The sequence below is a fragment of the Ochotona princeps genome, chromosome 12 (assembly GCF_030435755.1).
Source record: "Ochotona princeps isolate mOchPri1 chromosome 12, mOchPri1.hap1, whole genome shotgun sequence".
NCBI lineage: Eukaryota > Metazoa > Chordata > Mammalia > Lagomorpha > Ochotonidae > Ochotona > Ochotona princeps.
This window is the reverse complement of record NC_080843.1, coordinates 1,341,321-1,624,175: the sequence shown is the minus strand read 5'-3', so window position 1 is coordinate 1,624,175 and position 282,855 is coordinate 1,341,321. Positions and strand designations below refer to the sequence as shown.

General features: G+C 57.4%; 3 protein-coding genes across 3 annotated transcripts in view; 1 reads left to right on the top strand and 2 right to left on the bottom strand.

Moving 5' to 3' along the window:
* Positions 1–52,071: 52,071 nt before the first annotated feature.
* COL4A1 (collagen type IV alpha 1 chain) lies at positions 52,072–157,515 on the bottom strand. Its single transcript, XM_058671005.1, has 52 exons — positions 157,133–157,515; positions 112,356–112,421; positions 94,994–95,083; positions 94,869–94,913; positions 93,539–93,583; positions 93,389–93,451; positions 92,963–93,016; positions 92,802–92,828; positions 92,234–92,317; positions 92,084–92,146; positions 90,265–90,300; positions 90,011–90,052; positions 88,307–88,393; positions 87,745–87,771; positions 87,550–87,600; positions 87,099–87,143; positions 86,804–86,857; positions 85,991–86,032; positions 84,450–84,534; positions 84,048–84,083; positions 82,913–83,077; positions 81,834–81,929; positions 81,482–81,565; positions 80,882–80,952; positions 79,306–79,497; positions 78,636–78,804; positions 77,066–77,158; positions 76,885–76,989; positions 76,222–76,319; positions 75,559–75,709; positions 75,356–75,469; positions 74,610–74,777; positions 73,148–73,237; positions 71,610–71,762; positions 71,397–71,495; positions 71,224–71,313; positions 70,041–70,180; positions 68,741–68,867; positions 68,565–68,645; positions 68,182–68,280; positions 67,217–67,267; positions 66,370–66,555; positions 65,754–65,887; positions 64,628–64,700; positions 63,850–63,921; positions 63,390–63,518; positions 62,591–62,689; positions 61,673–61,885; positions 60,232–60,409; positions 55,059–55,173; positions 53,948–54,120; positions 52,072–52,406 (listed from the first exon to the last, which is right to left on the bottom strand). The coding sequence occupies exons 1-52, from the start codon at positions 157,214–157,216 to the stop codon at positions 52,325–52,327; spliced, it is 5,016 nt and encodes a 1,671-aa protein (XP_058526988.1). The 5' UTR covers positions 157,217–157,515; the 3' UTR covers positions 52,072–52,324.
* A 33-nt stretch (positions 157,516–157,548) lies between these two features.
* Positions 157,549–267,507, top strand: COL4A2 (collagen type IV alpha 2 chain). The gene is made up of 48 exons (XM_058671004.1): positions 157,549–157,705; positions 158,060–158,140; positions 158,263–158,317; positions 189,631–189,708; positions 231,231–231,365; positions 231,817–231,861; positions 233,466–233,582; positions 234,532–234,603; positions 234,962–234,997; positions 235,104–235,166; positions 236,298–236,333; positions 237,739–237,780; positions 240,156–240,251; positions 241,110–241,145; positions 241,233–241,283; positions 241,740–241,784; positions 242,114–242,167; positions 242,773–242,839; positions 244,080–244,190; positions 244,705–244,854; positions 246,059–246,151; positions 246,606–246,769; positions 250,195–250,267; positions 250,346–250,452; positions 251,071–251,272; positions 251,542–251,601; positions 252,966–253,022; positions 253,238–253,345; positions 254,301–254,522; positions 255,653–255,814; positions 256,977–257,147; positions 257,427–257,570; positions 258,236–258,358; positions 258,537–258,718; positions 259,626–259,689; positions 259,796–259,870; positions 260,286–260,393; positions 260,712–260,819; positions 261,383–261,454; positions 263,051–263,176; positions 263,473–263,589; positions 263,855–264,016; positions 264,129–264,227; positions 264,580–264,726; positions 264,824–264,940; positions 265,512–265,703; positions 266,092–266,378; positions 267,128–267,507. The coding sequence occupies exons 2-48, from the start codon at positions 158,097–158,099 to the stop codon at positions 267,383–267,385; spliced, it is 5,133 nt and encodes a 1,710-aa protein (XP_058526987.1). The 5' UTR covers positions 157,549–157,705; positions 158,060–158,096; the 3' UTR covers positions 267,386–267,507.
* A 4,466-nt stretch (positions 267,508–271,973) lies between these two features.
* RAB20 (RAB20, member RAS oncogene family) overlaps positions 271,974–282,855 on the bottom strand; it is a 22,113-nt gene continuing 11,231 nt past the window's right edge. The window contains 2 exon segments of the mRNA XM_004577353.2: positions 271,974–272,367; positions 272,370–272,558. Of these exon segments, the coding sequence (XP_004577410.2) occupies positions 272,045–272,367; positions 272,370–272,558 (512 nt within the window). The 3' untranslated portion in view covers positions 271,974–272,044.

Below are 282,855 nucleotides of genomic sequence, written 5' to 3'. Positions count from 1 at the left end.
TTAGAATACACCTGCTACTTGGCTGATGGGTGTGTTCTTGACAAACTCCTCCTCTCCCTCTTGTTCTGTGTCTGCCACAGCACAGGCCATACAAGACACAGCAGCAGGTGGCTGCTGGCAAGCCAGGAATGAAGTCCTCCTTGGGTACCTGAATGACCAGCAGCCACCTTGAGCTTCAACTTCCAGCTTGCAAGATGGTAAGAAAATGCATTTCTGTGGGGTGTTGTCACAACACAGCCAGCTCCCGCAATCCCTGAACCCAGCTCACAAGTTCCCACGATGACCTGTGAGTGACAGACAGGGAACTGAGAAAGCGAGACTGAGCCGTCCATTCAGACCCTCAAAGAGCCGCAAGGAGGGACTGTGGCACGGCCCAGAGCACGCTCTGCTGTTCCCGCTGGGTGCACCACCCTGGGCGAAGGCCTTGTCAAGATGGAAGCTGGCCGCCTCGAAGGTACACGGTTAGCACGGCTGTGCTTGCCGCTCAGTGCATGAACCCTCTGGGCAATCCATCGCCAGTTAGCTCACCTCGTGGGGGTCTGCCAACACCACTGCATCCCATTTCACAGGAACCTGAGCTGAAGCCACGATCCCCGAGCTGCAGATGGGGCTCCTGTCAGCCCACCATGCACTTGCTGTGACCCAGTCACATCCAGTTATTCAGCGTATCATTGTGCTGGGCATCCTGGTGCAGACCCACCCAGCTCCTGAGCCTCGAGACACTCCCAGGCCAAACCCGCCTGCACACCGTACCAGCCAGTGTCACTCATGTGTCCTGGAGTGTTTCTGTCAGAGCCATGGCTGACACTGCTGTCCTGGTGCCATGCAGGCACTCCTGGGGGACACAGGGACCTTGTTCCCCTCAGCACCTCTGTCACACACATTGTTGAACGTTAACATTCCATGCCCCTAATTTTATTCTTTACTCGGATGAAACAAGAGCTATTGTTTTAAATGCGAGTATGTTCTCTGAAGGAGAAAGCGCGTGGTGGGTGTGTGGTGTGAGAACGCACCAGTCTTACCTAGTCGCTTGTCTGTGACTAGATAGAAACAGCATGTGCTGAAGGCTCTGGTTCCCAAGCACCAACCCCTCAAGCTCCTCACTGCCTCGATCTGTACCCCGACTCTGCATCCCTAGTGAGCTCCCAGGACCCAGGCTCGGTGCCCAGGGCCCATCCCCACATGTGCTTCTCCGGACTGAATCCCAACTGCTTCCTGTCTCTGTGCCTGGACACTGTTCCCAGCTGCTGCACCCTTGATGGTAATGCTAGAGGGTACCGGCTTCCTTCCGGGGTGCCCGTGCCTGGACTACCCATATGGAGGCCGCTACACAAGCAGTGTGACGTGGAACAGCTACGCGCCAGGCCAGACGCTCCCTCGGGTCAGACGGGCTGTGTCCAGCTGCTCTGTCCTCTCTGCGCCTTCTCCTTCTGGAACCATGGGGTGCCTTTTTCACAGCAGCCTTGGAGGCAGCCATGTGCACCAGGCTCCACAGGGAGGGGCCTCACCCCTGCAGGGCGGCATCAGCCTGGCTTTGGTCTTTGGGTCCCGCTCCTCCTGTCACCGGGACTGTCCCCCCAAGTCTGCTGTTTGGGCATCAGCAGCTCCCATCCAGGCCTCGATCTGCCTTCTAGAGCCTCTTTCCAGTCTTAGAACTGGACCCAGATCCCCGGCTGAGACACTCGCTGAGACCTACACACAAGCCTGCATCCCTTCCTTCTCTGAATGCTCGGAGCCTGCTGGGGTGCCAGGGTGTGACCCCATCACAGACCAGGTAAGACAGGTGCCCCAGCCAGCTGAGCTGTGCAGGGGGGTGCTAGTGGGTTTCACGCGTGGACCCCAGCAGGCAGGGAAGAGCTTTAAGGGAGAAATTCGCAGCTGCAGTGTGCATACTGCTCGTCCCGGCAGCACTCCCGAGGGTGGAATCCGGCAGCAAGGGCTCTCCCTGCTGTCCCTCACCTGTCCTCTCCCTGGGAGCCCCTCAGCGAGCTGGCTCATCTGGTTGTGCCTCACTTTCTATTTCTTTTTTGAAGATTCATTTATTTTGCTTGAACGGCTCAGGCACAGAGAAGAGAGGTAGAGATCTGCCATCCACTGGTTCACCCTCAAAATGGTTATAATGGCCGGGGCTGAGCCTGGCCAGAGCCAGCAATGGGGACGTCATCCATGCCTCCCATGGGGAGCAGGGGCCGAAACCCTTGGGCCGTCCTCCACTGCCTTCCAAGGTGCACCAGCAGGGAGCTGGATCAGAAGTGGAGCAGCCGGGACATTCCGCAGCCCCTAGATGGGATGTTGCTACTACAGGGGTACCCCGCTGTGCCCCATTTTCTAACCTAGCATTGAGTGCTGAGAGTCAGCCAGAGCTCATGCCACACTGGTCTAGACCCTAGCCTGCCCACTTGTCTCAAACACCTGCCTTTCCCCTCAGGATCTGTTTATGCTCACCCCGAGTCCTCTGCAGCCCTACGTGCTCTGGAGGAGTCCCGTGACCTGAGGGTAGTGGACAGTGACACGAAATCACCCTGGAGGCCCTCTTCTTGTGTCCCAATTCATTAACCAACCACGTAGTCCATATTCCCTACTCTGCCACCGTTTGTCCCAGGGGCAGGGACACAGCGGCCACAGACAAGCCAGGAGCCAGGAGCTTCTTCCCGACAGGGCGTTTAGTGGCCGCTGTGTTTATGTTCCGTGTCCCTAGATCTGCATTGCTTTGGCCCACCTCGCTGTATTCCAGACTCCCAAACTTCGGCACGCTCTGAGGTGAGGAAACTGAGCGAAGCTTTGGTAAGACATCCAGGCGATGTTGCTATTTTTCTCCCGTAGCACCATCTACGAAATTGCAGCACTTAAATATTAACACTGGGGGGTCCGGCGGCATGGCCTAGGGACTAAAGTCCTCGCCCTGAATGCGCCGGGATCCCATATGGGTGCCGGTTCTAGTCCCAGCAGCTCCACTTCCCATCCAGCTCCCTGCTTGTGGCCTGGGAAAGCAGTCGAGGACGGCCCAAGGCCTTGGGACCCTGTCTGGAAGAAGCTCCTGGCTCCTGGCTTCAGACTGCCTCAGCTCTGGTCATTGCTTCCACTTGAGGAGTGAACCAGCAAGCTGAAGATCTTCCTCTCTGTCTCTCCTTCTCTCTGTAAATTTGTGTTTCCAATCAAAGTAAATAAATATTTAATAAAATATAGGTAGCTTTCAAAAGGAAGTTGGGGCAAAGGAGACTTCAAAGTCATCCCTGAATCACCGTCAAGCCTTTCCCACATGGGGTGCCATCCCAAGGCTGCCAGCAGGGCCATCAGACCCCTAAGAGGATGGCGCCACAGTTCCTCGCTGAGCCCCAGGTACTGACCGAGAGCCGGCCAGGAGATGCTGACTGCCTCCGCGGGAGTCCCTGGGGCTCAGGTTGCTCCAGCAAGGACTGCAGGCGGCTGCTTCTTGAAGCAGAGCAAAACCAGGAATGCGCACTAACCGCCCAACACTGACATCCCTCAGCCCGCTCCCATGCTGGCTGGCTCACTTCCACCGTGTCACCCGAGCATCACATCCGCTTCCTCGGGCGGGTTATCACACCCAAGATTCCTACCTGAAGAATCCAGGACTCAGACTGCATGAGTTACTCAGCGATTCACTGAATTTTTAAGCCTCGGGTTCCCCTTATGGTTAGTAATTTTAGCAACAGCCTGAGCATGACATACAGTCATGTACTGTGGTCCTTGACACAGTCATCGGTATGTGCGGAGCAGTTCATTAAAGATGTTCAAGAGAGCAGAATGTTGTCTTAACAGAACACCATGATCCCAAACAGTCCACGTGAGAACTCAGCTCAGCCCACATGAAGATGTGAGCCAGTGTTCCAAGGCCTTTGAAGCCTTGGTTCCCACTCCTAGTGAGAGTGGGAAGTCACTTTTTGTGCTGTGACAGCACAAAGCCCAGAGTGTTTTGATCTGTGCGGGAACACCGGGGAGTCGGAGAGCAAAACGCCGAGCCGAGTCAGGAATCGCTGCAAGGGCCCAGATGGGGGACCATGGGAAAAGGCCGAATGCTTGTCAAAACTCCAGTCTGCTCTTAAAACCCACAAAAACCATCGAGCTGTACACTTTTTAAAATAGGTTCTGGCAGTTTCCTCCAACAAGGACTGTGTCTGCAACAGACCCAGTGGGAAATGCGGGTTCTACCTTCTACGGTCTCCAATCCATTGCATTTGGCACCAACCGCAGGATTTTTCACAGCAAAATCATAGACTGTACTCTTCAAAGAGCCTGCCCATTCTGTTATTTAAGCAATATTGATGTTTTCCCAAAACTTTTCATTTTTCATTTCATGTCACTCCGTTCTAGTTCAGGGAGGGCAAACAGTAACCTGGGCTTCTGCCTTGCACCTGTTTCTTCTCGTGTACTTCAGCCATTCACAACCAACTCACTGTGTTTGCTGTTGACAGCTGAGATATTTATCAAATCCCCCCAAACAGCTTACGAGCCGGCATGAGGACAGCGCAGGAGCCACCCCTCCGTTCAGTCTAGTCACAAACTTGTCTCCCACAGCTTGGCTGGGAAAAGAGGCACTCCCTCTCCCTTGCTCCACGCCCAAGATGAAAGCGGAGCCACTGAGCTTGGTCCCACACCTGGGATTCACATGCATGGCTTCGTCATCCGCCTGCAGAAGCTGCCCGCTCTCCAGGGATGCCCACAGGCCCTGCCCCCCAGGAACGTGACTTCAGGGAGCTCCGAGAGGCGCATACAGAGTGTGCACCAAAACCCGACCCCCACCATGGTCCTTGTCTGGTGCCTAAGGGTGTCGGGGTGTCAGCGTGCCAGGACACGGCCGGCTGTTTGAGAAAATGCCAACCGGGCAGGGGCAGCAGTCGCTAAACAAGGCCAGAAACCATGGCATAAGTTCCAGGTCTGGCCATTGCAGCATCTCTGCAGCTTTTTAATTTTTTTTAATTTTATTTTTAAAAAATAGCCCCTGAACAGTCTAAAGATAGCCCAGAAGGGGAGGAGGCTGGGTGGCTGGTGGGCCGCCCGCACCTGCTGAACCAGCAGCTCTTCCCAGCTGGGCTGTCTCCCTCTGCTCTGCCCGTCAGGCTCCCAGGGGCGACTCAGCTGCCTTCACCCCGAAGCAAGCAAATGAAGCGCATGCGTGCATGCCGGGCACCTGCCCAGGCCTGCGGGCTCCATGATGCTCATCCGTCTCACAATCCCAGCCGGAGTCCTAAGGGACTCCAGCCCAGAGCCACCAGCCAGGATTCTACAAACCCCTGACAGGAGCACCGACAATTGTGGCGGCAAATCTCGGGCGACTGCTGTTCCCCAGGGCAGTGTTCTCTGGCTGCCTGCTGAGTGCCAGCACGCAGCTCCGCACGGCCAGCAACTCCTGCACGACCAAAGGTGAAGAGCAGCCGGGGGTTTGCTGAATGCACCATTCCTTCAGACAGGGAGCTACCACCGCATGCCCTGGGCACGGAGGCCCCTGGCCAGCCCTCAGGTTCACACCCTCCCCAGGGCAGTGCTCTGAACAGTCACCATCCCACAAGGACAAGCAACGGGATGCGGCATAGCGGGAACACACAGAAACAACCCCAAAAGCACGAGCCAGGACAAGCGGCCACGAGGAGCAGTGACTGCATGCTGTTCTCGGCAGAGGCTGGGGAGGAGTGTACACCTGTTCCCAGGGCCCACACCACTGAGTCTTCTCACACAACAAAGACAAAAAGCAGTTCAATGCGCAGAGACAAAAGCATAACTGCAATGTCATGTTCTCTTACTAAAACGACAGACATTTGAAGTAATGGTAACATTATATTCTAATGGTCAGTAGATGGCACATCCTTATAGTGATGGTCAGCGTGCAAAGTTACTCAGATTCTCAAACGCAAAATGCCCTTTCCTCGATGAGCCTCCCTCCCTGGAATCCAGTCTAAGAAGAAGCTACCAATGCGGCACATAAAAGCTCATTGCAGCTTGATACTATATATATCCTTGTGGAGCGAGTTAAGACCGACGTATTTGAACACAGAAACATGCACAAGATGCCGACTCTTGTATGCAAATACGCATCAGTGTGAGCGGAATGATGCAAAGGAAACAAACAAAACTCCTGCACAAACAAGCCTTGAACACAACACACTCAGTTATTTTGGGCCCGAGTTTTTCTGTAAGCAACAGGAGCACAATTGATTTCTCCCCCTTTTCCCTTTCCGTTCAAATGCACCACAGTGAGAGTTCCCCAGTACAGCTGCGACAGCTGTCACATGCTCCCTGTCTTCAACCACTCCCTTTCCCGGTCTTCCCCCACAGGGCCTGTGGCCCGCACTGTTTCAACCGCAACACAAGATGACTCCCCATGTGGGAAGAGCTAGAGGACCCCGGAGCTTCTCCTGCAGTGTCCACCCTCCTTGGGCAGCAATGGGCAGCCCCCTGCCCTGAGCACAGACCACCATGGCAGGAGAACTTTCCTGGGACCCACAGGTGTGTGTACTCTCAGAGACCGTTGGCTGCTGCCAGAACCAACTGTGAGGCTGGGTGCCTTGCAAGGTACAGACATGCGCCTGGCTCACAACCCCGGGGCCTGGAGAAGCCAGGTTGGCATCAGTACACAGAGGTGGGCTCTCTAGGGCTGTTACAGCGCGGCGGAGAAGCAGAAGGGGACAGGCTAGAGGATGGCTTTGCTTTCTAGTGACCTGATCTGAAGAATGAATCCAACAGCAAGAAACACGACCCACTCCGGGAAGTCAGCATTGATTCAAAAAGAAGCACAGGGCGAGCTGGAGGGAAGAGCATCTAACAGCTGACCAGCAGCTGCCACCTGGCAGGGGGCCAGCACCCCGAGCAGCACCCCGAGCTGCCTGATATGGATGGACCTAAAGCACAAGGGGCCACCTGGCAGGGGGTCCAGCACCCCGAGCAGCACCCCAAGCAGCACCCCAAGCTGCCTGATACGGATGGACCTAAAGCACAAGGGGCCACCATGCATTACCAACGCTCCACGTAGTTCTGGTCAGTCGCCCTGCACAGAACGGCTCGCCATCCTTCTGATTGCCATTGCTCTTTCCACTGGTTCCTTCTCCTGAGGGTTGCTGCTGTGACGGCCAGAGCAGCCTTTCCTGACTGCCTAATAGGCCGGTGCCCAGGACATGCCAGCGCAAGGCAGTGCATGGGCCTGACGCACGGCAACCTCCCCTATCGGAGGCCCGCAGAGGCCAGCTTCCACACATCTGGCACAGTGTAGAAGGACTCCCTGAGCAGAGCCATTGTCCATGGAAGACTAAATTTCCCAGAAACAACTTTGTTTCAATGCCCAAAGCAGTGTGCATGTGTGTGTTTATTTATTTTTTTTAAAGATTTATTTTATTTTTATTACAAAGTCAGATATACTGAGAGGAGGAGAGACAGAGAGGAAGTGGAGCTGCCAGGATTAGAACCAGCGGCCATATGGGATCAAGGCAAGGACCTTAGCCACTAGGCCACACTGCCGAGCCCCATGTGTGTGCTTATATATGTGTATTGCAGATGTATTCATGTGTGTATGCGTGTCCATGGTAGGCTTGTATATTTGTGTGTATGGCTACATGTGTGCATGCAAGTGTGTATGTGTGTATATGTAGGAGTGTGTATGTGTGTGTGAGAGAGACTCTACTATTGAGAAGAATCATGGAAGAACTCAGCCATTTCTGGAGACTATTCTAGAAGGATACATCTACTTTCTCAGGAGTGTGTCCTCTGCCCGCTGGAAAAGCTCCTGTCATCACACCCTAAGGGACACCTGCTTAATGGTCATAGCAATTGAAGATGAGACAAAACAATTAGGCTAAATACCTTGTATTGCAAGCTTGCATTCCCCTCCACCTCCTCTCTTCTCCCTCCTTCCTTCCCCCGCCTCCTTCTTTCATCCTCCTTTTTTTCTGCTCCTCCTCCTCCTCCCCACCCCAGGGAAGCCATTGAGAGTGTGACGTCCAGCTCATCTCAAGGCCAGCATGCGGTTCACTGGGCATGTCAGTCGGGCTGGGCCAGCGCTGTGTGCTTGGCCCACCAGGCCAGCTGCTGTTAGGAAGATGTTTTCTGGAGGAGGTCAGCCTCAACTCAACAGGCCTCGTGTCCAACAGGCCTCGTGCCCAACAGGCAACAGTCCCAGAGGCCCTGGTGGCATCAGCTAGAAGCCTGGAATCTCCCAGGAGGAGACGAGTCCCACGCCAGGCACCTGCAGCTTTGAAAGCAGCCTCCCTCCCACCAGGGGAGGTTCCAAAAGTTCCTGGAAATGTAGTTAAAGACAAGTTTCTTTGGGCCCTCGAAATTTGAACCCCATATATAGCTTTTGTTCATGGTGTGCAATATTAATTAACTTTGAAAAGACCCCTTCTAGGCATGGCTCCTGAGTCTACACTTTAGAAAGTCAGGCACACACAGGTCAGTAGCAAGGAGCAAGAGCCTCCTTGAATCTTGTTCCTGGGACTGGGGCTGGAGTGCAGGGGGTTAAACGGTTATCTGCTGCTCCCAGGGCAGCATCCCACATGGTCCCCCCACTGCTCCACTGCTCCACTTCTGTCCCGGCTTCCCACTAATGCTCCAGGGAAAGCAGCAAAGGATGGCCCAAGGGGTTTGACCTCTGCACCTGCATAGAGACCAGAAGAAGCACCTGGCTCCTGGCTTCAACATGACTCAGCCCTGGCTGTGGCCGGCGTCTAGGGAGTGAAACAGCAGAGGGAATATTGTCTCCCATCTCTGCTCTGTGTGTGTGTCTCTCCCTCTCTCTCTCTGCAACTCTGCCTTTCAAATAAACAAATAATATTAACAACGTCCCACCTTCCTCACCTAGTCCAGGCTTTAAACTAAAGTGAGACTGCACCTGATGGGATGGGGTGGAGACTGGGGGCATGACCCCGAGGCCACACACAAGCTGAGCACTAATTGTCCCATGATCTTGTCTGGCCTGTGTGGTTCAGAGCATTGCCCATGCCCTGGGTCGGCGTCTTGGAGACCTGTACGCACAGAGGGTTGTGTGTCTCACGCTCGCCTCTCTGCTGTCTCCTTGCTTGTTGGCCTCCCCTGGGTTTGACCTCCTGTGCAACAGGAAGAACTTGAGGTCTAGGTTTTTGTGTTTGAGGTTAACCCCGTTGGCTAAGCTGCTAACATAAATAATCTAACACACTCCACACTCACATGAAAATACCTTAAAATCCGCCGATACATACAAGACGTACTGAGCTAACCCGCACAGTCCGTATGTGCCTTCACATCTTGCTTCAATGTCATTGAGAACCCATGGACTCAAACACGCATGCCAAGTAGCAGCCCAGAAATGTTCTCCACTCAACTTCATGGCGCAAAGGCTCTTTCCAACAGGAATGATTTTTGACAATAAGAAAAAAAATTATTAAGCTGTAGTTGAAAAGGATTGCAAATGTCTGGGTTAAGGGCAGAGCTGAAGGGAGCAAGTCACAGACCCTCACTGTCAGCCCAGCGCTGACCCTGTCCACTGTGGGGCACAAGCCCTGTCCTGTGCAATGATGACCAGCAGCTCCTGGCTGGTGCCACGGGAAAGATTCCTCGTCTCTGGGCAAAGCAGTGTCTTCGTGTCTCTGCGCCATGCACACAAACGCAAGCCCCCGTCTGCACATCACCCACCTGGCACCCACCAGCCACCCCCACTCTTGCGAAGCCTAGCACAGGTCCCCTCCAGCACCCCGCAACATCTCACTTGCCTTAGAAGCCATACGAGAGCTACTGAGTGGACGACACCTTCTCAACTGCGCTTGCTCCAGGGCACAGCAGCTGGTGGCCAACAGGAACCGGTACAGCAAGGCACCCAGGGTGGTCCTCTCCCGAATTTTCAAAGGAAGACATACCTGGGAGAGTAAAGACAGAGGAGCTCTGAGTCTAGCCAAGCAAGATAAGATCCCAAAACGAATGAGATTATCAGAATGTGGAGGCACTGACTAGAGCTATTTAAAAACCTGGAGACCCAGTAAGATGTCCCCGAGTTGCTCCCCGAGGGCTAGCACACACAGTGGGGGCGGGACGTGGCTCGCAGCCCCGTGACTAGTCAGGAGTGAGTGCTGCTTTCAGAGGAACTGCTTGCCTTGGGTGGTCCTTCTTACGAAGTGTCCTCTTGAATTTCATAGTGATGACAGAGACAGCAGCATAAGCGGAGACAATAGGGAAACAAATGACAGGAATTTCCGGAGCAAATGCTGTCATGGCCCATCTGCTGTGGCCAGAACAACAGTAAATCTGACACAACGTTGATCAGCTTGCTGAGGGCCACGGAGTTCCAATGTGAGCACAAACTTGAGAGAAGTCATTTGCCAAAGCTTGCAACTTGCAAGGGGCAGAGTCTGCATTTGGAGGCAATTCTGCTAGATTTTGCCTTACAAGGATGTCGAGGTGGGCATCTGCCAGTGAGGGTGAGATGACTCTGGGGATGTCTGCACCCCAAGCTGGAGGGCCTGCACTGCAGTCCAGACCTGCTCCCAGTCCCAGCATCCCACTGATGCACACCCTGGAAGGCACCAGAGGAGGGCTCAATCACCTGAGGACCAGCCACCCGCATGGGATCCAGGCTCTGGGCTTCAGCCTGGCCAGTCTCAACGGTTGCCAGACTTCTCTGCTGGTTTACTCCCAAAGGGGCTGCAACGGCCAGAGCCGGGCAGAGTCCAAACAAGCAGCCAAGAGCTGCCGCCTCATCTCCTACACAGGTGCAGGAACCATCCTCCACACTTTCCCAGGTGCTTCGGCAGGGAGTTGGGTAAGACATGCATCAGCTTGGACTCAAACCAGCATCCCTATGGGCTCCTAGTGTAGCAAGCAGTAGCTCCACTCACTACACCACAAAACCAGCCCCCAAATAAATAATGCTTTAAAGAAAGCTTGATCGTATGAACAAGTGAAAGGTAACTACTGTTTTTCAGGACCTTATTCCATAGGATTCTTCTCTTTGTGGACAATGCAGTGCCCTGAGAAAAATAATAGATATGATAGAAATCTCAAATATTATATACCCAAGTACTTGATTTCATCGTGAATTTTTACCTTCTACAAAATAATGGACCAAAAGAAAATTTAAAATTTAAATGTCATTCTGTCTACTTTTCTTTTTAATTTATCGTCTTCTATTGGCCTAATAGGAATGGGTAGTAGCTAGGGGTGGAGAGCATTCTTAGCATCGTGGGATGAACTATTCAACTGCATGAACTCAGGCCTGAGGAAGCTGTCACCTGGGGGCGCTGGCCAGAAGCTGTCACCTGGGGGCGCTGGTCAGCAGGAAGAGCCGTGGGACAAGCACACATGCTCCAGCTCTTTCTTCGTGAATTCACCATAATCACTTAGCCCCTAGTCCCTTGTTTACTGCTTTCTCCCCACAAAGGTTTGTTTGCTCAAGAGGCACAGTGACAGAGAGGGCGGATGTGGAAGGAGATCTTTGGTTCACTTCCCAAAGCACCAGCAGCCGGGGCTGGGCCATGCTGAAGCCAGGAGTCAGGAGCCAGGAACATCATCTGGTCTCCCACGTGGGTGGTAGGGGCCCAAGCCCTGGACCATCGCCCACTGCCTTCCCAAGCTCACTCAGCAGGGAGCTGGATGAGAAGCAGAGCCACTGTGGCTCAAACTACTGCTTCAATACAGGGTGCTGGTGTTGCAATCAGCAGCTTAACCTGTTGTGCCACAATGCCAGGCCCCTAGTCTCATTTTATGCAACAGCACAATTAGAATTCAGTAAAAACAGAATATATATCTGTCAAAATAGTAAATCAAATATGGTGCATATAGCCTTGGCAAGACTTCTTTCGGGACACATTCTAAACCCCTGATGAAAAATCCTAAGAATACCAAACAGACAAGGCCAACTTCTGCATGGTCGATATCCTGATCGGTAATCAGTTCAGAAAGCAACCGCAGCTAATGTGGCAGAGAAGCTGAGAACTGCATTCAGAAAGTCTGGCCTACGGAGAGCTTTCAGGGAGGAGAAGAAAGAGCCTCATCACTCCCTGGGCCCGTGTTCTACAAGCAGGCATGGTGAGCTGCAGTGCGTGCCTGTTCCACTTGCAGTTAACAAGCAAGGCCACTCGAAGCGCTAAGGCGGGGTAGTGAGGGCGCTGGGGGAGCAGCACCTTCTCTAAGCAGCTCTCCCCCCTCTGAAGCCTGGGTGGAAAGTTACCAAGAAGGCTCTGCCCAGCTCTGCTCCTGGTAACAAGCAACGTTTTACTCCCTGGGGCTGCCCTGTGGTTGTAAAAGCTTGTTCATATTCCGGGGTTCATTGCTCACGGAATGCCAGCCTCTTCTGCTGTTTCTCTTTATGCTTGAACTACAGGCCATATTCTGAATTTTTAAGATGCATTCCATTCCTGCGTTCTGAGAGGGGACATACAATCAGAATATTCTATGCACTTCACTGGCGATCCCGAACAACATGCCGGGTTCAGCCGGGCTTGCTGGAGTCAGCTTCATAAACAACCCACAGCTGGCTCTCTGCTCAGGCACTGTTGCTGCTGGGTTGGGATGCGGCTCAGAGCGACCAGGCGTGATGAGATGTAAACACAGAACTGTTTCTTGACAGGGTGCCTCAATCTCACTCACTGTCACAGCCACCAGCTTTGTCTTTCACCGGTCTGAGTGTTTTCTCTCAGCCAATGACACACCCTGGGTGCCATGGAGAGCTCTTTGCTCCTTACCTTGCCAACCATGTAACAATACATCAGTGTCATGGACAAAATGCTGGAAGTAACCGGAGTCACATGATTGGCGTCACGGAAGCAATGGGAGGTGCATGTTTGGAGGAAACACCAAGGTTAGGCCTCCTCAGGTGGTATGCAGCCCAGGGGCCTGCCCCGGGCAGAGGTGGCAGCTCTTCGGCCTCCCCGGGTGGTGTGCAGCCCAGGGGCCTGCCCCGGGCAGAGGTGGCAAGCTCTCAGAACTTGCAGCCTCACGCAGGAAGCAGACACTGTGCAGTGAGTCTGGCGACCTTCACCATAGGAGGTGTACTTGGGTGGATTTCCGAGTCCCGTGTGACAGCATAGGAACCCGAGGAGCGTGCAGCACCTCTGAGGAAAGAGGGAAGATTCCCGAAAGGCTTCAGCCACCGGGGCCACAGTGTGGATTCTATGGTCACCTTGTCCACTCCCGGAGGGTGGAACCAGCCTGGTGGCATCCCTGGGTCTCACTATCGGCAAGCAAGGAGGGTGAAGACACAGGATGCCCGCACCCCACTGCAGGGTTTGAGTCCCAGCTGCCCTCCTGATTTCGGTATCCTGTTGAAGCACACCACGGTGTGTGGCATGAAGTTCCAGCATTCACAAGTCTGTCACTCACCGGGGAGCCCTCCGTTGGGAGTCCCTGGCTGCTGGCCTCAGCTGGGCCCAGCCCTGGCTGTTGCAGGCATCTGCAAGGTGGGAGCAGCAGAGGGGAGGGAGATGTGTGTGTGTGTGTGTGTGTGTGTGTGTGTGTGTGTGTCCTTCTTTCCCGCTCAAATAGCTTTTTTTTTAAAACCTTATTTTCCAGTAAGCAGTGTTGTAGATACAGGGCTTAGCCTCTCCCTCCCCATTGTCCTCTGTGTTTGACAAGAATACAGTCCTCCAGCCACAGTGACAGCTCCACATTCTGCTCTTCATGAGTGTCAGGACACTGTAAGTACAGGCGGTGGTGGAGTCCCGTATGCCGTGGCCTCGGTACAGGCGGTGGTGGAGTCCCGTATCCCGTGGCCTCGGTACAGGCGGTGGTGGAGTCCCGTATCCCGTGGCCTCGGTACAGGCAGCAGTTTTATTGGCGTCTTCTTTTATTCAGAAGTGGACGTGTGTCTTGCTGTTGTTTGTTCCCCGTACTCTAGTCTCCATTACACAATTCATTTATGAGCTTATAATTGTAGACTTGTTTATCCATGTATCTTTTCATCTTTATTTTTTTTAAGATTTATTTTTTAATTTTTATTGGAAAGGCAGATATACAGACAGGAGAGACACAGAGGAAGATCTTCCATCCGATGAAGCCAGGAGCCTCTTCCGGGTCTCCCACTCGGGTGCAGGGTCCCAAAGTTTTGGCCGTCCTCCACTGCTTTCCCAGGCCACAAGCAGGGAGCTGGATGATGGGAAGCAGGGCTGCCGGGGTTAGAACCGGCGCCCGTTTGGGATCCTGGTGCGTGCAAGGTGAGGATCTTAACCACTACGCCATTGCGCCAGGCCCTCATTTCTTATTTTACATGAAATATGTCTTATATCAGAAATCACCTGTGATAATATCAGAGACATGGAAGCATTCTAGATGCCCATCAAAAGAGGAATGGATGAACAAACTGTGTTCCATCTACTCTGGAATACTACTCAGCCATTAAGAAGAAAGAGACTCTACCATTTGCAGCAAAGTGGACCCAACTGGAGCTCACCATGCTCAGTGAAAAAGCCAATCCCAAAAGGGCAAATATTACATTTGTCTCAAATAATCTTTTTTAAAAATAAAATTTAAAAAGCTAGAGTATGGGCATGGCACAATAGCTCAGTTGGCTGATACTCCTACTTCAAGCGCCAGGACCCTACCTGGGCACTGGTTCCCCTTCCGACCCAGCTCCCTGCCTGTGGCCTGGGAAAGCAGGGAAGGACATCCCAAAGCCTTGGGACTCTGTACCCATCTAGGAGACCTGGCAGAAGCTCCTGGCTCCTGGCTTCAGATTGGCTCAGCTCCACAAAAGCCACTTGGGGAGTAACCCAGCAGATGAAAGATCTTTCTCTCTTCTCTGCAAAATCTTCCTTTCTAATGAAAATAAATAAACCTTTTTTTTAAAAAAAGCAATAGTATAAAGGTAAGCCACCCATAGAATGCATTGCACTGTGCGATCGTGAGTTCTGGTCATCTCTTCCTTCCCTCAAGCCCTTGTTTGTTTCCATGTTTTCACAGCCTTTCACTGTTGTCTCTGAATGTAGCCAAGGCTCCCTTGATTTATTGCTTTCCATTGCTTTCCTCGCTCAGCAGCAGAGGAGCCACACGCCCTGTGAACGGCAGGTGTCGAGTCAGGAGCATGAGGGCTCTGGGTCCGGGCCTGGCAGGGGGAGTCCCTATACAAGGGGCTCCCCAAAAGGGACGCACACCTTGAGGACCAGTGGACCCACAGCAGCACTGCAGCACAGCTCAGAGTGGGGTGTCCTTGGTGGGAGGGAAGTGTGCCTCCAGCTCCCACAACAGACAAAAGGTGCACACCCCACAACCACTCAGGAGTGTCCCACACAGGTGTGCACCCCACAACCGCTCCGGAGTACCTGGGCAACAGCAACTGCCAATTGCTTTGCAAAGACAGCTGACTGCAGGCAGGTGGCATCAGACCAACCTCTGGGCAGCCTGGAGGCCAATTCTCCCTAACCTTTTGGGTAAAAACCAACAGGTGCCTTCTCTCGCCCTCTCCACAGGCATGTTCGTCTGTGCACTTGATTTGATCTGTTTTGCTAACAGTTCCTAAGCAATGGGCCCTTCTCTTGATGGAAATGTAACAGATTGAAAGACTCACGCTGGTGTTGAGTTGCTTTGCGCCAGAAAATATTATGGGGCCAGATCGGTACATTGGCATTCCTCTCGGGTCGATGCAAGCCAGGGGGAGACATAGAAGTTTTCAACATTAATTTACTTTACGGTTTCAATGTTTAGCATTTTAAGATTATACAGATGACACATATTTATTGGTATAGCCCAAATATTAAAGCGAGTCAAAATTCTTGGGGAGTCCCCAAGGAAAACAGCAACGTTTTTTCATTGCTTCAAATTTTCCCACTGTGATGATGTGGATAGTTTTGACGAAGGATTTTTAATGGAAGTGGTAAAACAGCAATAGATTGAGGGGAGAGGATTAAGCCAGATACGGCTAAAATGTTTTCCTACTAGCACCATCACTTGACAGGTGATCTTCAACAAGTGTCTCGTAACGTTTATTAGATTAAAAAAAGATGTGATGCCCGTATTTCAACAGAACTTGCTCAATGAGGAGGAAGCATCTCACTGTTACAATGTCAACTGAAATCAATCACCAGGGTTGATCTCGTTTGCGAGGAAGCTGCTTGCCCTAGAGTAAAGAAGGAAGCTAGGGGAAAGCAGAGGCCGTGACACCCCTGGTTCTGACCGTAAAAACCCTCCTGGTTCTGACCATAACCACCCCCCCCCCCGGGTTCTGGTTCACAGCAAGAAAGCCAAAAAGAAGAATCAAGATCCATTGGAACACTGTGGGAGCATCGAGTCTTTTCTAAAAAATACATGTGTAATATAGTTCCAGAGGCTCTGGGATGGCTACTTCCCCTCCATAAGTCCCCTCCCCCTGCTACTGATTTGCCTTCTAGTATTACAATGGGTAGTCCTTCGTGGACAGCTGTAAATCCATCGTTCGCTGCTGAAGCGTTTTCCGACATTGCAGGCATGGACTGTGTCAGAGAGCCCAGCATCCTACTGTCAGGACAGATTCAACAGGTTCCCTGGGAGTCCACCTTTGGTCTGGATGCAGAGAGGCACACTGCACTAGGTCTCCACATCTGGACATGTCAGTCTCCCTACACTTCTAGTACACATCTCTTAAACACAGAGCCAGAAAACACAGTCCACAACAGAGCAAAAAACAGAAATTGGTCCTGCTACGGAATGACTAATATGTTACTAAAGTGATGAAAAAGAAAATAAAAAGCCTTCTTGTAGAGTCCGTGCATGACTCAAGTGGCACTGAAGAAATGACAATAGAAACAAGGACCAAAACCCAGAACATCACTGCCCGTGAGACGAAGCAAACACACTGTTGGAAGGGACATTTACATCAGGCGCTTACAACCAAATGTCTCTTATCTACTAAGATCACAAGGACTTCCTGAAAAGGACACAAATAAATAGGAAACTTGAAAAGGTACACTTTACAGCAAAAACAATTGGGCTTGAAACCTAAAAAACTGCACATTGAAATAAGAAGAGCAAAATAGCCCCTCAGCCAGATTAGCAGTGAGCATCATGAGAAGGCAACCACTTCAAACAGACGTGAAGGGGAAGGGAATGGCTCCATTTTGCCCTTCATGTGGGTCCCCACACCGCTGCCGTAGGCGGGCGTGGGGATTGGAACTGTTTGTCTAGGTATATGTAGAAGCTTCAGGGGGAGTCTACCTCCATTTCTTAGTAGCGATGCAGTCTGTTGTTTCTCCTCGATTCCTGGTCTCTATTACATCCTTCACTTACGAGGTAACACACATCTATTTATTCTCTACTTTTTTGTTTTGTATTTTCAATGGATGTTGTCTTATATTAGAGCAAACATATATTTGTCCTTTTGGCATTGGCTCCTATCACTTAGCATAGTGGTCTCCAATTGGACCCATTCAGATGCAAACGATAGAATTTCATTCTTTTTAATAGCCGAGTAGTATTCCATAGAGTTGATGTACCACAATTTCTTTATCCAGTCCTCTGTCAACAGGAATCTAGGCTGTTTTCATGTTTTTGCGATTGTTGATTGTGATGCAATGAATACAGGGGTGCATTGTTGCTTTCTCATCTGTCACATGCTTTGGATATATTCCCAGGAGGGGGATTGATAGGTGCATGGTAGGTGAATTTTCAGTTGCCTGAGTATTCTCCATACCAGTTTCCACAGTGGCTGCATCAGCCTGCAGGCCCACCAGCAGTGGAGTAGGGTACCGTTTCCCCCACATCCTCACCAGCCTGCAGGCCCACCAGCGGTGGAGTAGGGTACCGTTTCCCCCACATCCTCACCAGCCTGCAGGCCCACCAGCGGTGGAGTAGGGTACCGTTTCCCCCACATCCTCACCAGCCTGCAGGCCCACCAGCAGTGGAGTAGGGTACCGTTTCCCCCACATCCTCACCAGCCTGCAGGCCCACCAGCGGTGGAGTAGGGTACCGTTTCCCCCACATCCTCACCAGCAGGTGCTGTTGACAATTTTCTGTATGTGGGCCATTCTCACTGGAGCTAAGTGGAAACCTCAGTGTTGTTTTCATTTGAATTTCTCTTATTGCTAGGGAGCTTGAAACTTTTTTTCATATGCCTGTTAGCCATTTGGATTTGCTCCTTCGCAAAGTGCCTGCTCATTTCCTCTGGCCATTTCTTGACTGGCTTGTTTGTTTTGTTGTTATGGTTTTTCTGAAGTTCTTTATATATTCTGGATATAAGCCCCCTGTTTTATAGTGTGCAAAAATTTTCTCCTGCTTGGTTGCTTTTTTATTTTGCTGATTGTTTGCTTTGCTGTGCAGAAGCTTCTAGTTTCATGTAGTCCCATTTGCTCATTTTGGTCTTGACTGCCTCTGCTTTTGACGATTATTCTAGGAAGTCTCTCCCTGCGCCTCTATCTTGTAGAGTATTTCCTATGTTTTCTTCTAATACTTTGATGGCTTCTGGCGCAGGTTTAGATCCTTTATCCATTTAGATTTGATCTTTGTGTTTTGTGAAAGGCGGGATCTGGCTTCTTCCGCAGTCTGCTGTCCAAATGTTCTAACATTTGTTGAAGAGACCTTCTTTCTGCCCTGAACTGTCTTCTGTTCTCTTGACAAAAATTAGATGGCTATTTTTGCATTACATGGGCTCCCTTTTGATGTTTCTATTATAGGGAGCACTGATGTAACTGACAGTCTTCATGTTAACTTCGACAGTGAAGGAAACCATTCTTGAAAGGCTAGCAGTCAGAAAATCCAACACAGTTATCTCAGGAAAGGGCTGGGATTAGGGTCCTCTAAGAAATCACAGACTAAATCAGAGCTCTGTCTGCCGGCAGCTCTGCCCACTGTCAACTCTTGAGTCCAGCCTGGCCAGGGAGCACTTGTGGACAACGCACCTACTTCCAGAGCTGCCTGATGCTGGGCCTCAGCCACGGGGCCCACAACTGGCCCACGGCGGCCTCTAATTTGCAATAAGGTCAATTAGGGAAGGGGACATGTCGGCCCACAGCACGAGCCATAGGATGACCACTTTAGCATCCTGACTGTGGCTGAAGCAACGGGGCTAGTGGAGAAGGGGTTGTCCATAGCGCCTCTTCCTGACCTCCCTCTGCCTGCGGTGACTGACAAAGCCCTCCTCACCCTCCATGCCTGCGGGCTTTAATCACCCTCCCTCTGCTTCATGTTTCTGCTGCAAAGGAAACACCACTCTGTAGAATCTGTGACAAATCTAAGTCCACAACAACGGTGCGGGGCGCAGGAGTGAGGGATTAAACCTAGCTGTATCCTTACAGCTCTTTGAAGCAGAGGGAAACGGGGGAGGGGAATCCACTTCTACACTTTCCTTCCACTGGTCAGAATTTGTTCTCCCTTTACCCACAAGCAATGCCTTCAGTCCTTTCCCATAAACTGCTTTTTATAAGACCGGTCACCAATTCAGAGGAGTCCCTCTCCTTAGGAAACACTAACACTGGATCCTCTTCTTCAGCGTTGTGTTCCACCTGGGTGCTAGGGAGAGCTGGCTGGCAGGTGACAGTCACATGCAGGTGCATACAGCATCAAGCCTCAACCCAGGTGCAGGAAGCAGCCACCCCTCCAGGAGACTCCCACAAGCCCCAGTGGCTGGTGCACGGGGACGGCACTCAGCCACACCCACACGCATGACACTGTGTGAGCATGGCTGAATCTGCCATTTTCCATAAGGGTTACAGCCCAAAGTTCGCCTGTAGCTTGCAGGAATGATGCACTGTTCCTGTTAGCTTCATACTGTAATCTGCTTCAGAGTGCAAGGGTCAAAGCCAGGGGGGAACCCACCTCATGATCCCATCCAGCCCCACAACAAACCAACAAGATAGATCTTCAAGGCTTCAGAAACATCGAAAGATAGCTCCAGTCTGGCCTTGCGGTGTTAACAGGCGCGCCTGCTGCCTGTGCTGCCAGCATCCCATATGGACACAGGTTCAAGCCTGGCTGCTCCACATATGACCCAACTCCTTGATTATGACCAGGGGAAGGCAGTGGAGGATGGCCCAAGTGCTTAGGAACCTGCACCCATGTCGGAGACCTGGAGAAAGCTCTTGGCTCCAGCTCCTGTCTCTGTAGCCATTTGAGGAGTGAATCAGTAGATGGAAAATCTCTCTCTCTCTCTCTCTCTCTCTCTCTCTCTCTCTCTCCTTAATTCTGGCTTTCAAATAAGTATCTTTTAAAACCAGGAAACTCCTCCCATACCCAACAATGAGCACCTTTCCTCATGGTGAGTGCTGAACACACGAGGGTCTAACTGAGGCAGAACCAAGGGCCCCTGGGGAGGGCAGCTCTAGGCTGTGATCACTCCCAGATGAAATGGGGACCACGGACAGGTGACATCTTGGGGAGGATTACTCCAAGATCTGTAAGGAAGGATGTGACCTGAGCTAGTGAGGCAGCAGATACAATAGCGGACTATTGTAACCAGTGGAGTTCAGGCTCGGGCTTGACTTCCTCATCTGTGGCACAGGTGAAGACGTTGACTTCGCTTGCCCAAGTCACAAGAGTAAGAAGGCCACACTAAAGTGCCCCTCTGCCTCAGGAAGGGGGCTGCGTGCACCAGCACACGGGCCCATGCGACAGCCATGGAGGGGACTGAGCAGCACCTGCTGCCCTCATGGCAGTGCTGCTCACCCTGACATCAGTGGTGCTGGGAACGGCCTCCAAGAGCAGGACTCCGGGTGGCCCTTGCGTGATGCACACTGCAGAAATATGTCTGTGTGCACCATGCAAACACAGATCCCCTTCTAGAACACTCCCCAGCCTCGCTCATGTCAGTTCAGGGGACTGCCCAGGACAGCACCGTTCAGGTAACTTTGATGACAACCACCAAGGGAAACATCTGAAGCGAAAGGGGGAAATGCCAGCACAGTGTCCAAGAGACCGTAAAACTCAAGGTTTGTGCACAGTGCCATTTGCGTTTCCATCTTGGCCAAGCGCCTTAGAAGTCCATCCCACAAAGGATTCACCGCCCGTCGAAAGGAGAGCTCAGTGAGAACCAGAACACGTGTTGGCACCTGTTCATCTGTCCCGAAAGTCACCTGATGGTGAGACCATCCGGCAGACGACCACACAACAAGGCCCTGACTTCCGCACACAGACGCCCGCACCCAGAGCGCAGCTCTGGTTTCACCCACGGCCAGGCCACATCTCATTTCCTGAGATTCAATCGGGAGAAATTCAACTGGGCCCCTTACAATCTTAATTGCATCTTCTTTTTTAAAGACTTCATTTATTTCTATTTAAAAGTCAGAGTTATAGAGAGAAGAAGAGAGAGAGAGAGATCTTCTACCTGCTGACTCACTGCCCATTTAGGGCCATGACAGACGAAGCTGGACCACACTGAAGCAAGGGGCTTCTGGGTCTCCCACGTGAGTGCAGGTCCCAAGGACCTGAGTCATCCTCGCCTGCTTTCCCAGATCATAAGTAGCAAGCTGGATCAGAAGCAGAGCAGCCGAACTTGAACTTGCAACCCTAAGGGATTGTGGCTTCACTGGTAGACTGGCCCCTTTTGTTTCTCAGCTTCAGATGACTAAAGTGCTATCTATTCCATGGAGAAACACAGAAAAACAGGAAAGTATTTTTCAAATAATCCGAAACAACCTCATAAAAATCACTTGGCTGCAGGACTCCCTGGCTGTTTCTCCGTGTCCATAGACGCTCACCCCTCCCGCTTCCCTACGTTCTGTTTTGACACGCAGGCTGCGTGGGTCCGGTTTCCGTTCCTCTGTACGCCGTGAGGTCTTGGACCTTGGAGCCACTCTGGTCTGACTTGCTGCACTGCGTGCATTCTGCCGTGTGAGCTGCCAGCATCGCTGTGAGGCACACTCCTCGTTGTGGAGTCTTCTGGGGTCTACGCACCCACGTATGTGCTTATTTGACAATACATGAAAATGCAGCACATACCATATATATGTATGTGATCATTAAGAGCTACTGCCAAAGATCATTTTCCTTGCTTAGCTTGCAGCTCTTCATCTCTTCTTCTTTGTGAATACACTTGATTTTTTGCACTGTGGAAATCCTGGCGAAGCCTTCCCTCTCAGAGGCGAAGGGCCAAGCAGGCAGTGTCAGCAGAACACGCTGAGTGCTATGTGGGACTGCATTTGGGAAGGGAGTGGGCAAGCTGCTGTGTTTTCATGGTAAAATACATTCGTTTCTGACTGCCTCTATCTTCTCTCATTCTGTCTGCCCAGCACTCGGGCATCCCCTCCCAGGCCCAGCCTCCCCTTCAAGTAGCCCCAAGTACTCAGAACAAGATTCCTGGGGAAGCCAGATATTTCCAGACAGGTGCCAGGCTCCAGTGAGATGCTTATGAGTGCACAGAGGCGTTGGGCCTTCAAGGAGCTCACAGTACAGGGAACGGGGAGAGGAAACGCAGCCTGCAGTGAAGGAACGCAGTAAGAAGGAGACCTACTCGGCAGTGCCTCAGAAAGAAGCCAGGCAGCCGCAAGCACTCCTGGAGGAGTGACCCTCAGCTGGGACCTAGGAGTGAGACCCAGCAGGTGCTTCTGTAGTGATGCAAAATTAGGACAGACACATGAGTCAGAGTGGGGTGTGACTACTGAGGCAAGTGCATATGGGGTGTCCGATGAAGCCCGGACCACAGGGTGGGCAGACAAGCCTTGATTTTGTGCAGCGGACGAGGAGGAGTCCTTGCCATATTTCAAGAAGAAGGAAGGAGCTGCCAGTGCATCATTAGAACAAAGCCCTAACCTCAGGAGGAAGCAGGGACTTGAGGCAGCAGGACAGTAGGGTGTGTGGTCAGAGCAAGAAGGAGGCAGGCAGAGGGAGTGGCAACATAGACAGAGCCATTGTGATCGCAGCCAAGTCGTGGCCAGGACAGCATCTGGCCCTGATGCATGGAGCCTTGGGACCCCACATGGCATTGGCCATCCCCCCCCCCGTTTCCCAGCCCATCAGCAGCCCACAGCTCTTGGGGAGGTGGACAGGGCATCTGCAAACACCCAGGCACATCCACTGATGGCTTCTCACTGGGGACTCAACAGCTGGGCATTCCTGGGCAACATGGCTTCCACGCCATTCCACTCCAGGACCCTGCTCCTTCCCTGGATGGCTCTCTGGCTTGCCTGCTCCTGGCTTTTCCCAGTGTTGGTCCTGAGGCTGGAGAGGGAAGAGCAGGAAGTCAACACACAGGCAAGCTCAGCGAAGGTGGGGCCATCGCACAGCACAGCGTGAGATGGGCACAAGGCGTCAATCACTTTGCCTCCCTCTCTTTGTGGATGAATGAGCAGCATGATGATCATTCCTGCGGCAGCTGGGTGGGCAAAGGCCATGCACTCTCTTACCCTGGCACAGGAGGGACTCTGTCCACATGCTGGGGGCTCCGTGTCCACAGCGACCCTGATGTAGCTCCCCGTGGTGGAGCTGTAGGTCTCGCGTGCCCTCTCTGCTTCTACCCAGCCACAGCATGCTCCCACCCTCCTCTCCAGAGCACCCCACAAAGTCCCCAGGCTCCAGTTGCTGGGTCTGCAGAGACCCAGCACAGGTAAGGCTGCAGGAGTTCGAAGAACCAGGAAGGAACTCCACGAAGTGCAGGTTCCAGAATCTTCAGGAACCAGCTCGGCATGCCCATGGGGGCTCTGTCACCGCTGCCAGCCACTCCCAGTCCAGCAGTATGACTCCAGATGTGTTATGTGGGTGGGCGGGCTTCTCCCTGCGTTCCTTTTCTCTCCTTTTCAAAGCTGACCACCAGCGGTCAAGGGGAATGAAAAGGCAGTGGACAGACTTATGTCTCAGCACACTGGGAAAGCAGCTCCTGTTTATAGCCACGTGCGTTTCTGAACGAGGAAAGGCCTCTGCTGAGCCGCCCTGCAGCTGGGCCAGCGTCACTGCAGCCGTCCACTGCACCCGGGACCCACATACAGACTCACGCATGGGCTGCTGCTTTGGCACACTGCTGGCTGCAGGACCTGCCAGTGAACCAGCAGCAATCAGCAGGCCAGACCCAGCCTCCTCAAGCCACAGCACAGGCAAGGGCTGTGCCAGCTGACCAGCTTGGTGGGTGACACTGTCCTTCCCACCACTCAGACACAGAGGACACCTGCTGCCAACCATGCCTGATGCACTGCGGCTGCTCCAACCAACGAGAGGTCTGCCCGTTGTACACCAGCCACGCCTGGTGAATCCTCCCACCAACAGTGGTCTGCCCATTGTACTTGTGGGTGTGCCGGGGTAAGCTGTGCACCTTTCTATGCCAACATGCAACTCATTTGTTGATGCTTTTGTATTTACATATTGAACTTTATTGTAACACATAAAATAATTCTGAAAAGTAAGTCAAGACCCAGGACATTTCCATCTTCTAGAATAATCTCTTTTACTAAGACCCGAGAGCTGATGGGATTCAGTGTGAACTTTCCGTGGCAGAGACAGCCGAGGTGACTGATGTCTGAAGTAGACGTCTGTCTTGACACGCCTCTTGGGCTGAGAGATTGCCGATGCATTTGAGCTGAGCGGTCTGGGGGCAGCACAAGGCATTCGTCGACAATAACAAGCATGTGGCTTCATCCGTTACGAGCCACGGCGTGGAGGGCAGCAGCCTTCCAAGCTGGTCAAGACATTGAGGCAGCGTGTCCCACTCAGGGAGCAGCCCTGGTGTTGTGGGCAGAGGCATAGCCACCCTGTCCCCTCCCAAGACAAGCAGTAGCCACCCCGTGGTCCCAGTACGCTCCTCTCTGCTCCAGCACAGGTACATGGGGCCCAGCCCAGACTGCAAGCCACCTAAAGGGCCACTGGGACACGCCTTGGTCCCGTTTCCTTCCCCTCTCCATGGCTGTAAGAGCTCATGCAAATCAAAGGCCGTAGTTCAAGATTATAACTGTCCTATTCTGCCTAACGACTGAGTAAGGCGAGCAGCGTTCAAAACTACAGTTCTCCTTCTTTGGAATTATGACTCCATTCAGTAAACATGTGCTGACACAGCGACCAGTGTCCACAGGCCGCAGTGTGGAAGGTGTGCCACACACCCGCCGTGCCTACCGCACTCACTGTGCCCACCGCACACTCACCGTGCCCACCGCACACTCACCGTGCCTACCGCACACTCACCGTGCCCACCGCACTCACTGTGCCCACCGCACACTCACCGTGCCCACCGCACACTCACCGTGCCCACCGCACACTCACCGTGCCCACCGCACACTCACCGTGCCCACCGCACACCCGCCATGCCTACCGCACACTCACCGTGCCCACCACACACTCACCGTGCCTACTGTACACTCACCGTGCGCGCCACACACACTCACCGTGCCCACTGCACACTCACCGTGCCTACCACACACCCGCCGTGCCTACCGCACACTCACCGTGCCTACTGTACACTCACCGTGCGCGCCACACACTCACCATGCCTACCGCACACTCACCGTGCCTACCACACACCCGCCGTGCCTACCGCACACTCACCAGGCCCACCGCACACTCACCGTGCGCGCCACACACTCACCATGCCTACCGCACACTCACCATGCCCACCACACACTCACCGTGCCTACTGTACACTCACCGTGTGCGCCACACACACTCACTGTGCCCACTGCACACTCACCTTGCCTACCGCACACTCACCGTGCCTACCACACACTCACCGTGCCTACTGTACACTCACCGTGCCCACCGCACACTCACCGTGCCCACCGCACACTCACTGTGCCCACCACACACTCACCGTGCCTACTGTACACTCACCGTGCCTACCACACACTCACCGTGCCTACCACACACTCACCGTGCCCACCGCACACTCACCGTGCCTACCGCACACTCGCCGTGCGTGCCATGTCTTTGCTGTGCAGCGCCTCTTCACTGCGGCTCTGTCCCCAGTGCCCGACATATCACTTGGCAAGATGAGATTCAAGAAGACAGTGTGGGCTGCTTTGTACCCCGGACATGTGAACATTTATTTTGGCTTCAGAGGGGATTACAGAATACAGGGGGGGGACACACCTCTCCTGGTGCTCCCAGTAAGATTACATGCCACTAAATCACAAAGACATTAAAGCAATAAATCTTGTCTGTGTCACAACTCCCGGAGATCCCCCAAAGGATGGCAAAGTAGGATGAAGCGGGGAGGGGCAGGGGAAAGGGAGGAGGGGGAGGCGGGGGAGGGGCGCGGGTTGCTCTCCCTCATGACAACAAAAGGCCCTAAAGCCACCTCCTCCGCCAACACTCCTGCGTTGCTGAAATCCCTGAAATCCGATTGTGGCAGAGTGTCCCCAGGGTGGGGCTGCCTTCAAGCCGTAAATTGCATGGACGAGATAATATAGACTCAGAGGTGAGCAATAAAACCCGAGATGAGATCGTGGGAATCCTGATGACAATCGAACATTCCAGCTGCTTGCTGTGCACTTCACGTCCGCTTCCACTCTTATAGCACATCTTCTTGGCTTTCAAGTAGCATCACAGAGAAAAGAGGAAAACATAGAAACTTTCTTATAATAAAATCCCACCCACTGGATTTTGTTTTCCTCCAAAACAGACCAAAGATAAATTCAGGTGGAAAATATTCTATTCCTAGTACCAAACATGAACCCTCAGAGGCCCCCACGACAGCTCCCCTGTGAACCTCAATGCAGGGCTGGAGGGAACAGCAGCTTCTCTCCTGACACACTGAGCAGCCAGGGGCACAAATGGGCACTGCCGGCCTGGCTGTCATCAGGCCGAGACCCACCGAGTACCCTCAGGTGCTCAGTACCCTGTTTTGAGGGTACTGTCCCTCAGCCCGATCCATCCAAGGACACTGGCAACTGATGAAATCAACGGACCGCCCCCCATTTGCTAAGGAGAAATGAGCCTTGCTTCTCATAGCACCGCCATGGTTCTCCCCGCAACTGGGGCTTGCTGCCCCTGAAAACCGTTGCAAGCGCATCTTGGGAGGAGTGTACTGCTTCCTCTCCCAACACACTGAAGCCGGAAGTGCCTCTGGGTGCCCTGCTTTGTCAAGCAAAGGAGACGCTGTAGAACTGTCTGAAAGGAAAGGAAGAATCAAGGACCGGAGTCGGAGAACTTGCCAGATTAAAGATGGAAGACCGATTTCAAAACAGTGAGATTCGTGATTTGGAGGGCAATCATTTGACGTTGGCATGAGGGAGATATTAATATTCACAACTTTGTCAGGAAGCTTGATGTACTGTGTCCCGTGACTACTCTCCAGGGAGCGGGTTTTTCATATCTACCCATTCATACATAAGCTAGCTGTGCATTTAAGGCCACTATAAATTAAGTTTGATGCTTTGCTACGTTAAACACGTTCAGCCAGGATTTCTGGAAACCGGATTGAAGTTAAGCACTGCATACCAAGCGATAGTGTTCCGCAGCCGCAGCCGACTCCTCTCCATCAAGCTTCACGAGGTCAGGTGGGGGTGCTGACCCTGTTTTCAGGAGGTTGAAAAGACCTTGATTTGGAAGAGCCTGAGAGATAATCAGCTTCATTCAGCTCGCCCTGTCTCATGCTGGGATCCTCTGCAGGGGATGTGCACGGGTCGTTGGCTGTTTTGCATTTCATTCTAGCGCACGTCTGAGGCTGAGGGTGCAGCGGCCTCAGCTGGGCTCAGCACGTGTGGGCCCCCTCACAAGCACACTGGTTTCAAAGTTCCCAGTGGTTGCTCCAGAACTCCTGCACACCCAAGAGGAAGCACAAGGGGCAGAAGTGGGTCCCACACACCTGTGCACACGTTAGCAGAGCTGTCGTGGGCCATGCCATGAGCTGCCCACAGCTGCAGGGATTTCCATGAGCACAGGTTAGGAGCAGGGACAAGGCACAAAAGACCACAGCCTGGGCACCTCATGCCCATGTGGAGCCTGGGCACCTTATGCCTGTGTGCAGCCTCACAGGGCTGTATATTGGCCTTATAGCAACCAAGACAGGCACCAGAGGGGTGGCCACCACCAGGCCAACCTGGCCCCGGGATGCCAGCATAGGATGCCTCTGCCAGTGCCTCCTGCATTCGCTCAGACGCCGAGGTTCCAGGCACATGAACAATCCAGGAAATCAAACAAATATGGTACTGCCCAGTGGGAAAGAGAACCAGGCCGAGCTGGACGGGCTTGCCGCCCAGGTAGGTGCGGAGCAGGAACACAGAACCCTTTCTGCACGGGTTTAAGGCCATGGCTCTAACCACATCAGCAGACAGACTCAGGTGAGTCTTGACAGCACCGTCACCGCTGCCCCAACGCAGGCTAGAACCACTCCAAAGTCCAGTGTCTCACGGGAAGACTCAGAAGCAGCACAGAACGCGCCCTCGGAGCAACAAAAGGACCAGGAAAACTAATCAGATCCCACACTCAGCACACACACGGGCTAAGCATACATGCTCTGGTACAGCACACACACTGCACACTCAGATACTACCCATGAGCACAAACGAAAACACACACTACACACGCACCCCCCACACTACACATGTATCCCTCCCACACACTACACATGTATCCCCACACACTACACATGTATCCCCACACTACACATGTATCCCTCCCACACACTACACATGTATCCCCACACTACACATGTATCCCCACACACTATACATGTATCCCCACACTACACATGTATCCCCACACACTACACATGTATCCCCACACACTATACAGTATCCCTCCCACACACTATACATGTATCCCCCCACACTACACATGTATCCCCACACTACACATGTATCCCCACACACTATACATGTATCCCCACACTACACATGTATCCCCACACACTACACATGTATCCCTCCCACACACACAGGCACACACATTACACATTCATCCCCTCATGCAAACACAAGCATACACACTACACATGCATGCCCCCCCCACACCACATGTAGTACATGTGGTCTCACTCCACGTGAATTTCTTTCAGTATCTGAGAGCCACATTGGCTACCAGCAAGCCCTGGTCATCCAGAAGCCCTGTACGGGTACTGTGGATGTCCACCTGCATGAAGGAACTCCGGGGCTGGTCCTGGTCCCCAGGCGGGCCCCGCAGCAGCCATCGGGGGACTTCCTGCCCACTCCCGTTCTGCAGATCCAAGGTCGTCAAGGCCACATCCCTGCACAAGACAACCTGAGAAAGCACCTGTGAGCCTTCCTAGAACTCAGTCCTGCCCATCCCAGGATTTCTGAGTTCTCGCCCCCAGTGCACAACGCCCTGACTAGTGTGAACACACCTGGGTCGCCCTGGGGCACACAGGCACAGACAGGGTGCTGAGCTCTGCTTGCCTCTGACCCCTCACTCCTCACCAGGTGGAAAACTTGAGTGCTGCAGGCCCTGCCCTGAGGACTCAGCCCCCAGAAAGCGGCGTTTCCACCCAGCCTCACCAACACGTGTATGCTGGATGGAATCGAATCCAACACAGATTCCCTTAAACCCTCAGTGGCACCAGGCCCTGGGAGTGAGGGTGCATTCACACAAGGCAGGCCCTAGGAATGTACCGACAGACGGATGTGGGCGTATGCAGCTTACCTGACCCATGGCCAGCTGAAAACAGGACTGCATTAAACCTGAGGGGCCATGAGCAGCCTCCCATCCACAGCACACAGGTCCCGCGTGCTCCCTCTGCAGCCGCTGGGAAAGGTGCGCCTGCGTGTACTCACACACCGCAAGGACATGCTCTCCACCTGACGTCCCTCCTCCGACGAGCGAGGTGGACCGGCCTGCTGCCCTCCGCCCTCCTCAGCACCGCCCCGTGCCAGCACAGCTCTGCCCTCCCCGAGGCCCTTGCAGAACACTCTGGGATGGCAGGCTTCCTTTTGCTTAGGTCGCCTTCGGGTGGAGAAAGCTATGTGCAGACGTCACAGAGGTCCCAGGTTGATGACGCGGCAGCACCTCCTTCCCACCCCATCCACCTCCATCACTTTTCTCCTGCAAAGCCTCAAAGTCCCTCTCAGAACCCAGCAGCCACCGCCTGGTCAGTTCCCATCACCCCCGTCCCAGCTCCCCATCTCAAGCCCAGCTGTTGGGCATTTGAGGAGTGAACAGAAAGTAGGCTTGCGCGTGCTCTCCCCCCTCCCCTGCCCCCTCCCTTACCCGCTTCACCTCTGTCCTTCACAAACCCATAACTTAAAAAAACAAGTATTTTAAAAAATAATTTTCTCTTCCCGTGTGCATTGAAACCGCGGTGGAGCACACAGGCTACCCTGTGCTACATGGCTTCAGAGCCACTGGCTTTGCTGCAGAAGGACCGTGGCGTGGAACAGCACACACTTACTGTGTTCCGGGGCCTGGGTCCTGCCAGCTGCTGTCCAGGCATGGCCAGGGCCCACTCCCTCTGGATGCCCCAGTAGGGCTTTCTCTTCCCACAGCTGGGCCGGGCCCGGGGCCCTTCCCTTCCCTCCCTTTCGTAACGCTGCTGCGCCTGCTTCTCCCACAGCCACACAAGTGGGCCCAGCTCTCCCCTCTGTGGGAATGATGGCAGGCCCGTGGGCCCACCCCAGGACCTGGGACATGGTCTCCAAGAGCCTAACCCTCCCCGCACCTACAAAAACCCACATGCCCGTGAGATCTGCCCACCATAGCCACTTGCCCACGTTTTTCTCAGCCTCCTCGTCGGCGTCAGAACCCAGGCTCCTCACACTTGCAGGGAGAGCCGTGCTACCAGTGAACCGATCTACCTGGGTAAGGAACGTAGCGGCACCTGAGGCCTCCAGGTGTGTGGGGCTGTATCACACCCAAGGTTAGGAGCCCACGGGAGACCTGGAGGGCCGGGCTCACTCAGTCTTTCCTTACTTTCCTGAGACACACAAGGGAGCCACTTGAGAAGGGTGAAGGCATACCTCCACTTCCCGTGAGAGAATTGCAAGGCCAGTCCTCCAGCCAAGGTCAGCAAGAGACAAGAGTGTATGGAGGGATGCCAAGGGCAGGTGTGTGCAGAGCCAGGAAACGGAGATGAGAGAGAGAGAGAGAGAAAGAGAGAACATCTGTGAGAGAGAAGTGGGGCCACGTTCATTTCACTAGCCCACCCACCTGCGAGGACAGCCCGCCAAGGGCCAGCCCCCAGGCCCCAGGCCCCCAGGCCCCCAGGCCCCCCGAGCCCGGCCCCGTCCCCCAGCCCCCAGGCCCCTGGACCCCAGCCCCTGGACCCTGGACCCAGGCCCCCGGACCCCAGCCCTCCCTCAGCTCAGCTGCAGCATCCAATCAAGCCTCATCCTTGCCCTATAACCCTTAATTGACAGACTGTCTCCCAAAACAAAAACTTCTAATAATGTGTCAAAATCTTCCCATTTTACTCAAGAAATGGCTTTTGACAGCAAATTTTCTTCTGCTTGAAAAACTGAAAACACTTTTTAAAAACGGGCGTTACACCAGAAAAAGTAGAGGCGAGTTTAGCCGCCTCCCGGGAGGCCTGCACCCCTGGCAGGGAGTTAGGCCCAGGTCCCAGCTACCAAGGGCTTCCAGCCCAGCAGACGATGACCCCTGGCCGTGGCTCCCTGCCCCCTCCCCAGTGTGACCCAGATGCCGTTGCTGGACCCCAGCTTTCACCGTGGCTGACGTGAACATTTCTGCGAGGAGCCAGTGGAAGGACGCTCGCTCTCCCTCCCTCCCTTCTGCCTCTGTCATGCTCTGTCTTTAAAAAAACAAACCTTCAGGCCCAGCACAGTAGCCTAGCAGATTAAGTCCTCGCCTTACATGCTGGGATCCCATATGGGTGCCAGTTCTGGTCTGGTAGCTTCACCTCCCATCCAGCTTATGGCCTGGGAGAGCAGTGGAGGACGGCCCAGAGCCTTGGGACTCTGCACCGCGTGGGAGACCTGGAAGAGGCTTCTGGCTCCTGGCTTTGGATTGGCTCAGCTCTGGCCATTGTGGTCACTGGGGAGTGAATCATCAGGTGGAAGATCTTCCTGTCTCTCTTCCTCTCTGTATAGCTGACTTTCCAATAAAAATAAAATAAATCTTTGGGGAAAAAAAGCCCTTCATACACAAAGCAATCCCAGACTTGGGCTGAGGCCCATCTGCCATCACCTGCTCAAGGGTTCAAGGACAGGCTGTGCTCATGAGCTCTGTGGCCTGATTACCGGCGGCGTGGACACACAGCAGTGTCTCAACAGACGCTCCAGGAGCAGCCACTGTGAGCTTCGTAGGAGCACAGCCGCAGTGTCATGAATGGTACTGCCGCATGCGTTCTCCCAGCACAGCAACTGGCGACTTTCTTTGCTGTTTCGCAAAATTCTCTTGACCAGAAGGCACTTGAACTGCTCTGTGTACACAACCCCTCCCTTTCCGGTGCCCCAAGTACGGGCCTGGGCGTGGCCATCGCTGCGGCTGGGCCTGAGGCCACTGGGGTGCTGCAGCACTCCCCAGGGCTGAGCCTGCCTCCTTCACCGCTCCCCGAGTCCCCCTTTGCCTGGCCACTCATCTCCCTGACCTGTGCTGGGGTTTGCCTCTGTAAGCCAGTCACGATTGTCTCCAGCAGGAAGAGAGATGCCACCCTTTCTCACAGACGGCCATGTGGCCGCCAGGCTGCAGGTCACCTTGCTGTTCCCTCCTGTACAGGACCGGCAGACGGCACTGGCTCCCCGCCGAGGCCTTCTTCCGCTACTTCCTGCATCTGTCTCACTGACGTCACTTCTTTTGAGCATCCTCAGCTGCCTGTTTCTGATAGTCCAGGTGCCTTCAGCCTTGGGTCTGTCCCACTTGAGACTATTCATGACGACAATTTCCCCTCATGCCCGTGGAGGCGGAAAGCTTACTGAGGTTTGGCATGTGGAAGGGAACATGTTTGCAGGGCCAGCACATGGTGTAGCAGGTGCAGCCACCACCTGTGACATGTGCGTCCATATGGGCGCTGGTTCGAATCCCAGCTGCTCCACTTCTGGTCCAGCTCCCTGCTTACGGCCTGGGAAAGCAGCAGAAGATGGCCCAAGTGCTTGGGCCCCTGCACCCACAGGGGAGACCTGGGAGAGGTCTTGGATCTGCTCAGCTCTGACCGCTGTGGCCACTGTGACCGCTGTGGCCACTGGGGGAGTGCATCTCTCTCTCTCTCTCCCTGTCTGTCTCACTCTGTGACTTCCTCTTTCTGTGTAACTCAAACTTTCAAGTAAAATAAATAAGTCTTGAAGAAATGGTAGCAACCCTCCCTCCATCCTTGCTCAATGACGCTGACCGGGACTCCTGTCACCTGACACCGGTTTGTCCACTCTGCATTTAAACAAAGCAGCACTCATGTAGACATAGAGCAGTAGACATGAAGCAGAGAGGGCAAACAGCACTGTGGCTAAAGCGTGAGCTTCCTGTCCTGCGTCCCTCCCAGCCGTGTCTCAGAGCCGGTCTGCTTGTCCCTTCAGCACACACAACAGGGAAGACAGGTGTGCTCCAGGGAAGGCTGCCACCCCACTGCCCTGGGTGGCTCATGCCAGCAGACTCAAGCTGGCCTTACACATCTACAGCATCCCGCGAGGCACCACATCTTCTAGCAAACAAGAGGGACCGTGCCATGGTACGTGCCACCTGTGTTCCAGGAAGACGGACGGCAATGTGCGGAGCTTGGTTCCTGAGCTGGTGAGCCAGGGAAGCTTCAGGAATCCATCACCTCTAGGGGCACCAGAGGCAAGTTTGAGCCGAGTGAACAAGGCGCCTGAGGCCACTGGCCACTCAGAAAGACTAGAAATTGACAGATTTCCTTGTGCCACATCCTCTGAGAATCTCCTTATAAACCTGTCTCTAGGCAGAAGTTCAGAGGCGAGCTCTGAGAAACAGCTGCTGGTATGTCCCAGTTGGTAACTTCTCTTCAGTGCCAAATTCTAAGTCCCTCAAGGGCAGCAGACGGGAAGGGGGCTGCCGCAGAGTGAGCAGTAGGCAGCTGTGTTTCTTACTCAGAAATAGATGGTGCAGAACTGTGGAGCTAGTCCTAAGGGCTGGAGAGGATGTTAGCACTGCATCATCAGGCGTAAGGTACCAAGTCAGGTCAACGCTGCTCAGCACAGACTACCCCACACCAGGAGCCAGGGAGACCTGCACCCTTCTGAAGGAGGAGCCCCAAGAGGCGAGGGCTCCCCAAGGAGCCCTGCAGGCTGCCGGAGCCCACAGGCCCCCACGCGCTGTGTCTGTCCACTTCGTCTTTCATCCAGTGTGCCCAGTGGAGCCTCTTGCTTTGTCCCAAGGCTGGCCTCCTGGGCACTGCACCTATAGGCCTGGGTTCTCATTTTCCTGCTAGCGGAACAAGGCTGTGTGCCCACCAAGTTTCCTTCTGGGATGTGAGGCTCAGCAGTGTAACCCTTCTTCCTGGCCACCAAGCTCCTTGGCAGAGGCGGCAGGACTCGGGGCTGGGCATCAGTACTGGGTGAGTCCAGCTGCCTCTTGGCTGTCCACAGGGGGTTAGACCCCACAGGCTTTCTCCAGAAATTTCCCTGGCCTCTTCACTCTGCGCCTATGGGGTCTTTTGTCCCTGCTCTCTTTGCTCAGAACACCTGATGTGGACATAGATGGTCCCTTATGCTGTGGGATTACCAAGCATTATTTGCAGTTTCTATTAAAAATTGGTTTAATCCTAAACAAAATGTCCTTGAGTTTCCATCTACCAATGACAAACTGAAATTTCATTTTTAAAAGATGCTATCTACAATAATAACAAAAAATAATGCTCCTAAGTGTAAGGGCAACAAACATGTCCAAGACCTTAATGCAGAAAATTCTTGCGCTGTGTTCAGAGACAACCTCCGTCAACAGACACGCATGTCAGATGTACAGTTAAGAAGATTCATTACTGGAATCCCATCAATGCTTCCAGAAATTAATTCATGGAATTCATTCCATTCTAATTAAAATGCAGATTGGTTTCCCCGGAAATCTAAAAGGTTGGTTGCAGAATGCAAAGAGCCAGCAGTGAAGGCAGCCTCAACCCAGGACAAGGTGAGTAACCCAGGCGACCTGACCCCAAAGCATGCACAACTTGCAGGGCAGGGGCCGGGCGGTCCCGAGGGCTGGCTGCTCCAGCCCCGTGGGAGGCCTGTCCGTCTCCAGGACTGCAGGCTCTTGCCCGCTTTGATTCCCTGCCCCTTCTTCTGCAAGTGCCATCCGTATACCCATGTGGCAGGTGAAGACACTGGCATCACATGGCTGGTAAGTGACGGGCTGAAAGCCCAGCTCCCACAGAAGAATGATGCTGGGGACAGCTGGCTTAGGAAGTGTCGGCCTTTGGGGTCAGCCCAGGAGTCCCACTTGTCACCATGTCTTTACAGTGAGGGGACACAGTCTGAGTTCATTTCACTACTGTCTGCATTCAGGTGTTTGCTGATTCTAGCATGACTTTGTTAAGGTGATCTGTCCTCCCTTGATCTGCCGAGAGCCAATGGGCCACATATGTTTGTCTTCCGCTGAGCCTTCCATGTGGTGGCCTGGCTGAGGCACTCCGAAGCTGAACAGCACCCAAAAGCAGTGCCAGCAAGGAGCCCAGTCCCAAACCTGGTCAAGTTGCAGGAACTCAACCCGCTGAATCCCACCCTCCCTCGGAACCAGTACATCCAAGAAGCTCTGGGGATGGTTGGTTCCCTCACAGTCTGTCACATCTGCAAGAGCCACTTGGAGAGGGGAAGTGGCAGCAGCCCAGCACCAAGGGTGAGTCCTCACTCCTCCCCCGGTAAGATGGTGGAGTGCATGTGCCCAACTGTCCTCCCCCGGTAAGAAGGTGGAGTGCATGTGCCCAACTGTCCTCCCCCGGTAAGAAGGTGGTGTGCATGTGCCCAACTGTCCTCCCCCGGTAAGAAGGTGGAGTGCATGTGCCCAACTGTCCTCCCCCGGTAAGATGGTGGAGTGCATGTGCCCAACTGTCCTTCCATGGTTAGAAGGTGGAGTGCATGTGCCCAACTGTCCTCCCCCGGTAAGATGGTGGAGTGCATGTGCCCAACTGTCCTCCCCCGGTAACGAACCGTGACCCTATTCTCCTCACCAGGACATCTGACCATGTGGTACATGTGCCCACTCAGAGCACAAAGATGCCAGTTACCTGAGAAAGTGGTGACAGGACTGTGTGTCCCTCAGCTAGGCTTGTGGCAGTCCCAGGAACTGTATTGGACACAGACTTTAAAGGGATGGTTAGGTCCAGCGGGATCTTTACCTGGGTCTGTGTCGGGCAGGTGACCTTCTAAGAATGAGGACCCAGAGATGGGGCGGCCATTTGTAAGCTGGGAACAGGGGTCAGGAGGTCAGCTGGCTGCGGCCTAAGCTCAGACCCATGAGTCCACACGTGGACCAAGCATCAGGAGGCTGAGGCAGCAGTAAGCTGGAGAGAGAGAGGTCAGCTGGCTGCACCTGCTGGCCCCGAAGTTCACCAGAGTCCTGTCACCCACCCAGGTGGTTACAAAATGCCTGGCAGAGGCTTACCACCACGTACGTAAGTACATGGGGTGAGCCGCTCGCGGGCAGCTTCCTGATCTGCCGGAATCCTGGTTTGATGGCCCTCTTTTAGGAGTGGGAAGGTTGTCCCAGGGCTCTGAGAAGCGGATCTGGGCCTCCTCAGCGTGCCATGCGGCTGGAGTGGGGGAGGAGCTAGGAGGAGCCGGGCGGAGGCCTGAGCATCTCAAACCTCGGGCAGCCATGCTGCCCGGGGTGCTCAGGTGCCCTGCCACGAGTCCAGCTTAGCACAGCCAGGCTTACCACCACGTACGTAAGTACATGGGGTGAGCCGCTCGCGGGCGGCCAGTGCGCCATTCGGCGCCAGGCTGCGCCTGCTGGCCGCCCGGCCAGGAAATTCTGGAATTTGATTCCTTTGATATGCTACAGGAGTCACTCCATGCTGAACCCACAGTTCTCTGAGAATGTGTATTAGTCCTTAAGAGTCTCAATGGCAGTAAATCTTCCTCTGAAAAACCTATAGTCACTTTATAGTGCAGATTACCAACACCAGTCCCTTCAAAAGCAAAATTCTGGGCTTGTCCAGCAGGATACCCCATCACCTGATAGGGGGAGGGATCAGCAGTGTGGTCACAGAAGGCAAGACTATGACATTGTCTGGCATTTGAGAACCATACTCGGGGCTAGAATGTGTCAGGTATGGGTGGACCAATCCCTGTGCAAACTCTGACCCCACTGGATGGTTTAGAAGGGCCAGAGGAGTCTATGCAGGAGGCATGACAGTCTATGGGGCGTGCTGGGCTGACCCAGAGCAACCTCTGGAATATTTAACACTGGCTGGGAACAGGCCTGGTTGGGGAGCTTGGGGGAGGCCTTGGCTGGGTGGAGGTTACCAGTAAGGGACGCAGGAACTGGAAGGGGGCTGAGTTCTGGTCGGGTCACAGTTGTACTCCCTTGGCACAAACATGTATTCGGACTTGACGCACCATGCTGGGTTAGACCGCAACACAGTTTGGTGCTCTGGAGGACCAGGGTAGATGTGGGACGGACTCGGCTAGGTTTCAACCCCAACTGAGCCATATATGAGCTATATGTGGGTATGGACGAGCCGTGGCTGGGCTGAAACTCTCAACAGCAGGAACCAGAATGGGTTGAAGAACGGTGCTGGCCGAAGGACCTGCTGGTATGCATGAAGCCTGACATCAGGAAGGGGTCTGATGGAGGAATCTGAACAGTTCCTCTGACAGGACACTGACCCTACAAATAAACGCAGGAAGCATGGAGGTAAACAACCCAGAAGAGGCTTTGGAAAGTGACCCACTGGCATACATTTGGCTCAGGTTGGGGGCAGAGCAGGCTGAGTCGGTTCACGTCATCCACTGGCAAATCCGAGTGCTGGAACTGTGAGGGGGCCTGGCCAGGTTAGGTTGCGATAACAACAGTACAAAACACCAAATGCCAAGGTGAAATGGCCTGTGCCAATAGGGAATGCAGCACCCAACCAGCACACCTCCCACTGATTTAGGTGAGGGATGAGTGTGTGATGGGCAGAGCCGGGAAGAGCTGCAATACTCATCGGATCCAATGGAGGTCGGGGCTCAGAATAGAACCAACCCAGGGATTACAACCACCAGCTGATCGGAGTGATGGACTGTGGCGAGCACCGTGCTTACTAGTAGTGTATTTAGGAGCCTGGACTGGGAACGCCTCAAAGTTTCTTTGGGGATTCCCCTGAACAAAATGGAGGAATCAAAACATTAACCAAGAAAAGATAGAAGATGGAGTAGATCAATCAGCCACCTCAGCTATATGTTTGCAGCGAAAAACTGGACAAGGGGAAACTCTAAGATGGACTATGTCAATCAGTGGACTCTGCACCAGCCTCATCGTACCTGGATTGTTGCTGATCTAATTGATCGAGGTGATGCTCTGCTGGCTCTGCCCTCAAACCTGAGAGGGCCTCCCTAAGAGGCCGTTGAACTTGACTGGACAAGTGGGATGCTGGACTCTGTATGGTGTGAGCTTTTAATTAGGGAGTCTCGGTGGAACTTGAGCTGTGGTTATGCATCGAGGTGGGGGGACTCACCATGGGGGAGGGGTTTGGGGTGAAGGGGGGAGAATCCCAGTACCTATGAAATTGTGTCATGTAATACACTGTAATTAATGAATAAATGAGTAGAAAAAAAAATGCCTGGCCGGCTGGGCCACAGCAAAGACCCCTGAGTTACAGGGCCTTTTCCTGGCCTCAAGTTTATTCTAGAATCTTCCACCGTGGTACAGGCAGACCAGGCAGAGTCCTGTGAAGGCTGGTGCGCTGTGGGCCTGCAGCTGTTAGAACCAGGAGTGACTGTGCTGGAGCCCAGAGCAGCTGCAGGCTCCCGCGCTGTCATCCTGCACGCTGTAGGCGGCGCTCTACTGGAAGTGACAGTGACAGGCTGCTGCCGTGCACACTCAGGCCTGCTCCCTCCTGAGAAATGCGCTCCTGTTTTGATGGCCCGCCAGGAGTCCAGAGGGGAACCCACCCACCCCCACCTCTACACACACACACACAGCCCACCTGCCAGGCTCAGCAGCATACTCCCTCTGAAGTGTGGATGTTGACACGCGTGTGTGATGGTGCAGGCAGAGTGGAACTCTCCCGTGGTCCCCAAGTTTCCCTGGCAGCCCTTGCAGTGTCACCACCCCAGCCTGGTCCCTGGGGAGGACCTGCCAGTCATCCCTTGTGTCATGGACTTCATACTCACCAATGCAGCAGGCTGGCTCTGTGCCAGTGCCCTCTGCTTAACGCAGTGCCTGAGCGTCACAGCCGGCTGCAGGGTCGCATTTGCGGTCTCACTCCATGGGAGGTTCCCAGGGGGCTGCAGGAGGCTTAGCAAGCCTCGCGCTGAGGGCTGTCTGTCTTTGGAGGAGATTTCCATATGGGCCTTTGCATGGAAGCTGACTTCCTTTCTCTTGGCTGAGTACCAACAAGTACAGGACACGGCCATGTGGCCTGAGCTGTTGGGTGGGGTTCAGCCACTTTGCCTCCCTCAGATTAAGCATGGAGGCCTCAACAGCCCACCTGCTATGGTCCCTCCAGCAGACCTGGAGTGACACTGTGTGTTTCCAGGATGACAAAGTGCGTTTGGAGCACATTCAGGTGTTTCCCGCCTTATTTGGGAAATTCCAATTTGGTGAAGCAACTTGTCAACTATACAGCAACTGTCCCTTCCTGAGCTATAAGGATCTCACACGTATGCTAGACACAAAAGCTTCATCAGAAATCAAATTTCGAAACTGCTTTCTTCTAGTTTACAAGTTATCTTTTTCATTCTCTTAATAGCCTTTTAGAGAGAGAAAGAATCTGCAAAAGAAAAATATATTTAACTTCACCTGCCAAAACTTCCAGATCCTGCCAAAATCTTTGCCTAACTCAGAGCTAAACTGATCCATTTCCTCGTTTCTCTTCTTTATCCCTCCTCTATTGGTGAAGGCTCCACAGGATAACACAGCCTCTCTCTGCACCCTCCCTCCTCCTGTGAGTGAGTGAGCCATGAGGCCAGCGCAGCGGGAAGACTGTGCCCAGAGAGTGGTCGGGGAGGAAGCCTCTTGGTGAGCTGAGCTCTGCAGAGGAGGGCTCTTGGCGTCTGCCCTTCTCTCTGTGGGCTCACTCTTTAAATGCTTAGCGTTGGGCATCATGTGCACACGTGCACCTGACACTCTATAGGTAGGCCTTCCGGTTACTTCCATGGTTTATACAGCCTGTCTTTGCGTACTTATCTGAGTGATCCACTGAAGATTCAGAGCTGGACAAGGGACGTGTTAACCTCTAATTCCCTGAAGTTAGGAGTATATATGACTACACATGTTATGTATGAGACCTACTGCTATGGAACACCAGACTGATGCTTAAGAACAGCATGAGAGTTCAGTTCTCAGCACACAGCACAGCCCATGGAGAAGTGGGCGCAGCTCAGAGCTCCGGGCCCGGAGCCTAGAATTCGCGTATGTGGCAGGTTCCCGGAAGATGCTGCCACTGCTGCCACAGGGACCAGAGTGCAAGAGCCCTCACTCAGACGGCGTCGACTGAAGGCTTGTCACAAACAGCCTTATTACGCCCAGACGCATGTCGTCTGTGTTTCGTTTGCTGAAGGTTTTGATCGTAAATGAGGTTCATCAGGTGGGGTTTTTGGCAGCCATTGAGACAATCATGTGATTTTCATCCTGCAGTTATTGAACGGCCGCCACTCTTGGGATAAATGCACTCGGTCAGGGGGATGTAGCTGGATTTGTGAGGAAGATTTGCTCCTGTGTTCGTGGTTCATAGTCTAGGGTCCCTTGTTGCTGTTGGTTCTTGTCTGGCTTTGCAATCGAGGTAGTACTGGCCTCATACACTGGGTTGGGAAGGGTCCCCTTCCTTCTCAGTTTTTTTTTTTAACAGCACAAGAGGAATTGGCATAAGGTTTTCCGTCCAAACTCTGGTAGAATTTGGCAGTGACGTTACTAATCTTGGGCCTTCTCCTCGTGTGGAAACTTTTTACATGCTGCAGTCTTATTACTGGTTGGTCTGTTCATACGATCCTCACAGTCTCAGTTCAGGTTTGGCAAGTTTTATGGTTCTTGAGTTTACCTGTTTCTCCTGAGTTTTAAGACTTTGTGGCATGCCGTGGTTCATAACTGTCCCTAGTCCTACTTGCTATCTGTGCTCTCATGATAGCATCTCCTTTTCCATCTCTGATGTTCATCTGCGTCTCTTTTTGCCTGGCTGGCTAACGATGCCTGATGCATCTTTTCAGAAAGCGTGTGTGTCGCTGCTGTTTGTTCCGGTGTCTCAGCTCCCGACCCGTTTGGCACTGCTCTCATCCTTACGGTTTCTCTCTGCTGACGTGGCCTGGTTTGTGCCTGGGTCTCGGGGGCCTTGAGCTGCCTTGTCAGCACAGTCCTCTGCTGTCTCTCTGTTGATCACATGTGAAAACTCTTTGCTTCAAGCTTCCTGCTTCCTGCTGCTTTTGTGAGGAAATTATTTCATTTCCCACTTAATTTCTTCCATAACCTTTTCTTCCCCCAGGAACGCACTGTTCAATCTCCACACATTTATGTGTCTAGACAATCTTTTCTTACGGATCTCGAATTTTATTCCATTTTGGTCAGAAAAAGTACATGATGTGATTTCCATTTTTTAGACACATTGGGCTTGTTTTGACCTCCGACGTGAGCCGCCCTGCAGGAGGGTTCGCGTGCTGCTAGAAACAGTGTGTACTCAGGTGCTGCTGCCTGGGAGGCCCGTGCATGTCTGTGGGGTCCCCCTGGCCTGAAGAGAGCTAACTCCAATGGCCCTTCCCTGACTTCAGGGTGGAGGGGTTTGTACGGTCGATGTGCTGACGAAACGGAGTGTTGACACCCCTCTTTGAGCTCATCTCTCCCTTTGGGCCTAATTTGCTGTATCAAATGGGGTGTCCCAGCCCAGGTGCATGGACACTCACAGCTGCCACATCTTGTTGCTGTGCTGACCGCCTCATCGCTGTGCAGTGACGATTTTGGTCTGTTGTCATGATTATGCACCTGTTTGCATGCGCTACCCTTTCAGTGTCAACCTGCGTGTGTTTGCACTGGCGAAGCGAGCTTCTTGCAGGTGGTGACAGCGTATCCTTGAGTCATGCTTTCTTTATCCACTCAGGCAGTTGCACCTTTGCTTGGGAAGCTAAGCATATTCACATGCAAAGTTACAAATGCTTAGTTCCGTCACCTTTAAGGCAGATTAAGTTCTCCCACCCTCTGCTTCACGTCCCAAGGGCCTGTCTGAAGCAAGGAACCTTGAGCTACATCCAGGTCTGCCCCGTGCTTCCTGGACCCAAGTACCCAACCCATCTCCGATTGTCCCCCAGGTGCATATCAGTAAGAAGCTGGGTCAGGAATGGAGTATCCAGGATTGGAAGCAGAGTGTCCGATATGGGATGGGTGTCCCTAGCAGTGGTTTAACCCAGGGCACCAAAAGGCCTGCCCCAGTCATGTCAGCTTTGTCTTTAATATCCCTTCTGTTTGAGTCCTATGTGTTGTGAAAATCTCATGATTGTGCGCCCTGGTGTGGGTCCTGTGGGTCTCCCCTCCTTGTATGCCCACGTCTCTCTCCAGATTGGGGCTTGAGTGAGTCTCCTGTCCCTCCCTCTTCTCACCTGTGCAAATGTTAGTTCATTCAGAGGTCACAGAGGCTATCCTCATCCGTCTTCCACAGTGCTGCTCCTGCCCCTGTGGGGTATTCCTCGTGTCCAGGGGTCCTTTCTTCTGCTTGACCTCATCTGCTGTTGAGGTCTACAACCATGTTCTCGGTTCGTCTTTTCGAGAGCTTCATTTTTAGGTCTCTGGCTGGTCCTTTTCCAGCAGCTCATTCAAGTTACGTGTTGGTGTCCGGATTGTGTTGGCCTGTGTTCTGAGTTCTCTTGCCCCTCTGAGCATCCTTGTCATCATTCCTCCAAACTTCTCACCAGCCATTTTGTCCATCTTACTTTTTTGGAGCCTGATGTTAAAATATTATTGTGTTTCTGTGGGGACTCCACGATGCCTGGAGTTTTCCCAGTTCTTGGGTCCCTACACTGATTTTCAATCCATTATTTCTGTCAGTGTTTAGAGAAGGGAATCATGGTCTGAGAGCCTCTTCCTAAAAATGCGTCCCTTATGTCCGGCTGTTCCGTCTCTGCTTACACATCCTTCCTACAGTGACTGGCAGCAGCAGTGGCGCATGCCCAGGGGCTGGTGGCACCTCTCAGTTTCATGGGCACCATGCCTTGGTCACTAAGCATGCAAGAGGCGGAAGCCGAGAAGCCGACGGCAGTGCTGGATGGATGGGGCACCCTAGCCCAAAGCTGCAAAAATAAGGCTTGCACAGCTCTGAGCAGTCTCCAGAGCTCTGGCGAGACCAGCTGGGGTCACGGGAGCTCTGGCTGTGCCAAGGAGGGATGCAAGATGTATATTGATAAGTGAAAATGTTAAGATATTCAACAGTCATTAACCCTCCTGCATCTTTCATTGTGATTATATATAGGTAGAGTTAGAGGAGGAAAGATGGATCTTCCATCTGCTGGTTCACTCCCCAGATGGCCACAATTGCTGGGACTGCTCTGCACTGTAACCAGGAGCCTGGGACTCTACCCGGGTCTCCCACAGGCCTGCAGGAGCCCAAACACTTGGGCCATCTTCTGCTGTTTTCCCAGGTGCCTTAGCAAAGATCTAGATGGGAAGTGGAGTAGTCGGGACTAGAATTGGTGCCCATGTAGGATGCCAGTGTTGCAAGTGGCTGCTTTACTTGCCATGCTGTGGCAGCGGCCCCTGAGCTGTCACCGTGAGCAAGTGTGTGGGTGAGGACCCTGATGGACAGGCAGCAGCAGAGCCCGTGACATGGAGTGTGCTGCCACCTAGAGGTCGACATGTGCAGGGCACTCAGGGAGAGTGTCGGCCTGGTGAGGTGCGATTCAGACCAGGTAGGAAGGGCACCATGGGCAGCGAGGGGTGCAGGGCCAGGAGGCTAGAGTGCAGAGCGGGGAGGTGTACAAGGTAGAGAGGTGCAGGAGTGGGGACAGTAGGCAAGAACCCCGCCCAGACAGCCGCCCTCTCACAGCCAGGAATCGCACTCCTGTGCTTGCAGGCACTTGCTGGGCAAGGAAGGAGGCAAGGCCTGTGGGCTGGACCTGTGGTCTCCTGTTTCCAATGCTCACCAGCTTTGGGGACTCAGCCACTCAGGTCTCTTGGACTCTGGGCCCTGCCCTACACTCGGGGGCCTCAGCTTGGGTGTTGTCAGGGCCCACACTGCACCCACTTTAAGGCCATGGGCTCCGTGTCGTGCCCAAGCTCCCTCCCTCATCTTGCATCTCTGCAGTGGTCGAGGGTGTCCTGGGCTCCCTGCACGGCACAGGCTGTGACCTACAGGTCCCCAAGAAGGCTCCTGGGTGTCCAGATGGCCGCCAACCCCACTCCAGGCTGGGACTACATGGGGTCCTACCACACAGGGCTCCCTCTGGAGAGCATAGCCCAGGAATGGGATGTTGGGGGACCCCTTCCCTGACCCACACATCATGTCCCCTCACCTTGTTAGGACACAGCCTCTGGGGTGCATATGGGGAGGGGGCATGGTGGACAATGGTGCGGGGGTGGTGGGGCAGCCTCCTGGGAGCCAGTCCCTTGCACAGGCTCCCACCTAACCTCCCCCGCCCGAAAGTCAGCACAATCCCTCACCAAGACCAGAGGCTCCTGACAAAATCACAGGGGGGATGGTTCAATCCACACAGCCAGGACCTTCCAGAAAGCCTCTGCCCAGATCAGGCATCCTGCCAGCACGTGGGGGACAGGAGCCCGGGGACACTCTGCAGAGGGCAGCAGAAGCCGGGCCGATGAGCCTACGAGCCAAGCGCTGCCCATCACACAGGCAGCTGGGGTGAGGTCAGGAAGGACCCTCCCCCTGTCCCACAGGGGCACAGCCCTGCTGGCTCTTGGCTCGGAGCCTCCAGCCATCAGGAGTGTGCGATGACACTGGCCAGCTGCCAGAGGCCCCTGTGTCCCGGCGGGCCTGGCAGTACCACAAGGACCCAGCTCACTCTAGAGTCTCCTTGGACCAGGCAGCACCTTGGGCAGTCTTCCTCTCAGCCTTGTTAGCTTGTCAGGTGTGCCTGAGATGAAGATGACTGTGTAGGGCAGCAGTGGGGGGGGGTAGCTGACACCCCTCAGGGTGTGAGCACAATGGACCTGGCGCTGATGCTGCCAACACAGTGTGTCCACTAACCTGGACATTCAGTGTCCATGGCAGCATCTGAGTCGCAGCTGGGCTGCCCTGCACCCATAGGACACAGTGCCCTTGTTTGCATAGAACACTAAATACCTCTGCCTCCTCATGCCTGTGCCCTAGTCCTCAGGGTCCTGCTGGCCGTGTCCCGCAGGTGCACCCACCAGCCCCCAGCACCTCCGTGGACAGGCACCTGACCATGACCGCAGCAGGAACCGCCGCTCATCCCCCCACCTCACTCGTGACTTTGTCCTCGTGATGCTGATCTGGCCAGATGCCTCCGGGTGTCCGCTCAGCAGATGCCCAGGGAGCCTCCGTGCTGCCCCCAAGAACTCAGCTGGGACCAGCTGGGACGCCTGTGCAAGGGAGCACCCCTCAGGAGGAGCCGGGCCCTAGGGTTCCTCCCTGTTCGCCCTGCATTCTCACTCCCGCCATTCAAACCCACAAAACCTGGTGCAAGAGCTTCCTTCCTACAGCCGAGGTCATTTCCCGCACTGACTTCTTCGCAGTTTGCAGTTTTGGGCAAAACCTCGGGCAAAACTCTGAGCAGCAAACCAAGGCCATCGCGTGGGACACTGTGAGCCGGGCAAGTGGGGGGAGCAACCACCCAGTGCAAGTGCACACCACAGCTTCAAGTTCAAGTAAGGCACGGAGGGTCGCCTTGCTGTGCAGCGCCAAGCACCCGCAGAGTGCGCACCCCAGCTGATGGCCACACAGGCGGGAATGGGTGGGGATTCAGCCAGTGTTCAGCTCCATCTCCTCCTCCCGTAGGTATGCCCAGGGCATCACAGCCTGTCCCTGCCCCACTGCCCCGGAGCCCTTCAGTGGGGAAGCTTAGCTGGCCACACCCATGGGCCAGTGGGGCAGTGGGTGCCAAGAGAGGCTCAGCCACAGAAAGCCAGAAAAGGCAGCAAAACCTTACCAGCACTGCGCCCTGAAGGAGTCTCCCTCTCCGGGGGAGGTGACCACCAACCCAGGTGTGTCACTGTGTCCAACCAGTGAGGGGACACGGATGAACCACTGACACAGCCGCGCCTCGGGGCATCGTGGCGGTGTTGCTCACGCCAGCCCAGCCACACCGCGGACACTCAGAAGTTGTCCTGGGGCATCGCGGCGGTGTTGCTCACGCCAGCCCAGCCACACCGCGGACACTCAGAAGTTGTCCTGGGGCAACGTGGTGGTGTTGCTCACGCCAGCCCAGCCCAGCCCAGCCATGCCGCGGACACTCAGAAGTGTCCTGGGGCAACGTGGTGGTGTTGCTCACGCCAGCCCGGCCCGGCCACACCGCGGACACTCAGAAGTTGTCCTGGGGCAACATGGTGGTGTTGCTCACGCCAGCCCGGCCACGCCGTGGACACTCAGAAGTTGTCCTGGGGCAACGTGGTGGTGTTGCTCACGCCAGCCCAGCCACACCGTGGACACTCAGAAGTTGTCCTGGGGCAACGTGGCGGTGTTGCTCACGCCAGCCCAGCCCAGCCACACCGCAGACACTCAGAAGTTGTCCTGGGGCAACGTGGCGGTGTTGCTCACGCCAGCCCGGCCCGGCCACGCTGTGGACACTCAGAAGTTGTCCTGGGGCAACGTGGTGGTGTTGCTCACGCCAGCCCGGCCCGGCCACGCCGCGGACACTCAGAAGTTGTCCTGGGGCAACGTGGTGGTGTTGCTCACGCCAGCCCGGCCCGGCCACGCCGCAGACACTCAGAAGTTGTCCTGGGGCAACGTGGTGGTGTTGCTCACGCCAGCCCAGCCACACGCACCGCAGACACTCAGAAGTTGTCCTGGGGCAACGTGGTGGTGTTGCTCACGCCAGCCCAGCCCAGCCACGCTGTGGACACTCAGAAGTGTCCTGGGGCAACGTGGTGGTGTTGCTCACGCCAGCCCAGCCCGGCCACACCGCGGACACTCAGAAGTTGTCCTGGGGCAACGTGGCGGTGTTGCTCACGCCAGCCCGGCCCGGCCACACCGCGGACACTCAGAAGTGTCCTGGGGCAACGTGGCGGTGTTTCTCACGCCAGCCCAGCCCAGCACACCGCGGACACTCAGAAGTGTCCTGGGAGACACCCTGTAACATCAGCCATCAAGAGTGTCCCAGAGGTCCTGGCAAAACACGATGCTTTCTTTGGGAGTGTTTGCCATGCCTGTAGAAATAAGAAAGTACCTGGAGCCATCCTCAGAGCCATTTGGATGAAGGGGTAGAGCAGAGTGTGGGAGGAGGAAGACAAGCGTCTCCCAAGAAGGGTCCTGGGGTCCCACGCTGCAGCCCAGGGCTGACTCAGGGCCACCACACGCACCTGCCTGCTCACCTTCATCTCCTCCCTCGTTCCATCAGCCTGGCAGCATTCAGAGATGCACACCTTGGCAGGGCTTTGGTATGGGGTGAAGCTTGCTTGCGACACCCAGATCTCACTCCGGGGTGCCAGGTTTCCTTCTCCAGCTTCCTGCTAGTGTCCTGCCCACAGGCAGCAGGTGATGCCCAATCACTCAAATCCCTGCCACTGGACTCCAGACCGGATGCCCAGTCCAGCCTTGGCATCTTGAGAGCAAATAGCAGAGGGCAGATCTCTGCCTCTTTCTATGTCTTTGCCTTTCAAATAAATAAAATATATATATTTTAAACTAGGCAACTGCAATGGCTGAATTTGTGACCCATTCCTCAGTATCAGCCCTATTGCACAACTTTAAGTTCTATTACCTCACTTTATACACCCCGCAAGTTACAAAATGTCTTCTACACAGATTTTTGTGTTATACAGAACACCTTTTTTAAAAAAAAAAAAAAAAGATTTATTTTTATTGGAAAGTCGTATATACAGACAGCAGAAAGACAGAGGAAGATCTTTCGTCCACTAATTCACTGCCCAAGTGGCCGCAATGGCCAGAGCTGAGCCAAGCCAAAGCCAGGAGCCAGGAGCCCGGAGATGTTTCCAGGTCTCCCATGCGGGTGCAGAGTCCCAAGGCTTTGTGCCATCCTCTACTGCTTTCCCAGGCCACAGGCAGGGAGCTGGATGGGAAATGGAGCAGCCAGGATATGAACCAGCACCCATATGGGATCGTGGCACATGCAAGGCAAGCTGGGCCTTACAAAACAATTCGTAAGGACTTAGTGTTACTCATTTCCATTTGCCCTGAAGCTAGTCCAGTGTCTAGGAAATGAGAAGCATATGAGTAGGAAAGACAGAGTTGAATGGCTATATGGGTGGGCAGGTGAATGGATGATGGAGGGACGGATGGAAGCATGGACGGCTAGACAGATGATGGAGGGAGGGAGGATGGATGAGTGGATGGCTGGATGGATGATGGAGGGATGGATGGATGAGTGGATGGAAGATGAATGCAGCTGAAGAGGTATTTTTTCTCTTTCTGTACATTCCTCCAAGTTTATGATTCTGGTTTAGAATTATGCATAAAGATGACCCAAGTTTCACAGGCCTCAGAGAGGCTTTATGCCTTGCCCAATGGCACAAGAGTATAGCTGGCAGGGTTTCTTGCAGGCAACAGAATGGGTCTTGGGTCAGTCAGCCAAGACTATGAGGATGGACAGTCAGGACGGCTAAGTCCTAGGATTTACAGTTCCAACGTGAATACAAGGGTGCCGGAAATAGACACAAGCCAAGATGCAGGTGTTGCTCATGCAAGGGCCAAGGAGAGCCAAGGAGAGCAATAGACTCACCTGAGAGTCATCCGATGCCCTGCCATGTTCTCAAGCCTGAGAAAGACCAGCTACCTGCCACCACCACAACCCGCATTCCTGATGCTTCTAAACCACCATGGTGGCTGGTGCTCAGCACAGGTGGGATAGGGTCCATCCACTGCAGCCAGTCTCTCCCAGGGACTTCGTGGTGGGCTCTAGAAGGGGATGGTAGTTTTGACTGGGGAAGAATGGCTCTTTGAAATGCACCTGTGGCCACTGAGCCCAGACATGCCTGCAGCAACCAGGACTGTGCACACAGTGAGCTAAGGGGCAGTTTCTGGAACAAAGACTTGGAAAGTCCAGAACAATGAGAGGCTCTGAGAACATGGGGACACGGGAAGGAGGCTGCATAGAACTGTCCACGGACAGACATGCCACTGACCGATGTGTGCATAGAGCTGTCCATGGACAGACATGCCACTGACCGATGTGTGCATAGAGCTGTCCATGGACAGACATGCCACTGACCGATGTGTGCATAGAGCTGTCCATGGACAGACATGCCACTGACCGATGTGTGCATAGAGCTGTCCATGGACAGACATGCCACTGACCGATGTGTGCATAGAGCTGTCCATGGACAGACATGCCACTGACCGATGTGTGCATAGAGCTGTCCATGGACAGACATGCCACTGACCGATGTGTGTATAGAGCTGTCCATGGACAGACATGCCACTGACCGATGTGTGTATAGAGCTGATTCTATTCAGCTGCACTGAACAGTGTCACCAAATGATTCCTAACTGGTGCTTAGCTTGGCTTATGTTGCATAACAGTAGATGAATCCAAGGAGTTGCCAAGCAGATGGGAGCTTTCCAAGGGCTGGGAAGATGGGGTTGGGATGGACACGGTGCAGTGGTGCTCATGCAGGCCACTCGACCATTCTTTCCCAAATGAGGACCCGGTGGGCTTCCAGCGAGGCCCTGCATTCCCAGGCAGAGTGCCTGGGTTGTGTCCGGAGCTGCTTCCAGCACCAGCCCCCTGCAAGTGTACACTGCACTGCACACAGGAGACCCCGAGTGAAAAATCAGCAAACGGAAACCAGCAAGGATCGAAGACATGCCTAATGAGAAAATACTCATAATCCAAAAAAGTATAAAAATGTTCAACATCATTAGGGAAATGCAAATAAAGTGTACTTCATACTTAAAGGAATCAAGCAGAAAGCTCATCGACAGTGAATGCGGCTGGGCTGAGGGTGGGAGGCCCGGGGCAGGGGGACCGCGGACACTGCTTTACAGGAGGCCCGGGGCAGGGGGACCGTGGACACCGCGTTACGGGAGGCCCAGGGCAGGGGGACCGTGGACACCATGTTACGGCTCACCACCCTGTAGGAACACACGGCTCACCATCCTCCCAGACCATCCTGTAGGAACACACAGCTCACCATCCTCCCAGACCACCCTGTAGGAACACACGGCTCACCGTCCTCCCAGACCACCCTGTAGGAACACACGGCTCACCGTCCTCCCAGACCACCCTGTAGGAACACACGGCTCACCGTCCTCCCAGACCACCCTGTAGGAACACACGGCTCACCGTCCTCCCAGACCACCCTGTAGGAACACACGGCTCACCGTCCTCCCAGACCACCCTGTAGGAACACACGGCTCACCGTCCTCCCAGACCACCCTGTAGGAACACACGGCTCACCGTCCTCCCAGACCACCCTGTGTGGAGCACACAGCTCACCATCCTCCCAGTCCCTGTGTGGAGCACACAGCTCACCATCCTCCCAGGCCCTGTGTGGAACACATGGCTCACCATCCTCCCAGGCCATCCTGTAGGAACACACAGCTCACCATCCCCTTTCCAGACCACCCTGTGTGGAACACACAGCCCGCCATTCCCCCTCCCAGGCCATCCTGTAGGAGCACACGGCTCTGAGTGAATCAATCCTAAGTGGACTTGACATGCTCAGTAGTTGCTGTGGGGTGCCACAGGGCTAATGTTTCATTCCAGCTCCCTCGTTTTCCTGTTAACTACTGTCACTAAGGAAAGCAAAGCTCTTGTCTGTGTTGTCCTTGATGGATGTCTCCTGGCCTGAGCCATGTCAGGTGAGCTGGGAAGAGCAGCCTCACATTCAGTGACACACCTGTTCTCCATCACATTTCAGTTGAGTTTAACTGAAGCCTGGACCACAATGGACAAACACCTGCACATGTCTGCCCCGTGAGCAAGCATCAGGACGCAGCTCCCTGTCTTCCTGCTCTCGATGGCATAGCTGGGATCAGGGCTGGCACCTTGAATGCCAGGCACCCATTCTTCATCTCGACTCCTCCTGCACCCAACAGGTGCGCGAGACTGGTGGACCCTCAGCTGTGACCCACAGAGGGAGGGAGGAAGGTACAGCAATCCCCGAGACCCCTGTCCCCCAGCCGAGGACTCTCACTCGGCAGAAGTGAAGAATAAACATGCTCTAGGCACGCAGAGCTCACAAGTTTATTGGCGACTTGTGCGGGAACCTTTCCTTCCAGTGCCTCTGTGGCCGTACTAGTGACAAATTCATAAAAACTTCATTTTTATACAAATAGTTTTATTACAAATTTGAATTCTTAGGAAATACATCTTTAGAGAAATGACATGAAGGGCCTTAGTAGTCTTGAGAACATACCCGGGGACCTGTGGGTGCTGCCAGTCTGGGCACAGCTTGGGAAGGCTCACAGGGGCCCCCGGGCCCAGGCACGGGCACTCGGGTTCCGCGGGGCGCGGTTCCTGGAGCCAGCGGTGGGATGAGGAATGCTGACAGAGGCCTGCTGGGTCACTGCTGTGCGGGGTGGCTCCGTGCTGTGAAGTGGGCACTGAAGCCCTGACCAGGGTAGGCACGGAATAGGAGCGTGGGGTCCACAGACACACCACTGCAGCAACCCGGCTCTGGCTTTGGTGAGACAGAATTTTTGGTTTCAAGGTGAACATTTAGCACCCTCGTGTGTTAAGACCCGGGTGGCAGGGCCGCGAGGTGTCAGAGGCAGAACCCACCAGAACTTCACCTCCACAGTGGGCCAGGGGAGAGGGGACGCTATGACCTGGTCTGCTGACAACTATATAAATTACTAAAATATATATATATATTTATATATACTTAATTTCTGGCTACTTTTGGACCGTCTGTATTCCACAGGAAAGTTGTGATTTCAGCAGAAGCTGCCGCAAAGCACCACACGGAGCACAGACACTCGGTTTAGACCGGGCTTGGGGTCTGCCTGCGAGCCCGCGCTACACCTGGAGGTGCACGCACCGTCTGCGCGTCACCCGGGTCCCTGGCTGGACAGTGACATCCACACACATGTGTAACAGGGCCGGGGGCTGATGGGCTGGGGACAGGCTGGAGACGGGCAGTGAGACACGCGGAAGGCCAGGCACCTCCTAGCACCTTGTGTTTGCTGATGGAGCTGTCACTTCACACATCAGCGCACCGGACTGTGGGAGACATTGCCATTTTATTGCATCCAAAGTGCCACTGTGGAAAGCTTATCACTGCCTGTTCTCCTTCAGCAAGCAGAGGCCAACGAAGCGGGTGTGTTAGTTACGCAGATCCCTATAAGGCACTTTATAGTTTTCATACTGGACAGTGAGGTACACAGGATACATTTCTAGGGTTCATGGTTGTTAAAAAAAAAAAGGAGGAGGAGGAGTAGCACCATGATGTGACGTCAGCTGAGAGCATGGCTCCCTCATGTTCTTCTCATGCACACTTGGCACCGACTGACATGTGTGCGCAGCTCCCCTGCCTTCAGGGTGGACGGCGTGGGCTTCCTGCAACACAGTGCAGACGGGCCGTCAGTGTGCCCCGCTGCCCACCGCAGCCACGGACCCGGCCCCTCCTACTAACACTCACCACCCAACTCCGCCCTCCCTGAGCAGGCACCTTCTGGGAGTCCGAGCAGCCACCCAGTCCCAGGTGCTGGAGCTGAGACCCCACCTCCAGGTGCACCCCTGCTGGTGGTGTTCCAGCTGCAGCACCCACAGCAGCACCCATCCTGAGACCCCACCTCCAGGTGCACCCCTGCTGGTGGTGTTCCAGCTGCAGCACCCACAGCAGCACCCATCCTGAGACCCCACCTCCAGGTGCACCCCTGCTGGTGGTGTTCCAGCTGCAGCAACCCACAGCAGCACCCATCCTGAGACCCCACCTACAGCTCCCACAACTCCACTTTTCCTCTTCTCTCCTCCAACCCCTCCAGGGCAGGAGAGACACCATCTTTCGCAGCCCTCCCAAGCAAGCACTGAGTGAATGAGCATTCCCCATCAGGGAATAATGCAGTGGAAGACAAAGGAGACCTGCAAGTGCTCTGAGAGCCTCCGATGGACTCGTGGGCAGATGGCATCACCACATGCTCGGGGACCCAAGTGGTTCCCGCTCTAGGAAACCACCTGGCTTGATGGTGGAAAGGTGGGCTCTCAACTAAGATTAGTGCTGACCAAGTGCCACTCAGGGAGCCAGAGAGAAAGCTATGTCCCAAAATGAAAGTTGCTGGTTTTAGCAACTTTCAGCGAAAATTCCTGAAACCCCTCCCCCAATTTTCTAAATGAATGGGATTTTTCCCTAATTTCATCTGAGAAGGCATTTTAGCTGGTTCAGAAAAACCTGACTGTTGCCTATTGACCCTGTTGCAGGAGTGGGCAGCAGCCAGGACATGACCAGGTGAGCCCATTTCCACCTGCAATGGTGAGATTCCACCTGCAGCACCAGCTTTCAGACGCTCAGGAAGCCCTCCACAAGCCATGGGTCCAGCACCGGCATGAGGACCATGTCTGCGTGCCTTTGGCCAGCAGTGCTGGCGAGGGACACGCTTACAGTGGCAGTCACTGCTCTTCCTTCTGGGGTGGGACACACTGACTCAGAGAATGAAGGGCAGGAGCCGGGCACCCGTGCTGCGCACTGAAGGTGGGGCGGGATGGGGGGCTGGCCGGCCTCCACTCAGCAAGGCCGGTGGCCTGGAGGGGTGACATTCTGATAACGTAAGAGGAAGGAGGGGCAGCTCCCATCACATTGGGCTGCAGGAACACACAGGATTCTGGGGCCTTTTCAGAACCCACCCAGCGTGTGCTCTGCCACAGCACAGCCAACAGGCCACTTGCCATGCCCATCTCACTGATGATACGCCAACCACCCTAGCAGGAGCACTCAACAACCCTCATCACATTCCAGTCCATGCACAGTGAGACAGACAGGAGGCTTCAGCTGCGCCCCAAGGTCTGCCTTCAAAAGCCATCCAGGCTGTCAGAGACGCCTGACAGGGCAGGAGGTAAAGGCATGGAGGCCCTGGGCCCAGGGGAGAGGGGTGCTCACTCACTTGAACATCTCGCTTCTCTCGATGGTGGCGAGCCAGAAGCTGTATGCGTTGGCGTAGTAGTTGCAGGTCCCACGGCCATGGCACTCGATGAACGGTGCACTTCTAAACTCTTCCAGACAGGAGCCGGGGGAAGCAAGGGCTTGGCCGGAACCTTCGGCGCCGGCACTGGTGTGCTGTTGACCAGAGAGGAACCAGCGTCACAGATAGTCTCCAGGCACCTCGTGCGTCACCGGGCAGCACCCACTGTGCCCACATGCCCGTCCCTGAGGGCTGGACAGGCTGTGCTGGAACCAGCGGGCGGCTCCCCACAAGAGGAGGCAACCAGTCCGGAGTCTCAGAGCACAGAGGGATACCAAAGCCCGACCTAACACACGGCATGAAACACCAGCCAATGTGCGGTCAACAGCGGTACCAACTGACAGGAAAGCTGACTCCCACATTTGCCACTTGGAAGGCACAAGATGGTACAGAATAATCACCAGCCTTTATTTTCTTTAGAGAGAACTGACACTAAGCAGTGATGCTCACTGGACTGCATCTCAGCCTAGGGGACCCAAGTGGGCCCACAGCACCTATCCCGACGGACCAACACACTGAGGCCGTTACCGGGCAGCCCTGGGACACCACCAGTGGGGGTGACAAATGTGACCTCCACAAGCTCAGAGCTGTCAGGGACCTGTGGGGACCTGTCAACGCCATGCAGCCCAGGCCAGGTTCCCGGGGCCTGCACACCAGAGCCTCCTCCCATCCACTCCTGGCTTTGGGCAATGAGGGCTCCTCCCTGGTGCAGATCTAGGGTTCCAGGCGAGGGGTAGAGCTGCCCCCAGACCGTGTGATTGCTGAGTCAGGAACTGCACCTGCCCTGGAGTGCAAACTACCTGCTCAGCTCGGGATCAGGGCCTTGGCCACCCCTGGACTGCCATCCTGTGAGTGGCACCCAGAATGCCACATGGGGCTGCTGCCTTGCCCTGCCCACCATGGTGGCTGGCTTGGACACATGGATTTGTGACAGTGCCAGGCACCCAGCCCAGCACACACTTCTAGAAGACATCCATCATGGTTTTAGCCAGAGTTTTACTATGTGGTTTGACAGCATCACCCCCACACTTACCATCACGAAGGAATAGCCGATCCATAGCGAGGACCAGCCGTTGGGGCACGGTGGGATCTGGATGGTCTGGCTGTGCACGGCCATCACCATGGCCGGGGCCTCACACACAGCGCACCTGCAAAGCAGGGAGAAAGTTCAGTGCGGCATGGGGGCGGAGCTCAGCCCCCACCCTGGACTTGGGCTCAACGGGGCACTGGGCACTGGGCGCTGCCACGCACAGCTGCTGCTAAAACACCTGGCGTGGATGGAGCTCCCATGTGGGTTTTGACCACCTGTTCTATAGGAGCACCACGTGTGTTTGTGCCCTTGAAGCTCAACGTCCACATGAGCCTCTGTCAGCACCTGTTCCAGGCCAAGGCCAGGGTCAACAGGCCAGCTGTGCTGATCTGGGGTCTTGCCTATGCATGGCCTGAGGCGGTTGGCATCCCTATAGCTGAAGTGGCCTCGCACAGGACACCATCTGAGGCTCACTCAGTTTCAGGGTCGGGACTACACCCAAATGGACCAACACCTCACCTGCTCCCCTCAGGGCCCTCTTCAAGGTGGGACAGTGCTGAACACTGGCAGTAACCTAGTGGTAGTGCAGTCACAGCAGGAATGTGGTGCTAACCTGCCGATGTCTGACTCCATTGCTAGCAAGTACGCTTGAGTGAGTGGGACCACCTGTGTGGAAATGGACAGGAAGCAGGCAGAGGGCCGGTGTGGCCGTGCCATCTCCTGGGTGACACGGCTCCTGGAGCTGGCCCTGCACACCTGCCACCACGCTCCTGCAGACTCAGGCTGCCTTGGGGACAGTGAGACTCGGCAGACACAGGGTCGTAGGGTGAAGCCCCGTGCCCAATTCCCCACGCTGTTTCTGGAGAAATCCAGGTCAGGCTGGTTGTGCCAGACCTGGCACCAGAACCCAGCCTTGCTGGGCTGGCAGTGGAACGGTCAGGAGTCTCTCCATGCTCTGTGGCCTGCAGATGGCCCCGCTCCTGGCAGGCTCCCCCATCCCAGCCCTGTTTAAAGTGAAGGGTTCTATGCCAATGATCGCTTCAGGAAGGACGCTTTAGGACCTGCCCAAAGACAGACCTGGGTCAATGGAAACCAGCACACACAGGACAGAAGAGGGCACCCAGAACCCTCGCACTTGCCTGGGACGTGACCTGGGAGGGCCCCCAACGTGGGATTCCCAGGGGTGCACACAGGAAGAAGGCAAAGCCCTGGCACAATCTGTTTCTGGTAGAACTAAGAGTGAGAGTTGGCATGTGGTGCACTAAGCTGACACCCTACACGGGAGTGCCAGTTCTAGCCGTGGCTACTCTGCTCCCATCAGCTCCCTGCCTGTGCAGGCAGCAGGGCCTAACCCGTAGCTTGGTCCCTACCACCCACATGGGAGTCCCAGATGGAATTCTGGATTCCTGGCCTTAACTTGGACCAGTTCCAGCTGCTGTGGCCATTTGGGGAGTCAATAGCAGATAAAAGATATCTCTTTTCTTTCTCCCCCATCTCCATTCCTCTGCCTTTCAAATCAATCAATCAACAAAATAGCACATCCCCTGTGTCATCAGCCAAATCAAGGTCAAGGGTCAGCGCTATCAAGAAGGAAAACGGAAATGATACAGACGAGCAGTCACTGTCTACCTGTGGTCCAAGGAAAGCTAGAAAGAGAAAGTTGCAGAAGTTGTTAGTCAGATGGGAAGCTTAGAGCAGCACAGGCAACACACACCCACAGCAGGCCTCCCCCAGCCCCCTGGCTCCAGGGGCTCCCTCAGTAAAGGCGGGGTCCCCGGGGCCCTTCCCCAACCCACCAACCCCCTCCCTGCGGCGCGCTTGCTGGCAACCATGTTCAGCGGCCACTCCTTTCAGAAGGGCTTGGCTCTCCCCAAGCAGAGTCACCCTGAGCCCCATCACACTATGCCAGGTCAACGTGCAAGAGGGCATGGACAGAACTGCCCCTTACTCAGGGGCCACTCCATGAGCAGACTGCGGGGCACAGCTGAGCAAGTGGCTATGACTGGAAGGCAGTGGCCAAGGCAGCCCAAGCCTGGACTCGCCAGTCCTCATGACTCAGACCTCCCAGCCCCTGCTCTGCTACGTCTCGAGGACCCAGCGGGAGGCTCCATTTCCGGGGTGGACGCGCAGCGACTGGAGGAAGTTGTTGAGGAAAGTCTGTGTACCACAACAGGGGCACTCTCACTCAAGACTGTGAGATCACTAAGGCCGAGCGAGTGTGGAGATCACTGCAGAGAAGCTAATAATAGCACCTAAAGCATCACCCAGTATGCCTGTGCAGCTGGTTGTCAGGAGACCACCCCGGGCCAGAGAGGCAGATGCTGAGCCCTGGCGAGGGCCCCGTGCCGGGGCAGAGAGACTGCAAACAGGTGCACCTGCTGTGGAACTCAGTCCAGTGGCTCCTTGGAACCTTCGAAATCGGTGCTGCCATTGTGGCGCAGAGGGTTAGGCTGCCCAGCATCGCATAAGGGCACAGGCTCCTGTCCTGGCTGCCACTTCAATCCAGCTCCCTGCCCATGTACTTGGATCACCGCACCCACGTGGGAGACCCAGAAGAAGCTCCTAGATCTTGAATTCAGCCTGACCCAGCCCTGGCTGCTGTTACTTACAGAGCGAGCCAGCAGATGGAAGAGCTTTCTCTCTCACTCTCTCTGCAGCTCTGACTTGCAGAGCTGACTGTTTTTAAGGAAAGGGGGAAATTGGACATTGCACTAATATAGGATCAGTAATTCTGCTCCTGGACCCAGCAGCAGCGAAGGCAGTGACCGCACACCTGTGTTCACAGCTGCCGGTTCGTGGCAGACAGCAGCCAGAGATGTACAGGAGCTACTCAAATGTGCAGCAGCCAGTGAGGGAAACACACAGCACGCTCAGGGCACAGCACAGACAGGCACACGTCCACACAGCGCGCTCAGGGCACAGCACAGACAGGCACACGTCCACACAGTGCACTGGGGACACAGCACAGACAGGCACACGTCCACACAGCACAGACAGGCACACGTCCACACAGCACAGACAGGCACACGTCCACACAGTGTGCTCAGGGCACAGCACAGACAGGCACACGTCCACACAGCACAGACAGGCACATGTCCACACAGCGTGCTCAGGGCACAGCACAGACAGGCACACGTCCACACAGCACGCTCAGGGCACAGCACAGACAGGCACATGTCCACACAGCACGCTCAGGGCACAGCACAGACAGGCACACGTCCACACAGCACAGACAGGCACACGTCCACACAGCATGCTCAGGGCACAGCACAGACAGGCACATGTCCACACAGCGCGCTCAGGGCACAGCACAGACAGGCACACGTCCACACAGCATGCTCAGGGCACAGCACAGACAGGCACACGTCCACACAGCGTGCTCAGGGCACAGCACAGACAGGCACACGCCCACAAAGGGTACTGAGGGCACAGCACAGACAGGCGCACATCCACACAGCGCGCTCAGGGCACAGCACAGACAGGCACACGTCCACACAGCGTGCTCAGGGCACAGCACAGACAGGCACACGTCCACACAGCACGCTCAGGGCACAGCACAGACAGGCACACGTCCACACAGCACGCTCAGGGCACAGCACAGACAGGCACATGTCCACACAGCGTGCTCAGGGCACAGCACAGACAGGCACACGTCCACACAGCACAGACAGGCACACGTCCACACAGGGTACTGAGGACACAGCACAGACAGGCACACGCCCACACAGTGTGCTCAGGGCACAGCACAGACAGGTACACGTCCACACAGCGTGCTCAGGGCACAGCACAGACAGGCACACATCCACACAGCGTGCTCAGGGCACAGCACAGACAGGCACATGCCCACAAAGGGTACTGAGGGCACAGCACAGACAGGCACACGTCCACACAGCGTGCTCAGGGCACAGCACAGACAGGCACACGTCCACACAGGGTACTGAGGACACAGCACACACAGGCGCACATCCACACAGCGCGCTCAGGGCACAGCACAGACAGGCACACGTCCACACAGGGTACTGAGGACACAGCACAGACAGGCACACGCCCACACAGTGTGCTCAGGGCACAGCACAGACAGGCACACGTCCACACAGCACAGACAGGCACACGTCCACACAGGGTACTGAGGACACAGCACAGACAGGCACACGCCCACACAGTGTGCTCAGGGCACAGCACAGACAGGTACACGTCCACACAGGGTACTGAGGACACAGCACAGACAGGCACACGCCCACACAGTGTGCTCAGGGCACAGCACAGACAGGTACACGTCCACACAGGGTACTGAGGACACAGCACAGACAGGCACACATCCACAAATGCGTACAGTGGGATGTGATTAACCCTTATAAAATGAAGGATGTTCTGACTCAACTGTGACGACATCACCCCTATGAAGTGGGCTGGTCACAGAAAGACAAACATTGCAGGATCCCATGAGCAGTGGAATGCCGAGCACAGGTCAAGGTCAGACTGGGAGGAACTGGAGTGGGTGTCTCCTGGGGACAATTTTGCAAAGTAATAAGAGTGGTGGAGGTGGGGGAGTGGGGCTATACCACAGCATGTGCACACTGGAAATGGTTACAATCATAATTTGATGGGATGTATATTTTACCACAATTAAAAATATTTATTCTGTAACCATCTCAAGTGAGCAGGGTGATTCTGCACCCCGTATCTGTGTGCCTGGATCTGAGTCTCATCTCTGTTTCCAATCCAGACTTCTACGCATGCCCACCTTGGAGGCAACACAAGACGGTTCAAGGACCGGGCTCCCACTATTAGCAGGGCAGACCGGAAGGAGTTCCAGGCTTGCAGCAGCGGCCTGGCCCAGCCTTGGCCATTGCAGATACTGGGAGAGACATCTTTGTCTCTCTCTCTCTCCTGGATTTTCAAATACACAAACTTTAGAAAGAGCCGAGGACACCATGATGGGAGCTGCAGAGAAGCGGGGCAGCCACCTTGGCCCCACCTCAGGGAGCCACACAAGATGAGCTTCTAGATCAGATCATTCCAGGATGGTTTCCATGGTAAAACCCAAACAGCACAGCTGATGAACCAAAGAGCAATGGACAAAAGACTTCAGGGGGAAAAAATGACCAAAGCCAGAAAGGACCTTTGTCCTGGTGCTCTCCCTCACTGCCCCCCGTTCGACGGATGCTCAGCTCACCTGCTGATGAAGGGCCTGATGTTGTCTCCGGTGATGGGCGCCATGGACATGGGCATGGGCTCGGGGGTGGAGAGCCAGTAGGAGTAGTCGTTGCGGGAGGCGAAGTTACACACGTTGTTGATGTTGCAGAACAGGAAGGGCATGGTGCTGAACTTCCGCAAGCAGCTCCCGGCCGTGCCTGAGCGCGGGCAAAGAGCCACAGGGCTGTGTGAGCGTGCCCCAGCACTCCACAAGCCCCTGGATCCACTTCCACAGCAAACAACTCCAGCGGCCGACACCGAAGGCCTCGGTTCCACAGGAACACTCAGAGGGGCATCAAGGGGGCAGGCGTCAGGCACAGCACTCAGACACTGGGGAGCCTGCACCCACGGCCGAGGGTCTCGCCTGAGGCTTGGCCCCTCCACTGCTGATCCAGCCCCCTGCTATCACACATCCTGGGAGGCTGCAGGGATGGCTTGACACCCACGTGGGAGGCTTGCGTGGAATCTGGGGCTCCTGGCTCAGCCTGACCCAGCCCTGGCATTATGGGACAACTGGGCAGTGAATGAGCACTTGGGTGCGCTATCTGTGTCTTCCTTCGTGTGTGTGTGTGTGTGTGGACACAGGAACAGCCTATGTGTGTGTACACAAAAACAACATCTCTGTGTGTGTACACAGGAGGTGTGTGTGTGTGTGTGTGTGTGTGTGTGTGGACACAGGAACAGCCTATGTGTGTATACACAAAACCAGCCTCTGTGTGTGTCTCTGTGTGTGTGTGTACACAGGAGCAGTATGTGTGTGTGTGTGTGTTTATGCCTTTGAAATCAAGCGAAAATAGTTCTTAAATGGAAACTAAAATTTCTTAACTATGAGCAAGAAGGAAGGAATTAGATCAGTATTCCTGTCACGATCAGGCAAAGGGAAATGAACCAGGATTCTACCGGGCATTTCTGCCGAATGGGAACAAGTCCACTTCCTGGCAGAGAGGCCTCTCACCAGGGCTGGAGCCCTGAGGCACTCACCGCAGGGTCAGCACCCGGGGCACAGCACACACTGGGCAGTGCCCCAACAACAGCCGTGCACAAACACAGCTGCCTGTCGACTCTAACCTCAATCAGAGAGCAGACCACGGGGGCACCGGGAGCAGGCCGCCACGGTGACCTAGCCCCCTGTGAGACGAGCTTTGCTGAGCCTAGAGCTGTAGAACGGCTCAGCCATTTTGCCCATTTTGGTGGGAACTGTCCCAAGAGCACTCCAGGGGTCTTGGTCCTCCATAATGCTATCTGAAAACAAGTTCTAAAGTTGGAGTCATTTCCCATGGTTCAGCCTGTCCACCGGTGGGCAGCTGTGACCCAGCGCCTCCTCCCACAAGGCCAGGGAGCGAGCAGGCATGTCCCTCGCCACGCCACACCAAACCGCAGCTGTGCCCACGGGAGGACCATGTGGCTCCGTGGTGCCTTACCCAGGTCCTGGCCGTGAGCCCGCTCGTTGCCTTGCACGTACAGCAGGGAGTACCCGTGGTAGAGAATTTTGGTGCCAGGAGGACACTGAGGGTCATCGATGGTTTGACTGTGCCTGGTCACTAGGAAGCCGTGGTCAACGGAGGGTGTACCCGGAGGCCCCATGGAGCCTGGCAGCCCATCGGGGCCTGGGGGGCCAGGAAACCCTCTAGGACCTGGGGGGTGGGACAGAGAGGAAGCCAAGCCCAGGTCACAAACAGGCTACGTGCAGAGCCTCCCGGCCCGTCTCACAGGCGGTCCAGCCTCTTGCATTTCCACATAGCATCTCATCTCACACTGCCCAGCAAGTGCACAGCCAACCAAGGCAGCCCCAGCCCCGTGTCCCAGCCTCTCGTCTCTCCACAACACCCCCAAGAGGTCTGCCTAAGCAGGTGCTTGGGCCAAAGCAGATTCATTTCAATGAACAAACAAAACAAGGGACCAGGCCAGGGAACCAGTTCATAGCACAGGCTCATGTGTGTCAATCATGAAGCCCTTGGGGACAACATGTCCTGCCCCTAGGGTGACCACATCATGCCAACCTGTCACGGACCTGCCAGGTTGTAGGCTGTGTTAATACAAGTCCTCATTCTCGAACATCACCATCATGATGGGATGTTCACGTGAGCTCCCGCCCCTGAGGAACAGGTGGAACCAACCCCGCACTAGACAGAAGCACTGGTTGCCAGCTCTGCTTTGCCCCGCCTACTGCCAGCAAGCCGATCCCACCTGCAGCCTGCTAACCCTGCAGGAAAGCCCGCAGCCACCAGTGCTGGCCCCTCTCCCACAGGACACCCTGACCTCTCAGAAGGGCTATTTCCCACTCCCTTGTGCAGCTTCCCCAAGCCAGAGTGGTGAGGCCGGGCAGTCCAGGAACCTACCTGGAGGCCCGAACGGCCCTTGCTCCCCTTTCTGGCCTGGCGCGCCGTCGAAGCCGGGAATGCCTGGGGGGCCAGGTGTGCCCACAGAGCCTGTCACACCTGCGGCAAAGAATTCCAGGGTGAGGCTCAGAGGCCGGCAAGCTTCCTGTGTGTGCCTGCAGGCCAGGATGGGAGCGCGGGCGCCCCGAGAGCCACCACTTCAGGGTGTGTGCCTGGTCCCCTCCCGAGCTCCCAGGAGGATAGGGCCAGCCACGTGACTTCCTCCCTGGCTACGTTCCCACACCACACCCTGCGCTGGTGAGGGTCGTGGTACCGGTGTCCTCGACGTCCTTTACTCGAGGGGGCTTTGCACTAAAGCTGCAGCATGCCTTCAGCGCTGCGTGTTGCCCTCACATCGACTTGCCACCGTGCCCACCAGCGGCACCTAACCTGGACATGCTAAGCTCAGAGGAGCAGAAGGGCCACAGGCCTGTGTGTGGCCCAGGACCGCTGGGCCCCGGGGGAGAGTGCCAGCACGCAGGAACAGGGGCTGGCGCCCCTCGCCTCTGCCCTTATCTTCTGGCAGGGAAGGAGCAGGTGCCAGTTCACCATGCCCTGCAGTCCCCAGCTGAATGCAGGGACGTAGTGGCATGCGGTCCCCGGCTTCTTTTCATTTCCTAAGACGGCACGTGGCATTGATACACACTAGCAAGAGGCAGGTGGATTTCCATAACCACCTAGTATCCTGACTGCCAACGCGCAGTGAAAGTGAAGTCATGCCCACTCCCACCCCCCTCCCCGCACTGCCTGGAGACCTTACCTTGCTGTCCCTTAGGGCCTGGGGGTCCCTGAAGCCCTTTCAGCCCAGGGGGACCTTCAGGGCCAGGGAGCCCCGGTTCGCCTTTGATGATGTCATATGGTCCAGGGGGTCCAGGGGGTCCAGGAAGACCTGCAAGATCAGACGCCAGGAGTCACTCCCACAGGGGGCCCCGCCACTGGAGCCTCGGAAAACACACACGGGCTCTGCACGGCCATCTTCTTCTCAGGCTGGAACCCTGAACTCGCTCAGCGTGCAGCCCGCCTGAGCCATGGACTGCCCTCGGCCACAGATGTGACTGTCAGGTGTGCCATCAATGAAAATGTCACCCACACAGACCCCCAGTGCTGCAAACGGCTTTCAGCCAACGTTCTCCGACGACGTGTGAGGAACCAACTCCTGCGGGCCCGCGGCTGCGCCCCCGACCCATGTGAAGGCATCACGGGCTGACGGCGTCTCCTACCTTTAGGTCCAGGGACGCCTTGATCTCCCTGGTCACCTTTGATTCCCTGCAGGCCGGGAAGACCTTTCTGACCTGGACAGGAAGAGAATGGCACTGTGGCACAGGGTTCCCCAAAAACATGCAACTCTGTGTGTACCCAGCCTTGCACGTCAGCACACACATGCATGTCTGTATATATACACACGTGTACTCACACATGCATGGGCCTATATGCGCACACCTAAACACAACTGCACACACATGCAGTTCCTCACATTCATATTGATGGCATTACACACACACACACACACACACACACACAACACACAACACACTTCCAAGTTACCACCAGGAAGACAGATGGCTACTTCTGCTGAGCTCTCTAGAAGTTTTTCCCAAATGTGCAACAAGCTGAAATGACCACAATCCTTGGCAGGGCTTGACACTGGTTCTGGTCACAGCCTAACTCCCACGTGTCCCCACACAGGCCAGAAGGCACCTGCAGCCTGGACTCTCGCTTCACTCACAGTCCCTACACATCTGATTCAGTAACAAAAACGCAATGCGTGGAAGCCGGTGGACACCCAGGAACTGCTTGCTCAACACATCATCAATGAACGACTGGTCCAAATCCACGACTTGCTCCGAGGTGCAGCCCACCGAGATGTGCAGCAGTCCCTGACTCCCACAGAAACCCCCTACCACACAGGAGCGCCGTGTTTTAGCCCAACGGGACACCTTGCTCTCTATGTAGGGGTGTGACTCCCCTCAACAGCAGTGGCAGGACGCACGTCCTTACCTTGAAATCCGGGAACGCCGGGGGGCCCCATATCGCCCTTGGAGCCTGTGACTCCCGGGGAGCCACCAATGCCCTGCGGAGACAGACAGCGTCAGCCAGAGCAAGCCGCCGGGTACCAGCAGAGGCAGGTTTGCGGGAAAACACCCCCGCTGGTTTCTTCAGCAACATGCCCTTCGCACCTGGATTAGGAGGCTGGGAATGTGAGGAACTAGCTGCTTTACTCCCTGTGTCTCCTCGGCACAGCCTTATACAGGGAGAGTTCCTCAGAAACAGGCAACAGTCTGCTGCTCCTATAATGTCCCAATGCCCCAAAGTCGGGGCCCCATAAACACCCATCTAGCTGCACACACCATCTGCCCCCCAAAAACGGCCATTTCTGCTTAGAACAAGTCCCACGGCTGATCTGAAAAATCATTTCAAATACAGAAATGACTAAATGGTACCAAAGCAGGATACTTTCCCTTTACAGTACAGCACTGTCACGTGCTTTTAAACCATCAGCTTGCTTTCTCACTATTTTAATATCGTTCCTTTCCCGGGGCACACATGACAACAACAACAGTTGGATTTTATCTGTTACACCTATTCGTTTGCTTGATCTTACAAGTGCCACGGCCAAATACCGTGCGAAGAACGCATGTGCACAGAGATGTGTACACACTTAGACACACAGGTACGGACGCCCTGTGAGCAGGGAGCCTGGGAGCAGAGGCAGGCCTGGGTCCCACATGTGTGTCGCTGGCATGTGCAATCACATACTCCCTGGTATGCTCAGCACCTAATGGGCACAAGGCATGGGCAGAAGCGATCACTGCCAGGCATGTGCCCTACGCTGCCCTATCGTTGCTAAGCTGAGGACAGCTGAGGCACCAAGTCTTCCCCCTGAGAAAGTGCCCTGTGCCTGCACGCCCTCTGCCTGCTCCTGCTGTGTTACAGGGAGTCCCCTGAGCTCCTGCACCACCATAGGCACCCCGGAATCCTGCCACAGCTCATGCAGCATTAGCCCATAACCCACACATCAACAGCCTCCTACGCTAACTCTTCCACTGGCAAGAGCAGGCTGCTGAGGGAGGCAGCCCACAGATGAGCAAAGCCGGAACCGGAAAAGACAAAGGCCACAACTCACCGGCATGCCCTGGAAGCCCTGGTCTCCCTTGGGCCCTGGGAGCCCAGGAACTCCTGGCCATCCTGGACTGCCCTTGTCTCCCTTGAGTCCATCAAGCCCAGGGAGCCCTGGTGGCCCCATGGGTCCCGGAAGCCCTAAGGGAGAGAGCAGTCACAGGTGAGGGCGGGAAGCTGACCGTGTGTGGGAGTGCCCTGGGCTGTGCTGCTGCGGCCTGGCCGCCTGCCTGCCCCGACCCTACTAAACCCCAGGCAGATCCTAAAAGAAGGAACACGCTGCCATGCCCCAGTGCCCTGGGCACCCGGGGCCCAGGACCTTGTGCCACTGGGAATGCATCAGCCCTGGGCAGAGGAAGGCCTGAGGACGCCGAGCTGACATGAGGCACTGAGTAGCTGGCACCTGTGCAGGTTCCATCCACAGTCTCTTCTTGCCCCCCTCATGACTTCACTCCCCCAGGAGGAAGGATGTGAGCGAAGCCGTGGCCCTGTGGGGCCCCATGACGTATCCGAGCTGTAACACACACTGCAGACGCCTGCAGCGTGAATGGCTCCCTCATGCAGGCTTTCCACCGGCTTCTCTTGGGGGATGCTGCTCCAGCTAGCAGCGGGATGGGGCTCACCTGGCAGGCCTGGCTGTCCTTGGGGGCCTCGATCCCCTTTGGGCCCCTCCATGGGGCGGCCGGGAGCTCCGGGCAGCCCCGGCTGTCCTTGGGGCCCGGGAGGACCCATGAATCCTGGCTCGCCCTTGGGTCCAGGGATCCCGGGGCTGCCGGCTAGTCCTGGGAAACCCACGTCGCCTTTGGAACCTACATGGAGAGAGACGAAATGATGACAGGCAGTTCAGCCAAGCATGGCCCACCACACGCCCATTCCCACTCCGGGAGCCCCTCAGCGGGGCAAGGGTGGCAGGGTCCCAAAGTGGGCACTCTGTTCTCTCAAAATGGCACGCTAGGACCCTCCATGGCTGGGCCTAGAAGAGAGCACGTTAGTGTAACAAGACTCTGGCATCCTCCCCCACATGTGTAAAAGCAGCACCCTGTGCCAGGGCATCCAGGCACAGCAAGTGGACAGCTGTGCTGCTGACAGAAAGCCTGGTTCCCTAGCCACCTGGCACAGTTCTGTCTGGAAGTCAGGAAACTCAGCAGCCCTAGCCATGCGCTGTTGCATGCACAAAGCCAGGAGTGCCCATGGTGCCACTCCACCTGCAGAGAATGCAAGCCCAGGAACGGCCAGGCGCACAGGCCTAGCTGCCTGGCAGCAGTGGTCTCCCCCACTCGTGGGGAGAGGGGCACTCGTGGGATTTCTTAGCACAGCCAGTACAGGAGTCGCACAGACTTGGAGGAAAGGAAAGACAAGTTCTGAGCCCATGACCCGGCAGGACACACACTGTCCTCGGGTACACATGTGGCTGGTGGTCAAGTGGGACAGCGGGGGTCACCAGGGAGGCAGGGCTGGGACAAGCACTACCTTTGTCTCCTTTGCTTCCTGGGAACCCTTGCAATCCTCTTCCTGGCAGGCCTGCAAGATAAAGGAGGCCCGGTCCAAAGTCTCCTCCATCCCCTGGGCCAGAGTGGTGCCTGGGGCCCCAGGCCCTCTGTGGGACCTCTGTGGGACCTCTGTGTGCCCAGGCCACACCACTATGGAAACCCAGGAGTCAGCAGCCTGTGCCCTCTGTACATCTGCTGTGTGCCCGCACTGCCTCTGTCAGCACCCCATGGTGTGGCATCAGAACTGCATTCGCAGGTTGCTGCAGGACACCTGGCAGGCCACTTTGTGTCCTGTCCCAAGAACTTTCTAGCTCAGAACCATCACAGCCTTCAGCGGACAGGCCTGTGCAGCTCAGTTCCATTCCTGCCACTGGAAACAAACGTGGGCGTTCTGGGGGCCCATCCAGCAAGGCCCCATCGCAAAGCCACAGCGTCAGGGCAGCCGACACCTGGTGACAGCAGGTGACGGGAGGGGTAGAGGGCAGTCAGCATGGCACTGCCCTCTGAGCTCTGCTTGAGTGACCGTTTGTGTACCATCCACAAACGGGGCCAGCCCAACAGCACCCCTACCGCACCCACCCGGTTCAGGCGCCTTTCAGCTCAGCTGCTGCCCGGCATGTGACATCCCCATAGTGGGGGGCAGCTGCAGCCCCTCATCCACAGCAGGAGCCAATCCAGGGACCAAGAGGCAGTTCCCAAAGTACCTTTCAAATATGGCAGAGAGCCAGTGCCAGGCCACGGGCAGGACGCTCCCGCCATGAGCAGCACGCAGGCTGCCCCCTGGACATGTGCTCACTGCATCCCTTTTCTTATCCAATCCCGACGCACCTGCCCGTGGTGAGGTTTAAACAGCTGCTAGCCAGCCGGCACACTCAACCTGCTGTGTCCACTGAGGCGGGCGTGCTTGTGGGTGGGCAGCGTGGGAAGGGAGGGGGCGGGACGTACCTGGCTCGCCCTTCTCCCCCGCAGACCCTGGGATGCCATCGCTGCCTGGCTCGCCTTTCTGGCCAGCTGGACCCACAGGACCAGGCTGCCCGGGAACACCTGAGAGAAAGGCCACATGTCACCCACTCAGGTACTCATGGAGCCCTCTGGTCTCCAGCTGCAAAGCCCACATCTGAAGCCTTCCAGGGGCTGCGCCAAGGCTCACCCTGGCATCACCGACCCGCTCGAGCTGGTCCCAAATCCCCAGGTCACCCACACACCATGCAGAGAATGGGGCCCGGGAAAGACCCCAGCAGCTCCTGGCCTAGAGTGCTCATCCGAAGATGGGGGCAGGTCTCCCACAACCCCCACACCCTTCCTGTACCCCAGGGAGGGGGCCCCACCTGCTTCTCCTTTGATGCCGGGGACACCAGCCAATCCTGGGAGGCCTTTGTCACCTTTCTCACCAGGCAAGCCTGGGCTTCCTAAAGGGAAAAACAGGTGGCAAGTGACAAGTTTGGCTTGTCTTTGTCTTCTCTGGGCCCCTGCCCCATTCCAGCAGGAGCCCCTGGGCACCTACCTGGATAGCCTACACTCCCTGGAGACCCTTTAGGGCCCGGAGACCCTGGCATTCCTGGAATCCCGGTGCTGCCCTTCTCCCCCTTCTCTCCAGGGCTTCCTGGGAATCCAGCCACGCCTGGGTCTCCCTGTGACAGAACAGTGAGCAAACGCAGTTAATGCACCGTCAATATCCCCTGGGGACCTGGCTCTGTGACCCAGACAGACACCAGGGCCAAACCCAAGAGTCCTTCCAAAACATGTCCTGCTGCCTGTCCAGGTCCTACAGGCACCCCGGGGTGACCTGGATGGTGAACCTGCCTGACTGCCACGCCCACAGTGGGGAGGCTGCACTGTGCAGGACGGGGAATGTCCAGCCACACGCCGGACAAGGCCCACACAATCACTTGGGCTGGCTACGGCAGCCAAATTCAGTCAACCTACAGAAGGCCAAGTTGAAGCCAGGGTAGCCTGTGAATGACATCATAAGCATTCAAATGACCCTCGGCACAGAGAGCTCGCAAAAGATGACAAGAAAAACGCCATGTGTGTGCAAGCCAGGCACGTTTGTGTGAACAGCTCTGACCCTGAGCAGCCAAGTCCACGGCTGTGAAACCACAGGGATGGAGATAGCAGCCGGCCCTTCCCAAGTTCTCAGCCCAGGGCCCAGGCCACTGTGACAGCAACCAGAGCCCAAGGCCCAGGCCACTCTGAAAACAGAGCAGGGACCAGGGCATAGGGCCCAGGCCACTCTGACAGCAGAGCAGGGACCAGGGCATAGGGCCCAGGCCACTCCGACAGCAACCAGAGCCCAAGGCCCAGGCCACTCTGAAAACAGAGCAGGGACCAGAGCCCAGGGCCCAGGCCACTCTGACAGCAGAGCGGGGACCAGAGCCCAGGGCCCAGGCCACTCTGACAGCAGAGCGGGGACCAGAGCCCAGGGCCCAGGCCACTCTGAAAACAGAGCAGGGACCAGGGCACAGGGCCCAGGCCACTCCGACAGCAACCAGAGCCCAGGGCCCAGGCCACTCCGACAGCAGAGTGGGGACCAGCGCCCAGGGCCCAGGCCACTCTGACAGCAGAGCGGGGACCAGAGCACAAGGGAGCCCAGAGCCTCATCTCTGCCGCCAGGTCCTCCCTTGCCCTGGGCCAGCATGCCACCTGCTCCTCCACAAGACCCTACTTCTAGATTCTTCCTTAGGGCAGAAGTTGTGAACAGGGCAGGCAGAAGAAACAAGTTACACAGGCTGGGCAGGGGGCGGTACTGCGTCTCCATCCCCCGTGATGGGGAGGGAGGGTATATCCTCATGGGAGGTTGTCACCTTGTCACCAGGCCTTCCGGGGATCCCGATGCCAGGCAGACCTGCCTGGCCCTTCTCTCCTTTGGCTCCCTTCTCTCCAGGTAGGCCAGGCATGCCCTGGGGGCCAGGGATGCCAGGCACACCTTTTTCTCCAGGGGTTCCTGTAATCACAAACAATATTTCAGCTTGAATGTAAAGTCTGTGCCTGCTGAGACAGTATCCAACACGTCCCCGCCGAGGACCCAGCCAACATCAGCCGCCCCTCCACGCTGAAGGCCGTCAGCACACAGCCAGGCAACACGGCAGCTCAGAGCACCGCCTTGCCAAGGCTCCGAGCTTCTCCAGTTCTCACTGACACCCAAGCTGCAGTATGAGGCAGGCTCTGAACAGCAAGCAGACAGAGGGAGCATCCTGCACAGCAGGGGCCGCCCCCACAGGCACAAGCAGTGACCCAGGAGCAGACACTCCAGGACAGCCTGCCTCCTGGGGCTCAGGGAAAATGGAGACGCCTCCTGTCTTGGTTTTGCCCCTTTCTTGTCCCCAGTAGGATAACCCAGAGGAGTCTAGGGGTTCCCTTCTCCCCCAACTCCTTCTGGCTGCTCCCCGGGGAGCAAAGCTGGCAGGCAGTTGCACCCCCAGAACAGAGGGCTCAGAAGCCCAGAATCCAGAACAAGGGCCGCTGATCCCCAGAGAGGGGCCGCCACACAGATATCCTGTGGAGCTGACCATGTCTGACCCTACCACAGCCATGGGCAGTGCCAGCACACCACCCACCTCCAGGCAGAAGGGTGTGATGTGACTGAGGCCAGTGCTGTGGCATAGCAGGTACAAATGCCAACATGGGAAATCTATATGGACGCTGGTTAGCATCCCAGCTGCTCCACTTCTGCTCAGCCCCCTGCTAATGTGTCCAGGAAAGCATGGCCAGAGAGTCTGGGCCTGAATGAAGCTCACTTCTGCATGACCCAGCCCTGGCCACTGCAGCCATTTGGGGAGAGAACAAACAGACAGAAGATCTCAGTCTCTCTCTCTCTCTCAGTCTCTCTCTCTCTCTCAGTCTCTCTCTCTCTCTCTCTCCTCTCTAGTTAGACTTTCAAACAAATAAACAAATCTTGGAACACACATGTCTTGGTCAATGTGGCAGTGGTCCATCCTGCAAAGGCATCCCACAGGCAGCATGTGGGAACCCCTGAACACCCCTTACCTGGCAAGCCCATGCCGCCGACCGAGCCTTTAGGTCCAGGGAGTCCAGGAGCACCTGGGGTCCCACTGATGCCCGGATCCCCTTTTGGGCCTGCAGAGAGACAAAAGTGGACTCACAAGGTTGCTGTCCCCATGGCCAGGGAACGCAGACTCCTCCACATGCACTCCACGTACCTGGCTGTCCTGGCTGTCCCACCTGGCCATCCTTCCCAGGAACTCCCGGAGTCCCAGGGTCTCCTCGGGATCCCTTGTCACCAGTTGGTCCAGTCTGTCCTGTGTGTCAGAGAACACCCATGGGACCCGTGACTTCTGGGCAAGCGCACCTGCACAAGCAAGGCTGCAAGGCTGCTCCCGTCACCGATCAGGACCCGCTCCCCTCCCACCTACCTTTCTCTCCCTGGTCTCCCTTCTGTCCCTTCATGCTGCCCATGTCCACTTTGTCCATGGAGCCAGGTTTGCCTGGGAGCCCGACATCTCCTTTGTCACCCTTGAAGCCGGGGTCTCCCCTGGGTCCCGAGGATCCTGGGAAGCCTTGGTCTCCTGCAGAGGAAGGAGGAGGCACAGTAAGGGGCAGCCACGCTGATGGGCGGCCACGCTGATGGGCGGCCACGGTGATGGGCGGCCACGGTGAAGGGCGGCCATGCTGATGGGCGGCCACGGTAAAGGGCGGCCACAGTGATGGGCGGCCACGGTGAAGGGTGGCCACGGTGAAGGGCGGCCACGCTGATGGGCGGCCACGGTGAAGGGCGGCCACGCTGATGGGCGGCCACGGTAAAGGGCGGCCACGGTGAAGGGCGGCCACGGTGAAGGGCGGCCACGGTGAAGGGCGGCCACGGTAAAGGGTGGCCACGGTGAAGGGCGGCCACAGTGATGGGCGGCCACGGTAAAGGGTGGCCACGGTGAAGGGCGGCCACGGTGATGGGCGGCCACGCTGATGGGCGGCCACACTGAAGGGCTGTCAAAAGGGACAGCTACAGAGGGAGGTTCGGACGCTGGCAGGGTAGCCAAGAACTGATGACGCCTCCTATGCTGAGTGTCTGAGTCACAAGGAACAGTGCGACCCAGCTGAAAGACGAGAAAGCCACTTGCCAGAACAGCTGCCATCTGATAACTGTGTCTGTGACTGGGCCTGTCTGTAGCTGATTTACATAGCCTTCAACTTCTGAACAAAGCAGGAAAATGGGAATTTCCTATTCTACCAAAACATGACCTTTTTACTATCTCACAATTACAGTCAACTCCTTTTTTGCTATATGTAGGACCTACTTCCAAGAGCAAAAAATACAAATCGGAAGAGTGGACGCACAGCCTCACACTCAACACACTACTTGAAATGCCCGCGCTCCCAGCTGGGCCCAGGGCCCAGCTCCCGGTCCACACTCCGGTGGAAGAGCCCCTAGGCAGGGGGCAGCGGCTGGCAGCTCCCCGCTTGGCCCTGATGCCCACAGGGGAGACCCAGATCGAGTCCCAGGGCCCTGACTCCGCCTGGCCCAGCCCAGCTCACGCAGAATTTGGGGAGTAAGCCAGGGGATGGAAAATCTGTTTCTCTACTTCTCACACAAATCAAAATAAACAAACAAGAAACAAAACTCAGAGCTTGTGAAATGACTCAGTCTGCAAATCTGGTTCTGAGAACTCGGCCCGCTGCTATGTGACTAAGGAGTCCACTGCCCACTGCCCGCCATGCCACCAGGGGGAGCCCGCTGCCCACTGCCTGCCACACAACGAGGGGGAGCCCGCTCCGCCCTGACCGTGTAGCAGGGCACAGCTTGCACCCCACCCCACTGTGCAGCAGGAGGCTCCCGCCGCCTTCCCCACTGCGTCTGTCTCCTCAACCGACATATGACCGGCACCAAGTTGCGGATTTCCCATGAGGCACCAACAAATAGACACAAGGCGAGTTCTTCATTTGCCAGTACTCTTACCTTTTTCACCCGGCAATCCTGGAATACCCACTGGTCCTGGAGAGCCTGGTTGCCCAGGGGTTCCCATGACGCCCATTTCTCCCTTAGGACCTGTAGCCAAAAGGAAGAGCCGTGAGCACCCCCCATGCGGACATTGAAGAGCCGAGAGCACCCCCCATGCGGACACAGCAGGGCCGTGAGCACCTCCCATGCTGAAACAGCAGAGCCGTGAGCACCCCCCATGCGGACATTGAAGAGCCATGAGCACCCCCCATGCGGACATGGCAGGGCCGTAAGCACCCCCCCATGCGGACATTGAAGAGCCGTGAGCACCCCCCATGCGGACATGGCAGGACCGTGAGCACCCCCCATGCGGACACAGCAGAGCCGTGAGCACCCCCCATGCGGACATTGAAGAGCCATGAGCACCCCCCATGCGGACATTGAAGAGCCATGAGCACCCCCCATGCGGACATGGCAGGGCCGTAAGCACCCCCCATGCAGACATTGAAGAGCCGTGAGCACCCCCCATGCGGACATTGAAGAGCCGTGAGCACCCCCCATGCGGACATTGAAGAGCCATGAGCACTCCCCATGCGGATATTGAAGAGCCGTGAGCACCCCCCATGCGGACACAGCAGGGCCGTGAGCACCCCCCATGCGGACATTGAAGAGCCGTGAGCACCCCCCATGCGGGACACAGCAGAGCCGTGAGCACCCCCCATGCAGACATTGAAGAGCCGTGAGCACCCCCCATGCGGACATTGAAGAGCCGTGAGCACCCCCCATGTGGACACAGCAGAGCCATGATCACCCCCCATGCGGACATAGCAGAGCCGTGAGCACCCCCCATGTGGACACAGCAGGGCCGTAAGCACCCCCCATGCGGACATAGCAGAGCCGTGAGCACCCCCCATGCGGACATAGCAGAGCCGTGAGCACCCCCCATGCGGACATGGCAGGGCCGTAAGCACCCCCCATGCGGACACAGCAGAGCTGTAAGCACTCCCCATGCGGACATTGAAGAGCCGTGAGCACCCCCCATGCGGACATTGAAGAGCCGTGAGCACCCCCCATGCGGACACAGCAGGGCCGTAAGCACCCCCCATGCGGACATGGCAGGGCCGTAAGCACCCCCCATGCGGACATTGAAGAGCCGTGAGCACCCCCCATGCAGACACAGCAGGGCCGTAAGCACCCCCATGCGGACACAGCAGGGCCGTGAGCACCCCCCATGCGGACACAGCAGAGCTGTAAGCACTCCCCATGCGGACATTGAAGAGCCGTGAGCACCCCCCATGCGGACATTGAAGGGCCGTGAGCACCCCCCATGTGGACACAGCAGAGCTGTGAGCACCCCCCATGCGGACATTGAAGAGCCAAGAGCACCCCCACGTGGGTCACAATGACAGTGAAGCTGAGAGTCAGGACAGAGGGTGCCACAGCAGCAGCACAGGTGGCAGGAAGCTCAGAAGTCACGCACCTGGGAAGCCGGGGATTCCAGGTGTCCCCTGCTGGCCCGGAAGGCCAGGCATCCCTGACTGTCCAGTTAGGCCGGGAAGTCCTTGGGCTCCCTTATCTCCTTTCGGGCCGGGCATGTCCAGTCCAGGGAAGCCAGGAAAACCCTTCTCTCCTTTCACCCCAGGAGGACCTAAGGTTGGGGGAGGCAGAAACAACTGTGAATAGAACTTACGGGCACTCCATGGTGGATTCGGTGGTCCAGCTTCTGCAGCAAGCAGGCCAGGGTGTCCTCAGAGAGCCCCGGAACACAGCTCACCAGACACTGCTGGGTGGGTCGCCATGACAATCAGGGTATTCACAGCGTCCTGGGACAGGCCTGGTGCCCTCTGCCACCACAGCCACTGTCACTGAGTGCCCTGGCCAGTGTGGCCTGATCCCTGGTTGGCCTTTGACCCTGTCCCCACCATCACCTGCCTCTTAAGCGTAACTTCTGGACAACCCAGGTAGTTCAGATGACCCATGACTTATACCCCCCGATCAAAGAATACACTTTGGAATACAACTGGAAGAGTTACAGAAAATAACAGGGAGTCTCCTCAGCCTCTCTTGGTCGGAAGCCAAGAACGCAGAGCAAGCAAACAACAAACCTACTTTCACAAAGCAGGGCTTGCTTCTGCCCCTCGAATTGGCAGGACCCCTCTAAGGGGACAGCCACACCATGGCCCATCCCCCTGGGAGCGCGTGACAGGGAAGGGGGCTATGCGTCACCTGCTGACCCCGGCGGTCCCTGCCCTCCAGGGGGGCCCATTGCTCCGGGGGGGCCTACTCCTGGAGCTCCTGGAGGGCCCACGGGGCCTTGCACGCCCGGAGGTCCTGGGTCACCTGCAGGGGAAAGGAGGGGAGTGAAGCGCACAGTGAGAACAGCTTCAGTGCCCGGCACAGCCCAGGCGCTCCCGCAACGAAGCAGTTACCTCGGATGCCCTGAAGCCCAGGGGGCCCGATGGCTCCATGCTCTCCAGGGACGCCAGGCCCTCCAATGCTCCCCTTCTCCCCGGGTGTGCCAGGAATGCCAGGAAGCCCAGGAAGTCCCTTGAGTCCTGGTAGGCCGATTCCAGGCTCCCCCTACAAGTCCCCAAAGCACAGAGAAATCAACTGACCACCAAAGCCGGCAGCAACCAGGCTGCCAACTCTTAGAAGGATTCTTCATGTTCCACGCTTGTCCTCAGCCTGGGCAAGTGGTGGACAAAGTCCAGACAGGACTGGGGTGGTGGTGCAGTGTGTTAGACTGGCACCTGTTCCAGTTTGGGATGCTGCACTTCCAGTAAACTACCTTGACCATGTGCCTGGGAGGGAATAGGACGTGGCCCAAGTGCTTGCCCTGCCACTCATGTGGAAACCCAGATGGAGTTCCAGCCTCCTAGCTTCAGCGTGGCCGGCCCTGGCCACTGCGGGCGCCTGGGGAGTAAACTCATGCATAGAAGGTTCTCTCTGACCCTCTCTCCCTCCCTCTCTGCCACTCTTCAGAGCAGTTAAACCCTTTGAACAGAAAACAGCACAAGTGGGTCCACTCCGTGTGGTTTGTAGCCACCCTCTAGTGTCCGTTCACCCACTCCCCAGGGAGGGCGGGCACCCACCTTTTGTCCTGGCAGACCGGGGCTGCCAGGTAGGCCATTAAACCCTGGGCGGCCTGGGCTCCCAGGAAGTCCCCTGTCTCCAGGCTGGCCGTCCACACCTGTTGTGCCAAGTGAAGGTGGTCATGGAGTCCCGGTGATATTCCTCACCCTCCTGAACGTCTCTTGACCACGCTCCTCCATTCTGGTCCCAAGCTGCTCCAGTGTACCTGCCCCTTCCTCCCCACCTGCCCCTTCCTCCCCACCTGCCCCTTCCTCCCCACCTGCCCCTTCCTCCCCACCTGCCCCTCCCTCCCCACCTGCCCCTTCCTCCCCACCTGCCCCTCCCTCCCCACCTGCCCCCTTCCCTCCCCACCTGCCCCTCCCTCCCCACCTGCCCCTCCCTCCCCACCTGCCCCTTCCTCCCCACCTGCCCCTTCCTCCCCACCTGCCCCCTTCCCTCCCCACCTGCCCCTCCCTCCCCACCTGCCCCCCTTCCCTCCCTCTCATGTCTCCTGCAGCTGCTCTGTAAGGGACTGAATTGCTGACACCCAAGCAGGGCATGCTCCAGTGGGCCCCTAGCTGGCCTGCTGGACTTGGCCCTGGCCGCTCTCTGAGGGAAGAAGGGACGGTCCACGACCATCACTGCTGGACTCCTGCAGGCCCAGACCTGCCCGGCAGGCTTACCCTTGGGGCCTGGAGGCCCTGGAAAGCCGATCCCAGGCTGGCCCATGGCGCCCTTTTCTCCCGGAAGTCCTGGCCGTCCTGGGGCTCCAGGGAAGCCCCTGTCACCTGTGGCGAGGACAGCAGTTAGCACAAGAAACACAAGCCAGCCCCACCGTGACCCGGGGGCCGGAGCCCTCAGCACCTTGGGGGCCTTGGAAGCCGGGGGAGCCTGGCAGGCCTTCTGCTCCCGGAGGGCCAGGCAGGGGGACGACCTGTCCTGCTTCACCCTTCGGACCTGAGAAGAAAGAGCAACACACGACATGGACCATGTCTCCCAACACCGGGAGCACCCAGAAACTAAAGTCATCTACCGTTCCCCAGCTCATCCCTCTACATTTCTAGAATCTTCCACGGAGAGCTGGTCTTTACCACAAAATATACATCCAAAATAACCCAGAGGTTTGTTAGACTGAAGACGCCTCAAGAGCCCCGAGCAGAGTTAGGAAACAGTGAATGCCCACAGGAAGGCAGCGTGAGCTGGACTCGGGGCTCTTAGACAGCCTGTGTCAAGGCAGCCAAGCACGGTCATCAGTCCCTAGCTTTCTCAAACAAATCCTGAGTGGCTTCAAGGCTGATGTCAATTACGGTCCCTAGGTGGTAGTAAGAGGGTGACCCGGGCAAGCCCACACCCAGGGTGCCCAGGCGCAAGCTTCATCTGTTAGGAGAGGGACCCCTGCGGGTTGTGTGCGTGTGGAGTTCTCACAGGACTTGGGGGCCCAACAGACGCGGCCACAGGGGCAGTGGGGACCAACAGGCTCTCTCTCCCCTGCCGTCAGCTCCACCCCTGGGGCGCAGCGGCACGGGCTGCTCGGGAGAGGGACGGTACGCCTCTGAGACCGAAGCTGCTGGGTCTGACACCAAGGGGTGCCACGGAATGTGGCCCGCAGACAACCACACAGCCACTGACCCTGCTTGGGGTTTCTTTGCCCAGCCAGCCAGGACACGCTTTACCCCATCTGCTTCTTCTGACAAGCTAGTCCAACTCCTTGTCTAGCTCTGGGTACGTGCCATGGTGACTGGCACAAAGGCACCTGTGGACACATCTGGAGGCGGGCTGAAGTGATCTCGGCCCCTGTCCTGGCTCTTGGGGGTCACGTGGGTCAAGCCCACTCTCCCGGGCCCCCAGTTGGAAAGGGGATGGCTCTGGGATTCTTTCTAAAAACAGCTATCAAGGGACTCCTACATGGGTGCTGAGTAACCAACTGGGACAGAACAGGGCCCATTCTCGGACATGAAACACACAGCAGCCTATGCCCACCAGGAGGCAATGCTGGAGGGCTCTACATGCCACCCTCACAAGCAGACAGCGGAAAGGTCAGGGCTGGGACTAGACACCCAGTTAGGGACAGAATCAGCACATGTGCGAGCCACTCAATGAGGCATCAGCAAATGCCTGAGCCAGCAACAAGCATGACATGGGGACAGCAGAGGAGCTGTGGAGAGGACGCTGCCCAGGACACAGACGCCATTGTGGGCAGAAAGAGGGAGAAAGATGGCCTTGTGCTGTCCTATGTCTACACACAAGGTGGCCTGCAGCTGGCACCCGTGACACACCCGTCTTCTCACTCAGACTCAAGCTACCCAGGGCCCAGCTCACAAACAAGGAGGCAAGACGCTGAGAAGCTAAGAAGTCCAGGCCCAGCTCCCAGCCCACGCCTGCAGGAGTGACGCCAGGCGTCCTCTGTGCTCCCTTCAAGGCTCTCAGACCTCACCTGGCAGGCCAGGGGACCCAGGGCTCCCAGGAAAGCCTGCTTGTCCTTTGTCACCGATGGGGCCAATTGGACCAAATCCTGGAGGCCCAGGGGGGCCGATGTCACCGCGACTTCCAGGGAATCCAACACCCCCAGGGGGGCCACGCTCTCCTTTCAATCCTACTGAGCCCTGGGAACCAGGATGAAAGGGGACACGCAGTCACCAATGGGAAGAGCAGCACTCCCACCCCACACGTCTTCCCATCCTCCAGTGTGTCAGGGCTGGAGGAGCCCTGGCTTTCGCTTTCAACGCATCCCCCTCCCTTGAAGCCCTTCTCGGAGCCCAGCACTGGCCTGCCCCTCCCTCACCCTCGGTAGGAGACACTCAGGGAACAAGCGTGTGGCCCTGGGCTCTCTCGGTGCAGTGTCACTAACACCATGTCAGACTTTGCAGGGTGAAACAGGCAGCAAGACAGACCTGTGTGCATATCCCAAGCCCATCAGAGGACCCTGCTCCACTCCCCGGTGTGCACCAGCAGCACCCAGGCCTGTGGACCCCAGGGGACCCATGGGTCCCGCACAAGGTTCATTCGCCCTGGCACCACCCAGATGAAAACACACAGAGGCCTCAGTCCTTCACTTCTGCCCCGCCGTCTGTAAGATGCAGGTGTGGAGGCGCAGCGAAACGTACCGGGGAGCCTTTGGGACCAGGCAGGCCGGGGTGGCCATCTCTCCCAGGGGACCCCGCTCTCCCTGGCATGCCGGGCTGTCCTGGGAAGCCGGGGTCTCCTTTGTCACCCTTGAGTCGTGCGTCAAAGTAGATCTCTCCAGGCTCGCCCTTGGCTCCAGGCTGCCCCATCAGCCCTGGAACACCTTGCGGTCCCTGCAAGAACAATGGCTGTGAGGCCACCACAGACCACGCGTGACCCACCCCCACGTGCCCGGGCCACAGACTGCATCCTGAAGCCACCTGCTTGAAGACAGTCATGGGTTTACGGCTCATCTCGCTGTCAAACCCCACCCACCTCAGTGCTCGCACAACCTTCTGAAAATGTGCCTTGGCCGAGCATCCCACAGGGCCCAGCACAGGTCGGGGGCGGCACGGCAGTAGGCGTGCAGCACTCCTGGCTGGGAAGTTGCCTCCCTGCCCCTTTCTCTGCTATCTGACGGTCAGGGCTGGGGGCGTGGGGTTGCAGCATCTGGCGTGGACTTCAGCCAGAGTCGAACAGGAAGAGCTCCAGGAGCACCGGGCCGACAGAGGCGGACGGACAGAGGTCAGAGGCGTCCTTTTCCGCCACCTTCAAAGGCTTTGTCTTTGATCCCCACCACGGGGCTGGCTTCCCGGTTATGTGAACTCCTCCTTTACTTAGACACATCTTAAACAATCTCGAGAGTGGGCACCCTGCTCCCCCGCCCCACGCTCAGCCCTAGGAGTGCCCAGGGAGCAGAGGCCAGGGTCAAACTTCAAGAGGAATACAGCCCCATCTCCACCTCCTCCACACAACCTTCCAGCAACATCTAAAACCACTGAAAACCTTAAAGAGCTGCCTCAGAACAGGGAATCGTAGGTAGCGAGTACAGCTTGGAGCGTTTACAGGAGCAAAGAGAGTCCAGGAGGGGGCAGGCTACGGAGCTGCAGAGCCTGTGAACAGCCATGATTTCAGCAATAAGACGAGTCTTCATGTCTAGGAATGGCTTCCTTCAGAACTTGCAATGCTTGGCAGCTGGGATTGTATCTGATTGAAAAGCTTCGTGCCAAGGTGACCCAGACACTAAACTTTTCAGATCTGAAAACGCTGCCGTACAACAGACGTGGGCAGCAGGAATATTCTGGAATGCCTGTCTGTCGGCAGGAGGGGGAGGAATGTTTCAGAACCCTGACGGCTGTGTGGGCATGGCTGGCACAGAGCCCATTCACAGACAATGCTGCAGCTGACCCTGGGGGACCTCACGCCCAAGGGTGACGCACAGAGGCCACGGCTCACCCCGCAGCATGGCTGCTTCTGAGGGGCCCTCACAGCCCCTTTGTTTCAGGGAACCCTAGCGACCCTGCGGGAAGAACCTGACCCTGACACAGGCGGCGGTGAAACTAGCTAAGTGCGAGGACAGGAGCTGGCAACATGGGTCCTGCAGGCCACGGGGTGGCACTCGGTCCCAGGTCGCATGGACATGAGTGACCAGGGCCACACGTGCAAACACACGCACACGGGACCTCACACTCGCTGGGCGGGGCTGCCCACACACGTGAACCCAGTGGCCTTACTCACCGGCAGTCCTCCAAGGCCATCCCTGCCGGGAAATCCACGGTCGCCTTTGGCCCCTGGCTGTCCCGGGAACCCTTGTGAGAGAGAGAGAAGCAGCACAGAACTTATGAGACACCTGTTCCAAACCCTCTGTCCCCACAAGACTGCAAAGAATAAAGTCCACACAGCATCCTGGAAAAGAGGACAAAAACATGACCCTAGATGCCCACAAGTGACTTATGAACAAAAGGGCTGCAAGTGCCCCAGCCTTCACACCCACAGTCCTAGGGACCACGTGAGGGAGGCTCTGCACATGTTGTCTGAGACAGTTAAGCCCCTGGGATGGGGTGAACGTGACACCATTGTCCTCTCACTAGGAAATCTCACTGATGCCCGACGGCAAGCTAGTTGATGCCTGTCGGCGCCCACACCAGAGAGGAGATCTGGCCATCAGGCTGCACGCCCGCCTCACTGGTTCCAAGTCGGAGCACAGAGCACAACCTCTCGCAGAGCGAAGCGCTCTCGCCAGGAAGGTATGTGGCCCCAGGACCCACCTCACCTGAACCCGCCCACATCTCCCAGGTCCTCCCACGCTGCCCGGACCCTCCCGCACAGTGGGCTTACCAATCTCCCCAGGGGGCCCCTGCGGCCCTGGGGGGCCACGCAACCCTTCTGTGTCACAGACGAGGCAGCTGTCCCCCTTCTGACCTGAAAGAGGAAACACAGGAGTAGCAGTTGCCGGGGCAGGCATCATCTCAGCCATGTGTGGAGGGGACACGGGACGCTGTGTTCACACCAAGTCCTCAGGGATGCCCAGCTTCCCCAGCGGCACCCAGGCCGGGCACCCCACTGCGGGGACCCGGAGAAGGCAGCAGGAGCCACGGAGGCCCACGCCCTGCAGCTGGGTGAGCAAGTGCACCAGGGAGGAGCCCGCAAACCCACACACGACCGCTCGTCTTCTCAACTGCATTCTCACCTTTCTCTCCAACTTCGCCAGTCAATCCCGGCTGCCCTGGAACCCCGGGAGGGCCCTGGTCACCCGGAGGCCCCGGCTGGCACTCCACAATGCCATCTGAAACGCACACCAAAGGCACAGGATCGCAGTTAGGCAGGCTCGCCCTCTCTTCCAACAACCACACCACCTGGGGTCGTGCAGCCTTGGGGGGCTGTCTCCACCCCTCACCCTGGTCTCCCCCTCACTGCCTCTTCATCTTGCAAGGCACCCCCCACCTCTGTCAGTTCACAGCTTCACGATCTGGGGCTCAGAAAGGCCCGCCAACCTGCATCCGAACAACTCCCAGCCCTCCTTTGCCGAGCACAGATCACTCCAGGGGGGCAGCAAGGCTGCCAGTTCCAGCTAGGGCAGCACGGAGGTCATGGGCGCTGTCTGGTTGCATTTGCCTGTGGCCTGTTGGTTTGTCGGAGAGCTGCTCCCAGTGGGTGTGGCGGTGGGCTGGCCCTACATCTCCCCCAGCCCTCTGACCTGCAGGCCAGGCAGTGGACTTGAACTTTACACCTCTGAGAGCCTGCCTGTGGCTCCCAGCGCAGCGAGGCTGCCCGCCGTCCAGGCCCTGAGTCCTGAAAATGCTGGACACGCCCACTCCCACGAGTTGGAAATTACTTTTTCTGGAGTGGACATCCAGCCCCCCTCAATGGACTTCGAACCTCTAGAACTTTCTCAGAGTTTGCCTCAGCAGAATCAGAAGCTCGCGGCAGACACCCAGCCTGACACGTGAGGAAGCTCCAGGGAGCACTTGGACACATCTGCTCCCATGCCGTCCCCTCCCGGCCCTCGGTGCGTGTGTGGGCCTGAGCAGCAGACAGCACCTGCCATTCGTCACCAACACAGTGCCACTCACCTGCTGAACGTGTGGCGGTTCCTACAAGCTTTAACAACTGGCACGGCCGCCTCTGTGCAGCCCCCCAGGGGAATGTGAACGACTGCCTGACCGGCGGGCGATCCCTGGGCCCTGTGCTCAGCTCTGGCAGCTGTCCCAGCCCTGGGCAGCCCTGCCCGCCCATGCCCACTCCCGGCTGGATACCACGGGAACTCACTGGTGTGACCGGGTTGTCCTGGAGGTCCGGGGGGCCCGGGAGGACCCGGGGTTCCATCCCTTCCACTGGGTCCTGGCAGGGATGTGCCAGGGAAGCCTTGGTCGCCTTTTTCTCCTCTCTCACCAGGGAAGCCGGGAGCACCAGCCTGGCCCGGCACAGCAAAGCCTGGAACCAACACAGGCAAATCAGCGACTCTGGGAGCAGGGCAACAGCCAGGGCAAGCAGGCACGGACCGCCAACAGCCGGACACTGCCAGCCGGGCGGTGAGCTTCAGGGGGAACGGTTTCTCTGTGTGGGTGTGGAGCCCACGCACTTCCCTCGGCTCCAATGGCCTTCCCAGCATAGGCATGGAGTGGCAGCAACACTAAACATGTGGGCCGGGGCACTGAGGGTCTAGGGCTGGGGCTGGCTGCCAAGCAGGAAGAGCAGGAAGGCATAGCAAAGGGCACACCATGAGGCACTGTGACCAGGCTGCAGGCCACGCAAGATCAAGGTCAGCATCCACAGGTCTGATGGTTTCTGCGGAAACCCTCAAGAGAACAGCGTGTGGGAGGCACCAGCAGGAGGCCTTGCAGTGGGGACAGGGCAACCTCAGGCCAACTCACACTGGCCTTGCAGTGGGGACAGGGCAACCTCAGGCCAACTCACACTGGCCTTGCAGTGGGGACAGGGCAGCCTCAGGCCGACTCAGGCTGGCCTTGCAGTGGGGACAGGGCAGCCTCAGGCAGACTCAGGCTGGCCTTGCAGTGGGGACAGGGCAGCCTCAAGCTGACTCAGACTGGCCCGAGCAGGAGGGAGGCGGGTTTGGGATCCCAGGACACGAGCCCAAGGGCAGGACTGCAGGAAGAAGTGAGGGTGGCCCATCGGGGTGGGGGGAGACACGGGTTCAGGGAGCGACCCCCAAGCATAGGGCAGGACTGCAGGGGCCGCGCCCGAGTGAAGCTGGGCCCACAGGAGGGTGGCATGCGACAGAACCCACAGACACCTGCTCAGACAAGGATAGCAGACAGATGACACATCTCCCCCTAACTGGAAGACAGTGTGACACTGCTATTTGTCACAAATACCTCATGCGCATGATAAACACACGCAAAGCTAAGCACGGGAAAGGTGCGGGGCAGCGGGGGCATCTCACCTGGGGGGCCCGGCTGGCCTTGGATCCCTGGAAACCCTACAGAGAGATGGAGTATGTTGGGCTGCCTGAGAGTTTCTCCACCCAACACCCCCCGACACCCCACCAAGCTCAAGGGGAGCACAGAACACAGGAAGCCACCCCATGGTCTGGAGCAGCGTCCTGTAGCTGGGAGAGAGCTGCCGTGACAGGCACCCCCAAGTGTCTTCACGTCACAGTGCCTGGGGGAACGCAGCGGAGGCGTCCGCTTCAAAACCCAAGCACTTGCTTCATCCCAAGTATCTTCCACAAACTTGTTGAGGACACCCCCCCGCGAAACTTAGAGGAGACCAGGTCACGGGACAGCTCTGCAGAGCAGGAGAAGGCACCCTGGCCCGGAAAGGGGGTGCAGGAGGACAACCCTACCTTTAGGGCCTGGCTCTCCTCTGAGGCCCGGCGTTCCTGGGAAGCCTCGCTCTCCCTTCTCTCCTGAAGGTCCAGTGCCTATCACCTGGAAGACAAGGGCAAGATGGCCGCCTGACGTTGGGGCGGCAGCTCCCGAACCCAGCATGCGGGAGCAGTGGTGGGGTGGCTGGGTGCAGGACCCATCGAGGGAGAGGGCACGGGCATTCGGGCAGGTCCTGGGCTCCCCTCTGGGCAGCTGCTGCCCCCACACCAAGGCAGGCACACGCACATCACACAGCAGACACTCCACAGCCCCAGGCTACAGGTTGGGCGCCCACACATGGTTTTCACTGGGAAATATTTCTTTTCATGTCCCACCGTGGTTCTGTTTGTATTTTTTGAAATCACAGAGATCTCAAGCCCAGGAGGCCCTGCTGGCCACGTCAGACACAGTGGCTCCTCCTGGCTCTGATCTACTGACATGTTTGCAAAACGGCCTTAAACACAACCCTAGGTACCAACTAAATTAGCAGTTGTTATCCAAAGGAGCGTATTTTCCAGAACTTGATTTGGCTACTCCACGATACACACATGCAACAGACCAGCATGCCGTCCCCACAAATGTAAACAATCCTCCCTTGAGAATGAAGAGAGGGACAAAGGGGCAAACGTCGAGCATCAACAAAAACTAACAAAAAAGCGCTGATGAAGTTAAGGCAAAAACAGAGCAGTCCAACAGTGCAAGCAGCCACTAGTAAGACAGAACAGAGCACAGACCAGTGTGCAGGCTAAACCTCAATGGTGCCTCTCCCCGCTGTCCCACCTCCATCCAACTCCCTGCTGACGACCGGGGAAGGCAGCGGAGGACAGCCACGTCCTCGGGTCCCTGCACTCGCATGGGAGACCAGGAAGCTCTGGCTGTGCTTTGGATCATTTGAATGGATCAGCAGATGAAGGGTCTGTGTGTGTGTGTGTGTGTGTGTGTGTGTGTGTAAGTAAAACTTTCAAATATTAAAAACAGAACTGTGAGTATACACGAAATAATAAGCACATGAATAAGATTCAGTGCTTTGATCCAACAATCCCAGAAGTGTAGCTGCTGCTGTGCACGAACAGCAAGCAGAGCCACACTCAGCCGCCAGGGGACGCCCCGGCTGGGAGGAAGTGTGGGGCACATGGACACCACGGGGGCACAGTGGAGGAAGAAGCTCAACTCAGAAAAGCCTGGTGACATGGTCACAGCACATGGACAATCAGTGAAACGCTATCTACAAAAACAAATGGTTCTGTTCCGACCGAGGGTGGGTGGTCTGCTCTTCCGCCCTGCCCACTGCACAGGCTTCCCGGTGTGGCAGACCCCGGAGCAACCCTGGCTTTTCAGCGGTCGGAGCAGAGGCACGAAGGTCACGGCGTAGAAGGGGGGCGTGGGCGGCCTCACAGCATGCCCCCAGCATGCCCAGAGTTTCGTGGACACTGTCAAAGGGCCTGACCCCACCCGAGCAGACCCGACCCGCAGCCTCCCTGTGCCCACCCTGGAGGGCAGCAGCCAGCGCCATACTCACGATGCCAGGCAGGCCTGGAGGTCCGGCTTCTCCCTTGTCTCCCTGCAAGAGAAGAAAACAGCTCCACTTCCTGTCCACATGAGAAACGTCCCTCAGAAAGCAGGGTGCTCTCCTGGTAAGACGCGGCCCGGCCGCCAAGGGCCCCAGGAGCACTCTGTGTTGGCATGTTGGCACAAGCAATGAGAGGACGAGGGAGTGCTCTCACGCACATGACAACTACACTTACAGACTTTGAAATACTCCTGTCTCACACTGAACCAAAAAGTTGATGGACTGCTCAATGTCAGTTTTTTACAAATACACACAGCAGAGACACATGCGTGGGCAGGTGACGAAGACGTCTGGGTCGAGGTTCAGTGCCTGGCTCCGGCCCCTGGGACGCAGGGGACAGCTCAGGGACAGCCACTCACATGGGAACCCAGGACTGTGTTCCCAGCTGCTGGGTCTGGCCGCAGCCCAGCCCTGTGTGGGAACTCATGCTAAGTGGCTGCTAACGCGTGTGGCCAGGACGCAAGTTTCTGAGCGGAAAATGGGAAGGCCAGCCACACCCCTCCCCTCCAGCGCTGCTTTCTATGGCTTCTACTGCTTTACCGCCAGGAAGGAGTTAACACAGGCAAGAGACGCATGCAAAACTTGCAGGGTAGAACAATCTAGATCTTTTTCTTTTCCATAGAAACTGCATGAACACCATAAAAATCACTAGAAATGTGTTTCACCCACAGCATTTTTTTCTTTAAGATCCTTTATTCCAGTGACAGAGTAAGATAGATAAGATAATATAACAAAAGACCCCGCTCGGGGGTCAGTTCTCACCTGGGGGCCGACCCTGCCCGGGAGCCCTGGGTACCCTGAATCTCCAGGGAAGCCCTACAATGAGAGAGACGGAATGACAGTGACCAGCATGTCCGGGCGGTGCCCATCTCGCACGGCGGCAGGGAGGAGGCCACGGCGTCCAGCAAGGTCAGGCAGTGACCATCAAGGTCAGAAGGTGCCCGTCTCACACGGTGGCAGGGAGGAGGCCACGGCGCCCAGCAAGGTCGGGCAGTGACCATCGAGGTCAGATGGTGCCCGTCTCGCACGGCGGCAGGAAGGCGTGTGGAGGACTTACCAAGCTCCCCTTCTCGCCTTTCTCGCCGTCTTTGCCAGGCTTCCCCTGCACAAGGAACACAAACATGTGAGTGCTTCCTTGGGGAGCCCAGGGCTGAGGTTTCTCTGAAGCCACCTACATCCCTGTGCTCCGGCTGTGGGTGCAGGAGCAGGACGGAGCAGGTGGGAGAGCAGTGCCCTGGAGCCGATGAGGCTGCGGGGCTGTGGATTTGCTGAGACGCCGCCACAGGGCCCCAGCGTCTCTCCTGCCATCCAGGGGTGTACTGCTCAGCTCGGCCTCAGCCTCCTACCCCACACCCAGCCCCTCCGTTCCTCCAGGCTCCCAGACTGCAGCGAGGCTACCAGCCAACACAGGGGTCTCAGAGCCGCCCTCAGGGACAGCCTGCAAGACTCCCCCTGCCCGTGTTTGGCAGGAAGGGAAAAGGAACAGAACAGACTGGGGAGGTGCTCACCCGAGGCCCTGGCCTGCCAGGTTCACCTTTCTCGCCGATCCCTGGCATTCCCTGGAGAGAAAACAGCCCAAGTGAGATTGCCTGGTGCCTGCTGGCAAGCCACTAAAGCAGGGCGGTACAAACCTGCCAGAAACCAGCAGCCACTAAGTTCTCTCCCGTTCATGCAACGAGGACAGAAAGCCACCAAGTGCTTACCTGGAACCCAGGTTCGCCTTTCTGACCCTGGAAGGGTTGAGAGAGAGAGAGGTGAGCTGTGTCTCATGGTGAGATCAGCTTCACATGCTACGGGGACATCTGACAAAGGGAACCGCTGGTCTGAAAGGTGAGAATGAGCAGAGCCACCGGTGGCTGGCACCAGCTCCAACCGGCCAGGACTGTGGGCATCAGAGGGCAGAGAGCGTCAACCTGGTGATGCCCCCCAGCTCCAAGTCCGCACAGAGCAGGGGCAGCCTCAGACTGGCATTGGGGCGGCTGCTGCCCTACTCTGAGACCGTTCATAGCATAGGACCTGGGTGGGCAGCAGGTGCAGAACCTGGCTTTTGTTTGGGTTTTTTCTTGGTCCTTTAGAATATGTTCCAGAACAGACAGCTGGCAGTGGCTGCACCAGCCCGCACGCGTGACGGTCCGCAGTGGCCGCACGAGCCCGCACACCGCACGAGCCCACACACCGCACCAGCCCGCACGCGTGACGGTCAGCAGTGGCTGCACCAGCCCGCACGCGTGACAGTCGTCAGTGGCCGCACGAGCACAGAAGTACCTTTTCTCCCTTGGTGGCAAAGTCCCCTTTCTCCTGCACTTGAGCATGTCCTGGCATTCCCGGGGGGCCACTGACACCTTGATCTCCCTGTGGATATGAAAATAGAGAATGAATCAGGCAAAACAAACCAAAGCACCCAAGTTCAAGAGGGAAAAAGTGATGCCCCAAATAGAGCATCAATTTTAAAGATGTAATGGCTGCCTGATTTTGCCTCTTGGCATAAACTTGAGTTTCACAGGAAGAAGGCACCACAGTACCAGGCAGCAGGAGCAGCTTTGCTGCCCAGCGCCAAAGGGGCCGCCCCGCCTGGGGCATGCTTGTTCTACATCTGTACATCTAACTAAGGCCGTCCTGCCCAGTGACAGCACAGGCCGGCACCTAGGCCGGCTGAGGAGGGAGCAGGAGCTTACAGGCCACAGGAAGTAAGAGGACAGCCACCAGAGTCAAACCCCAGCACCCCGACTGCTAGAACGGGAAAGCTGACAGAGGCACAGAGGACGCCCCGATACCAACTGCCTAAGTGCCAAGACCACTTCACTGTAAGGCTGATTACGAACACAGGGCAGAAACTAGGGTGAGGCCTGCTGCCCGCTGACCAGCCCTGTCCATGCCCGCTGACCAGCCCTGTCCAGACCCACTGACCAGCCCAGTCCTGTCCAGACCCGCTGACCAGCCCAGTCCTGTCCAGACCCGCTGACCAGCCCAGCCCTGTCCAGACCCGCTGACCAGCCCTGTCCAGACCCACTGACCAGCCCAGCCCTGTCCAGGCCCACTGACCAGCCCAGCCCAGTCCTGTCCAGACCCGCTGACCAGCCCAGCACTGTCCAGGCCTGCTGACCAGCCCAGCCCTGTCCAGACCCGCTGACCAGCCCTGTCCAGACCCACTGACCAGCCCAGCCCTGTCCAGGCCCGCTGACCAGCCCAGCCCAGTCCTGTCCAGACCCGCTGACCAGCCCAGCACTGTCCAGGCCTGCTGACCAGCCCAGCCCAGTCCTGTCCAGGCCCGCTGACCAGCCCAGCCATGTCCAGGCCCCTGGTGGTGATCACAGCCCAGCCCTGTCCAGACCCACTGACCAGCCCAGTCCTGTCCAGAGCCGCTGACCAGCCCAGCCCTGTCCAGGCCGGCTGACCAGCCCAGCCCTGTCCAGGCCCCTGGTGGTGATCACAGCCCAGCTTGCCCACTGGTACCCAGGCAGAAGCAGCAGCTACAGGGATGCCCCATCTGCCCTGTCACTTGTGTGAACCTGAGAAGCCAGCAGAATGACACAGGGACCAGGGACGCACAGGCTGCCTCCTTCCCAAGATGAAGTTGCCTGTTCCAGCCTATGCCTTCCTCTTTACCTGCATGGCCCTTGGAAAGATCCACCAACTGCCAAACGTCACCTCGGCAGTCTGATGGCCAGGTGCAGCTGGCTGTTAGGCATTCTGGTCCTGGCTTGCTCTCCAGGGAAGATGCTGACTCACTTTGTGCCCCACTGTGTGCCAGTCAATGTCCTCACTGCGCTCTGCCAGTGGATCACGCCAGGAGCATGTCAGTGTATTCCAGCTCCTGAGAAAGCCACTCTCAACGCAGCAACCCCACAGCTCTACGACACATACAGTCAGCCTCAAAGACAGCCAGGCAAGAGTGACAGTGGCGCACGTCAGGAGGAGGCGACCTCAGCTGCAATGCTACACGCGGGAACACGCAGGAAATGCACTTACCTTGTCGCCTTTTGGTCCTTGGAAACTTAGACCCATCTGCCCCTGTGGGTAAAAAAATGTGGCTTTCATGACTGGAGCCATCAAGTCGGCCCAGACCATCCCACCAACATCATACATTCCCCGGCAGTGACCGAGGACAGAGAGGCAGAGGACCGTGGGGAGGAGACCCCTGGGGGGCTGGGTAGAGACAGACGCTTGCGTAAAGATGCTTTTTTCAAATCTTGTCATGAAATTCAGAACACCAAAGAACTCACCTTTTCACCGGGAGGGCCAGGAGGGCCTGGGGGACCCTGTGGGAGAGGACATTAAAGTTAAACACAACTCACAGACCCAGGGACCTGTAACCCCTGCTTCGTGCAAACCTTTCCTAAGGCTGACCACTTAATGTGATCCTGCAGTTCTCAAATTTCCTGTCTGGGCTGTGAAACTTTTGGAAAAAAAAGAAAGAAAGAAACTGGTCCGGGACGATCGTTAATACAGCACAAAAGCTTGGGCAGCACCCAAGGCTGCCAGCCTCTCACCAGGAGCCCTGGGGCTGTGGGCTGGCACTAAACATTTGTCCTGGGCATCGTCTTCAAAACCCAACGGGATAGGCACTATGGCACAGCTCTGGGGCCGCACCATCTGTGTGGGCACTAATTCCTGCCCCAGCTGCTCCACTTCCGATCCAGCTTCCTGTTAATGGGCCTGGGAACAGCACAAGAAGTACCAAGTCCTCAGGCCCCTGCATCAGCGTGGGAGACCCTGATGGAGCTCCCGGCTTCGACCTGGCTCGGCCCTGGCGGTCACGGCCCTCGAGGGAGTGAACCAGCACATGCAAGGTCAAGCTCACTCCGTGTTTCTGACTTTCAAATAAATCAATCTTCAAAACCAAACAGATCCCGAGGCTCCCTGAGTACATGGCAGGGAATCCAAAACAAGGTCGTGTGTTGCCAACGGTCTCAGGCTCTTTTCCGTCACCTTAGGAGGGAAAAACAAGATCTGCTTTCCACATCTATTCACAAGAACAGAAAAGAGGCTACACTTCAACAAGTGACTAGCCTGGGAGTGGGCATCTGGTCTCGTGGCCAGGATGCTCTGGTGCCCACATGGCACAGCCTGCCTGCCGTTGTCTTCCAGCTCCAGCTCCCTGCTCACACACCCCGGGAGGCGGCAGGAGACGGCGCAAGTGCCTGGGTTCCCGTCACACATGTGGGAGACACAGAACGCGTTCCCAGCTGCTAGCTGCAGCCTGGCCCAGTCCGAGCTTTCACAGGTGCTTGGGGAGTGAACCAGTGGACAGGAGATTGCTGTCCAGCTCTGTCCCCCATTCTGCAAACATTTACATATAATGTACAGCTGTCTACATGTATGTGGCTGTGTGCACACATTTGTGTCACCCTCAGGCAGGCGTGTGAGGTGAATGCAAGGTGCCTCTGCTCAGAGCACTGGCTGCGGGGCCCCCAACGGACCACCCCATGCTGCGACAGTGAAGCTCCCGGGGCCCACCCCATGCCGTGACGGTGAAGCTCCCGGGGCCCACCCCATGTAGTGACGGCGAAGCTCCCGGGGCCCACCCCTTGTCGTGACGGTGAAGCTCCCGGGGCCCACCCCATGTCGTGACGGTGAAGCTCCCGGGGCCCACCCCATGTCGTGACGGTGAAGCTCCCGGGGCCCACCCCATGTCGTGACGGTGAAGCTCCCGGGGCCCACCCCATGTCGTGACGGTGAAGCTCCCGGGGCCCACCCCATGTCGTGACGGTGAAGCTCCCGGGGCCCACCCCTTGTTGTGACGGTGAAGCTCCCGGGGCCCACCCCATGTCGTGACGGTGAAGCTCCCGGGGCCCAGCCTGGCCTGTCTTTGCATCACTTACCGACAGTGGTGGCATCTGTTTTGGGGCAACTGGCCACGCTGAACTATACTGCCCCTTCCCCCACCCTGGGACAAACAGAGGCCACTTGTGTTCTTAAGAGGCTGCCTGTGACATCCCCAAATCAAGAGGTGCAGCCACCAAGTTCGTCTTCCTCATGCCCACCCCTTCTGCACAGCCTTTCTCCAAGTGGCTGTCTCCGCAGATACCCTCAGACACTTACGGGGGGTCCAGTAAACCCTGGTGGGCCCACGGGGCCTTGCAGCCCAGGCAATCCTGGCGGGCCCTGCAATGGATTAAGAGGGGAAAAGAATTAAAACACCAAGTGGGAAACCATTGGGTTCTGGCTGGGAATTACTCAGTGAATGCTCACCGGCAGCCCCGGGGCTCCAGGAAATCCTCTTTCGCCTTTAAGCAGCATCCCAGGCACATGGCCAAGTATTTCCCCGGGATCCCCCTGGAGGGTGGAAAAAGAAGACAAAGTTGCAAATCCCACTCCAAAGTACAGCTGATCTCAAAGCCCACACTTGGCAAGACAGGTGGGGACAGCCCGGATCGCACCAGCCGTGCGCAGTCACCTAGGACGTGGACAGCCGAGGGCCTCAGATGTGGCGCCCCTGGCTGTCCACCCTGCAGATGGGACACCAGGCTCCGGTGGGCAGGCTACATGGGCAGGCTGCTCTCACAAAGACACAACCCAAGAAAGGCCAGGAGCGACAGCCCGAGCCCTGAGACAGAGGAAGTCCTTGGCCTGCACACCGGCCCTGTTGACTGCAAGCGGGCGAGTATCACCCAGACCTCCCCTGGCCATGGCAGAGCCTGGGAACATCAACAGCCAATAGCTCAGCGAAACTGACACAAAATCAGTTTCTTTGTAAAAAGAAACTGTTTTCAACAGCAGAATCCCTTTAATAAATTTGAGAAAGTAAAAACAAGATTACCTTCATGCCTGGCAGCCCGGGAGGGCCCTGCAAAACAAAGTGTGAGTATTCGGTTATTTTTTTTTTACTCAAAATCTCATTAGCATCAAGATGTGTGTGCAAGAAGCAAAGGAAGTGAGGGGAAGGGAGAGACCACCCCATGGGAAGAGCCCGCTACTCACAGGGTTCCCCATGAATCCAGGCAGGCCAGGCGGGCCCAGCGGGCCTCTCTCTCCCTGAAGGAAACAGTGGGCTCAGTGGCCAAGCCCCAGACACCAGTGGTGGCTCCGTCCCACCCTCCAGGAACTGTCCCCTGCTGGTCAGAAATGGAGCCCGACAGTGGCTGTCGCTGGCTGTCCCTCTGCGTGCCCACGGTTAACAGAGACAAGTCCGAAGGGAATTTTCCTGCCCGACTTAGTCACTGACCAGAGCAATTTTATAAGTCTCCGGAAACACAGTTCCATCTCCTCTGTACACCTCACCAAAGAAGGACAGCTTTAAAACAAGCGACTTTCTGAGCTAGGTTAACACAGCAGCCCCTCCCTGCCACCCCAGTACACAGGTGCACAAACGGGGCCCCCAGGGCACGGTTCCGGCTGGCAATTCACCTTTGTACCGTTGCATCCTGGGATACCTGGAGGGCCGGGGGGACCGTCTTGGCCAGGGATACCCTGTAATTGACCAAGCAAAGAGGTGACCAAAACAGAAACCCCTCTGGTGGTAAAATGGTTCATAAATGAAGCACTTTATGTACATACAGGAAGTCCTGGGTTCCCGGGGTAGCCGGCCGCCCCTGGCGGTCCCTGCAAGAACAGAAACAAATGCATTTGATCCCGAGCAAGGGGGCACCTCACACCCTCTCGCCGCACACACCCGGGTACCTAGCACTTGGAGGCACCAGGCAGCCTCCCCCAGGGGACAGAGATTGTCCAGGCTGACCACAGCAGTCCTACATCACAAGCCAACTGCTGGTCACCCCCAAACCAAGGCCACACATTCTGAACCTAACTGGGCTTTCCGCTCAGCCACGTGGACACTGGGGCGTTGTGAAGGGGCACACCCACACCCCACTGCAATGTCAGTGCTCTGGGAAGCAGCAGAGCAGCCCAGCCACCGTCTGGGACCGCAGCTCGCCATCTGGAGCTGCTACAATGCACCCACCCGAGGGTTACGAGCTGTTTCCTGTTGTCTCCTGCTCAGGAGCTGTAGAAGTGTCAGCAGTGCGGCACTTACGGTTACAAGCTCTTGTTAATTTCTTACAAAGAGCATCCGTTATTTTATTGTATTTAATGTTTTTGTATTTTCCAGGAATGGGAACATCAGGAAAAGTGGAGTGTAAAGAAGGAAGAGGCAGCGAGCCAGGGTTAAGGGCACGGCCTTTCCTGCCCAGGAAAGCCACCTCTCCATCATGACTGCCCTCCCTCTCCGCATCCCAGGCCGCCAGTCACAGCCTGCACCTGGCAGACACGTGCATTAAGAGAGAACCTGAGCGTGGCACAGCCAAGTGCTTGGAAGCACGGTGTGCACACAGCACGGTCACGGGGAACAGGACAGGACCAGAGGGACCCCCCAGCTCATGCCCCATCCAACACCAGCTTCGCCCAGCTCATGCCCCATCCAACACCGGCTTCGCCCAGCTCATGCCCCATCCAACACCAGCTTCGCCCAGCTCATGCCCCATCCAACACCGGCTTCCCCCAGCTCATGCCCCATCCAACACCAGCTTCGCCCAGCTCATGCCCCATCCAACACCGGCCTCCCTCAAGCTCATGCCCCATCCAACACCAGCTTCCCCCAGCTCATGCCCCACACCAACACCAGCTTCCCCCAGCTCATGCCCCATCCAACACCAGCTTCGCCCAGCTCATGCCCCATCCAACACCGGCCTCCCTCAGCTCATGCCCCATCCAACACCAGCTTCCCCCAGCTCATGCCCCACACCAACACCAGCTTCCCCCAGCTCATGCCCCATCCAACACCAACTTCGCCCAGCTCATGCCCCATCCAACACCAGCTTCCCCCAGCTCATGCCCCATCCAACACCAGCTTCCCCCAGCTCATGCCCCATCCAACACCAGCTGCACTCACCCTTGTCCCTTTCGTGCCGGGCAGTCCTGGCTCTCCAGTGTCACCCTAGAAGAGAAGAGCGGGTAACTTGCTGCCAGAAGCATTGGGGCAATCCCAGCCAGCCAACCCCGCAGGGGTCTCCTCACCTTCTGTCCCGGTGGTCCCTGTGGCCCCTCGGGTCCTTGCATTCCCGGGAAGCCAATGACTCCTTGTAGCCCTGGGAGGCCTCTTTCCCCCTGAAGCAAAAGGACATGGTCAGGCAGCCGGCCACACCTGGGACCAAGCGGTGCCCATGCAGCAGGGCCGGGGGCGTGCTGGCACAAGTGCCCCATCATTTCTGGGTGCATATAAGTGGCATTTGGGAGAGACTGTCACGGGACCCAGCAGGGGCAGCACTGCCCAGTCCCCTGCGGGCCCAGACAAAGAGGCCAGACAGGTGTCAGAACAGCAGGTCCTCAGGCGGCCATCCTGTGTGCAGGCACACGGCTGGGCCTCAGTGCATGTGCAGCTCCTCCGACAGCCCCTCACCCATCCGCCTGTGGCCCCGCCTCACCATTCTGCTTCCCTGGGGATCCCAGGGTCTCATGACCCGCTTCCCAGGGCTCAGCAGCAAACAGAACACGCATCTCTAGCAGGTATGTGAAAGTGAAGCCCACTTGTGCTGTGGCGAACTGTGCCCTGCTCTAACTTCCGAACGGCAGGAAGCAGTGCAATGTGGCACCCAGCACCAGGCTTTCCAAGAGGTTTCCCCTGTTTTCACATTTAAAGAGTGGGAGAGAGAGCTTCCAGCCACAGGTCCACTCCACCAAACACCTTCCCCGGCCAGGGCTGGGCCAGGCGGAAGCCACAAGTTCAGAACCGCACCAGGTCTCCCAGGTGGTGGCAGGCTCCCAAGTACTCAACCGACACAATGCTTTACAGACATTAAAGGCTAAATGATGTGCTGAGTAAATGAAACCCTGGTGAGTAGGTTTTCTCCCACCACCTGGCTGGATGGCACCCTCTCTTGTTTGGGGCACAGGGCACCGAGGTGTGTGATGTGCACAGCCATGAGCCTTTCTCTGTGGGACCTTGGGCCGAGCAAGGGACGCTTACAGCATGCCCTGGGCGCCCCTGTTGTCCCAACACGCCATGGAACAGACAGAACTGTCCCAGATCATGATGGTTACCCAGGGGACACACACACACACAGAGCAGATATCACACTCCAAACAGAACAGACGCTCAGCTGGACCAGGAGGAAGCTGGAACCTTATGCCAGTCCTCAGTGGACATTGACAACGCGGGAAGGGAGCAGGGGAGGCAGGAACGCAGAAACACAGGCTGGTGGCAGCAGAGGTGGGCCACACGGTGGGCACAGCCAGCCAGCAACAGGAACCAGGCAGGATACATGCAGGACACACGCCATGCTGACCCGCCAGGACAAGGCAGCCAGAGCCCAGTGTAGGCAAGTCCTGGGAAGACTGCTGTATTCAGCTGGCCAACATGTAAGAAAAAAAAAAAAACACAATTCTAGCAAGAAAGCCAGAAAACCCATTTCTCAACAGTGTGTGGGCTCCCATGCAGTCTTACGTCAGTGGTTGGGAGGACTCAGTGAGCACCATCAGCTGCTGGGAAAACACAAGACCCTGTGGAGACGGCAGGCGGGGCTCCCCTGAGGCAGGCAGCGCTCCCCCATGGCAGGGCTCCCCCACAACAGACGGGGCTCCCCGGAGGCAGGCGGGGCTCCCCATGGCAGGGCTCCCCACGGCAGGGCTCCCCGGAGGCAGGCGGGCTCCCCCATGGCAGGCAGGGCTCCCTGGCCCCAACTTTGCTACCAAGCCCTCCTGGGCAGACGAAGATGAGCCCACTAGTTCAGGTTCTGCGACACTAACCGTCACTCCCAAGCGGCACATCCCCAGGGGCATCACATCACCCAGCTGCGCGACACTCCAAGTCACCCTCCTCCCAACCTGCTTGCCTGGCCCACCCTGCCCACACACTGTCACACAACAAGCCGAGAGGTCCTGCTGGTCGTGCCATCTACACTCAGGATCTGAACAAAGGCAGCGACCACACAGGGTGGGCTCAGCGACCGCACAGTGCAGTGCAGCAGCCGGGGCCTCCACAGGACAGCAACCACACAGTGCGGGCTCAGCGCAGCACGGCAGCCAGGGCCTCCACTGAGCAGCAACCACACAGGGCGGGCTCAGCGCGGCAGCCGGGGACTCCACTGAACAGTGACCACACAGTGCGGTGCAGCAGCCGGGGCCTCCACAGGACAGCGACCACACAGTGCAGCACGACAGCCGGGGCCTCCACAGGACAACGACCACACAGTGTGGGCTCAGCGCGGCAGCCGGGGCCTCCACTGGGAGGAACAGTGCAGATGCCGATCCCTGCGGGGCCCACGGCACCTGAGGCAACCAGGAACGCTGGCTCTGGCCCCCTGAGGCCTTGAACCAGAAACCTGCTTGGGGGAAAGACAGCCATGCGGGCACCGTCACCAGGCAGGGACAGTCACGGAGCAAAATATCCCGGGCATAACACAAGCCTGCCAGGAGCTGGCATGAAATTAAAGAAAGCAAACTCAAATTGTGCACCCCGAGTTGCTAACGGCAGGCCGGAAGGAAATGCCATAAATGACCCACGCCATGCCCGAGCTTCCTGCTAACGTGCGGCCAGTATTTTTAGAATAGCTCGTTACCAGCAGCATCTATTCGCGAGCGGGCAGGCGCCGGGGAGCAGGGCCAGAGGGCCCGCTTTCTCCCAGGTCCTTCCTGAGTCAGCACAGAGCCAGAAATAGCAATGAGGTCACCCGCACCCAGGCCTGGGTATTTCTGGGTCACCAGAGCACGCAGGTTCCCGGCAGCGCTGGCTGGCGGTTCCCCGACGTGAGCTCAGGCCACCCTTTTAAATCCATTTCACAGATGGGAAAATGAAGCTGCCGCGATTACCGACACATCACACGCCACCAGGTGACCTCCGGGACTCACGGGAATGGAGCCAAGGAATCTGGAATCCCAACGCTTGTTCCTCTGGCAAACCCACATTCCTCCCCAACTGTCCCCAGGGCACTGACGTAAGCGCAGGATCCCAGCAGCTCGGCCCGGGGGAGCTGAGAAGAAAGCGACCCCTTCATTGACCCAACCCTTGTCATTCCTCCCCCAAGCCGTCAGTCCGGACAAAAGTGCTGACGAGGAATCCGGCAGCCCATGGCCCGTCCAGGGCTGCTGTGGGAACCGGAGCACAGCACAGATGGGGCGGGGCTGCGGGGACATTCAAGGAGCCACGCAGTGAGGAAGTGTTACATGAGGCCAAACATGTCCTTGGAGCTTTCAGCAAACTTCCACAGGGGCCACAGGAAATGCTGAGAGCTGGCTGAGCCGTGTGGGAGGTTCAGGAGGCCAGCCATGTGCAGCCCAGACCTCGCAGCTGCAGCGGGTGCTCACGGTCACAGCCCCTCCACCCCTGCCCTCTGGGGGAGCTCCCAGGAGGTATCGACAGCAGGTCCAGGAGGACATGGCGGCCTCACAGGTCAGGCCAGGCCATGCCGGAAGGCACAGGCAGTACTCAACACAGCAGTGGCGACACAAACCATTTCATTGCAAAGTCTGTGCAGCATCAGGGCCACACTGTGCTAACAGAGGAGTCCACGGACCAACAGGAGGAGTGACCACTGCTGCAGCCTCCCTTGGAGCAGCTCAGACCCGACGGGAAAGGACCAGACGCCAAGGCTAACGGGCACGCAGGGCAGCAGCACGCAGCGTGACGGCAGCGCGGTCAGCCAGTGCCCACGGGCAGGGGCAGCACTTCCCGCGGGCAGCAACAGAACGTGTTGGCTTATCCAAATCCAGCAGGAGCTTCTCACAAAATCAGGCCAACAGGGGAAGCAAGCGTTCTTTCATCTTAACAGCCTTCCCTTCCTCCTTACATCTGCATCACGTGCAAATCAGCTCAGGGCTCAGAAAGTCAAGGCTAGGATGGGTAACCCAGCCAAGTCAGAACTCCAAGTCAGGGGGCTGACGGCGGGCCTGCACGAGGTCTCTAACCTGGGGGGCACATGGGGTCTCTAACCTGGGGGGGCACATGGGGTCTCTAACCTGGGGGCATGGGGTCTCTAACCTGGGGGCACATGGGGTTTCTAACCTGGGGAGGGCGCATGGGGTCTCTAACCTGGGGAGGGTGCATGGGGTCTCTAACCTGGGGAGGGCACATGGGGTCTCTAACGGGGGGCACATGGGGTCTCTAACCTGGGGGCATGTGGTCTCTAACCTGGGGGGCACATGGGGTCTCTAACCTGGGGAGGGCGCATGGGGTCTCTAACCTGGGGAGGGCGCATGGGGTCTCTAACCTGGGTGGTGGCACATGCGGTCTCTAACCTGGGGGCATGGGGTCTCTAACCTGGGGGGCACATGGGGTTTCTAACCTGGGGGGGGCACATGGGGTTTCTAACCCGCATGCACCTGGGGGCATGGGGGTCTCTAACCCAGGGGTGTGCATGGGGTCTCTAACCTGGGTGGGAAGCATGAGGTGTCTCTAACCTGGGTGGTGGCGCATGTGGTCTCTAACCCTGGCAGCATGGCCACCAGCCTAAACGGAGCTGAGCCCAGGGACTGGCAGACTGCCCCTGCCATCCAGTCAAAGAACCGGGGCACAAACCTCGGCCTCTGGACAGGTCAGCAGCCAGGCCTGACACGGGCCCGAGGCAGGATGCCACAGACGTGTCCTATGAACAGAGGGAGCTGCTCAGGCGGGATCCCAGAGCCCTGCCCAGGGCCAGGCTCAGTCCTGGGGCCACCCGGAGCCTGCTGGGCTTGAGTTTAGGGCCTCCAGGCAAGGGCTCGGAGAAGTGAGGGATGTGGAAGTGACTGTGGCCCGAGGGGTGACTGCAGAGCCAAGAATTCCCATGGCCAACGCCTGGAACCAGGCATGACCAGACAGCTGCAGGGCCAGCACCTAAAGCCAGAGCTGCTGGGAAAGGGGTGGGCAGCTGCATTAGGGTCGGGGGCACCTAGCCCTGAGAGGCGGACAGGCAGAACATGGCCATGTGAACGCAGCACCCCATGGGCACGCAGGCTAGCTCGGGGGAGGGGCGGGCGCACCCTGCACACTCGGCTTTCTTACCCGGAAACGTTTCCTAGGAAGGCAGGAAGCAGGCTGGCAGGGTGCACACAGCCCAGCAGCAACTGGTCACTCTCCCACGCCCCTGCGGTGGGGCTGCCAGTAGCCGGGTCAGGAGCCCTCCCCCTCCCTGCACAGCGCTGGCCAGAAAGGCCTGAGCTCACAGCAGGGGAGGGGCACAGCAAGGAGACACCCCCTCCAAAGGAGGACATTCCCAATAACTGGAAGAATGCAGACATTAAAAGTCAAATTACATTAGTACATAAGTAATGAGGCAGCCCTCCCCCAGGACCTCAGAGCCCGGGGCTTGAGCCATCCCTGGACTTGCAGCAGACCCCAGCCCTGCTGTCCCCAATGGCACAGACCACAGAGCCATCCCCAGCCCCTGGCTGTGGCTGGGCCAGCTGTGACCTGCTCCCATCGGCACTGGAACACTGCAGCTGCCGCATTCTGGCCACGAAGCACCAGGGACGGCCCTGTTCCCTCCGCGGCCAGGCCTGCCACGTTTGCCTCAGAATTCCAGCCTCCAAGTGGAGAATCCCAATGCCTGTGCATTGTGGACCAGAGGAGCAGGGCACGAAGACCAGTCTGTCCCTGGTGGAGAGCCCCAATATGCAGGAGGGCCACAGGTGCAGCTGGGAGCTGTGTGAGCCTGGCAGAAAGCGGTGTCTGGGTCCACCCAGAATCTGGTCCAACTTCAGGCTTGCCAGTTCCCGCAGGACTCAACATGGACAGGACACAGATCAGCACAGCTACACGCTGAGCAGCAAAGGCGGCCAGCCCCACAGCACAGCCACACTCAGGGTTTCTGATGGGTCAACTTTTGCCAAAAAGAAATGAAACAGGAGCTCTTTTCCGGGCTAAGGAGATTCTCTTGGCACCTGCCCACCATCTGCCAGTGTGAAACAACTGTCACAAAGGAGCACTCCACAAAACGTCTCCCAGGAGCCACTGAGCAGAACCCAGAGAGCTGCCGAACCAGACACCTACAGCCTGGGCTGCAGAAACAGTGACGTGGCTGCGGCACGGCCAGGGACCTGATCCAGGTGGGCCTGCTCAGCCACCACCCCCAAAGCAGCCAGGCGGTCTCAGGATCCTGCTGACCCCTAAATCCCATCCATCCTGCCTTGCACTGGGGCATTCTCAGGGGGCAACCATTTTCCTAACAATTCACTGCAAGCAGCAGCTACTCCTAGCTGGCCCAACCACCACTCAAACCCGAGGATGCAGGGGGGCGGGCAGGAGAAGCTGCCCCAAAACGTCCAGGACCCCCCAGACCCTTCCCCCCCCTCCTCCTCCAGTAGGACCCTCTGCCCAGGCATGTCAGCCCCAGTGAAGACAGCACACTCACCCCCCTCCCCATTCACACAACCCCCACGGAGCCCCCGACGGCTGTGCTTCCTTGGAGAGGACCCAACAGGTGGTGCCTGGGGTCCCAGCAAGGGCAGGTGCCAGGGCGGCGGGCCCAGCCCCTGAGCAGGGGAGGCCACATGCACTCCTAGCTCTTGCCACCAGAGAGAGCTCTGAGCCCACACACCAAGTTCTCCTGTTCTCAATTTCTCTAAAGGACCAGGAAGCATTAAGCGTCTTTTCTAGAATGTTCCTAGCTAACACGTTACTGCTAACAGCACCAAATGCACACACTATTGTGGGTACAGATGACAGGATTCAGGCCCAGGAGCGCTCTAGGATTTTCTTTAAAATTCAAACCGCTATCAAATTTACAAGTATAAAACTAGTAGCCTGGATCCTGGGGCTACAAAGTGACAAACACTGAGCAGTGTGACTGTGGGGACTTTTCAGAGTGATGGGGTTGGTGGTGGTAGATGTTCTCATCTGTTCTACACCCCACGTGGGAAGAACATTTGCATATACCCAGGAAAGCCAATCGGGAAACCAAGTAACTTAACCTTAGCTCTCTTTCAGCTTCGTACCCTCGCTTGCACTGTTTCACTGCTGTTACCTTGCGACCACCCTTCACCAGGGCTGTGCAGACCACCAGTCAGTAGCCAAGGGCTCACACGTCTCCGGGGGCTTCATGCTGCCACAGCTAAGGAGCTCAGGAACTCAAACTTGGAAATGCATGTGGGTGTGACCGGGTCTTAGAACAAAACTAGGACACATAAAACCCAGGAAATGCCAGAATCTGGGTCACGCACTGTTTTTTATGGGCCCGTGATAAGAGCAAACACGAAAACAAATGCCAGAGACAGCCTGACAAGAACAATCATGATGAAGAATACAAAAGCATGCCACACACACTTCAGGCTGAACCTCAGCACTTTCACGGGGATTTTTCTTTCCCTTAAAGCTGTGCTGAGGGTTTGATGGGGACCCCGTGGTAGGCAACACACCCGTCCCCGGCTGCCTTCAGCTCAAGCCAGCTGCCACAAAGCAGGTGTTTGTGTAGGAGCCCAGCTCCAGGCCCCACTGAGTGTGGCATCTGGAACATTCTGTTCCCACCCCCAGGGGTCCTTGTACTTATTGCTGCTCGGCTCACTGAGGCCCCAGGGCGTGTGAGCCCCAAGTCCCCTGTCAGCCCCAGCATGTCACAGAGCTGGCCCTTCAACCATGAGCCTCTCGGCGCTCCGCAAAGTCACACTCAGAACCCAACAGAAAAGAGTAGCCTGAAGTTCCACAAAACCCAGCATCCAGGAGACCTAGGCCATGTGGGAAGGCCACACTCGGAGGAACGGGAACTGGCTGGGAATGGAAACCAGGCTCCCCAGCTAGCGGGTCAGAAGCCTGGTCCACTGTCAGAGGCGAGAATCCTGGCCCCGGCTCCTGTGCCAGCTTCCTGCCAGTGTAGTTCCCACTGCAGTTCCGGGCAAGGCATCCCTCCTGCCACGTGCTTCCACAGAACATGCCACGCCCACACAGGGCTCTCCGCCCACCTGCAACGGCTCCAACACTGGAGGACACAGAAGCATCAGGGCCTCTTATCCACAGAACCCTCCCAAAGTCAGGGCTGAAACCTGCCTCACCCCGCGGCCACGCGCACCCACTCCACGGCCCTGCAGCAGCCCCTGCTGTCCAAAGGTGCCGGAGCCCAGGATGGACAGCAAAGTGTCCCCAGGGAGGGTGGAGCACAACCCCTAGACTGTCATTTCCTAAAGGTAACTCAGACATGCCAAAGAAAATGAGCAACTGTGCTTCCTAACCATTTCCTAACTCACAGTGTCTCCCTCCCTCCCTCCCTCCCACTCAGCCCTGCCCAACAGTCGGGTCAAAGACGGCCACTGACCAAGGTCTCTAACAAAGGACAACACTCGGGCACACTGGTGAGGACACACAGACTCAACAGGCACCGCCTGACACCTGCAGCTGAGGGTCTGTGATAGAGTCCCAGCACTCTGGGACACCTGCAGCTGAGGGTCTGTGATGGAGTCCCAGCACTGCCCTGGGACACCTGCAGGAAACAGGGCCCCCAGGAAACAGGGCCCCCAGGAAACAGGGCCCCCAGACTGTGGGACACTGCACCTGTCCCTCCCCGCCCCTCAGGATGGCTGTGGAAGAAACAGATGATACACCAAGCATCAAGAGTGATGGCAGGGCTGCCCCTGGTTCAGCTGAGGGCTGTGAACACCACTGCATCCATGGCCATGACCCTCCGCAGGGACAGCAGGCTGCGTCCAAGCTAACCAAACACCACCCGATCTAGGGCGCAGGCCAGGCTGTCTCAGAGCTCACAGGGCCTCCCTTAGGGCCTCCTATGTCACAACACAGCACAGTAGGGCCAGGTAGGCCTCCTGAGCCGCGGGGTGACCCATAACTTTCCAGGAACATTCAGGAGAGGGGACGAAGAGGCTCTGCCTCGTGTGTATAAGTTGGTGTAAGGGTGACATTACCCAGAATTCCCTTCACCATGTGAGTATAAGTGGGTGTAAAGGTGACATTACCCAGAATTCCCTTCAGCCTGTCTAAGTCGGTGTAAGGGTGACATTACCCAGAATTCCCTTCACCGTGTGAGTATAAGTGGGTGTAAAGGTGACATTACCCAGAATTCTCTTCAGCCTGTGTGTATAAGTTGGTGTAAGGGTTACATTACCCAGAATTCCCTTCACCCTGTGTGTAAGTCAGTGTAAGGGTTACATTACCCAGAATTCCCTTCACCCTGTAAGTCAGTGTAAGAGTGACGTTACCCAGAATTCCCTTCAGCCTGTAAGTTGGTGTAAGGCTGATGCTACCCAGAATTCCCTTCACTGTGTGTGTGTAAGTCAGTGTAAGTGTGACGTTACCCAGAATTCCCTTCACCCTGTGTGTAAGTCAGTGTAAGGCTGGTGTTACCCAGAATTCCCTTCACCCTGTGTGTAAGTCAGTGTAAGGGTGACGTCACCCAGAACTCCCTTCAGCCTGTGTATAAGTCGGTATAAGGCTGATGTTACCCAGAATTCCCTTCACCCTGTGTGTAAGTCAGTGTAAGGGTGACGTTACCCAGAATTCCCTTCACCCTGTGTGTAAGTCAGTGTAAGGCTGGTGTTACCCAGAATTCCCTTCACCCTGTGTGTAAGTCAGTGTAAGGGTGACGTCACCCAGAACTCCCTTCAGCCTGTGTATAAGTCGGTATAAGGCTGATGTTACCCAGAATTCCCTTCACCCTGTGTGTAAGTCAGTGTAAGGGTGATGTTACCCAGAATTCCCTTCATTGTGTGTGTGTAAGTCAGTGTAAGGGTGATGTTACCCAGAATTCCCTTCACCCTGTGTGTAAGTCAGTGTAAGGGTGACGTTACCCAGAATTCCCTTCACCCTGTGTGTAAGTCAGTGTAAAGCTGATGTTACCCAGAATTCCCTTCACCCTGTGTGTGTATAAGTCGGTGTAAGGCTGACGTTACCCAGAATTCCCTTCACTGTGTGTGTATAAGTCGGTGTAAGGGTGACGTTACCCAGAATTCCCTTCACCCTGTGTGTAAGTCAGTGTAAGGCTGATGTTACCCAGAATTCCCTTCACTGTGTGTGTATAAGTCGGTGTAAGGCTGATGTTACCCATAACTCCCTTCAGCCTATGTATAAGTCGGTATAAGGCTGATGTTACCCAGAATTCCCTTCATCCTGTGTATAAGTCAGTGTAAGGCTGATGTTAGCCAGAATTCCCTTCACCGTGTGTGGACCCGCTGCTCAATCCCAGACTAACAGACATGGGGCCTGGGTAAGGGACCTGAATCAGGGACGATCCGGACACAGGTTTTAGAATTTCTGCAAGAACCCGTGTTGGCTTGTCCTGTGACACCGCGGGGAGGGAGTCAGCCTGGGCCCTGGAAGCACACTCTTCCTCGGCGGTGAGGTCAAGGGCAGACAGCAGCCCCAGGCACCTCCCCACGGGCATTTGCCAGAACGCTGGTGGTTTGCACATCAGCTCTGACTCAGTCTTCCGCCTGTGGCATGCAGTTGCTGTGTTCACCCATGGGACAGCTGCGCACACCCACGCTGCACAAGGGCCTGGCATCCACAGGCCGTGTGAGTGTGCACACACCAGTGCAGCCTCCGGTTCCACACGTGTCACATGTCAGGGCTTCTCGCATGGGCAGCCTTTGATCTGAGACTAAAACAGTCTCCTGCCCTTCCAGAAGAAAGCCGATTCCCAGCCAGCCAATGCTGTGTCGGAGTCGCTATTTACAGGAAAGCAAAGTTTTCCATAAACAGTCGCAGTCAGGGCTGCCAGGACACGGTCATATAAAGTGTCTGGACTTTAAAAGTCATGGGGCCTGATGTTGCAGCTAAGATTCTTACACGCCCATGCCTCCTCCGAACTAGGAAACAACTCACTCATTGCTGCCAAGGCTGCTGCCCCAGTTCCAAACACAGTTGCAAACGGAAACCTCCAAACATCGCCATCAGACTCCATCCCCAGCTTGGCAGGCCTCAGAGGCACGAGGCTGGGGGGCTGTGGCAGGGTAGGGACAGCATGAGACACCCCAGGCTGGGGCCACCGCCTGTCCCCATGCCCTGTGCACCTGACAGGCCTCAGAGGCACGAGGCCAGGGGACTATGGCAGGGTAGGGACAGCATGAGACACCCTGACTGGGGCCACCGCCTGTCCCCACGCCCTGTGCACTGGAGAGGCCGGGTGTACACGGGCAGAAAGCTATCAGCAGCAGTGTGCTTGATGGCTTCTTTTGATGGCCTTGTTTGGTGGCTCTTTTAGACTCAGCCATATTTAAAAGAAAAAAAAAAAGATTGTTTTTGAAAAGCTGTCAGGAAAGACAGAAGTAGGTGACGCGTGGGAGGCCCAGGTCATTCTCACGGTCGTGGGGCCAGATGGTGACTCATGTGCAAGCTGTGGAGAGGAAACGGGGCACATCTGGAAGTCATCGTGGCACAGCAAGACACCAGACAAAATGGGGAAACGGAAAAGGACGGGGCTGCACCGGGCACCCCCAGAGCCACTTCCTGAAGGCGACTCCAGCAGGCATGAGCGTAAGAGCCACAGCCCCGGGGCTGGGGGCTGGCGGCGTCTCACTCTGCGGCCCCTCGCTTCAGCACCTGCGCAGGCGGGCTGGCCTGTGGGCCCCTGTATTCCCAGGACAGGGAAGCAGCAAAAACACACGACCACGTCTATGAAGTGGGGTGCCAGCTGAAGGCACATGAACAGGGAGAATGACCACCCAGAGCCGACAGATAAAATCACGCCAGCGAGCACCTGGACAACACCTCGGGGTGGACCTCACGAATGGGCTGGTGTGGTTTTTTTCCTCCAGTGGCAGCATCCCGAAGCCACGAACGCAGCAGGTAATGACCCCGTCGTGGTCCTCCCGGCAGCCCAGCGTCTGTGCGACACCAACTTGGGCAGTCAGCTATACTCCCGGGAGGAGTGGCCCACTGCTCGACCTCGTGGTCTCCACTGTGCATGAGCCACCACTGGACGGTCCCCACCTCCGGCATGTCCACACACCTCGCTAAAGGTCCCTGCACGCTCTGCACGCTCTGTCCTCTGTCCCCACCTCCACCACCACGCTGGAACACACAAACCACAGCATGGCCACCTATACACAGGATGTTTCCTGAAGCCATTGTCAGTCAATTCTCTCCAACACTGGGAAGCTGAGCTGGTGCACCGGTCGGCTGAGGGCTGAGCCGAGGCACAGCAGGTTCCCCAGTGTGCGTCTGACTTCTCACCTGCACCCTCTAGCATGTGCTGTCTCATCGCAGATGGACTAGGAACCTTGTATTGGAACAAGCTGAACGACGGCTTCTTGGTGACCTAAAATGCTGGGCCACACACTGCTGAGCCCCACAGGTGTGAAGTATTTCAAAACGCACGCGAGGTCCCCACTGCAGAAATCTCACACTTCCTGAAAAGCCTCTTACTCAATTTCCCAAGCGCCCCCTTGGGTGCGTTCTCATTTTGCGCCATCTTACACCTCGAGACTGACAGAACGGGATTTCCTTTTAAATATTCTAGACTTCGAAATTCCCACTGGCCCCGAGCGCCTCTTGCACACAGTAAATGGTAAACCAATGAAGATCGGGAGCACAGCCACAGGGCATTAGACTAACCAGAGAACACGCACAGACTGCAACAACCTGCATGAAAACACGCACTGCTAAACGCTGGAGAGAAAAACCCAAATCTAGGAAGACAACGCTGACATTCCAAACAGCAGTTCCTACACATGAGAAAAACACGATCATCTACGTTTCCAGTAGTTCTCCGGGATTAGAACCTGTGTCTACCCAGACAACGGGGAATGAGACGAGAATCAAGGCTCGCATGTGAAGCAGGACATACCAAGCACTCGGCGACGTTCCGTTCCGTTTCATGACGCAGCCACGTCTGGGGTGCTTACAGCCCTTAACCACATGTCACTTTTTCACAGGGTCCGCGAAATGAATGGAATCAATAAGGTCTCTTGAATTCTCCAAAATATCAGTAACCTAAGAGTGTTTGCCCCAAAGGGACTTCCTCTAAGGGTCAAGCGCAGCTAAGACCCTGTGCCAAGCAAGACCCTTCATTCCTTCAGCCTGCTCACAGGCTGGGCTGCAAGCAACGTCCCTGGGGTCCTTGGGTGGTCCAGTGTGGCGCGAGGGGAGGGGCAGACCAAAGCAAGCCGTGTGCCTTGGGACAGGCTCCTACCACCTCAGCATCTGGCCAAGGAGGCCACGGCGTGCCTGCCTGTGGCAGCTGACGGCAGGTCCCTGGTGCAAGTGGGCACGCAGCTCTTCCCTCAGGAGACCTGGCCCCTCTCTCACACTGGGGGCAGCGTGCAGCATCCCTTGCAGATAACTTCCGCATGTCCTCAGTAGACACTCACAGGGCCCCAGTGGCAGCCCTCCAAGTGCCTGGCTGGAAAGCCAGAAGCTGCTCACCCAGGCTGTTGTGCTATATCACCCTTCCAGGGCCCTCAGGTGGGAAATGGCTCACCCTCCCAGGTACGGGAAGATTGAAGGATGAGGGGTGACCAATGTGCATCCCCCAATGTAGACCCAGAAGACAAAGACGTGCCTGCCCAGCTCTGGGTCACCATGAGGGACTCCCTGGGCTCAAAGCTCCCAGCAGCCAGGAGTCCAGCTGAGCCTCCTCTGCCGCCCACAACCCAGGGGTAGCCTCCTATCCTGGACAAAGCACCATGCCCGACCCATGGCAGACACGCCAGAGGGCATCTAGGCTTCTTTATGGTTTGACACCACAAGCCAGTTTTCCATTCTGCCCGGAACCTACTGTGTGCAAGCAGCAGCTAGCAGCCAAGGTGAGGGTGCAGACAGGCAGGCTTCGGGGAGGCCCGGCCTAGGCCAAAGCCGCCGACTGGGTTGGGCCCATAGGCGCCGGGAGGCTGCTAACACCACAGGCCACTTCATCATCATGAGGGAAGACAGTCCCGTCCACACTGAACCCACAGCGCCACGCTAAGTCCTCCCCAGACCTCCAGGACTAGCAGCCGAATCACTTCCAGACTGGCCACTTCTGAGCCTTTCAGATCCGACAAGGCACGGGCCTTGAGGGCTCCATCAATACCATCCCAGGTGGGGGCTTCTCCCTGGTGTCTGTGACGGCTGCTCCGACCCACATGTGCGGGAGGGGAGGGACAAGTAGCCATCGGCCTGGGTGGAACAGCAGGACCAGGGCTGCTGCCCCACAGCTACGCCAGGCCCTGGTGCCCATGGGGCTCGAGGCCGGGAAGGTGAGCAGGCAGACACCAGTGAGCTCGAGGAGGCGACTTCCGGGAAGCTGGCCGCCTTTGCCATGCCTGGAGCTCTGGCTGTCCAGGACCAACTGGCAGTCGCTGGCTCTGCTTCGCCTGACGCGGGCTCTAACCGAGAGCCTCAGCTTGCCATTTATCCCCGTGCACCTTGGGCCTAACTAAGGCCTATCTGCTAGATGCCACGAGGTCACGGAATATGGGGAGCGGTGCAGAAAAACAGTCTCTCGAGGCTCAGTCGTTTCCTGTGCAGTCTTTCCGTGTGGACAGCACGAGGCCTTGCCCCACAGGGTGAGGGGTTGAGAAAAATCGAGTTCTCCAGTCAGGGAAGGGCTGGTCTTGGTCTTGGCTGAGGTGGCCAGCATCCCAAGCCCTCTTCACTTTGAGCAGATGGCATTTCCCACCCCACAGTCACCAAAACCCTAGCTAATCACCTGAGAGAAAACATCCCCCGGGCCCCAGGCGCTCAAGCCACCTGCAGAACAGTAAGTCAGCCGAGACTCCGCAAGCAGACGGCATCAGGGGCCACAGCATCAGGTGCCGCGGCCGGAAGGGCTGCCACGCAGTGTCCACCACCAACAGGGTGACCAGGAAGTCAGGAGGAGCTGTTGTGCCGAAATCTATTAGCGGATCTGGAGACCCTGAGACAGCCCTGGCCGTCTGTCCTCAGGCCCTGGGGCTTCCTGTTCACCAGACAGGGCAAAAGGAGCCCCCAGGAGCAGAAGGCAGCCAGCAGCTCAGCCACAGACCCTCCTACCGTTTCTCCTCCATCACCCTGACCCCTGCACTGTGCTGGCCCACACCCCCAGGAACCCGGGTGGCCTGAGAAGTGGTCACAGGCAGGGTCACAGTGGGAGCCCGTTCCTGTCCCTGCCGTGCCAGCCCGAGCGACTTCCTCTCTGTGGAGTTGGGAGGCCAGGAATGGAGCTGAACCCCAGCTCTGTGAAGCCGGGGGTCTTTGGCACCCTTCGGCTGATGACTTTAGCAGGACCCGGGGACAACGAGGGGAAGCCTGCCACGTCCTCCTCAGTGGGGGGAAGGGCCTTTTGCCCTCCTGAGGGCAGTGTGAGGCACCGAAGCACACTAGAAAGACGACAGCTCTGTGGGCATTCCACTGGCGACCCACCCGCCACTGGCTCCCCCACAAGGCCAGCCCCAAAGCCTGCCGGGGCCTCCTTGCAAATATTCTCAATGGAGCAACACAGTGAAAACCTCAAAGCACCGTGTGGGGCGGAGTCAGGCATGTTGCTGGAGACATTGGGCTCTGAGGGAATCTTCCGGAAGCCCAGTGAGGGGCAGGGCGGAGTCCTAGCCCCCACAGCCCAGACACCAGAGTACATAGAGGCTGCGAGGGCTGGACGCTAATAAATCCACCTTGTCTTATTTCCAGTGGGTGGGAGCTTCAAGTAAAAATTTAAGTCAACCAGGCTAAAAAGCATAAGTAAGCTTACAGGGGTATGCAAACCAGGCAAGTCTGAGGGCCCTGATCTCCCTCGTGGCGGGAAATGCCAACCTGGTCCCAGTGTCACCCTGTGGGCCCGGGTGGCGTCCCCACCAGTGGACACCCCACAGGTCTGCTGCAGTTTGAAGGATTGCTTTACGGACTCACTGCACTCCCGTGAATAAATCATGTTAGACCTTTTTTAAAAAAGCCTTTGTGGTATGAAAAGTACTTTTCTACTTTAGAATAATTTCCTAAAATGTACACTGCCCTGAGAATGAGACAATCACACTGATAAGCAGGGATTGGAAATGACTCTCCCAGACGCCACCACCCCAGGCCACTACCCCAAGCCACCACCCCAGGCCACCACCCCAGGCCACCACCCCAAGCCACCACCCCAAGCCACCTGGGGACCCGCAGCAGGGATTGGAAATGACTCTCCCAGATGCCACCATCCCAAGCCACCTGGGGACCCGCAGCTGCGACCGCCGGCACTTCTGCCAACAGCAGAAAAGGCAGCCCACGATTTGGTGTCAAACGGGACTTGCAGGATTTGAGAAGTGTGGGTCTGTAGCTTCCTAGATCCTTGGTTCCGCTCCCAGCTCCAGCTTCCGACTCCGGCCTCCTGCCACAGAGACCCCGGGAGGCAGCAATGATGACTCGGGCCTCATTCTGCACATGCGGGGAGCCTGCCTTGACTCCTGGCACAGGTCCCGGCTCAGGGCCTGGCCAGGCTCCCAGGCACTGCGGTCACTGAGAAGATAAAAGTTCTCCTTGCCTCTTCTATTCCAGTAAACAAGCAAACAGACAAGATCCTCCAGCTACCCAGAAAGATGGCCTCCGCTCGCTCTGAACAAGACGAGGAATGCAGGGCACACCTGGTGGTCCCCAGCTGCCTGTGCGCCTGCACTAGGAGCCAGGGTTTGAGGGCTGGCTTGCCCAGCACACCTGGTTTCCACGGTGACCACAGGCAGCACAGAGATGCAGCCACTGTGTAGGTAAAAACCAGGCAGGATCCCTCTGTGAAGCCAGTGCAAGGGAGAAGGTGAACTGTCGTCTAGACAGACCCACGGGACCTCAACCATAGGACGAGGACCCCTGGCTTAGAAAAGACACGATGTGACACTTGGGGGGGCAGGAAAGAAACACTGGTTTAATAAATAAATCTAGACAAGCACATGAGTGCAAAATATTATGGCAGAAGTACTAATTTCAGGAGTCAGCCTGTAGAACAGTAGGTCATTCTCCCGTCTGCAATACAAACATCCCACAAGGGCACAGGTTTGAGTCCTGGCTGCCCCACGTCCCATCCGGCTCCCTGCTAATGCTCTTTGGAGAGCAGTGGAGGCTGACCCATGAACTTGAGCCCCTGCAGCCATGCAGAAGGCCCAGGTGAAGATCGTGGCTTCTGCCTGGTCCAGCCCTGGCAGCTGTGGCCATCTGAGGAGGGAACCAGCAGATGCAAAATCTCTCTAAGTCTGCCTTTCAAAAAAAAAAAACCTGTTTTTAAGTTACTAATTGCAGAAATGTTAACAGCTAATCAGAATAACGTGCAAAATGCAGTTTTTATAGATTGATTCTAAGAGGCACAATTGATTCAGATGTTTTTGCTCCTTCAAGAGTCAAAATAAGAATGCATTATAAGTCCCTGCATTGTAGCCACAGCCGCCAACGATCCTGCTCGCTGGGCCACGGCTAACAGAACAGCAGTATTAGACAGCCACGCAGCGTGGCCAGCTCCTTTGGCCAGCAGGAGTGAGGCTTTGGCAGACTCCTGCCTCGCTGGTTAGCAGGGATGGCGACACCCAAGGCACATCCGGCACTCACCTTTTGTCCCTTCACTCCATGGCAGTCACACTTCCCACAACCGGAGCCAGAGCCAGAGCAGTCACCCTGCAACACAAAAGTACGCCTGTTAGTGGGGGCATCTCCTGAGCAGAGTCGGGACAGCTGAAACAGCAGCAGCATCACCTCCCTGGGAGAAGACTCCTGCCCTCTTACTGCGAGCCAGGTGGCGAATCATGGCACATCAGCATAGCTTCAAGGCAGGGTCCCGTGAACTGCCCAGACCACGCAGCTCCCTCCTCAGACACACGGTAGAACCCTGAGGACCGCTTGCTCCAAAAAGCGTAAGCCAGCACCTGTGCTTCCGGCTGGCTTTACTGGGACACCACCCACCCACACATGCCAGGCCAGGCTGTGGCCCTCACACCTCCAGGGACAACACAGGGTGGTCGCCGCGCAGGATACCAAGTGGGCAAGTCAACGGGTAGGCCCAAACTTTCAGGAACTGATTTCTAAGTTCAGTCACTGCTCACTGGAAGAAAACGTGACAGCAGCATTTCCTGTTCAGCTCCTTCTAACAGCAAACCACGGTCAGAAGTCAAGGAGAAAGCTGCGGGAGAGAAGGCTACCGCGTGTTCAGGTGCACTGCGTATGTGCCCAGGGGCCACCAACACGAGTTCCTCGGACACAGGCCACTACAGCCCCAGGCCACGACTGGACACACTCCCAACCTGCGGGTGCCCCAGGAGAATCCAGGCTGGCAGGCAGACCTGCCAGCGCATCACACACAGGCCATGGAGTGGGGTAAGGTGAAGGGCTGGGTTCATCACGCACGACGGAGGGGCTGCCGGGACCTGGCTTCGGGTGGCAGCAGCGCGTGGGAGAGGAGGCCGCGATCCCATGAGGGCTCTATTTTTCACAGCACGCTCAGGTCTTGGCCCCGTTGCCACGGAGACCCTTGGCCTCGGACATTCACATCTGGAGGCACTTATTTTTATAGGGCTACATCTAAATGACGCCTCTAACACAGGAAGCTGTTCCTCATTTTCTGCTTTGGGAATGGGGACGTTGCCAAGCATCCAAGAGAGCTCGAGAGGGCAGAGATGGCTCTTCCTCCGGCTCGCGTTGGCAGCAGCCTGCAGCCATGCTCTCCCGGCCCCTAGGAGTTCCCAGCAGCGCCCCGGCTCTCACCCAGAAGAGACAAGGCCAAATCTAACACGTGCTCCTGAGAACTCATCCTGGGGGTACTGCCATGAATGCCAAGGGACCCCTGCTACCTCCATGCTCTCTGTCCCCAGTCCCTGCCTGTCCAGTGAGGAGTACCCCAACTGGGCTCCCATGGAATACCACTCTGCAGTTCCTGGAAGACGTGCACCCAGAGTTCCTCAGGCACCTACGGTCCAGCAGCAAGCCTGAGTCCAGCCGTGCCTGTAATCTAAGCCTGCAGAATTCCAAACCCATGCTATTCCAATAGCATGACACCCAGGGCAGGCTCCAACTACTCAGAGCGTTAGAACATTCATAAACGGGCATCCTAGAACTGATGAATCCACATGACAGTCACACAGCCACCGGTGTTTGATCAGGTCATTCTGGGCCTTGTAATCTAACTTGAACACATATCCGGAGGAGTCAGCATTGTGCTGCAGCACACTAAGCCACTGCACTGCCAGCATCCCACATAGTATCAGTATGTGTCCCAGCTATTCCACTTCCCACCCAGCTCCCTGCCTGTGGCCTGGGAAAGCAGTGGAGGACGGCCCAAAGCCTTGGGGCCCTGTACGCACGTGGGAGACCCGGAGGAAGGTCATAGCTTCAGATTGGCTCATCTCCACCCACTGTGGCCATTTAGGGAGTAAAACAGCAAATGGAATCTCTTTCTATCTTTCCTTCTCTCTGGAAATTTGCCTTTCCAATAAAAATAAATAAAGCTTAAAAAGCATTTGCAGATACCAGTCCAGGGCCAGGGTCTACCTCAGTTCATGGGATAGGAGAGCCACGTGGTCCTTCAGGAACACTTTCCTCTAGAAAGACAACGATTCATGTCCTCGCCAGGTCACCAGGTAGCCTGGGAGGACTCGGCAAGCCTTCAGGAACGCCTTGCACCTGACACTGACCGGGGTTGCACAGCTAGGTTGGCCCCCAGGACTGAAAGCCTAGAAGGTGAGGTGGCTCCCGGGCAAGCCGGCTGCTCAGACAACGGACACAGCCTCCGGCTCCTCAGCAGGGTCGTGGACAGCCCTTTAACCTTTGCCCTCTTCTGGACTTCACTGCATTCCTACAAGCCTCAAGGGGGGAAGCCAGTGGTGAAGCTGGCGTATGGGCGGCAGCGCAGCAGCAGCCCGGCGCAGGCCGGGTCCTCCCACCCAGCGGCAGTGGCTGAAGCTGGTCAAGCTCCGTGGGGATGCCGCTCTGTGCCCTGGAACACTGATACAATCTCGGGAACTTGTGGAAGGCTGTAAAAATGAATTCCCTGGCACCGCTCCCTGAGGCAATTAGAGACAGCCTCAATTACTGGGGAGCACTGATAAGAGACTGTGGGGGGCCCTTTGCGCCTGCCAGGAGGGCCCTGCAGAGAAGCACCCTATAGGGTGTGTGTGTGTGTGTGTGTGCGCACACGCATGCGCCTGTGAGAGAGAGAGAGAGAGAGAGAGAGAAGGAGAGGAGACTCAGACATCTGGAAAACCCACACAGCGGAGGCACAGGCTGCCCACCCTCCCCTGCCCTGCCAATCCTCCACAGGTAGCAAACCTCAGCTTAGCCCCCTTCCCCAAAGACATGTTATCATTTTTTTATACAAGAAAGCTTATCTGCTGCATTCGTCACTCATTGCTCACTCATTCATTCATTCATTTATTCATTTTTATTGGAAAGCCAGATATACAGAGAGGAGGAGAGATAGAGGGGAAGATCTTCTATCCGATGATTCACTCCCCAAGTGGCTGCAATGGCTGGAGCTGAGCCAATCCAAAGCCAGAAGCCAGAAGCCTCCTCCAGGTCTCCCACGCGGGTGCAGGGTCCCAAGGCTTTGGACCATCCTCCACTGCTTTCCCAGGCCACAAGCTGGGAGGTGGGTGGGAAGTGGGGCCACCGGGATTAGAACTAGTGCGCATGCAAGGTGAGGACTTTAGCCACTAGGCTACTGCAGCGGGTCCTACTTTGCTAAGGAAAACCCCATGTGCAGCCACTGTGCTGGGTCCCCTTGACCTCGCTTACACAGCAGCCCCAAGCTGGACGCCCCCTGCCCATGGTCCACGAATGTGCCTGGGGCCTCATGGACCACCCCTTCAGCAGGTGTCCTGGATAGCTCAGAAGCAGCTAAGAAATACAAAGACCTTGGGTGATGAGAGCCCCTCCAATTGGCTGAGCGTCTGTTCTGTCCAAAGGAGCACAGTCAACCAGGTGAGGTTGTCACCACAACTGGGGGATCCCCACAGCCATTCACACAGTGGGTCTCTTCTCGCCAACGGCTGGCTACACCTCAGCCCCAAGCTCTTCCAGTTCAGGTGTCAGGACAAGGGAATTGGGCTGTTGTGTGAAGTCGCCGTGCCTCCCTCATGCTGCCCATCTCTGCCCCTCTCTGAGTTCCAGAATGGCCCCGAATCTTCCTGTGTCTTCCCGGCGAAGGCCACCTCCACAGCAGGACAGGGACACGCGGGTGAGGGGTCTCCCAGGACAAGCAGGCCTTGCCCTCTGCAGGAGCGTAGCAGTCACAGGGGGCAGTGGCCCAGAGAACGCGGAGGGACCCTCAGCACCGCACACCAAAGACCACGAGGGAGGGCAGGAGACGCCGCTGAGAAGTAGGACGAGAGACGCAAGCATGCCAGGCACACGGGCACACGCCAAACCCCAACCAACAGCTGGAACCCACTGGGACAAAAACAGATAACCCAGTATGAAAGGAACGCACGGGATCCTATGAAACCCCTAGCCCAAACAGCTTCTGTGGGGTCTGTGGAGGAGCCCTCCCACACCCTGCGAGCTGCAACGGCCCCGCCTGAACCCCAGGAAGGACGCTGCTTGCTAAATAAACAGGAGGATTTTACAACATCAGCGCCAGCACCAAAGAAGGGAAGAGAGGGATGCTGGAGGCCAAGGACTTCAGCGTGAATTCAGGCCTCACTTGGACTTCTTCTAATCTACAGCCCCACCCCCGGAGGCGATGGACAGGGGAAGGGCTTGCTAAGGCCATTCCAAGGGGCCTGTGCTGGCCCGGAGCATGCTGGCCACTCCCCGGGTGCTGAGGGAGAGTGAACACGAGAGGAGGTGAGGAGGCAGGCGTCCTGGGTGTCACGTGTTTGGCGGCAGTGGCATGTCTGCTGCAGGCAGGCACACTTGGAACGAGCTCAGCAGGACGGAGCCCTCCATGCCACGACTCCCTGTGCCTATGACGGCCAACATCTCCGCTCCTGTCACTCATGGGTTTCACATCCCACCAAATAGGGACACGTGGAGACCTGCCAAGTGCAAACAGCTTATCTTTCAAATTCCTTTTCACATTCCCCACGCTGTGCAAAATGGCAGGCCAGCTCCGTGGCAGGGTGGCTGGCCCCAGGTGCCTCCCAGCAGCAGCACTTTCTTGGGGAAGCTCTTAGAATCACCACCCACCCTGTAAAAGACGTGCAAGAATGCATCCTGGGGCTACTTTGGCAGAAACTAGAAGGCGTGTGGGAGCCCAGGCGGAGTGGGGAGCCAGGGCTCATGGAGCGGGTTCTGCTGGGATTACTGAACCCACAGCACCACCATGGAATTGTGCGCAGCGCCTGCTACAGTGGGCTCACTCATGCTCCCTCCGGCAAGGCCTTTCCCAGGTGTGAGCCCCAGCTGGGCAGGCAGGCACCAAGAAACCACAATGCTGGCGGGCATGGCAGCTCCAGGACGACCACGCAGGAGCACCGAGCCCTCCTGGGTGTGAAGCCATCCGCAAGAAGCAGAATGCATTTCCTGTTGCAGCTTTAGCAAACGGGCGCTGCTCTCATCATGCTGGCTTCCGGCCACCAGGTGCTGCTAAATGGCTCTCTTCCCCTTCCTGCAGCCACCACCACCAAGGGTCAGGGACCTCTCAACACTGATGACAAAGCCCCATATGACTCTAATGCCCCGTGGCAGATGCACCTGCCCACAAAGACAGAAGGCGGAAGAGCAGTGACCTGTGGCAGAGAGGAGGCATCAGGGCAGTCTCTGGGGGTGCTGGGTACCCGTGTGTGCACACCCGTGAGGCAGGTGCTGAGTGCCCAGGACCTGGGGTTGCTGGGTACCCGTGCGTGCACCCTGCGAGGCAGGTGCTGAGTGCCCAGGCACACAGACAACAGGGAGGGGACCCCACTCACACAGAGCTACGGGGTGGGAAGGTGATGGCTGTTGGGAACCATTAGGTAATGGAAGGAGACCCCAGAGGACAGCTCGGGTCCTGTTCGGGTTCTGACCTAGCTGCATGGGTACACGGCTTCGTGACAAGTGCACTGAGCCACGATGTCCCTAGCATCTGACATGTTCCTGGGAGATACGTCCAGGGAGCCAGCTTCGTGGTGTTGCCCATTAAGCCACCATCTGTGGTGTTGGCATCCCATATGGGTAGCATTTCAAGTTCTGGCTGCTCCAATTCCAATCCAGCTCCCTGCTCATGGCCTGGAAAAGCAGCGGAAGTGGCCCACGTCCTTCGGCCCCTTGCACCCATGTGGGAAACCCGGAAGAAGCTCCGGGCTCCTGGCTTTGATCTGGCCCAGCCCCAGACATTGCGGCCATTTGGGGAGTGAATCAGTGAACGGAAGAACTCTCTCTCTGAAGCAAATATTAAAAAAAAATTTTTTTTTCTTCAATTCAACAGTGGAAAACACAGACACAAAACAACTGTCACTATTTTAACTGACCAAATACTTCTGCTTTCTCTCAAAACAACTACAAGTGCTGATATGTTCTTGGCAAATGAGTCAGCATTTGGAGAGGAAAGTGGGTTCCCGTGTGCACCTGACCCTGTCCCAGCCCAGGCGGTTATGACAGCATCTGACAGGTACAGATCCAGTCCTGCTGCCCATCAGAAGCCAGTCCCACACAGGACACAGTGAAGAACTGGGGTGCCTGCCTGGCTTCGCCCACCCGGTCCACTCATGACTGCAGTCCTCGGCTCATCTTTCCCTTGGCTGTCCAGTTTCGCTGACTCACTTCCACCCCTGTGCTCCCACCCCGCGGGGGTGGACGCTCCATGCTCCCACCCAGGAACACTGAGGCCCCAAGGGCAGCATGATGAAGCCCAGTCCCTTCCCCGGGTCTCTAACCTTGTCCAGCTGCACACAAACGTGGCTATAATTGGCTGTCTTGTGACCCACCCTGGCTCCTTGGGTGGCTGCGTGGCTTGGTGTTGTCCATGGGGACCCACGGGTGGGAAAATGGCCCAGGACATGTCTCCCCGTGGTTATGAGTCACTGATCTAATGCACAAACCAGACGAGAGGCTTCAGCTGGGGCCTCCCCAGGGGCCACTCCCCGGAGAGACAGAGCCAAGACTATGACTAGACCCCTGTTGTGAGAGCAGAGTTCTGCACCCGCTCCCTTCTGCCTGTCACTTGCACAGGGTCCTTGAGCCCTAAGCCCTTTGGTCAGCAGCCTGGCCACCATCCATTCTCTCCCTACCCTGATCCAACCCCTCCAGGGCTTAGCAGGGCCAGAGAGTGGGGCTACGAGAGAGAGGCATGGCAGGCGATGCGGACACCGGAGGAGGCAGCCCTCTGCTCAGGCCTACGAGCTGGGGAAGAGGCAGGGACAGCCCCTCCCTCCCCGATTCCACCTGCACCAACAGCGCAGGCACCAGCCTTCAGCAGCAGGCGCCTTGCTCCTCGTGCCTACCACTCCTGGCGACCCCACCTGCTGCAGAAGGTGCGTCCAAGAAATGCAATAGAAGGCTAGAAACTTGGAAAGGGCGGGAAAAGCCACAGAGAGAAGGCAGGAAGGAAAGCAGGTGGCCAGAGCGTGAGGAAGGAGGACAGGGCCTAGGCTGGCCCCTCGGACCGGCCCTGTTCACCCAGCACGTGCGGGTGCTCCATGCCACAGGTGTCTCTGAACATGCCCGGCCAGTGCAGGCTGGAACCACGGCCACCCCCAACGCCCAGCCTGGGGGAACTCGTACCAAGTAGGACCCTCCAGGGATCCCAGTGCACCCTCACCTCTGCATTCAGAAAGCTTGAGAAGCTGACATTGAAGGCACACGTGTGAGTGCCTGCCACAACTCTGAATGCATTGCACGTTACGACCCTAGGTGCAAGCCCTGACTCACAGCCTGCTGGAGCCCATGTCACAGCCAGCCGGAAGGACCAAGCACAGGACACATGCTCCCTGCCACTGGGTCCACCACTGACAACACAGCCCCCCACCCCTGCCAGGCTCCACTGGTGTTCGGGACAGGGTGCAAAGCTGTAGGAAAAACTGCTTCTTGCAGAGGCCGCTCTCTGCTGCTCCCCCTGCGTTCCAGCGACTGATCCTTTAAGGAGCCGTACAGCTTGTAAGACACTCGGAAAGGAAACGGCCCAAGCCCAAGGGACTAGTGAGCTATTCCAGGAATGACTGACTCTCAGCTCACAAACAAGAGAGGCTTTTTTTTAAGATGCATTCATACATTCATTTACTTGAAAAGTGAAGTGACAGACATTGAAGGAGGAAGGGAAGAGAGAGATGGAGAGAGAGGCTTGGAGAGAGCAAGAGCGAGGGAGAGAATCTTCTGTTATGCATTCCCCAAATGGCCACATCAGAGCCAGGATCCCCACTGCTCATGGGGGAGGGACACGAGCACTTGGGTCACCAACAGCTGCCTTCCCGGTTGGGACTCGACCAGTGCTCCGAGATGGGATGCCAGTGTCCCAGCAGGAGCTTTACCCGCCATGCCACAATGCCAACCCCAAACAGGATTCAAAGGCACCCTCGATGCAAGCAGGGCTGCCACTTACTGTCTGAATTACAGCGTAGTCCTTACCCACCAGCTCCCTGGGTCAACGGCGTCACTCTCTCCCCAGCCCCAGGTTTAACGTAACCCAAAATCTGCACCCCACCAGCTCTCGGCTCCCCTCCCACCCGGATAAAGTCCTGCGGGGTTTTGTGTGAGAGAGTGGAGCAAGTGACTCCTTGTAATGACATCATGAATCTATGAATCGCTCAAAATTCACAGCTGTGGGGATTCAAGAGGAGAGGCAGCATGAAGGATCCCTGCCCAAAGCCCCGGCCTTTCAAATCAAGCCAACTCAGGCTCACCCACTGTGCTCCTGGCTCTGTGTGGCTGATCTGCCGGCTGAGGGATACCTGACACAGGAGTCTTCTCCCGGGACACCTGCTCGGACACGAGGGGGCTGTCCCTCCCACCAGGCAGCTGAAACCCGCCGTACCCAGGGATGTCTGAGTGAGGATAGCCGAGGCTTGGGGCTCAGCCCCTGACAGGGAGAGGCCTGGACAGAGACAAAGTCTTTTGCACAAAGTCGCCCAGAGCCAGCTGACCACTCCAGCCTTCATCTCAGCAGGGCCCTGTCAGCCTCCCAGCGCAGCACCTGGCACAGGTGAATGAACCTGCTGGGTGCTCATGTAGCAGGTACATCAAGATGCAGGCGTGAGGCCTGCACCCTTGCTTCCGATGCACTCTGCACGAGGGGCGGACCAAGCACCTCACTAGGCAGGATGACTCCTAAACCTCTACAGAAACACAGGAAACTCCAGACACACAGCATCACACACCGGGAGAGACGCAGGAGGACAGACCTGGAATGTCAAGGCAGCGGTGGCCAGGCCCTGAGCGTGTGTCCCAGGGAGGAGGCTGCAGGCCAGGCTGGACTGCAGAGCCTTGGAGCAGGGCAAGTGGGTGTGCCGCAGGAGGGAGTCGTGTGCACCAAACAAGGAGATGAGAGAGTGGATGGGGAGGCTGAGCTCCAAGCCAACACCCCAGTGTGGTGCAGAAAACGCAGGACAGGGCCGTTAGCTTAGTGACAAGGACAAGAGCAAGAGGACCCCTTGCTGTGGGACGCACCCCACAGATGCACTGCCTGTCAGCCTGGATGGAACAGCACTGGGGCCACCAAGGGGCCACCTCCGGCTCTGTCCGTCACCAAGGTCTCCCCCTCCCGCACTTAGCTGTCCACCTGGCTCAGCAGGTAACGAGCATGCTTCGGGGAAAAGCGCAAGTTCAGACAAATCCCAGACAGCCAGAACAAACTGATGTGCAATTTCCATAGCTGTGCTGGTCTGTACACCAGCCTCACTCACAGGGACAGTTTTCAGAGAGAAATGCAATGATTGAAATTCCTGACAGCTGACAGGTTCTCGGACCCTGCAGCACAGCTCCCAGAGCACGGGCAGGGTGTGGGGGCAGAGGAGGACTAGCTGCTGGCCACACCACCCCGTGAGGACACAGCACAGCTCCCAGAGCACGGGCGGGGTGTGGGGCAGAGGAGGACTTGCTGCTGGCCACACCACCCCGTGAGGACAATAACAGACACCTCCGCTTGGGCAGGCATGACCCCAGGCCATCAAAAGAATAGACAAGGCGCTCAATGCCAGCACAGCACTTGTGGTTAGAAGAGGAAAAGTGAGGTCGACCACAGGAGAAAGTCAGACTTTCACTGGTTAGGCTGTGGTTTCCCAATGACAGGCTCGGGTATTCACACTATGGCCACGGATGCCAGCAGCTCGTTCCTTCTCTCTGATTCGCTCTGTGGTTCTTGGGATGGACTATGCTCAAAGGCACGTGTGTGGTGTGTCCAGGCCCAGGGCCAAACCACACTTCACCCACACCTCCCAACACTCAGGGAAACCTCTATCTGATTCACTGTATACACAGCCCAGGCCACTGGACACACACACACCTTCACTGCTCACACAGGCCACTGCACACACCCACACCTTCACTGCACACACAGGCCACTGCACACACCCACACCTTCACTGCACACAGCCCTGGTCACCTTGTCATACTCACGCATTCATCACTGCTTGGGTCCTCTTTTAACAGAATGCAACATTTACCAAACTGAAGCCTTTCACATTTTATCGTAATACATGTTATGAAGTAAGCCAAACAGCCTGGCTCGAGCTTTGGGAAACTAACTGCCCTGTTTCTGCCTCTTGTCTCAACAGTGCACACACAGCCTTTACCCCTAACTCCTTCTCCACATGGACAAAACACACACCCCAATTACTCACAGCCTGCAAAACCAAGTCTGAAGAGATCTGTGAAAAGAAAGCATCTCTCCAATGCAAATCCCTGACAGACCAACTATGTCAGCATCTAGAAAATTCTAGATACCTGTGAAGTTTAAACCACTGCAAGTCCTGTCGAGCCAAAGTGAATGGAGATCATTCAATAACATAAACTTTAGAGGCATATACTAGGAAACTTTTTTCGAGAGGGGTGTTTGTGTGGCATGGGGGGGCTTAAACCATTGCCCACTGTGTTGGTATCCCCTATGAGTATCAATTCAAGTTCCAGCTGTTCTATTTCCGATCCAGCTCCCTGTTAATGGTCTGGGAAAGCAATGGAGGATGGCCTTGGGTCTCTACATCCCAATTTGGAGACCCAAATGAAGCTCTTGGCTTGGGTCTGCCCGGATCCACTCACTGGTAGCCACTTGATGGGGATGAATCAGTGAATGGGAGATCTTTCTAGAACTCTCCCTTTCAAATAAATAAATAATAAATCTGAAAAACTAAATTCTTCCCGTAATTTTTGCAACCACGTGCCTTCTCTGTTTTTAAGTTTGGGATGAACACAGCACACCTGTACTTTTTTGCAGGGGATCATGAAGCGGTTTTTCCCAGTGCATCTTCTCAGCATAACCAGATCACATCCGCAGCCAGCCTTTCCATTCCCACCAGCTGGCGTCCCTCCCAGCTCCTCGTACCAAAGACAACACATCCCCACACCAAGTCACCCCACTGTCCTGTGCAAACCCAGGACTCGCTGCTCTCCCCCAGCTGTCCCAGGAGCCATTATCCAACCTCCCCCTCCACTGCCCTACCACCCCTCAGCCTCTAATCATCACAACTTAAATAAAAATCAACAGGTGCACACACATTTACTATATCTGTACGTATGTATATAAAGTGTGTATGTACACTTATATGTGTGTACATATACATTTGAGCTTCATATATGCAAGAAACCACATAATGTTTGTCGTTCTGGGCCTGTTTTTTCCACTTCACATAATGATCTGCAGCTCCAATCACTCTGCTGCAAATGGCAGGATTTGACGCACTTCATGGCTGAGTAATATTCCAATGTGTATTTCCGGCATTTTCTTTCTCTAGTCTCCCGCTTACAGACACCTCAACATCTTGGCTACTGGGAATCCCTTCATCAGATACACAGGCAGGAAATGCTAGCTGATGCTAATGCTAAATCAATCAGTTAATAAGAAAGCTGGCTTTTGGTCAACTTTGACTTTAGAGTGTTTAATAACTGCATGTAAAGAAAACTGATCAGCATGCCTCCCAAAATATACACTTCTAATTTGTTAAAACGGGACACAGAGGTGATAAGAGTACTTTCAGAAATTCACAGGAGAATGGAAGGTCTGTGACGCAGGCATCCTGGGGACTCTGTTCACAGCACATTCACATGGAAATCAAGCCACGCCTGCATCCGCAATACCCTCTGCACTAAACAAAGCATTTTCTAATTTCCATTTTCTAAACAATTTATGAAAAGCCCTCACCTGACACAGGCCTCCCTATTGTCGCCCGGCTCATGGGCCTCACCTGAGGACCTTGTATCTGGTAGCCTGGAGCGACACCCAGTGCCCTTCTGGAGTGTCAAAATCCCCAGGTGACGCAGTGGCCAGGCGGGTGCACGCACTTGCCCTGCCTGCAGATCCCCAGGGACACGCAGGCAGCCCGCCCCATCCCGCCCCAGCAGTGGATGCTGCCCGACGCAGAGCCACACATGGTGGGCTTTCTGCTTCGTGAATCTGCAGATTCCACCTGTTGAGGACAATCACCTGGGGACCCCGGTTGTCTTTCAATAAAAAAAAAAATCACCTTCTGCTGTCTTGCATACACAGCCTTAACTGCTGCGTGCATGTGTGTGTGTGTGTGCGTGCACACCGACCTGACCAGGCAGCTCCAACAGCTACTGCATTATTCACTGTCAAATTAGACACATTCAATACGTGTTTCCTCAACAAGCATGCTTTCGTTGTTGTTGCGTTGTTGTAAGGCTTGGCTACAAAAGCTGGGAGGAGCAAACCCAGGATGGTAGATCTGATTTTCGCCTAAGGAGCTGAAGGACCTGGGCACATCCATCTTTCTTTGTTCTCCGTTCATGAGACAGGACGCTGGCTCTCCCGTCGACACCACAGCCGGGCCGTCCTGAGGCTGGTCAGCAGCTGAGCTCACGACCCAGGCCTCTGTGAGCCAATGGCACATTTTCTGCTTCACAAAAACACTGAAGCTCAGTGTTGTTCAGAACGTGTCTGGACCCTGAGAAAACAGCCCCATCTTAAAACACGCCAGCTCTTCTCATGAAGCCTATGAACTGAATGGCCACAGAAATCAAAGCAAGAATACACAAGAGCCAGTGCTTGCTGGGGCACAGCCAGTTAACCTGCCGCCTGCAGTGTTGGCGTCCCATATAGACACCAGATCTAGTCCCAGGTACTCCACTTCCCATTCAGCTCCCTGTTAATGTGCCCAGAAAAGCAGGAACCAAGTGCTTGGGAGATCTGGAGTGAGCTCCTGGCTCTTGCTTTGGCCTGGCAGAGCACAGCCACTGTGGCCATCGGGGAGTGAAGCAGCAGGCGGAAGATCTCTCTCTCTCTGTCTCCACCACCTCCATTTCAAACACATACATACTGTTTAAACAGCCAAGTGCCTCCGTTAGATCCTAAGCCTGCATGTGCTCCCACATGCACCTTGGCCCACAGCTGGACTCTGTCGGCTGACATGCATGGCGTAGGTGGGCCACAGCCAGAACGCCAGCCCCCAGGCCTCAAGTGGATCTCTTTCATCCTCCGGTGTGAGATGAGCAGCTGCAGCCCAGTTCCCCTCCACACTGAAGCTCTCACAGGCACACCGCTTCCTGCAGAGCCCGCTGGCCACCAGCTCAGGTCAGGAGCATTGCTCTAGTATATGGTCACCCCTCCCCAGAGGCCAATTCAGGAGCTGACAGAACCCCTGGAGCCCTCTGGGGAGACTCAAGTCACAGAAGCACGTCCAGGCTGACAGCGACTTCCCCAAGCATTTCAGGAACGAACGCGGCACACGCACGTCACGTGCTGACGAACAGGAGCCAAACCGTGCAGGCCATCGAGGCCGAGGCCCACCTTGGCATGAGAAGAAGGCTCTGAAGACGGGCAGCTGCAAGGGACGCACAACAGCATGGATGTCCTTGGGGACCATGAACTCCACCCACACTGCGTGCCGCTTACAGGACACCCACACCTTCTGTCACGGGACCTGGGCTGCAGTCCTGGCTCTGCTTTCCAGTCTGGCCTCCTGCTCTTGCCCCTCCTGGAAAGCAGCATGCTCAAGTGCCCAGCTCTGTCATCACCCAGGAGCGATCAGGACTGGATTCTGGCTGCCAGCTTCAACCCTGGCTCAGTCCTGGCTACGCAGGCATCCGGGGACCAAACCAGTAGCCAGGACACTCATGTATTCCATGCCTCACTACCTTTCAACCAACACAGTGCTCAGGGTGGTAAAGCACACTACGTCTACTTGGCCATCCTGCACTAGGCCTTGTGTTCCACTAACAAGGCTTACACTGGAGACCCCACACACCAGCTGGTGCTGGGTGCCCTGGCTCCTCCCCTCTGCCTGTCGCCCTGCGCATTTGGGGGACACCAGATTTCAGATGTTTGCTCCCCTCCCACCAAACAGCCTGGGATTGGGCAACATGCCTTGTAGTGCTGCCATTTTTTAGCGTTCGAAGCCAAAAGCCCCTAATACTTCCTCTGGGTTTTTCAGTGCCCAAGAACTCCAGGGTCTCTGCCTCAGGACTGTCCTTGGCCTCCAAGCCGCATAATGTGTAAGAGGAAGATGAGATGGAGACTAGAGCTGCTACCAGGCCTGTCAGAAGCAAGCAACCTCCACCCCAATCAGGGATGGAGAGGATGGGATGGCTACCTTGGCGCAGGCCCACCCAGCTGAGCCAAGGTTGGAGCCAACAAACACAGGGTCCCGCGCCAGGAAGCTCTGAGTGTTCCACCGAGGAGGCCCCAGATGGAGCATGCTGTCACCCATGGCCTGGCAGGGACAGAGCAGAGGAACGGAGGGTTTTGGAGCACTTAGTGTGCGCACCAGGAGCCTCCGGAATCATGGCCAAACCCCAGCGGCCAGCATGCCTGGCCAGGTCCTGCAGATGAGGACGAACCCGCACCCTGTTCTATGTCCTGCAAGGAAGGCCACTCTTGACCATGTGCCTTCCCAGTGGACAACGCTGGGGAGGCCTGTCTGGCTCTGGCCGCCCGGAGCCAGTGCACAGGACACTAAGCCTACAGGCAAACAGCTCTCCACCACACCTCCCGTGCGCACACGCAGAGCAGGGCTGCTAGCTTCTTCCTGATTGCACCTCTCATTACGCTTCTGGTCTTTATATGGACAAAAGTACACAGGGTTCAACAACCTCCTGACTACTGTACAGAGCGGAAGCAGGCGGGGCCCTGGGCTGGCGGCGCACACAACGGGAAGGAAGGCCCCAACAATGCTCCCTCAAGAGAGCAGTCTACAGCTCAAGTGGAATTTCCAGGTCAAGATCCCTGGTCTGGCGGGCACCTGGTCTGGGGTACCCCTCTCCAGGTGCCCCCTCCGCCCACACACAGCAGGAGGTCAGCACAGGAGATCCTTGCCACAGAGGATCCTGTTATAACTGAGGGAACAGAAGCCAGCCAGTGCCTCAACGCCCGACCTCACAGGCACTTCTCAGCGCTGACCCTGAACCTTAGGCAGTGGAACAGACAGCTCCCCAGCAGGTGGCTCTGACCGACTAAACCTGACAGGCTTGCCAAGAGTCTAGGAAATGTGCCCACGACAGAGAGCCGTCCACAGGGACAGCGGAGGCAAGAAATGCAACCTGCAGTGCCCACCACCTGGCAGTAAAGAAGTCCAGGGCACTCTGGTGGCCTTCAATCTCCATGACCAACAGAATCCATGTGCAGAATGCACACACCAAGAGCAGAGGCGCAGGCGAGCAAACAGCGAGATGGGCCGGCAGGAACTGGGAAAGCCACACCAAGCGCTCAACACTCCCAGTGGTCCAAACAACAAAGCCAATTGCCCGGGGAACCAACCCAGCAGGCTTGGGTTGGCCAACAACAGGAAGTGCTATCAGGGTCGGAGCTACCGTGCAGTGAGTTAAGCCTCTTTCTGCAATGCTGGCATTCTGTATAGGCACTGGTTCAAGTCCTAGTTGACTCTGCTTCCCATCCAGCTCCCTGCTATTGCACCTGGGAAAGCAGCAGGGGACAGCCCCTAAGCTCCTGCACCCACAGGGGAGATCCTGAAGAAGCTCCTGACGGCTCCTGGCTTCGACCCGGCCCAGTTCCAGCCACTGCGGCCACTCGGAGAGTAAGCCAGCAGATACAAGATCAATCGATTGATCTCTGTCTCTGAGTTTCAAACAAAAAATACAACTGACGCCACTTCAGAAATGAATAAAAACGAAATTTTATCTCCTGTGCGGGCTAAGGCCTTTACCACGTGTGCATTTAATGAAACAGTAAATGCAACCATTGAACTGGTGTATTACTCTCAAGAGCATTTGTTGGGAATGCTTACCAGGGTCATTTTTAAAAATGGCAAAGAAATTAACTTTAGATTACTTATCACCAAGCAAAAATAAATTGCTAATTATCAGTCTTGGTGAACACGACATTAAACAGTTAAAAGGCTACTTTCTTTTTAAGCTGGCAAGATTTTTTTCTTTCCGGTCAGCACATCTGTTAAAGTTGTAGCAAAAGGAAAAGCTCAGAACACCCTGACAGCTCATGCTGCTGGCAGGGACAGGAGCGGCAGCTGGGTTCCCAGCCCACTCTCCAAGAACAGGCTTCCCCACGGAATGCTGGGATCGGGGCCCGGGCCCTTCCCGTCAGCCATGAGCAGGAGCTGGGAGCTGGCCTCCACCCACCCCCTGCACGGGAGTATGTTAATCAGTTCCTGAGGCCAGAGGGCGTCAGGCTCCAGTCCTCATTCTAGGCTTTCAGGAGACCTCACCCCTGCTCAGCCCCAGTTCTTGGGCGCACACTGGCCAAGTCCTGTAGAATTATTAATCCCACCCCTGGAGCCAGCCCAGTCTGCTAACCTGGCTGGCTGCACAGGCATCTGCCCAAAACTGAGCAGCCAGCAACTTCCTCCTAACGCCCACCCGCACCCAAGCTCACAGACAAGCACCTCCAACAGTTTCTGAGGACAAAGCAGGAGTGGAAGATGGCGGAGGAAGAGCAGAGGCAGGCCAGGGAGGGAGCGTGAGGGAAGACACACGCACGAAGCATGCGCACTCTCGCCTCCCCGTCTGAGTGCCTCCATGTCCACTCCAGAGCCAGGAAGTGGTTCTTTAAACCCAAAAAAGCATCCGCTTTTTAAAAATGAAGCTATGTTTACACACTACTGTAGTCCTTGGTGCCAAAGGTAATGTGCCTTTTCTCTGGTTTCTCTCCCTCTTCTGTCACTCACCCTTCCCCACTCTCCCCTGCCCCCTTCACGTTCACTCTTCCCTCAAGCAGAAATTGGCAGAGACCAGTACCCTCCCCAGCTTTACCGAACAGGGCGGCTGGCCCCTGCACCCCACCAACACAGGGACTTGGGGCTCGCTCTCTCTGGGTTTTAGCGGACCTTCCCTGCTCCATCTGCCAGCAGGAAAACCGTTCTAGCATACATAGTAGGGCACACAGGAGCCCAAGGAGGCACTGGGCTTTGGCCAACCTCAGGGACAACCTTGAGGGCTCCAAGGGCTTCCTGTTTCCTTCCCAGCTCCCACTTATGTTCCGAGCAAGTTCAAGTTCAAATTCAAGCAGTTTGGGCGTGAGCGAGTCATGGCCTCATTTCTGGGCAGTGAGAGGAAAAGACAGGTGAAGAAGGCAACGACTCTCACAGCAAAGAATGAAGAGGCGAACACAAAAACAAAATGGAGAAGGGTCTGCTGTCCACGTGTGGATTCCGATTCCCTCCCTCCGACAATCGGGGCATGAGCAGAGCCCAGGTCCTAGAACAGATGCTAAACCGCCAAGACCAGCAGCCAGCCACGGCCCCACACAGGCCGAGACACGGGCGACCTGAGCCACGGCCCCACACAGGCCGAGACATGTGCATGCATGCTGCCCACAATCACACAAGAAAGCGTGTGCCTGCGGCTTGTACTGTGGCGAGGCACACCATTCCCCGCACCAGGACTCCTGGCTCCAGCTCTCAGCTGATACATACCCTGGAAAGCAGTAGGTGAGGGCTCAAGGACGCGGGTCCCCGGTCCCCACGAACCCCCATGGGAGCAGCCACATGATGTAAACATGTGCATGCTCCTGGGCCCCTGAGGACACTGCTCATGACGTCACTTCCACTCCTGACAGCAGAAGGAAGACGTGGAAATCCAGAGACGAGCCCCGGCAGCGAGTGGCCTGCCAGGGGAGGCTCGGTGCGAAACTTTTTCTGGCCATGTGTCTGCAGGTGGCTGTCATCCCAAGTCCTAGGCAGGCCCCATGCATGCCATACGGATACAAATACCATCAAGGGGGCCCGGCGGCGTGGCCTAGCGGCTAAAGTCCTCGCCTTGAACACCCCGGGATCCCATATGGGCGCCGGTTCTAATCCCGGCAGCTCCACTTCCCATGCTTGTGGCCTGGGAAGGCAGTCGAGGACGGCCCAATGCATTGGGACCCTGCACCCGCGTGGGAGACCTGGAAGAGGTTCCTGGCTCTTGGCTCCGGATCGACATAGCACCGGCCATTGCGCTCACTTGGGGAGTGAATCATCGGACGGAAGATCTTCCTGTCTCTCCTCCTCTCTGTATATCTGACTTTGTAATAAAAATGAATAAATCTTTAAAAAAAAAAACAAATGCCATCAAGGCAGCTCCTGGCCGCAGTGGACACAGCAAGCATGGGATTGAGGGAATGAAGTCATGGCCTGGGCCCGCACAGGGAAACTCCACATGCAGCAAAGATTGGCCAAGTGATAAGGCCCTGAAAGCATTCCCCAACTCAGCAGTTTTGGGCCGCCCAGGCACGAGCTGACGGGCGCCCAGCTGTGGCCACTCCAGGCCGGTGGGCGGCGTCCTCTGTGCCAGGCTCCACTTTCTTTCCCGACTCACCAACACGTACAGAAGGCAGGGCCTAGCGGCCATGGCCACACACACTCACACACACACATACACGTACTCTCCTGGCAGCGGAAGGCAAGCGGGGTGGGCAGCAGTGGGTGCTCCAGGCTGGGACAGACACCACAGACAAGGGCCTTGGGGTTCCCAGCCAATGGCACAGGCCGACTGCACACTGGGTGCCCAGCCTTGGCCATGCTGGGCACAAAGGCACACCCCTGCTACAGGGCTGAGGCCAGGAGCAAGGACTGGTCACCAGACACACTCACGGGGTTGAGCCCCGTGGCAGGCACACAGGCCCTGACACAGTCACCACTCCGGAGAACAGCCACTGCTCTGGGCTTCAGAGGCGTGTTGTTTACTTATTTGTTCTTAATACAGGGACAGGAGCCCCAGATGGAAAAGGGAAGGGAGGCAGCATTTGAGCATAGGCGGATTAGTCACAAAGAGCCCTCTGGGCCCAGCTGTGGCTGCTGACTGGGGCACAAACACACAATATGCCCACCACAGAGGGGCTCTCCAGTCACCCAGCCCTGCACCTCACTGTCCCTCCACACTGACCACAGGGTGGGCCGGGCAGCCCCGCAGGCTGGGCATGGGGGCGCAGCCATGCTGGGCTTCAGCACCTGCGCCCGGGACACAGGGCACAGGGAATCCCCAGGAAGGCCCCAGCTCACTGGGCTGTGTCCCACATGCTCTGAGGCACACTCTGCATGTCTGACGGGACAAGGACCAGAGCAAGCTTGCCCAGCACGTCTGAACTGCTCACTGTCCTGGTCCATCAGTGGACACCCAAGAGAGACGCCGGGCATCAAGTGTCCCAGGCTTCCCCGAGACACACACGGAAGAAGCGCCAGGCTGGAGAGAGCAGACCTGTGGCTGGGCAGTTATGCAACCACACGCCAGAATCCTTGGGTTTTGAGGGATCCCCGGCCTACAACCACGGAACAGGCTCAGAACACCCCCCACAGCAGTCACTAGAGAGAAGGAATTGGGGGTACAGGGTACTGTGGTACTGGAAAATGCTGATACCACCCATCAGCTTGTCACGACGGGCCTTCTTCAGGGACTTTTTAAACAGTTACATGTATGCATGGATCTCAAAAAGAGAAATGGGGGCACAGAGAAGGACTGTTGCAGTAGTATAGCAAGCTAAGCCTCCACCTGCAGCACCAGTTTATGTCCCTGTTGTTCCACTTCCTGTCCAGCTCCCTGCTAACGCACCTGGGAAAGCAGCAGAGGACGGCCCAAGGCCTTGGGACCCCGCACCCATGTGGGAGACCCGGAAGAAGCTCCTGGTGCCTCTACTAACCAGCCCAGCTTCAGCCACTGTGGCCATTTAAGGACAGAACCAGTGAATGGAATCTCTCTCTCTCTCTCTCTCTCTCTCTCTGTCTCCCCTTTCCTCCTTCCCTACCACCCTCTCCCTCCTTCTCTCTCTCTTTCTCTCTGTAACTCTTTCAAGTAAATAAATAAATCTTTAAAAAAAGAGTGGGGACCAAACTAAACTTCTCTTTCATTGCATTCTCCATGGCCTTCTAGGGGTGCCCTCGTAAGGAGACAGCGACACTAGCACACTGGGGCACAGTGTGTCAGGTCAGCATTCCGATTCCTCAGAGATCCTTCTAGAACGGCAGGGCTGCCACCCTGGGTGAGACCTGGAACACCACTGCCAGCACAAACTCCATCTGGAGAAATTACCTGGGACACAGCTGTCATGCACTTGACTTCAGGGACAAGTCCATCAAGGACAAAGTCCCCATGACCTACAGGACAGGTCATCGGACTCCATCAGCTGCCGGCACAGGGACCCATTCTGCTACCGGAACACATGCTGCCCCACCTCAACAAGGCAGGCCTCGGTGGGCACACGCGTGTGCCTGGCTTGCAAGCTAGGACTTTAACCAGGATACAAAAGTGTCTGTGACTGCTCAGGTAGTAAGAGGAGGTAGGCACAATGACCCCGGGGGCACTGGCACGGCTAGTTGCCATGTTCATCGGCTTCCGCCGGCCAGGCATGGATGGCACAGCTCTCCCAGCTGCAGCAGCTCCCACTGGTGAACCTGGGAGTGAGGCCTCCTGCTGCAGGTAACCATGATGACACAACACGACCCCGTGCAGAGGGCATGCCCCAGCACGGGCGGGACTTTTTCTTCACTCATGGGTCGAGAACAAGGAGATGGAACATGGTGGAAACATCCAGCAAAGAGCAAAGACTCCCGGAGACACGAAGCAGAAAAGTCACCCGAGGTGTGGGAGCCAGCACTTTCTCCCTCTGCAATACCAGGAAATGAGGCACTGGCCATGGTTCTGGGCCATTCAGGAAAGCTCAAATGGCTCTGTTGGGAAGCCTTGCATGTGACATGCTCTAGAAAGGACAGTAGCAGTCAAAACTAAAAGAAGAATGATGGCAACCACTTAGTATAGAACTTCAAGGAAGGTTCCAGAATATTGGTTGTTATCCAGAAGAAAAAAAAAAACTCCTTAAAGCCAATAAAACGAGATTACTTCATTTTTTAGGGCTCAAGGCATGTGCTTTTAAAGCTTACAATATAATTGAAAAATATAGGAAAGTATAGAAAGTTTTAACCAGGAACCTTTATGAAGCGTCCAATGGCTCACCTCACGGTGGCTGCACCTGAAGATCTTCCCCAGCAGCACAGCCAGCCATCTCTGCTCTCCAGCAGACATCATGCAGAGTGGAGGACGCAGGCCAGGAGCACAGCAAGCGTCAATGTGGTGGGGACCAATTCCAGGAGGTGCCCGAGCTCCCGACCACAAGCACCTACCTTGCCAGCAATGACCCAGGATCCTGGCCCAAGCTGGGATGGACAGGGGGTCCCCGAGGGCAGCCACCGGCCCCAATCCTGGCCCAAGCTGGGATGGACAGGGCGTCCCTGAGGGCAGCCACCAGCCCCAATCCTGGCCCAAGCTGGGATGGACAGGGCATCCCTGAGGGCAGCCACCGGCCCCGATCCTGGCCCAAGCTGGGATGGACAGGGCATCCCCGAGGGCAGCCACTGGCCCCGATCCTGGCCCAAGCTGGGATGGACAGGGCATCCCCGAGGGCAGCCACCGGCCCCAATCCTGGCCCAAGCTGGGATGGACAGAGGGTCCCCCAGGGCAGCCACCAGCCTCTATCCTGGCCCAAGGTGGGATGGAAAGGGCGTCCCCAAGGGCAGCCAAGGCCCCGATCCTGGCCCAAGCTGGATCCTCTGGAGGGAGGAGTACTGCAACAGCAACAATGTTTCCCCACAGCCAGAAACCGCCAAAGTGACTTTGTGCAAGATACTTAGTAGCCACAAGAGGAAAAGTGGGAACTTGACAATGGAGAGATTGGGCACATGCCAGCAACCAAGAGATCATGGGGGAAGTGTCACATCCCAGGCCTCCTGGGGAAGGGGCAGCCCAGCAGTTACACAGTACTGCCAACACACAGAGATGTGATCTGTGTTAGCATGGGAGCCAACACAAGTCCATCAGAGGGTGAGGACATCCCTGAGCTACCCGGGAGAAGCACAGTGGGCAGCAATCCCAGCACATTCTAAACCCCCAGGCCATCACTAGAGACCAAATCACACACTCTGAGAGCCAGTAGAACATTCTCCAAGGCTCTACTTGATACAGCAACTCGGAGCTATTGTTTCACTTGGGAGTGAATTCAAGATGCCTAAAACAAGGAGAGAAGCAGAAAAGCCAAGGGCTTCAACGGTGTCTTCTCTGGTTCTTTGCTCAATGAAACATTAGAAGTGCACACTGAAGCCACGGACTTTGGCCCCCACTCCACCTAAATTAGCAACCCCATTAAAGTGGACACAAGTTGGCTTGGGCCACCTTGTGGCCTGGAGGTTGGAGTGACCACCCAAGCCAAGAGAGCAGTGTCCATCAGCCCTGCACAGACTTGGAAGCTCTCTGGGGCCTCCACCAAGTAAGGCCAAACTTGCCCAGGGTCCTGGGAAGAGCCGGGCCGAGAGCATCTCCCTCGATGCACGCTGGGCCTTTGCACTGGTTCCAGACACTAACTCATCCCCACTCTCACATTCTGGAAAAAGCTTTAAAAATGAATGCTAACACAGGGCACAAGGACCAGTATGAATTTTATGTTAACACTGCTGTTATGTTAATTACACATCTTATTCTGTAATAAAAAGAGTAAACACTGCTCAGCATTGGTCATATACAGGGAGACATACCCAGGCCCCCTCCCCAGTGGACATGACCCTCGGCAGGGGACAGCAGCACAATAAGCCACTACAGTGATGACAGCCCACAGCTCTCACCCAGCTTGGATGGATTGGCAGCAGCCCGGATCTCCTGTGAGACTTGGAGGTCACGTTTAAACCATGAAATACAGCAAGTGTGTTACAAAGGATGCCTCAGGACAGGACACAGGCGGGCCCCCTGTGACCTCACCAGGCAGAGACCTTTTACCCAGGGGTATTACCAGGCATTCTGTCCATGCATGGAAAGCCCATGGCCTTGAGGGAGGCAGAGGCCAGCTGCGTCCAGCTGTGCTGCTCACCTGTGCCACGGCTGGGAGTAACCTCTGACTCCCACAAACCCGACCCTCCTCTTGGCCCAGGCAGGACGCACAGGATAGACACGCCCAGCTCTCACCCAGCTTGGATGTGATGACAGCAGCCTGACGTCACCACTGCCACCAGCAAAAGCAACAAGAGAGGGAGGAACGCAAAGCAGCCAAGCGCTGGCACTGCCCATCTTCGCTTTCCACTTCCCAGCATGCACATGGCCACGCCACACTCAGCACACAAGTCCCCAAACAAACCCTTGACAAAACAGTGGGGACAGGAGCCTGGCCACACTGGGCCAGCCCAGGTCATAGGAGGGAGGGCGCTGAATGCCACTGTGACCGCCTAGCCAGAACCCACTCACACCCCAATTTTACTGATGTGGCAACTGTTCACACTTCAGGTAAGAATGCTAAGCAAACAAGACATGCTTAAGAGCTCAGAGCACGCACACACACACCTGATGTAAACATACACACACCTGCACCTATGCATGCCTGGAACATGGAGTAGGAAAAGCCTAATGTATATGAGCACATCTGACATCTTGATGTTTGATCACTGTTTATAACCACTGTCTACATTCCTGTAGAATAGTGATCATTCTACTTTTTATTTCCACAAAAATTCAGTCTGTGATTAAATCAAAGTGAAAGTTGCATTATTGACAAACATTAAAGAAAAAAGGAAGGAGGAAGGTATTGCAGCTCCATTATTTTCTTAGAATCGCATCTATAAAAATGCAAGAAATCTGTTCTCTTTAATTTCCTAAGTAAATAAAAATCCATAAATTAAAAAAATGCTACATTATGCCCCATAACATGTACACATACTACATGGTCAAAATGTTTTAAAATAATTTTAAAACAACATGTTGGGCCCGGCGACGTGGCGTAGCTGCTGAAGTCCTCGCCTTGAACGCCCCGGGATCCCATATGGGTGCCGGTTCTAATCCCGGCAGCTCCACTTCCCATCCAGCTCCCTGCTTGTGGCCTGGGAAAGCAGTCGAGGACGGCCCAATGCATTGGGACCCTGCACCCGCGTGGGAGACCTGGAAGAGGTTCCTGGTTCCCAGCTTCGGATCGGCGCAGCACCGGCCGTTGCGGCTCACTTGGGGAGTGAGTCATCAGACGGAAGCTCTTCCTCTCTGTCTCTCCTCCTCTGTGTATATCTGACTTTGTAATAGAATAAATAAATCTTTTAAAAAAAAAACATGTTTTTCAAGATAATTTCAACCATTTCTAATCCTGTCCCTTCGAGTGGCTACAGAACCTTGCTAATTTTGTCTCAAACAGATGACCCAGCTCTGCCTTCAAGATTCCCCACTTAACATGCACATGTTGTGTAAGAACACCTGGAACCGACACCCCCATCTGGATTGAGCATCAAAAGGCTCGACAGCATTGCATCCTGGAGCAGGCCAGCAAGCCATCACGACGAGGCTGCAGGACATAAGGCTGACACCCAAGCTAACCCCTTCCATCACACCAGCAGCAGCAGGCAAACTGGAACACAGAACCCAACGTCACTTAGATTGACTCTCTACACGTAGGTGTCAATCTACCAGAATGTCTCTAAGATCTGTTTGAAGAAGCCACAGAGCCCTGAATAACGTGGAGATAAAGGCCTGGAGAGAAACCCCACGGCCAAGACCAGGGGCCAGCGCCTGCAGCACCAGCATCCCACAGGGCACCTCTTCCTGCCCAGCTCCCTGCCAATGTGCCTGAAAAAGCAGCAGAGGATGGCACAGGTATTTAGGTCCCTGTACTTATGTGGGAGACCCAGAAAAAGCTCCTGGCTCCTGACTTCATTACAGCCCAACCCTGCTCATGGTGGCCACTGGTGAGTGAACCAGTAGAGGAAGATCTCCCTCTCTCTCTCTCACACACACACACACACACACACACACACATTCTTCCACAAGGGTCTTCCACAAATGGCGCTGAGACAACTGGTCATGCCCACCATAAAAACAAGCCCTCACAGAACTTAACACAGAACACATCACAGACTCACTCATGAAGACAACACCAACAGACCCCAAGGACAACAACCAGAAGCCCTAAGGTCCACCAGTGATCCGTGGAAGAAGAGATCAATCGAATTCATTGAACCCAAAATTTTCTACTCTGAAAAAGACACCTTCAAAAGAATGAAAAGCCAAGCCCAAGGACTATCTGCCAGACACAGGAGACTGATAGCTGAATATACCTGGTCGCCTCAACAATGAGAACAATTCTAACGCAAGAATGGGTGGAAGATGGACTCAGACACAGCAGTAAAGGCACACAGACTGCAAACAGACAACCGGCGACATGTTTTATGTCACATGTCGTCAGGAAAACACAAACTGCAACACACCGACCAAAGCAGCCAGAATCCTGAACGCGGATGAAGCTAAGTGCCAGTGAGGAAGCTTGGCATCCGTGGCTGGTTAGAGGGGAAAACAGCACAGCTACGGCAGTGCGGCCACGTCAGCATGGCCACGAGGGAAGATGGCACAGCTACGGCAGTGCGGCCACGTCAGCATGGCCACGAGGGAAGATGGCACAGCCACATGGGAAGACAGCACAGCCACGTCAGTGTGGCCATGTTAGAAGATAGTGCAGCTACATCAGCAGGAAGACAGCACAGCTATGTGAGCACGACCACGTGGGAGGACAGCACAGCTGTGTGGGAAGACAGAGTGGCAATTTCTTACAAACCCTGAACACACCATTACCTTCGGAGCCAGCAGCCATACGCCTCAGTGTACTTCCCCATGAACCAGAAACTGTCCACGTGGAACACCCGACACAGCAGCTTACAGCACACCTTACAGCACAACACACCTTACAGCAGCTTCACTCACAGCTGTCAACCCTCAGTAGCAACCAAGACACCCTCGGCCACACCACCTGGGAAACATCCAGCACAACGGGCTGCCATCCAGGGCCACCAGGAAGTTAGCTCACACAAAGCCACAGCCAGCCTGTGGAGGTGGCACAGGTCCATGATTCTGGGTGTCGGGCGGCTTGGGAAAGGCAGAGGCTGCAGACAGTGGAAAGGGTGGAAGCCTGCAGGGGGAGAGTAGTGCAGGGCGAAGAGCTGGAGTCCAGATTGGCTGAGGGCGAAACACTCCACATGGACCCCTGCAGAGTATGCCAGTGGACCTTGGTCCAGCCCCGTAGGACAGACACAGTGGGTGCTCATGGAAGCTTAGGCTCTCAGGCTACGACATGACAGCTTCAATCAGCCCAACCAACAGATCCTCTGCGGGGGGAGTCGAGGCCAGGGTCGCAGAGGCAGTGGGATACGGGACTTCTCTGCAGTTGCTACTTTACTGCTCTGTTGTGAACCTACAACTGCTCTCACAGCCACTTCAGAAGCACACTGCACATGTACAACCCAAACCCTGACCATCCAGCAGAGCCCTTGCAACGCACTGCATTGTGTTCCTGCTGACAAACATTTGGCCATTTTCCTTCCAGTTGCTTGGCTCCAGAAATGGCTCCAGATGTCAGGGAATCTCGGGCCAGGCTCCTCCCCCAACCAAGACCCCACCGCACCCCGAGCAAGAATGCAGGGCACAGCCCGAGCCCCACTTGCCCACCTCCTGAAACCCCTCGTTTCCCTGCAGCACTGGCTGACTTAGGCCAGCCACGCTCAGCTGGCCCCGGGACAGAGCCCATCCTTCCCTCCCTCATACCTTCCTTGACCAAAGACGCCCGGGTCGAGTGCACTTGAGTTCATTTTCCCTTATTTTCTTGAGATTTCTCAACGTCCACTTGGCTTGATTCCCCCTTAATTCCCCTAACAACCCTCACAATGAGTAGGCAGCTCATCCTAGCATCGTTGCGTCAGATGGAATGTGCCCGCCTCTCCTATGACTACCACGAGGTGGGCGTTTGGCACAGGGATTCAGACACCCCTTGGCATGCGTACATTCCACATTGGTGTGTCTGGCTCGAGCTGCAGATTCCAGCTTCCTGCTCATGCACACCCTAGGAGGCAGCAGAGGATGCTCAAGTCCTTGGGCCCCTGCTACCCATGTGGGAGACCTGGATGCAGCTCCCGCTTCCTGCTCAAGCCTGGCCCGGCCACAACTGCTGAGTGACCCCGTAGAGGGAGCTCAGGAGCTCTCTTGCTTGCGCGCTCTCTCTCTTTCTCTCTCTCTCTCTGCCATCCAGTTGATTAAAAGAGAGCAATTCTACATGATCATAAATCGACTTTTATCATTCCCAGTCCCCGTCACTGAAAAGCATATCCAGTAAGCATATCCAGTAACCAACCTGAAAGAATGTTTTCTCGCAGTAATTCAGCAGATCATGAAAGAACAAGGTTCACCAGACCGATCCCCTCTCACGGCAGGTGGACATGAACGGAGCGCAGCGATGGACAGAGGCGTGCGGAGGGATCGCACAGCAGAACTCCTCATTCTCCGGCATTCCATGGCCACAAAGTACCACAAACGCCCTCCCAGCCACCGACACTGCCCCCAGCACAGCAAAGCTGCCAGCCAGCCCGCCTGCCTGCCCTCCCTCCCGGTGTGGCCCCATCTACCCAATGCTGCCAGGAAGCTGGTTCCACGTCTGCCATGTTCTGTGGCAGCAGCTCAGAGGCGCCCACTTTCAGTTCCCAGTTTCTCACCCAGAAACTCCAGTCCTGTGACACACCCTCCTCCCCCCACGACTGGAATGGAGCCCGGCGCCCAGCTTCCCCCAGTGCCCACAACCCTGGCCACACAGCCTCCGAGGGCTCAGCAGGCATTTTCCTCCCAAGACCCAGTACAGCATGTCCTTCCAAACACTCTGCCATCTGGCTCCAATGATACTACGAGTCCCGTAAGAGCTGTCTCCAAGCCTCAAGACTGTAGATAACTCGCTAAAACCAAACAGCCAATCCTTTTTATACCAGGAAGGGAAACGTCTCCTTCGTCCAATACAGGGGGTCATTTCTGTCTCTAAATGCCACATTTATCGTCCGCTAGCTCCAGATCAGAAATGACTCAGTCCCCTGTCTCTTCATCACTCACTCCCAACCTTTAGCCCCACCATTCTCCCTCCACCTGCTGGTCCACCACACCCGACCCCTCTCCCGGCACTGCCTTGCATATGGGTTCTCACTGTCCAAGGGTCCCCACCACCTGCTCCTCCCCTCCCTCCGGCAGAACCCACACATCTCCTGTCTGCTTTCCATGCCATGTCTCAATTCAAGCCCCCAGTACTGTTCCTGGAACCGCAACTTCTACCTAGCTCAGACGTCGGCGTCACACACTGCTATGCTCGGTGTGGTGCTAGTGCCCCCAGCCTGACGTTGCAGGTCAGAGCGGGTGTCATCAAGAGCCCGGTGCCTGACATTGTGGCCATTGGAAGACATAAGGCCACTCTCCTCCAACCCTGAGCCACTCCCAGGCTTCCTGGCAGGAGACACAGCCCTCTCTGCAGGTGCTTCTGCCACTCTACGGGGCTGTAGCCAGAGCCAGGCTGATGCCAGCATGTGCCCCAGAGCCTGGGCTTAGAGCTACTCACACCTCCTGTCGTCATGAAGTGACCAGTTGGGGCGCTAAGATATAACCCAGGACACCTGAGTGCATGCCTCCCAGGGAGCCTGGTCCATCTTTGTTTCCAAGACACGCGGGGGTCAGACTCCACTGCCCCTCAGAGATGGTCCCGAGAGTCCCTCGCCACCTTCTCCATGGCGGCTCTCATCTCTGAACCTCCTGACGCGGTCTCTGAACGCTCACGAGGCTAGGGCCAGGACCCTGGGACACCACCCACAGATCCCCACTCTCCGAGCAGAGATAAGCTCCCAGGCAGAGTAAGGCCAGCATGTCCTAAACCACGTGCTGGACACATCCAACTACTCCTGTCCAGGGCCGGGGACCACACTCGCACCTCTGGGAGGAAACACACAGGCCAATCCAGACTATACACTGCACAGGTCTTGCCTTGGAAACCGGCCGCGCAGGAGTGGTTCTCGCGTCCTGGGAGTGCCTCCCCTTCACAACCTCCTGATTTTCATTTTGCTTTGCTGTTCAACCACCTACTTCACATCCACTTTGCACCACACTCGTTCTTTGCTCCACCCGTCCCCACGTCTCTCCTGTGTATCTTGACACGTTTTCTGTGATAGTCTCCTAGCAGGCTGACCACTCCTCCACACAGCTACCATCTCCTCCCGAACTCTGCCGCCAGTAGCTGCCCAGCACCTCCGAAGCACTGCTCCACGGCACCTGCGCCATTTACCCGTCAGCTGATCTCCTTTTCTCTTCTCCCTGTCTCTCTTGGCTCCCCTCCCTCCCCCCTCCATGAACGCCTTCTGCTCTCCTTGGTGATTTTTCCCTTTTAATTTGGAGTATATTCTTACTTGTAAGTCTATGAGCACAGGAAGTCGGTCTCCATTTTTTCTTTTTAAGATTTATTTCTTAATTAATGTATTTATTTATGTGAAAGGCAGAGTTAGAGAGAGAGAAGGAGAGACAGAGAAAGATCTTCTATCCACTCCCACAACAGCCAGGGTTGAGCCAGGAACCAGGAGCTTCTTTCAAGTCTCCACGTGGGTGCAGGGGCCCAAGTACCGATGCCCATATGGGATGCCAGCATATGGGTTCTCACTGTATGGACCAAAACACTGTATGTTGATGTATTTGTGGGTCCCAACAGGAAGTGACTGACTGGCCCCACTTGGCAGCATGTTTATCACATCTGGACAATACGGCCAGATTTTCAGACACAACAAAACACACGCCGGTGTCCATGACACACCAGCAGCCAACCACACATTGCCTGGGAAGGTCAAAAGTGAAATGCCTGCAGGAGTTCCCTGAAAAACCTTAAAATAAAAGGCACATTCCAAACTTCATAGTTCTCATGGCTGCACCACAAAGTCACCATTATGCTATTGAGAAGGAAAACAATTACTCGCTTGTGCGACTAGGGAGAGAATTCCAAAAATGACCCATGGACACTCTTCAAGTTCTTGCTCACAGCACAAGTTTGCTTTGCACCCTCCCAGTCTCCGCGGCCCAGGCCCTCGGCATCACACCTCGCAGGCCATGTGCAGAAGGAGCTGCGGAGTGGGCCCCAAGCGGCCCTGAACGTCACAGGCATCTCCGCCCGCTGGGAACTCGGTCATGCTTGTGACGCACAACTGTGAAGGGTGGATTTTCTTTAAATTTTTTGTTTGTTTGTTTGTTTGTTTGAAAGGCAGAGTTACAGAGAGAAGAAAAGCCAAGAGGGAGATCTTTCATCAACTGGTTCACTCCCCAAATGGATGCAATCACTAAAGCTCAACTAAAGCAGATGCTGCGAGCTTCTTTCAAGTTTCCCACACGGGTGCAGGGACCCAAGGGCCTGGATCATGCTGTCCCTGGCTACAAGCACGGGGCTGGAGCGGAAGTGGAGACCCCAGGACATGAACTGGCACCCAATTCTCCGTCTTTTTAAAGACCTATACTGTCTTTCGTATTCTTTGCTGTAATGCAGGTCAATTTACTTCCTAAGATACAGCCAAAATCTTACTGTGTCTCTTTCATTCTGCATGTGCCTGAGTCAGATCTATTTCATTATGTATGCAGCTCCGCCACATGGAACCTGGTCAGGAGTCACTCAATTCTAACGGAGCAACTGAAACGAAAGAGCTCCTTCCCTCACCTCATGTGTGTGTTCCACTTCTTCCTCCAGGCCCTAACAGCTCTGCTGACCCGACGTGCAGGGACTCCGGACATGCTGGCTTCCCTCCCCACGCTCTCCTCGTGGCGCAGCTGCTGCAGGAAGCCATGTGGCTGAGCAGTGACTTCAAGGAGGGTGCCCTGAGTCTTCTGGAAACAAAATGCAATCCAGACACCTGAACTTGCATCCCGTGAGCCACGCTGCGCGAGCCAATCTCCAAACATCTTACAAACATGGGGTCGCCCAGAAACCACTAGGACCCACAGGAGAGGGGCAGGGATGGAGACAGGGAAGGAGAAGCGGCTTCAGGTCTGTGGCCTGAGCGTGGGAAGCATGGATGTGCAACACGGGCTCAGGGAGACTCGGCTGGCTCAGAAATCAGAAGTGGACATCCCCACGCCACCCTGCACACACAGAGTCCTGGGCAAGACCCGGGATGCCCATGCCACCCTGCACACGCAGAGCCCCAGGCAAGTCCCGGGATGCCTCTTCAAGCACCAGCCTTTCCATCACATGCGTCACCATCAGACCTGGAACACAGGAGACCCACGTGGCAACTGTCCTGACCCTGTCCCATGCCTGCAGACCACTGACCTGCTTCCAGAAATGAAACGTGTATTCTGAGTGTGCAGCAGGGAGGTTTGGGGTGTCTACGGGTGCTCACAGAGCCTACGTGCTGCATGGCCGTCTCCTACAGCCTTCCTGCCTCTGGAGGGGGAGATGCAGAAATACCTCGCCTGAGCTTGCCTCTGCTGGGCAAAGGCTCCTTCCCACGCTGCTCTCGACAAAGAGGCGTCTGACCTCAACAACTAGACTCTTTCCTCTGAGAAGCCAACTTGCCTGGAGCGCACAGCACGGAGGCCAATGCACTGCTGTGGGACTTAACGGAGGGCTAGACCTGGTCACAGCCGTGGCCTCAGGGCACACACGCAGAGTGTGACCCAGCAGCTCCGACCAGGCTGGGATGCCATCTGCACACAGAAGGACTCGATGTCAGGAATCAACTGTCCAGCCTGACAGGAAGTCATGGGGAAAGGCAAGCCAGGAGAGGGGAGGCCCAGGGAGCAGTGTGGCCCTGCCCACATGGGTCAGCGGCCAGGCAAGCAGAGGACCCACGCAGGAGACACAGGAAGGCTGAGGAGAAGACAGGGAGGGAGGCCCTCCAGGAACCCACCCCAGGGAAGGGAGCAAGAGCCCCCAGGACGGTGAGACTGGGGCTGCCAGCAGGAAGAGCCAGGAGGCCAAGGTGCCACACAGGCGGCAAGCCCAGCTCCCCAGAGGGACACTGCGACCAGCGGGGCTCTGTCCCCTCACCCCAGAGGCAAGTGCACTCCACGCACATGCGACTCATCCTTGCTGTAGAGGATGGAGAGAACTGGTACAAGTGGGGGTCTGGACATGACCAGCCCCCCAACAGCATCTTGGGGTTCACTTCTCCCAGACCCACACGGGTATCAGAGCGCATGTGTGTGTGTTACACTGTGTCTCACAGAAGTGTTTCTGGGGAGGATTCCACCTTGCCTGTTCCAGTGTTAGTTCAAAGTTTCCCCTTGAAGCAAGCTTGGAAACCACACAAAACTCCAGAAAATTCAGGAGTGGCATTTGGAACAAGGGGGGCTGAGGACAGGAAGGGTAGGCTGCGGGGCTGTTGGCCTTCTGTCTCTCCACGCAGGGCCACCCAGCCAGAGAAAAAGGAGGGTGGACCAACAGGCAGGAACCGAGGCTCGGGCGGATACCCACCAAGAGGGCAAAAGACCCCCTCCTCGCCACCTCCATTCAGCCAGGCCCCATCTGAGACACCTGCCAGACAGAGGGTGGGGCCCACCAAGCTTGAGGCCCGCCACTGTGGGCAGCTCCCCTAAAGTGCTACACACAGCTACACTCCAACGCTGTAGCTACCCCAGGTCTGTAGAGCTTCCGGGCCTCAGAACATATCACCTTTATGAAGTTCCCAGGTTCCTCTCCCCAAAAGCCACCCCTGAGGGGCACGAGGGATTCAGCTCAACAAGTCTGCATGTGGTGGGGTCTTGCGGGGCCTCTGGACTCTCCCACAAGGGCTGAGGGGGTGCACGCTGCCTGCCCCTCCCGCTCCCAGGTGAACAGAGCTAACCAGGATGAGGGGCTGGGGTGGCCCTGCCCAAGGCTGTCCTTGCACAGGAACAGCTGTCTGGGGCTCAAGGACACGAATTTGAGAATCCAGCGCTTCCCAATCAGGGAGTTTCTGAGCTGTCTGCAACAGGAAGTACATACAGAACGCAGCCCAGGTGTTTCTAAGGGACAATGTGGTGCCTGTAAACAGCTGTCAGGCTCACAGGCTGAGAGCCCAAAGCTCACGTTGGACAAAGTGGGGAGGCAGAAAGGCAAGCAGAGGTAGCCATAGCCACTGCCAGACAGCAGCAAAACTCATGCCCCACAGACAAGAACCAGGGTGCTCCAACCCCACCCAGTCAGCCTGCTGAGCCAGTCTACTGTCAGGCTGACAACAACTTAAACATCACAGAAATATGAATGTTGTTTGAAAGGAAATCGGAGGACTCAGCTAGCTTGGCCGATCCCAAGTCACAGAGCAGGTTTCCACCCACCTTCCTCCACTCAGACTCCTAATGACCAACCCACGTCAGTCTGACACCCAAGTTTCCCTTACGAAGGCTGCATCACCCCAGCCACATTTCCGGCAGGGGATCCGCCGGCCCCACTCCCACTCCTGCACCCCCAGAGCATTAACCAGCCCACCCTTCACCACTGCCTCCAACCAAAGCCCCACACCATGTCCCAGTGTCACCCTCAGTTCTGTTTCAGCCATGACCTTGAGGACCACCATGTGGGATCCGAAACCAAGGGTAAGCAGTGGAGCTTGCCCAGGCTTCCTGGGCTGCTGCCTGCTCGGGCTAGCAGAGAGCTGACATGGTGGGGAGGGGACTGAGAGGCTTCCCAGGCCAGCACCAGCACCCTTCCGCCTGCTCTAAGACTCTCCCAAACTTCTGACTTCATATGTTCACTCCTTCAGCTTTCCTAGTCCCCAGAGAACTCCCTTCATTCTCCCGAGCTCAAATGAAACTGGGCAGACAGGCTACAAATGACGAGCTGGCCGTCCGCTCTACTCACCCCCGTGTCCCACCAACGCAGGCAGCAAATGAAGGGTATGCTGGGTAACACACCTGAGGGCATGCTGGGTAATGGTGCACCTGAGCGCATGCTGGGTACACACCTGAGGGCATGCTGGGTAACACACCTGAGGGCATGCTGGGTAACACACCTGAGGGCATGCTGGGTAACTGGTGTAAGGTGAGGTCACCAGGTCAGTCCTGCCTCCTCTGACTCATGGGTCTGACAATACAACCTTGCAAATCTGGCAAGTGCATCCCCAGTCATGGGCTGGAACACATGGGGTGTTCAGCTAAGTGCTCCCCCTGGAAACACCGCTCCTACCACCTGCCATTGTCTCAGAAGGTTGCCGTGCTCTCTGCCCTCACTCGAGGGCTCGGAACTGGGCCCCTAAAGCAATCACCAGGTCTTGTCACTGCAGGTGAACCAGTCCCAGGCTTGTCTCCAGGCTGCTGGGCCTGGCATGGCCAGCCCTTGCTTCCTCTGCAGACTCGGACAGGGCATGCACTCAGCATAGCTCTGCTCCCCTGCAGTGCTCCGACTAGGGGTGCAAGCGAACCCCCCAGAAGAGGAGCCGAGTCCAGGCCGTCGCCACCACACATGCCAAGATCATTAGTGTTTCCAGGAAACAAGAGGCAGACGTCAAAGGTTTCATCGGACAATACAGCCAAGCCTTGCCAAGAGCGCCTTCCTTGGCCAGCGTCCCCAGCACCCTCACGAGGGCCTGCATCCTGCCGGCATCCATGGGGCTCTGTCTGGTGGAGTTCTATTCCGAGGAACTACCAAATCCAGGCTCTTTTCCATTCCACCCTGACGGATTTTCTGCAACAGACCTCACCATTTAAAAAAAAAACAGAACAAAACCTAGTCAATTCCTTGAACCTCCCAACCTAGCACATCCAGTTCTGCCCGAAACCCTGATACCTGCACACAAGCTCAGGGGCTTCTGGCAACCTCCCAAAAGAGACCATGACTTCCTGACTCACCACTGTAATGTGGAGATGGGTATTCCACACCACCCTTTGCTCTTAGTTTATTTTAGCCTGAAAGAGGAACAGGACATCAAATGTCAGGAAGACCTCGCCTGCAGGTTGGCTTGATGTAAAGGCAGAAGCGGATGAACGCGCTGGCCGTGAGCCCAAGGCCGACCACCGACTGGCAGATGGGCTGGCCAGATCAGTGAGCCAACAAGACAGCCACGTCCATGTCAAGGACTGGGAGAAACACTGCACTCGCAGGGCACTTGTTGGCACGCAAGGGTGGCATTGCGTCATGCAAAGGTATTCTACCCTTTCAGACCCTGGGATTGCAAGAAACGAGCTGTTCTAACACTGGTCAGCTCTCACCTCAATCTTGGGCATCTCCCGAGAGTATCTGCAGTCATTTCCCTGTGGTACCAAAGATTTCACATGTCATCCATGACCCACAGCCCCAAAGCTGCAACAAGTCAGACCACAGGCACGTAAAGCTGCTCCAATAGAGAAGCATCCGCAGCAGGCATCTGGCATCCCGGGACACCTGCTTCCGGTCAGGCTGCCTGTGCGCCACTCCCAACACACACGCTTGGAGGCAGCAGGAGGCAGCTCAAGGAGTCAGGTGGCCTGGTTGGAGTCTATTAGGGTCCTTTAGGGAGTGAACCAGCCAAGGGGAGTGCTTGCTCTCCCTCTGTGTGTGTCTCAATACCTCACAAAATAATTTTTCAAAATAAAACTCAGCTTCATTTAATACAAAAAAAAAACCTACCTGTGGTGGACCCTCTTCAGGCTGTGGCAGCTGACTGTGTCCATGCCCTGACTTGGGGAGGAGGTGGGACGCGTGCGCCGGCAGCCACCATGTCTATGGGCAAGGCTGGGACAAGCTAGTGCAGCCAGTCACTCCGATCTGCCTGGCACAGCCCTACGGCCTCCCGAGGACACAGGTGCACAGCACACGGGCTGAGAACGTCCAGGTCCGGGGTCCAAGGAGCCTGCTCTCTCTCGGTTCAGGCACAGCGGCCCAACACAGTGCTAGTCACCCCTCTTCCCCACCCTCTTCTCAAACCTTAGGAAGAAACTGCCAGGGCTTTTCAGCCCCACGCCACAGCGCCCCCTCCCCTCACTAACAGCCTCTCCAGGCGCACAGTCCCTGTGCTGCCAACTGACCAGGACACCTGCTAACACATTTCGCTAAGAACTTTGACCTGGGCTTCCTTTTGAAGCCATGGAGAAATTTCAAGGCTGCACTCTGTCTGATTTAGCTCTTCCTAATGCACAAGTCAGAGCTCTCCTGTCCAGGAAACCTGGTAAACGTTGGTCCTTGAGTGAGACTCCAACTCTGCCAAAAAGCCAAGTTCACAGAAAATGGGCTCCAGGGCTAAATGTGGGGTGAGCTAGCAGATAGGTGATCCTCTTGCTGGTCTTCCCTCCACAATCACCCACAAAAAAGAATAATAATGTGGGCCCAGGTAGCAAATGCCGACTAGGCAGGAGCCTTCACTTTGACCATGAGACGCTGGGAGCCTTCACTTTGACCATGAGACGCTGGGAGCCTTCACTTTGACCATGAGACGCTGGGAGCCTTCACTTTGACCATGAGACGCTGGGAGCCTTCACTTTGACCATGAGACGCTGGGAGCCTTCACTTTGACCATGAGACGCTGGGAGCCTTCACTTTGACCATGAGACGCTGGGAGCCTTCACTTTGACCATGAGACGCTGGGAGCCTTCACTTTGACCATGAGACGCTGGGAGCCTTCACTTTGACCATGAGACGCTGGGAGCCTTCACTTTGACCATGAGACGCTGGGAGCCTTCACTTTGACCATGAGACGCTGGGAGCCTTCACTTTGACCATGAGACGCTGGGAGCCTTCACTTTGACCATGGAGATGCTGGGAGCCTTCACTTTGACCATGAGACGCTGGGAGCCTTCACTTTGACCATGAGACGCTGGGAGCCTTCACTTTGACCATGGAGATGCTGGGAGCCTTCACTTTGACCATGAGATGCTGGGAGCCTTCACTTTGACCATGAGATGCGGGGGCAACACAGCCCCTCCAACTCCAGCAGGACCCCAGGGCCGAGGCACAGGGAGGGGTCCCTGCTCCGACACCTGCCCGCTCTGCACACCCAGCACAGCTACTGGCCCACGCAGCTCCGTGCTGCTGTGTAGAAGGATCACGTGTCAAGTGACTCCCCTGGAGCCCACTGCCCTGCTCACTCCGGAGAAGGGAGTCCCTGGGAGACACACCCGAGCAAGAGGCTGACACTGATGCAACGCGTCCCGTTTCCGCTTACTTTTTTCCATCTACTTCTTGCTACAAAGCCCTAATTTCCCACCTTGGGGTACTTTAAGGATAGAACCGTGTAAGTCCTCAAACAACCTGCCACTGCTTGTGTGATCACTGATAATCTCGGCGTCTTGTAAATGCACCAAGTTTATCTCACGTTAAGGAAGGAGTGGTAAAACAGACATTTGGGGACTGGCGCTGCGGCACAGCCAGCCAAGCGTCTGCCTGGAATCCCACATGGGCACTGAGCTGAAGCCGGCTGTCCCACCTCCCACCCTGCCAATGCACCTGGGAAAGCCGCAGAAGATGGTCCAAGGCTTGGGCTCCTGCACCCAAGTGGGATACCCAGAAGAAGTTCCTAAATCCTGGCTCTGCGCGGCCCAGCCCTGGCTACTGCAGCCACTCAGGGAGTGAACCAGCAGGTCGAAGATCTCCCTCAGTCCTTCCCTCTTGATATAACTTTGCCTTTAAATAACTTATTTTAATCCTGTTTTAAAAGGCAGTTTTCAGTCTCTACGGTTACATTTACCTATGATTACCAAAAATAATGAAATCAACAAGAACTATTGAATACTTTTTTAAAAGATTTATTTATTTTTACTGGAAAGTCAGATGTACAGAGAGGAAGATCTTCCGTCCGATGATTCACTCCCAAAACAGCTGAAACTGTTGGAGCTGAGCCAATCCAGAGCCAGGAGCCAGGAGCCTCTTCCGGGTCTCCCACGCAAGCAGGACCCATGGCCCTAGGCAGTCCTCAAATGCTTTCCCAGGCCACAAGCAGGGAGCTGGATGGGAAGCGGGACTGCTGTGATTAGAACCGGAACCCATATGGGATTCTGGTGCATGCAAGGCGAGAACTTTAGCCACTAGGCTACTGCGCCGGGCCCAAATTAGCCAATACTTCAGAGACAGCAGTCACTCAGGCCCACAGTCTCACATGAGTACTATTTGCACACGGGCCAGAGGACTTTGCCATCATCCCTACCTTCCCGACGAGAAGGCTGACACACCAAGAGCCTCACACAGCGGTCAGCTCAAAGCCCAGGCCCAGCCTCCACTGGCTCCCGTGTCTGTGGCCCCAAGAAGTGCTCACTGAGGTCCAAGACCAGGCGTCACACTTTGATGACTAAAGGCAAGAGTGAACAGGTGCAAAGGCTCGTTTTTCAGGGAAGACTAACACCTGTTTTCCATCGTTGACTTTACCGCGGCCTTTCACTTGGGCCTCCGGCAGGTTGCAGAACAAAGGAACAGCTCTGCCCAGCTGCACCTGTTGTGGCCAGAGGCCGTGTTCACACACTCATCCGTGAGAGCCTGGGCGCCTTGGGGCTTCGCGTGAACTCAGCCTTGTTGGCTTTATTTTCACTGGTGTTAAAAAACAACGGACTTCTGGTTACATATTTGGCTTCTGGTCTTAGACAATGCTCCAAGTGGTGTACGTTTGCAATGAATGACCTGGTCCAGAACAAACCCGCCCATCGCCTGGTGTATCAGCGGCTGAGAATCCCGTGAGAGGCAGCAGCATGAAGTCAGCAAGAAATCCACCAGAAATGACTTGCGAGAAAGAATTTTCCAGGAAGATTTCAAAGCCTAAATTCCAGCACAATCTTAGAATTTTCAAGTCTTTGGGAAAACAAAACCTGATTTTTCCCCCCAGGCACCCAGTAGCTGCTTGGTCAGACTTGCTGAAGGAATTGATAAAAAGCATCTGGAATTTGCATCATGTTTACAAGAAAAAATATTTGCTGAAGATAAGCTCACAGCCAGATCCCACGCCAGCCTGCTCGGCCCACCCCCCAACCTTGCTCCAACTCCACGCTGGCCCCACGCATTTAGCAAAAATCAACCTCACCCAGAAGTCAGTTGACTGTGTCTGGTGCCAGCCCCCCCCCCCCCCCGATACCCGCGACCCATCTTCCTGCCCTGGCAAGTCTATCTTAATTTTAGAGCCCGTTTCCTGACCAAAATTTCAGAGTTATTTTAAACCGCTAACCCCAGATGGTCCTGAGTTTCCAGGAAATGGACATAATGACATAAAAACAGAAACTCCTCATCAGAGCCAAAGGCGCCTGGGCAAAGGCAAGCAGCGATGGGTGCCAGGTCCACAGCCACATCCAAGCCCACATCCAGCAGGTGCACAGGCCTTAAGTTTGGCCTCCAGAGATGGCCATCCCCAGGCAGGGAGACCATCACTCAGGTAAAGGGGGGTCAGAGACCAGCACCCCTCTGGCATCGGCCACATCTGTTTCCTTGTGCCATCGCCGCCCTCTGCAATGGAGTGATGAGCAGCCGCCCAGTGCACACTGCCCAGGCTGCCTCAGGTCCAGCGTGGCCTGTCCACACCCAGCACTGCTGGCCACTGCCCCTGTGTGCAGGGACGAGAGGGGACGGGACCTGCAGCTCCCCCGGCCAGCCGCAAAAATACAGAGCTCCAGCAGGGGGTGTCCAAGGAGCCCACCATGACACTTCCTGCAGGCATGGCTGAGGAGAAGCAGCACGTGGTCTCCTCCAGCCCCGCCAGGCCTCAGTGACATCACACTCTGTCCTCTTTGGAATTTGCTTTCAGTCTAACAGATCAGACCCGGGCACGACCTGAAGGCTTTGCAGCTTAGCTCATCGGCTCCTCTAGAATGTTCCCTACACGAAAGCGCTTGGGTCAGCCCATTTTACAGATAAGACCAACCCTTCCCCTTCCCCAGGACCACCCGCTGCACAGACATGCCTGTCATCCAGAAATGTGCGTGCTGGATCCTTTCAGGCCAACTTCCGAAGCAGCCTGAGCTCCCTTTGTCTGACTAAGCATCTAGAGGCCTGCGGAATGGAGGCAAAGCTCTGAGGGACACAAGAATTTCTACTCAAGATCCAAAGTCAAACAGAACATTTTTCAGATGGACATGGCCAAAGTCTGGTCCCATGGCCTTCTGACCTGGTAAAGCCTTCTTATGACAGTAATGAGGACAGCAGGGCTAGAATCAGAGAGGGGTCGCCCAGACCAACAGCAGGGGAGTGCCCATTCCTTCCGGGACTTGAAGATGTTTCTGGGTTCCTTAGGAAACTCTCAAACACAAGCTAAAAACTAAAGTCAAGGAGGAAAAGGGCATCTTAAAGCCGATGTTCTTGGTCAGCATGAAAATAAATGCTCCTGGCCTCCAAAAATAAGTCATGAGTGGCACACACAAGTACTTACACATGTACTTACACAAGTACTTTACATCATGAAAGTAACATGTGCCTTATTAACATGTCGTTAGAGAGGCAGTGGCCATATCTCCCACCCACTGAATTATACCTTTTTTCTTAAAAAAAAAAAAAAAGGAGAAAAGACCCAAAGACCTGTCACTGGGTTTATCTGTGACATGTGCCTAAACAGGATACAAAATAATTGGCCCCAGATACTAAATGACAAGAACTGGATACAACCTGTCTTTCTGCCATGAGGCTGAGGCTGGGAACCGCCACCAAAACACAGGTCATGCATTGCCAGCGGAGGCGCACATCGTAACTACCCCGAGAACATCCAAGTTACTCAGGGCTTCTGGCCCCAGAGTCACTGTGCCGGCCACCACTGACTCCCATCAGCTCCACACTCCCTGAGTCTAGGCACAGAGGCATCCCCAACCTCCAGAGAGCGAGGCAAGCAGAAACCGAACAACTCCGTCCCTGACTCAGCTCGCAGCTGAGACCTCACTGGAGACCTGAAGTCGCAGTCACCTGGATCTGGTGGCCACCAAGCTGAAGCCAAGGCTGGGAAGGCCGGCTGGAGAATCGGCAGACGCACAGAAGCCCACGCGCAGGTCAGCAGCTATCGCTCTAATATCTCGCCTGGACACTCGGCACCTGTCTTTTGCCCAACCGCCTATCAGGCAAGCTTAGAGATTCAGATAAGAGAAAAATGCTCTTATGAGGCCCAGACTAAAACCGAAACCTCACAAAGCCTCCACAAACCGTCGCTAAGCCACGGAATAAACTATTTACGCAGAGTTCGGCATTGTGTATGTTTCCCTGGCCGTGTTTAGTCTGGGGCCAAAGGATCTGCCCCAGATTCCAAATTAAGTGGCAGCACTCATCTCGTGGGGGACCCAGGGACCTAGATTCCCCAAGACAGGACTCTTGGGGGTTCTACCCAAGGACGAGAAGGCTCTCTCCCGCGAGGAGGGGGACACAAGCCTCAGCAATGACAGAAGCCTAGGCCACTGCCTGCACCCACGCCCCGGGGCCGGGCGTGCTTGGGCCCCCCGTGCAGCACCTCGCAGAGCCACACGGAGGTTCCTGGAGGTGCTGTTAGCATCCTCACTTCAGGCACTGTGGACCCGAGGCTCCATGCTATGACAGAACACAGGAGAACAGCTTCACTGTAAACACAACACAGGCGACCAGGGAGCACAACCCGGGTGCCAGCGAATGTCAGACGAGGGCCTGGGGATCCGGGAAGTGGCTGGCAAGCACCTCCACAGCAGGACCCAGGAGGAACCTCCCCCAAGGAGAGAGGGCAGAGGTGAAAAGAGGCAAGGGCAGCCCAGGTGTGGGGCAGACTAGGAGAGAGGGCAAAGGGACAGGGAGGGAGGAGGGAGCCAGCTCACTGCTCTCCACCCCCAACTCACACCCAGGCCTAACCCCTCCAGAGAAAGTCACCCCCTCTCATTGTCTGCCTAAGAATGGCAGGACTTTGTCTCCTGTATTGTTCCAGAGTTTTTAATGGCTACTTAATAATAGCAGGAAGAACAATGCCTAACGATATTATTTTAGGCATTCTATTGTTGCCTCAGCTTACTGGGTCCCAAGAGCTCCAAATACCGAATGTTTTAATGAGCTTAAGGTCCCTAGGTTTTTTTGTTTGTTTTTTCCCCCCCAAATTTCAGAAACCATCCTGACAGCAAACATTGCACAACAGGCACTGTGATGGATTTGTTTCTTGCTGTCCTCTTCCCAGGGACTTGCTCTCACAGCATCCCCCGTGGGCCACATGTGCCTGTTACCAGTTCTGAGCCCGAGAAGCCAGCTGTCTGGCCATCCTAGCCTTCCCAAACTGCCAGCCACCGCGTTAATGAGTAATGTGCAGGGCTGTGAGCTCCCTCATGTCCTTACCCAAGCCGGGGCAGGTTTTCTGGGTCAGTTCCTCAAGGCACGCACGCCTCAAGTCAGCCAGCCATGCTGCAGCCTCCTGAACCCGCCTCCCTGCCCAGTATCCATCACCTGGAAAACAGGGAGCAGCTCCCCGCTGGGCGGGCTGGGGGCTGGAGCTGGCAATGCCTTCGCTCTGACCATCCCCTCCCCCAGCCCAGCGGCCATGGCCACCCAAACCAAAATGGCCCCCTGACGTTCAGATGGGCCACGCCCTCCCAGAGCTCCTGATGCCCCAAAGCTGGATTAGCTGTCCAGGGCCCATGTTGACCTTGAACATGGACAACACAACACACGTCTGTACTTTCTTGCCCAACACTTTTGACAGTGACCTTCCAGGAGCCGGATGGGCATCACGCCCATCGCTGCGGCGTGGTCAGCACTGGCCAGGAAAGGGTTCCACTCCCGCGTGTGCAGTACAGGAAGGAACATGCAGGGACCTGCTTCATCAAGGCAGACGTGAAATGTGGGACTGCGCAGGAGCCCAGTGTCACACACAGCACAGGGATGTGGGGGCCAGGAGGCTTCTCCACCCCTTCACCCCCACTGAGTGCATTCTGCTGCTAGCTCTTCTGTGCCGAGGGACACTTCCGGCTGAACACAGCCCTTGCTCTAGGCGTACTGAAATCCTGGCCTGAGCCCAGGCCTGCCCGGCCCAGGAGCGACTAATGGCCAGTTGGGGAAGAAGACTACAGCACGCGTGGGGTCAGTTCACAACTCTGTCCAGTCAGACTACAAAAGGGCTGTCCCACAGCTCTACACAGACCAGCCTGGCTGCGGCAGGGCGGGGCCGGGGTGTGCGGGCAGGGCTCCACTGCATTCCATGGCAGGGAGGAGAGAGTGCTGGGGGGCCTGGGGGCTCAGGACCATCACCCCTGCAACGTGCTTCCACCTGGCTGAGCCCCACACCCCACTCCTGCTTTCTTACTCTGGGTGTTTGGGCATGAGTTTATAGTCAGCGACTAGGAAAACCCACCCACCACCAAACAAACAGTAGGACTACGGCACATATGGCCCGTCATGGCAGCCCATCCAGAAAGTGCAACCCTAGGCTGGCCCTGCCTGGCTGCCCCACTGCAGCCAAGGTGGCAGCGCGGATCCAGAGGCCACACCCACTGGCTTCAGAGCTGGATTTGACACATTTGCAACCTCTCCCAGTTGTAAAGCGTCTCATAAAGGATCCCCCATCTGCCTGGCTGCTGGGGACCGTGCTGCTCTCCAGCACTGGCTTCAGGAGGCCCACAACGTCCCTGGTAGGTGGCGGGGAGAAGGCAGACATGCTCTAAGGCCAGCCAGTCATAGGACAGACTTTCTCACACACCCCAAGGGATGCATGCGATGATAACTTCTAATTACTCCTATAAAATCGAAGAGGTTCCCCCAAATGGAGGTGGGGCTCTCACATGCCAGCTTGCTTAAGACACTCAGGCAAAGCCAGTTGATAAGAGTGTCCCTTAGAGAATCATTCAAGGGAAGTTAAAAAAAAATCCCAAAGTCAACATTCAGGGGTTTGAATTTCAGGTAAGCATGGGAGCTAGCATACCTGAGTGGCTCATGCTCCAAGGTCCTCCAAGTGTCTGAAAATCAGCCAGAGAACGCAGCTCCAAACAGCCGCCTGCTGCCTTCCATGGGGAGCTGAGGGTGACTCCAAGCCCCAGGCCCTAACCACCTCTCCCTGGAAGTGTGCCTATTTCTGGGCCAAAAGACAGTGCTCCAAAGCCCACTCTTTCACAAGTCTTCTGACCATGTTCACTGCTGGTCCCTGGAGCTTGGCAAGCCCCTTGACCAGGAGGGACCTAAAGCAAGCTCATGGCTGATGGGCCTCTCAACACATCACCAAAGGCGGTAAAGTCCCAGCTCAGAGTGTGGAGTGTGCGTGCCAAGTTGACTTTGGGGTGTCACAGGCTATACTTTAGGTGGGGTGCAGCAGAGGCGGGGACAAAGATTATTCCAGAGAAGCGAAGTTTATTTAATAGTAAGGGAGGGGCAAGACTGAAAAAGAGAGGTAGCCGGGGCGAGACGGCGTAGCAGCTGCAGATGCACAGAGCACGCTCCAGGCCACTCCTTCAGGCCTCTGGGCTGCCTGACAGCCAGCGCTCCCAGTGCGACCAGGCTGGGCCCAGGACTGGGACGGCGCTGGACGCCTGCACACACCTCAGCTGGCTCCTTTCTGGGCGAGCGCGCAGCCAGAGGAAATGAAAGCTGGGAAAACAAGCCGTGCGGGGAACAATGAGATGGAGTTTCACTTTGGGTTCACCCTCCGATGTGAATGTGGTTGTACGTTATTTTGTAATAAAGTAGTGGAAAGCAACGAGAGAAGAGAGGGTAACTTCTCTTTCCCTATGTTTTTAAAGTCGGGCACCCCCCGCAACAGCCCACTGCTGCTCCCGAGCAGCGGCCAAGTCGTGAGAGAGCAAAACCCCAGCTGTTTCCAGGCAAGCGGCCGGGGCCATGCAGCTTCAGTCACTAGAGTCTCCAAACACCGAGCAACACGCCCAAAGCCGTGCCTGGGCACATGTGCCTGGGGCTCGAGGCAGCGCGGGGCGCACCCGGGCAGGTGGCGGCGCCGGGCGACAGGGATCCCAAGTCCCAGCGGCTCCCGGCCGCTCTCACCCGGGCAAGGCCCGCAGTTGTACGCTCACTCTCCCGTACCCGTACCCCGACCCCTAACAAAGGCGCCTCCGTAATGGATGCGCGGTCGCAGCCACAGACCGCTGAGGGGAGGAGGGCGGACCGGCCCAAAGCGCAGCCGGCCGCGCCACGAGGGACCAGGAGAGGAGGGCGCCCGGGAGGGCGGGAGGCTCCCGGCGCGGACAAAGGGGCCTTCGCGGGGCTCCCGGGGCGCACGGCGGGACGCGGGGCCGGCGAGACTCACCTTCGCGGCGGCCCGGCTGTGCTCTTCGTGCAGTAGGAGGGCGGCAGGCAGCAGCAGCAGCCACAAGCCGAGCCGGAGCCCCATGGTGGCGCGGCCCGGGCGGCGGCGGCGACCGACGCGGGGCGGCTGGGGGCGGCGGTCGGGGGCGCGGGGGCTGCGGTGGGTGGCTCACTCTCGGAGGCCCGGGGTATGAGCGTTGCGCACCGTCCCGGGCGCGGCGGCTCCGAGCGGAGACCTGAGTGCGGCCGGCGGAGTTCCCCAATTTGTTGGCGCTGCCCCCTCCCCTTGGCGGGGCGCGGGCGGCGTCTCAAAGGGGAGGACCCTGCGACGCGGGTAAGAGGCGGCGGGAGCGCGCAGTGCCGGGATTGCGGCCGCCCGGCGCCGGGACGCCAGGGCTCTGTGCTCCGCGCCCAGGGCTCTGGCTCCGAGACCCCGCGCCCGTGCGCTCGCCCGCTCCGGACCCTCAGAGGCCCGGGGCCCAGTGAGGCCGGTCGCGCTGGTGGAGAGCCCTGAGCGGGCGCTCCTGGACCGGCTAGTACGCGTGGGCAGCAGCCCCTGAAGCCCGGCCCGGAGGTGAGAGCGACCCCAGCGCCGCACCGAGACCCAGGCCCGAAGGCGTGCAGACAAGGGGGCGCCCGGCGCGAGCCGGGGCCGCGCGTGCCTCTGTTGCGGAGTGCGTTGGGGGAGCACAGACGGAGAGGTTGGGAGGCAGCACTGTGCTTGGGCCGGGCGGCGCCAGCCGGGCCTAAAGCCGAGGCGCCTTGCCTTCTGTCACGTCCGGAGCCGGCCTTCGGGCAGGCACCCCTGCCGGGAAGCGGGGAACGCGCCGCGCTGCGCCGTGCCCGCGTCTCGAGCGGAATGAAACCAGAGGGGAGGATGCCCTGCCGCCTTTCCCCCCGCTCAGCCCGCTTTGTCTCTGGTCCCTAGGCGCGGAGCGACCAAGCGGAGACGACCAACAGGGACCATGGCCCGAGAGCGGCTTGCGGCTCGGGGCCCTGCCCTGCAGTGGTAAGTGGCCTTGCGCCCCACCGTGTCCTCCCGCCTCCCTGGCCCCCGCACGCGGTAACTTTCAGGAATGGACTAGCCCGGGCCCGCAGGCTCAGGCTACTCTTTGCTTCTCTCCCACACAGGTGGCTGCTGCTGGGGACCGTGACCATGGGGCTCCTGTGGCAGAGTGCCTTGGCGGTAAGTGCTGGCGGCCATCCCCCGCACCCCGTGGGTGCCCATTGGAGTGTGGGTGTGCGTCTGTGTGCGTCAGGGTGCGCCTGCCTTTGCCCCGGGCTAATAATTGAAAACCTGACCCAGAGAGCACAGTTCGGGCACTGCGGGCAAGACTGCACAGTTTGGCAAAGCGGGAAAGAGTGGGCCGACGCCTGGGGACTTGGGCTGCTGTGGTGGACCCACGGGGTTCTGGTTTTGTGCTGTAGGAGGCTCTGAGGAAATGGGCGGGGCGCGAAGAAAAGGCAGCCCCTGTGGTTGGAATCAGCCTAAGGAAAACCTGGGCCTTCTCTCCCAGGGCCACAGGTGGCACTGCGGGTCTGGGCTGTGACCGCAGGCGTGGAGGGCACTGCGGGGTCTCCCCAGGAGGAGCCGTGGCTCACACAGGACCAATGTGGCTGTCTCTCCTGGGGTTTCAACAGGGACTCCAAACGCAGGGGTCCTCATTCCCCGCCTGTGTCTGCAACAGCTGTCCAGCCAGGGGGCTGCAGACCTGAGACCTGCCGTGTGTGTGCAGGGGACTGGGGGTGGGTTGTAAGCTGGTGTGTGGCCCCCACTGCTGTGTCCCATTCTGCCCTGATGGAAGATGCAGGAGGCTCTTCCCTGAGAGGGAAGAACTGGCTCTCCCATGCTGCTGCTCTCTGTGCGTGTTCCGGGCCTGGAGAGTTTGGTCCCAGCGTGCTCCAGGCCAGTTTCCCTCTGTGTCTTCCTCCCATCCCACCACGGTCCTGGTGTAAAACTTGCATGGTCAGTAAGCCAATGCCGTGGGGTTCCCAGGGCCGCACGTGTGCCTTGTGCACACAGGGCTTAGTAGGCAGGCCCCCCGGAAGCAGCACCCAGCAGTGGTGTGCCTCGGCCACCCCCGTTCTCCCCGAGCTGTGTGCCTGAGCAGTGTGGGACCCGGGGATCACAGAGCGACCATGAAGTCTGCAGCAAGGACTTCAGAACTCCTAGGAGCTCCTAACCCCATCTCCCAGTGTCTGTCCCGACACAGCTCCAGTGCTCCCTCTAACCATTGGATGGCCCAAGAAGAGCTGCTGCAAGTCCAGACCTTGGTCCTAAGAGCTGGCTGCTCCGGAGGCGGGTCCCTCTGGGGTGGAACCCGGCTGCAGGAACCAGGGACCTGGTGTGGCAGGCTCCTGAGTTCCCAATTCTTTCACTTGCTGACCTTCGGAATCCAAGGCCACAAGAGCTGAAGCAAGCCATTGCCAGGCTCTCGGTTGTTGTAGTCACAAACATGGTGTTCAAGAGGCCTGATGTTTATTTGGTTCAGCTGAGGCAGCTGATGGCTGCCCTGGCTGTTTCTCATGAACTAATTGCTTGATTGAGCCTTAACTAGCTTCATTAACAAGTCGCTCTCTGCTGCTGCCCCTGCACGCTTGCCAGCTGCTGGGCTGCAACCAAGAGCCCCATACCACGGCCCCTTTATCTCAGGTCCCTGCCTGGCATGGGAAGTTGCCGCCAGAGTCTGGAAGAGCTAGTTAGGTGGGGAGAGCAGCCGATGGCTTAAGGAGGCCAGTGTATGCCCGATAATGCATTGAAGCCGCATCAGGAGGTACTTGAGGACGGAGTAAGGCAAGTGGCGTACGGAGCCTGGGCTGCAGTCTCTCCATAGCAAACACGGTGTGTGGGAGGTGCCAACCACTGGCCTCCAGTGAGGAGGCCCACATTTGGGTCTTTTCAGTCTCCTAGGGAATGGGGCCTTTCTCCTTGGTTTGACCTTGGGTTAGCAGATTCCTGAAAGGGAGTAGGGAGTGTCCTCTCTCTGCTGTGGATAAGGAACACAGAGCAAAGGGGTGGGGGTGTCAGTTTCCAGTGTCTGGGAGTTGGGGGGAAGGAAGCGGACCTCCAACTCTGCCCTGGTCTTGTGGGGCTCAGAACCCAGCAGGGACGGGGGTGCACTTCCAAGGTCCACCCTGCAAGGCCACATGGCCAGTTTCCATCCCAGACTCGGGCGTCTGCCTGGGCCAACCCCTCTCCCTAGCTGAGCCGCCCTGTCTCCCAGCAGGAGGAGTTTAGCTATTGTTAGGGCTGTGGGTGTTGCAGGCTGCAACGCCAGGGGGTCCCCACCAGACCTGGGGTGGAGCACGGAGCCCCTCCTGACCCAGTGGAGACTTAAAAGCACTCATTGCAATGGCTTCCAGCTCTGTTGCTTATCTCTGGAGCTGGGCCGCAGGCTGGAAGAGCAAAGCCCCAGGCCTGTGTTCCCTGGACAGGAGAGAATTCCAGAGTACAAACACTTGTATGACATCAGCCATCAGCAGGCTGGGCGGCCACCTCATGGCCCAGCCGGGAAACAGGCCTCGGCCCTGTGGGCTGCCATGGGTGTCACTGCCGCTGCTGGTGCTCCAGCCCCGGAAGCTGACACCACGTTGAGAGCCAGCCCAAGGGGCCTGCCGGCTGCCACTCCTGTCCCTTCCCTTCCGTAGTGGGCCTCTCTCCTGGTGCTCCCTGGGACTCCACCGGCCACTAGGCCCAGTGGTGCCTCCTCAGGCCCCGAGGAGGGGGCATCTCCCCAGGTCTCTTGTTAGTTCCCAGAAAACCAGCCCCTCTCCCTCTCCAGAGGTGGCTTGGGGGACTGGGCCACCATGGGCTGTAGCAGGGACGTGTGCCTCCAGCAGCCAGAGCAGCTGCAGGTGGGTAGGGGGCCAGGAGGGAATGAAAGCGCGTGTTTAGAACCAGAGAGAGAGCAAGCTGTGAAACTCCAGAAGAGAAGTCTAGAAGGAAAACAAAAGCTTGTGTTGCAATAATAAAAATCAAAGGAGTGTCTGTCCCTGGGGAGAGGGAGAGAAACTGAGGTGGTGGCTGAAATAGCAAAGAAGAGGCTGCCAGCCAGAGTAGCCAGTGGGGGGTGAGGAGCCGCACTCTTTTTGTCTGATCAGGGGTGTCCCTCTTTGCCTAGGGGCTCTTAGTGGAGCTTTCACTGTCCACTGTGGGGCAGTAACCCTGGAGGTAGAGGGTGACATCAGGGCAGCTGGTGCAGCATGGAGCTGGTAAGCCTGGCCTTTCTGGAGGTGGTGTGGCCACCCAGGGCCAGCCCTTTGGTCTTGGGTGAGACACTTCACAGGGTAAGACCTGGGACCTGGCGGGAAAGTGCAGGCGCTGTTATGTGGTCACAGGCAAGGGGGCCGCTACAGATGACCAACATTTCCAGGCAGGCTGGAATCAGAAGCTAGGCCCCTCCTGCCCGCCGCCCACGGCTGCTGCCACCTGTAAGAGTGAGCCGTGATCTCGGCTTGTAGTGTTTGGGTGTCAGAAGTCATTTCCAGGGGAGATTTGGGATGCTATAGATTGGAATGTCTTTTTGAAGATTGTTTGAAAAGCAGAGTTAAAGATCTTCCATCTGCTGGTTCACTCCCCCAAATGGCTGCAACAGCCAAGCCAGGACCAGGCCCAGACCAGGAGCCAGGAACTTCCTCCAGGTCTCCCAAGTAGGTACAGGGGCCATCTTCTCTCTGCCCAGGCACATTAACAGGGAGCTGGGTCAAAAGTGGAACGGCCAGGACTAGATCTGAGATGCTGGCATGTCGGGTGGTTGCAGTGTCTGTTTGGGTGGTTTGTACCTGATCTTAGGAAGGCCCCGTGGCCGTGCAGGTCCCATTGGTGGGGTCAGAGCAGAGCGCACAGGGTAGACATGGCTTCCGCAGCAAGCTCTGAGCCGCCCATCAGGGGCCTGGCATCCAGCAGCTCCTGCAGGTGTAGAATCTGGCGTCCCTGCCTGCAGATTCCCTTCTTTCAGAGCAATAGGCTGTTTTGGAAAGACGCCTGTGAGGTTGGCATGGCCTCCCAGAAGAGGATACTGCTCTGGTGAGAAGTGGGCAAAGTGCCAGAGCAGTCTGCCGCCCGCTGGACTGCGAGTTTCCATTGCCATGTGATTTTGTGGTTAGGACAGGTGTGTCCAGAGATGTAAGATCTGAAGGTACCGGCATGAGGTCTGGGCACATGAGATCCTGGGACTCTTGGCATCATCTTTACAGTGATTTCTGAGAGTCATGCTTATTGCAGAATCTCTGAGAGTCGGCTCCCCGGAGGGAGGCACCCATGTGTGGCTTGCAGGAGTCGGAGGGATGAGTGTGTGAGAAGGCTTGGCAAGCATCAGCCCTGTGCCATGGGGCAACAGATGTGGCCAGCAGGGGCACAGGAACACTTCCACTCTTTTCTTGAATGAACCAAGTCAGTTGAAGTTTCTCTGTGTCCTTGGAAATAGTGAGGGAGAGGGATGAGGCAGGCTTGAGGGAGGGAATGTGGCCTGGCCTGGGAGGGGGCATTGCCCTGCAGATGAGGCCCCCGTGTCCCTGAACAGTGGGAGGGTGGCATTTTTTTGGCCCCTGTTGCAGGGAGATGTTCCTGGGTCAATGCCCTTGGCCAGTGACCTTCTGGGAGCTGGCAAGCTAAGAGCCGGCAGTCTCTGGTGGGGGCAAGTGGCTGGGCTGGAGGCGCAGGACTCCTACCATCACCCTTTAGGTTGGGCTGCTCCCCAGGGCTCAATGTGTCCTTGGAGCTCTGAGAGGGGATGGCACCTCCCTGGGTCCTGAGCTGGCAGTGGAGCGGAGCCTCTAGGGGGAAGGGCGGGGCTACAGCCCTTGAGGCTTCCCAGGGCCCTTGACTTCCTGTACCACTAAGAGTGCAGCTCTGTCCCACCCCCTTGCCAGCCCCCATCATCCAAGGATGGCAAGGATGAGAGGCGGGCAAGTGGCATGATGGTCAAGGCCAAGTACACAGCAGTACTGGCAGTCTGGTGGGCTTGCAAGCCAGCCGTGTCCCAGGAGCCCTAGCCTCTGCATCCGGGCCAGGCACAAGGACATCCTGTGGCCTGTCCCCACCCTGCCCTTGATAACCAGTGTCTGCTGGCCCTGGCTGCTGTCCCTCCCCTATCAGCGCCCTGGGTTGGAGGTCAGGACGCCTGCAGGAGCTTCTCGTTTGGAACAGAAACCTTTAAGGGTCTCCTTCAAGTGCCCACCCTCGCTCCTTGGTAGAAGTTTAAGGTCTTAGAGAGGAGAGGCCGACATCCCGGCTCGGCACTCCTGCACTGTGTCCCGCTGTGGGTTTTCCGTTTCCAACCCGGTGGGCGATGTGGACATATATGGTGATAAAGGAAGGAAAGCCCAGCCTGTGGAAGATGCTGTTTTCCTGGCTCATTGTTGCAGCCACGCCCACAAAATTCCTGGGCTGCTGTCTCCACCCCGCTCAGGAGATGTCCTCTGTGGGAATTGTGAAAGGATGTGTGGTGTTGCGTGATGTGTTCCACTTGTCTGGTACCTGACAGAAGTTACTAGACGAAGTTACTAGGCTCAGGGAAGATGCAGTTGAAAGGCAAACTTGTTTGGGTGCAAGAAAGTTCTTCCTGCCTTGTGAGCACCTCCCCTGCCCCCACCTCCGTGTGTTCCTGCCTGCTGAATGTTCTCCGACCTGTAGCCGTCTATGGAGGGGACCAGGTGCTGTGCCAGGGCATCCCTGGCAGGCAGCAGCAGCCCACCTGGCTGCACCAGAGGTCTGGCTGGGGCCTCCCTCCTCCTAGCTGCTCACTCCCTCAGGCACACTGTGGCACGCCCCCCTCATGGAATCCCAAGGATCAGACACCTGAGTCAGTAATTCCTGCAGGTGCCGCCCAACTTGAGCCCCAGAGCAGCTGAAACAAGTAGGACCAGGGCTGGATCCAAGCTTAGTCACAGCAGGGGGCATGTGAGAAGGCTGAGGGTGGACCTGGACTCACTGGTTCTCCTCTGTCTCTGCTCTTAACCTTCATGCTGGTTGGGAAGGCCCTCACCACAGAGGAGCCTGGCCACTCCCAGCTCCCCAGTGTGACAGTGGGCAGCGCATCCTGCTATGCGTTTACATTGATTCAAATGGCAACAGTGTCACTGGGGCCCTGGCTGTCAGTGACCAGTGTGCGTGCAACATATGTATGTTGTTTGTTAGAAGTGTGTTTCCATGTTGTTCACCCATTCAACCACAGAGCAGTGAAACCATGGAGCATACAGCAAGCGCACGCCTGCACACATGGCCGGTAGGCACTTCTGCCTCCGCTGCCAGCCAGGACTGCTGAGGTCCAAGAGGGAGAAGGGCTGGCTTTGGGCAGTGCGGGCAGTTTCTGTTCTCTAGCCTGTGGCTCTGCCAGGTGGCAACGCCCAGCCCCAGGGCTGTCCCAGGAGGCAGTGACCCCAGAGGCAGTAGATACCAGCAGACAGCTCAGGAGGACACCCAGGGGCATATGAGTGGGCCAAGGAGCCCCACAGCCCGCTCCCCTCCCCAGGATCCCTTGGGAGGCTCCAGGCAGGAAGCTGGTCTGAGCTCAGCCTCCGAGGCAGGGTGGAGGGGACAGGATATGCAGACACAGCTCTGACTTAGAGCCAAGCAAGAGGCTACTGGAAGATTCTGTGGATCTAGACTTAGAAATTCCCTGAAATTAGCTGTACTGGCTGTACCTGCGACCTGTGCAGAGGACTTGCCCACAGGGAGACAGTGTGCCCTGTTGGACAGAAGCGTCCGTCTCCGTGTGCCAACTGCAGTGCTAAGAGCCCTGCCCTGAGCTCTGCTTCCACGGGTGCACACAGTAGGTGCTCCTCGCAGGGCAGCATCTCCCCAGCTTGGGCCTCCCGGCCCTGCAGGCGAGCCGCAGCGGGTTTGGGCATGGTGTGTTGTGTTGGGTATCGGGTGTCGCCCTACATCTGGCAGACTTGGGCAGCCAAATGGCTGCCTGCTGGCCATGTGGTGCTGTGTGTGTTCCTCTGCTGTTCACACCAGGAGCCGGAAGAGGCCCAGGCTGGCAGATGTCCTCAGAGATCGGGGGGAAAAAAAGTGGCAGATAAAGGTTTTAGGCACCCGAGTGTGGAAGTGTTAGTAACGTGTCATGGTGGCCTGTGGGGTTGGCTCTGTATTTCTCAGTCCACATGCGCCCTCCCCCTTAGGACATACACATCTGGAAGCTGCAGAGAATGACACTCGGGGGTTGCTAGAGTCGGGGAGAAAGCGCAAGCCACCCCCCCCCAAGCTGAGCTGCAGACATGGCGTGAACAAGATGAGGCTCCAGCTCAGAGCTGGCTAAGGGCAGAGGCATGTAGGGAGGGGCCTCTCGCCTTGGAGGTTCGCAGACAGTCGAGAGCCAGGTGCTGTGTTCCCTAGTCTCCTCCTCGGTGACCAGGGGCTGGGCCCCATGCCGCCGGTCACCTGGCACAAGCTGGCCCAGATAGCTGCATCTTCTTGATGCCTTTGTATGTAGTTACTTATTTTTGAAAGCTGGAGCTACAAAGAGAGGCGGAAGCAGAGAGACCTTGCATCTGCTGCTTTATTTCCCAGATGTCCACCATGGCCAGTGCTGGACCAAGCCAACCCCAGTTGCTTCCTCCAAGTCTCCCATGTGGGTGCAGGAGCACAAGGACTGGGGCCATCGTCCACTGCTTGTCCAGGCCATTAACAAGGAACTGGATCAGAAGGCAACAGCCAGGACCCCCATCAGCCCCTGTATGGGATCCCTAATGTGCTCTGCACCAGTGCCACGCCCTCCTCCCCACCCCCTGCCTTTTGTAACATTTAAGAACTGTCAGCAAAGTGAACAATTTTCATTCCCATTAAAACTGGGTGAAGGAGTAGCTAAATTACTTCCAGAACACATGGAAAGACTTAGAAACGGGACGTTTTGTCCAAGTAATTGTGAGTCCTTAAATGTCATAGAGCAAAGCAAGGGAAGCCCACACGGCTGGGGGCTGGCGACAGGAACCCGCAGCTGCCCCAGCACCTTCTCCACTGCCCCCAGTGGCTGCTCCCTGCCCAGCCGCACCCCCCCATTCCCGGGTGGGCTCCGACAGGCAGGCCCAGCTGGGGCCTAGGGGTGGAAAATCCCCTCATTCTCTTTCTTCCTTACTTGGTGTGAGCCCTGGCCCTGCACAAGGCCTGGGAGCCCTCTGCTTTCCCGGCCCAAATCCGCCTTCCTTCCTCCAACTCCTCACCAGATTCCTGCCCTGCGCCCCTCCCGAACTGAGTTCGGCACAGACGGGACTTCCTCACTCTGAGTCACCAGCTTTGGCTTCCTGTGGCAGAACCAGGAATACTTGTCACCAGCGGGCCGGCGTCCTCTGTCCCCCAGGGTCTGGGACTTCTGTGCCCGTGTGTGTGCAGGCATCCGTCCTTTCTGTGCCCGCCACCATCCCGATGCTTCTGGGGGCCTCGCCGTGGGCAGTGGCGTTTGACCACCTGCCTTGGCCTCGGGGCTCTCCCTCACCACCTGGGCTTCTGGTCGTGGTCGCACAGCACTCTGTTGCTTTGCCGGCCGCAGCTGAGCTGGCATCAATCCCACTCTGAGACCCAGAGAGGTGTGTGTGCAGCCTCCTGGTCACTCCAGGTCACTAGGTGACCTGTGTCTGGGGCCCCCTGCTGGGATTCCTGCTGTGTCTCCTTCCCTCCCTCTTCCCCCACCAGTCTTGCACCTGTTCTGGGCGCCTGAGTTGGAACTGGGCGTGGCGTCTTTGCTCTCCAGCACGAGCAATTTATCTGCTTCTCACCTGATTGGAATTTAATGTTCTGGAAATAAATGAATTACTTTACCAGGGGGAGGGAGTTTGGAGGGGGAGGAGGAAGGAAGATTAGTCACACCAGCTCTTGGTGGTTTCTTTTTTGTTTTTGTTTTTTTAATTGAGAAATTCTTTGCTTGAGAAGTAACAGCCATTAAGAATAGCCTGTCTAGACATTCTAGAATAAGGAGCCCTGGCTGGCATGTCGAAGAACTGGAACATTTGGTTCTCCTGGAGCCGAGTGGAACCCTGGGGCCGTCTGCTGCCTCTTGGGTAGAAAAGCTGGAGGGAGCCCAGGTCCCACAGAGGAGTGGTGGATGTCCGGCTGGCCTCGGGTACAGCACCTCTGCTGTCCTTCCTCAATGCCTAGGGACAAAAGCCCAAGCTGGCTCGGGCAGCGTTCTTGCCCTCTTGTTGGTTTCTTACCCGTTGGGCTCCTTGTCTGGAGTCTCTTAACTCGGCATCCCTGGAAACATTGCAAGTGCAAGTGCACCTCCCTGCAGGAAAGAGGGGTGTCTCGGCTCAGGGTGGCATCCCCACACATTATGTCCGTAACATAAGCATTTGAGAAGACTCCTGCTCATGTCACCACGGGCCTCTTATGGACTCAGATCAAACGCCTGTCAACTGCTGGGCAATTTCTTTGTGTTACAAAAACCGCACAGCAGTCCAAGTAACGTAGAGTTTGCCATCTCAGCCAGCTGCTGTGAGTGTGTAGTTGGGTGATATGGGTGCTTGTTACTGTTGTACCCCAACCAGAACCACATTCATCCCAAACTGTAATCTGGCCGCTGTGCCTGGACTGAGGGAGCATCCGCCCAGTGGGACCTCACGGCTGGGGAGGTGACCACAAGGCCAGGCCGTCTGAGGCTCGCCAGCCACCTGCCATTTGCTTTCTTCACGTCTACACTTGCTGTACTAAACCTACTGTTGTGGAGGTGCTGTTAATGAGTGAATGGCCAGCTCAGGGCACCTCTTAGAGCAGGAAGGGCCCCAGGGTTCTCTTGGTGCTACTCGGAAGTGGCTGGGCAAAAAGAAAGAAAATTCCAGAAGCTGAACATGGCCCTTGGGCCACCAAAGGGCAGGAGCCTAGTCCTGGGCAGCACGGACTCAGTCCTCAGCTCCGTGTGCAGGGCAGAGGCTCAGGCGCAAAGCCAAGCATGGACACAGGCAGGTGCAGGGGATAGGAATGGGAGAAGCGGGAGTCCTGAGCCTCTGGGCTCCCATTGAACTGCTGTGCAACAAGCTCCTGGGCAAGGCCGGTGGCAGCAGAATGTGCTGGGGCTGCTGGACAGGTGCCAAGTATTCACAGCTTCCTAGCGTGTGGGTTTTTGCCTCAAACCCGCAGGGAGACCAGCCAGCCAGCCAGTGGCCAGGAGCGCCAACTCTCCCAGGCTGTGCTGGGCCAGTGGCCTGTTCTGGGCTTCCAGAACCTCAGCCCATGGCTTTCAGGGCCAAGAATGGGGAAAGTCAGACCAAGACCCAAAGCCCCATGCCGGGGGCCAAGAGCCACCGCCACAGTCTGCGGCTGGCAGGGGATGAGGAGAGCAGGGCGGGCTCCTCTCTGCTTCTCAGGGAGGCTGAGGCGGATGGGGAGCTGGTGGCAGAGGCTGCATCCTGCCCAGCCAGATGCCCTTCCCTGCACAGGGTGACAGCGGGCACTGCAGAGGCGGTGACGTCCCATTGCCCGGCTGCACACCTGTCCTCACTCAGGTGTGCTTGTTCAGCTGGCCTTGGGGCAGGACCCAAGACTCCCACCCACCCTCAGTCCTCAGACAATCCTGACCGATGGGTCCTCTTGTACCCAAGAACAAAGTGGCCGCTTAGAGGGACAAGAGTGGGGGACAGGGCATCAAGGCGTACTTCCTTGAACCATGACATGCCAGTGGAAATGTGGCCAATGTGGCTCACCATTTCTCCCGAGGGACAGCCCAGCGTGTGGGGGGTCGTCATATCAACATGTGTGGGCCCTATCATGGGACAGAGAAACCACGCCCACCACCCCCAGTGGTGGACTTCCTATAGGAGCTAAGAGCCCACCCTCCGCCGGCTCACTTCCCCAGAACTGGCATCCAAGGAGGGCGGCTTTATTTTCCTAAGCGATGGCCGGTCATGTGCCAGCCCTCATGAGTTAAAACATCTGTCAGACAGAGCCTCTTGGAAAATTCCAGCAGAGACAGCCCCATCCTTGGGATGGATGTGGTGGGTCTCTGGAGACAATGGCCTCCTGGGTGATGGTGGAGTGTCCTTGCTGTGGGATCTTCATCCTCCCTGCACGCCCCATGGCTGCTACCCCTCTGGGGAAACCCAGTGTGCATGTTTAGGTCCGCCATCAAGGAGGCGTGGAGGACGGGCCATGCGCGCTGTGCCTGAGGCCACCCCTCCCGTTCCCTCACTTTGCTGGGGGCAGAGCCGTGTTACCCAACTCAAAGCCATAAGGAGCACCTACTTGCCCTGCATCTGGCTCCCACAAGTTCAGGCAGGTTCCAGTGACTCTCACGTGGTCTCCAAGCCCAGGGTGGGCCACAGGAAGCCAGTGTTTGTGGACAGCAGGTGTCCGAGTTTGCCCAGTTACTCCTTAGGCTCCTGTGGCTTAAAGCATCCAGAGGCCTGGAGTCAAACAGGACTGCTTGCTGGCTCCTGCTCGTGCTGAGGGCATTTCAAGTGCCCACCTGTGGCCAGCTGCCCCATCAGGTCAGGTCCAGTGGGGATCCGTCTGTAGTGGCCTGTATCCTGGTAGGCAGCTTGTTAATCTGTTAGGATAATGCGGTCTTAGCCTGGGTGTTCACTTGATTCTTGAAAACCAATGCCACCCACACGGTCTCAGGTGGCAGCTCATGAGGCAGTTCACAAGCTGGCTGTTGAAAGGCAGGCAGTGCACGAGCCTGGACTCTGGGTATGCCAGCACTGGCACACAGATGTGGAAAGCAGGTAAACCAGCATTGCCTGGAGCGCTCCCCCACCTGTGACTGCCATCCACTCACAAGCTGGCCCTGTGTCTCAGCCTTCACATGACAACCACCTCCCACGCCCAGCTAGGCCTAGCCTCCAGTTGCTCTGGCTGTGTTAGCTCCCTGCCTGCCCTCAGCGGTACCCCGGGACCAGATCTGGCTGGGTTAGCTCCCTGCCTGCCTTCAGCGGTACCCCGGGACCAGATCTGGCTGGGTTAGCTCCCTGCCTTCCCTCAGCGGTAACCCGGGACCAGATCTGGCTGGGTTAGCTCCCTGCCTGCCTTCAGCGGTACCCCGGGACCAGATCTGGCTGGGTTAGCTCCCTGCCTGCCTTCAGCGGTACCCCGGGACCAGATCTGGCTGGGTTAGCTCCCTGCCTGCCTTCAGCGGTACCCCGGGACCAGATCTGGCTGGGTTAGCTCCCTGCCTGCCTTCAGCGGTACCCCGGGACCAGATCTGGCTGGGTTAGCTCCCTGCCTGCCTTCAGCGGTACCCCGGGACCAGATCTGGCTGGGTTAGCTCCCTGCCTGCCCTCAGCGGTACCCCGGGACCAGATCTGGGCATCCCAAGCGTACTGCCTTCGTTTGGTTCTATCGACAAAATGACCCTGTACCATCGCCTCGGGCTCTACCTGCCCACATGTGGGTCGCCCAAATGTGACCTGCCTTTCCCACAGACCTGAGCGTTGTAGGGCACAAGGGAGTGAACATAGCCTGGGTGGCCCCCCTCCGGCAGCCCTACAGGGGGATTTCAAGTTCAGTTCTCTCTGAAGTTGAGGGGGTGGGGGATGGGTGCTGGAATGAAAAACAGAAACCCAGCCCCAAGGAGCTGGCTAGTGTTGTTTTAGGAGAGGAATTCCTTCTGTGGGGTGTCAGTGAGGCGTTAAAAATCCCCCAGCAGCAGGGGGCAGAGAGGGAGGGGGGGTCGTGCTGTCCTGCCCCGCTCCCTGGCTGGCTTTGTTTTCCAGCTGGCTGAGGAGCTGCCCTAGGAACCTCGTGCACGGCACAGCTGGGGGATGTCTCGCATCCTGCACCCTGAATTATTAGGACTTTCCCATAGGCTTAGTAAAGTCTAAATAGATTTTTTTGGTAATATTTTCGTGGAGTTCTGTTTATAAAGTGGAGTCAGTATTCTAAATAATTGTTAGGTGCCGGGCTAAACTGTAAACCCGAAGACCCTTATACAATAAACCTCATTCATCCGGACCAAGGAAGCCAACGTTACCAGCGGTAGAGCTCATGCAGGGAGGGGCCTTGGGCCAGTCCTGCGGTCCGATTGGGCTATCCCCAGAACTTCGGTCAGAGGGCCAGGGCCATGGAGCCTGTGGCGCAGCCGCTTGGGCTGCTGCTTGCAACATGAATATCAGACATGAGCATCAGGTTGAGTCCCGGGTGCTCCACTGCAATCCAGCAGTGAGCTCAGACCTGGGAGAACAGAGGATGGCCTGAGATGGGGGCCCTGCCGCCCGCAAGCGAGACCTGGCTTGGGTCTGGCCTAGACTGTGTTTGTAGCTATTAGGGAGGTATCTCTCTCTCCCACCTCCATGTCTTCCCCACCCCCACCTCTCTACCTTTCAAACAAGTGAATGGATAAACCTTTGAGGAGGGGGGAAGAAGTTCTCAGATATCTCAAATTTGGACGTGGTTTTGTGGTTGCCATCTAGCCTTCCCACTATTACAGAAAGTAAGGGACAATGGTTTCTACGTTGGCATTGCCAAATACCCGGTCCCTGGGCAGCCTAGAGCCGCCCACAGCCAGCCCCACATTGTGTCCTGAAGCTTCCTCTCCTTGGCTTCTCTGCCCTTCCCAGCCTCCAGGACGAATAGCCACTGGCCTGCAGAAGAGACGGCCAGCCCCGACAGGTGCAGCTCTGTGCAGCTGTCAGGATGCTTAATTCACTTTTCCTCTTTTTAAAAAGTGTTTGAGATGATGTGGGTTTAATTGACGTCATACTCTTCGTGGGGGTGAACTAGGATCAGAGGTGGGCCCTCACTGCCACCACCAGCCACGTCCCCGGAGAACGGGGACACCCAGGCCCAACGGACGCTCCTCTGAGGCCACCAAGAAGTCCTTTCAGAGATGACACCGTATTGGGAGTGAGTGATGGGAGGCACTGTTTGCAACAACTTGTTTTGGAGGTGGGCAGAAATCTGCATGGAGCCAAGGCCATGGGTCTGTTTCCTTGAAGAGTGATACAGGGAGAATGAGAGCAAGCGAGAGACTTGTCACTCACTGGTTTCCTCCCCAGGTAGTTGGCCCTGGGCCAGGCATCCAGGTCTCTCACGGGAGTGCCAGGAGTCTAAGCATTGAAGCCATCCTCTGCTGGCTTCCCAGGCACCTTCAGCAGGGAGCTGCATTGGGAGCAGAGCAAAGATGGCATTCACAACTTGTGGCTTGACCGACTGCACCACAGCGCCAGCCCTGATTAGGGGATTTTACCCCATCAGTCACGTTCCTTCTGCTTCAGCCCTTGGGGCATTAACCTTTTTGAACACTTGTATTCAAGATAAAGATAAAGTGAATTTAAAATAACACGATCCACCTACACCCTTCCTCACCTGTCCTTGATGCTTCTGGGCGCAATTCCTGCCACACCATAACACATGTGCTCGAGAGGAAGGAGTGGTGCCACTGCACACTGTGTTCTGCCACCACCTGCAGAGCCACTGTATGGCACTGGTTTGAGTCCTGGCTGTGCCACTTCCAATCCAGCTCCCTGGTTATGTGCCTGGGAAAGCAGTGGAGCATGACCCAAGAGCCTGTGTCATTGCCACTCAAGTGGGAGACCTGGAAAATGCTCCTGGGTTTAGCCTAGCTCATCCTGGCCATTGTGACCATTTGGGGAGTGAACCAGTGGATGGAAGATCCCTCAAGACACCACAGCTCTGCCAGGCAGCACAAGGCAGTAGTAGCCTTCTGTTGTCATGGGGTCCTTGCCCTGTCTTTGTTGGTTTTCATTTTTCCCACTGTCGTAAGACAAGCTTTAGGACTGCCATCTCGCTGTGTAGCAGCCTGGGAGCCATGGGGACAGGAGCAGTGGTGCCATGTTAAAGAAGGAAGTACGAGGGTGAGGGGTGGGCCTGAGCTCTGCGGCTCGTGAAGAGCTCTGCCTGGGACAGTCGTGAGGGTACGTCTGCGTGGTGCTGCCCACCACCACGTCGTGAGCGAGCTGTGGGAATTCTCAGAAGTATGGGAAGAAAGGAAAAGGGTGACCGTGGAGGACGCAGAAGGCCGTCAGCTGCACAAGAGGTGTCGGTATCTGGACAGTTGGCCGCCCAGCAGGAAGAGAGGAAGTGCCCCCCACTGCCCCAGTGACGTTCCAAATCCACGCCGCGAGGAGGAGGAGGCCACATCACGCAGCCTTGGCGGGGGCCGGGGGGCATGCCAGAATGCTTCATCTCCCTACGTGGCCAAAACGCAGGGGGTGTCAGTGGAAGGCCTCAGGTTGCCAAGCTCACACGCGGTTTGGTCTCTGCCCCCTGTAAGACTGGGACGTGCCCTGGCAGCCTGATAACCAACTGTGTCAGGGGACCAACTAGACCACTGCAGTGGCCCGGGACGCGGGGGTAAAGGTGGCCTCTTTAACGGGATGGCGGCTGGTTTTGTTTTGCAAGTCCCTCTTACAGCTGCCTGGCTTCATCTCCAGCCGACTCAGTGCAGGAATGCTCGGGATTGTAATGGTCGCTAGGCTGACAACGGACGTGTCGGCGGTCGGGAGGGGCCAGGGATGTGGGCAAGCATGGAAAGACTGCAGCGAGAGGCCTTGTATTCTGTGGGTGGCAGGTTGGAATGGGGCTGGGGGTGCGGGACTGGAGGTGGGGACGGTCCTGGGGCAGAGCACTTCCCAGCCACAGTGTCAGGTTGATTGGGCCAAATCCCTTGAAACCTATTGTAAGTCCCCATCGGCTGGTGCACCACACAGCCAGGCCACTCAGCAACGCAAAACGTCCTCAGGCCAGTGTTTCTGGGATTCTCTTGCAGTTCAAAGCAAAGTGCACATCTTTGGCCAAGTGTCTGAGATGGCCCGCTCATCTCCCTCCGAGTGTGTGTGCGGCCATTTGGTGCTGGCCTGGCCAGGGACCTCAGAGCACTCTGTGTTGGTGACCTGAGTCTTCCCCCCAACAACCCACCACACACACACCACTCCTTGGAATTCAAGACCTCCTAAGGATGAGTTTTTGCTGAGAGCAATTATTTCCCAAAGCAGCAATTAGGAGCGTCCTCTGGCCAGGGCTGGCAGCAGCCTTGCCTGTCTTGAGCTCTGCTGGCTGACTGCTTCCTGTCTGAGCAGCAAGGCTGCGTCTCCCGGGGGTTCTGACCCGGAATCCTCAATCAGAACACACTTTCAGTAAGCCCTGGGCATCCGCTGCTCTTGCAGCTTCGCTGTGCAAAGGCCATTCTCTGAGGGCAGTTTCTTCTGCAAAGATCCTGATGTTCTCATCCTTCTGAGAGCTGCCGGGACTTCACACACACAGGGACCAGCAAAACCGTGCTGTGTCAGGTCCCGCCACGGCGCCCCCAGCTCTTTGGGAGCCATCCTTTACAAGAGCAAAGTGACTTGGACAGTGGCAAGCCACAGAATCTTCCCCATAGTGTAGGCCCCGCGGAGACTTCCAGGTTGTTCCCTTCCGTAACATAGGCCCTCCACAGAGCCACCCCTGTGGAAGAGGAGTTTGCCCACCAGGCAGCCGGGCCCCACGGTGACTCAGCCCTGGCTGCCCCAGGTCTCCAGGCTGAGCTCAGCAAAGTACTTCCACAGAGCTAGTTGCAAACCCTGCCGGGAGAACTCACTGTCTGTGTTTCTTCTTGCAATGTTTGTATCTCTCTAGCTGCTGGTGAGGCTGAATGTGTGTGTGTTTCTGTGTATCCCTATGTCAAGCCTGGTGCCCACTGCTTTCCAAGGCCACCTGTCTTCGCACCCAGGTGGGAGCCTTCTGATCCAAATTTTCGGTGTCCTCCATGGTCCCAGCAGGATAGCAGGCGTCTGTGTCCCCTGCCCTTGTCTGCTGCCATTGATGATGTCCCTTGACAAGTTGACATCCGAATTTTTTTTATTTATTTTTACTTGAGAGAGCGAGAAAGAAATCTTTCATCCACTTTCATCCACTTTCATTCACTTCCCAGATGGCCCCACGGGCTGCGCTAGCTGAGGCCAAAACCAGGAGCTTCTTCCAGGTCTCCCTCGTGGGTGCAAAGGCCCAAGTACTTGGGCCATCCTCCACTACTGTCCCAGGCCACAGGCCTGGAAGTGGAGCAGCAGGGACTAGAACCAGCACCTGACTGGGATGTGGGCGCCATAGATGGAGAATTAGCTGTTACGGCCACCATGCTGGTCTTGATCTCCTGAATCTGACGAAGTCCAGTTCGTCGGCCTTTCTCTCAGTACTTCCTCCAACTGTTAGTCAGTTTTTCCTACTATGGGATCATTTGTCTGCAGATCATGATGGTTGTGTCTTCTTTCTGTCCCTTTTTCTCTTGCCTTATTGCAGTATCTGGAACATATTAACTGTGTGGGGTCGGGGAACGCCTTCTCATCACCTCCATGCCATGCGGATTTCACCAGCAGGCTCCAAGGTGGCTCTTGAAGGCCTCAGCAGCTGCTCTCAGATCCCAAGCTCACTTCCTAAATCCTGTGATCCCTGGAGTAACTCGCTCACCTGTCTTGGGCAAGCAAAGGTCATGGAAACCACTTTCCAAGTCATCTTCATCTTTCCTTAGGATTGGGGCAGAAGTGTGAACCAGGGACAGGGCGATTGTGCCAGCACCACCACCTTGCTGGGGTGGTGGGTGTGGCAGGGTACTTTGCTAGGTGGCAGGATCTCTCACAGGGCATGGGGAATGGACGTCAGAGTCCACCCGTCTTGGTAGGAACAGGTGTATGCCACCCACATGCGATGATTTTCACAGCATAGATTTTCCATGAACTTTATGAAGAGTGCTCATCCTCCACCCTACCCCTTCCAGTTCCTCTGCTCTGCTGAGTGTGAAGGGTGATGGTGGTCCCTGATGGCCCCAGCCAAACACATGAGCTTTTAGCAACCTGGGGAGCTGGTTAAGGTCCAGGGCAACCAGAAACAACCTGGATTTATGTATTGCGTCATCTCAATCGTTAGCAAAGGTGGAGAGAGCAGAGCAGAGCCAGGGGCTCCAAGCAGTGCTTCCTGCGTGGGCACCTGACCCCTGGGTGCCACCCTCTGACACAGCCCTCTCATGCCCTGGCTTGAATGCAGCCATCAAGGGACCCTGCATGCCAACAGGAAGAGGGGAACCCCCCACCCCAGTGACAGCAGTTGTCCCCTTGCCTAAGCCCCCTCACCCAGACAAGGGCCTGAGCACTGCCTCCAGGGAGTGACATCCTGTTCTCCAAGGGAGAAGATAAAATTCACAGACCCCATCTCTTGAATGCCTTACTTCTCGGAAGTGGAGCCTGCTTTGTTCTCTTGCCGACTGCGCGACAGGTGTGCAAAGCAGGGCTGAGGAATGGGCCGGAGGCTGCCCTGAAGCCCTCGTATGCTCATGCCTTTTGTGCTTCGTGGAAGCCAGAAGGCCACCTGTGTGTGTCAGCAGCAGCCGCACATCGCCATCTGCCCAGGCTGGATGCTGGGTGGGGTCCCGGAGCTTTGTGCTGATTTTCCGTCTGGGGAGCCTCTGGGTGTTGTCCTCCACTGCGCGGCAGGGCTGGGGGCAGTGAGCGCTGGCCGCTTCTGCTTTTCCTGGAAGCTATTGCTGTAGCCTCTTTGAGGATCTGATTGTGCATCTGCAGCAGAGCCCACCCTTTGTGAATGTGCAGGGGGTGACGATGGCGCCACTCTTAGAAAGACAAGTAGAATGCTCCCATCCACGGTGATGGGTGGACTCAGAAACGTGAAGTGGAACAAGCGGGTTTATACAGGATCCTTAAAACCAAACGCGCTGCCGAGAGAGGCCTGGGAAGCTGGCCCATCAGGAGATGCAACCCGGTCAGGGACCCGGGCGGTGGGCACAGGGCTGGACCCAGTTCCAGACTCCTGCAGGGACGTGGCTGAGGGGGCCTGATTTTATCTATGCAAAACTGCTGTGGAGCAGGGGTTAAATGTGCAGCTGTGGCCTTCCTCCTGGAGGCAATGGGTCCTGTTTTTCCACGTCAGGGGTTCGGCTAGAGAAGTGTATGTGAACGGCTGGCCGGGGTGCCTCCTTCCAGAACATGCTAGAGCTGACCCCAGAACTTCAGTTCTCAGCCACAGAGTGGCCCCAGGCTGTTCCTGGGGCACTTCCTGGGAGATGTACCACCCTGGAGTGCTGGGTTCGCTCCTCTGCCTCCCTGAGGCCCACAGACTGCTCTGAGTTCAGGGCTGGCCAGCAAGGCAGTTTCCAGTGATCAGGGATCGAGTGAGGGGAACCATGAGAAAGAGACTGGGTATGTGACACCTGCTTGCACGCTGCTAATACCTCGTACACAGGACACATGTCCCACCTGCCCACTGCTGTGTGGCTTCTGGTTTCACCAGTCGGAGTACAACATGCATGGGTGTTTCTAGAAGCCACCCCAAATCAGCCACGGTTGGCAATGTTAGTCTGGTGCAGGAGGCTCTGTGCCCCTGCCACAGAAAGCATTAAAATAAGGCAAAAGCAGGTTGCCCTGGATAATAAGAACAGGGAGGGTCTACAACTGGCAAACATTGGAGCCCAGAGGGACACATGGGCCCCGGTGGCCTCTGCCAGGACTCAGAGCCAGCTCAAGCCCAGAGGGACCCAGGCAGGGACCACCAACGGGGCATGGGCCGCAACAGCTCTGAGTCTTAAAACTTGTGTGTCGCCATTCCTTTCAGTCGTCCCCAGTGGCTCAGAGCCTCCTCCACATGGCTGGCCACAAGCAGCCTGCAGCCAGGCAGCAGTACCCCAGGGTCGGGGATTTGTGGTCAGTGCATTCAACTGTGCACACGGGGACAGACACAGTGAAGCAGATGGAGTCCCATTCAGTGACAACAGCAGGGACCCCAGCACTCAGTGAGCCAGCCATGGGCTGCTAGGGGACTCCAGGACCACCTCGTCCTCAAAGCCCAGAGGACCACCTGCTGCTCCACAGACTGTTGGCGGCTTAAAGGACATCCCAAACCAGTTTTTACACTGACTTATGAACCTTCATGGAGTTGGTCTTCACATGTGTTTTGTATTCTATAAACATTTGACTAGCTGATTCCAATAATAAAAAGGAAGGAATACTCAGTGTAAGCCAGACAGGAATGAGTGTGAGCCTTGTGCCCTGAGCTGTTTAAAAGGATAGACATGGCAAGGAAAACACAATGAGAAGGATACACACGGCACTAGACCTGCATTCGATGTTCTTGAACTGGGAAACGCTCCTCCTCAAAGGGAGACTGTGCAGGCCTGGGGTGCTGCTTACTCCCAGTCCCTGTGCCCTCACCCAGCTCATGCAGGACAGCACCTGGCAGCTGTGCCTGGCTGGGAGTCACCTTGCATGGTGGCTGGCGAGCTGGCTTCTTCGTGGGGAATTCTGTTCCTGGAGGTCTGCACAGCATGGGTTCTGGGGGAACTTGCAGGTCTTCCCAAGGTGCTGTCAGGGGGTGGTCAGCCACGTAGAGCTGCTGTGGGATCTGCAGGCCCACATGACTGCACGGCTCGAACACTGAGGATGAGCCAGCCACTGGCGTTCTGCCTGCCAGGCGTGAAGAGGACGAGTGGCTAGAGTTGGGTGTAGAACACAGAGCCGAGTGCAGAGTGGCTTGCTCCCACACCGTCCTCTCATGGTGAAGCCTCCAGGCTAGGAGTGTGCTGGGTTCAGGGTCATCTGCTGTTGTCCAGGACAAGAGGCATGCCATTCTCTGCCATCCCAAGTGTCATCCCCAGCTCTTTCCACACCGACAACAGCCCCACAGAGCAGGAGCTGCACATTCTACCCACTTACTTTAAGGAGTATTTGTTTCAAAGGCAGTTTGTGTAGAAGAGAAAGAGATCTTCCAAATAGCCAGAACGCCTGGCGCTGGGCCAGGGCAAAAGCCAGGCGCTGCACCCAGGTCTGCCATGTAGGTGCAGGGGTCCAGCACCTAGGGCACTCCACCCGGGTCTGCCATGTCGGTGCAGGGGTCCAGCACCTAGGCCGTATCTGCTGCTTTCCCAGATACATTAGTGGGAAGCAGCTGCCTCAAGAGCCAATGCCCATATGGGATGCTGGTGTCACAGTTGGCGGTTTCATAATGCCAACCCCCTCCCCTACTTTGTAACACGAGCCTGATGTCACATAGCCCAGCAGCTTTTCCCAATCCTGACCCTGTTAGGAACACATCAAGTGCCCAGCAGTAGAGCTGCACACGCTGGCTGGGAGCTCAGGCCAGGGAGGGACACAGAACAGGACCATGAGGCTATGGAGTCCCAGAGAACCCCTCCACCTGCAGGCCCCCACAGACTAGGGGGTGGGGGAGAGACTGGAAAAGGATGGCTTTCCCATTGCGGTACAAGAGAGGAGCCAGGACCGGTGCCGAGACTGTGCGTGGGACTCAGACTGGGGGTTACATGCACAGGCGTTCCTTCCCCATCAGTGAAGGAAGCCTAGTATTTGCAGGTCAGCATTGCAGTTGCTGTAAAGCATAGTTCTTTAAATGTGCATGAACAGCAATCTGGTGGGGAACTGGGAGGGATGTGGGATTGAAAGTCTGCTGTTGGCGTGTCCAAGGGACTAAGACACACACAGGTGGGCTGAGTGCTAACTGCAGTGATCCGCACCTGGGCACTCCCACCTGCTGGCCCTGCGAGGTGTGTGCTATGCCTGGGAGCAGATTTTATGCACTCAGTTTGTTCCAGAGTAGGGAGAAAACTACTTAACGTGAGGCTATGGCGCAGGAATCTGAAACCGCTGCCAGTGTGCAAGGGCGTACGGTGTGCCTTCTGGAGGCTGCCAGGGGTGTGACCGGCTTGGCAGAGTGCATGCCTGAGAGAAAAGCAGAAACGGAGACTTTCTAACATAGACACCAGGTCAGCAGGTAGACCCAGTGACTGTGGGGTGGGGTGGCTGCTGGCCCCGCGGCCACTGGGACTCAGCGGTCACTTCCAGGGATGGGGTGCTGTGTATCCCAGACCATGCCTGCCCAGGCAGCACACCACTGCAGTTCCGTGCCTGCCAGCACCGGCCCACACCTTCCTTGCCTGGGCCAGTCTTCAGCAAGCAGAACAGAAATCTCATTGTGCTGTGTACAACCACTACGATCTCTGCTTCCACTGTTTGCAGATTTCCTCCCCAAATTTAGCACAAAGGCAGGGTTTGGGACAAAGGCCTGAGTTGGGGCTGGCTTCTCCAGCAGCGCAGATTTCCAGAGCTTATGCCTGCTTCCTCTCTGGGGAACCACAGCAGGCTGGCCGTGGACCTGTATGCCAACACAGATACATCCATTTGCCAAAAGACGCCAAGAGCTGACATGCCATGCAAATGATTAACATTTAGGGCTGATCATGCGTGAGGTCATCCGCATATTAAATGATGTCTTGGTACACTGTCTTTCGCCAGCTCCCCAGAACATAAACAGAATAGCTCATGTATATCTGAAGACATTGGTTCTAAATATACTGTGAAATCCGGGTGTGCCCTTGGAAGACTGGATGGCTCATGCCTGGCTGTTTCTAAACACCAGCGGCCTCGTGAGCAGGGGTTGGGGGCTCCTGGCTGCCCGTTCCCCACCCTGAGCTGAAACGGTTACCCTCAGGCTGCGGGAGGTGAGAGCACCCAGGGTCTCTTGTTTGCTGAGAACATTGACTCGGAAGTGAGCAGCACCAGAGACCCTCGGGCGCTTGACTTGGCAGCTAGTGCTCGCTGACCAAGGGTCGGCGAGGGGGAGTGTGGTGTCGCTGTAAAGTGAAACACTGTGAGGTCACGCCTGGTGGGCCGCTCGCACCAGGCAGCCACGTAGCCTCCGGTGAGTTGGGTAGATTCTACCTACTGCCAGTCTTGCTGGCATCCACCTGCACTGTCTGTGAGACAAATAAAGCGCTGGCCTTCCTGGGGTTTTACTGACTGGGGAGTTAACATGTCTGCTTTCTTTTAATACCTATCTGTTTACCTCAAAGCAGAGCTACAGAGAAAGAGAGATCAGCCTTCAGTGTGTTGGCTCACTCCCCAAATGGCCAGGGCTGGGCCAGATCAAAGCCAGGTCGGGGTCTCTCATGTGGATGCGGGGGTTCAGGCACTTCCGTCGTTCTCCCAGGTGCGTTAGCAGGAGCTGTATCGGAAGTGGAGCAGCTGAGTCGAGCTTGTGCCCTTATGGGATGCCCACAGCGTGTGCAGTAGTTTAACACACTGCACTACAGTGCTGGCCCCTAACATGTCTGTTAGATGGCTGGTCCTGCCGGGGCCGCTGTGGTTCCTGGAGCGCACAGGGGTGCCTCTGTGCTCACATGCCCTTCCCTGCGCCTTCTCGGTTCAGAGTGTGGCTCCCAGGATGCAAGGGCTCTTTAGCCACAGTCACGCACCACACTGCTGTCAAAAATGCCTGTTCCCAGGAAGAGTGGGTGGGATGGGCCCGGCGGCGTGGCCTAGCGGGCTAAAGTCCTCGCCTTGAACGCCCCGGGATCCCATATGGGCGCCAGTTCTAATCCCGGCAGCCCTGCTTCCCATCCAGCTCCCAGCTTGTGGCCTGGGAAAGCAGTCGAGGATGGCCCAAAGCTTTGGGACCCTGCACCCACGTGGGAGACCCGGAAGAGCTTCCTGGTTCCTGGCTTCGGATCGGCGCAGCACCGGCCGTTGCGGCTCACTTGGGGAGTGAATCATCGGACAGAAGCTCTTCCTCTCTGTCTCTCCTCCTCTCTGTATATCTGACTTTGTAATAAAAATAAATAAAATCTTTTTAAAAAAAAGAGTGGGTGGGACACCGAGCGGCATCAGGGGCTCTGACGATCTGTGCCCAGCTGGGTGTGGGTGTGACGGGGCCTCAGGCACACTGAAGCACAGCACTGAGTGCTGAAGGCCGGCATGTCCCCAGCCTGCTCTTGAGGCACTCACACTCCGTGCCTCAGATGCCCTTGGCATTCCACCGCCGGGAGAAGCTATTTTGACATGACCAGCTGAGGCAGAAGGGAAAGGAGACTTGTTAAGCAGAGTGAGTGGGCAGGTGCTCCCAAGGAGTGGGACCCAAGTTGGACTGGAATCCGAGAAAGCAGCCTGGGTCCTCAGGGAGGTGAAGTTCAGAGTGCACTGTGCCTTGGGAGCTGAGCCCCCATCTGGCCAGGCAGCCTTGATTTACCAAAGCATGAGATAGGCCAGTTCTGTCAGGGACAGAGTGCAGAGGGCTGAAGGGTCTCGGAGCCAGAAGTGGCTGTGTTGAGTCCCCAAAGAAGGTTGGGGTAGCAGCCTCAGGCCGTCAGGAGTGCCTGGTGCTGTGCTGTGCCTCTCAGCTGCATGTGCCGTGTGCATGCCAACCATGTGTGCACATTGTCAGCTGCATGTGTGGTGGATGTGTCAGCCGTGTGTGCACATGGTCGTATGAGCTGTGTGTACCCATGGTCGTGTTAGCTGCGTGTGCACATGGTCGTGTCAGCCGTGTGTGCACATGAGCATGTCAGCCGTGTGTGAACATGAGCCTGTCAGCCATGTGTGCACATGGGCATGTCAAATGTGTGTACCCATGGTCGTGTCAGCCGCGTGTGCACATGGGCATGTCAGCTGTGTGTACCCATGGTCGTGTTAGCTGCGTGTGCACATGGTCGTGTCAGCCGTGTGTGCACATGAGCATGTCAGCCGTGTGTGAACATGAGCCTGTCAGCCATGTGTGCACATGGGCATGTCAAATGTGTGTACCCATGGTCGTGTCAGCCGCATGTGCACATGGGCATGTCAGCTGTTTGTGCACATGAGCCTGTCAGCCGTGTGTGCACATGGGCATGTCAGCTGTGTGTACCCATGGTTGTGTTAGCTATGTGTGCACATGGACGTGTCAGTGTGTGCACGTGGGCATGTCAAGTGTGTGTGCATGTGGGCGTGTCAGCTGTGTGTGCACATGGGTGTGTCAGCTGCGTGTGCAATGGGTATGTCAGCCATGTGTGTACATGGTTGTGTCAGCCGTGTGTGCACATGGGCATGTCAGCTGTGTGTGTACATGGTTGTGTCAGCCGTGTGTGCACATGAGCCTGTCAGCCGTGTGTGCACATGGGCATGTCAGCTGTGTTTACCCATGGTTGTGTTAGCTATGTGTGCACATGGACGTGTCAGTGTATGCATGTGGGTGTGTCAGCTGTGTGTGCACATGGGTGTGTCAGCCACGTGTGCAATGGGTATGTCAGCCGTGTGTGCATATGGGCGTGTCAGCTGTGTGCACATGGGTGTGTCAGCCGTGTGTGCACATGGGCATGTCAGCTGTGTGTGCACATGGGCATGTCAGTGTATGCACGTGGGCGTGTCAAGTGTGTGTGCACATGGACATGTCTGCTGTGTGTGCACGTGGGCGTGTCAGCTGTGTGTGCACATGGACATGTCAGCTGTGTGTGCGTGGGCATCCCTGCAGGCAGGTGCTCAGAATGCTCCCAGCTGCAGAGCACTGAGGGGGCCTAGCTGGGAGCCCCCTGCCTATGCCCCAGCCGCCTGCGGGACCGGGAGCTTGTGCGCCATGGTGTGAGTGCTGAGGCAGGAATGTGCAAGCGGGTTTGATACAGGCTCCCCTGGAGGCCGCGAGCCATGGACGCTTCCTTGTGTTTGTAACCCCAGCCTTGAGAATCTCACCCAGGAAGTCTCCCAGCCTCAACTCCTGCAAGCCAGTAAACAAGGCTGTCCTCACAGGAGTGTTCACCCCAGATGTGGAAAATCTGTCTGAATCACACTGGAGTGAAATCACAGGTGGTGGGGCCGTGGGTGGTGTGGTTGCCATGGACACCAGGAGAGGCCATGGGGGTGGCACAGGAGTCACCGCGTTCTTAGATTGCAACTCATAGGACACAGGCTTCTCGGTGATTGCTGGCAGATGACAGTACAGGGCCGCCAAGGCCCCTTCAGGGCGCCCCCCTGGCTTCTGCCCCTGTGGGCTCTAGTGTCTGCCCTGACAAGCTTCATCCCCCGTCCACTGCCAGGGCCTTCTGGGTCCCAGGCTCTGCACTGTGGCCCCACCTGCCTTCACCTTCAGGCTGAGCCCGCCCACACCTGAGGTCCTGTGCTCCCGGCCAGGCATTTTCTCGGCTGGGTTGGCTCCTGCCCCGCTGGCTAGCTTCCAGCTCTCATTCCTGTGTCTGGAGCCCCAGGCCATGGAGCTGGCTGCCTGATGCTCCTGCTCTCGAGGCCCCAGGTGGCCACCAGGGACCCCACCTGGGCTGAGTCGCCAAGTTCTCATGAGAGTGTCATTGGCTCGCTGGGTGCAGGGGAATGCCACGGCTTTGGAGAGTGAGGTCACTCATTGGCCTGGATTCTGCCCCTTGCTGTGGCCAGCTGCCTGTGACTCACACCTGTCCCCTCCCTGCTGCCATCCACCGCGTGCATTCTAGACATCAGCCTCTGAACAGAGCCGTCCTGCCTGCCTGCAGTGCCTAAGGGCACAATGATGTCATGCCAACTTCTGCTATACCTCATTCTCCATGCCTGCCAGGGCCCTCCCCATGTAGTACCAAGCTTGCTTTATTTTTAGAAGCCAGTCTGGCTGTGGGCATCCAGGTGTGGCTGTCTGGCATCGCCCTGGCAGCACCAGCTCCACCAGGCAAAGTCCCGTCGGTTTAGAGAGTTGGACGGTCGCGGCTCAGTGTAACATGTGCAAGTCTGAAGATGCATGCCCGTTCCAGTGACTACAGCAGATTCACAGAGAGAAGGAGAGACAGAAAGATCTTCCATCCATTGGCTCACTCCCCAAATGGCTATGACTGCCACAGCCAAGCCTAGGTCTCCCACAACAGGTCCCAAGGACCTAGACCATTCCGGATGACTCAGGCAGTGGCAGGAGGGGAGGGAAGGAAGTGCCCCCTGTGTGCCTGCTGGCCCGGGGACCAGGGCAGCCCCTGCAAGGGCAGCTGGGCGAGGGCGAGATGGCACCCCGAGCCCCCGCAGTCCTGTCGGTGAGCGCCCAGGCTGCTGCAGCTGCGAGAGGCTGTGTGGTCTCCAGCCCTTCTCTGTCTGGGTTCGCCACCTCTTGCTGCTGGAGCTCTCAGGCCCAGCCCAGAGGGACTGCGTTTATTCTGGGTATCCTTGGAAGGCCATAGAACAAAGGAAACTCGAGTTGGCCGGCATCCCCACTTGGTCCACCAGGGGGAAAGGGCTTTGTTCCCTGCGCAGCGGCTGGGAGCTGCGTCTCCTCTCCGCTATACCTTGTCCTGCCGATTGCTGGAATGACTTCCTGCTTTTCCAAGGCTGTGTGTGCGGAAACGGCTTATATTTCCTGTTTTGATAAACTCACAGGCTTACTGGGAACTCATTCCACGTTTGGCACTCTTGTAGGCCAGGGCCTCCCTTTGGACTCACAGGATCATGCTAGAAAGCCCTGCTTGCCTGGACTTGTGATGGAAACAAAGACTGATATAGATTTCTTCCCCCTTTTCACCTTAAAATGTGAAAGAGGGTTGCTTGGTAACAATGGGAAATTTGTACCTTTAATGTCGCGTAGAATGGGTTATTCAGTGTCCCGCTGCAAGGGTGAGGCCGGGTCGGATGCCGGGGCCGCCTCGGGCTCGGGGATCTATAAGATTTTGGCTGGAGGTGTATTGGCTAGGAAAGCCCTCCCAGGAAGAGAAGTGTCTCGGAACATGCGAGAAGACAGAATCCCCTTTGTGTCAGGACAGACCAAGTTTTGTTCTTGAATTTTCATATCAATCTGATTCAGACTTGTTTCCCATGTGCAAGTTCAGAGCAGCAGCCCGCATGCTCGCTGCCCGTTAGGCGGAGGGACCAGCCAAGGACCGCGCATGCCCCCCAGTGCACATGGGCGGAGCAGCCTCTGCCCGCCAGCCGAGAGTCTGTCTAAGTTTTGTGTTTGAGCTGTTGCTGCAACCTACTTCAAAATGTCCCAGATAGGAGTGCGAATCTGCCATTGGGAGAGAGCCGGTCAGAGCGGCTTAATGGGCACTTTGAAATGGGGCTACTGCTGAGGAGCCCAGATTTTCCCCCGGGGCAGGGCTTGTGGCAAGGTGAGGGTGGACTGGGTTTCCACCCTGCCCCCACACAGCGCCCGCCGTCCACCCGTGGTGGCAATGCCAGCTGCCTTCTGTTCACACTGCAGGGCGCTTCCAGAAGCGCCTGCAGACCGGATGCCTCTTAATCCCGCAGCTGCCACTGTCCATCTGTGCCCGCTCCTTGCTGGAACCCGTGAACAGTGACAGTGCACGTATCTCTCCAGTGGCCCCAGGTGGGAAATCCTCCGCTTGGAGAACCTGACCTGGAGCCTGGCTGTTCCTCCCACGAGGCCCTGGTCATTCCTCCTCTTGGGAGTCACCACCCTGGCCACTCCGTCGTGTGTCTGGGACAAAGGTGCCCACACAGGCGGTTCACACCCACAAGTGACGGCTCTGTGGCACACAGAGCCCCCTCCACAGAGGAGATTCCCTGTGCAGGAGCGAGGCCAGGACCCCTCCTCAGCCTCCCTTGCACCTGTGCTGGAGTCAGCTGCATTCCAATGAGCGTGACCCCAAGGTTTCCCAGAGCAAACCCCTGTGCCTCTGCATTGCTGGCCTGCAGGCCATCCAGGTCCAGCCGTTTCTGATGGGTGCAGCAGGAAGAGACCCTAAAAGACCTGTAGGAGCCAGGCGAGGCCCTGCTTATCTCCAGTGCTGGCCCAGCCATCCAGAGCAGTGCTTCACACACCCCCAGGAACCCCCTAGAACCCGTGTCTGAAAGCAGGTGCCAGGCTCCTAATAAGCTGGGTCCTGAGCTACTTGTCCTCACCTCGGGGAACAGGATGTCCACAAGCCCCTGCTCAGTTCCCCATGGTCCCTCTGCTTCATCTCCACACCCAGAATCCTCCTCAGACCCAGCCGAGCTGGAAGTCAGGCGCTTAGTGTGACGTGGGCACGGCTCCCGAAGCATGCACGTGGCTCCAGCTTGAGCCAGGACTGAGCATGGACCGGGGCCTGTCCTAGACCAGAAAATGACCATGACTGGAAGGAGGGGTGCAGCCAAGGAGGGCCATCCCTAGTGGCTTCGAATCTGCTGCCCCATGAGGCTCTCCTGGTTCCCTGGTGGTGCTAAGGGGAGTGTCTTGCTGTCCCAGGCCTGGGCCTGGTGGCCGGAAGTTTCTCTGACAACAGCAAGAGGAGGTCAGCCTAGAAGGGAAACAGCAGGGGAATACACTCCGTCAGGCCTGTTCTGCAGCCCCAGCCTCTTACCAGAACTCAGAGCCTGGAGGGGTGTGCAGGTGAAACCATGAGGCTGTGTGAGACTGTGTAAGTCAGACTGTGTAACTGTGTGTGTGAGACACTGTGAGGCTGTGTGTGATTGTGTGTGAGTGAGACTGTGTAACTGTGTGTGACACCGTGAGGCCGTGTGACCATGTGTGTGATTGTGTGTGAGTGAGACTGTGTAACTGTGTGTGTGTGAGACACTGTGAGGCTATGTGTGATTGTGTGTGAGTGAGACTGTGTAACTGTGTGAGACACTGTGAGGCTGTGTGTGATTGTGTGTGAGTGAGACTGTGTAACTGTGTGTGTGTGAGACACTGTGAGGCTGTGTGTGATTGTGTGTGAGTGAGACTGTGTAACTGTGTGTGACACTGTGAGGCTGTGTGACCGTGTGTGATTATATGTATGACTGTGTAAGTGTATGTGTGTGATGCTGTGAGGCTGTGTGTGTATGTGTGAGATTGTGTGTTACACTGTGAGGCTGTGTGTGTGACTGTGTAACTATATGTAAGGCTGTGTGTGACTGAGTGTAAGGCTATAACTGTGTGACACTATGAGGCTGTGTGTGAATGTGTAACTGTGTGTGACACTGCGAGGCTGTGTGTGACTGTGAGTGAGACTGTCACTGTGTGTGACACTGCGAGGCTGTGTGTCTGTGACTGAGTGAAACTGTGTCACTGTGTGTGTGACTGTGAGACTATGTCACTGTGTGTGTGACTGTGAGTGAGACTGTGTCACTGTGTGTGACACTGCGAGGCTGTGTGTGCATGTGACTGTGTGTGAGTATATGTGTGAAATTGCAGGATTGTGTGTGTGACTATGTGATTGTGAGACTATGTGTGTGACTGTGTGTTATCAGTGCAGTTAACCTGGTTTCCATATTCACATGCCTTGAGCGCTGGATCATGTCCCGTGTTCCGCTTTATGCTGGAGCCGCACGACGCACAGCCCAGCGGGAGCCCTCAGGGGATACATGTAAGGTGGTGGGTGAGGAATTCCCCCTGTGGAGTTGGGGGTGTCGGTAAAGAACAGCGCAGCTACTCGGGGTCCCAGGGTACACAGTGGGCTGAACCATGCGTCCCAGGCAGTGGGGCACACCTGTCAGCTCCCACAGGGCCCTAGGCCACCTGGGGCCTGAGCTTGTCCAGCTCAGCTGAACGGCGCGGCAGCCTCCCTGACAGTGAGGTTTGCAGGCGCCTCCGGTCCTGGGTGCGTGGTCTCCTCTGGCATTCACACAGTGAGGAGGTCAGCGGTCAGGCAGGACTGGAATGTCCTCTCCACCTTAAGGAACTCCCACAGGCAGCGATGCTGCCCCTCCGACCCATGGCTCTGTGTGCAATGGGAATGTAGGACTGAACCAGTCCTGAGATGCCTGCCCCACCAGCTCCGGCACACCTATGCCCCGGGGACAAAAGTGAGCGTGGACAGACTCAGGGCAGGAGCTAGGCGGGGAGCCATTGGAGGTGGTCAGGGCTCAGGGCTTGTCCTGTCCTGCCCGGGTGGTGCTTTAACTTATTTCTGGTTGGGCTGCAGATGTGGGACTTCTCAGCCCAGACTCCCAGGAAGGCACTCACAAGCCGGGGCAATCCCAGGGCTCAGGTGGGATCCCCCATCTGTGAAGGTTGCCTGAAGCACACATTCTGCCCATCCCAGAGACCTGGCACATGGATCTCTTGTAGATGCAGGAACACGTGAGAGCCGCTCGGGAGGGCAGCTGAGACGTGGCAAGAATGCACACAGCTGCCCCACATGTGCATGCTCACACTTGCACAGGTGGACATGCTGCCCCTCCCTTGCTAGCGCGTGAGTGAGGAGTGTGGGGACAGGAGATGGCCTTGCTTGGCCGTGGCTCCCAGCTCCAAGAGCAAGGAGGACTCTGCTCTGAGCACCGGTCCAATGTGAAACAGGTGTGACCACAGCAGGCCATGTAGGTTGGTGCCTTGGGGGCTGTGAACAATCCGTAAAACCAACAACCTGTGGGGAGCCAGGCATGCTCGTGTCAAGGACCCATTGGAGTTTGACACTGAAATCAAACCCATCGGCCTGGAAGGAGCTGGACTATGGCCCTGGCTCCCAGCGCCAGCCCAGTCCAGCCCCAGCCCCTGGCTGCTGGCTCGCGCCTCCCTCTCATGTCTTCCACAGGTGCCTCCCGCCTCTCTGGGTGGGGTGAGGAGCTGCTGCCTGCACCCCGCAGCCCAGATGCATGGGGAGGTCCTGGTGTTCTCTGTCTGCACCCCTCACTGCATGCCTGGGCTCAGGGACTGTCTGTACTTCGGGGCCTTGAGACTAGCTTGGCACCTGGCGCTTAGTAGACTGTTGACCACTTCCAAGTGGGCAGCACCAGCAGCTGGCCCTGGGGTTCTTTCCTAGGAAGTCTCTAGAACGTGTGCTGACTGTTGCTGTCAACCTAAACCTCCTGAAAAAGCCGTCTATGATTTTTCTGTGGAAAGTCTTGAGTGTGTTGTCAGTGACAGCATGGTGGAAATTGCTCAGGTGACAGCACGCTAAGTAACTTCTCTGCTTTATGTCATTTCTGCAGAACAAGAAACTGGATGTCCCGTGTGGCGGGCGAGACTGCAGCGGTGGTTGCCAGTGCTACCCCGAGAAAGGAGGCCGGGTGAGTCGCCAGTGGGCGGTGCCTTGCACACGTGTGCCCTTCTTGGCAGTCATGCCACAGATACCAGATGAATTGGATGCAGGCTTTGTGAGGGTGTCTGGTCCTGCTCCTGCTGGAGTCGGGCCAGTGTGAGCCACTGTCCCACAGGCTGAGCTCGGGGCGGGTGCTTACAGCATCTCTTTTTGCTCCTGTGGCATGTCTGCGAGCAATCAGTCCTCCAGGACCCCCTGAGACACTCAGCTCACGGTGCCCAAGTCCCCCGTACCCAGCGCCTCTGGTACAGTGTTGCCTGAACCTGTCTGTGCGCCGTCTGTACCTGTAACGCCCACTGCAGTGTTAATGGCTCTTAGGCCGTGCCAGGTGCATTCAGTACAGGTGCAGTATTTTTGCAAGTCTGTTCAGCCTGGTTTGGTTGAATCCCCAGAGACAGAGAATCTAATCTGTGTGTGCCTGCATGTGTGTGAACAAATTCAGTGCACCCGCTCACCTTTGTGCTGTCTGTCAGTGCTGCCAGAGGTGAGCACGCTGTGGGGCTGCACAGGTGTGTCACTAGAGCCAGTCTGGCTTTCAGACTGCCTGTTGTGTAGGTGGTAAGAACAGTAGAGGGCTCTGAAGGCATCCCCTGGTGGACTCTGAGCACCGGTGTCCACTGCCGTGGCCTGCCCTCTGGCCGTCTGTAAGCCCTTCCGTCAACTCTACGCTGAGCAGTATAGTCTGTGTCAGTGACAGGTGCCAGCCTCCTGCCTCAGGCTCCTTGAGCCCACACTAGTCTGCGCCTTGTTTATGACAGCCTGGAGTTGTCAGTCTGTCACCTTGGTGGTGGTGGTGCCAACAGTACCAGGAAGTGACCCTGGAGCTGGGCTGTGATGTCAGTGCCTGCTCTATGTAGTCAGACAGGTGACACCTGCAGGGGAGAGGGACTCATGGGGGCGGGGGTGGTCTTACTTGTAATGTGTCCCAGAGCCCAGCTCCCTTCCCAAGAGCCATGAGCTGTGCTCTTCGCCAGGGCAATGTTTGGTTTAAGCACCGCTTCCGCGCCTAGAGTAGGCCAGCTGAGCTCTGGAGACTGCTGGTGGGTGGTCATCTGTCAGCTGTAACGGGGATAAATATTTTCTTTGAATCTATGGAAGCCGTTCCGGAAGGCTGACAGTCCCCCCGGGTCCCTTGCTACAGATTTTCCCAGCAGCGCCCCCGCAGCTGCAGTGAAGACGGCCGAGTCTGGGCTGGCCAAGCGCTGGGCTGGCTCAGCCTTATATAGGCACGGAGGAGATAAATTAGTGGTGTGCAAATATCTGTGCGCCCAGCCTGTGCCAAATGGAGTCAGGCCGAAGGGCCTGCATTGTTCTGTGTGTAATCAGCCACGCAGAACGCAAACACCCTCAGCAGAAGGCTGCCGGCTCTGGTCTCTCTCACTTTGCCTCATCAGCTCAGGCAGAGCCAGCATACTGAAGTGTTCTGTAAGGTCTGCACAGGAATTCTGTCCCTGAGTCGGGAGATGATTCTCAGAGCTCTACCTATACTGCGAGCTGCATGGCTTGGCGTCGCCAAAGCCCCCTGGCTCCCTGCAATGTTAGTGTGACACGAGACCGCGTTCCCAGCCAGGGAACCCCTGTGCTTGCTTCTGTACATTGCCGGGTGAAACCCTGACACCTTCAGTTGGTGTGGAGAATCTCGGCATGGCCTTGTCTGGTCACGGACCAACCGGAATCGGCATCTGCAGTGTGGCTCTCAGGTGGCCCGGCGCCTCGCTGGCCCCGTGTGCCCTCTCCTGCGTTCCTCAGGACCCCTGCTGCAGTGGAACTGCACAGACCCCATGCTTGGGCTCCGGGGACTGTCCGCAGGCGAGGCTGCTTGGGGAATTCCAGGGTGGCCCTGCACACGGGTCAGTAAGACGGTAGCAATAGCTGTTGGCGAACGTAAGGCAAAGCCTGGATGGAGCTGGCTTCGGGCGTGCCCACTTCCTCCCGGCTAGGGTCAACAGGTGTCGCTGGTGGCCTCTGAAGGTGCTGGTGGCCGTTTCACCGAGCGTTGATTCACACTCAGCATCTAACTCCATGGGCCTGGTGCCTGTGAACTGTGCCCAGGGAGCAGATTGGCCCAAATGAGCCTGCACAGAGAGCAGAGCTGTTTTTACACTCCTTTTGGCTAGGATCTTTTTTTGTTTTAAGTAACATGATACATAAAAATAGCAGTTGGGTTGAATTTGCCACTGCAGAGCTGCGTGCCTAGCTTGTTCTTTCCCACAGCTTCCCCTGGGGTCCCTGGCCCTGCATTTTCCCTGCAGTGCTACTGTGGCCGCCACGAGGAACGCCTGGCTGCAGCTCTCCACCCACGGTGCTTGGCTGACGCGGCCTTATATGGCCATGGTCCCCCGGCTCATTTGCTCCTCACCATGGAGACAGCCAACACCAGAAACTGTGGGTTGCTGGGTGACTTTTAGACTCGAAATGGAAGTCTGCGTTGCCCTGCGGAGCTGGGGTCCATGTGCGTTCTCTTTCCCCGTCTCAGTGGGCTTTGCGGGAGGCAGCTGCATACAACCCTGGCAAGCCACAGAGTGGACCCCACCAGAAGTCGGGGCAGGCAGGTTGTGGTCCGGACTTCTCCACCACCTGTGGTCGGTGGAGCGGAGATGCATGGGCTGGGGTGGGGAGAGGTTTTGCTCCCTTCTTTCAGGAATTGAGATGCCCCGACTGACTGTCCAGCTGCCTCTGAAGTTGTTCAGTGACCTCTAAAGTAAGCTAGCAAGTGCTTCAAGTCCTTCGAGCAGCCTGGGTGGGTGTCTGTGTTTCAGCCACTTGCTACAGCCGTTCCAGCCTCCTGAGCCCAGTTCCCAGCACTGCACAGGACTGCATACCAAGGGGAAGGAGCTACTAGACTTGCCCAAGCCCCACCCTTAGCCTTCCCCTGAGGAGACCCCTCGGTCAACACCTGGGGTCTTCCTCTCCCCCTTCCTCTCTGGCCCACCGTGGAGGTGAGAGATCAGCACAGGAGAGTCACAGTACAGCTAGTGCAGCCAGAGCTGTGGCCCCATGGTCTGTGGGAATGTAGCCACTTGGGTGGTGCCCCACGCACTGCCACCAGCCCCAGGAAGCTCCCCCAGGCAGTGCAGCCAGCAGCCCGGGATGGTTCCTCCTCCGGGCAGTGCGGCCAGCAGCCCCAGGGCTGCTCCCCCGGGCAGTGCAGCTGGCAGGCCGGGATGGTTCCTCCCCCGAGCAGTGCAGCCAGCAGCCTGGCTTGGTGGCTGAAGACATTTCGCAGTGCTCAGTCCTGCTGTAGCCAGCTGCTTTTCCAAACCTGTGGTTTTGCAGGGGCTTCAAAACGTTGGGAGAAAACCCATGCTTAGTTTTCTCATATCATGCATTCTTCATGAGGTGTTTGAAGACCACAGACATTTTTCCAAATGGATAGTAAAAGAAAAGAAAATTATTTGAAAAGTAGAACAAGAGAGGGACATGCATACACACACACACAATCTCCCTAAATGCCTACAGCACCAGGGCTGGGCCAGGCCAGAGCCAGGAGCCAGGAGCTCCTTCAGGGTCCCCCACACGGCCTGAGTGCTCGGCCCATTGACTGCTGCCGCCCAGGCATGTTAGCAGGCAGGCTGGTACAGAAACAGGGTGGCAGGACCCCGTGTGGGATGCGGACAAGGAACCACTGAACTCCCAAGGTGATGCCTGTTAATGTGGCTCAGCCACGTGACACACGTCAGCTCCCCATTCAGACTCCAACACAGCCTAGAAATAGCCAAGAGCAAGCAGAAGCGCTGCCTGGCTTCGGGCCTGCCATCACCCTTGTCTGCACAGAACTTTCACCCACTTGCATAACTGTGGGGCTATTCTGGGGAGGCCTTGGAGCCAGGGTGCCCTGCACCCGGAGGGCGTGGCAGCCCAGCAGCCCGCTTGCCCCACTGTGTTCTGGGGAGACAAGGTTGCGGCAGATTTGGGCAGCGGCCACGTGCTCTGGCAGTGGCCTTGGCTTTTACGCCTGCCACCACCCCACTCGCTGCTCTCCAGGCCAAAAGCCAAGTGCAGCAGGCAGTGGGGGGAATGGGGCCAGGGGGTGTCTAGTCTGCCCCAAGGGCCGGGGTGCTGGAGGGAGGCAGAGGGATGGTGAATGTTGTATAACCTGAGACCCTCCTCCCACCCAAGCCAGGGCAGGGCCCACTCCCCAGGGGGCTTCCTGTTTATGTCTGCTGATTTGAGAGGCAGAGGGGTAGATCTCACAGTGGCTCCCCGCAGCCATGAGCCCAGAGCTGGCTCTGGGTCTCCCATGGGGGTGGCAGGGACATAAGCAGACACGCCACCTCCTGCAGCCTCCTCGAAGCCGGCGCTGGAAGTGGAGACAGGACTCAAATCCACTCTCTGAAATGGGATGCGGTGTCCCAGGCAACCTGCCCAGCTTAGGAAATGTCAGAAAAGCCGTTGACTCGGAGCCCTGGAGGGGGAGGGAACTGCTCAAAAAGTGAGCTTGTTTCTTAAAAAAAAAAAAAAAAAAAAAAAAGGAAAAAGATTTATTTCCTTATTTGAAAGGCAGAGTTACAGAGAAAGAGAGAAAGACACAGAGAGAGGTCTTCCATCTGCTGGTTCACTCCCCGGATGCTTGCAATGGCCAGGGTTGGGCCAGGAGCCTAGAACTCCATCAGGTCTCTGTGCGGGTACAGAGGCCCAAGCGCTTGGGCCATTCTCTGCTGCTTTCCCAGGTGCATTAATGGGGAGTTGATTCGGAAGTAGAGCAGCCAGAACTTGAACTGCTGCCCTTTGGGATGCTGGTGTCACAGGTAGCAGCTTAACCCACTGCCAGGCCACAGTGCCACAGTGCCACAGTGCCAGTCCAGAGGGCTCTGTTTTGGGACCCTTCCAAGCAGGTATCATTCTAATCAAATAGACTGCTGGGAAGGACCTTACCCTGTCCCTGTCACCGGCAGTCGGCTGCCGACAGTCATGACTGACTTCGAAAATTGAAGATCATGTATTCATTCCACAGTGACACATCTCCGATACAAACACCGACATGAGCAAGAGGCCAGGGGACTGGTGTCCCTTGGAGATATTCTGCCTCTACCCCATCCACTGTGGCTATTTGAGCACTTCAAATATGGCTGAATTTTAAAGCACTATGCAAGTTTTAATAGAGCCAAAGTTGGAGCTTACCCCAGTGCAAACTGCGCCATTAAAAAAGGACTCCCTTCGGTGCTCACTGGCTAAGTGAATCCCGAGTTGTACATGGGATGAGATAACCATCAGAGGTTATGAGAGAGATCTGTGTGTGTTAGTTACCCTGAAGTCATGCCCCTTCTCTGGGAGATGCCACCTGCCCCTGCGGCCCGGGGCTCCCTGTCTATCAGTTGCGCCGCGAGCAGCACAGGGATCACAAAAGCCACCGGTGAGTCACAGTTGTTGTGGCCTGGCGTTCATATCAGCTTTGCCAGAACCTGTGTGACTCACACAGCTTCCACGGTAGCCACTGGCTGGGCAGACGCCTGATAAATCCTGTGGCTGGAAAGGAACAGTCCAGCAGCACCACTTCCTGCGATGGATAGGTGTCGGCACCTTGGGCGTGCAGTTCGTGCGTGCCCAGGAGCGGTGGGGATGCCCTGGGGAGGCACTCTGGCAGAGCAGGCTAAGCCCCAACACTGGCACCCCATGTGGGGGCAAGTTCGAATCCCAGCTGCTCTAGTTCTGATCCAGCTCCCTGCTAACGACTGGGGAGAGCAGGAGAGGATGGCCCAAATCAGGCCCCTGCCACTCACATGGGAACTCCAGGCTCCTGGCTTCAGCCTGGCCCAGTTGTAGCCATTTGGGAGAGTGCACCAGCAGATACAATCTTGTCTTTCCCTTTCTCTCTGTAACTCTGCTTTTTAAATAAATCCTTTTAAAAAGCTTTGGCGTTTTCTAGTTCAGCTTGTTGTTTTCCTTTGAGACATAGAGACAGAGAGCTCTTGTCCCCCAAATACCCACACCAGCAAGAACTTGACTAGGTTGAAGCTTGGAACTGGGAGCTCCTTTGAGGCAACTCATGTGGATGACTGGGACCAACCATTGGTCCTGTCACTGCTGCGTCCCAGTGTCTGCATTCGCCAGGCAGTAGAACTAGCCGTGGACAGGAGCCCAGGCACCCCGATCTCCCTTCTGATGCACCAGGTACACCCGCCCTCCTGCCTGTCCAGCGCTCTGGCAGCCTCAGCCACATTCCTTCATCATGAAGAAGCATCCTCTTTTGTTCATTCCAGACATTGCTCATGATAGGTGATGAGTTCAGTGCCTCCAACACTCCAGTCTTGGGGGTAGGGAAGAATTCATTGCTTGCCTAATGATACAGGGGAGTGGCTCCCCTGTCTCTGTGAGAGCCATGAACCCCTAAGTTCCTTACAAATTTGCCTCAGGACAAGCCCAACCACAGAGCAGGACTTTTCAGAGCCTGGTCCCCATTTTTGTTACTTTAGCTGTGGTTTTTGAGAAGCAGGGTGCTGTGGCGCAGCCGCAGAGCCCCCACCTGTGACACTGGCCAGTCCTGGCTGCTTCATTTCCAGTCCAGCTCCCTGCTGTTGCACCTGGAAAGCTGCAGAAGCTAAGCCACCTGCTTGGGTCGCTGCGCCCACAGAGAGATCCCGATGGAGTCCCAGACTGCCGGCTTTGGCCTGGTGCATTCCCTGCTGCTGCGGCCTTTCAGGAAATGAACCAGTGCATGGACGATTCTCTCTCTGTCTCCCCCTTTCTGTGTCTTTTGAACAAATAAATCTTTTGGAAACCAGACAGAGTGGAAAAGTGTGAGGTATGCAGAGTCCCCGAGGTGGCCTTAGGAGGTAGCACCTTAGGAGGTTCCCCCCGGTACAGGGGGACAGTGGCCTTCTTGGCCACTCAGAGGAGACAGCCTCCGGGGAGCAGGCACCACTGTGGCCCACATCAGCAGAAATGGTGTCTCAGCACCCAGCTGCCCTCACGTCTCCCATTGATGGTCCTGGGGTAATGTCCTTCCCGTAAACTCCATTTGCTTCTTGGAGGAAAGTGTGGACCTTACCCAGCCGGGGGTACGGATGGCAGTAGTGCTGGAAGCCACACTCCGAGGCTGGGACCTCTCCTAGAGCAGCCAGATCTGCAGCCTCCCAAGCCGGTCCTCCTCCCGCTGGGATGTCTTCTTAGGCACTGCAGGAAAGCATTTCCCCTTTGGGTCAGGGCATGCATGAGGCTGGCCCCTTCTTAGGCCCTTCCTGTTTGCTCTTGGTAGACAGTCAAAGATTTTCTGGAAAAACCAGACTGCTGTTGTTTCCAATCAAGAAATGATTTCTAGAAGCAACTCTGAGAGGCGGAGCATTGCTGAGGGTTCCTGCATGGAGGGGACGGGCCAAGAAGTCAGGTCTCTGAGTAGATGCCGGGAGCTCTCGTTGGCGCCTGCAGTCCCTGGGCAGGAGCCTCCCGGGGTCCCTATGTCCTTGTGTGTGAGCCGTCCTCGGTCAGATGCACCAGTAACACTGTGGTTTTTTCTGGGTGTGCTGCGCTCATAACCAGAGGGCACTGTGGCAGAAATGATCCACCCAGAGGTGTGCACCTGTCTCATTGGCCAAGGGCCCCTTGGACTGGCTGCTTAATCACTCCGTACAGCTGCTCCTGGTTGGAGGCGGGGGTCCGCCACTCCCTATACGACTTTTCCATCTGCTGGTCCCAGGGAGCCCCCCCCACTGTCCCTTCCAGCCACCAGGCGAGGATGCTGCACGCATGTGTGCTCCTGCCCTTGGCATCAGTGGCACACGAGAAGAGCTCTTCGCCAACAGACTCGGGCATTTCAGAAGGTTCAGCAGAAGCTGGTCAAGCTGGCACCCCGAGCTGCAGGCATGCCATCCAAGCCAGTTCCTTGTGGTGTTGACAACTGGGCCATTCAAGTCATGAGATGTGTGACTCATGGGGGAAGCACAGCCTGCCCAGGGCTGCTGGTCTGTGTCCCTCTCCTCCCTGTGTCCAGTGAAGGACCCGAGCGAGACCAGACCTCCCACAACTTAACTGGAGCGCTGTGCGGACAGTCTGTTTCCCACTAGAAGTTCCCACCATAGGAACTAAAGTGTTTGTGCCCAGACTACTGCTTCAATGCTCATTGCTAAGGGTTTGGAGCCAGAAAAAAAGGAAAGGAGAGGAAAAGGAAAGAGGATAGGAAAGGAAAGGAGGGAGGGAGGGAGGGAGGGAGGGAGGGCACTAGAGGAGGAGGGAGGTGATGCATGGGGGTGAAAGATGGCCCTGGCCTAGGGAGCCGCCACTGCGCTGTCAGTGTGTGTGTGTGTGTGTGTGTGTGTGCGCGCGCTTCAGAAGCCTCAGGCTGTCCTCAGATGTGAAGCCCACACGGTTGGTGATCTAGGCTGAGGTCAGCTTCCCTGTGTTAAAGTGTGTGGTAATGGCTGTCTTTTAAGAAAACACATGCTAAGCAGTACCTGCGGCATTTCTGAAAGTCTTGGGGAAAGAATGGTTACGGAACCCGAAAGTCGAGATCGGGTTCCTGTGTTGCACCTGTGTTTGGTGTCTGCTGAGAGAACTGGCCTTGTAGATCGGGCGGCAGGAAGGCCACTGCAGCTTTGGGGATGACCGAGTTGACATGAGCTTGGACCAAAGCAAACAGAATCTCATCTTTCTCCCTTGGGTGCTGGTAGTATTCTGTTTATTTCACCCAACCTGGACTAGTGGCGAGCTTTAGCCCTGGGCAGCCTCTGATCTCAAGGCTCATGAATCCATAAACCAATTTTACCAGCTGCCCCGAGCCATGCCACTGCACCCAAAAGAAAGGGGGGCTCGAAAGAGTAACTCAGACAGGACGCGAAGCCTGGAGCCTCAGAGACGGGCTTCCTGCCCCCGAAGACCCAGGGTGCATTTCTAGTCATTTCACGCCTTATGCCATCCAAATCTTCCCTGCCCCTGCATCGCATGGCAGAACCAGGGCTCTTCCCCTGTGAGAGCTCAGAGACAGAATTACCCACCAAACACTAAGGGCAGAGCAAACCAAGCAGAAACCACCTGTGTGTGTCCAGCCTGTTACATGGAAAACTCAGCTGTGTGTTGAGAACCAGAAAGGCAGTGCGGGAGGCTGGGCAACGCAAGAAGGCAGGCAGACTAAAAGTGCGATTCAAACTTTTGTTCCTGTGAAGTAGGGTTTTCCCTAGAGCCTTGGTTGAGTCCCGTCTAGACGTTCCAGGTACTGGGGTGCCCTCCCAGCTTCGCGGGGTGCAGCTCCCAATCCCAGTGTTGTCACAACATCTTCCACGCCAGTTCCTCCTCCAGCCAGTGTCTTTCATGAGTGCTTTTAGTTTGGGAGGTGTTCTGTTTTGTTTGAGAAATGAAAGCCAGAGATGACAGGAGTGAGGCCAGAGAAGGGTATGAGAGGACTGCTGAGGGCTGGCCCAGAGAGCCTGCATTCTCTAGAAACTTCCAGCATTCTCTAGAAACTTCCGGAGAACCTGCAGCCTCTCCAGGTTACAGAACAAAGCTAGGAGTACAATAATTACATTTCAGGGGCAATTTTCTTAAGTTCCCAGTCAATAAAGAGCAAATTAGAAAGAGGTTCAAGTGGATAATGGCATGAGGATATTTAATCTGGAACCCCAGCAGGCTGTAATAACAGGAGTGCAGAGCAGCCAGGGCAACTTCTGTCGTCAGAAGTATCCTTGGCCGGCACTAGAATCCAGCCAGTGAAGCTGCCACCTGCTGCAGCGGCATCCCATCTACGGGTGCAGGTTCGAGTCCTGGCTGCTCCACTTGTCATCCATATGCTTGTTCGTGTGCCTGGGCAGGCAGTGAAGGACACCCACAGGAGTGCCACACTCCTGACTTCGACCTGCAGTCATCTGGGACAGAGTGAACTAGTTGGGGGAGGTTCTCTCTCTCTCTCTCTCTCTCTCTCTCTCTCTCTCTCCTGTCCTTCCCTCATTGGGAAACCTGTGCTTCTCAAACTCTGTCCCTACACAATGTGGGTGCCGCGTACTGCCCACCTCCAGGTTCCCTATGCTGTGCCTGCCGCTTTCCGCCTCGCCACCTGGGGCCTGCACTGGTGCTTTTATCTCAGTTCAGGGTTTCTCTGATTCCTGGCAGATCCCTGAAAGGCGCAGCTGAAGTTGCTGGCAGGGAAGTGGGGAAGTGAGAGTCTTTCTCTGTCCTCTTTATCTCCCTGTCTTACTTGTCTAAATCTGATCTAATTCAAACACAGACATTCCAGGAAGATGGCCAGAGACCAAGACGGAGATGTCTTAATGTTAATTGCCAGTGGTATTTTTAGGATGTTGTTTGGAGGGGAGCGTTAATGAGGGCAGAGGTCTTGCCATCTGCCCAGCCTCGAGTAGGGTAATCAGACGGGGGAAGTCAACAAAAAGGACTTTGTGGGGAAGAAGGAACCCCTTGGTTCCAAGGACTAAAAGGAGCTATTTGGTGGAGGAAACACGCTGTGAGAGAAAAGGGCACCCTTCAAACTGCCGGGGATCTTGGGGGGAAAGATGAGTCACGGAAAGCCAAGTTCGTCACAAAGATGAATACAGTTCATCCTGGAAACCAGTGTTTGTGGGGACGAGACCCTGCACCCCTCCCTGACAGCTGCAGAAGCAGTGAGAGAATGTTCTAGAATCGAGGGAAGCATGCCTGCTAGAACCCAGATGTGTACATGACACCATAAAGAGGCCCAGGATTTTGAAAGATTGCGTGGTTTTTAGTTTTTCATATCTAAGTTGGTTTTTTTTGTTTTTGAAAGGCAGATTTTAGAGAAAGGTCTTCCATCCTCTGGTTCACTCCCCAAAAGGCCACAACGGCCAGAACTGAGCTGATTCAGAGCCAGGATCGTTTTTTAGTTTTGTATGTTTTATATTTATGAAATGTTGATGTTTCCAGGAGAATAATTAGCTACTAGAAAACCCTAGGTAACTTTTAGACACCTTAGTGTCTAATATGGAATTTTATCTTCAGCATGAATTTTTAATCTAAAACCTTAAAATGAAGCCCAGTGTGCACCTTTTAATATGAAATTTAATAGTGTGCCACATTGATCGATCAGGTTTTATGTAAGGCCCTTGGTGCTTTGCTTTTACTTCATTTCTTATTTTAGAGGCAGAGAGAGGGGAAGGCTGGTTAATCCCACCCACCACGGCTGGGCCAGGCCAGCACCAGGAGCCAGGAGCCTGGTCTGTCACCCGCTGCTGGGGTCACTGCTTTCCCAGGTGCCAGGAGCAAACAGCAGGATTGGGGGCCAGGCCAGCGAGCTCCAGTCGGCACCCAGGTCTGGGTTGCCTGCGATGCAGGCCACGGCTTCGCCCCCTGCCCCACAGTGTCAGCCCCAGTACGTACATTTTAAAACAGCAGGTCCTGCACAGGCCCGTCTGCTCTGGGCACTGCTGTTCCCTGCTCTTTGTGCAAAGTCGGAGGGAGGAGTCCCTGTGGTGTCAGAAAATTCCAGAACCCTGGGCACAGCTCCAAAATTTTCTGCCTATGCTAGGAGTTGGCTGCCCTCTCACCCACCCTGGTTGTGCCGTCATCAGCCCCTGCGACCCTAGGAACCACCCTCCTCAAATCCAGCCCGACACACTGACCAGAGCCAGGCCAGGCCCGCTTTCCCCTTTGGAGCGTATATGCTGCTGTGTCCCCCTGGGGGTGTGGGACCCGAGGGTCCTTGCTGTTTTTCCCAGGAGCCCAGAATGTTTAGATGGAGTGCAAACAATCATGTCTTCAATGAGCAAGTGCCAACCTGCACTTGACCCCTGCGGGACCCCTGGCTGTGGTAGCCGCTTGGAGAGAGAGTGCAGGACCAGGCACTGGTCAGCCCTTCCGCAGACCTTGTTGTCTATGAACATCACAAGGAGTGACATGCTCCTGCCTTGGGGGAGCTGCCCACCACGCCGCGTCCGCCCCCTCTGGCATCTTGTGAGTGATGGTCGCCTGGGCCCTGCCACCCCTGGTGGGAGGCACGTGGCTGCGTGTGCACTGTGGCAGTTCTTTCTCGCCTGCACAGTGTCTGACGGCCGAGCGCTCTCTGTTGTGGCCGGCGCAGCAAGAGTGGACAGAGAACCCTCTGCTGAGACTGCGGTCCACGGCACTGCCCTCTGCCCAGCCCTGCGCTCTCTGTTGTGGCCGGCACAGCAAGAGTGGACAGAGAACCCTCTGCTGAGACTGCGGTCCACGGCACTGCCCTCTGCCCAGCCCTGCGCTCTCTGTTGTGGCCGGCACAGCAAGAGTGGACAGAGAACCCTCTGCTGAGACTGCGGTCCACGGCACTGCCCTCTGCCCAGCCCTGCGCTCTCTGTTGTGGCCGGCACAGCAAGAGTGGACAGAGAACCCTCTGCTGAGACTGCGGTCCACGGCACTGCCCTCTGCCCAGCCCTGCGCTCTCTGTTGTGGCCGGCACAGCAAGAGTGGACAGAGAACCCTCTGCTGAGACTGCGGTCCACGGCACTGCCCTCTGCCCAGCCCTGCTTCACTCTCACATAGTGACCGTGACAGACGGGTCTGTTATTTTCAAACACACATGTGAAATAATCATTAGTGTCTTCTTCCATTTGAAAAAAAAACCCCAGCAGGTGTTTCCTATGCCTTTCTGGTTGGTTTCTTTGTGTTTAGCTTGTGTTTAAATCACCCATTGTCTACAGCGTGCACAATGGGTGGTGTGGAAGGTTATTGTTCTGAGTCTCATGAATTCGTGGTGGTAATTCCCAAAGTTAACTGTGTATTCCCATCTGGGCTAGCCACTGACTGTGGAGCTACCCACTCTGTGTCTTTTTGTTTAAAAACAAAATTGTTTGCTTATTGGAGAGGTGGGGTGATGAAGAGGCTAGGGAGGGAAGGATGGGGTTTTCCATCTTTTGGGTCACTCTGCAAATGCTCCTAGCGTCTGGGGCTGGTCCAGGCTGCAGCTAGGGGCCGGGGGCTTCGTCTGGGCTCCCACGAGTGAGGCAGGGACTCAAGTACTGGGGCCTTGATCTGCCCTTCCCCAGGCACGTGAACAGGAGCTGGAGTCTGAGAAGTGCCCCTGTGTGGCATGCCAGTAGCATAAGCAGCTGCTTCAAGCCCTGCGCCACAGCACCAGGCCCACCAACCCAAGACTTCTTGGAGCTGGAGGGTCCAATACCTGCATTCCCAGTTTGGAAAGAAACATGGTGGTTGCACTCTAAATAAGTTTTTCTTCCCGGTGCTCCCTCTCATTGGGGAAGTCTCCTCCCCTCGGTGGACGCTTTGGGCTGCAGGACACTGAGCGAGGACCCCTCCAGGGTTTCCCTTGGACAGGCCGTGAGCACAGTACCAGTTGTGTGACACCGTGGATGGCATGGGCCTTGTGCACGCTGGTGAAGATGCCACCCGGGTAGCCTGCCCCCCACAGCAGAGCCCTCACTACTCTGCTTCCAATCTCGCTTGCGCCAGTGCACCCTGGGAAGGCAGCAGGTGATGGCTGCAGAACCTGGGTCCCTTTCACCCATGGGGGACACCTAGACAGAGCCCTTCACTCCCGGCCCAGCCCTGGCTTTTGCAGGTATTTGGGGAATAAACCAGGAATGTCGGTTCTCTTCTGTGTTATGTGTCTGCGACCCCCTGGGACTGAATCCAAGGCAGCCTGGCCTCTCCAAACACCGAATCAGGAGGTGGCACGCGTGACCCTTGTTTCTAACATAGGTCTACTCTCTCCACCTTTGTCTTGGGGCACCCACAGGTGATAGACCTGCCCCGGGCACGGAGCTGGAGTCCCAGGACGGTGAGGAGTCCCTTGGATCCCACCTCGTCCTACACCTCAGCTCCTGGCACCTGTGTGGTTCTCTCCTTGCCGTCTCTCCTGCTGGCTTCTACGCGGGGCGTCCCTGCCATAAAGCATCGCCTGAGCTTTACCTCTGCTTTAATTCATCGGGGAGTTACCATGGAAACACACATACATGCCCACAGCAGAGATGGTGCCAGCACTGCAGTGTAGTGGGTAAAACTGCCACTTGCAGTGCCAGTATCCCATGTGGGTGCTGGTTCTGGCCCTGGCTGCTCTACTTCTGATCCAGCTCCCTGCTCATGCCCCTGGAAAGGTAGCAGAAGCTGCTCCGAGTAGTTGGGTCCCTGGAGCTCCCGGCTCCCACCTTCGGCCTGGTCTTTACTCTGGCCCTGCTTTAGTCTAACCTTTGCAACGATGCAGAGAGTGAACCACTAGATGGAAGATCTGTTTCTCTCTCTTAACTCTGACTTTCTAATAAATGGTGCCCAGTACCATCTGAAACTTGATGGAAGACACACGCAGCGCCAGCTCTGCGGGAGCTTCAGCCGCGTGGGGCACCAAAGCAGGCCAAATGCCCCGAGTGGGAAACGCAGGCCAGGCCCTCCACATGGCTGGCAGGAGCCCAGTGTCTGGAGTCATCAGCCTGGCCTCACCAGGACCGCACCAGCCAGGAGCTGGAGTTGGGAGCAGTGCAGTGACTAGCCCAAGCCCCAGTGTAGCTCGGCCGGGCACCCGGCACTTGTCGTGGAATGTGTCTCTCATTCTGTGTTGCCGTCTCCTGGCCCAGTCCTCTGTGTCCATTGGCTCCACGGCTGAGTCCCTATCTTACGTGGAGGTTGAACCTGAGGACGGGGAAGCCATCCCAAACTGTCCTCCTTGAGGACCGGGACCTCAAGCCAACACTGGCTTCTTCCCACAGGTGCCCCTCTAAGATCTGGGCAGGATTGCCACACATTGACACCTGGTTGTCCTAGGCTCCCCTTCTTCCTGACCTGGGGCTTCCTTAGCACCTTTCTCCTCCTGCCCAGGGGACCGAGCCAATACAAGAGGGAGGTTGATGAGCTGTCCTGAGCCTGCACACACCATGGCCGGCCTTCCCAATCTGCCCTTGCGGAGGCACTCAGCTTCCAGGAATTGGCCACCCCCCTTGGCTCTCTCGCTTCCCTGGGATGCCTCCTAGCCTTTTCCAAATATGACCAGTGGTCCCGGCCTGATCTGCCAGGCTCCTCCTGCTGCTGCTGCTGCTGCTGCTGCTGTGCCCGCCACGCCTCACCTCCCCCTGCCGGCCTCGCTAATGCCAGCTTGTGAGCCTCCCCCTCCCTGTTTTCAGTGGCGTGAGGCAGCTCGACCAGCTAACCCCCATAAGGGATGCTCAGTCCCAAAAGCCCCCTCTTGACCACTGGCTCAGGGCCCTGGCCTCTTGCTGGGGGCACCATATGTTCCCGAGGGGGTGAATGTGGGGCAGGCAACCCACAGCATGAGAAGGGTGAGGTGTGGAATCTCCCCCAGGCACAGCTCAGCTCTGGTGCTCCAGAGCAAACGCAGGGTCCCAAGTGAGGGTTCCAGCCTGAGGTCCACCTGTGGCTCTCCCACCAAGGACCCTGGGACAGACGCACAAGCCCCATCACGAGCCTTGCTTCCTGGGCAAGGTGAGGCAGCTGTTGCTTGTGGTGGTCCCAGCGAGGTGCTGATCGGAGCACAGGGCTCAGGCCATCACAGGTTCCCCCCTGGGTTCGCTCCTCCCGGGATCTGCCACACCCACACGTGCAGCTCAAAATCAGGTGGAGATCCCGGGGGGTGGGGCTGCTGGGTGAGGGGCAAACCCAGGCGTCGCATGCATGAGATGTTTTCCATCTTCTGTTTAAAACTCTGACAGATACAATTGTCATGTCTTCATTATGGGGACCATTTATGGAAGTTTTTATTAATGAAATAGTTTATCTGTGTTCCAGACTGTTTATTTTTCAGAAAAAGAAAAGACTTACTTATTTAAAAGGCAGAGTTAGAGAGAGAGAAAGAGAAGTAAAGAACTTCCATCTGCTACTCCCCTCCCCAAAGTGCCAGAGGTGGTGCAGACTAACCCCAGGGGCCTGGGACTCCGTCCGGGGCTCCCACTTAATGGGTGCAAGAGCCCAGGCACTTGGGCCATCCTGCACTGCTCTCCCAGGAGCATTAGCAGGCAGCTGGATTGGAAGTGGAGCAGCGGGGCTTGAACTGGCACTTTTCTGGGATGATGATGTTGATTGTGGTGGCTGAACCCACTGTGTCACAGCACAGTTCCAAGAAGTGTTTGTTTAGCCGTCCCCCTGTGGACTCAGATCCCAATCTGGAAAATGTACGCATCATTGTGCTGAGCAAGTGCCGTTTGTCTTGTTTATTTGAATTGCGCAGAATTTCGCTCCCGACTTGGAGCTACCCTGGCTCAGGCAGCCTCCTGCTGTTCATGCCAGCACAAGGCTCGGCCATGCCACTAGATCCAACTAGAGCTGGGTGGGAGACGAGTGAGCACTCGATCCGACACCTGCCACCAGAGGCCCTGGGACACTGTGCCCGAAGAACCATGCGTCATGCCAATCACGGCTTCATGGATGGAAGCATCTGCCCTCTGAAACCTTGCCGTCCAGTGGTGTGGATGCCGGCGGTACATGGCCACTATTCATGCTACAGCGTAACTCAGTGCCTCTCGGGGGTCTGCACTGGCAGGAGGCTGAGACGGGTGGAGAGCAGGTGGGCCAGATGCGCACACGCCTGTCTATAGGAACCAGCATCCCAGGCAGGGGGACAGCTGCCCTGCCTTCATTCCATTGAACGTTGGTCTGAGACCCACCTGGTGGTCTTGGTTGGGTTCCCTGACTGGAATCTGGGGTGCCGTGCCTGGGGGGCCGTTGGTCATGGACTCAGGAGGGGCGGGAAGAGAGAGACCCTGAAAACCGTTAACTACAGGAAAAGCTTTTAAAAATGGTCCTCAAGGCCAGCCTCCCCCCTGTTTACGCCAACTGGAGCTAAACTTAGTGAAATGCACTGAAAACAGAAAACAGAGGTAAATGGGAAGGCACAGAGGGATGGCAAAGTCGTTAGGACACATGCTTCACACAAGCCAGCCTGGTGCCTCATGGCTTTGTCCAGACGTCACGTCTGGCAAGTGTGTTTCAACAAAGCCCTTCTTTTTTTGTCGAGCTTTTCTGGTTAACCAAATAAATAAATAAAACAAAATGAAATGAAACGGGCAGTGCCGGGGCGCTTCTCTCACTCACACTCCAAGCCGGGTTTGGCAAGGAGCGGTTTGTTCTAAAGCAGCATGAACGAGGCTGGTGGGAACGCGGCAGACACAAAGCACACACTGTGGGAGCGGGAGCCTCTGCGCTCGCGGGTCTGGCAGCCAGCGGGCTCCAGGTGTCCTGAGTCAGGCTGCGATGTGCAATGAGGCGCTTCAGCTGGCTCGCTCAGGACTTTGTTCTTTGGGGCAGTGTTTTCTGCTTTGTTGGCTGAAAGGAAATGCATGCATCTTTGATTTTATCTTTGTTTATCCAGCCTTTAAGGCATTTGCTCCTCACATAGTTTACAAATGGAATCCGGATGTCAGGACAGGACCTTGGTGGAGTGGCAAAGATGCCACTCAGGACACCCGCAGCCCGTCTGGGAGTGCCTGGGTTCGAGTCCCAGGCCCTGGCTCCACCCTCCTGCTCACGGATGCTGCTGGGGATGACAGGAGACATGCCCCAGGTGGTGCTCCAGGCTCCTCCTCCAACCCAAGCCAGCTGCACCAAGGCATTGGGAACCAGTAGATGAAAAAGCTCGAGCTCTCTCTTGCTGTCTCTTTCAAATGCGTAACAGCTTTCTATAAAATCCAAAAGAAGATATACGCAAGGGAACACAGTTTTATCCATTAAAAAAAATGTGAAACAAATTCAGATTGCAGGCAGGATAAGATGTTTTAGGAAATCCTGCTCACAGGTGGGGGGAAAGTGAGGTTCGTGGTGGGACAGAATGAGTCCCCTCCCCCCAGGGAGCAGGACCTGCGCTGGGCTTGCAGCTGGCTCCCAAGCCCTGGGAGATGGACTCCCCTAGGAGAGGATCAGAGCGGAAGCAGACGATTCCAAGGAGCAAAGCGCTGATGGCCAGTGAAATCTGCTTAGCAAACAAATACTTGAAGTGAATTCCATGTGTGTGAAAATTCATGTTCAGCTGCGTCCTGTCCCCGGGGGCCCTTCCTGGGCCAGCTTCCTGTGCACACAGTGCTGGGAGAATCCTAGGAGTGAGCAGGAAGAACCAGCCCAGGCCGCCCAGACTGCCCAAGGGCAGTTTGGAGCCCCTGGGCATGCCGACTGCAGAGCAGCCTGCAAATCACCCATGAACATCTCCCAGGGCACCACACCGCTGGGCGGGCACAGCTCTCCAGGGAGTGTGCCCCCAGGAGGAGGGCCATGACTGTGCGCTCCTGAGCCACAGCACAGACTTGGATGCCAAGTCTTGGGTTAAGATTGTATCTATTTGAAAGTCAGAGTGACAGAGAAAGACATCCTCCATTTGCTGGTTCACACCCAGCTGGGTACAACAGCCAGGACTGGACCAAGCTGTAACAAGAGCCTAGAACCCATTCTGTCTCCCACCTGGCTTGGCAGGGCCCCAAGTTCTTGACCATCTTGTGCTGTCCGTGGAGGCACATCAGCAGCGAGCTGGATGGCAAGCAAAGCACCTGAGCCTCAAACCGACGCTCGTATGGGACGCTGCCGTCACGGGCAGCCTGACCTACTGTGTCACAATGCTGGGCCCCCATGTCCAGTCTCAGGTGGCGACGGCAGGGCCCTCAGCATGAGAACCTCCTTCCATGCCTCAGAAGAGACCAGTGGCAGGCCAGGGCAGCTGCTCCTAGCATCCGTGTGCATGGAGTCCAGGGGCACTGCCAGCCCTCCCGCTGCTCACACCATGAGTCCCTGAGTGAGGACTGTGCGACCAATTGGTTTTTCCGTTTGCCCCAGGAGCTCCGTGCCACACCTGGATTATATTTCAATGAATGCGGTATCGATTGTGTCCTGCTACCGGGGGCTGCTCTGCTAAGATCAGAAAGCAGAAGCAGTATGCAGAGGGCCCCCATTCGTCCAGTGTTATGTGGAGGAGACATCACTGAGCCTTCTTCCCACTGCACATGTCTTCAGACAGGCCCACTGTGACGCCAAGGCCCCTCCGCGGGCCATTGGACAACAGCCGCACATCCTATAGTGTTAGCCAGATGAGATAGCGTGAGAAGCCAAACGGAATGGATTCTTCCCACAGCACATTTGAAGAGACTGAAGAGACAAACACAAGACATGGCGTCTCCCTAGAACAGCGTGCGCCCTCTTCCACCCGCTTCCCCAGAGATGAGTGAAGTACCACAGCAGGTGCTGTGCAGTACAGGCCATGATTCACAGCTCGCCTTAGATTCCTCCCAAGTAGCATGTGTTTATGGCAACTCGGCCTGAACTCCGCTTACTGCGGCTTAGCGTGTCGTGAAGCTATGCAAGGTCACAATGCTCCCCAAGTGGGTAAAACTGGAGAAGCTGCTGGACATCAGTTTCACAGTGGTGCCAGAGAGTTCCCGGAGCCCCAGCGCCAGGGCGAGCTCCTGCTGTAGTGGGAGGGGTAAAACCTTCTTTTTTTAAATTTATTTGTTATACTTGAAAGAGTTACAGGGTGGGGAGACATCTTCCATCTGCCGGTTTACTCCCCAAATGGCCACAGTGGCCAAAGCCAGGCTGATTCAAAGCCAAGATATGAGAGCTTTTTTCTGGTCTCCCACGTGGGTACAGGGGCACAAGGGTTTGGGCCAGTCTCCATGGCCTTCCCAGGCCATGAACAGGGAGCTGGATCAGAAATGAAGCAGCTAGGACTCGAACCAGTGCCCGTATGGGGATCCAGCACCACAGGCAGAGGGTTAGCTTACTACACCATCATGCCACCCCTACACCCCACCATGCTTTCCCTGTTTAAAATGTACACTTTAGGGACCAGCATTATAGCATCGAGGGTGAAGCCACTACCTATTACACCAGCATCCCATGGCAAACCACAGCTCAAGTCCAGCCACTGTGCTTGCAATCCTGCCTGCTGTAATACAGGAGGAAAGGCCGGAGGGAGACCCAGACGGAGCTGTGGCTGCCGTCTCTGCATCTCTCCCCCTCTTCCCACCCACCTTCCCCTGCTGCGGTACAACAAATCTCTGAAGAGTAAAGCGAACACTTGGAGTAACAGAGAGTGGTCCACAGGTGCCCCTTGGCCTGTGGGGGCAGCTCTCTGTCAGGAGTAACCTTGAGAGGCAGGGCTCCTGGGAGGCTGGGTGACTGGGAGGCAGGGCTCCTGGGAGGCTGGGTGACTAGGAGGCAGGGCTCCTGGGAGGCTGGGTGACTGGGGCACTTGTGCTGGTGCTGAGGGACAACGTGTGCCCCCAGCTCTCCTCATGCTTTCGCCTGACCCAGCACACAGTTCTGGCCTTGAGACAGCTGAGCTCTTGCAAATGCGGGCATCGCACAGGAACCCACAGCTGCCATTTGTTCTCGTCCAGTGCTGGCTGGCATGGGCCTGGTGCCATGGCCTGTGCATCTGTGCAGTCCTGGTAGCTGGGTGCCTGACCTCTGTGTCCCCCACTGGGCCATGGGCTTCTGGAGAAGTCGTGTTGATGCTATGTTCCCAGCACACCGGGCATTAGCTGGAACTGAGAGCCAGGGACAGCCGGAGGAGCTGTCCACAGCTGCTCTGCCAAAAGGGAGGGACAACGGGAAGAACTACGGGCGAGACCCAGGCCCTGTGCAGGAGGAGCCGCTCAGCATCCGCTGGTTGAGGGGTGCGGGTGTGAGGTCCTCCGTCCCAGGGACCCTTCATTGCCCCAGGTGAGGAGCAGACTCTCTGCTCACGTTGGAAGAAAGGGTTTGCATGCATCTCAGTGTGTGGGACGCGGGGCTGTGGGCACCGGACACTGGTCTCTTTCCTGGCCCAGAGGGCGGGTGCACCCATTGGCCTCTTTGTAAAGTTGGAGGTGGAAGTGTGTGTGGGTCCCACGTGGAGGGTAGGGAAGTGTTTACACGGCAGCGCAGGATGTGGGGTGCCCTGCTGTGACGAGGAATCCATGTGCCACATGATGTCACAGCCAACAACCATGCATTCTTCCAGATCTTGTCTATGATTGTAGTTATCATAGATATGCTACTGTATTATCACAAATCTATAATATATATCACATATTACAGTGTATCACAGATGTTCCTGTCATCACAGATGTGTTTTACATGCATTGCTGTATACCATAGATCTATATTACTGTATTACCAGAGGTATGTGCATATTGCATGTTAACATATAATTGATATGTCATGTGTCACATGCATTATTATATACCATAGATGTGTTACATTGATATTTTACTGTATTATCACAGGTACATATATATCATATTACATATATTATCAGACACATCATATATTACTATATATCATAGATGTGTTACATATATTCCTATATTATAAGCATATCAGATATATTACATCCAGATTACTGTATTATCAGACATGCCATGTATGTTGTGTTACCATATAGCCCAGATATTACATATCAGACATATTATACATGACTCTACTATCACAGTAGCACAGGTGTGTCCCATGAGCCCACAGTACTGTGTTATCACAGACATGTCAAATCACCTGTAATACATGGATATAGATGTACACCACATCACAGACGTGTTGCATGGTTGTAGTGCTGTTAGGCGGCTCCGTTTGCTCCAGGCCACACACTTGAAGCAAGCCCCTGCTGTGTAGGAGAGTCAGGGTGGACCTGAGCTATGGCTGCTGGTCTGAGGAGGCCTGGCTTGGGGTACGTGAAGCAGCACACATCCAGACACATGCAGGTGGAGACGCTGGCCTCTTGCGGCATGGAGATGACCCGGACTGGGTGGGAGAGACACTGAAGTGGTCGCCCTGATGCCCAAACACCCTAGTGCCTCGTGTCTTCCCTCGTGGCCAGAAATGGCATCTTTCTTTGACACCAGGAGACCGCGCCTGCTTGGGGTGCAGCACTGTGAGGCGGACATGCGGCCTGTCCCAGCCAAATGACCAGCATGCCTGTCACCTCTGGCATGTATCATTCCAAATCCTTCTCACTAGCTCTTTTTTTATTTTGTTGATTTTTTTAAGATTTATTTATTTTATTACAGTCAGATATACAGAGAGAAGGAGAGCGAGAGAGGAAGATCTTCCATCCAATGAGTCACTCCCCTAGTGAGCCGCAACGGCCGGTGCGCACCAATCCGATGCCGGGAACCAGGAACCTCTTCCGGGTCTCCCACGCGGGTGCAGGGTCCCAATGCATTGGGCCGTCCTCAACTGCTTTCCCAGGCCACAAGCAGGGAGCTGGATGGGAAGTGGAGCTGCCGGAACTAGAACCGGCGCCCATATGGGATCCCAGGGCGCGTTCAAGGCGAGGACTTTAGCCACTAGGCCACGCCGCCGGGCCCACTAGCTCTTTTTTTAAAGGGAAAACTTATCTGTTTTGGTAAAAGTGACAGAGAGCAACATCCTCCGTGTGCTGGTTCACTCCCCAGATGGCTGCACCAGCCAGCGCTGGGCCAGGTTGCAGCCAGGAGCCTGGAACTCCAACTGCTCCCCCCTGTGGGCGGCAGGGGTCCGAGGCCTTAGACCTTCCCAGGTAGGGAGCTGGTCAGGACAGCCAGGACTCACGTTAGCTCTGACACGGGCTGCCAGTGTGGCCAGTGGCAGCTTTGCCGGCTGTGCCACAGTGCTGCTGCTTGCCACCACAGCCACCTCCCCTGCTTCATGAGGCATCAGAGGGCGTTCACCGCTGCCCCAACCCTCTCTCCACTCCACGCTCCCCGTGACTTTCCCTCTGACATCCACCATCCTATTCTCTTTCTGTGAGATCAGCTTTTTCGTCCACACGCTAAGTGAGAACAGGTGCAACTTGAACCCTCGAGTTAGACACCGTGAGATGGGGGGCAGGGTGAGGACCATCCCTCCTAGCGTCAGCACGAGGCACACCCTGCCCTCGGTGGGGGGAGCCCCTGGCTGGCGTGGCCCCAGTGGAGCTCTGCCCTGTTTCTAAGTATAGACAGTTTCTGGGACCTCAGCCTTGAGTTTTTTCAGCACACCTTGGCTGGGCAGACTGGGAGGCAGGCAGGGAGGTGACGTCAGGGCTACCTCTGCCAGAGGTCTTACAGCAGCAGTGCCTGGAGGCAGAATGGCACACCCCAACCCTTACTGGACCCCGCAGGACCCCACAGGCCTGGGGCCGTCCTGTCTGTCCTTCCTCCATCACTTGGGATGCTGAGAGTGGTCCCCACAGCTCATGCACAGGGCCTCCTCTATACGCACTGCTGCCCAGAAGTCGGCTTGCTGCTGCCCCAATGACCACATCAATACATGGGGCCCAGCAAGCTTTGCACCCAAAGGGTCAGACAGAGTCCCAAGACAGCCCCATGCTGGCTGGTGGACTGTCTGTGCTGTAACCAGACTGCAGAACAATCCCGGTCAGCGTCTGTCCCCCAGCAATGGCCGCGCTGGCCCCAGGCAGCCCTGTCCCCACTCTCCACCCACAGCCGCTGGCAGGCACGGCGCTGGTCGGGCTTTGGTTCTCCAGACACTGCTTGAAAAGGGAAGGTTTCTGGGGCTGCTGGCACGGCCGCCTCTGCCCTGCCCAGAGCTGGGGATTTATTTTTACCCCTAAAAGAGAGGGAGAGCATGAGCCCTGGACTGCTGCTGGGGCTGCCGGGAGCAGTGCTGTTTATGGCAGGGGCCACGTCTGCCCAGCCTCGACTCCAAACACGGCCTCAGGAGTGCAGCTTCCAAACGCCTCAGCTGAGCGACTCATGCTGCTGCGGCTTGGCGGTGTGGCCCACCAGAATCCTGCGTGGGGAGTGTCGTACCACACCTTCCCCGGTCTGAGCCCTCGCCCGCCTCCTGGTGCACACATTGCCTTGGAGACCCACCTGGCCAGCTGCGTGCCCATCAACCTTCTGCCCCCTCTGCATTCCAGCTCACCTCCAGTGGGGTTCCCCCACCCCATGTTCACTCTGTCTCTGCAGACATGCATATTATCAGGGTCACACACATATGCACTCTTACTGACAAATGTGCAGTACCAACTCACACTCATTAAAAACATGCATATTCACACGCACTTGCAGAGTCACACGCACATGCACCGTTGGGAGTGAGTGCGCTGTTTGCCACATGCCTGTGGTCACCACCCAGAGGCTCACGCTGGCCCTCACATGGCCAACGTGGCAAGGGGGCAGCCCATGGTGGGCCGAGTTGGGGCAATGGGCCTTCTGCCCTGTGCACTGAGCACCCGGCGTCTAGGTGCTAGGCGCAGTGCGAGAGTCCAGCGCGTACACTGAGCACCCGGTGTCTGGGTGCTAGGCGCAGTGTGAGAGCCACTGTTGGCCAGCTCAGGGTCTGTGAGTAGGAGCGTGGAGGAACGGAAAGCCTTCCTGGACTCCTGCAAGGACCAGGGTCCCCAACACTTGCTGCGGATGCCAAGAGAACCTCTATGGCAGGAATAGCTTCTCCTGCCCACAGCCCAGGAGGCCCACCGAGACCTGGCACAGCCGCCTGGAAACCTGTGAGGAGGATACTGTGTAGGCCAACCCTGGGGTCTGCAGGTGAGGTCCCCCGGGTCGGCAGCTCAGCCCCAGCATCATACACAGACCTGTCCAGGCTGGCGCCTGCCCATGGACGCTCCTAGAGTCCCCATACAGAGCCGGAATCTCAGCTTCGCCCTTTGCAAGCTGCAGACGGCCAGGGCAGTAATTATTCCAGGAGGCTCTGTGGGGACTGGACGGTCCATTCTCATGCCCTCCGAGTCCCCTGATGAGACTCCTCGATGACACATTGTCAGGATGTCCCCGCCCCCGCCCACGGGGTCCTGCAGGACAAGCCCTGAGAACCCGGGCCAGACACAGCTGCCTGCGAGTGACTGGCCTGGCTGGAGGGCTGTGGTTGGGACTTCCTCTTTCCCATGTCAGCCCGTGCCTTTGGAATTCTTCACAAATCTCAATTAAGCTCTTTTTTTTTTTTTTTAACATGGAAAGCTCTTTCCCAGCCCCATATCCAGTGGAAACTGTTGCTTGGCTGGAACTGCGCCTTCTCCAAGTGACTGATCAGTTATTTGGGTCACAAGTGAGTTATGGGCTGAGCAGCGGAGGAGGTCGGAGCCCAGACTCCGCAGGACGTGTCTCCAGCGGTGGACACAAGGATGCCAGTCTTGGTGGACACGAAGTGTCCAGAACACTGGGTTTGCTGCAGCAGATCCGCTGGCTGCACCCCCACCCCCACTGCCTTGCATGTGCCCAACTGAAGCCTTTGAGGAATGGCCTTCCGCCTCCTAAGCCCCCTTCTGCATGTAACAGAGGCACGATTTCGGGCGCAGAACTGGAAGCCGCTGGCTCCAAACCACCCACAAGTGACCCCTGGAGAAGCCCACCCACCCTCTGTGTTCACCAAGACGTTCTACTGCAGTGTTCCATGAGGTCTGTGCCCCGCTCAGTTACTGGAGCAGAATGCTGTGGTACTCTGTTGTTGAGTTAAAATGTACAGAGACGGGCAGGGGTCCTGGGACAGTGGGCAGGCCATCACCCCGTGTTGAACACCTGTTTGAGTGTCTGCTAGCATGCCTGGGAAACAGAGGAAGCTGGCCCGAGAGCTCAGGCCCCTGCCCCACGGGGAGACCCAGCTGGAGTTCTGGGTTCCTGGCTTCAGCCTGGCCCAGCTCTGGGCCATAAACCAGTGGATGGAAACTATCAACTGTGTGCATCCCCCTTCAAGTAAACAAATCTTTTTAGAAATTATTTTGAAAAGAATTTCCAGAGAAGTGCAGGCTTGGTTCCAAGCAGCTCTCTGAAACAGAACAGCCTTCCCCGACACCCTGGCCAGCTGGCCTTGGGAGACCCTCGCCCTGGGAGCTGCAGGTTCCGAGTCCACAAAACGGCAGGCCGGTGCCTTTCTCTCTAGGCTTCCATCGGGAGGGTGACAGCTGCCATGGTGTCTCCTGCAGGCTCCAGGCTCGCCCAGCAGGCCCCTCCCCACTCCCGGGGACACCAGGGCTACCAACATGGGGGGGTGGCAGGGAGAACAGTTCCCACAGCTTGTTCACCCTCAGTCTCCCGGCCCCCTGAACACCCTATAGCCTTGTTCTGGAAGTTTCTCTCTTCCTGTTCCCATACATCCCCTCCCCTCCCTGGGGGAATTTGGAAGGATTGGAACCAGATCTCAAGTTTTCAACAACAGATAGCAGAGAAGACTCCAGAAATAAGCCAGAGGTTGGGAGTCAGGGTTGAGCCTTGTGAGAATGTAAGAGTGAACACGAATCAGGCCAGGCCTTTGGCTGTGTCTCGTCTTGGAGTTCCTGGGTTGGAATCACAGCTCCAGCTCCTTGCTGAAACACACTCTGGGAAGCGACAGCAAGGTCTCAAGTGAGGGTGCCGGCTCCCACAAGGGAGCCCTGGGGAGTGCTCCTGCCTCCCCACTCCCGCCTCTGTAAAGTGGACTGGCGTTGGGAGCTTGCCATCTCTGCCTGTCCCTCAGATCATTGTTTGAGGGTTTATAGTTTATGTACTCAGGGCAGAGTTGGGGTTCAGGTCTTCCATCTGCTGGTTTGCTTCCCACATGGCTGCTGGGACATGCTGAAGCCAGGAGCTTTTTCCAAGTCTCACACATGGGTGCTGGGGCCGAGGCACTGGGGCCATCCTCCTTTGCTTTCCCAGGGACATTAGCAGGGAGTGGATGGGGAATGGAGCAGCCAGGACTCGAACCAGTGCCTGCACGAGGTGCAGAGCCTGCAGCAGCATCTTGTTGCCTCTTTCTCCATATTCTAAAGAACTGGAGGAGGGCCAAGGGGTGTCCAGGCATTGAGAGGTGACTGGAACAGGGCTGTCCAATCTTGGCCAAGGTGGAGGGCAAGAAGGGCAGTAAACAGGGCGGGAGAACACAGGGAGGAAGCAGACCCACGGGCAAGGTCCCGACCCTCTGCCTTAGAAGGGCCTGGGAACTCTGACCCAGACTCGTGCTGTGCGGCAGCTGTGTCCCACCCAGGGGACAGAGACCACAGTGGGCAAGGCCAGTGGAGGTCACAGAAGCCTAAGTCTCGAAGGATATTCCTTCCCTCCCTCCTGCCTTACTTCTTCCCTTCTTTCATTTGTAGTTTTTTTTTTTTTTAAAGATTTTTATTATTATTGGAAAGCCGGATATACAGAGAGGAGGAGAGACAGAGAGGAAGATCTTCCATCTGATGATTCACTCCTCAAGTGAGCCGCAACGGGCGGTGCGCACCGATCCGATGCCGGGAACCAGGAACCTCTTCCGGGTCTCCCACGCGGGTGCAGGGTCCCAAGGCTTTGGGTCGTCCTCGACTGCTTTCCCAGGCCACAAGCAGGGAGCTGGATGGGAAGTGGAGCTGCCGGGATTAGAACCGGCGCCCATATGGGATCCCGGGGCTTTCAAGGCGAGGACCTTATCTGCTAGCCCACGCCGCCGGACCCATTTGTAGTTTTTAAGATAACAATTTTTAAGATTATTTTATTGTAATTGAAATAATTACAGAGAAAGGAGAAATAGAGAATCTTCATCCACTAGAAGATTCTCACTGCCCCAATGACCACAATAGCCTGGATTGGGCAGGTCTGAAGCCAGGAGCCAGGAGCTTCCTCCAGGTCTCCCATGTGGGTGAAGGAACCCGAGGACTTGGCCATCCTCCACTGCTCCCAGATGAATTAGCACGGACCTAGATCAAAAGTGGAGCAGCCAGGACTCAAATTGGCACCCATAAGGGATGCTGGTGCTGCGAGATAACTTATCTTTAACACTTCAGTTTAAAGTTTAATGCTCCGCTTATTCAAGAGATCAACAGTGAAAGTACAGAGACCCTGGACCAACACGAACAGGGACTAGTGCTGGATGAGAGTCAATGACACGACTCATGGGGTGGCCACCTGACAGAGGGATGAGGCGTTAGCTGGACTCCTAGTGTGGCCACAGCCACAGCTTCCTCCGTGGTCTTCTAGTGGTGAGGGACGGGCATCGGCAGTGCCGTGGGTGGCTGCAGACGGAGGGCTTGGCAGCATGCGTGTTGCATGAGCCTGGGCCGCCACAGGCCAGGCAGTGACTGATGGTTGCTGCAGCCCAGCCTGACCATTCTTGGTCATAAGGCTGCCGGGGTGCCCGTGGTGCGGTGGCTGTGGTTGCTCTCCCAAGGGCTTGGGCTGCCCGCTGCCTCTACACCTCTTCTGACGTTTGCCTGTGGATTTACAGCTGCTGCCTTCCCCATGCGTCAGACGAGCATGAACAGCCCCTTCCCGGAGCTCCTGCCAAGTCCAGGGCCAGCGGAGGAGTGGCCTGGGCCGTCTGGAACCAAAGCACCACTCAGAGGTTCCCAAGGCCATTGCTTGTCCGCGAGTTCCATGTCCCTGTCATTTGAATAGGGTTCACATTTTTAGTGTTAATGGACTTTATTAGGAAGACAGTATTAGAGGAATACTTTTTAAGATGTATTTATTTTTATTTGAAAGGCAGAATTACAGAGAAAAGGAGAGACAGATCTCCCATCTGCTGGTTCACTCTCCAAGTGGCCACAATGGCTAAAGCTGAGCTGATCCAAAGCCAGGACTTCCTCTGGGTCTCCCGTCTGAGTGCAAGGGCCCCAGGACTTGGTCCATCCTCCACTGCTTTCCCAAGTCATAAGTAGGGAGCTGATTGGGAAGTGGAGCAGCTGGGACGCAAACTGGCACCTGTATGTGGTAACAGTACTTGTAGCAAAGGAATAAGCTGTTGAGCCACTACACACTTCAAAAGCATGTTTGTTACTCATGTCCACTTAGAAATGCATCATTTTTCCCCATTAAGATGGTATTTTTTCTTGATTCATTTTATTTATTTGAAAGACAGAGTTACAGAGAGAGAGGGAGAGAGAGACCAACCCTCCATCCTTTGGGTTACATCCTCCATGCCCCCCACCACATACACACACACACACACAGATGGCCACAACAAGCCGGGCTGGGCCAGGCTGAAGCCTAGAGCTCAGAGCTTCATCCATGTCTCCCACGCGGGTACAGGATCCCAAGGACTTGGTCCATCCTTCACTGCTTTCCCAGGCTGCAAGCAGCTGGGCGGGAAGTGGAGCAGCCAGGACACAAACCAGTGCTCATATGGAATCCCGATACTTGAAGGGGGAGGATTACCTGTTGAGACAGCACGCCAGACACGAAAGTCAGCTTTCTTTTCCTGATGGTGCTCCAGTTCCTCATCCCTGCCTGTCCTTGGCTGCATCTCGGCCTGTTATCACACATGACTTGGGGAGGGGCAAGACCTGGTGCAAGATGTTCAAGGGCAACTGAAACTAATAACGTGCACGTTCGTGGTGAGGAAGAGCCTGCCAGCCGTTGGAGAAGGCATGGGCAAATATCGAGCAGCAGAGGCGAGGTCTGTGAGGCTGCGTCGCCCCTCGCCTCTGCGATGGAGTTGCCAGATGCGCCGTCAGCTTTAGCTAAAACCGACCTATCCAGTCCAGGCAGCTCAGAGTTGGAATTTGTGTAATGCAGCCATCAGATTAATTTTAAGTGAATATTTTAAAAATCCTTTAGGGGTGGGGAGCAAATGCATAAAAATATTACTTCCTTCCTGAATCTAAGTTTTTTGGCTCCCGAAAGGCCATTTTATCAAAAGAGATTGGTCACAAGTTCCTGCCACTCTCTTGTAAGAATGTTTCCCCTGGCAGGAGAACTGAGAGAAGCATTTGTCGGTAGGCAGGCAGCTGCTGCCTGCTGCCACGAGGGTTAGGGCAGAAAGAGCAACGGGAAGGAGAACGGCCCCTGGCCACACCACGGGGACCAACCAGTGGGTGTCTGTCAGCACCCATGATGTCACCCAAAACCAGAGTACCCAACACATGATTCACACTGGTGACGCTTGGGGAAAGATGGCAGCCGAGCTGTGTCCATCAGGAGTGAAGGTTCAATCCGGGTGGCCCCGGTCCTCCGCCCTGCCACCCACTTGCCTTCCCCAGAGATAACCCCACAGACCACAGGTGCGTGGTGCTGAGCTCAGCTCGTCGTAGTCTTCCTTTTCTGGGAGTGCATGGGGCTTTCCCTCCAGGTGACACAGCTGGAAAGGGGGAACCTCTTCCACAGCCCCTTCCTGGCGGGGGAGTCACCATGAAAGCATTGGAAATCCGAGTTCCTGCGCAGTAGATCTGGCTTCTGCCCATCTGGTCTCCCTGGCAGGCGTGCCACAGCCACCTGCTGCCAGCTTGAGGAAGGGCCAGAGCCGGGTAGGCTTTGGGTGGATCACGGTCTCCGTGGTGATAATTGTCAAAGTTACTTCTGCAAGATGCTGTGTTAACATTCCCCATGCCTTGCGTAATGTCCGGCAGGCCAAGAAAACTCATGTTCTTGAATTTGTTCCACATTTGCAATATCTGCAGTCACCATGTGTAGCAATTGGGCTGATTGTCCCAAACACACGGCCAGCTGGGTCCTTGGGCGTCAGCAGGGCCTCTGGCGCTGGCTGCCGGCGTGACCCCGAAGCCAGCAGGACCGGAGCCCCACTCTGATTCATTCAGCAAGTACATTTTGTTATAGGGACTCAATCTTCATAAACCCTTGGGAACCAAGTTTAAATGCAATTAAAGTGAGAAAGTTCTGGAGTTGTGGAGAAGTTCCAATCTTGCTTTTGATGTCTTCAGAACATAAATTCAGCCTGTGGCCCTGGAAGCCCTGGTAAGACAGGAGACGTATGCCCTGCCAGAAGCCACCAGGACACCCACCTTTCCATAGGAATTCATGTGTGCTTTCGGAGCTGCTGGAGAATGTCCAAACCCCCACACGCCCAGGCCTCCCATTGCTGCTACCAACTCTATCTCGCCTTATTCCTTGGATATTATCCTCATCTCTTGAGGTTTACAGTCAAGTCACCAAAAAGGAGAAAAAATAGGCCGACTCACAAAACCTGAATGCATTCTGTCTCCAGCCGATAGGAAGGAGCGAGGCGTCCTAACTCAGCTTCCGTCACCAAGAGCAAAGAAAGATGTATTCCACAGGAGAGCACGGCGGCTGCTTGACCTGTGTCTAGCAGGGATTTTCTCGCGCACGAGCACACGGCCTGGACTGCCCACGCAGGCCGGCTGGTCAGCGCCTTGCTTAGTGTCCTGTCTGTTGCACGAAGTAGCCTACAACTCCATTTGAGGAAGGAGAGTTGATGAATAAACTTGTATCACAGCAGGGGAGTCGCAGCCCTCGGGGCGTCCAGTGCCTCCTAACAAAACATCTGCTGGACTTCCGGAGTTTTCCCGCCGCCTTGGGAATACGCCCACTCCTTCCATTGTCCATCCGAGCCGTGGATTGGCCTCCTCAGTTTCCAGCTGTCTAAGCAGTTGTCCTGTCTTGCCCTTTGCTACGGACTCACTGACCGCTGGTGTCAGTTCCATAGGCATTGCTGATGGTGTGTATGCACACGTGTGTGGGTGGGTGTGCGCATGTGTGCACGCGTGTGTGTGGGTGTGCATATGTGTGCATGCATGGGTGGGTGGGTGTGTGCACGGGTGTGTGCGCATGTGTGCATGTGTGTGGAGGGGTGGGCGTGTGCACGCATGTGGGTGGGTGGGTGTGCACGTGTGGGGGGGTAGGTTGCGCATGTGTGCACGCGTGTGTGGGTGGGTGTGCGCATGTGTGTACTTGCCTTTCTCTCAGGGAGACAGAGCAGGCAGAGCTGATTCGGAAAACTTCCTGCATGGTTCTCTTCTTGTTTTAGAAAAACTTGCGATTCAGTAGGTTTCTGCATAGCGCGGGCCGGTCGTGGACAGTGTGGACCCACGCGAGGTGGAGTAGGTTTCTGCGTAGTGCGGGCCGGTCGTGGACAGTGTGGACCCACGCGAGGTGGAGTAGGTTTTCCCAGGCTGTGTTCGCTCACGTGTGCAACCTGTAGAACCCCATCTCTGTGGGAAGTCAGCCAGTGAGCCCGTACTGTTCCTACAGCAGTCCCCAGGGTGGCACCTTTCCTTGCCCTCCCGTGGAAATGCTGAGCCTGCCGAAGGCTGGCAGGCGTGAGAGGAGGAGCTGACACTTCCAGCACCTGGTGGGGGCTGGCTGCCTCAGGTGGGCCCTTGTGGCTGTGGCCCCAATTCCCTGAGGCATGCTGCATCCTCGAAACCAAATCACCTTGGGTGCCCGCAGCCTGGGCCTCACTGGTCGCGTGCGTGTTAAGGGGCCTGGCAGGCTCACAGCTGCTTAGAAGAAGTTCGTGCCGGGGTGAAGTGTTTGGGCCGTGGTGATTTATGCTGGTGGCCTTGGTCAGGCAGACAACCTGGCGGGGGCTGGCCGAGCCCCGCGGGCCTGCCCACAGATTTAGAAGGTTTGCTTTTCTCTAAAGTGCAGGCTCCATCTGCTGTCCCCTCCTTCGTTCTCCAGGCTTGCAGCTGCAAAGTTTCCAAGTCAGGTGAAGTCGCCACCTAGCCGGAGCCGTCCCCACGGAAGGCATCAGGCATGACATGTCACAGCCCATGAGGACAGGCTACCACATGTGCTGCCCAGGGAGGCGGTGGCGTCCTGCCTGGGGAGGACCCTCACTTCCATGGTGGGCAGGGGGCAGCAGTGGGGGGCTTCAGGGCCCCACTCAACAGGAAGGAATTGAGAGGACAGCCCAAAATGGAGAGCAAGCAAGCAGGAGATGCGGGGAGGAGGGTGTTGGAGGACCAGGTCTTCCAGAGATAGGCTTGTGCGGCCCGGGCCCCCATGCAGCAGGTGGTCCCCACACTGCCCCTTGAGGGTTCTTGGAGGCAGCTGGTGGCCCGGGCCCCCATGCAGCAGGTGGTCCCCACACTGCCCCTTGAGGGTCCTGGGAGGCAGCCGGGGGCAGTGGGACTTCCCGGGTTGCCACCCTTGGATGTTGCCTTGTTGTTCTCCAGGATTTGGGGGCCTCTGGGATCTCGTAGTGGGTGGGGGGAGAGACAGCCTCATTTTCCTCGTCCCCACCAGTGGCCGTGGTCCCCTGCTGCCGGGTGGGTTCTGAGAGAAGGGTCCAGCAGCCACGTCAGCTCAGCCTCCATGCGGTCCCTGGGAATGACCTGCAGAGCAGCTTGGAAGCACCCGGGCCTTGGGCAGCAGAGCCCAGCTCTGCGGGAGGCCTCACACCTGGCTGGTGAGCGGCATCAGAGGCCCTGCCCATGCCCACACTGCTCCCTAGAAGGACACAGGCAGGGAAAGCCACACGCTGTCTACTCTTTAGAGAGGGAGAAAAGTATTTATTTTTATTTGATAGGATTACAGAGAAGTGAAAGAGGGATGTGGAGATGTTCCTTGCTTCCTTGCTTCCACTGGTTCACTCCCCAGAGGGCCTCCGCATCCAGAGCTGGGCCCATCTACAGCCAGGAACCTCTTCCGGGTCTCCACGTGGTGCAGGAGCCCAAGGCCTTGGTCTAGCCTCTGCTGCTCTCCCAGGCCATAAGCAGGGAGCTGGATGAGAAGTGAAACAGTGAGACTGGAACCGGCACCCACAGGGGATGCTGGCCACAACTGGAAGATTGACCTGCTATACCACAGTGCTGGCCCCAGCTGTCCTCTCTCTCTCTCTCTCTTTTTAGAGACTAGTTGATTTTAGAAAGTGAGTATCCAGAAGCAGGGACACACACACACACACATACACGATGGTTCTGCCATTGCTGGTTTGCTCTCCTGAAGCCCGCATCAGCCGGGGCTGGGCCAGGCCAAAGGCAGGAACCCACAGCTGCATCCTGACCTGCCTCGTGCCTGGGGGCAGGGGCTCCAGGCCTTGAGCCGCCCCCTGTGGCTCTCCCCGGGCATCGGCAGGGAGCTGGATGGGAAGCGAAGCAGCAGGGACTCGGGTCACTGTGAAGACAGACACTTCTCCAGCCAGTGCCCCCAGAATGTCCTTACAGGCTGCTCAGGCCAAGTCCTGGGAATAATCCCGCTGAGTCACTCTCCTGGAGTGGCCTCTGGTTTCCTCTGCCCAGGACCCAGGGCTTCATGTCTGCACAAACGAGCCATCACTCTTTCCCCCCAACTACCAAAGACCCGTTTTTGGTGGTTTGTTGTGCTTTTTCTGACTGCGGAGGCCTGGCCAGGGCTTGTCCCAAGAATCACTCCAAGCCAGGACTCCTGGGAGGGAAGTTGGATGTCCAGCACGACAGGCTGGGACTGCAACGTGGGCAGCAGTGTCCCGTCCATGCAGTTAGTGAGCCGTGCCACCTGCCTGTGGCTCTGTAGACCCCCCGTGGGACACAGCCAGAATGCTGCAGGCTACAGAGGCTGGCGCCTATCTGGCCATGTCACCTTCCCAGCACCCAGCCTCAGGGAGAAGCCGGGCTGCGAAGCACCGCAGATGAGCTGCCAGCTGCAGTTCCGATGCCAGCCCCATGCCAGTGCCAGGGTCTTGGGCTTGTGGCAACCACACCCAGGCCAGGCAGGAGGCATGTCCCTGCTGCGTGCTTTGTGCAGCCACAGCCAGTGGAGGCTTGGGTCCCGCCTGGCAGCTCTGCCATCGTTGGGGCATATTCCGGCGCCATCCTGGGCAGCAGTGTCTTGTGGGGCCAGTAGCACGGGGGCCCTGCCCACCAGATGTAGAGACTTCTGTCACTGTGCCATCTTCCCACCTGCCTCCCCAGAGCCCCCAAACCGCAGGCCCTTGTCAAGTCACACTGCCTCCCAGCTCTCCATGCAGACAAATGTTCGTTGATATTTTTTTTAAGATTTGTTTATTTTGAGCCCAACGCAATGGCTGAATTGACATATTCTCCCCCTACAAACACCAGGATGCCATATGAGCGCCAGTTTGTGTCCCGGCTGCTCCAATTTCCTATCCACTTCCCTGCTTGTGATCTGGGAAAGCAGCAGAGGACGGCCCCAAAGCCTTGGGACCCTGCACTGGAGGAAGCTCCTGACTCCTGGCTTCAGGTTGGCTCAGCTCCGGCCATCGCGGCCACTTGGGGAGTGAAGCAGCAGAAGGAAGATCTTTCTCTGTGTCTCTCCCTCTGTGAATCCGCCTTTCCAATAAAAGATAAATAAATACTCTTAAATGTATTTACGTATTTGAAAGGTAGAGTTACAGAAAGAGAGGTCTTCCATCTGTGGCTTCATTCCTCAGATGGCCACAACAGCCAGAGCTGGGCCAGACCAAAGCCAGGAGCTGCTGCCGGCTCTCCCACGCAGGTGCAGGTCCCAAGCACTTGGCCCGTCCTCGACTGTTTCTTCCAGGCCACCAGCAAGGAGCTGGATGGGAAGTGGAGCAGCCAGGACTTGAGCTGGTGCCCACAGGGGCTGCCAGCACTCCGACTGGCCATGTAGCGGTCTCTGTGCTGGTCCGGGCCCCCTAGGCCCTCTGCCCTCCACACTGGCAGTGCTGTCTGCTAAGCAGGCCAAGGGAGTGACGGCAGGAGGCGGTTGCTGGGTCAGTCAGGCCACTCCAAGCAAGGCAGCTGGAATTTGGATTCTGCTGACAAAATCCTCCACAGAGAGTCCCCCAGGGGAGGTGAGCGCCCCTGACGGGTGAGAGGCCTGCCCTCTGTCCTGCAAGGTGAGTCACCACAGTCCTGGATCTTTGGGCCACTTTGCAAGGCTTCCCCGGCCAAGGCGTTGCTGACTGCCACCTAGTGCTGATGGCTGGAACTGCACCTTTGTGGCTTCAGGATCGTGTTGGTGCTCCCCACCTGCGAGTTACAGAGAGAGATCTTCCATCTGCTTGTTACTCCCCAAATGGTAGCAAAGGCCAGAGCTGGGCCAGGCCAAAACAAGGAGCCAGGAGCTTCTTGCAGGTTTCCCTCCTGGTACAGGAGCCTAAGCACTTGGACCAGCCTCTGCTGCCTTCCCAGACCACAAGCAGATCCATGGCAAGTGAAGCCGCCGGAACTCGAACGGGCGCCCTTATGGGATGCTGGAGCCGCAGGCAGCTTCATCCACAGTACCACAGCACTGGCCCCTGGTGGTGAAAATTTATTTTAAAGCTCCCGTATTCCACAAGCACCAGGAAACCTTTATCTAGCTTTGTCACAGACCCAGTGGGTGGTCTCGGCCCCCTCCTCTTGGACCATGAACACTTCACAGATGCACTGTGTGTGAATCAGCTCGATTCAAACACCAGGAGCTGAGTGTTGGGGCCGGAGCAGTCCCCACGGGAGGTGTGCCTCGTGGAACCGGCTGCTCAGCTCAAGGCACGGCGCTCTCCTGTTCTTTGGTTGTTTGCTCAGAACCCTGGCCAGCAGCTCACTCTCTGAGCATGCAGGCACAAGAGCAAGGAACCCCCAGAAATCCCCAGGGCTGGGCCCTTCCCCCTGCCTGCCCCCTCCAGGCTCTGCTGGTAGTCTGGATAGAGGTGATGTGGGTGGGGATAGCCCTCCAAAACAGGGGGACCACTCCTTCTCCACACCATGTCCGGCCGTTCTGCTTCCAATGCAGCTGCCTGGTCATGTGCCTGGGGAAGCAGTAGAAGCTGACGCAAGTGCTTGGGTCCCTGCACCCATGTGGGACACAGAAGAAGCTCTAGGCTTCGGCCTTGCCCATCCCTGGCTGTGGCAGCCATTTAGGGAGTAAACCAGCAGGTGGAAGATTCTGCAGCTCCCCTCACTCTCTGTGGGTAACTCTGCCTTTCACATACGTAAAACCAGTCCTTACAGAGAAGCACGGTAGGTGCTCCCTCTGGAAAGAGTGTCGGGGCTGGAGTGCCAGAGCCAGCCTGGGTCTCCCGTTCTGCCCAGCCCCGCCCGCCGTCACTTGGCCTCCGGTCTCCCCGGCAGCTGGGGACAGCTGGCAAAGGAAATTTGAACAGTCACAGCGGGCTGTGTCTCACGTACACGCCAGTGCAATGCGTTGGCTGCTGCAAGCACAGAGGGAATGGGAGGTTTCCAGCTCCTGCCGGGCCAAGTCCCAGCCAAGGCTCTGCAGGGCCTGGCCCAGTCCATGTGCTGCGAGCTGCTGGGCAGGGCTGGCCCCTCGCTGCCTTTTGGGAGTCCAGACCGGAGAAGGCTACAGTAGCTCAGGCCCAGGTGGAGCCTGGCAGTATTCCAGCTGCATTTTCTTGCCTTAAGATGGGAACTCTTCTCCCAAGGCAAGCCATTTTAGGTAAATTCTTGGAATAACAGGTGGGCCCCTGTGTGTTGTGTCCTGGGAGGCCGAGCCACCGGCAGCCAGTGTGCAGCGAGTCCTCTCCCGTCTTACCCCAAACCCTAGTGGGTCCCGACCCACCCTCGCCCTGCTGCCGCCCTGCCCAACAGCTGCCGGACAGTTCCATCTTCGGCTCACCTTTTCTGGACTGTCACATAAACAGGTCCTGACAGCCCACGCCTTCCCCAGCTGGCCTCTTCCCTGTGGCTGTGGCCAGCTGTCAGCTGGTGAGCATGCCCGTGTTTGCTTCTAACTACCCTGAGCGGTTCCCATCCACATGTTGGCAAGACACGGGCCTTTATTTGTCTTGAGGGTGTAGCTTGCCCGGAGCAGGGGGAGCCCCGTGGCAGGTGGATGTGAACTTGACAGGAGCAGCCTTTGCTCTGTGTGTGGTGGCCGCTGAGGGAAGCTGCACTTGTGGGTTCAGCTCGACGTGGGTTCAGGTCGTGTCTCCCCCGTAAACAGTGAGGTGTTGCCCCTTGCACTTCATGTGCCTCCCCGTCTCCTCCGATGACACGCCTGCGCTGTCTTAGCGAGCCTTTGGTTTCAGCTGGGCTGAGCAAGTTTGGGGGGGCATATGCTTGTAGGGGTCATTTGTCAAACATGCATGGTGCTCACATGTATCCAGGCTGTGTCCTGTGCCTTAGCCACACCTCCGACAGCCCAGCTTTCACATCCAGCCACTGCTGTGGCCTTGGGTGGTGGGTGATCCTGTGTGCCTCATCTCATCTTTGCCCTTAATACAAAGCTACAAACATCTCTCCTTCACACATTTTTTTCCAGAAGTGTCTAGAGTTTGCTCTTTGGTGTGGGGGCTCACAGGCCCCCCACGGTGATGTGTGTGGGTTGAGGAAGGTGGGATGTCTGGGTGCCAGTTCTCCCGGGACGGGCCTTGGTCCGGGGCTCGTATCTCGTCATACACGGGAGACTGGAGGTAGCAGGCGACGGGGAAGCAAACACCGCCTTCCCTTGTTTCCATCTTCCCTCGTTCCCATTGTTCTGCCGCTCATCTAGAACCTTCCCAGCCTCCATCCCTTCACCTTCCTCAAGAAGGGCGGATCCAGGAACAGGAGCTTGGGCCCTGCTCGGCTGTGGGGAGCAGTGAGGACACTATCGGGGTCTTCTGCTGAGTGGCAAAGAGCATGCGGAAGTTAACCAGGATTCCAGTGGAATCCCCGGAGGTCGCTGAGCTGCCTCCTTCCCAGGCCGCCTGCAAGGTCTGGAACGCACTTCAGCCCGAGAAGGAAGGGAGGGAGGGTCCCTCGGGGGCCCAAAGAGGATGTGAGAGTCTGGGGGCGCCACTGCCCGTAAAAGGAGAGACAGGAAGCGGTCACCGAAGGGGGAGAAGGATTTCCTACTATTCATGGAGGGCTTGGAACGCTGGCTGGGAAATCCCCGCCCCGGGTCCTGATGGGTAGGGAAGCAGCTGAGCTGGGAAGCCTGCACTTCCTCCTCTGGCCAGGACAGGCTGTTGCTCCCTTACCCCTGGGCCATGTTGTAAGGGGAGGGCACACAGAGTGGAACCGGCTCGGGGTCCTGCATATGCGGGTGACCCGTCTGCCACCTTCACTGCCATGTCTGGGCTCACGGGTTGCTCCTGCACCAGCACGGCTGGGATCATGCTGGGCCCCTCTCCTGGGAAGGAGACTCCCCTGGTCCAAGAGGGCCAGTGGGCCAGGGCTGGCGGGGCAGTGTTCCAGCAGTGTGGAACCTCTCCACTGCCCGAGCCTCTGTGTCCCCACCATCCCAGGACAGCTCAGGACGGGACAGGCTGTGCACAGCCCTCACCACATCCAGCATGTGCCCCCTAAGTGTCGCTGAAACCCAGGCCCAGACGGGTTTCATTCAGGTTCACCTGCAGCCGCCGTGTGCTGGCTCTGCCTGGCTCTGAGCCCCGCCTGAGCCCTCACCACACGGGCCATCACACAGCTCTTCTTCCAGGACCATGGGGAGCAACTGCCCAGCATCCAGCCCAAATCAGACAGGGCCCCCCCACTCCTTGTCTCCCCCACGGTGCCTGAAGGGCTGGACTGTCCCTATGCTTCCCCCAGAAGGGCCGCACTGGGCATCCCCACCTTCCCTGGGCGCAGGAGGCAGGAAGGTGTGTGGCTCCTGGCCTCTCGGCCCCTCCGGCCCCTCCGGGCTGGCCGCTGGCCAGGTAAGGGAGGTTTTATGGAACTGTTCTCATCCAGGATGCAGAGGGACTGAGAAGCCGCTGAAGGAAAGCCCTGCCCACATTCTGGGGCAGTTTTTATCTTTACTATCCGTCCATACAATGGGAAAGGAAAAGATGGAAGTGGCCTTTCCGACAGTGACTTCCCGCCCACAGACGGACGGGATGAGCACGAAGGGGAGTTCACTCCGCCAGCTGCTTGGCACCCGCGCGACTTCCTTTGGAGGTGGGCAGGGCCTCCTGGGGATGACCGGTGCTCGCTTTCCAGGGGCACCCTCGGCCTTGACGTCAGCGTCTGTCTGGCCACAGCAGCGGCGCAGGGTTCACGGCGTGGGCGGCGGTAGGGCTGCCCTCTGGGGACTTGGGCTGGGCCGGGTCTGGAATGCTCATCCTGTCAGGCTCCAAGTGAACTGCTCAGAGGTGACACATCTTGGCACACACTTGGGCCAAGTGGCCTAAACAACCTGGGAAATTGTGAGCGTCGGTGAAGGCTGGGACCCTGGCTGAGGGGGAGGCGGACTGGGGCAGCTGCTGAGGAGGGGGCGGACCGGGGCAGCCGCTGAGGGGGAGGCGGACCGGGGCAGCCGCTGAGGAGGGGGCGGACCGGGGCAGCCGCTGAGGAGGGGGCGGACTGGGGCAGCCGCTGAGGAGGGGTGCAGGGGACAGGCTTGTCACAGAGTTCAGAAATCCTGCTATTGCTAAATGTAGCCATGAGCGCTGAACAAGGTCGCTCTAACCTCGTACACACGTGTGCACGCTAGCTGGAAGCCAGGAGACTCCCAAATGTCCGTGAGTGGGTGGGTGGGCATGTTGTACTATATGTGTGCCATGCAATCTTACTCAACCATCAAACAAGTTGGAGCCAGGGCTGTGGTGTAACAGACCAAGCCTCCACCTGTAGCACCAACACCCCGTATGGGCACCAGTTCAAGTCCCAGCTGCATCACTTGTGATCTAGCTCCGTGCGAATGCCACCAGGAAAGCAGTGCAGGGGGCCAAGTGCTTGGACCCCTGAGCCCACCTGGAGACCCAGATGAAGCTCCTGGCTCCTGGCTCAGATGGGCTCAGCTCCCGCCGGTACAGCCACTGGGAGGGAAGCAGCGGGGGGAGACTCTCTCTTTGCGCAGAGCTCCTCTCTCTCTAACTTTGCCTTTCGAACAAACATGAAAGATCTTTTTAAATTTTGTGTAACTTTTATTGGAAAGGCAGATTTACAGAGAGGAGAGAAACCCAAGGATGGCTCGGAACAGGACAGGCCAGGAGCTTCTTCTGGTCTTCCACGCAGATGTGGGAGCCCATATAGAATCGTGGCACGTCCAAGGCAAGGATTTAGCCTCTGAACCATCACACCAGCCCAAAGTGAATAGATCTTAAAAAAAAATGAAGCCACTTAAAAATGGTATTGCTGCAATGCCAGTAAGCCTGGAAGCATTAGGAAGAATGCAAGACGCCAGACCCCTGGGGCGTGTGCTGTGTGGGACAGCTTTGCACACATCCCTGCGGCCAGGGGCTGCAGGAACCGGGCGTGGCACCTCCCAGCCCAGGCCTTCCTGGCGGGCTGACTCAGGACGCTTCAACTGCCCAGAGGTCGCAGTTGCACAATGTTGGGCGTGAGAGCCACGCAGCCACGGGCTGCATTGGCTATGGCTGCCATGTGCATGTTACCTATGGCCTCACCCCTGGGCCCGGCCGTGGTCCCCAGAACCAGGGTGACAAGCCAACTTACAGTGGCGTGGAGGGAGCAGCGGCCACTCTCCTCACCCAGCCCTGAAGACAGGGTAATGAACGCAGGAGTGTGCTTCCGGCAGCCGTGGGCAGGCAGAAGGCAGCACCCCCGCTGAACTAGGGGGCACAGCTCCTGTGAGAGGAATATCACCATTTGCTTGTCACTCCTGGCTTGCGTCAGCCCAACGCCTACAGGGTGCCGCCGAGTGCGCCGAGACGCCAACACAGCCTTCTGTCTACTCTCTCACACTGATGGGCGTCCAGGCGGGGTCCCAGCCTCCGGGGGCCCTGCACAAGGCTGCTGGGAACATTGGGGTGCAGGTGTGTGCTCGAGTCCTGTGCTCGGCCTTCGGTGGTGCAGAGGTGGAGGGCACTGCTAGGCTGTGGTCTCCACCAGCTGGGCCTATGGGCTCTGGTTTCCCCCACGTCCTCGCCGACACTGGTCACTCTGGCTGCCCTCATGGGCGCGGACATGCATTTTTGCGTTCTCTGAACCCCTGGGCTGCTCTGAGTGTCTGAGTAAGAGACGACATGTCTAGGTCGCTTTGCTGTCTGGGTGAGCTGTGTGTTCTCCCTGTGGCGGTGACAAATGCAGCTGAGATAGGAGATGTTTGTTGTGTTGAACAGCTTTTCCTCCCCAACCCTGTGGCCTCCTTTTTCAGAGTCACCTTGGCTGGCGATGTTGTCACTGGCGGTTCCTCCAAGGTGCCAGCTCAAGGAAGGGCTGAAAGGGAGGCCGTGCTCACGGAAGCTGACCATGTGCCTCTCCCACAGGGCCAGCCCGGGCCCGTGGGCCCCCAGGGCTACACCGGACCCCCCGGCCTCCAGGGCTTCGCAGGACTGCAGGGCCGCAAGGGCGACAAAGGCGAGCGGGGTGCCCCTGGAATAACCGGACCCAAAGGAGATGTGGTATGCTGACCCCTGCTCCTCTGTGGGGCCAGGCAGGGCTATCCCATGGTACGGGGGGGGGGGGGGGTGCCTGGGTGTGGAGCTCCCCCAGGGAGTGTGGGGCAATTTGGAGGCCTAAGAGGGCCATTCCTGGATGTATGATAAACTTGGGGGTCCAGGGGAGGTCCCCTCTTGGGGTATGTATGGGATTTGGGGTTCATGGGTTTGGACCACTTCCCAGATTTAGGGGTATGGGGGATTTTGGGGTCCAGGTGGGACTGTCCCTGGGGGTGTGTGTGGGAGTTAGGGGCCCTTGGGGTGGGCCATCCCCGCTACGTGGGGGGATGGTGCGGGAGCACTGTTAAAGGATGTGTGGGGAATTTGGGCATCCGGGTGGGGCCGTCCCCAGGTTTGTGAGGGGGATTTGGGGGCCCTGTGGGACCCTCCCTGAGTGTGTCTGTCTTCTTCCCAGGGAGCGAGAGGCGTCTCTGGATTTCCTGGCGCTGACGGAATTCCTGTAAGTCCTTTGAAGATTAGAGGGATAAACCATGGTGTGCATTCTAAGACACATGGAGGACTTGAAGACATATGTTGTTTACAGCACAAAGCACAGGGAGGGTTGCAGCCGCATATCTCTCCCCAGGACCCAGTCGGACACGGGACACGGGCTGAGATTGCCCGGACCTCGGAGCTCCGTGCCGAGCCTGCAGCCGGAACGCAGCACCAGGCCGGCTGAGCATGTGTGCAGCTTCTCAGATGCTTTGAGGTCGACCCCACGTAGAATGAGCCAAGGAAAAGGCTTGGGGTGTCCATGAGAAAAATCTCCAAGTGCAGCAAAATGTGCTTTTATAACCCAGTTTACTTTACTTCTTTGTGGCATAAGAAAATAAACAAAACAGCCTGACTCAGAGAGCTTTCTTCAGGGGGCTGTGGGAGCACTTTTCCCAGGGCCGGCTTCCTGGCCAGACTTGACCTTGGGGAATGAAGATGCTTATCACGCAGCCCAAGGCGCCTCCCGCCTCTGCCCTCGGCTTGCTGTGGTGTGCAGTGGCCTCCGCGTGTGCAGAGGCGCCGCAGCACCATGCGCACACGCCTGCACAGGTGTGACAGAGTCCCAGCATGACTGCCATCCCCCTCATCCAGGGAAACTAGAGGAAACAGGGAAGTCCTGCCAGAGACCTCGTCCTCCCTGCGGATTTTTTAGCTTCAGGTGCAGGAAGTCATTTTTGCCACCCAGGGAAACCAGGGACCCAGCATGTGCCTGAGGAGGCAGGCTCGGCCGCACACAGTGCCAGCGCCAGCTATGGGTGCGGGAAGCAGCAGGCACTGCCGGGAACCCTGCTCCTTGTAGATCATCCAAGCGCTTGATCTGGAGTTGTTCTCTTCTGCTTCAAAGGCATGTTTGAGCTTCTGGCAGCACCCTCAGGGCTCCTGGTTCTGAGGCCTGGGCCGTTTCACCCACAGACCTCCCCAGAGTCCAGACCCTGGAGCGGAGATGTCCCAACAGCCTGTGTGTTCATTCCTGCATTTCCCAATCCCCTTCAGGGCATAGGGCGCTGTGTGCGTGGGATTTGTTCCCGGATGTCTCCGAGGTGACTCTGCAGGGACCCTCAGGAATGCAGGTGCCCTGTCTTATCTGGGAAAGCCCAGTGGAGAATCAGCTGCACAATGAGAAAGCTTCTGTCTAAAGCAGCCCAGGAAGCCGGCCTGCCTCTTGGTTGCTGAATGCGCATGTTCCCCCCTCCCTCCACGTCCACAAACACCGCATGTTCATGTTCCTTGGAAGATCTGCATACCCAAGACAAAGTTCAGACTGACCCAGCACTGAGAGACTCCATTGTGAATCTGTCTGTGCAAAACTCAGTTGGATATAGTCCCTGCCCTGAGAAGGAGCTAGCAGCTTCTAGACTCTTCTAGAATGTACACTTCTACCCTGCTAAAAGATAGTCACCCCAGGACACCAGACAGTAGAAACCCTGAGACAGTTGACTTCCTCCCCAAGCCAGCTTTGTTCTGGAAGCCTGGCTCTGGCCAGACGCATCTACTCCCATGTAAGAATACCTACAACTGGTCAACCTCACCATTCCATGCAGGCTAACACTTGCCTCTTGTCTTCTCCAGGGACACCCAGGGCAAGGTGGGCCCCGGGGCAGACCCGGCTATGATGGCTGCAACGGGACCAGGGGTGACGCCGGCCTGCAGGGCCCCCCAGGCTCCGATGGCTTCCCCGGCTCTCCTGTGAGTACCCCTTGGCACAACAAATGAGCCAAACCAAGTGTAGGTAACACAGCACCATGCAGGCTGACGCTCGGCAGAATTCTCAGTCCCCGTCAGGCCAGGGCATGATTCCTCTGGTCTGAGAGTCCCTTGGCCACCACCCAGTGTGAGAGCTTTGTGGGACAAGTCGGCTGTCCCCTTGCATGTCTGCTTTCATTTCCTGGGAAAGGCAGGCTGCGAGGTGAACCTTCCATCCTTGCCGCTCCAGACACCCACAGAAACCAGGGCTGGGCCAGGAGCCTGGAACCCACCCGGGTCTCCCACACAGGCCTCGCGTGCAGGAGTCTGCTCTGCTGCCTGCTGGGGTGTGCACCAGAACCCCGGCACGCTGCAAGCTGGGCAGAGCAGTCCCCAGCAGTCACTCAGCCGCCGCAGCACGTGCTCTCGGAATGCTCTCTGTGGCCTTACAGATGTTCTAGCATCAGTGGAAAGGAAAATTTTTTCAAAGATTTATTTATTTGTATTGGAAAGGCAGATTTACAGAGAGAAGGAGAAGCACAGAGAAAGGTCTTTTAACTGCTGGTTCACTCCCCAAACGGCCACAATGCCTGGAGCCAAGCCGATCCAATCCCACGCGGGTGCAAGCTCCCAAGGCTTTGGGCCATCCTTGACTGCTTTCCCAGGCCACAGGCAGGGAGCTGGATGGGAAGTGGAGCAGCTGGGACTAGAACCAGCACCCATACGGGATCCCAGCAGTTGCAAGGCAAGGATGTTAACCACCAGGCTATCATGCCAGACACACAAAGGAAAAATTTTCCATAGTATATCGCTACCTTCTTACCACAAAATATTTTACAAATTCATTGTTATCCTAAGTGGTATTTGGTGAAAAAAATTTGCCTGCCTCTAGCACACATGCTTCTTTGTGGTTTGTTTATTTTTTTTAACAATAAAACTGCTGCTGATATAGGGACCCCAAGGACCAAAGGGACAGAAAGGGGAACCATACACACTGCCTGAAGAAGAACGCGGCAGATACAGGGTAATTTGGCCTCCGGGGGGTGGGGGGCTGACCTGCAGTGACGCTGGGCACGGGTCTGAGTGCAGGGAAGGGGAGCCTGGCACGGTGCAGGACACGCCCTGGGGCTCCGGGCCACTGCTGTCCACCTTGCAGGGGGCGGGGGGCTGACCTGCAGTGACGCTGGGCATGGGTCTGAGTGCAGGGAAGGGGAGCCTGGCACGGTGCGGGACACACCCCTGGGGCTCCGGGCCGCTGCTATCCGCCTTGTGGGTGCCTGTGGGTGTGTCGCCATGCTTGGTGACTCAACTCCCCAAGTCCTGGTGTGTCGAAGTAGCCAACTCCACAGCAAAGCTCTAACTGCCAATCACTTCTCCACCAGGGTGAAACTGGAGAGCCTGGGCTGGTTGGCATCCAGGTAAGCCTTGTTGCATTCCAGAATTTTCCACGGGGAAGCGTAAGAATGCCAGGAGTCCAGCGTTGGTGTACCCCCTCTTAAAAACACTCTGCTTATCTGTCCCCAGGGACCTCCCGGTCGCCCCGGGCCTATGGGACCCATGGGTCCAGTTGGTGCTGCAGGACGACCGGTGAGTACGTGATCTGGGGCCCTTGTCCACTGCGCCCTGGCAGGTGCCACCCCAGCCTGGCAGAACAACCATGCTCCTTGCAGTCATCACGGAAATGAGCAAGCCAGGCTGTCCTTAGGTTGATGAGCGACTTGGGGCACAGTCCCCTTCCAGTCACATAACTGGGGGCCCCTCGCTATCTATAGGGAGGAAATGCCTGGGCATGCACCCTGCCCTGCAGCAGGTGAGAATTGGAACATCATCCCGTGGCCCTAACCCCACCTGTGCAGAAGTCTGCAAGTCCTCCCTCCACCTGCACGCCAGGTGATGCGGCACAGACCCAGTGGGAGAGGGACCACTGCCCCAGGGGCCTGGAACGGACCAAGCTTGGCACCCACCAAGGCTGCTGACCCACCAAGGCTGCTGCCCCCAGCTTTTAAGGTGTGAAGCCAACGGGCTTTGGGTTACTCACTGCTGGGGAAGAGGCAGCCACCATAGCAGCCTGCAGAGAGGTTCCGAGTGTGATCCCAGAGCTCTCCCCGTGACTTAGGCCACCAGGCTGCTGCAAGTCGGCCCTGCGGCAGCCCTGCCTGGAAATGTGCCCCTGCACGCCCACTCGCCCTTTCGCCATGAAGGGTTGTGGGTAGCTCACGTTGCAGATGGCTTGATCCGTGCAGGACATGGGGCAGGAGAGCCCAAGGCAGTAAGCGCAACTCTTGGGGACCCCAGGCATGGGAGTCACCCCTGGTCCTTCTCTTGTTCACTCCCTGACGTGTGCTGGAGGTTGCCAGCCGTTGTGGTTGCAGCCCAGCCCCGTGGACTTCTGCTAACCTAGCTCCATGCTGGGCCATGCACAGCAGGGGACAGTGCCATGTGAAGGCTCTCAGGCCCTGTGACCGACTCCCGGGGGCGGGGAGTGTCACTTACCACCAGGACTGGTGAGTGCAAGCACCAGAGCACACAGAACAAAGCAGACACAGCTGGCCGTGGGCAGTGGCATGTGCTGGGAACCAGCAGCCCTGTCCCCAGATGTGGGAACCTATGTAGGCACACGCACACACGTCAGGGCCTGCCAAACAGCCAGCAATGGCTCTCCCAAGCTTTCCAGCTCCTGGGATAAACACAACACCATGCCCCTTCTTGTGTCCGCAGGGCCCCCCTGGACCCCCAGGACCTAAGGGACAGCCGGTAAGTAGGGGGTTGGCCGGGGAGCGGGTGGGAGCAGGCTTGGGTGCTGGAGCGGGCGCTGGGAGGTGCCCGCCCGGCGGTTCGGGGGCCAGCCTGTCCCTGCTGCTGCAGGAGAGCCTCTCCATGAGTGTGAGGTGCAGACGGAGAGTGGACAAACCCGACTGCTCACGCTCAGCCCTCTTAGGACACCTCCAGAGCGTCCTGGACACACTGCAGATACAAGACAGGTGCTTGGTGGCACAAAACCATGAAATTCATGTGTGCATTCTTACAGCAAATGTTTTCCATAAGCTTTTTAAAGATTTATTTAATTATTTGAAAGAGTTACAGAGATGGAGAGAGAGAGAGAGACAGAGAGATCTTCTGTCTGCCCCAGGTGGCCACAGTGGCCAGAGCCGAGCCACACTGAAGCCAGGAACCAGGAGCCTCCTCTGGGTCTCCCATGTGGGTGCAAGGCCCAAGCAGTTGGGCCGTCTTCTGCTGCTTTCCCAGGCGCATGAGCAGGGAGCTGGATCAGAAGTGGAGCAGCCAGGGCTTGAATCGCTCCTCATGCCGCTGCTGGCCGTGCAGCTAGTGGTTTCACTGGCTCTGTCATGGGGCCTCACACAGCCCACCGGTGCCCAGGCTGGCAGCCCACCGGCACCCAGGCTGATAGCCCACCGGCACCCAGGCTGATAGCCCACCGGCACCCAGGCTGGCAGCCCACCGGCACCCAGGCTGACAGCCCACCGGCACCCAGGCTGATAGCCCACCGGCACCCAGGCTGGCAGCCCACCGGCACCCAGGCTGACAGCCCACCGGCACCCAGGCTGATAGCCCACCGGCACCCAGGCTGGCAGCCCACCGGCACCCAGGCTGACAGCCCACTGGCACCCAGGCTGATAGCCCACTGGCACCCAGGCTGGCAGCCCACTGGCACCCAGGCTGGCAGGGGTGCTTCTGGGTTTTATGTTCAGCTCCTGACAAAAAGCCTGTGTTGGCATCTGCAGCAAAGAGCTGGGTGCCGGCACGGGGTGGGTAGCCCCGAGCAGCGCTGTGGGGTCTTCAGTCACTTGTTAGGAAGCAAGAGGAAGGCGGGCACAGCCTCCCAGACACGCCGATGCCAGCCTAGGCCGGGCCAAGCTCCCTGGTCCGGGACCTCCCTAGTACCTGCGGGAGAGGGTGCTTTGCAAAGAGGGATGTGAAAACTGAGACAGAACCCTGCACTCCCATCCCTCTTATATCCCCTGAAACCACTAAGAGGAAAAGTGTGAGAGGACATGAATGAGCTTCCCTCACAGGCTGCAGCCAGAGCAGGGCCAGGAACCTGGGGAGTAGGGGCAGCAGGCTGGACCAGCATCCTGGGGTAGGGGAAAGTCACGTCACTGGACATGGGGAAGCTGACCAAAGCTTGTTACCTCTACAGGGCAACCGAGGGCTCGGCTTCTACGGAGAGAAGGGGGAAAAGGTAGGAGGGCCCTGGCGGGTGGACACCAGGGCTGGTGGGTGGACACTAGGGCCGGTGGGTGGACGCTAAGGTCAGCGGGTGGATGCCAGGGCCGGTGGGTGGACACTAAGGCCAGCGGGTGGATGCCAGGGCCAATGGGTGGACACTAAGGCCAGCGGGTGGATGCCAGGGCTGGTGGGTGGACACCACGGCCAGCGGGTGGACACTAAGGCCAGCGGGTGGATGCCAGGGTTGGTGGTGGACGCCAGGGTCGGTGGGTGACTCCAGGGCCGGTGGGTGGATGCCAGGGCCGATGGGTGGACACCAGGGCCGGTGGGTGGATACCAGGGCTGGTGGGTGGACACTAAGGCCAGTGGGTGGATGCCAGGGCTGGTGGTGGACGCCAGGGTCGGTGGGTGACTCCAGGGCCGGTGGGTGGATGCCAGGGCCGATGGGTGGACACCAGGGCCGGTGGGTGGATACCAGGGCTGGTGGGTGGACACTAAGGCCAGTGGGTGGATGCCAGGGCTGGTGGTGGAGGCCAGGGTCGGTGGGTGACTCCAGGGCCGGTGGGTGGATGCCAGGGCCGATGGGTGGACACCAGGGCCGGTGGGTGGATACCAGGGCTGGTGGGTGGACACTAAGGCCAGTGGGTGGATGCCAGGGCTGGTGGTGGACGCCAGGGTCGGTGGGTGACTCCAGGGCCGGTGGGTGGATGCCAGGGCCGATGGGTGGACACCAGGGCCGGTGGGTGGATACCAGGGCTGGTGGGTGGACACTGAGGCCAGCGGGTGGACGCCAGGGTCGGTGGGTGGACACTAAGCCCAGCAGTGCGGAGACCTTGAGTAGCGGCATTTGCTGCTGCTTCCCTGGGGTGCGTGGTAAACGAGTATGGTCGCAGGCAAGAATCGGGGCGGGGTGGCTCAGGCCAGCACGTTTCAGAGTGCACACGGGCTAGACCAAAAACAGGAACCACTGTGTGACCTTGACCTGGGGCATGGAGATAGAACTTGAGTACATCACCATCCTGAGAGATTGAGTTGTCCTTGAGTGTCTACCCCTGTACTACAGAGGGCCAGAGGGACTACAGGGCCAGGCCAGGGCCAGGCCAGGGCTGCCTCAAAGGCAGTGGGTGCATCAGGGGGCCTTCAGAGCGAGTACAGAGCAGATGTTCAACACTCCAGTGTGGAGAGGGGCACACAAGATCCCATAACACAGGGACTCCACGGACACCCATATGTAGCGTGAGCCCCTCACCCACCCCACACCCACCAGCATCCCCTCCCTCAACCACCCACACCCACCAGCGGCCCCTCCCTCACCCACCCACACCCACCAGCGGCCCCTCCCTCACCCACCCACACCCACCAGCGGCCCCTCCCTCACCCACCCACACCCACCAGCGGCCCCTCCCTCACCCACCCACACCCACCAGCGGCCCCTCCCTCACCCACCCACACCCACCAGCGGCCCCTCCCTCACCCACCCACACCCACCAGCGGCCCCTCCCTCACCCACCCACACCCACCAGCGGCCCCTCCCTCACCCACCCACACCCACCAGCGGCCCCTCCCTCACCCACCCACACCCACCAGCATCCCCTCCCTCAACCACCCACACCCACCAGCGGCCCCTCCCTCGCCCACCCACACCCACCAGCGGCCCCTCCCTCGCCCACCCACACCCACCAGCGGCCCCTCCCTCGCCCACCCACACCCACCAGCGGCCCCTCCCTCACCCACCCCACACCCACCAGCGGCCCCTCCCTCACCCACCCACACCCACCAGCGGCCCCTCCCTCACCCACCCACACCCACCAGCGGCCCCTCCCTCACCCACCCACACCCACCAGCGGCCCCTCCCTCGCCCACCCACACCCACCAGCGGCCCCTCCCTCGCCCACCCACACCCACCAGCGGCCCCTCCCTCACCCACCCACACCCACCAGCGGCCCCTCCCTCACCCACCCACACCCACCAGCGGCCCCTCCCTCACCCACCCACACCCACCAGCGGCCCCTCCCTCACCCACCCACACCCACCAGCGGCCCCTCCCTCAACCACCCACACCCACCAGCGGCTCCTCCCTCACCCACCCACACCCACCAGCAGCCCCTCCCTCGCCCACAGCCTTGGAATCAGGTACTGCCATGTAGTTTAAAGAACATTGCACTCTTTGTGTGAGTGCCCTAGATAGTTGCTGGTGGAAAGCATGGTGGTTCAAGACAGGAACCCCGTGATGCAGTTCCAGACAGCTACCTGTGTGCTTAGCTAGCACAGACAGGAGTCTGGGAGGAGGCCACTGCCGGTATGGGCTGGAAGTGCAGGATGGTGAGCAATGGATCCAGCTCCTTCTTCCCAGTCCCTGAACACGTTCCTTTGTTAAACCTACAACAGGGTGATGTAGGACAGCCTGGGCCCAATGGCATTCCTTCTGAGACGATTCCGTTTATCAGACCTACCGGGATCACCATCCACCCTGACCAGTACAAGGTAAGCAGCTCCAGCACAATCCGAAAAAAAAAATAATAAAATAAAATAAAACAGAAGCTGGATCTAGGCCCATCCCAGTCATAGAGCCCTCACCACCAAGTTGGCAGATTGTATACAGAAGTGCAAGGAGATCCTTCTGGAATGTGCTAGATGCGACCAGTTACTAAATTCCTGGCAAAATAACCCTGTGCGTACATTCTGCTCTACACTAACGGTGGATTTAAAGCAACCTTGGTTAAAACCTGAAGCAGAAGTGACCAGTCTGTCCCCACCCAAGACCAACAGCATTCCTGGGCTGGGTCACTATGGCCAGCATGTGGCAGTCGTGGGCTGTGTGAGCCCTGGGCTGAGTCCCTGTGGCCAGCATGGGGCAGACATTGGCTGTGTGAGCCCTGGGCTGGGTCACAGTGGCCAGCATGGGGCAGACATTGGTTGTGTGAGCCCTGGGCTGGGTCACAGTGGCCAGCAGGGGTAGTTGTGGGCTGTTGGAGCCCTGGGCTGGATCACAGTGGCCAGCAGGGGTAGTTGTGGGCTGTTGGAGCCCTGGGCTGGGTCACAGTGGCCAGCAGGGGTAGTTGTGGGCTGTTGGAGCCCTGGGCTGGGTCACAGTGGCCAGCAGGGGCAGTCGTGGGCTGCAACCACTCCTGCTTCTGTTCCCTCAGGGGACCTCACAGTAATGCTGTGTTCCCAGCTAGGTGCCCACCATGGGAGAGGTCACAGGAGAGCTGGTCACCTGCAGCCCATGGTGCCATCCCTGGGGGGTTGTGTCTTACTAAAGGCTGCTCACAGTGGCTCCTGGGTCTACACTCCTGAGGGAGTGGGCCATTCTTACATTCTTACTTGTCCTCCCCTTTGCAGGGTGAAAAAGGCAGCGAGGGGGAACCCGGAGTGCGGGTAAGTGAAGGCTGGGAGCTTCAGCCGGCTCGGGGTCCGGCACCCTGGTGGGGAGCGAGCTCCCTTCACCCTCTCTTCCTTCCCTAGGGCATTTCCTTGAAGGGAGAAGAAGGAATTATGGGCTTCTCGGGAGCACGGGTAAGCCATGCCCCTCGGGGTCCCCATGGTGAGAGTGGCTGGAGGTGTACAGCCTGCCCCTCCCCTCCCCACAGCTCCTCCCACCCCCACACAGCCCCAGGTCCGGGAGAAGGGGATGGGGCTGCTTAGTAAACGGAAGACCACCCAGCCCCACCCTGTGGTGTCCTCGTGCTGGGTGGCTCCTTGCCCTTTCCCCATCATCGTGCCCTCTGGCCACCCTCACCCCACCCCGCCCCACCCCGGCTCCCCAAGGGAAGGTTGCAGCCCGGCACCTCTGTTCGCTGTCGGATGCCAACATAGCTTCATGCACCCCAGCAAGGTTGTGCTGGCCCAGGAGCCCTCTGCTCACAACTGTGCCCAGGACTGCCCCCGCCCTGCCCCTGTCCCCACCCTGTCCCCACCCTGCCCTGCCCTGCATGGAGCTGGACTCACCTCTGCTTTCTCTCCACTACCCAGGGCGCCCCTGGCCTGGACGGGGAGAAAGGGTCCCCAGGACAGAAGGTAAGTGTGACGCAGTCAGCTCAGCCTGAGACAACGCACCCCCAAGGAAGCCAGCCCTCAGAGGGGTGTCTAGACCCCGAGAGCCCTGGAGAGGGACAGGGTGATGCGCTTCCACAGCCCGCCCGCAGCCTGCTGACAGTCAGGGCTAGGACTCAGGCAGGTGGGAGGTGGCGTGGACCCAGACTCCACTTGGTATGAACTGAAGATGTTGAGACTATCTTGGGGGAGGGTCGATGCTGGGGCTGGTGGCGTGCGTGCTCAGAACCTGGGTCGAGCAGCCCAGGAGGGCACCGCCAGGCTCAGACAGACAATACCTGTCCTTGTCTCAGGGCAGCAGAGGCCAGGACGGCTACCAAGGCCCCGATGGACCCCGAGGACCCAAGGTGAGTCCGTCTCCTCCTGACCGAACCCTGCAGAGGAGCCCTCTCCCTTCACAGGAGAGAGCCCAGCAGGCGACCCACCCCACACAAGGCAAGGGCAGAGCAAGGGGCGGCAGAGCGAGAAGCAGGCATGCTGTCACAGCTCCCATGGAAACACCACTTGTTTGTCTAACTCGTGGGGTCGGGATACACAGTGCAGAAGCTGATGCTGTTAGGGCGGGGGCCTGCTAGATTAGGGGTACGTGGAACTGCAGGGAGGCCCCTGGGGTCCCAGGCAGCTCAGGGTCTGTCCAGGCAGCCCTGCATGTGGATGCTGCCCAGGGGACCGTGCAGGTGATGTGACAGCAGCCATGGTCACCTGACCCCAGCGCACAGCTGGCCTACTTACCAAGGGGGCCGTTCCTGGCACTTGCCAAGCGTTTCAAGATAAGAGTTGCACCCCTCCCTCTCGGTGGAGCTGGTAGGTGGCTGGGAGTGCCGGGGGCAGCCTCCTGAGCCTCTGCGGAGTCAGTGAAGCCCCTGCACTCAGCTGTGGCCCTGGGGAGTGCACACCTCGCTGGAGCCCCAGTGGGCATGCTCACACGCTGCTGTGTTGTTTCTTTCCCCAGGGGCAGCCAGGGGACCCGGGACCCCCAGGACCCCCAGCCTACTCCCCTCATCCTTCGTTAGCCAAAGGTTTGTACGCAGCTTTCTCTCATGGGACTTGCGTTGTGTGTATGCTCGCTTCTCTCTAGGACCCCATCGGGAAAGTTCAAGGCTGATAAGGCACTGGCTGTGCCTCCTGGAGATGCCCAGTGCCCTGCAGCTGCCCTCAGGGCCCTCCAGGCCATGGGAGCTCCAGCATCCCTCCTCAGACCCCACCGTGGCACCTGCCCGGCTCTGCAGGATGGGTTCAGTCCAGGCTTGGCCATATAGAGGCACTGGCCATGCCGCTGGCTTCCTTCTCTGCATCTCCCAATCCCCTGAGACCCCTTGGGGGGCAGCCTGAGACCAGGCACCCAGCCGAGCCCACAAACAGGTGGCATCTCCTCCAGCTTTGAGGCAGGTGAGCCACCGGGCGTCTGCGCTTAGCCGCACTGCCCACAGGGACGGGGCTGCCGCGGGGCTTGTCTGGTCACGTGGCCCTGCCTTCCAGGTGGGCAAGGTCACGTACGTGTGACGTTCCGGTTGTGCTGCCCGAGCGCTGGTCTCCACAGCCTGGTCAGTGAGCATTCATGTAGATTCACACAGCCCTGGGAGGCATTCTAGAGGGAACGATTTATTTATCTGAAAGGCAGAGTTACAGAGAGAGACAGGGATTGATCTTCCTGCTGGTTCACTCCTCCAAAGGCTGCAACAGCACAACTGGGCCAGGCTGAAGCCAGGGGCCCGGAACTTCTGGGTCTCCCATGTGGGTGCAGGGTCCAGAGGCCGTGGGCCATCTTCCACTGCTCTCCCAGGAGCATTAGCAGGGAGCTGGATTGGAAGTGGAGCAGCCAGGGCTTTGACTGGCAAGCATATGGGATACTAGCACTGCAGGTGGCAGCCTGACCCACCGCACTACAGTGCCAGCCCAAGATTTTTTTTTTTAAGTACAGAGGTCCTGATGTTTTCTTCTGAGCCCAGCAGTTTGCCCCCATCGTATCTGTTTTCACCTGTCCTGTTCCCCAAGAACCCAGCACTGTAGCCCCAATTCCTGCTTGGCATTCTGGGCTTCGCTGCCCCTCCCCCACAGGACACCCTTGTCTCATTTAGCAGAGTTGGTGAGACCTTGGTGACGTGGCCTGTCAGCCCTCCAGGGTGCAGGTGGCCTCCTCCTGGCCGTTTTCCTCCACACCCGCTCTGTGCCCGTGTCGCCACCACTGCTCTGGGAGCAGAGCCCAGCCTCCCATCCCATGACCACCTTCTGACTCCTCTGTGGCCATCCTGGTTCCAGGTGCCAGAGGAGATCCAGGATTCCCAGGGGCACATGGGGAGCCAGGAAGCCGAGGAGAGCCAGGGGATCCCGGCCCCCCAGGCCCCCCAGGCCGGCCCGCCAGAGGTGAAGGTAAAGTGACATCTTGATGTCCACACCTGGGACCAAATGCTCCCCAGTGACATCTTGGCCAGTGTCCTCCTGAACAGTCCTGGCTCCCGTGACCCTGACTGCCTGCAGCTCCCGGATCAGTCACATTGCTCGATTGGGTCACAACACTGCCGAATGGATGGGGCAGGACTGGTGATGGGATCCCACAGAGGCCCTGCCCATCTGGCGTTATGGACGGCACACACAGCCTAGCCTGCCTTGCCTGCCGGGGGAGGGGTGTGCAGGTGCACCTCACCTGTGGGGGGAGTGTGCAGGTGCACCTGGCCTGCTGGGGAGAGGGGGACATGCAGGTGCACCTCACCTGCCGGGGGTCAGGGAGCTGGGGGAGTGAGGCGTGCAGGTGCACCTCACCTGCGGGGGGGAGGGGGTGTGCAGGTGCACCTGGCCTGCCGGGGGTCGGGGGGGCGTGCAGGTGCACCTCACCTGCCAGGGGTCACCTGGCAGAGACCCAGCACTGGTGACTGTCGCATTGCAGATGAGATGCGAGGCCTTCCTGGCGAGATGGGGCCTAAGGGCTTCATAGGAGAGCCGGGCATCCCCGCAAGCTTCAGTGGCCCACCAGGAGCTGATGGAAGACCAGGTCTCCCAGGAGCACCCGGGCCTCCGGGCCCCCCTGGACCGGATGGTGAGTAGCGGGGAAGGGGCAGGGAGCTGCAGGAAGCCCAGCACTGTGTGCTCCCGTTCGTCCGGCTTTCCTTGTGGCACATTTGAAAGGCAGAGAAAGCTTCTCTCCATTGGCTCGTCCCCCGAGACACCGACAGTGTTCAGGACTGGCCCAGGCTGCAACCGGAAAGCCTGGCCCTTCATCCAGGTCTCTCAGCTGCCTGAGCCATCCACCACTGCCTCCCAGGGCCTGCAGTAGCAGCAAGCTGGCTGGTCCCGTCGTAGGCGTCCTGACAGGTGCAGGAGCCCCCCATGACCCACCCTGCACCTGTGTGTCTGTGAAGAACAAACATCCACTTCTCTGCAACATTCCCTGTGCTCTGCTTGGCGACTCTCGTGTGCTGCTTTGCTTAACAAGTGTCACTTCCCTCGGGGAGCAGGGCACCGGCAAAGGTTCCAGGGGCCTGGCTTCTGCTGCCTGGGCTATCTGGGACCAGTACAGCCCTGCCTCACCACCAGACAGCGCTCTTCCCAAAGGCCACGTCCTGGGCTGGATTGGGACACCCGTGTGTCAGCTGCAGCACCTTCCCGTCCACCTCTGCTTGCAGCAAGTGGAGCCCTGCCTGCGTGCAGGACCATGAACCCCTCGCCCAGCCGCCCCCGCAGGCAGTGGTCAAGGTCGGGGACGTTCAGTGATGTCAGCCATGCTGAACCCACTGGGTCCCCAGGGATCCACACTCTTTATGCAGTCGGTGTATGAGATGTGTCCATGTATGTCCGCATGTGTCTGTGGGGTTCTGTTGTATATGAACATGTCCATGTGCATGTGAGGGGAGAGTGGGACCATGTGGGAGGTGTCCCTGTGTGTGGAGGTGGGGCCGTGTGTGTGTGTGTGTGTGTGTGTGTATCTCTCTGTGTCTGTCTGTCCCTGTGTGTCCGTGTGCCTGTCCCTGTGTGTGGAGGTGGGGCCATGTGTATGTGTGTGTCTCTGTGTGTCCGTTTGTCCCTGTGTGTCCGTGTGCCTGTCCCTGTGTGGCCCCTCGGGCACTCAGGAGCGTGTGGGTATCAGGATCAGAGCCTCCAGACCATCCTTAGGGCTCGGGGTTTCCCAGACGGACAGGTGCCCGTCCCTCAAGCCGAGACCCCAAGTCCGCAGCCTCCGGGCCTGCACGGCTCCTGGCACCCCCTCTCACGCCCCTGGCCCCCAACCCTGGCTCTCTCCACAGGCTTCCTGTTTGGCCTGAAAGGCACCGAAGGACGTGTGGGCTACCCTGGGCCATCGGGATTTCCCGGAGCTCGAGGACATAAGGGATGGAAGGGTGAGGATCCATGCCCAACAACCCCAGAGACCGCCCCCCCCCCAGGACCCCAGGTACACCTGTTGAGCCCTACGTGCCTCCTGCATGGGGGGGGGGGCTGGCACACAGACCCTGGCACCTCCCACACCCAGTCTCCCTACTGGAGTGCTCACGTGTGCCCCGTCCCCAGCTGCCAAGATAAGGCCTGAGTGTGGGCTAGGCGTGCCCGCTGTAGATCCCCGTGGACCAGCCCAAGTGACCCCACCACTGCCAGCACACACTGCTTGCTGCTTCCTGGCCCCTGGCCCTCCCTGGCAAAAGATTGTCTGCCCTGCCGTGGCCGTGGCCGTGGCCGTGGCTCCTGGAACCATAGCCCTGCCCCTGATCCTCCTGCCTCCTGCTGGTTCTGCAGCTCTGCTCACTCTGTGAGGGCCCAGTCCTGACACATGTTCCTACTCCCCCACGCCCTCCACAGGTGAAGCCGGGGACTGCAAGTGCCTGGAAGGTGACCAGTATGTGGGGGGCCTCCCAGGACTGCCAGGACCCAAGGGTCTCCCAGGCTTCAACGGAGAACCAGGCAGGAAGGGTGACCAAGGAGACCCGGGTCAGCATGGCATCCCAGGGTTCCCGGGGCTCAAGGTGAGTGGACAGGCCTCTCTGGGCGCCCCAGACTGCCATAGCTGGCTTCAGGCATTGAGATCCATGTGGATGGGCTCACGGTGCCACAGGGCAGCCGGGGAGTGGTTGCAGGGAGGCCACAGGGCAGCCGGGCAGCGGCCACGGGGAGGCCATGGGGCAGCCGGGGAGCAGCCGCAGGGAGACCACGGGGCAGCCAGGGAGCGGCCGCAGGGAGGCCCCGGGGCAGCCGGTGAGCGTCTGCAAGGAGGCCATGATGCCATGGGGCAGCTGGGTAGATTGGCAGGCGTGGGCTGGTTCTGTTGTCAGGTCCCTGAGGAATCTCCACATGGTCTTCCATAGTGGCTGTACTAGTTCACACTCCCGCCAGCAGTGGGTTAGGGAACCTTTTCCCCATGACCTTGGCAGCTAGGATTACTTTTTGCATTTTCGGACGATAGCCATCCTACATGGGGTGAGGTAGAGACTTAGTGGGGTTTTTTTTTAAGATTTATTTTATTTTTGTTGGAAAGGAGAGAAGCAGAGATAGAAAGAAAGATTTTCCATCCATTGATTCACTCCCCAAGCGGCACAACGGCCAGAGCTGCACCAATCCAAAACCAGGAGCCAGGAGCCTCGAGCCTCCTCTGGGTCTCCCACGTGGGTGCAGGGTCCCAAGGACTTTAACTGCTGGGCCACGGCACCGGGCCCAGCAGTGGGGTAAAGGCATTTCCTGAGGGCTGGTTGTCCTAAGTGTTTTTCCTGTGTCTGTGTCCTTACCCCATTGCTCAGTGTGCTTCGTTGTGGAGTTTTGCAGTTCCGTACGGATCAGATTGTAGTTTGCAGACGTTTGCCTGGTGCTGTCAGCTGCCTCACTTTGGGGAGGGTTCCCTCGGCCATGCGGGTTTCCTGGCTGGGTGTAAGGCCACGTCTCTCCCTGCACGCATTCCCTGTCCTGGGGTCTTATCCAGGAAGTCCTTGACCAGCTTAATGTCTTGCGGGGTTTCCCTGTAATTGGACAGTTTCAGGCTGCAGGACTGGATCCTTGATCGCACTGTAAGGTGATTTTGTGCAGGGTTTAAGGGAGCAGCTGGCTCATGCACTGCCTGTGGAGGGTGGATTTTCCGCCTGTGTTGAAGAGACTGTGCCCTCTCCAGGGAGTGATTACAAGCTTGACAAAGACTGCTCAGTTGTGGATTCTTGGATTCAGTTCTGGGGCCTCTAACCTCTGCTTGTCAGCGTGTCTGTTCTTGGCCAGGCTGTTTTGATTGTAACTTCATGTGGCATGTCTTGAAATCTGGTATCATGTTTAGAGTTGCTTTTGCTGTTCAGGGTCTCTTGTGATCCCATATGAATTTTGGAGTCTTTTTTTTTCCTGGATCTTGGGTATGTTGTTTGGAATTGCATCGAATCTATAAATTCCTTTGAGTAGATGATGCTAATTCTTCCAGCCCATGAACATGGACAGTTTTTCCATTTTGGCATGTTTTTAAATGTTTTGTGACTTTCATTGTGGAGATCTTTGATTCCTTGGTTAAACTTATCCCAAAGTATTTAAATTTTTTTACCTATTGTGAATGAGGTTTCCTCAGCCATGGAGTTGTGTGTGTATGAAGGCTGTTGACTTTGTGTGTTAATTTTATATTCCACAACTTTACCAAACTCTTAGTGGGAGTTTTAGTTGCCTGTACAGAGGACCGTGTCGTCTGTGACCGGGGACGGCCTGACCCCTCCCCTCCTGTTGGTGGCCCTTTGGTTTTTTCTTTGCCTCGCCTGATGGCGCTGGCTAGAGCCGCCAGCACTGGTTTAATCTCGGTGGTGAGAGGGCACATGATGTGGTCGCGGATGTTGGCGTCCCCAGCTCCCCCGTGCCTGTGATGGTGGCTGTGCACGTGTCGTGTCTTGCCTTGACTGGGCTGAGGGATGTGCCTTCTGGACCCAATCTGCTTAGGGTTTTTAGCATGAAGGGATGTTGTATTTTATCAAGTGCTTTGTCTGCACCTGTCTGGGTAATCGGGTGATCTTATTCTTGAGTTTGTTAATGTGATGTGGTAGGTTTGCTGATTTGCAGATGTTGGCCCATCCCTGTATAGCAGGGTCGTCCCGCCTGGTCCAGGTCAGTGAGCTTTCCGACACGTCACTGGACTCGCTTAGCTAGCATTTTGTCGGGGATTTTTGCACCTGTGCTCGTCAGGGACCCCAGTCTTGTTCTGTTTCTTCGTCAGATCTTTTCCTGGTCTTGGAATGAAGTTGTTGTTCACTGAAGGAGTTTGGGACAATTTGAGTTGTTCAGATTAGTGGAGGAGAAATTGGGATGAATTCTTGCCAAGATTGCGAGGATTCGTCAGTGCAGCTGTCGGGCCTAGGCCTTCCCTACTGCGAGGGGCTTTCTTATTGAACACATCTCCGAGTTGGTGAGCGGGCTCTTTAAGTTTCTGTGCCTTCATGCTGCACCCAGGAAAGCGTTCCACAAACCAGCAGCGAAAGAGCCCAGGGCAGCAGGAGAGGACGGCGGGCGATAAACGGTGGCCACATGAAGAGGGCTCAGTTCCTCCTCAGCAGGTGGCTCCGGGGCCTCAGCAGGGACCCCCCGAGCCGGGCTGCCTTCTCCTGGGAAGAGAAGGCCTTGAGGGAGGCCTGGCGCTGACGTCGCGCTGCCTGCGGAGGGCTGAGTGGCCTCTGCTGACGCCCTGCGAGGTGTTCGTCCCAGCAGCAACCCTCCCCTGGCAGGCTTTTCCTAACTGAAGATTTTCAAGTTTGAGCTGTGGGCATAGCTGTGCCTTTGCCTATCTGTAGAGAGGACTGAGGGAGATGGCTGCAGTGCCCGTCTGAGTTTCAAGCAGTGAGCCATCGAGAAGGACATGCTGCAGCTGGCTGCGGTATTGGCTGCATGCCTGACTGCCAGTGGAGGCAGGCGGAGAGCCTGGGAGGACAGGAGCTGGCCAGTCAATAAATTCACACACACTGGTCACCCAGACACATGCAGTGCGGGCTTTGGGGAGTGTGAGATGCTGCCCCGGGTCCCTTCTCTGCCAGGAGGCGGATCTGCCAGCCGGGCGGCTGCGCCTTTTCCCCAGAGGCAGTCCCTCGTGAGGTTCATGAGACCGATACTCAGAGCTTCCCACATGATGGCCAAGAGCATTGCGGGCACACGTCACGTGTGACGGTGGATCCCAGGCCGCCAGCGTGCCCGTTCACCTGCCTGCTGCCGCGGCTCCCACGGCCTGACTCCCCGGAACAGTGCTACACTCAGCTTTGTTTCTGCTCAGGATTTAAAGAGCTAAGCTTCAGATGCCTGAGTCCCACCGCCCCCAGCCCCTGTGTGAGCCTCCTGCCCCGGGGCACCGCTGGCATCGGAGCAGCCCCTCACGGGTGCCAGGCTCAGTGATAGCTCCCGGGGAAGCAGCCTGGTGTGAGGGAAAGGGAAACCTGGCCATTTTTGTCCCCAGGGAACCCCTGGCCTCCCCGGAGTTCCAGGACCCAAAGGAGCCAAGGGAGATTCAAGAACAGTCAGCACCAAAGGTGGGTTGTTGGGGTCCACTTTGCCTGGACGTGTGGGCACAGTGGGGAGAGCAGACTCACACACAGATTCTCCCCCAGGTGAGAGAGGACAGCCAGGAGTCCCAGGTGTGCCTGGCATGAAAGGCGACGACGGTGTGCCCGGGCACGACGGGCTGGACGGATTCCCTGGGCTCCCCGGCCCACCTGTGAGTGTGCAAGGCCAAGAGCCTGGGCCGTGTCCTCCAGCAGGGTGCCAAGGAGAGGGCTGAGGTGTGGGCAGCGGGCCACTCGGTAGCTGTGTGACATCCAGGAGACCTGGCCACACTCCAAGTGTCTCCTGGAGCCTCAGCTTGGTGCCTGCCACGCCCCGGGCCTGCTGCCCAGGCACCACCTCCACAGGCTCGGCCAGCAGCATCAACCCCTGCCTGGCATTGCCAAGGGACCCATGTCTGACTGTCCTGCTGGCAAGTGGCAGGTGTCACACGGGCAGGATTGAGAGCCTCCCACAGTGTAGTGGGAAGAGAAGGAAGCTGCTGATGGGCTTCCAGCCACGCTCCTGTGCTTGCCTGTGGTGTGTGTGGCTGTGTGTTCACACCATGTGTGGTTGTGTTTGTTCACACCCTGTGTGGTGTGTGGCTGTGTGTGTAGTGTGGGGGGAAGGCTGTGCATCTGGACCTGGCACAGCCTGGCAGCATGGCTTGGTTGGACAGTGAGCACAGGGTCCTGTGTCTACACCCTGAGCACCGGATCCCGGGAAAGGGAGGGGCAAGAAGGGGGTGCTGTTCTTGGTGCTGATGTCAGATTCATCTGCACCTGTGGCACAGGGCGATGGCATCAAAGGCCCCGCAGGAGACCCAGGTTACCCAGGCATCCCTGGCACCAAGGGCAGCCCTGGAGACAGGGGCCTCCCAGGACTCGGCCTGCCCGGCCCCAAAGGCCAGCGCGGCTTCCCCGGCGACGCTGGATTACCAGGCCCCCCAGGCTTTCCTGGGCCTCCCGGTCCCCCAGGAACCCCAGGACAAATAGGTAAACGTCTCCTTTCCCCTTTTCCCTCCAGGTTGCAGAGCCCTGCCCTGCGACCCCGTCTTCCCCACCTCTGCCCACAGACGCACTTCCTGCAGGGCTGCTTAAGTCGGGGGCTGGGGTGGAGGGGATGGGGGCCATGCTCGGGTGTCCAGAACAGGGGCCTTCCTCTGCCTCGTCGGCCCCGATCTCCCTCCACCCGTGCAGTCACGCACATGCACACCCTCGGGAGAGCTGGCTACTTACAGAGGGTTTTTTTCCGTCTCCCCCAGTGTGTGATGACGATGTGAAGAGACCCATTGGAGTCGATGGACAGGTGACCGTGCAGCCAGGTACTGTGAGGCAAAGCTGTCAGCGGGCAGCAGTGGGCATAAAGCCACGTGGGTGACCCGTCTGAGTGTGTGCGAGAAACGATGTGACCGGTGCGACCCATGTACTCACTGTGGAGACAGAGAAGGGGGCCAGCAGGGGGCACATGAGAGCAAGGGGACGCTTGACGCCGTTGGTGGCCCTGGACTGGGCAGTGGTGGCGGGAGAGGAGGGTGGCCTCCATGCAGGGGCTGACCTGGCCACCTTAGGGTGGACAAAGCATCCCGAGTCAGCAAAGAGACTGCGTGGGGCAGGGAGCATGGCTCTGCACAGAGCTCAGGGGTCAGGAGAGCTACAGTGAAGGCTGCTCTCCTGTGGGACTCGGGGTCCCCTCCATGGGGGCCTCAGCAGAGGTCATGGGAAGGGCGTGGTGCCCGGGGGAGGTGCAGGCCACAGGTGGCACCTGGCAGGCTGCTTGTGCCCACAGGACTCTTGGCCTGAGAGCCGGCATCTGGGTGGCAGGAAGGCCCTGTCTTTATAGAACCTCTAAGCCAGCCATTGTAGGACCAGGGGAGATGGCAAGGGTAGTTTAGGTGGGCTGGTCTGGAGGCCGGAGGGGACGAGCAGGAGGCAGCATGGACAGCTGTGGGCACAGAGCTCCCCTCGGCCTGCAGCCACAGGCTACAGAGAGGAGTCCCGGAGCCCACCGAGAGCCAGGGCTGTCCTCGGGAGCAGCAGGGCCCGGCACCGGGAGGCAGGGCCAAGGGAGGCCAGCACCCAGCACCACCCCCCTCAGGTGGTATGCCATGAACACGTCATCCCAGGCTGCTGCTGCTGGGTGGGAGCCCGGGCTTCGGAGCCGTTGGCAGCCGGGAAGGTACAGACCCAGGCCATCTGCAGAGCCCAGGAGCTGGAACACCCAGCGATACCAAGCCTGACCCTGTGCCACCACAACTGTGCAGGCAGGGGACAAGGCTGGGACACCATGAGAACATTCCAGGGCACTTGAAGGCAGTGTGGCGCACAGCACTGTGCATGGTGAAGAAGCAGGCCTGGGCCATTCCTCCCAGAACTTTCTAAATGCAGAGCCATAGTCTGGGGTGCTGGGGTCACGTTTGACAGGACAAGAATTCCTCCCAAACCACCTTGTTTGTCAACAGGGGACCAGTTTTTGCTGTGTCAGAGTGGCTTAATTTGCATGTTACAGTGATGGTCTGGTTTCATGGCACAGTGCAGTTAAGTGCCTTTCACCTCAGAACCAAGGTTAACTTGATTACTGAAGTGCTCTGAGCCCACGGCCTTGCCTGTGTGCCCGGCTGGCACCTTGGAGCTTGCTGCGGGCCACAGGGCAGCAAGGCGTCGCCTCACCCATCTGCTCTCTCCCCAGGTTGTGTTGCAGGGCCCAAGGGATTGCCAGGCCCACCAGGACCCCCAGGCCCAGCAGGTACTGTGCTGCCTGGGGGCGCATCCTCCTCCCACTGTCAGCTCTATCCCCTGAGACCCCACCTCTGGCTGTGGCCCCATTCCACCACCCTGGTGACAGACACATGGGTGGGGCCCCTGCCGCCCACAGGCCGGCCTGGCACCGTGGGCAAGGACTGGTGACCTCCTTCCCCTTGACCTGCTGGGGCCTGACTCGGGGTTTCTGTGGGCATTTAGGTGCCAAAGGCCTCCAAGGGACACCCGGGTTCTCAGGAGCCGATGGACCCCCAGGGCTCAAGGGGCTGCCCGGAGACCCCGGCCGTGAGGGGTACCCAGGACCCCCAGGTAAGTGAGGACAAGGCCCCCCATGCCCCTACAGCAGGGACAGGACCTAAGTGGGCAGTGCCGGAGCTGCGTCTGCTCCATTGGCCTCCAGCATTGAGAAGCAACTTGAACAAGGACTTCAGGGCATCTGGTGACGTCAAGAGACCAGGGCTGTGTCTGCACCGGATAGAATCATCCTGTTACATCATCCCCACATGTCATATGATTGCTTCTAGAACCTTCTACGCGGGCTGTCGCCACCGTGGCAGGGGTCTCTCCTGCCCACAGCCTCTCCTTCCAAATGCACCAGTGAGCGGTGGCACCTGGAGCTAGCTCAGCCCACGGCAGGGCCTGCTGCCCTGCCCAGAGCTGGCTCAGCCCACGGCACCTGGAGCTGGCTCAGCCCACGGCACCTGGACCTGGCTCAGCCCACGGCACCTGGACCTGGCTCAGCCCACGGCACCTGGACCTGGCTCAGCCCACGGCACCTGGACCTGGCTCAGCCCACGGCAGGGCCTGCTGCCCTGCCCAGAGCTGGCAAGCCAAGATCCTTCCATCCTGGAAAGAGACACCGACTGGCCACTCTCCCCCTACATCTGAGAATATTGCTCCCACAGTAGACTCCATGTGGAGGGCCTGGTGTCTCTTCCCACACTGACCAGCAATTGGGAACTCCTACGAGGGAGCAGGGGCCTGGCTGTGCTGGCCCTGGGAGCCTGGCCTAGTTGGGCCCAGCCACCCCCATGACCATAAACACCCAGCAGTGATTACCTGGGCATGGGCACTTGTCTCAGGACACAGGCTGAGGAGCAGGCAGCTCTCAGGGACCCAAACCCTGGGCCACATGCTGGAGGGTTACAGGAAGAAGCAGACAATGGCAGAGGCTCCAAGAGGAGCAGGTGCAGAGCCCCTGGTCTCCAGGCCTTCCTGCTCTCCTGGGACAATGCACACTGTGAGGTAACCTCTTCTCTTCTAGGGTTCGTGGGTCCCCGAGGATCCAAAGGTGCCACGGGCCTGCCTGGACCAGATGGACAGCCGGGTCCCATTGGCCTGCCAGGGCCAGCAGGGCCCCCTGGGGACAGGGGCATTCCTGGAGAAGTCCTGGGGGCCCAGCCTGGACCGCGAGGAGATGCTGGACTGCCTGGACACCCTGGACTAAAAGGCCTGCCTGGAGAGAGGGGTCCCCCTGGGTTTAGGGGTAAGTGACAGGGGCGAGGCCAGTACCTGCTGCGACGCCCGACGCCCAGGAGAGTCAAGCCCTTCTGGGGTATGGGTGGCTGGAGGAGGTTGCTATAGTCATGTGTTTTGCTATGATGTAGCATGTTGCTATGTAACAGTGTTACTGTGTGCAGTAACATTACTATGCAATCACGTTGCTATGCATTATAACATGTTGCATGGTAGTAACATGTTGCTGTGTGTTTACATGTTGTTGTTATGCCCTGATGTGTTCACCGCCTGTCGCCAGCACAGCCTGGTCTTGAGGCCTTTCTCGAGGCCTCCTGCTGTCTGCATGTGAGCTACGTTCTCAGCAGACCATGCTGTCGGAGTGAAGGGAGAAGGGCCTGCGGTGCTTAGCAGTTAGGATAAGGAATGTTAAGAGCTTGGAGTAAGGGTGGATGCAGTGGCTGGAACTGGGCTAGGCTGAAGCCAGAAGCTTCCTCTGGGTCTCCCACATGGGTGCAGGACTTGGGCCGTCCTCCACTGCTTTCCCAGCTGCATTAGCACAGAGTTGGATCAGAAGTGGAGCAGCCGGCCAGAACTCAAACCTGGCACGCTGTCTGTGCAGGTGGCAGCCCCACCTCCTTACCACAGTACACCACCAGCTTCAAAAGAATATTTTTTAAACATGGCAAAATAGCCAAAAGACAATGTCACCTGGAAAAAGCTAAGTGGCTCTTAGGATACAGTGTCAACCCCATGAGTGAGGGAAGAGGAGAAGGTGGGTGGGACCTGCACCAGGGGTCAGCCACCTGCTATGGGGTGGGACCTGTACCAGGGGTCAGCCACCTGCTATGGGGTGGGACCTGCACCAGGGGTCAGACACCTGCTATGGGGTGGCCACCTGCTATGGGGTGGGACCTGCACCAGGGGTCAGCCACCTGCTATGGGGTGGGACCTGCACCAGGGGTCAGCCACCTGCTATGGGGTGGGACCTGCACCAGGGGTCAGCCACCTGCTATGGGGTGGGACCTACACCAGGGGTCAGCCAGCCTGTCCATGTGTCTCCAGGTTCTCCAGCTTCGAGTGTAGGCCAAGGCAGGGATAAGTGGGGTGCGGGCCTCCAGTGTGGTGCTGGTCTCAAGGCTCTTATCTCCATCCCTACAGGAAGCCAGGGGATGCCCGGGATGCCAGGGCTCAAGGGACAGCTTGGCCTCCCTGGACCTTTGGGCCTGCAGGGACGGCAGGGCCCTCCTGGACAGCATGGGTTCCCCGGAGCCACTGGCCAGCCAGGACCCTTTGGGCGCCCAGGGGCCCCAGGCCCTGAAGGTAAGACTCCACCCCAACCCCCTCACCCGCAGCCTGACGCACACAGGAAGGGACAGGGGCCTCATTTGTGTTACAGCACACCAGCTCTGCCTCCACTGGAGACCCTGGCATTGGGTCCAGCGGATGAGACTTGGGCAGAGAGAAATTGAACAGCCTGAACTGCCAGCTCATGCTGTATGCCCGTTGTCATGTGGGGGTTGTAGGTCGAAGCCTGATTCCTGCAGGCACTCCCCACATCTGGAAAGGCAAGGATGTGGGTATCGGGGCCACAGGGTGGGCTGTGGAGCAGAGATGCCGGGAGGTGACACAACTGGCAGCCAGCTGACCCACAGGGAATCCCCTGAGGCCAAGGGACGCGGTTCAGTGGATCGGGAAGGAAGTCGGAGTGCAGGTGTTGTGGGCTGGGTCCAGGACGACGGACTGTGCTGCCCAGTGGAGCGGGTTGCACCCACACAGTGCCCTGCTGGGCCGCCGTGTGTTTTGGCCAGTTAAGGCTGCCCAGTGTTTGATTTTACCCAGTCAGGTTCATACCTATGTTGCATGTGGCCAGGACAAGGTAGCATGTCAGGTCCCTTTTTCCTGAGGAGAGGCTCCAGGTGGGGCACTGTGGCCATGGTAGAGGAGTGGGGGCTTTCGAGGACAGGGGTCAGCCTGAGCAGAGGCCAGAAGCCCCCCCGCAGCTGGCTTGGTGGGAGCAGTCCCTTGGGGGAGCTCCAGCCACATGGACCACCAGGATGAAGGCTGAGTCAAGAAGTGGGTCCAGGAGGCCAGGAGCAGCCGGCTGCTGTTGGCAAGGAGGGCGCAGGAGGCCAGGAGCAGCCGGCTGCTGTTGGCAAGGAGGGCGCAGGAGGCCAGGAGCAGCCGGCTGCTGTTGGCAAGGAGGGCGCAGGAGGCCAGGATGGGCGGGGTGGCCGGGCCAGCTGAGCTGGCAGGCAGGGTCCTAACCCACCTGGCAGCCATGCCGCAGCCATCCCCTCACCTCTCCCCTGCTGGAAGGAAGCCACCACAGGCTCGCATGCCACTGGCCCACCCGAGGCCAGCCAGAGGGGCTCCCTGCGTGCTGGGACATTGTGGGCAAACACGTCCTCCCTGCCACTTCCACTTTCTTCCCCGCCAGAAGTGCTTGTCGCCACTTGGCTTTCTTTGTGTCCTTCTGTGACAGGTCTGCCTGGGGAGAGAGGAGACCCGGGTGACACAGGTGTGCCCGGGCCCGTGGGCATGAAAGGTCTCGCTGGGGACCGAGGGGACGCTGGCTATTCTGGCGAGCGAGGCCAGCCTGGAAGCCCTGGATTTAAAGGAATGGTTGGCATGCCTGGCATCCCTGGGCCAAAAGGTACTAGGGGCCACTACCACCAGCACCACCTTGTCCTGGGGTCTGACAGGTCCCTGTGGCCAGGGAGGGCTCCCCCAGCATGATGGATGCAGACTCAAGAGTAGCCCACCTCCCTCAAGTGCTGGTTGATGGATGTTGCCAAGAGAGGCTGGGCAGCCTCTGTAACAGCTGCCCCTCTAACCCCACCTAAGCGTGGGGCGTCCATCCCACCCCATGCAGTGCATGAGTTGAGACCCCACCCAGTCATTTGGTTAACACCTGCCATCTCTTGTTCCAAAGGGGAGAGGGGCTCGCCAGGGATGGATGGCTTCCAAGGTATGCTGGGGCTCAAAGGCAGACCCGGGCTGCCAGGCATCAAAGGCGAGACGGGATTTTTTGGAAGAACTGGGGAGAAGGGCCCAGCTGGAGAGCCAGGTGACAAAGGTAAGCCCGACGCCAGGCCCGTGCGTGCACACGTGTGTGTGTGACCCTGCATGCACACACATGTGTGTTTGTGTGTGTGTGGTTAACACAGTTCCTGGTGTGAGAGACGCTGCTCTCCAAGCAGTTGCGGTGAACCCACAGGGCCACTCACCCGGGACCCTCCGCTGTGACAGTGACACATTGACAGCACCATAGCAGTGTCAGGGCGGGGAGGGCGTGAGCTGAAGGGCGAGCGCTTTTTGGAATTTTTAGCAAAAGAAATGGAAGCCAGGGCACCAGTTCTTCCAAGATGCCCACTTCAGGTTGCTTTTTTGAATCATCTTGGTGTCGATGCCAAGATGTCACATGACCAAGTCAAACAGTGACATTTAAAGCCCATCTTCAAGCTGGCATGACCTCACGATCTGACCCTGGGCACCGGATCATGCCGTTTGGTCTTGCCAAGCCTGAGCGCCCATGCTGACACCGTGTACCCCGAGCCACAGTATATGAGTGAGCCGCGGTCACCCAGCTGGCTGGCATTGGCGGCTGCTGCCCCCTGGAGCCATCGGGCCTTGCCCGGCCCCTGCTTCGGAGGGCATGGTGCACGCAGCCCCCATAGCTCAGGGCCAGGGCCAGGGAGTATGGGGTGGTCAGGGCAGTGACTCTGCTCCGTTCTCTCCCAGGCAGCCGAGGGGACCCCGGCCCCCCAGGACCCCCTCCCATCATCCTGCCAGGAATGAAAGATATCAAAGGGGAGAAAGGAGACGAAGGACCCATGGGACTCAAAGGGTACCTGGGCTTGAAAGGTGAGGCCTTCCCGCTGCCACTGGCTCCCCAAGCCCATCTCCCTGCACCCCGGGATCCACACACACAGTGCTCAGTGGGGCTTCGATGCCCAAGCCACCCGCCTCTGCAGAACATCATGACTGCAGGGGCAGGTGCTGCGCTCCCTTCCCAACTCCAAACTCCCGGGCCTTCCCACAGGTATCCAAGGAATGCCAGGGGTCCCTGGGCTGGCAGGCATCCCGGGGCTGCCCGGGAGACCCGGCCACATCAAGGGAGTCAAGGGTGACATCGGCGTCCCCGGCATACCGGGCTTACCAGGGTTCCCAGGGGTGGCTGGTCCCCCTGGCATCATCGGATTCCCAGGATTCACAGGAAGTCGGGTGAGCGTCACTCTCAGCGTGTTCTGAGGCTCCTCTCTGCTGTCGGCGAGTGGGCCGTGGCCCCACGCCCACCAGCCAGGGCTGGGCACACAGGTTCAGAGCCGGCCACTGCAACTGCGCTGGTCCCTGCAGGGAGTCGCTGCGAGGCCATCCACCAGGCTGTGGGCACTGGCAGGCATGGCGGCCAGCAGCCCTTACTCACGGCTGGGCTGGCCGGGTCCTAGTGACCTCGTCCAACAGGAGAGACCTGAGCACCCACTGAAGGCTGGCCAGCGACCCTGGGACAGCCCTCTGCCTGCACGGCCAAGGTCGTGGCACACTGTGCTGCTCTGCACCTGCTCCTTGGTCGCCTCCTCTCACAGTTGGGGACTGAGTGCTCACGGTTCTCAGCCTGTGGCTGACTCACTCGGGTGTTCACAGTGGGCCCCTGCCTGGGAACCTGCACTCCCACACCGTGTCTGGTGGTCCTCGTCGTCCAGCCACCTGCCTCCCATCCCTCCACAGATGTGTAGCTCAGGGCAGAGGTCTTGTGGTCAGCCAGTCTGAACGGAAGGGCACAGCAGGCAGCGCCCACAGCAGGTGATTCGTGCCTGACTGGAGCGTGGCCCAGCCAGGAGCGGAGCAGGCACACATGAGCTTGTCGTGCGGCAGGCCATGCCCAGCACAGGACAGGACTCTGCACATGTGAGGGCCAGCAATCACGTGGCCCTTTGGGTGGAGGGTCAACACAGCGAGCAGCCCTGTGGCGTGGGCTGTGGCCCAATGGGGGTTCCGTCCTTCTCGGGGTGCCCCTGCCCATGCACAAATGCACACATACATGAAGAGATGTCAACCCCCAACAGCTAGCCCCCCGCCCCCACCTGCCACCACCACCGTCTTCTCAATGGCTCATGCCTCCTCCCCACAGGGCGACAAGGGCGCCCCAGGAAGAGCGGGTCTGTATGGCGAGGTCGGCCAGACTGGAGACCTGGGTGAGTGCCACCGGGAGCAGAGGGGTGCCAGGTCCTGAGCCCCTGGCCCCCAAAGGGGCAACAACTGCAGGGGGCTGCCCTTAACCATCTTGTACTCTTGCCACAGGTGACGTGGGAGACACGATAGACTTGCCAGGAAGCCCCGGCCTGAAGGGTGAACAGGGCACGGCCGGAGTACCAGGTACTCACATGCCTCTGTCGGCCATGAGCCTGCACCACTGGGCAAGGCCCAGCTGGCCGGGTCAGCCGATCAGCTCCCAGCCATGGCACCTGGCCTAACCTGAGCAGAGTTTGCCGAGTGGCTGTGCCTGGCCACAGATGTCAGTCTGCTCCTGGAGATGGGGAGGTGCAGACCCCTACAGCATGCAGGGTCCCAGGACCTAGGTCTGTCCACAGATCCAGTCCTGCTCTCTGCCAGCACACACTCTGGGAAGCAGGTGACGGCAGCCATGTGGAAGGCACCACAAGGCTGTGTGCTAGGCTGGAGGCCACACAGCGCCCTGCCCAGCCTTGGGGCAGGCAGTTGGGTAGATGGCTGGTGGAGGAAGGAGCCGGGGCAGCACACAGCCCCTGCCTGACGCCCCCTGTGCCTGCAGGTGTGAAGGGATTCTTCGGAGAGAAGGGAGCAGAAGGTGAAGTCGGCTTCCCTGGGATCACAGGCCTGACCGGTGCCCAAGGGCCGCCCGGCCTCAAAGGCCAGACAGGTGAGACCCGGTGTGCCGAGACCCCCGGGGAGTGCAGACAGTCGTCCAGCCCGGCGTGTGGATCCCAAGTGGCTACAGAAAGCCAACTGTGCCTGGTTTGCATTCACCTGGGAGCCCTTCTCTGTGGATCATCTCCGGTCATCTGTTAAGATGCTAGGACAAGGCTATAGGCAACGCTGGGCCGATCATGTTGTGAACTTGGGGATTGAGGCGGCGTGTGTACAACTGGCCCTGCCTGGTTCCCCACCCAACCAGGCAGGCACTACAGCCAGCAGGAACCCAGCAGGCTCTCAGGGTGTTCGTCTTCCCACTCCCCAGGCTTCCCAGGACTCACGGGGCTCCAGGGCCCACAGGGCGATCCAGGGCAGATCGGAAGGCCCGGCGACAAGGGAGACCAAGGCTGGCCGGGGAGACCGGGCTTGCCAGGTGAGGCCACGCCTTCCTCGGCCCACTGCGGGGATGGCGGAGGCGGGACAGTGGGCCGCTGGGCAGTGAGGAAATAGTCCAAGAAGCCGGTCCACAAAGAAGTGGTACCCTGCCCAGCATGCAGACCTCCCAGGGCATTTTAGAGCCCGCCTCCTCTGGGCACGCAAGGCCTGGGGCATTCACACCAGCCAGGATATGCAGGCTCCAAAGCCATTGGCTGCAGCGGTTTTCGGAAGAACCCTCGTCAGCAGGGTCGTGCCCACCCCCCAGGCAAGAGCCGAGTGTGAGTACAGAGGGACTGGTCATCCCGCCGGGGACCTGGGGTGCAAGCCAGGGGCTCACCGCCACGACAGCTCCGCGGCCCAGGGCCTGAGGCCAGGTGGGGGCATCTGTGAAAGTGGGGCTGCCAGGCTTTCTGGGCAGCATCAGGATTGCTTCGCCCCTGGAGTGAGCCAGGCCTGTGCGCAGGGTGATCAGAACGCGGCAGGTGCCGGCCCCATCATAGGAGCAGCATTGTCTGAGGCTCCCACTTTGCCACTAGATGACCATGTGACTTCCCACAGGTTTCCCGGGGCTTCGAGGGATCGGTGGACTGCACGGCTTGCCCGGCACCAAGGGCCTCCAGGGCTCCCCAGGTACCTCGGAATTCATGGCAGACGGTTTGGTGGCCCCTGGTGGACTGCAGGCTGCAGAGGGGCATCCCCCAGCCCCTCAGCTCAGACTCTGTCTACCTGGCCTCCTCTGGTCCGGCTGGGGGCAGGAGCAGTATTTTGCTTTCCCTGCAGCACTTTGGGCTGTGGCAGGGCCCCCCCAAGCTCACCCACCCAGCAAGCTGCCGTGGCAAACACCACAGGCTGGTGGTCCAGGGCCTGCAGGCTGGGGTCACTGCTGCATCCCAAGAGGACTCTGCACTGCAGGCTCCCCAGCGCTTCCCCCAAGGGCCTGGCCCCACCCCCGACCACACCCAAACCCCTCCCACAGCGGCACAGGGCACCACAGTCCACATAGGCCAGGCCACGGGTGTGTCCCCAGCAGGGGTGGGCCACAGACGTCCCACAGGGAGAACATGACATCTCTAACAGCTTTTTTCCCCAACTTTCATAAGCTATTGTGAAGGACAACATTGGCTCACTCACGTATTTAAAAAGGCACAAGGGGCCAGTACTGTGGCAGGCTCTGGTCCTCGGGCCCCTGGCTCCCTGCTCCAGCTGTCATGGCCATTTGGACAGTGAACCAGGAGATAGACTCTCTGTTTCTAACTCTGCCTGTCAAATAAATAATTGTTTAAAAAGCAGAGTGAGAACCGTTCACTAGTTCACTCTGAATCCCCGCACAGCCACACCAGCTGGGGCCGGGCCAGTGGCTGTCGGGTCTCCCACAGGTGTAACAGGCGTCCCACTGCCGTCTTCCTGGGAGCAGGGGGTGGGCCCAGGCCCTGAGCCCTGTCCAACGCGGGGGACAGGCTCCTCCATGCCTGGCTGGAACCCGCCCTCTTGCCTGCATGCCCTCAGGATGTCGCAAACCCGGCACAGGAGCCCCATGGCCTCTGTTGCCATTTATACCCCTTCATGTCCTTGTCTCCTGGTCTTGGGGGAGACTGTCCAAAGGACAGGGGCCACGGACAGAGGGAATCATCGCTTTTGCCTTTTGTTGGAAGCAGCTTTTATTGTTGTCCACTATTGTTTTCAACAAGTGGGAGTTGTCTGTGTTCAGTGAGAGCATAGATGTGGTTACACACGCATATAGACGTTCACACATGTACACAACATACATTCACACATGTACACACAACATACATTTGTGTATTCCAGTGACATTTGCTGTGCATTTACACTCATGCTTCCATGCACATGCACTGTGTACATACCACTGCCATGTTCTGTTGCGGTTGTCATGTGTTCACACGTGTTCCTGCCATGTTGTGGTTCTCCCTCTGGCTGCAGCAGCACTGGGCAGGGAGAGGGAATCGCATCACACAATCCTGTTTCCACAGACGGCTTTGTGCACCTGCTGACTGAATGGGGGGGGTGCTTTTCACTAAGCCCAAGGATCAGGAGCCGTGGCGCAGGATCCCAGCCCACGCACCCACGCACTCGGACCATCTGGGGTCCCTCCCAAGTCTCACACTCCATGACGCAGAGCTGGGCTACACCAAGTGATCTTTCCACGTGGGAAAATGGACTTGGCCCATTGGGAAGCCTTTGCCATCGCTGTTGCTTCACCTCCTACAGGTGCCGACATCCACGGAGATCCCGGGTTCCCAGGCCCCACCGGAGACAGGGGTGACCCCGGAGAGCCCAACACACTCCCAGGCCCTGTGGGAGTCCCCGGACACAAAGGGGAGCAGGGAGTGCCAGGTGAGGCAGCCACAGGTAGATCATGTCTCCAGCAGCCAGCGCCACGCACGGCATGGGTCTCCCATACCCAGCATTCTGCCAGGAGCATGTGAACACCTCTGAGCTGGGCCAGCCCGGCCAATCTGTGTCCCCAAAGTCTGCTTCTGAACTTGTGGCTGCCACAGCCAGCCCATCCAGCCCCCCGTCCACGGGGGCTGGCTCCATGGCTCAGGGTCCCGGGCCAGGTGAGGGTACAGGTTTGCAGAGCCGCCTGCTGGCATCTGAAGTAAGGCTTCTTCCACTTCCCCACCTCCCAGGGGAGCGGGGCCCAGCTGGGAGCCCAGGGCTGCAGGGCTTCCCTGGCATCACACCGCCCTCCAACATCTCGGGACTGCCTGGCGACAAGGGCGCGGCAGGGATATTCGGCCCACAAGGTAAGCAGGACGCAGGCCTCAGCACGGGCATCTTGCTCGCTCGACACATCCCGTACCGCATCCAGACTCGCCACAGCAGCTCTGGTCTGCCTCTTGCTAGGGGCCAGGGTCTCCGCTTTATCACGGGGTGGGATGGGGTGCTGGGGTGCTGGCTGAATGGCCCAAGCCGCCTGCAGTTGCCAGCTTGCCAGAGACCCTGGCTGTCCCTCCCCTGCCCCCCACCCCCACCCCCGGACCCTGCCTCACCCAGTCTCTGGTTGCTCAGGGTACCCAGGCTTACCAGGCCCGCCCGGGCCCGCCGCTCTTCCCGGAAGCAAAGGAGAGGACGGCAGCCCAGGAACTGCAGGAATTCCTGGGAGCAAGGGCTGGGTCGGTGACCCAGGGCTCCAGGGCCTGCCCGGCGTGTTCGGCCTCCCGGGGGAGAAAGGTGGGTAGCAGTGGTGTGGGAGGGGCAGGCAGTGCAGGCAGAGGTCGGGTGGGAGACCCCATGTCCTCCTGACATCCACATCTCCCCCTCCCACGCCCGTCCTGTGCTGCAGGACCCAGGGGAGAGCAGGGATTCATGGGTAACACTGGAGCCACCGGAGCTGCTGGTGACCGAGGCCCCAAAGGCCCTAAGGGAGACCAGGGATTCCCTGGTAAGTGGCCTCTGCTCCCCTCGCTGCCAGGGGGAGCCTCACCAGGGGCCTTCAGCTGGGACCATCCCCAGGAGGGAGCGACCAGGAGCTGCTGAGGGTGTGATGGGGCTGGGAGGGGGAGGGGAACTGCTAAAGGGGTGATGGGGCTGGGACCTGCTGCAGGGGAAGAGGCAGGGGAGCTGCTGCAGCGGAGGAAGGAGGGGGAGCTGCTGAGGGTGTGATGGGGCTGGGAGGGGAAGGGGAGCTGCTGCTGGTGGAGCAGGGCTCTGGGAGGTAGAGAGCTGGGGCATCTCTGTAGGGCAGGAAACATGTTCACTGGATTTACCAGGCTCCCCTCTCTCCCCTCTCCCAGGTGCCCCTGGTCCTGTGGGGTCCCCTGGCATCGTGGGACTCCCCCAGAGAGTTGCTGTCCAGCACGGGCCCGTGGGCCCCCAGGGGAGGAGAGGTCCTCCTGGGGCACAGGGAGAGATGGGGCCCCAAGGACCTCCTGGAGAACCAGGTAGACTGCCTCTGTTCTCATCTGCTACGAAACACCAATGGGGGGGGATAATGGGTGTGGTGCCAACCTGTCACTCACACCCCCTGCCCACTCACAGGTCTCCGGGGGGCTCCAGGGAAGGCCGGGCCCCAAGGCAGAGGCGGTGTGTCTGCTGTGCCAGGCATCCGGGGCGACCAAGGGCCAATGGGGCACCCGGGGCCTGTCGGCCAAGAAGGTGAGTGACCCGTGAATGTGTGGGAAAAGCTGAAATTTGTTCATAGCATCCTGAGCTCCAATGGGGGCCTGGGTGTGGGCTCCAATGCAGCCAGAGGCCATGCTTAATGCCCTGACCCTGAGCTGTGCCACCCCCGTGCCAGTGACAGAGCTGCCCCACACCACACCTGCCCCAGTCCTGTAGGGTATGTGGGCCACAGACCCTGTACTGCACCCGCAGTCCCACCTCCAAGGTGTCCATGCATCCAGCGTAGTGTCCCCTCCCAGTAGGAGACCAAGATAGGGAAGGAGAAGGGTCGCCCCCAGAGAGCGTTGGGGACAAGCAGCCGTGAAGACAGATTCCCAACCTGGGAAGTCATGCAGCTGGCCTCGGGTCCGAGTCCTGGGCGGCTACGGTCATTGGCCCTCCAGGGAGCCTCCTGGGTGCTGAGCTTGGTGTGGGCATGCCCTGCAGAGGCATGTGGCCGAGGTCAGAGCCAGGGGTGGGGCTGAGACCCCCAGTTCTAGGAGAGCCATGAGCTGCCCGTGTGCACCTGTGACCCTGCACTCATGGGTTGCTTTCTCGGCACCAGGGGAGCCTGGCCGGCCAGGGAGCCCCGGGCTGCCAGGCATGCCTGGCCGCAGCGTCAGCATCGGCTACCTGCTGGTGAAGCACAGCCAGACGGACCAGGAGCCCATGTGCCCCACGGGCATGAACAAGCTGTGGAGTGGCTACAGCCTGCTGTACTTCGAGGGTCAGGAGAAGGCGCACAACCAGGACCTGGGTAGGGCTCCCGGAGGGACGCACACAGCCCCGGGGTGGGCGGCTGGGGAGTGAGGAGAGGGAGCCGCCCGCCCCACACCCCGGGCACCCAGTGTGGAGAGGGCTGAGCCGTCAACCCTGGGGTCCTGGGTGATCCCAGCAGCCAGCTGGACCATGGCAGGGGCAAGTGCAGGGCCTCGTCCAGGCTGCTCTGAGAGGCTGGGAGCTGTGAAGACTTCTCCCTGATGCAGGAGCTGCTCTGTGAAGATACCGCTCCTGCAGCCCCCTAGGCAAGCCCTGGTTTGGAGCGCCCGGCGCTCCGGCCTGTCACCAGGGCCATGGCCTCACGCACCCTCTCCCACAGGGCTGGCCGCCGTCCGGGCCGTGGCCTCACGCACCCTCTCCCACAGGGCTGGCGGGCTCCTGCTTGGCACGCTTCAGCACCATGCCCTTCCTCTACTGTAACCCCGGTGACATCTGCTACTACGCCAGCCGCAACGACAAGTCCTACTGGCTGTCCACCACGGCGCCACTGCCCATGATGCCCGTGGCCGAGGAGGAAATCAGGCCCTACATCAGCCGCTGCTCCGTGTGCGAGGCCCCCGCCGTGGCCATCGCCGTGCACAGCCAGGACGTGTCCATCCCCCACTGCCCGGCCGGCTGGCGGAGCCTGTGGATTGGCTACTCCTTCCTCATGGTAGGTGGTGCCATACCAGTTGAGATGCCTGTCACATCTCCACTGGAGCCGCACAGCTCCCCTCGGCTGAGGCCCGTGCCTGTGCGCCTCTGAAGGCGCAGGGAGGACACGGAAGGGGCTGATGGCACCAGGGCACCTTGACCTCCAGGAGCAGAGGAAGTGCCCTGCAGGCGCACAGCAGGTGAGAGCAGGCACACCTGCCTGCCCTGTGTGTGCACACCTGTCCCAGCGTGTGACTGCCTGTGTACGTGTGTATCATATGGAGCAGCACACCCAGGCCCAGCCTCTACCCAGCCTCTACCCAGCTGCTTCCCCGGGCTCCCTCGGGCAGCATCTCCTAGCAGGGCCGGGTGGGCTACCGTCCACCTCAGGAGACACTAATAAAGTCTGCAGGGTCCCCGAGACACCAGCCCAGTGTCCCAGCCGGCAGCCTCAGTGCTGACCTGAGCCGGACAAGAAGCAGAATTTGTCGCACAGCACTCGCGTGTAGATGGCCTGACAGCAGACCCGCTGGGGGCCCTGGTGACGCTGGTTCTCGACGTGGCCACACGTGCTGGCCTGCACTGTTGTTCCTACTGAGCAGACACCTTCCATCAGCTTGTTCACTTCCCAGACGGCCGCGAGGGCCAGACGGAAGCCGAGAGCTTCACCTAGGTCTCCCACGCGGGTGCAGAGCCCACTCCTGGTGGAAGAGAAAGAGCCCCAAGTCGGGGCGGCCTCTTAACCCTCCCTTCCTTCCCTCCCTGCAGCACACAGCAGCCGGAGATGAGGGTGGCGGCCAGTCGCTAGTGTCACCGGGCAGCTGTCTGGAGGACTTCCGGGCCACGCCCTTCATCGAGTGCAACGGCGGACGCGGCACCTGCCACTACTATGCCAACAAGTACAGCTTCTGGCTCACCACCATCCCTGAGCGCAGCTTCCAGGGCTCCCCCTCAGCCGACACGCTCAAGGCCGGCCTCATCCGGACACACATCAGCCGCTGCCAGGTGTGCATGAAGAACCTGTGAGCCAGCCGCGGCCAGAGCCGCCCCCGCCGGGCCTGTGGTGCTTCTTCCGAACTCATTACCTCACATGCCAACCCAAGAAGTCATTTATTGTTACTGCCTTAAAAAATGCTACCAAAGAAACGGCAGCACAGCTACCCCGGAGCTGCCGCCGCAATGACACTGGGCCTCCCTGCAGCATCCTGCCAGCCACAGCTAGCCACACTGTCCCCGGCCCCACAGCCGCAGGCTTTCTGCAGGCAGCTCACGCCCTGGCACCCCATGGCGGGGTACAGGCGGGTAGCAGTACTGTCTGCGGTCCTGTCCCTCGGCAGGGCCCAGTCGTGTGCACTGGTAAACGCCCGTCTCTCACACACACGCATTGTGTCCTTGTGACCCCTGGGTTGGCAGAACTCAAACAGGGACAGAGACCGCCCGGTCACCCTCCTGGATTCCAAGTGGTGCTCCCCCTGGGTGGGCTCTATCCTGTCTGCTGAGCTGTACCCACCACCCCCAACCAGATCCTGTGACTGTAACCTGTGTAACAACCAAAAAATACAAGTTGGTCTTTAACCTAACCCCAGGCTGTTGTCGGTTCACCTTCTCACAGGTGCAGAAGGGTCTGTTAGAGCCACATGTAGCTGGGCGTGGGTGCCTGCCTGGCGTCGGGAGAAGCTGAGATGGGGAGGGAGGAGTCATGGGGACAGGGGGTGGGGGTGAGTCCAGGGGAGCAGGGCAGGCCCTGGGCACAGAGGACAGAGAAGGGTCTGGGCCGCTCCAGGAGTTGGCTGCCTGCAGGAAGATGACGTGACCTGCCCAGGCCAGCCCAGGAAACAGAAGTCCTTGTTCACATGCCAAGCACAGCCAGCTCCTGCCAGCATGCCAGCGGGGAGGTTGGTTAGTTGCACAGAGCTGTGGCCATGGCAACAGCCAAAATGGCCAGGCCAGGAAGACCCTCAGACAGGGCTGCGGACAGCCAGTCAGGCTTTCCCAAGAACAACTCCCAGGATCGGGATGTGAGAAGGGACAGAGGACTCCACTGAAGGTGCCCCCAGTGGCCTGCGCTGGACAATGGATAGACAAGGCTGGGGGCAGCGGAGGGTCTAGCACTGCACATGGAGCAGGAGACCCCCCACACCCCCCAGCAGGAGGTCCAGGGGTGACGCCCTGCCCCGGCTCCTGGCTGCAGCTTCCTGCCAGTGTGGCTCTGGAATGCAGCAGGTAACCGGCTCAAGGAGCTGGGTTCCTGACATCACAGGGAAGCTGCCAGGCATGGCGTCCCCAGCTCCTGGCTTCAGCCTGGCGTCCAGTCACGGCAAGGCACTTGGGTGTGTCCCGAGTGAATGGGAGCTCACCACTTCTCCATAACAACAGCAGCCAAAGGCAGACAACATAATCTGAGCTCCAAAGTAAACTCCCACGGTCCACACTGGTAGGAAGAACCACATGAAACAGGCATGATTTACCGGACAAGCCTTCATAAACTTTCATGGCTCCTCTGCATCCCGGGGGTTGGAATGGAACCCAGAGCAGAGCAGGCTGGGAAGATGGGGGAGGGGAGATGGGGGAGGGGAGATGGGGAGGGAGATGGGGGAGGGGAGATGGGGGAGGGGAGATGGGGAGGGAGATGGGGGAGGGGAGATGGGGAGGGGAGATGGGGGAGGGGAGATGGGGAGGGGAGATGGGGGAGGGGAGATGGGGAGGGGAGATGGGGGAGGGGAGATGGGGAGGGGAGATGGGGAGGGGAGATGGGGAGGGAGATGGGGGAGGGGAGATGGGGGAGGGGAGATGGGGAGGGGAGATGGGGAGGGAGATGGGGGAGGGGAGATGGAGGGAGGGGAGATGGGAGGGGAGATGGAGGGAGGGGAGATGGAGGGAGGGGAGATGGGGGAGGGGAGATGGGGAGGGAGATGGGGGAGGAGATGGGGGAGGGGAGATGGGGAGGGAGATGGGGGAGGGGAGATGGGGAGGGGAGATGGGGGAGGGGAGATGGGGAGGGGAGATGGGGAGGGGAGATGGGGAGGGGAGATGGGGAGGGAGATGGGGGAGGGGAGATGGGGGAGGGGAGATGGGGAGGGGAGATGGGGAGGGAGATGGGGGAGGGGAGATGGAGGGAGGGGAGATGGGAGGGGAGATGGAGGGAGGGGAGATGGAGGGAGGGGAGATGGGGGAGGGGAGATGGGGAGGGAGATGGGGGAGGGGAGATGGGGGAGGGGAGATGGGGGAGGGGAGATGGAGGGAGGGGAGATGGGAGGGGAGATGGAGGGAGGGGAGATGGAGGGAGGGGAGATGGGGAGGGGAGATGGGGAGGGGAGATGGGGAGGGGAGATGGAGGGAGGGGAGATGGAGGGAGGGGAGATGGGAGGGGAGATGGAGGGAGGGGAGATGGAGGGAGGGGAGATGGGGAGGGGAGATGGGGGAGGGGAGATGGGGAGGGGAGATGGGGAGGGGAGATGGAGGGAGGGGAGATGGAGGGAGGGGAGATGGGGGAGGGGAGATGGGGGAGGGGAGATGGGGGAGGGGAGATGGGGGAGGGGAGATGGGGGAGGGGAGATGGGGAGGGGAGATGGGGAGGGGAGATGGAGGGAGGGGAGATGAGGGAGGGGAGATGGAGGGAGGGGAGATGGGGAGGGGAGATGGGGGAGGGGAGATGGGGAGGGGAGATGGGGAGGGGAGATGGGGAGGGGAGAATGCAGGAGGGAGATGGCGGGCAACAGAGATGGGAGCCGCTAACAGGAGCTGACTCCTTGGCCCTCTTTGCCCACAGCGCAGCACTGACCCATATGCACAGTGCACCTTGGGGTTCTCCTCCCCAAATCCGCAGGCGGCATGAGAAAGCCACCAATTGCAGCAGGGGTGTGTCACGCCACACCTGGTTGATGTCCCTCCTTGCAGCCCAGGTCACTGATGGCCAGGGAGGCCCAAGGAGACAGAGGACAGCAGCAGCAAAGGGATGATGGTGTGCGGGGGGACCTCTGAGCCCACAGAGCTGCCACTGACCAAGCCTAGAAGGAAGGGGTTAACCTGAGCTCTCCCACCCGGAGCCCCATCTCACAAGCATGGGGTTTCCCCAGGACAACAGCCAGCTGCTCCCATGCTACAGTGGTCTCTACACACAGGCCTCAGCCTACCTCTACACTGGCCCCACTGCCACCAGAACATGGCCCAGCCCCCCAGGAAAGGATCATTCCAGAGCTGCGGGCCCAGGCAGAGCCACGGAGAGGGTGGCCAGGGTGAGGAGGCCTCACCGCAACACACACAGCGGGGAGAGCATCCTGAGGCTCATAGCACAGAACTGCTGGACGAAGTGCCACACGCGGGCATGTACACACAAGCACATGTGTGCATAGGCACACACAGACATGCAATGAGCACCCCTGCATACACGAAGATGACATGTATGTGTGTACACACACATCAAGGCAAGCAGGCCATAGGTCGACTCAGACAACACTGGGGAAGAAAGGTCCCGGGGATGCCTCACCCGCCCCTGGAAGACTCCACGGGACTCTCCCCCAGGGAGCATGCTCCCAGCAAAGACACTATGAGAAGGATGCTCTGCTCTAAGGGCCGCCCCTGCCCCAACTGGGACCGCATGCCTGCCCCAGGTGGAGTGGCAGCTTTGGGGCACGGAGTCGGGGGAGCAGCCTCCCCAGGAGTGCTCCGCCCCGCCCCGGGCACACGCATCACGCGTGAGCCCTGCTCATGCGCCTGGGGAAGCAGCAGAGGACGGCCAGGTGCCTGGGAGACCTGAACGGACTCCTGACTTCTGCTTAGCCCAGGCTCAACCATTACAGCCACCTGGAGAGTGAAGAGCAGATGGAAGGTCCCTCTCCCCTTCTCTCTCCGTAACCTTTCACATAAACCGACCTCACAAAAGCACCAGAGCCTGCAACCCTCACAGCCAGCCCCACGCCCTCGTGCCCAGGTGCCTGGCAGTCTGGGCCCAGGGCACACCAGAGCCTGCAACCCTCACAGCCAGCCCCGCGCCCTCATGCCCAGGTGCCTGGCAGTCTGGGCCCAGGGCACACCAGAGCCTGCAACCCTCACAGCCAGCCCCGCGCCCTCGTGCCCAGGTGCCTGGCAGTCTGGGCCCAGGGCACACCAGAGCCTGCAACCCTCACAGCCAGCCCCGCGCCCTCGTGCCCAGGTGCCTGGCAGTCTGGGCCCAGGGCACACCAGAGCCTGCAACCCTCACAGCCAGCCCCGCGCCCTCGTGCCCAGGTGCCTGGCAGTCTGGGCCCAGGGCACACCAGAGCCTGCAACCCTCACAGCCAGCCCCGCGCCCTCATGCCCAGGTGCCTGGCAGTCTGGGCCCAGGGCACACCAGAGCCTGCAACCCTCACAGCCAGCCCCGCGCCCTCGTGCCCACGTGCTTGGCAGTCTGGGCCCAGGGTACATACTCAACACAAGGGCCTACCCACGGTCCCTCTCAATACCACAGAACGCCCAGATTGCTGCAGTCAACAAACACCTGTCATTCCTGACTCCGCCTCAACCGACCAGGGCAAAATCAAGCGTACAATACAGGAGACCTAGGTGCCCCGAAGGGGCAGTTGAAGGTAACCACAGCCAAGGATGACCACATTACAGCAGGCCAGCGGAGGGCCACGGGTTCCCAGCTCCTCGCCACAGACAGCCATCACCACCCGCTCGCCCTGCCCTTGGGGCTCCCGGGGCAGATCAGGCGCAGCAGCCCGCCTTGGTCCGTCGGGCGGGCTCAGAGCTGGCAATGTCCACGGTCTGGGCCGGCCCCTCTGCCCTCTGGTGATGGATCACTGGCACCACCATGTCAAACAAGGTCTCGAAGAGCAGGTCCACGTTGTGGCCCGTCTTGGCGCTGGTCTCGAAGCACATCTGTTCGGCGGCCGGCGCGTCCCTCTCATCCATCATCTTGTATCTGAGGATCTTCTTGTACAGGGCCACCGCATCCTCAAGCCGCACCTGCTTGGGTGCCCTGGATGGGGCCCCGCCCTCGGCGGCCACCTGCTCCCGGCTCTCCCCCGACCCTCGCTGCTCAGGTCCACTTTGGTCCCCACGATGGCGAAGAGGCAGTCCTTGCTGGCCGTGTCCGTCAGGCCCAGGAACCTGTCCTCCAGCTCCACCAGGCTCTGCAGCTGATTGACATCATACGTGAGGATGACGGCCACGGCCCCCCGGCAGTACATGGACCCCAGGCCGTGGAACTGCTCCCGCCCTGCAGGAAGATGGGGAGGGAAGAAGTTAGCATTCCTCTAGCCCTGGCCCTCGCCCACGGGCCACCGTCCCAGAGGGATCGGGACCCCCAGGAGGGGAGTCTGCAGCCAACACACCAATGTCCAGTACCAGGAGTTGAGTGACTAAGGCTCCCAGCCAATCAGAGCCCTGCACAGGTGCTACAGCACCACCCGCCTTCAGGGTCAGGAGGTGGCAGGCCCGTGACCCCAGGAAGGGGTTCACTCACAGCCCAGTCAGGTACACAAAGCTGGGCACACCCAGCACCCTGCTGTTCCCATTCTGCTCTCTGCCAAGGCAGTGCCAGCCCTCCTTCTCACCCTCCCCCATCTAGAGCCACGGCCAAGGCAGAGGAGACCAGCGCAGCAGACAGGGAGCCCGACCTGATGGCAAAGGTCCCAACCTGTGTCTTTCACTACACAGTTCTCCGTGCCACACCGCCACCCCATGTCTGCTCACGCTGTAGCTGCAGACAACAGGCCCTTCTGGTCGGGCTAAGACTTCTACAGATGCCCCCTGCTCACCCGGACTGAGATCTCCAGCCACGTACGGCCAGAGGGCAGGCTGGGCCTACGGTCCCCACAGTCGGCCCAACCGGAAACACCCCGTCTCAGCACCGCCTCCGCTTCCAGACTCAGGCATGTGCAGCCTTGCTCAGGGGCACGCACATGGGGAGGCGGGCAGGCCTCACGGGACACCAGGCACCTGCTCTCTTCATCCCCGTGTCCTTGTGCTTGCAACTGCAAGGTGAGATGTCTGCCTCCAAGGCAGAGCCATGGGGCATGGCGACTCTGTGCCCTGTTCTTCAGACAGGAGTTCGCCCTAGGCACTTTCCTGGGCAACTCCCCAATTTTGAATGCATAAACCTAATCTAGTCCTTTCCTGCAGCCCACCTGCAGCCAATGCCACACGCTCCTCCTCTCGCCAAGGGCCCGCGTCCCGGGACCGGCCAGCAGCCTGGATTCTCAGACAGCGGCGAGTTCAAGGGTGTGAGCCAAATGCAAGGGCCACAGCACCCAGAGCAGGGGAGAGCAGACTCCTCCCACCCTCACCCCTAGGGCAGTCGGGCCACTCCCTCAGCCACTACAGGAGCAGCAAGCAAGCACAGCGAGCAGCCACCACAGACACCTTCAGACATTTCCGATGGCCACACAGTGGCCAATCGATGTCACAGCAGCCCTTAGACCTGCGCCCACCCCAGCTCAGCTTTCCACATGTCAACAACGAACAGGACAGCCTCTATCTCAGCCTCCAACTGCACACAGTGCACCTGTCATGTTGGGAAGAGGGGTGCCGAGGAGTCCTGCCCCCCAACGAGGAGCCCTTGCTCCCTGGAACACAGACGGGCTGAGGGTGTGATGTCCACACAAAAACATTCACGCCCAACAGCACTTTCGTAAGCAGACAGCCCACAGAGCACCACCAACTTCCACTTCCCCATCAGATATTGCCTGATTCCAATACTGATGCCTGGCACTGCAGGTCAGCCACCCCACCCGTGGCAAGCCCTGGGGAGAGGCACCTGCTGGACACAAGCCCACGTCCCAGGAGTGCCAGCACAGACCTGCCGACCCTGCCTTAAAGCAGGTGGATGGCTGCCTGCCGTCACCCTCAGCCCAAGGCAGACAGAGGCAGCTGTCAGCGCCTGACCCTCCTGCCGTCAGAGGATGAAGCGGCAGCACTGGGCCTTTGGGAGGATGGATTCCTGAGCGGGCGTACGTCCTCCATCTGATCCCAGCTGGATGTAAGTGGGACAGCAAAAAAGACTGGTCCCTGAGATCGACCTGTGCTGCCTTTGCCACATCCAAGCTGCGCCTGAACGTGAGGTCCCCAACGCACTGTCCAGTGCGGTGTGAACGGGCACCAGCCGGGCTCTCGGGCTCCCTGGTCTGCGAGGATAGGCTTACACTGGGCATTTCACAGGGATCAGTGTGGACAGAAGGACTTGTACCTGGTCAGCCATGCCACGGAGAGGCCACAGCAAAACTGATCCAGATGTTGGCTGGCCTGCGAGACCTGGGGCAGTGTCTGCTAGGTGGGCCTGGCTCCCTGATTCACAGATCTAAAACCCAGGGTCCACTCACCTGGACAGCTAAGCCAGCTCCCTCCAGTGTCTGGGGAAGGGAGTGGCTATCCACCTACTGATTCACCACCGCGAATGATGTAACCCTGCCCAGGCCCTCCCCATATCAGGATGTTTGAGGGGAAGAAAATGCGGTCAGCGTGGGGACACACTTTCTCCTGCACGCACACGTGGCCTTGCCCCGCTCACGCTCACAGAGGGGAACCAAGGTGTGAACGGAGCAGGCTGTGGGCCACAGACACAGGCTTGCGGCCACTCCAGCTCCAGGTGACCTAGCTCTGGTCTGCCTGGCCCACGGGGATGCAGGGAGCTCCCCCCACGAGAGGCCATCCCCCTGCAGCTGCCCTGGAGGCAGCACACAGGTGCTGGCGGGAGTACATCAAAGCCAGCCTGCAGCCACGCCCAACTGTTTCGGGGAGGGGGAGGAAGCAGGGAGAGGAACTGACTGTGAGCACTGACCCCCTCCCAATCCCCACCTTGTGAGCCTGGGCAAGCCACCAAGCCACTTACTGCAACAGGCACCTGCCCAAGGGTGGCTGAGAACACAGAATCAGCTCGTGCAGGTCCCCTGGCTCTGTGCCCGCTGCATGCTGAGCCCATGTGAGCCAGTGCCAGGCAGACCATGAGTCAGGTTCCACCTCTTGCCAAGCAGTGACCCCTTGGCGTGTCCAAGCCACTTCTGAGTGCTGCAGCACCCCTCCCACCATCCACCAACGCCCAACCTGGTCCCTGCACTCTTGGGTGCTTTGTGCCCTCAGACAGGTGGCGGGATCAGTCCACTGAAGAACAGCTAGAGACAGGCTCCAGAAAAACACGCATGTGCAGGCCACGTGACACCAGCACCTGTGGCCTCCCACTGGTTCAAGTGGCCTCAAGTGGCCTAAAGCCTTGGACGGCTGAAAGGAAGCACGCATTCAGGCCACACATCCCATAGCGCCAAGCAGCTTTAACAACAACCCCGACATCTAGCAGGGCCCGGGGCCCCTGGCCCAGGTCCCTGGACCTGCGTGCATGATGGGTCCTGGGTCCGTGTGCCCAGGGCTGGGGGGCCAATTAGAGCCCCTAATCACCTGGCCCGGGTCCTAAGGCTCACCCACAAGAACTGGTCCTCCTCAGTGGAAGAGACGGAGCGGTGGACCTGATGCACATGGCGGACATGGCAGCCAATCAGGGGCCTGCAGAGGACACCTGGTACCACAGCAGAGGAAGGGGGACAGAATACATTGGACAACTACCCCAGCCAAACAATGACAGCAAATGTCTGGGCAAATGGAGACTCTAAGGTGGACTATGTCAGCCAGTGGACATTGAAAGGATTTCCTCAGCCTTGGAGCAGCACTACCAAAACCACTTGGGCAGAACCCTTGGAGTGTGCGCCACATCGGGGACCCCGGGTTGCTATCAAGAGGCTGTTACCCATCCCTGGGTACTGGGGCGGCTGGGAGGCTGGGTATGGCTTCTCCCCTTCTCCCAGAAACGGGAAGAAGAAATAGAGCATTTGGAAACAGTGGTCTCACCCACTTTGCTCTAACCCTCTATCCTTCCCACCCTAATCAACTATATAAATATTATCAAAAATTAAAATAAAAAATTAAAACACCCCAAGCCCTGACTTCTGAGCTTGGGAAGCAGGGTCCAGAGGGTTGCAGCTGTCACAGGAGCCTTAGGAAATCCCTGGAGAAGGTTAACTGAACATCACCACCTCGACCATAGCAGGAGCCACACAACGGCAGGGCCATTGAGCATCTCCGGACGTCTGACCGCAAACGCAGGGACAACAGGAACCGTCCTGTCTCAGGAGGCCCCGCAGAGAGTTCTAGCAAGAATTAAAAGCTTGTCCCATGGGGCCGATGGCGTGATGCACACAGGCACAGTGCGGTGTCCCACACAGGCACCGGTTCATGTCCCAGCTGCTCCACTTCCCATCCAGCTCCCTGCTTGCAGCCTGGGAAAGCAGCAGATGGCCCTAGTCCTTGGGCCCCTGTACCTACATGGCAGACCTGGAAGAGCTCCTGGCTCCTGGATTTGGACCTGCCCGGTTTCAGTCACTGTGACCGTGTGGGGAGTGAACCAGAGATTAAAGATCTTTCTCTGTGTTTCTCTCTCTGTAAAATTAGCCTTTCAAAGAAAAATAAATAAAAGCTTTTCCTGACATTCCCTCTGCCACCGGGTGTATCTGAGGAGTGCCTGGTGTGTCTGTGTGTGTGTGTCGGTGTGTGTGTGTGTCTGTGTGTCTCGGTGTGTGTGTGTCCGTGTGTGTGTGTCTGTGTGTCGGTGTGTGTGTGTCTGTGTGTCTCGGTGTGTGTGTGTCTGTGTGTCTCGATGTGTGTGTGTCCGTGTGTGTGTCTGTGTGTCGGTGTGTGTGTGTGTCTGTGTGTCGGTGTGTGTGTGTGTCTGTGTGTCTCGGTGTGTGTGTGTCTCGGTGTGTGTCTCGGTGTGTGTGTGTGTGTGTGTGTCTGTGTGTCTCGGTGTGTGTGTCTGTGTGTCTCGGTGTGTGTGTGTCCGTGTGTGTGTGTCTGTGTGTCGGTGTGTGTGTGTGTCTGTGTGTCTCGATGTGTGTGTGTCTGTGTGTCTCGGTGTGTGTGTGTGTCGGTGTGTGTGTGTCTGTGTGTCTCGGTGTGTGTGTGTCTGTGTGTCTCGATGTGTGTGTGTCCGTGTGTGTCTGTGTGTCAGTGTGTGTGTGTGTGTCTGTGTGTCTCGGTGTGTGTGTGTATCTCGGTGTGTGTGTGTGCGTCTGTGTGTCTCGGTGTGTGTCTGTGTGTCTCGGTGTGTGTGTGTCTGTGTGTGTCTGTGTGTGTGTGTGTCTCGGTGTGTGTGTGTGTGTCTCGGTGTGTGTGTGTGTGTGTGTGTGTGTGTGTCCGTGTGTCTCGGTGTGTGTGTATCTGTGTGTCTCGGTGTGTGTCCGTGTGTCTTGGTGTGTGTGTGTCTGTGTGTCTCGGTGTGTGTGTGTCTCGGTGTATGTGTATGTGTGTGTGTGTGTGTGTGTGTCTCGGTGTGTGTGTGTCTGTGTGTGTGTGTGTGTGTGTCTGTGTGTGTGTGTGTCTGTGTGTCTCGGTCTGTGTGTCTGTGTCTCGGTGTGTGTGTGTCCGTGTGTTTCGGTGTGTGTCTATGTGTCTCGGTGTGTGTCTGTGTGTCCATGTCTACATGTGTCCGTGTAGGTGCCAGCCTGGCCGCGCCCCTCCATCCGGGTACTGACGTCCTTCAAGGGAGGAGAACAGAGAACAAAGACACATACACAGGGCGGCCACCCAGGGCCGGCCCGACAGCAGACTGGCACTGCCACAGACAGGGCAGGCTGAGCGGCCGCGACCGGCAGTGACCCGAGTCCATTCCCCACCCCGTGGTCAGACACAGCCTGCAGCCAAAGCCCAGGCAGAGGAGGCCCCTCTGGGCCAGGCAGCAACACTCACTTCCTGAAAACATGTCTCACAGCACAAAGGGCATGACAGCCACCAAGGCAGTGTTGTCTGCAGGCCCCCTGTGCCCACCCCACCCCCTGGGCCAGCAGTGCCATGACCCTTGTCCCCATGGCCCCCTATGCCCACCCCACCCCCTGGGCCAGCAGCGCCATGACCCTTGTCCCCATGGCCCCCTGTGCCCACCCCACCCCTGGGCCAGCAGCACCATGACCCTTGTCCCCACGGCCCCCTGTGCCCACCCCACCCCTGGGCCAGCAGCACCATGACCCTTATCCCCATGGCCCCCTGTGCCCACCCCACCCCCTGGGCCAGCAGCGCCATGACCCTTATCCCCATGGCCCCCTGTGCCCACCCCACCCCCTGGGCCAGCAGCGCCATGACCCTTATCCCCATGGCCCCCTGTGCCCACCCCACCCCTGGGCCAGCAGCACCATGACCCTTGTCCTCCCGCCCCTGTGCACCTGGAGACCTGAGTCACCAGGCCGGGGTACAATATTTCTGAAGAAATGTGTAAAAAAAAAAAAATAAACAAATTTAAAAATTTTTAATTAAAATTTTAATTAAAACATAAAACAAATAAAAAATAAATAAATAAAAGAAAGGTGAGGAGGCTCTAGTTCGGTAGTCTAGTGGCTAAAGTACTCGCCTTGCACGCACCGGGATCCCATAGGGGCACCGGCTCCCTGCTGTGGCCTGGGAAAGCAGTGGAGGACGGCCCAAAGCCTTGGGACCCTGCACCCGTGTGGGAGACCTGGAAGAGGCTCCTGGTTCCTGGCTTCGGATCAGTTCAACTCCAGCTGTTGGGGTCACCTGGGGAGTGAATCAGCGGATGGAAGATCTTTCTCTGTCTTTCCTCCTCTCTGTATATCTGACTTTGCAATAAAAATAAATCTTAAAAAAAAAGTGAGGAAGAAGAGAAGGTAGCCACACTCTGATGCACACACAGCACTCAGGGTGATCCCACGCTGGGTGATCTCACGCTGGGCAATCCCACGCTGGGTGCCGGGTGCAACCCAGGGGTGCTGGGTGCAACCCGGGGGGGCTGAGTGCTGGGTGCAGCCCGGGGGGGGGGGGCTGGGCGCCAGCTGCAACCCGGGAGTGCTGGGTACTAGGGTGCAACCAAGGAGGGAGTCCGGGTGCTGGGTGCAACCCGGGGGGGCTGGGTGCTGGCTGCAAACAGGGGGGTACTGGCTGCCAACCGGGGGTGCTGGTTGCTGGCTGCAAATGGCGGGGGGTTGCCAGGAGATATTCAGGCACCTGCAGTGGACAGCTGACCTCGGGCACAGCATCAGGTGCAGGCCTGAGCCAGGCCAGGCAGGGGCAGCTGCTGATGGCACAGAGGCGGGTGCTCCTCCTCAAATGGAACACCTCGAGTGTTGTTTTAACACATAGCAGGCACTGCCATAGCCCTGGCCACTTCCAGGGCCTCCCCCACCAATCCAGGGAGATGGACATTGACCCTGATCCCATGTGCAGCAGTCAGAGGCCACGGGCCCTGATGCCACTGGCCGCATTCACATGGGTCCCCGTCCTACAAGGGCAGAGTCCAGGGTCCCCTGGCTCCTGGCCGGGCTGACGCTCAGGCAGGTTAGGGGAAAGAACAGCAGGTCAGGAAGGAGAAGGATCTCAAGGGGCATCAAGGAATGCAAATCCCAGCAAAGGCGAGAGGAGCAGGGACAGAGAGCCAGGAGCAGCCCAGCACGCTCAACTGGGCCTGAACTGGTCCAGCAACCAGATACCAGCCCCAGCCCAGCCCCCACCAGCATCCCTGGCACATCACAGCCTGCAGAATCCTGTAGCACCATCGGGAGAAGAATCCACGGAACCAAAGAAGAGACCCTCCCCTCACAGCCACACAAGCCCCCTGGGACACAGCGGGTTCAGGGCCAACTTCAAAGGAAGGGGCAATGAAGCAACTGCGCCCAGAGAGAGGTGATGGGAGCACTGAGCTAATCCCCACAGCCCACCGGCATTCCTCCAACCCGTCCTGGACAGCCAGTGGCCAGGGAGGCCACTCCCGGAGGAAGGGAGGGATGGAGGACCACAGCACAGCCCCACTCCAGGGCCTGGCCTCCCACCGGAACGGAGCCTGTGAGGGGCTGGTTCTTTCTGCTGGCCCCTTTGCTCACCCTCACACCTGCAGCCACACCAGTACATCAGTGCCCGGTCTCCCTCAGACCATCGGCAAAGTCGGTGCCCTGTAGCCACTCTCACGGCACCTGCGGGGGCCCTGCCTCAATCCTCCACAACAGGTATACGAACCTGGGCCAGTTTCCCAAACCACTGCAACAATTTCACTCACAGAGTAACTAAGGTTTCTACTAAAAGGGATGTGGATGAGACGAAGGCCAGTCCAGGAACAGCGCACTGGCATGGCAAGTGCAGCCCCGCCGGCCATGGTCACCTCCACGCAGGGCCACAGGAACGCGCCTTCAGAGCAGAAGAACAAACCAAGCACAATGACATGGAACTGGTGAGTGGCCTGGCAGGTTAAGCACCACCCCTACTGCCAACATCCCATATGCGTACGGGCTGGAGCCCTGGCAGCTCCACTGCCCATCCAGCTCCCTGCTAACGAGCCCGGCAAGTGTTCTCCGTGTTCACACATCAGGGATCGTCCAAGTTCAGCCATGAAACATCAGGGCCAAGTGTCTCCCCCACACTCTCTTCTAGTGAATTTAGGGGCTACTTGGGGTACCTATGTGCAGCTTCATGAACTTTGTGCAAAAACTCTTACATGTTTTCACCCCAGTAAAGTGTGTTAGAGCTGAGTCTGTCCTGTATAACTTAATAGGAATGGGTATCGTGGCCCAGTGGGTTAAGCTGCCACTTCAAATGCCCCATCCCTCATCTGATCCAATGCTAATGCGCCTGGGAGGCATGGTATCGGCTCAAGCGCTTGGGCCCTGCCATCCACGTGGCAGACCTGGGTGGATTCCAGGCTCCCTCCCATGCAAGCAGGGAAGGAAGCAAAGCAGTGGACTTACACCAAGCTCTCCGATGTGGGACATGGGCGCCCAGGCAGCAGCATACCCCAAAGTGCCACACCCGAGGTTGACTGCCCACGAGGACGTAAAACCCATGGAAGCAGGGCCTGTGTAACCTAAACATGGTGCCTACTCAGGGCACCAGACACAGCAAGATCCCTGTTCCCCTCAGCTCTGCCTCCCCTGGGCTACAGGGAGCCCAGGGCAGCTTCCTGCTACCCACCCTCTACACCTGGCAATCGGAGGGCAGCTTCCTGCTCCCCCCCACACTACACCTGGCATTCGGATTAAAACCTGACTGACTGTGACTTTGAAGGCCTGGGTCCTGCGGTGACTTAAGAGCCAAGCGTAGCTCTCTTCAACCCAACATGAGCCACAGCACCAGTCCCACTGCGTGCTTCTGACCCATGAGCCTGCCGCACCTCCGCCATCTCCTGCCTCCCCCGATACTCCCCAGCAGGGTCAGAGTAGCCAGATGCCCCCACGACTAGGGCCAGCCCACAGGTCGACACTTGCCTGGGGTCTGACGCCTCACTCCTGAGCTGCTGCCGCTGGGTTAGAGCCAATCAGAGCAGGCGTGAGTCGGTGTTGGAATGCGCGTCAGCCCTGGCTATGGAAAAGGTGCCCACTAACTCAATGACAGGTGCACACGTTTTCACAACCAGGAACAGCATGTTCCCAAGCCACTCACAAGCTGTCATCAGCCCTGACACAGCACAAGCGCAGCTGTCACCTGCTGCTGGGGACTGGGAGAGGCACAGCCTGCAGCAGACTCTCTGTGATCTAGGAGATTCCCAGCCTGCAACAGGAACTTGCCCAGAACTTCACCACCCTCCGACTCACTCTGAGCTTTCCCCTGAAGCCTGCTCTCATCCTGTCCAGCGGCATCCCGGAGCCCGAACTCCTTCCGGCTGGGGGCCTCGGCTTCCGCACTGCCGCTCCTGCTCCCTGTCTGCTCAGAGCTGTCCTAGGGTTAACGCAATCGGGCGTCTCCATCAAGTCTCCATCCATGGAGACCGGGTCACACACACACACCAACACACAAGGGACTTGTCAGGCCTGGGCCAGCCTGGTCCTGAGGGGCCTGGACCAGCTGGCACCAGGGCACACTGGGATGGCCTCAGGGGGAGGGACCATGACAGAGCTGAGCATCTACATCTGCCAGGACAACACTGGGCTCTGGCCAGGCACTCGGCTAACCCACCCCTGTCCCAAGCGATCCTTTACAGGGCATGGTGGCACCCCTTAGAGCACCCACGTGTGACACTGGAGTGCCTGGGATTGGACCCTCCAGTTCAGCTCCAGCTTGCTGATCACACACACCCTGGCAGCAGCAGGTGGTGGCTCCTCCCGCCCACACGGAAAACCCGGATGGAGCTGCTGGCTCCTGGCTTTAGCCTGGCCCAGGCCAGCTGTCCTCGGCATTTGGGGGAGTGAAGCAGAGGATGCATGGTTATCTTTCTCTCTTTTGCAAAAAAATATAAATAAGTAAGCCCTTAAAAAAATTTAAAAAGGCGGACCCAGCATGATAGTGTAGCGGTTAAGGTCCTTGAATGCGCTGGGATCCCAGGTTCTAATCCCAGCAGCTCCACTTCCCATCCAGCTCCCTGCTTGTGGCCTGGGAAAGCAGCAGAGGACAGCCCAAAGCATCGGGACCCTGCACCCGCGTGGGAGACCCGAAAAGAAGTTCCAGGTTCCCGGCTTCGGATCAGCATAGCACCGGCTGTTGCGGTCACTTGGGGAGTGAATCATTGGACGGAAGATCTTCCTCTCTGTCTCTCCTCTCTCTGT

Excerpts from the sequence above, each read along its gene's own strand:
- COL4A1 (XM_058671005.1), bottom strand. The coding sequence starts at position 157,216 with ATGGGGCTCCGGCTCGGCTTGTGGCTGCTGCTGCTGCCTGCCGCCCTC. Across the intron at positions 87,772-88,306 it reads TTGCCACCAAGGGAGAAAAG|GGTCAGAAAGGCGAACCTGG; the intron begins GTACTTCTGTGC and ends CAACCCTTCCAG. Across the intron at positions 86,858-87,098 it reads AAGGCGAGAAGGGGAGCTTG|GGCTTCCCTGGAGATTCAGG; the intron begins GTAAGTCCTCCA and ends CTCTCATTGTAG.
- COL4A2 (XM_058671004.1), top strand. The coding sequence starts at position 158,097 with ATGGCCCGAGAGCGGCTTGCGGCTCGGGGCCCTGCCCTGCAGTG. Across the intron at positions 242,840-244,079 it reads TCATCCTTCGTTAGCCAAAG|GTGCCAGAGGAGATCCAGGA; the intron begins GTTTGTACGCAG and ends TCCTGGTTCCAG. Across the intron at positions 251,273-251,541 it reads AGGAACCCCAGGACAAATAG|TGTGTGATGACGATGTGAAG; the intron begins GTAAACGTCTCC and ends CGTCTCCCCCAG.